The sequence below is a fragment of the Athene noctua genome, chromosome 12 (assembly GCF_965140245.1).
Source record: "Athene noctua chromosome 12, bAthNoc1.hap1.1, whole genome shotgun sequence".
In the NCBI taxonomy this organism is placed as follows: domain Eukaryota; kingdom Metazoa; phylum Chordata; class Aves; order Strigiformes; family Strigidae; genus Athene; species Athene noctua.
Window position 1 is genome coordinate 15,638,608 of NC_134048.1, and position 283,955 is coordinate 15,922,562.

The 283,955-nt window shown below is 44.1% G+C and overlaps 11 protein-coding genes across 19 annotated transcripts; 6 read left to right on the forward strand and 5 right to left on the reverse strand.

Annotated features, from left to right (window-relative positions):
• Positions 1-13,017: 13,017 nt before the first annotated feature.
• LSM11 (LSM11, U7 small nuclear RNA associated) lies at positions 13,018-27,194 on the reverse strand. Its single transcript, XM_074915899.1, has 4 exons — positions 26,768-27,194; positions 23,909-24,048; positions 23,069-23,152; positions 13,018-21,560 (listed from the first exon to the last, which is right to left on the reverse strand). The coding sequence occupies exons 1-4, from the start codon at positions 27,192-27,194 to the stop codon at positions 21,156-21,158; spliced, it is 1,056 nt and encodes a 351-aa protein (XP_074772000.1). The 3' UTR covers positions 13,018-21,155.
• Positions 27,195-28,053: 859 nt separating this feature from the next.
• Positions 28,054-35,237, reverse strand: THG1L (tRNA-histidine guanylyltransferase 1 like). Of its 2 annotated transcripts, XM_074916328.1 has the most exons (6): positions 35,047-35,237; positions 33,963-34,139; positions 33,343-33,512; positions 32,545-32,633; positions 31,885-31,992; positions 28,054-30,577 (listed from the first exon to the last, which is right to left on the reverse strand). In XM_074916328.1, exons 1-6 carry the CDS (start codon positions 35,235-35,237, stop codon positions 30,416-30,418), a joined length of 897 nt encoding a protein of 298 aa, XP_074772429.1. In that variant the 3' UTR covers positions 28,054-30,415. The 2 variants fall into 2 exon arrangements, with proteins under 2 accessions (XP_074772429.1, XP_074772430.1); XM_074916329.1 differs by lacking the exon at positions 33,963-34,139 and having other exon boundaries at positions 35,047-35,232.
• Positions 35,238-36,096: 859 nt separating this feature from the next.
• Positions 36,097-44,024, forward strand: SOX30 (SRY-box transcription factor 30). The gene is made up of 5 exons (XM_074916189.1): positions 36,097-36,203; positions 37,420-37,659; positions 39,068-39,249; positions 41,271-41,752; positions 43,664-44,024. Exons 1-5 carry the CDS (start codon positions 36,128-36,130, stop codon positions 44,022-44,024), a joined length of 1,341 nt encoding a protein of 446 aa, XP_074772290.1. The 5' UTR covers positions 36,097-36,127.
• A 6,988-nt stretch (positions 44,025-51,012) lies between these two features.
• Positions 51,013-90,051, forward strand: ADAM19 (ADAM metallopeptidase domain 19). Of its 2 annotated transcripts, XR_012634417.1 has the most exons (24): positions 51,013-51,117; positions 51,353-51,438; positions 54,227-54,297; positions 66,787-66,865; positions 67,893-67,969; positions 69,588-69,780; positions 70,243-70,308; positions 71,685-71,756; positions 72,525-72,691; positions 74,374-74,458; positions 74,705-74,844; positions 76,467-76,644; positions 77,297-77,386; positions 78,641-78,836; positions 79,117-79,225; positions 79,751-79,955; positions 80,531-80,611; positions 81,685-81,793; positions 81,896-82,031; positions 82,269-82,341; positions 82,897-83,106; positions 85,608-85,754; positions 86,536-86,790; positions 87,670-90,051. XR_012634417.1 is itself a non-coding variant. In XM_074916140.1 (23 exons), the coding sequence occupies exons 1-23, from the start codon at positions 51,060-51,062 to the stop codon at positions 86,608-86,610; spliced, it is 2,703 nt and encodes a 900-aa protein (XP_074772241.1). In that variant the 5' UTR covers positions 51,013-51,059; the 3' UTR covers positions 86,611-90,051. The 2 variants fall into 2 exon arrangements, 1 of the variants encoding a protein (XP_074772241.1); XM_074916140.1 differs by having other exon boundaries at positions 86,536-90,051.
• A 120-nt stretch (positions 90,052-90,171) lies between these two features.
• Positions 90,172-98,956, reverse strand: NIPAL4 (NIPA like domain containing 4). 2 transcript variants are annotated; one of them, XM_074916010.1, is made up of 7 exons: positions 98,848-98,956; positions 96,916-97,164; positions 94,199-94,255; positions 93,061-93,151; positions 91,822-91,982; positions 91,140-91,723; positions 90,172-90,689 (listed from the first exon to the last, which is right to left on the reverse strand). In XM_074916010.1, the coding sequence occupies exons 1-7, from the start codon at positions 98,882-98,884 to the stop codon at positions 90,678-90,680; spliced, it is 1,191 nt and encodes a 396-aa protein (XP_074772111.1). In that variant the 5' UTR covers positions 98,885-98,956; the 3' UTR covers positions 90,172-90,677. The 2 variants fall into 2 exon arrangements, with proteins under 2 accessions (XP_074772111.1, XP_074772110.1); XM_074916009.1 differs by lacking the exon at positions 90,172-90,689 and having other exon boundaries at positions 91,008-91,723.
• A 5,742-nt stretch (positions 98,957-104,698) lies between these two features.
• CYFIP2 (cytoplasmic FMR1 interacting protein 2) lies at positions 104,699-161,491 on the reverse strand. Of its 3 annotated transcripts, none has more exons than XM_074915652.1 (31): positions 161,243-161,491; positions 154,225-154,365; positions 152,129-152,218; positions 151,966-152,043; positions 149,032-149,133; positions 147,852-148,033; positions 147,450-147,546; positions 146,627-146,755; positions 144,555-144,659; positions 141,297-141,385; positions 138,308-138,425; positions 137,342-137,461; positions 136,586-136,711; positions 135,380-135,546; positions 134,957-135,104; positions 134,468-134,621; positions 133,773-133,929; positions 132,951-133,047; positions 132,317-132,393; positions 131,243-131,351; positions 130,784-130,903; positions 129,901-130,100; positions 129,296-129,383; positions 120,546-120,689; positions 118,897-118,987; positions 118,084-118,214; positions 114,861-114,933; positions 114,262-114,356; positions 110,060-110,298; positions 109,431-109,578; positions 104,699-108,865 (listed from the first exon to the last, which is right to left on the reverse strand). In XM_074915652.1, the coding sequence occupies exons 2-31, from the start codon at positions 154,339-154,341 to the stop codon at positions 108,698-108,700; spliced, it is 3,759 nt and encodes a 1,252-aa protein (XP_074771753.1). In that variant the 5' UTR covers positions 154,342-154,365; positions 161,243-161,491; the 3' UTR covers positions 104,699-108,697. The 3 variants fall into 3 exon arrangements, with proteins under 3 accessions (XP_074771753.1, XP_074771751.1, XP_074771752.1); XM_074915650.1 differs by having other exon boundaries at positions 141,297-141,388; XM_074915651.1 differs by lacking the exon at positions 161,243-161,491 and adding an exon at positions 155,044-155,124 and having other exon boundaries at positions 141,297-141,388.
• On the forward strand, positions 127,797-128,459 carry FNDC9 (fibronectin type III domain containing 9). Its single transcript, XM_074916517.1, has one exon. The coding sequence runs from the start codon at positions 127,797-127,799 to the stop codon at positions 128,457-128,459; it is 663 nt and encodes a 220-aa protein (XP_074772618.1).
• A 2,705-nt stretch (positions 161,492-164,196) lies between the features above and the next one.
• On the reverse strand, positions 164,197-197,878 carry ITK (IL2 inducible T cell kinase). 2 transcript variants are annotated; one of them, XM_074915755.1, is made up of 17 exons: positions 197,708-197,878; positions 183,386-183,490; positions 180,416-180,497; positions 178,877-179,005; positions 178,181-178,221; positions 177,226-177,377; positions 176,695-176,760; positions 176,469-176,523; positions 174,339-174,418; positions 173,551-173,687; positions 172,735-172,809; positions 171,866-172,037; positions 170,955-171,171; positions 170,166-170,230; positions 169,957-170,075; positions 167,164-167,321; positions 164,197-166,619 (listed from the first exon to the last, which is right to left on the reverse strand). In XM_074915755.1, the coding sequence occupies exons 1-17, from the start codon at positions 197,876-197,878 to the stop codon at positions 166,548-166,550; spliced, it is 1,896 nt and encodes a 631-aa protein (XP_074771856.1). In that variant the 3' UTR covers positions 164,197-166,547. The 2 variants fall into 2 exon arrangements, with proteins under 2 accessions (XP_074771856.1, XP_074771857.1); XM_074915756.1 differs by having other exon boundaries at positions 183,386-183,487; positions 197,708-197,845.
• Positions 197,879-209,549: 11,671 nt separating this feature from the next.
• Positions 209,550-211,520, forward strand: MED7 (mediator complex subunit 7). 2 transcript variants are annotated; one of them, XM_074916050.1, is made up of 2 exons: positions 209,550-209,620; positions 210,179-211,518. In XM_074916050.1, the coding sequence occupies exon 2, from the start codon at positions 210,198-210,200 to the stop codon at positions 210,888-210,890; it is 693 nt and encodes a 230-aa protein (XP_074772151.1). In that variant the 5' UTR covers positions 209,550-209,620; positions 210,179-210,197; the 3' UTR covers positions 210,891-211,518. The 2 variants fall into 2 exon arrangements, with proteins under 2 accessions (XP_074772151.1, XP_074772152.1); XM_074916051.1 differs by lacking the exon at positions 209,550-209,620 and adding an exon at positions 209,640-209,678 and having other exon boundaries at positions 210,179-211,520.
• Positions 211,521-212,728: 1,208 nt separating this feature from the next.
• LOC141965045 (hepatitis A virus cellular receptor 1 homolog) lies at positions 212,729-219,765 on the forward strand. Of its 2 annotated transcripts, XM_074916121.1 has the most exons (8): positions 212,729-212,777; positions 214,573-214,917; positions 215,529-215,579; positions 217,288-217,367; positions 217,633-217,689; positions 218,445-218,559; positions 219,168-219,207; positions 219,577-219,765. In XM_074916121.1, the coding sequence occupies exons 1-8, from the start codon at positions 212,729-212,731 to the stop codon at positions 219,668-219,670; spliced, it is 831 nt and encodes a 276-aa protein (XP_074772222.1). In that variant the 3' UTR covers positions 219,671-219,765. The 2 variants fall into 2 exon arrangements, with proteins under 2 accessions (XP_074772222.1, XP_074772223.1); XM_074916122.1 differs by lacking the exon at positions 215,529-215,579.
• A 4,671-nt stretch (positions 219,766-224,436) lies between these two features.
• On the forward strand, positions 224,437-236,674 carry LOC141965044 (uncharacterized). The gene is made up of 10 exons (XM_074916120.1): positions 224,437-224,500; positions 227,729-228,070; positions 229,089-229,215; positions 229,357-229,583; positions 230,539-230,628; positions 232,022-232,090; positions 233,732-233,778; positions 234,386-234,467; positions 234,947-234,977; positions 236,602-236,674. The coding sequence occupies exons 1-10, from the start codon at positions 224,452-224,454 to the stop codon at positions 236,672-236,674; spliced, it is 1,137 nt and encodes a 378-aa protein (XP_074772221.1). The 5' UTR covers positions 224,437-224,451.
• Positions 236,675-283,955: the final 47,281 nt, after the last annotated feature.

The following is a 283,955-nucleotide window of genomic DNA, read 5'->3' on the forward strand; positions in this document are numbered from 1 at the left end:
AATATATGCAGAATTGTGGTGGGAAGAAAGCTAGTTCCTGGGGCGGTAGATGGGTGGCAAGGAAAACTAAACCTGTAGTCAGTGTTGCTATTTCAGTCGTGCTGAAGGGGTGCAGTGCTCCTCAGTAGTCTTCAGAAGGTTTTTTGATGAGCAGAGTGAGTCTGTTCATAATGCTGTCCTCTTAAGGTAAGGTTAGCTGGTCAAATAGTCGGCTTTGAGTTGAAGGAGCATGTCCTTGTTGGGGTTACATCTCTTCAGAGGAACCAGTGAGTTAGCTTCTCGTCAAGAGATTAACTACAGTCAAGTATATTTGTTAGATCTTTGGATCTTTGTGGTGTGTCAAGGGTACACAAGCTTATGGAGCCATTGTGGTCCTGAACTGGTTCAGTGCCATTGTTCAGTTTATGGATCCATGTCCTAATTATGAAGGTAGCTGTATGCAGTGTGAAAAGAAGATTTTTCCAGCCAGCCAGGTTGTCTGCAGATGGATGAGAACTAAGTCCTCTGAAACAAAATAAACATCAGAAAATCCAGACAGATTCCTTTAGAATGTGGGCTGGGTACATCCCCAGGCATCTTCAGCCTGCAGTGAAAAGAGGCTGGCGTGTGGAAGTTTTACTCCATTCCCTCCCCCAGTTAAAGGACAGGGATCATAGGCAGCAATGCTTAACAGAATATGGTTTGCATCTTTAAAGACTGATTATAAAATGAGTTGTGTTTGCTTAAAACAATATTAAATTTGTTTAAGATGGATATCATAAAATGTTTCCATCTCTGATATTTCAGGTACAAGTAGTGTATATATATATAATATGTATAACTATATATATATATTAAAAATCCCTTTACAGGTGAAAATACAAATGAGGTACTCTGTGAAGTGACACATCTACCATTTATATTAGGCAGGAGCCAATAACTTAAATATAACATAAATCGTACTAATAGGTTGGTACAACCCTTCATTTTTTAGAGCCAGATCCAGCTGTAGCTGAACTGCCCAGAAGCCTTGGCCTGGCTGGCTGTGTGCTACACAGCCCTTGACTACCTGCTGTGCTGTCATACTGGCAGGTATCTGGCTTTCCCCCACTGCCCCTTGGCAAAAATCTGACTTCCTTGCTTGTCACCACAGACCATTCACAAGTTGTACTCCACATCTTCAAAAAAAACCCCAAACCAAACCCAAAAGAAGCCCACAAAACTGTGCTTATATTATCTTGGTAGCATCAAAAGTGCAGGAGGTTTAAAAACCCAGACTGGAAGCCTTCTGACCATTGCCAGGGTAACTGTGTGATGTTACCACATCCTGTAGGCTCCAGAGAATGAACTGCCTGGTTGTAAGAAGTAAACTTTTACCACCTCTGGATTCTGTAGCGTTTAAGAGCTCACTTAAAATTAGTGAAATCCTTTGCAGAGGATGTCTCTGCTTAAGAGGAGAAGGCATCAGATTCCAACCCTGTGTTCTTCATAGAATCATTCAAAAAATGCATCTTAATGTGTTCAAAGGGGTAATAAATTCCAGCACAGGTGCAAATTTAGTGATAACTAGAGCATCCACCATGTTCTACAAAAGAAATTATATTCAAACCAGTTAAACAAGGGTATTTATAGCAGCATCTGTTTCAGCTCTGTCTGTCAGCTAAGAGCAGTCTGACAGAGCTTAAGGGAGGTGGGGGAGGGATTTATCAATGAAGTGTTTACATAATGCAGGCAGGCATTGTCTACTCAAGGTGATATCAGCTATAACAGATAACAAATATCTAAAGACACTTCCATTCTCAGAGGCCTTTGCTCCAGGACTCACTCTACAAAATTGCCTCCACGTTCCTCTGTGCATGCCTGTAAACACTTTTATAGCCTATGACATTTTATAGTACCATCACTTTTAATGGAGATGTGATTTTTTTAAAAAAATATTTTTTTCTTCCCCAGAGATTTATTTCAAGCCATCACTAAATAAAGTTTAGCATAGTTTCAGGCAAACCCACAAGGTTTGCACATACATTGAATCTCTTTGGCTTAAGCAAAATATTTAAGGAAACTTGTTGTTAGTACTCGGAACTGTCAGCACAGTGAAGAACCACTTATTGTACAGCTCCGGGTACTTGCTGATAGATTTGACTGGCAAAAACTAGAAGTATGAATGAGAGAACTGGAAACTAAATACTGAATACCTGTGTGCTTCCACTTATCCCCCAGGAGCTCTGCCCACAGCCCCCGGGAGCAGCAGTTGCCCTCTCCTTCCTGTATTGGTGACTGGAGCGCAGCCCCTTGCCGGGGACAGAGCAGCGCTTGCTGCTGGCTCCCCGCAGGCCGTCATGGTGGGGTGAGATGGACTGAACGGCTGTGGAGTTTGTTCCCATCAGCCAGAAACACAGAATCAGCATGAACCTTTTTGCCCAAACCGCTTGGATTTGGAGCTGACTTAGCGTTAAATACTTCAGTGGGAGAAGGGCTTCCTGGAGGTGGTGGCAGGAGGATGGTTATTGTGCTGCTGAGAGCTGCCACTGGGAGGAAGGAAATAAGAAAGGAAAAAAAAATAGTAAGCTGCAAAGACAACTAGGTGAGCCTGGTTAATGTTGTGAGACTGAAAGAATGGCCTGTGGAATTTGTAAGTCAATCTGTGCAGCTTGTTCAATGATCTGGTTACAGTTTTATCTGGCTGGGATGCTGTGGAAGTTTGTTTCTCTGTGTAAAATGACCTTTAAAAATCGAGATGTCTCATTTTCATTTTTTATATGCTTCTGCATCCACCATTCAGATAAGGAAGGATAAGAGGTAAGAGAGAAATCCTGCAGAATGTGGAAGAAAGGTGCCTTTGCAGAACTTTGTGTACTCCTGGATGTCTGCAGTGGAGGGTTCTTTACATGGAGTAATCCAGGTCTCCAGATGTGTGTACGTTCTGTCTGGGTACAGCTCAGCTCAGCTCTGTTTCCAAAAATGTCTTTACTCCTCACAAATTTGCAGATTATCTTTTTTTTAAACATGCCATAAGGTACTGGTTCAGTAATTAACTGGTTCTTTAATAGAGCTACAATTACTTTGTTTCATGATAAGGGAAAAAAAAAGAACACGTTCCAAGACAGAGCTACTTTCGACATCTGGGAGCCTCCTAACAGCTGGCTATCTAATGAATATGCATCTGCTTAAGAGGCTGTAGGCCATTAATAAACCAATAGATATAAAACAGAAACAATCTTTGTCAGCTTCAAATGAGATTGGATGCAATGTGCTGTGAAGTGTCACTGTCACATTGAATCGAGCGGGGAGGTTAACAGTCGCTCCTCAGTACCAGGGGCTCCGTGGCAGAGAAGGCTGCAGCCTCCCGGTGAGGGGTGGAGGGAGAGGGCTGGGCTCACAGAGCTTTGCGGGTGGTTTCTGCTCTATTTTTGCCTCCTTATTTCTCTGGGTACCAGCTGTGTTTGGGGCACTGGTCACCTTTTCTCTTGCAACTCCAGCTAGGCTGTCGGTTTTTCCTACACAAATGATTTGAGTGACAGGGGAATCAATCACGTGGATAAATGACTGGGGAGAAGTCACAGGAATGTGATCAAAATGCACCTATTTGAGACCTGGGGCTTTGTAAGGCAACTAAGAACACCCCCTGAGCCATGTTGTACAACAGGACTGTTGTAGGGTGAAAGAAACACTCATAAAAAGAGTGACGACCTCATTTGACTGTGTAAATATCTGACCCCTTAAGAATTGTATCTGCATTTGCCCCAAGGTCTGTAACATCATATGTTGTCCCAACCTGTAGCAACATTTGGCATCTTATATTTGTACTGTTCTGCACCTTTATTTCCTGTGGCAGGTCCCAGAAGATACGAAGTGGATTTAGCATCATTTTAGGCATCCTTATCCCTTCCGCACAGCTCTCTAATCCAGCCCAGGTTAGTCTAGTATGTTTTTCCTTTCACACTGAGCAGTAGCCTCTTGAAGCAGTGACAATCATTCTGATGAGAAATATTAACTCAGTAGAAGTTTCCTAAGAGAAAAACTATGATTTCATCTTAAGCCACAGTAATGGTACAAGTTACTGTCAATTGTTGACTAACCAGTCAGCAGGGTCTGCTGTGACAGAGGTAGGGGTAGCTTCTATTTTTGGTTCTGGGGAACTGGAGTAGCAATCAGGTACCTCACCTAGACCCTGCTTTAGAGACAGGCCACATACGTTTTAGTTCCCAGGGAACTGTAAATTGAGATTTGAAATAGTTTTCTTTGAAACTCCATTGTAAATGGCAGTCTCATGTTTAGCAGAAAGATCGCTGTAGTATTAAGCTTTTTGCCTGCTGATTTACAGGTTTTAGTTACAAGAAAATGGAAGGAAGAAAAGTTAGAATGCGAAGATGAGTGCTCTGTAATCACTGCAGATCTTTTCTAGCAGCTTCTCAAAACAGAAAACTACTGTACTTTGTATCATCACACTGATGTAATTTAAGCCAAAATCCATTTAAAAGGTTGACTTAATTCCTAGTATTTGTCTTACACTTAATTACTAAATTTTAAAACAGAAGATTATTCAAAGTCTGTTTCAGAGTTGCAGCCACACTGGTGACAAATTTAACTCCACAAACTTCAGGTTTTACATCATGGGTTGGTGTAAACTGGAGGTGTCAACCTCTGCACTACAGACGAGCATCTCTGTGGTTTTTGCAGGGGTACAATTTTCTATTCTTGCTTTGGATGCGGGTGCTGCTGCACCACCACTTTGAGTGCCATTTTGAGTAGAGCAGGTAGGCCACTGATTAGCAACCCACCTTCCCTCCCGAAAGAGCTCTGCCTTTCATCCCAGCATTAGCAGGACTAAGATGTTACAGTTTTATCTTTTTTGAGACAGACAAAAGAGCAATCTGTAAAGGAGGGCTGTCCTTTTAAATACTTTAACTTTTCAAGGTCATTTGTGGAGCTTTTATCAATCAGAAAGCTAAATTCATACAAAAAGCATCTATAATGAACCAGGCATATCTTGAACCTTATCCCTTCAGCTGAATATGAATTATCTCGGAAGGTGCTTCAGTGGCCACGTTCACCAAGTTCAGCATCCGTGTGAACATCCATAAAGTAAGCAGAGAAGCCACTACTATTGTAGTTCGGCATCTATCAATTTCTTGTCTTTTTTTCTATAATTGATTTATTAATTATAGCATCTTAATGATCTATTTAAAATAAATAAACCATTTACACTATTTCAAAGGTATTTTGTGATGTTCAGCTGATATTAAAATAGCACCAGCCTTATGTGCTTTTTCAGCAAGTGACCTAATTAGTTAATAAAGTAATTGAATATTAAAAAGGATGTTGCAAGTGATTAAAATTTAAGAGCCTTCAGAACATTATTAAAGCTATAAATCATACATCACTGTTTTAATTTGCATAGCTACAGAATTACTAATGGTCCCACATGCATAAGCTACTTGGCAATTAGTCTTTTAACAAACTGTTGGTGATACTCTGAGGTTACCAAAATCTTTCCCCATTTTTTGATTTGCAAACAAAATCCAGGATGAGATAACACTAAGGGTTAAATTCCTAAAAGCCAGGAAATTCAGTTCTTTCCTGTGTCTCCCTACCCTCGCCTCTCTTTGCCCCTTGTTCCTTGCCCTGTCCCACCAAGGTGTAAAAAGGAGAGGAGGAAGCGTCTGCCTCCACCTTGGGCTTCCTAAACTGGCCTCCAGGTGGTTTTCCAGCCCAGTTTGATACGCATGAATCTCCCTACCCAGTGCTGGGACATTCTCCATTTTTGTCTTGTAAGTACAACTGTCACAGTGCCCCCTTCCTTCCCCTTCAGCTGGGCTCCAGGCTCATGACAGCACAGGGGGCACTGAGCAAAGCGACCTGCTGACAGCAGGCACTTGTACTTGATCTCTGTCCCATGGATGTTTTCTTTGGGCTGCGGTAAAGAGCCAAAACAGGTGCTCATCACATTCTGCTTGGGGCTTGCCTCTCATGGGGAATTTTAAGTATCTGCAAACAAAAAAGGTTTGAAGGTTTGCAAAAATGTTACTGAGTGAGGGACCTACTGGCTCTGCCTGCTCCCCTGGCTACAGCCCATTCCCCGGGTCAGCTGCCCACGGCCCATGTTTGAGGCCTTGGGCTGGCTGCAAGCAGGAGGTGAGACAGGATGACAGTTCTCAACTTAATTAGAGACAAACTGCTTTGGCCAGATGAGCTGCCCCAGCTCTCTGCAGGGATGGCTCCCAGCCCCTGGCTGCCGGCTGGCGGGTACGGTCCAGCGCACAGGCACAGAGCGTGTCTGTCGCTGGCTTTAGGACTTGCAGCCTGACAAGAGAAACGAGGCTGCTGCGAGCAAAGCGAATGACCCTGTGTGTGATGGAGCACAGCCCTGACACCGGGCAGCCCAACGGCGGGAGCTGCCGAAAGCTGGCGAGAGGGAAAAGGGCCAAAGCTACGGCCAAGGCACCCGGCACAAGCGCTGCGTGAGCTCAGCACCCTCAGGGCATTGCGCTGCTGCCTCCTCCCTGCCTGCACAGCCCCGGCCTCCTCGCCCCCCCCAGGCCTGTTTGACCCCCCTCCAGGGACAGACGGCCTCGCAGTGAAGGAGGGTGCCTGAGCAGCCGCTGATTTCCCACCTTTCTCTTTGAGAGAGCTGGGTCCTCCCTCTCTGCGGGCGCTGGGACTGCAGCACTCCCGCCCGTCGCAGGTGCTGCCCAGCTCCTCGGTCGCTCACACGCTGCCCGGTGCGGTCGCTGCAGGTGGGCTGCTTGTGGAAACTCCTACCTTCATCTTGTAAGTCTCGAGTCCTTTTTTTTTTTTTTTTTCTTTTTTTTAATGGAGCAAAAAAAGACATTACAGAACAGCATTTACATGCAAAACCACGTTGTCGTTTCCACCCAGTCAGCAGAAGCCTTGACGTAGTTTTAGCTATTAAAGTGTGCTGGCTGCTACATTACCAGGAGAATTTCTTTTTTGTGCTGCAAAAAAACTTTTCAGGGGCTTCCTTTGAAGCCTTTATTGAGGTCAGGGGCTGCAGCCTCTTGCAATCTTTCCATGTCAGCCTGCAGCACTTTTTGAAAGCCCTTACACTGGATATTGTGACAAACACCAGTTCTTTGTTCATTAGTTTACACTTGGTAATAGATGTGAGGCCAGGGTAGAGGATGGCTCTCGGCAAGTGGATCACACTCTGCTGCACTAACATTTGCCATGTCTGGAATAGTTGAAAAAGTACAATCCTCTTTTAAGGGTCTGTGTTTTTAATTAAAAAAGCAAGCTGAGTAATGGGTGACTTCTAAGCATTTTGACCCAACAAGGAATGACAAGCACATGGCTGCTTTTAAAATAAATTAATTAATATCCACAATCTTACCGGTATAAAACTGTCAGCACGTAAGGAGGGTGGGCAAACCCAGATGCAAAGTGGTTTTGTAAGTTTGGCTATGTACATGCAAACATTACTGCAACACAAGCAACACCCTGAGTGCCAAAGGTGAGCTGGAAGAGGCTGGAGTTGATGCCATTTCACATGATTGGACTAATTTTAGAGCAAATTACACCGACAACCTGTTTCAGTGCACCCTGACTCCACCACCCAGTTTCACTTCAACATTGCAACATCACCCACCAGTGCTCACGTCAAAGTGAGAAGGGGGCCGGGAGACCACACGGGTGACACACCTACACGGATGTGCCTGCAGGTACGTGTTTGGATAAGCATATTTGGCACAATTACAGCTATTTAATTTTTAAACATCTGGTTTACAATACACTGCAAACACATGCAATTGGAGAAGAAAACCTTCAGGAGCCCCTGGGCTGCCTGGCCTTCAGATGTGCCCGTGCAAATTTGGCTGGTGGTTTTTAGCCATGAAACCCTGCCATGAACCCTGACCAAGATCTAACTGTAGGCCAGAAGGCCTGAAAGCACTGTCATCTCACATACAAACTGTTCTTCAAGCATGTCAAAATACTGATTCACTCCAAAGACGACTCCAAGTGACACTGGAAGAGTTACCTTCCCATCACATGACCTGCTCTAGCATCTGCACAAAAGCTTTAACTTCCAAAAAACAATCGGACAGGCACGTTCCCCCTCCTGACCATGTTCACAAGGTGTTGGAGCAGCTAGCAGGAGAGGCATAAACCTATTCCCTTGAGCCTTGTTTTGAATCTCTCTGGGTTTGGAACTGCCTCCCATCAAAGCCCTGAATGCAAGCAGGTCCTGCTGAGAGTGCCCAGCTTTTTTTAGCTTTCCACTGATCTCATCGTGGAGCCTTCAAGCAACTAATATAAAAGCTCTTCTCCAGTTGGTCCTTCCACCATTTTGACAACTTTGGGATGTTGCCTAACATTTGCTTGCTTTTCCCCAAAAGCATCAGCAAAACCCCTTCTTCCCAGCAGAGAAGTGTAAGATCAGTAATGTTCTGCTTCCTGGTCCAGCTTTTCCCATGCTCACAACACAGACCACGGCTGACTCCAGCCTCTGCCTCCTCTGCAGCCACAGCATCGTTCCATGTTCTTTCCGCCGAGCCGGGTGCAGTATCCTGTTTGCCATCCTTCCTGCTGCTCTATGCCATTAGCACAACGGTATCAGTTTTTCCACTCAAACTCCCACATCCTTTTCCTGGTCAACACATCATATGATTGTTCCATTGACCACACTCTGATGGAAAAAACTTACTGTGCTTGAGAGTCATCCCCCAGAAGGGCAGGACAGAAAGGGGCTGGTTTCCTTCTTCAGGCCTGTGCTGGTGTATTCACAGATGGCTCTATCAATCACAGCATCCATATTCTCAAAGCATATTACTTTATAGGATTTACTCCACTGCATCAGTGGGTATAAATAACACACAATTTCTGTCTGTAAATATAAGACAAGATACAGCTACTCATGGAGAACTGTTTGTTTTACAGCTCAGACAGCATCTGCTAGTGGTCGCTGTTTCCAGCCATGTTCTAATACCCCCACCACCAAGCAGCACCAACTCCTGCTTTCCTCCTACAGCCAACATTTCCTCCAGCCAGGGTCATTCATCATCCACACTGGAGGGCTATAGGAGTCCTGCTGCTCTCCTACCCACACACAGCCGTTACCTGCGAGAGCCACGCTGCTGCTCCTGCAGCCTGGCCTGGCACTGGTCCCTCTGCTCAGGGCCGCCTCCCAGCCAGGCCTTCAGATTTGTGTCTGCATGTTCCCTGTGACAAATCCAGTGATGCTCTGCCTACCCCGGTGTTCCCTTTGCAGCCTTTGACACAAGACCCAGAGATCAGTTTGCAGAGAATGCCCCTAAACCAACACCCGGTGACAAATTTTTGGCCAGCCCCTGGCCTGGAGCTGAGGGTTCTTTCCCAGTGACTTCAGCCATGCGATTGCTCCAGGACAACTAATTTTACGGAGAAACTTGACTGAGCCTACTGAGGTGGGAAGTGATGCTCTGCGGAGATCTAACACGTAACTACTCCCGCCAGGGCTGGGGCACTCGGGCCGGCCCAGGCACAGCCACGCGGAGGCTGCAGCGTCTGAAGAGCATCCAGGCTCCCGCGCCTGAGCCTGGCTCAACGGCAGCATCTCTTTCCTTCACGACCCTGGCGCAGCGTTAGGTAACGCACCCCACGGCCCCACTCGGGATTTCTGGCTGCCCTTCCACCTGTTCCCAGGGACACCCCACACCACCCGCACGGGCCGTTCCCAGGGCGGCATTTTCAGGGAACGCCGCTGCCCCCCTGCCCGCTGCCGCCGCGGGGTTTCCTTCCAGCTGCTGCCACCTCGTGGGGAGCGGGAGCAGCGGTGGTTCCCGGCTGGGGACAGGCAAGGGGCGAACAGCCACGGCTTTGGGAATTGCAGTCGAGTCCAAAGTGCACAGCTGAAGTCACTCCGGTTCATTCTAATGACTCCTTTTCCGGGAGGGGGCAGATTTTCTGCTCGTTAGAGACTTGGCAGACCCGGCCCGGCCTTTCCATCACTGCCCCCGCCTGAGGGATCTGACCGAGGCTCCGGGTGCAGAAAGAGCGACCTGAAGGGCTGTAACGCGCAGGGGATTCTTTGAACAATCTTTTTGGAACATTTAGTGACCAGGGACGAAAGAAATCCAGATCCCTGAAAGTTTTCCTCGTCCTTTCCCAGAGAACAGGAGCTCTTTACAGAAGAGGAGCACACCCTGCCCGCGCGCCCCGTGGTGCCCAGCCACCCCCCGGGACAGGTTTCCTGGAGGGAACTGGGGTTGGGTCCTCCCTCCGTTTTGGCCCATTCGGACTGGCAGCTGCAGGAACAGGGTCTGTGGGGTTGGGAGCAATGTCCCACAGAAGCCCAGACCATCAAAATGAACCCATAAAAGCCTCTGGGCAATCGGCACCGATCATTTCCTTACATATTCACTCTCCCCAACTACCCTTTAAAAAAGATCTGCATAAATAGTGGTATCCCAGAGCGATTTCCTTACAGCTCCACCTGTGCATTTCTTGTGCGGTGCAAGACGGGGCTGTCAGGGGACACGCAGCCAGGCCCAGCCTTACTCTGCATCACCACTTCCCAAGACAAGGCAGCAACCTCACAGCACCAGGCAGGTGGGCAATCTTGCCCCCCAAAACACCCCACAGTCTGGAGAGGAAGCAACGGCAGAGCTGGGTAACTGCAAAAACAAGATGAGAGAATTAAAAGCAATCTCAAACTCAAACACTTCAGCTGGTTGGACACCACGCTAGATGACCAGCACACAAAAGAGATTTGAGGGATGCAGTGGCTGTAAAAAATCCCTGTTTTAAAATTTTTCAGATACGACAAAATGTGAAAGGAGAGGTGAGGGAGGTGAGGAAGAGAAGTGCCAAAACGCTGGCAGAGACAGGTGGAGCAAGATCCTCAAAGCAGCCATCAGGATCCAATTACCTTCTCCTGATGAAAGCTGCACCCAAGGCCCAGGGTTGCGAAGAAAACCAATCTTGTGAGATGCAATTATCTTGCCAGAGCTTCACAAAAAGTACACCTCCATTCAGCAGAACTGAGCCAGACTGGTGTTAACCAAATATCCAACCCAATCGGTGCCGTTAGGTGCTCTTCAGTCCATATCCACTGCCCGTTGACTCAGAAACCTAATGATACCTATTTTCAATATTCAAATAGTCACTCAGATTTCAAGCAGGCTGTGAGCATCTCCCAGACTGACCCATAAGCTGAACACGTGAATCAGCAACCTACTTCCCTGTATTATTAAAACTTCATCTTTTACATAACTCTTCATCACTCAGATCATTTAAGGAGTTGAGGACTGCAAGGCTGTGGAAAACTAATAAATCTAAGAAATTGTCCGTGTTATGAAAGATGACTGGACAGACTCATAAATGCCAAGATGAGAGAGATCTCCAAGGCTTGTAAGAAACTGTGGGGAATAAGCTCATTGTCTGGGATAATAAATCATTCACAGCAAGAAGATACAGCGTGAACTTGAGAAGAACTGTTAGAGAATTCGGGTAGCATTTGATCAGGAAAAAAAGGTGCCTCAGCATCATTAGAAAAGGCATAACTTCTCCTACCTAGGAGGGATGTCTCCTCCCCCTAGTTTTTCTTTTTAGAGTTCAATTCTCTTCTCAAAACAGGGACAAAGCAACATCAGAAAGGGGAAGTGAAAGCTTCTTAGAACTCCAGGAGAGCAGCTGAGATCAGAACTGGAATTTGTAGCTCTTCCTTCCAGCTCCAGCTATTATTTTTCCTTAATTTGAGCAACTCTCCTTGGGTACAAGAATACATCTGAGAGCATTTAAGCAGACATGTCACCTGCATGCAAAAAACCCCTCACACCACAAATGGCACGAAGCCAACTGCCAGAGCTGGGCACTGGCAGCTGGAGCAGCGTAAGGAGCCCCCGGGTGGGCTGGGTGAGCCCTCCGCACCCTCGCCAGGGGCCACCCCGGCCAGCGACCTCACCTGGCAGCACAGCAAGGGCGCAGATGCCTGATCTGCCACCTCTGCACAGGGGATTCAAGTTTCTACTTCAGGTGGCACTGTGTTTTAACAGGCCTTTCCACACTAGAAATGTCGTGGAGTTTATTTTTTAATATTTATGAGCAGTAAAAATACAATGAGAAAAACTGAGGTAAGGGGGGTTTTTGTGGCAGTACAGAACTTGTCTCCCCAACAGCTTGGGAGTACAACTGTTGCAGTTTAGTCAAAGCCGATTTAGGAAGGTATTGGAGCACAGCTTACCCTTAAGTACCTGTGTGAATATCAAAGAAAAACTCAGGTCCTTTGCACTTGTAAATTAAATGGACAGAACAGCAGTCTAAAAGAGCAAGTGTCTACTGCCACTGTAAATTGACTGTAAATCACCTGGTAAGACATCAGGGGAACACATGAAAGACAGGGCAGACTCCCAGTGTAAAACAGCACTTTAACACGCAAATTAAAGTCAATGGGTTGCAGACCTTTTCTGTGAATTCCTTGTCTGATCCTTCCCATTACATGCACCCTCACACTGCCACTCCCAGCTTTAAACTCCAGATTTTGTTCTCTTTAAACAGTTCCCAGGCTGCAATGGGAATTCTTGCTTTCAGCAAACATCTGAATGCCAGAGCACAAATATGTTACCATCTCCAGCAAGCTGCACTCACATAGTTATCATCTCTGATCCAAATACATTAGTGTCATTTACCGTGGGAGCAAAAAGGCTCCTGGAAGTCAGGTTCCCCATGGGCTATGCACACACTGGACCAGACGCTTGGATGCTGGCTCTGGACTGCCCTGATTCCTGGAAATCTGTCTCCTGATGGCAGGGTGGAAGATGACACAGACCTTGAGTGATCGGGCCAATAGTTCTTACTTTCTTCAACATGAAGTTCACTTCCCTTCTGCACCTCGAAAAGACAGGTATAATGATATTCTTATTTTGTAGACTAACACACTTTAGAACACACGGATGACTGGTTTGGCCCCAAATCATGTCACTAGGTAGCAGGGCTGGCATTCAAACCAGGTGCTCTCCACATCCAGGCATCTGTCCTAACCACTGCAGCAGCAGCTTCATCACTGACACAAGCGTATTGACAGAGCACAAAACACCCCATGCTTTGAAGCGAATTGTTACACAGATATATTTATTGCATTGCAGTCCCAGCAATTTTAAATATAAACATTTATATTTGGAAAGCAGAATATTGCAAATTCAGTATTATTCAGTATGTTCATAGCAGCATCAGCTTCCTAAGAAACAAAATATTTAGGAAGACAGAGAAGGAATTACAAACGGATTACACTCTCATTTATCACCATTTGACCAAAATCTGGTATTGCAGCTGTGAAACAGATATTGAAGTCACCAAATCTGACCTTGCAGACATAAGTAATTTCAAGACTGAAGTGCGTCATTGTACCTGATATCTTGCACATTTTTAGTGTGCCAAGACATAAGGCTAACAGTCAAGTGCCTGAAGAGGGCAGATGATGTATGTATCTGCGTTACCTGACATAGTTTTAATAACAATACTTAGCACTTGTATAGCACTCACCGCTTCCCCAAATCCTTGTGAGACAGGCAAGGATTGCTCTCAGATGGATCACGGCTGTGGAGCATAAGGGAGAGGGAGGGAAACGGCTTGCCAAGGCCATTCAGTGAGCAAGTGGCAGTAGAGGGATCAGAATTTGTCAGCACCTGACTTCCAATCCCATGTCAGTCTGGTAGGTCATGCTGCTCCTCTGTGGTTCGTTAAGGAAGTTTTGTAGATGATAATTGGTTAACAAGTCCCAATCCGTGCAACTACAGTGGATGCATGCACCATTTGAAAAGGTCAACACAACTGCTCCCCTCGTCATGCCCATTTTAGTTTTAAAGGAACTGAACACTTCTCTGGTTTTCTCATCTCAGAATGATCTGTCATGCTGAAGATACAATGACACAGCTGCACTTTGCTTTGAAGCAGTGAAAATCAGAAGCAATCGCTATAGGAGCGGGAACAGCTTTCATTTCTTTCCTGAGGGAGAGCACTGATCTTTTGAGAGGAAAAAAGGATGGATATGTTTTTACACAAACTGATCAAACTACTTTTCATTCTAAACGAATACAAGACTGACTGAAAGTCTCAGGTGTACTAATTTTCTTCAGCTAAGTCATCCAAGTGTACACTATGAAGCTAGCAGCTAATAAAATAGTTATCCAGGAACATCAGAAGGCATTTTCCTTCCCTGACAGGCCTTCACTTCTACCAGCTAAGAGCAAGAGCACTTACAGTGACACTCTAAAAGGACTTGTAAACATCACGAGACAAGCCATCTCTGATATTCCTCCACTAAAGTAGTGCTTTCTCCTGCACCCCCAGGAAGCTAACAAGGATAACCAAGCCTCCTACCATCCCTGCCTCAAAAGGGGAAATCTGCTTACTTGTTTTTTCTCCCACTGGGTTTCTTCTGCAAAACCGTATCGGGGACTAGGGACAGAGTCGCAGAGACTCCTGGGGCACAGCTCACAGCTCACACGCTGTGAAACACTCACGGCGTAACGGGGGCTGCGCTCGAGGACCGTCCCTGCACACCCCCCTTCACCTAGAGAGCACAACCGCCCAGTGCTGGCCAAGGTGTGCAGAGCGTCCAGGCTAGAAAGCAACCTCCCATTTCAGGAAGCTAACACCAAGTAATTCCTCTCTCCACTACTTTTTCTTTTTTTTTTTCTGCTTTCCCACTTTCAGCATGCCATGAAAGCCTGTAGTTGGGAGAATGTACAGAGGGGTACACGTTATACTTACAGTAGCTTACACACTTCTTTTTTCCATCAAGAAAAGTTTTCACCAAGCGCACTGATCCTGCAGTGCCCACCTGGAGGACGATGGTCAGATTGCCTTACCTATCTCCTCCCAAGTGGCCTCTTTTTTTTTTTTTTGTCCAGGCTGATAATGGGTAAAAAAGATGTCAGCAAATGATGCTCTTAAATAGTAAGGTTTTTCTCCACAACATTTCTTCCATGTAAGAACCGATGCTTTTTCCTACTGATACACTGGCAACATCTGACACAAAAAGCTGTGATTTTAAAAAAATTGTTTTTCATTTCAAGCAAATTTTAACTGCTTTGCTTACATCCAGCTGTTCCCAGTCATCTTAGATTAAGTCAGAACAGAAGTCATAGGACCTCCTGAAAAATCAGTGTTTCCTTCTCATGACAGTGGCTCTTAAAAACACCTTTTAGATATGAAAAGAACACTACTGGCTACATCAACTGCACAATACTTTAAAAAAAAAAAAGTTGTAATAATGTTTATCTGGAGGCAAGGCACTGCTGGAAAAAAGACTGACCAAGCCGAAGTTTCTAAATGAAAACCCTACCAGGGTACCAGGGTATTAATATTTTTTGTAAACTAAACAAATGAAGCTCAGCTTAGACTCTATCCTCCTTTGCTAGACTTTTAGCTTGTTATCTAGAAGGATATTACTAAGATTTTAGGTCTCTCCCCTTGAGTTCCTACTGCCACTGGCTGCCCCTGTCTTCTGCTGTTCACCTACTCAGATCTCACCACTATGTACACTGCAGGGTCTTGAAAAAGGTAACACGGGACAGCACATCATGAATCCTTGTATTTGTCATCTTCTTATGGGCAAGGATAATAATGCCAAGAAAACTTGAAACTTTGCATGGAGCTAACTCTGTAGATGTTAGGATGGTAAACTGGAGTTGCTTCTTTAGAAACTCTCATTGTACAGTTAGACTGTTAATACGTGTCTGCAAACTAAGCCACGCCTCTTAGCTGCTTTTTACAGGTGCTTAATTCACTCTAAATTTTGGCATGTTTAGGCCCACCTACCATCAAGCCTGCAAACTGGGAGAATTAGCTTTGAAATTACTATTTCACTCTAGGAAGATCATCTTCCTTCACTAGAAGGGAAGTATTTCTTTATCATCTCTTCTCCCAGTTGTGGCTTCATACATTTCCATTTTTTCATCTTGATAATATCCTTAGGAATAGGTATTTTTGGCTTACAATACCTTAATTACAATAAGAATTCCACTAATTCTGTAATACCTTAGTTTTTCAACATAATTTCTAGTAAGTATTAGCCTTTCATAACATTATAGCAAAGACTGCCTTAGGATTGCTATAGTACAAACTTTGAATTTTTAAGCCAATGTCAAGAAGAAAAAGCATGAACTGAAATAGTTCTGGGCTACAGAAGATGCATGTTTTAGCATTTATATTTTACAATTTGCAATGCAGGCAGGAGAGAAAACATCCTCACACTGATTCACAGTATTTTGCAGTTATGCTTTGAGGCAGACACTAACATGTAACTCAACAGCTTCTCAGAGTCTGCCTGGCTGAAGGAAGCACTGCATCACTGCTACTGCAGCTGCATTGCTTCCGAACGGGTGTGGTGCTGCGCCTTCCAATTTTACTCAGTTGCAGAGCTTGCAGTTTAAGATGGTGGTTGTATTTCTGATCTGTTTAATCAAAGACAGGAAGTTTACCACATCCTCAGAAACTCAGTGTTTTCACAGTTTGCTGTCCCTGCCACCTTTCCATTTTCTTTCAAGATTCTGGATGAAATAATTGTTTCCACCAGTCTCATTTAGTTCAGTGCCAGTAAGCCATAGAAAGGGTACATGTGGGCAGCATGTTGGACAGAATGTCAAATTCAACAAAAATGAGACATTTCTTCTCTCCTGTTTTTTTTCTGGACACATTCACCCATGGTGATTCACAGATGCAAGTGGGTGACTGCAACAGCAAACTAGGAAAACCTAGCACTGTGGGAAGGAAAATAAGAAAAAAAAAAAAATATTAAAAAATCGGTTTACTCCAATCGATCCAAGATGAGTAATTCTTCTGACCAAATAATTCCAAAAGTCTGGAGAGAATACTGTGAAAACCAATAGCCAAAGGCTATCTAGATGCAAAACTAGATGGGGTAACATTCCTTAGGGAGGGGGAAAAAAAAACAGTAGACAGTCAAGCCTACTCCTGCTGAGAGACCTTGTCCTGCTTCCAAATGATACAGAACCGAAAGCTGCATCAGAAACAACGAATCCAGAAACTGAAGAACAAGACTACTTCAGTAACCACCTGGTGAGGACATGCTAAATACCTGTCTCCAGATCAGAGAATTCTACCAATTAACAAGCTGGACAAGCCAGTTGAGAGAAGGAACTAAATCCACACTTTTTACAAGCTCTTTTTCCCCCTTTGGCCTTATCTATTCTACTACCACAGTCCTGTTTAAGAATTGTTTGATAAAAATGAAGCAGCTGTGCAAAAGTTTCCCAATAAATAATCCCAGACATGATATCCATAACTTCAGGGTAACACTGCAGCTCTCAGCCTGATCCTCCCTACCAGTTCCCCTCACCCTGGCAGCATAGCACAGTTTTATGCTGTGGCTCCATGAAAACCCCATCCAGACGATCTGCAAAGCTCCCTAGAACTGTATCACTGTACAAATAAAATCACCACTCTTAAAGTAACCATGAGACTTGGCTCCCTGCTGAACTGTGAGGGCAATGAGAAGATATATGATGACACTGTGAGATACATCTAACACCACATTCCAAGACTACTGCACTACACTGTTTCTGCACCTGGCATCGTGGCATTACAGAAGTTTCATATTCATCTGCTATTTCAGAAATGACTGTAAAAAATTCTCAAATTATCACACCACTTCTTCAAAGGTAGTTCAGAAAACTGCTCCTTGCAGTAGTTTGGTACCTCACCACAAACACACTTTAGGAATCACTACTGAGCACCGGGCTGCACAATGTCCTAGAAATACTGGACAGGTTGCAATCAGTATGTGGATCCTTTCCAGAGAGTTCTTTATATTTGGGCCAGAGCTTTTTCACTCTCTCACAGCTCTCTGTTTCTTAAGACTGCCTCCTGCTCCTACTCTTCATTCTTTAGCATAATGACTTTGGGTGTTTGCTCACACCACCTTTGTGACACTGCAGGAATAGAGGAACAGCTAGGAGCAGACAGCTTTTCCAACAAAGAACCTGGATTTCATGCTGAGTTTGGAAAAGGAAAAACATGGAAAGAAATAACCAGAAACAATAAACCAATCATAATAAAAAAAGCTCTTGTTTCCAAGGGTTGTTTACCTTTTTGGTTTTTTTTAAAAACAGATTTACATGAATACTTAAGTGAGGTAGAAGACTCCATTTCTGAACATCACATTCCATTTTATTATAGAGCAACTTTTTCTGAAGTATTAAACATGCAAGTGACAACACACATAGGATCACTTGCTTAGTCACAATCATGATGCTTGAAAGAGACAAAAAAAAAAAATCACAAATGCTATGCTTGAAAGAGACAAAATTAATAAAATAGCATTTTGATAATGGGCTTTAAAAAGATACAATGTCAGAAAAAGTAGGGAAAAGGAAGACATTTTGGAAGATCTGAAGTTGTAGAAGAGGCTGTATTTAGGAAGCAGCTTGGAAATAACTGGAGAGGTACATAGGGAAGTAGGAAACAAAACCACCAAATAAGCCATTAAATCAAAACTGAAAAAGAGAATTTTACCCAACTCCACAGATGAGACAACAATGAGAACAGAGAAGAAACAGTTTAATAATGAGGTAGAGCAAAAAAAGTAGATAAACTGCAGAGTTCTTAACCAGGTTTGTTGACTGAGGTGATTTTTTTGGAAGAATAGGTCCGTGATGATATAAAAATCAAGGCACAAACACAAGTCTAAGCACCAGAATTTTTCATAAAATGTATAAAAAGGAACTTGTAGATGTGAAGCAACAAACACCTGAAAGGTTTCAGAGAAGAACTTCTGATGAAAGACTGAGACTTCTAGTAGCAACTGAGAACTTGGTGAAATGTCAACTGCCAAGAGGGGAGTACAGCCACAAGAACATTCATGGTAGCTGTACCTTATCTAATGCAGCAGGCAGTATAAACTAGGTAGACAAAGAGAATTAAGAATATGAGGTAAAGAAAAGCAAGAATTCCATTAGATGTCATAGTACACAGGCCTGACACTCTTTGGTCAAGTATCAAGGGAAGAGGTCAAAACTAGTAGCCTTTGGCATGAGTGGCAAAGGCAGAGACAAGTCATCCCAAGCAATTTAAATAAAAACAAAACAATCAGAAGAAGGGAGAAAATCAACCCACAATCAAAAACATAATGAAGAAAAATACTTGCAATGAAAGCTGCAAAGAAGTCAGGAGCAGAAATAAGCCCCTTGTTTCTAGCTTCACACGTTTCTATAGTTTGTGAGGGTTCTGGATAGTTGGCAACCACATAGAAAACCAGCCAGGAAGGGTTCTGAAAGCCAGGACAACCAAGGGTGAATAAAAAAAAAGAAATCTTCCTAAACTAGTTTAGAACATTCTGAGAAGACAAAGTACTGACAGGAGAAGGGGAAAAATAAAAGTTAAAAAAAAATGGGAAGAACTGCAGACCACATGAATACAAACAAGAACAGGACAAAAGGTGAGGAAACAAGAACCTCCAAGAGAAGAATCTTTTCAGGGCCTAGTCTTGGTTCATAGTAGGAAGAGATTACAGCAATAAAGCTATGTATAATAAGAAACTGTAGATATTCTTTCCTTTCCTTTTTTTTCCCCCCACTCTTGATGAAACTGTTTTGCCTCAACAGTACTTTTTATTCTGAGGCAGTTCTGTCCCAGGCTGAACTTGGGTTTGCGGCTCAGTGGCTGAGCTGATCAGCCATCCAACCCCATGTCATCTGAAATGTTGACATCAAAGTTTCAGGGTCCCCCAGAGGCATACAGCTGCTTTGTGTGTCCTGCTAAACGATTTCTGTATTTCACCCAAACACCAGACATCCCCCTAACAACAAGCAAGTGGCATGCTGCACAGAGTACAGTCACTCCGTCTAAGGATTTACGACCTCTATATGCAATACAAGACCTGCAATAAAGCAATTTCTCAGCTTTATCTTAAACACACATGGAGCTGCTGCAAAGCTTAAGGTAGTTAAGATAAATACAGTAATAGCAGTGGGAAATCTAGTGTCCTTTGCCAACTAAAGGGAACAGACTAGAGAATTTTACAGCTTTATTTACCCTCCAACTTCTGCATGTAGCTCTCTTGGAAAGCAGTTTATACCTGCAGAAGCCTGGTCTGGTAGCTTAACAACCTTGCTAAAAATAAAACCACTGATAAGTTGAGTTTGACTTTTATACTTCAAAACATTTTTAGGTACACCTCCAAGGTTCAGTTCAACTGGAATCAGATGACACATCATCCATATGGATACGAAAGACCCATGAAGGTTTCTGCTCCATGAGAACTGCTGGAGACACAGCACCTCTAGTTTCAATAGAGGGAACTTGAAGGCGCTTAGATACAGTACAGTTGTGCTCAGCACAGACACTTAAATCTGAGAAGAAAAACTACATCTTTGCAAACTTCACTGTTACACTAAATAGCAACTGGATTAGATATAAAAGTACAATTTTCCATCTGCACCCACAACATTCACAGATAAACTCCAAATATGGAGGTCCCTGGATCAGCTACATTACCTGCTTGCTGGTGACACAGGGCTAAAGCATAGCATTATAAATAGAAGCCTAAGCTCTGATACTGAAAACAAATTAAAGTCCTGCCATCATTCACAGAAAAAGAGCAGTTTTCAATTAAGATTTCTCTTACTGAAATTGAATTGAAATGAAAATTCAATTCAATTTTCTATCACACAGGGCATTGCAGAGCTAACTATGAAGAGGCTAATAGCCATCAGTAGTATGTCACTCCACCCTTTTATAGACTATTTCAAATGACTGTCAGAATTATGTCTGAAAAAAAGACATCCATGTAACAAACGCATATAAACTGTTGGTTTCATTAGCAATCTTGAGATTACTCAGCATTTGTGATTCATTTTAGGTGGAGATCTAATCTTAAACTCCTTACATGCGTGCCACAATTAGCTCCTATGATTGAGTACACCAAAATTGTCTTCCAACCCTCTCCATTTAGCTTTGTAAGCAGTGAGATCTGTGCTTGCTTCCCTCATCTCACAGAAACAAATGCACTGCCGATCTTGTCCTGAGACCCCCAACAGAGATCTAAGGAGGCTGCTTTGGCATCAAGCTCAGGATGCTCCAGTTTGAATTATTTCTCCTACCTTGTTATGGCAATGGGAAACCAGTCACAGAACCATCATACTTCATGAGAACGCTAAATAGCAATGAGAGCTGCAGCAGCAATTCATGCTATCACATAAATACACTTTGGCTCAGTCAAGTCAATGTGCTAAATGGACAAGCAAGACATTTTCTCCTCGAATAAAAATCTGGTTTATGTGACGTGTGAACACTTGCTGATAATCCACTTTGGGTCGTCTTTTTCTCCGTGACTGGCTTCTTGCACGGGTACCACCAGCACTGGCACCCTCTGTGTGGGCAGTCCCGCTACCCACATCACCTTCACCTCTGGCAGACAGATGCAAACTGTCACCGGGCATCTTCTTTTCTCCAGCTCTGCCCAAGCGTTTCTGCCTCTCACGCTCATCTTCTGCTTTCCCTCGTCCTGACCCAACTTTCAATCCCAGCGTCTGAGTGTCATTTGTCAGGGCTAGTTCCTCCGAGACAGTCTTTGAGTCGGCTCCCTTCTTCACTGAGGACTCCTGCAGCTTGAGTCTGTCAAACAGCTGTAAAAGAATATTTGTGTATATGACCATATTCATAAAACAAGAGAGACTGCTTGTTCAGCATTTCTACCTGGTTATCAGCACATACAATCCCACACCAGAGCTTACAATACACAATTAGTGAAGAATCTCTACCAGCATTAAAGACTGTGTTTTCCTGCCAAAGCCAAACAGTGACATCAGGTGAATGGCTCTCTTGCATGTGCATGAGTCTTTATGAGAGCACCGAGGAATTTAATTTGGGGAGCAATACTGATGTGCAGTAGCATTTAACTTTGGTCAGAAACAACAGAAAGCTACAAGTTCCTCCATTAGCTCACTTTCCCCAACACTCTTGTAATGTTGTCAGATAGTATTAGAGATTTCCATTCTTGTGTCCTCAGGCCAGACTTGAATCCCCAAGATAAGGGGCCTCAATTAGCAGAGCGTATACTGAAAAAATGATGGACCTTCTGTGTTCCCCAAAACAAACTAAAAGATGCCGTGGGGGTATTCTGGGAGGTGAGCAGACCACAAACAATAGAAAAATAGTAAGAGCTACAGCAGCAGATCCAAAGCACTGTATGAACTCATTAATCTAAGAATACATGGTGCTGAAACTGGAAAAGGAACTTCTTTTACTCTAGCAGCAGGCAAACTTTTATGAAATACTGACAAATGAAAAGGATTCTTGGTTAGCCTGGCTCTTCCCAGCAACAGGATGGAAAGCCAATCCCTGTGAGAGTGGCCTAAAGGAACAATTGATTATATTTAACTAATCTTTTAAAAAGGAAGGGTGGGATCTATCAGAAAACAGATTTAAATGGCAGGAATTTGAAAGCAAATTCCTCACAATGGAACTGTTTAAAAGTTTTTGTGATGCTTCTCTGGTGTTCACAAGGCCCAGAGCTATGCCATTCAACAGGCAAAGCCCTGTCACATTTATTTTCCCTTCATTGTTCAGAAGTTCATCTATCATCTCTTCAACTTTTTTTTTCAGCTGGATCCTAGAGAGTGTCTTGCTTTGGAGCAACATGCAGAATCTTGGGCATCACAGTACCTAGACTAGAAGTTTCAAGTCACCAAACATACTGTTTCATTGCCTGGAGACAAAGACTGTCACTCCATGAACACTACTACCAGAGTTATGCACTGCCAAATCACCTGGCGGGACAAATGTGGACCAGATCAGACACAGGTGCAAAAAACGCATAGAACAAATATATGAAAAACCACAGAGTGAGCTTATAGAAGGTCAGCATATTGCACAAAGCAGTGGCAGCAACTGTGATCTGATATTAGCAGCTCTAAAGTAGAACTTCTGTAACTATGGCCAAAGTACTTCCAAAAAGGTGAGAAAACTGTTTGTTTTTTTTTTTCCCCTAGATCAAGTCATTTTATATTCATCTGTAATAAAAGGAGGTAAAAATATTTCAAATATAAATATAGTTTTCCAATTAATGCTCCTCTTTTACCACTTTGAAAAAGGAGATACTAAAAAAATACGAAAACTGGAGATGGGTACCTACCCGGGTTAGTGTGAGCTGCGGTTCTGCATAGAAAGCTTTGCCCATTACTGGTTTCCTGTATGTCTCATCCACATCTGTCAGGGCCTAGAAGATAAAAAAAATTGAAAGATCAAAATTAAAAGAAAACATGGAGGAGCTTTGGACCAGCTTTGTGTCACAGCATTATGAAATTATGTTCTATCTGAGAGAAAATCCATCCTAGGAACAAGCTGTTCTTTGGAGCCAGTTTCTTAATCATCTAAGTCGTACTGAGGTATAAAAGCAATAGCAAAGCCTTGCATCTATTCTGCATTACTTGCAAAATCTTTGTGAGGCTTGCCTGCAAAATCCTTCCCCCCTGCTCCCCATTTCCAAACTTGTCAAAGCTCTAGGCTCACAAATAATAGCTGCTTTTTCATCCACTGTCTAAGATTTTCAAGAAGTAGAACACAGGGAAAAGCTTTTGTCACTGACATCCCAGTGATGTGTTAGTGAAAAAAAACAGAGAAGCGGCTACCACTCTAAGCAGATCGGGTTTGCAGAGAAAGCTTTGGAAGCTTCTGATATTCCTCATATTCCACCCTCCTGGGTTCTTATACAAAACCTTTGAAGATGCTGGGAAATCTTTAAAGCTTCTCTCTCACCTAAAACCTCTCTAAGAGGGCTAGGCACCTCTCCAACATACCAATCCAACGCCAAGCACCACTTAACGCCTGAAACCCAGCACCAGTGGCAAGGCAAATTACCTTTATGAAGCACAATACCACATCAATCTTCTCAAAACATAGTTTGCTTAAACCTGTTGCAAATTTCAAGTTTTCAATATAGCAGTTATAAATCAAGGCCTGGAATAATAATTACCATATTCCAGAACTTGTCAAATGCAACCAAAAACCCTGTGCAGACTCCACGAAGCCCTTTGAAAGTGCGGATATGGACATTGATTTTTACACCATCTCGGACACAGCGATGAAGTTCCCCCAGTGGGCTGCCTTCGTGGACTAAAACAGAAAGAGAACATCACCAGTCTTCAACAAAATACATATATATATAAAATATGTAAAAATCTACTCTACATGGAGTATGGCAGATCTTGGTACAACACTTGTCTTCCCAGCAAAATAAATGAGAAGCCCCAGAGCACTGTAACATGCTGTGGTTGTAATTACTAGACCACCAAAACTCTTCCTACAGTGGGGACAGCAGAGACTTTAGAAAACATGAAGGTTTTGCTTTACACAACCCGCAGCCAAATCAGCCTTGGCAGAAAGGTTTTTTGCCACATTTCAAAAATAAAATTCAAAAATTAAGTAATGCTAATCTTAAATAAAAATGGTTCGGAGGGAACAGAAAGCCCACGGAGGCAGAGAGAATTTCACAGAAAAGGCAATGCCTAGCTAAGGCTACCTCAGATTAGTTACAATCTGTTAATAAAGTATTGTATCAGATCCTTTTTCTTCACAAGGAGATTTCTGAAACAATGTATGACTCAAAGTTCTTCAACTAACTAAACTGGATCAGTTTAAATTGATGAAAATGTATTGTTTCAGTTAAACTTTCAGCAGCCAGCTGAACATCCTTCAAAGATGTAAAAGTCTTTGGCAAAGAAATAAAGTGACTATAAGCAGCAGTGGCCAATGAAACCACGCTAAACGATAGAAAAATAGTGCTTTTAGTCAGGGCAAAACCAAAGGAATTCAGTAAAACATACAGCTTACTTGGTACACATAAGCCTTATCTGCACACTAGAAATCTTTGCAAGTGTGAATTTCCTGAGTAGTTGATATTATTTACTACACAACCTCCATCCATGCCATGGTGAAGCGATTAATTCCAGTGTTAAATTACAGCTAATGCTGTACAATTCCTACTAAGAGTCAGGGGAAAGTATTGGTCTGAATTCTCACACAGTTCTTCATATTAATAAAATATCTGAGTCAGAGATGTTCTCTCACCTTGTGCTTTAGGGACTATATATTTAAGGTTTGATTTGAACACTAAAAAATGCATCCCGTGAGTGCAAAAATGTTACCCTGTGACAGCTGATCTGCAGTATTTGGCTGCATAGTAATTCTTAGCCACAGCAGGGAAATCTAAAGCAGTTTCCTCTGAATTAACCTGATCACATTTATTTTCTGAGATCCACTGTCTTCTTGCCAGCTGAAAATTGCTTTCACACAGAGCATAAGCTGCCTCAGTACCTCCCAGCTCTGTTTATGGGGGACTTTTCATGAGTCTCGGTGCTTCTTTCATCTGAACTGATGACAAATTATGTTCTGAATTTACAAGTCCATCATGGCAACTACAGATGACACCACCGCTACATCAGATTGATGCTTTTAATCAGGTAACAGTATTTTTTCTAATCAACCCTGAGAATTTACAGGACCATTTTAGATTTAGATTTTTTTTAGATTTTAGATTCCAACATTCCCTTTACACAGGAACTTTATCTACAACTTCTTACAAAAATCCAAGTACAATCTTTATTTCCAACTATGCCTGTGCTTGTCAGCATGCCATGAGGCCTGGCGGGAAACACTACAGCTCTACCAAATCAGACAATACATGCTCTTGCCCATTTTCCTTGCTGCGTAAAATTCTGACTTCAGGACAAACCTCCAACTTCACCTGATCAAAAGGGGAGAACACATCATCCTAAAACCTTTCAATAATCAGTTTTGGTGTCTAAGCAAGAAAAAAGTTCTGCTTTGGGTATGCAGAATTTAACATTCTGGGCTTTGCCTTTTTATAAAAAGAACATTAAGAGGAAGCTGTTGATTAGAAGAGATACTTTGATTTCAAACACCACTCAGATTTTTAATTAACTCGACTAAAGTTACATCTCGTTTGATAGCAATGCCATTTGATTCTTGGTGTAGGTGCACAAGTTGCACCCCTTCATGTTTAGGGGCTACTACCATGACTACACTCTTAAGTTTATACAAGAAATTTTTATCATCATCACAACTGATGAATTTAGCAACATCACAGCTGCGCTCACCTCCATCCGCTGTTCTACCATCATATTACTAGAAACGCTAGTGCTGTATTTATGCCCGCAGGACGCACAGTTAGTAACCAAGACAGAGCAGCATTAGACTCCTGCTGTGGTTATGATTTAACTTTGAGCTGCATGAACACAAGTCTGATTCCTGATTTAAAAATAGTACTTTTGAAATCACAGCAGTTTCTCATCCTTTTTTCCTTAAAATCAAGAGGATGAACGTAATTAAACAAATAGCATCACCATAACAAAATCAGCATCATCTCTGAGTAAGCAGTTCTGTGAAATGCACCGTTCCTCATTCCTGCACACAACCTTCCCGGCCTTTTACCTAGCACGCAAGTACCATTTTCCACTCAAACTCCATCATTTCCCACCTCCGACCCACCCCGACCACTTCCTGCGGCCGCCGCCCTCTTCAAACCTCCAAACTTCCCCAAACTCCATCCCGAATCCACGCTGCCGGGAACAGCCGGGCCCAGCCCGCAAGCCTCGACCCCACCTCAAGAGCCCCCACAGCCCGCACTCCGCCCCACCCCGCGCAGGCCCGGTCCACGCCCTCACACCTTCCGCCGTCCTCCCGCCCCAGGCGGCTCCTCAGCCCTTACTCCAGCCCCCCACCTCACTGCCCTTCCGCACCCCAGCGCGCCCCCGCCCGCCGCCCCCCTCAGCCGCCGCGGGGCCGCGCTCCCTCAGGCCGCCCGCGCCCTTACGGGGCATCCTGGTGAGGACGTTCCGCGGCGCCCGCCGGCGCCGGGCCGCGGCACCGCCCTCGGCCGCCTCCTGCTCGGGGCCCGCGTTGACCATGAGGCTGCGGAGGCGCTGGATGCGCTCGGGGTCGGCGGCGGGCGGGCCGCGGCGGGCGGCGCGGGCGGCGGGCGGGCCGCGGCGGGCGGGAGCGGAGCGGCGGCCGCGCGGGCGGAGCAGGCCGCGCTGGAAGCTCTCGTACTCGGCGAGGTTGTTGAAGCAGGGCGCGGCGGGGAAGGGCAGCGGCGTGCTGGCGGAGTACAGCGCCAGCAGCGGGTCGAAGCGGCTGGAGCTCACGTCCAGGCGGCTGGGGCTGGGGGAGCGCTCGGGCCCGGGCCGGCGGCGGGGGCGCCGCTGCTCCGCGCCGCCCGCGGCCCCCTCCTCCTCCTCCATGGCGGGCAGCGGGCCGGCCCGCCGCCAGCGCTAGGGGGCGCTGCAGCCCGGGAGGGGAGGGCGCGGCGCCGCGCGCGGGACGGGGCGGGGCCCGGGCCCGGGAGGCCCCGCCCACCGGGACCGCTCGGGAACTCCGGAGTCGCTGCGGTTTCCCTCCTCGCTGCATCGCCGGTTAAGCGGCCCCACACCCCGCTGCAGCTCCACCTGCCCCCAGCCCCAGGCAGTGAAACGGCGCCCGGCGAAAAGGCGGTCGCGCTGTAATTCGCATTTTAATCCGCAGAAGGGCATCCGGCACCGACACATTTCTCCGAAGAGCAGCAAGGCAGCACGTGTTAACGCTGCAGAGCGGTTTTACTGTAGCGGTTCCACCACCTACCATTAACCTTTCATAGCCAGGCGGTTCCGGCAGCGCATCAGCCAGAGCCTGCGGACCAACTTCAGGGGAAACACCTGCCCCTTCCCTGGGTGACTGCACGGGGCTTGTGCAGCTCCAGAAACACCCCTGAGCACAGGCACGGGACACAGGCCGGGGCTGTGTGTGCCACTAAGGCCAGGCTACTTCTTGAACCTTGTGAAGATTTATTTTCCCCTCCATCTGCAAAGTCATGTGACTTCATGCATGAGGATACCAAGGGGTGTCTCTTTCTCTACACTGATATTAATACAAATTAAAGGCCACGGCTGTACAGACAGTCCATGCCTTGGTTACAAGTCTGCATCCATATGTAAACACATATTATTGTAAAGAAGAATTAATTAGAAAACACTGAGGGTAAGACCTAATACAGACCCATTTTTTGCACACACACATATACATGCACAATGTACAACATCCTATCTATTTATGTATCAGCCATAATATATATGATAAAACACCTACGTAATACTTTCCAAGCATGAATCATGGTTGCCAAAATTTATTTTCATCTTACTCAGACTTCAAAATCCAAATGTTACCACCTCTGGAACAGTTGCTTTATATGTATCACCCAAAGTTAGGCACCAGGGAGTAATATAATGGCATTTCAGTCAAGTAAATTACATTTGTGTTACAGGATGAAAAAAACCAGACAGACAGATAGGAAGTTCTTAGTGGTAAATGACTGATGCAATGATTTATACAGTCATCACCTCACAATCCCTCATATCCTCTTTCTGGGAATTATACAGCCCATTCTACAAACTAAAAATGATGCATTCTCTCATTGCACGTACTTAACTGCTCAGTATTACCACACAGTGGTACAGGGGAAGTCCTGTGCTATTATAAACTCACAGACTCAATTGTTTAATCTCGGGAAGAAACTGCAAAGTAGTAGTTTATATCAGTACCTGTTTAGCGCTTTTTTTTAAAAAAAAAAACAACAAACCACAAAGCGCACACATTACCTTAGATGTGTAAGTTCTTCATGGTGGAAGAAAAGGGGAGATGAAGTAGGCTGGTATGCAAATTCATGGGAAACTAACTCAGTGCTGACCTTCTTTAGTCACATTTGATCCTTTCTTTCAATTTTTATGACCAGTCCCAACTCCTGACTCTCTCTCTTACCAACAGCTTGCCAGATTACTGTTCTAGCACCATGGTTTTGAAACCAGTTTCTTAAAAGCAATAATAATATCCTTATAAATACCTATTATCTTTGAATTTCTATAGTGAAATAGGTTATTTCCCTCAAATTCCGGTTACACTGGGAAAAGCCTCTTCACATTAGCAGAAATATTTCTGCTCTGAGAAGTGGTATGATTTAACTGTTTTGACAAAGGGTCTTAACTGATAATTAAATCAGAACAAAACTGTGCATAGATATCCTAGTTGCAACTGGAATAGAGCTTTTTAAAATTATTATTAGCCAGAATAGTGCCATGAGAAGAAATGTATATTGATGAATAAGAAATGTAATACTGATGTTTTTAGTTGTTAAGAAATCAAGGACTTTTCAACTTCCCCTGTCCTGCTAGTGTGCAGGTGCACAAGAAGCTGGGAGGGGGCACAGCCAGAGCAATGGACCCAAACTGGCTGATGCATTATTCCATATCATACAACATCACACTCAGTATATAGGTGAGGGTTGATTGGGAAGCTCGCTCTCACTTCCAGGACTGTGATTTCAGGATTCTCTCTTCTCTAGGATCGCTAGCTGGGAACAGGCTGGGTAACTGTATTGTGCATTATTTGTTTGTAATTCTATTATTACTATTATCATTATTATTTTAATTACTTCAATTACTAAATTGTTTTTATCCCAACCTACAAATCTCCTTACCTTTACCCCCTGCAATTCTTTCCCCCATTCCCTGGGAGCAGGGAGCTTGGTGTTTGGCTGCCGGCTGGGTTTAAACCATGACAGACCAGGCAACACACACTCCCCCCCTTCCCTTGAACATGTGTTGTCAGGACTGCTAAGTCTGTGTCATCCCCAGCAATCAGGGAACAGCAATACAAGTTCTTGTTAGCACCCTCTTTGCCTTTCACTCTACTACACAGTGGGACAGATCACAATGTCCACCCGTCCTAACAGGATTGAAGTCTGTACAGTATCTTAACTTCTACTACTAATTGGTGAAACTTCCAAACGTTGAAGTCTCAGGAATGAGAAAGGCCAAGTAATAAAACACAGAAGATGTTGTGGGTTTTTTTTAACTTTTAAAAAGTATAAAAATCCTGTACATTTGACAAAAGTTTTTTTTAAAAATCAGTCATGGAATCTGCTGGGCTACTCCAGTTTTTTTCTGTAAAAATCAGAGACTAATCACAGTGGCCTTGAAATTTAATAATAAGTGCCAATTGAAGTATTCTGGTCCATCTCAATTGAAACAAAAATCTAAACAATTATTTTCTCCTCTGCTTTTAACTGTTCAAATATGCAAGCTTTTATATAGTTCAGCCATTCGGTAAAATACCTCATGGTTTAAACGATACAGAAATGCATGAAATTTCTAGACACTTTTTCTACAAATATGCATGTACAAGGAAGGAACAGTCTTAATTTATGAGAAGTTCTTAACATTCAAAATAAAATATGATTTTAGGTTTTCCATATGGATATATCCTTGTATGTTACACAACATACCAGTAACTGTTTTTCAGGCAACAACAGTGCTAAAACCAATGTAGCTGTTGAAGAAGGTTAGAGGTTAAACTCTGCTAGCCACCATTCATGGTCCTCACTTGCCAACAACCCAAGCAGAATGTGAACTACCAGTTATACTCATCAGAGGTATCAACTATCCTCAGCCAGAATCTCAGGATACTCCTTCCAGAACTGGTCGCCAATAATGTCACAGTGCAGGGGAACAACTTTAGTCCTAGTCCGAGTCACTTCTACTTCCTTTTCTTCTGTTCCCTCTGGCAGTTTTATTTTCTTAGTCATGACTTCATTAATCTGAAAACACAGTTGACACATTATCAGACATATGAGACACCAGAGGGGATTCACAGATAAATAAGAAACAAATCTACAATAAAAGCAACTATCAACCCTATAGCATACTACAGAATTTGAACACTGTATCTTTTGAAAATGTAATCTATTCTCAACTAACACATGAAAAGTTGGAACTGCATGTCGTCACTGTGTGGCTTTAAGAATGACCTGTAAATTCACGTAACTGATTGCAAGTGTTCTTGAATGAAGCACAATATTTAATTTGGAACTATGTAAAGCAAATGGGAAACCCTGCAAATGTCTACAATTACCAATAAAAAAATATGCATAAGGAACAAGTGGAATATATTTCCAGGTGGAAGCCTCTATCTGTTCTAGTTAGTTCAAATGAATAATAGAAATCATTGGACAAAATTTAAATAAAATATAAAATAAAGGCTTACAATTTTTTATGTATAGAAGACGAAAGGCTGAAGAAGTTATGGAGAAGTCTTAACATAGACAGATGGGGTCCTGATCACACGAAACACAAGTATTTCTAGTTAAGATCTCCTGGTACAGAAAGATGCTAAGGCCATAAACATTTATGATTTTCTGGGGTCTCATCTCATACAAAACACAGGACAGGAATTTCTTCCACTAATTCTGGATCAATGATGTTATCCTAGAATGATGAACATTTCCAAGTTACCGTTAAAAGGAATTCCCTGTTAACAGCTGCACTCCTTACCATGCTCCTTTACAGAAGTAGAAAAGGATATAGCTGAGCTCCCTTACTGAACTAAAGTTCATAATTCCTTGCAGTGGAAATACTTGAGATCTAATCCTGTGAAGGGCCTGGCACAGGCCCCAGTGATCACCATATCAAACTGACAACAGTCATTAAAATGTCATTTTTCAGGAAGTAGAATACTTCCTCAGTTTTCAAAGCTGGTAACACTAAGAAACCAACTGTATGATTCATTAAACAAGGGAGATTTATCTAGAAAATACATCTCTCTTGTGAAATTCTATATATACATTGTCATCTGTTGATACACATTTTATCTCAACAGTCATAAACAGTATCTAAGCCAGACTTCAGACTAGTTTTTGTACGATGCTCATAGATACAGATATCTCAAAAAATCTCCATAACAGTCACCTTACACATCGTTATATGACCCATATGGTTAGTTTTAAGATAGATTTACACACAGACATACATATGGGATGCATCTGGTGATCTTACAGTGTAGCTTGTCTGACATAGTGTACCTATTGAAAACATGAGCACAAAGCAAGTGGTAATAAGAATTTTTTACCTTCTGCCATATTAAGACAGTTCCTTTTCTATACATCAAAGGTTCATTGTTGTAGTTGATGTTGAATTCAGAAAACAAGATTTCATTCTTATCTCCAGCCAAAGTTCCCTGAGAGTAAATGGAAAGAAGAAGTACTCTTATAGAAAACAGACAAACAAACAAACAGAATCTCTAGGGTAGAAGACGGGTGAATACTGAAAGAAAGACTGACACTTATACAGGTTTTTTACCTTTAGATTACAAGGTTTAATTACCTCTCCCAACAGAGGAATTATTTCCAACTGCCAAATGAGGATATTAAAAAAGAGGGGGTTTTATTACATTTTCAAGAGAAATATAAGAAAGTCAGACTCCAGAAGAAAAAGTAAATAATCTGCTGAAGTCTACACAATGGATCCTGCCATTGTACTTTGTGTGTATGGATACTGGATGTTTATATGACATTTCTAAGATTTCTGAACTTGCTAATTAAGAAATTAAAATCCTGCTAATATTTGACCAGAAATACATTATTTGCTAATCAAATTAACATCTGTACACTTATTGTTACAGTAAGAACAGACAAGCCAGCCAGGGCTGCTGGGTAGGCAAGACACAGCTTTGCAAACCTTATGATTTTCTTTGTAGCTGGAAAAAACCACAACCTCAAAAGCCTCTTACCTGAAGTCTATCCTGTGCTTGCACTGGTGTCAAACCACTTCGCTGTACAAGCATCCAAAACACTGTATTATAAAGGTTATTAATATGGCCTATAGAAAAAAAGAGAGAGTATTTACTAAATCTGACTAAATAAAACCAGCTTTATTTCCAGACTCATATCGAAGAACCAGCCAAGAATAAAAGGGAATTAATAACATCAGTTACTAGAGACAATACAATCTTTCTGATCCTTTTTTAAGGTACTACATATCATAAGAATGGCTAGAAGATAGATTTCATTGTAATTCTGAAAAAGGACAGCAGAGGGTGAAGGGTGTTTACACGTAACCTAAATTATCTTAACTTGAGCAACAGAGACTAGGTACTAACAAACGCCTAGAAAGTAAATCCAATGGTCTGTTTGAGCATGGAGTACACAGCACTTCTGATTGCTACATGGTGTGAATTTGAACACTGACATCTCTTCATTAAAGAAGATTAATTACCTTGGCTAAACAAACCCAGAACATAAAAAAAAAAAAATTAATTCTACTAATAATTCTAATATTTTCTGAGCTGAACTCACTTCCAGGATGCAACAAATACAGTTGTAGCCTGAAGACTCAGAATTTCAGCCAGTTATTGCTGTATCCATACAAAGCCCAAAACAATTCTAATACTGTTTATGTAAAACTACCACCCTACCTGCTGCTCTTTCACTGATACCTATATATACAAAATCACTGGCAATAAAGGCATTTATATTCAGAGAGGAAGAGAACTCAAACTGCACAAACTGCCGTTTCTAGAAACACTTACAATCGGCTTGTCTCCAGCTGAGGTAGTCCTTTAAATTTTGGTTGCTGGGGTACAACACAATTCGTCCATCAAATCCTGGTGGGTACAGAAGTTGCTGGTCCTTAAAGTAATCCTTCCAATAGAAAACGTAACTTGAGGCAAACTGGGAGACCACATGAGTCATGAACTTACTTGCAAACACAAAGGAAAAGGAAAAAGAAAGAAATACATCAATATGATTATATATCTGTGATTATCTGAGGTATCAGTAGAAATAATTCTGGTGGATAGCGGCATTTCTTAAATAATGGCCAAGCAGACTAGCATAAGCATAGTCTTTTGAAGAACAGGAAGTACTGAGAATCGAGTGAGAAAGTTTGGAAAAGGTAACATTTTATCAAAAGAATGTTTGTTCTAACAATGTTTCCAATACTTGTTTCAGCAAAGCTTTTTTAAAAATCTGTTTCACTGAACACATGCAAAGAGTTCACATGAAGAACCTGAACTAACTGTAGCATTGCACCCAAATACAGCCCTACTCCTAACCTCTGTGTGTACATAAAGGCAAATTCAAAGAAGAATTACAGGTTTAGAGAGAGATGTTAAAAACAAGTTCACTTTAGCATCAAAGCAGCTATTACCTTGCTCTTCTTTTAAACCATCTACTATTCTTTTTGAAAACAAAACTATATTCATCACTCTGTCCATAAGCAATAGCAATATCCTCCAACTCTTGCATCACTGTCTGGGCACACTTGGTCATCAGATGAAGAGCACGGTCATCATTTGGCTTTTTGAACTCATGCTGCTCAGAAAACCTTCAAAGCAAAAATGGTTGAATGAAAACTCTTTAAAAAGCTACTGAAAATATTAACGTGTTCATTTTCCTCATATTTGCTTCCATGAATATTGATTTCCAGTGTCCTGTCAGTACTGACAGAGAATTCCCTCCAGGTATGAGAAGCAATAACAAAAACATCCTTTTATATATGATACTTTGGATAACCCATTCTCTTTCACCTTAACCAGTCCTTCAAAATGACTGGTTTGTATTTTACCTGGAAAAGGATGTCAAATACTGCTTTCTGTAAACTCACTTTCTCCTAGGGTGCCTTTTATAGTCACAAGAGCAATGGTATCAATAAACTTGTCAACACTTGAGAGCTTTACCAGAACCCCCCATGGCCAAACTAGAGACCAAATACACAGCAAGAACATGTCACCTACCACTCAAGAGAACTGTGTTCTATTTATCCCAAAGAAAGGCAAATGCCACACAGACACTGACTTCAAAGACAACTAAATATCCCTGTACACCACTTGCTGTCCACCCCCCAGCACACCCAAGGCACCATTTCCCTACCGCCCTGTCAAAGGCACGTTCTGAAAGTGCTCATGGCCCTTGAAGACAAAACACCCGTAGTAACTCCGCGCCCTGGAGAAGCCGAGTGAAGGGTTCACAGTGATTCGGGGGAAAGGAGGATTTGTAACCCTTGCAACTACAGAGTTCACCCGGGTGGGCCAAGGCCAACTGTACGGCACCAGTCGGGGCCCCTCTTCTCGACACAACACTCAGAGCCCGCACTCCCAGCGCCTTTAAGCCGAGGAAACTCCCTCCCACGCCCCGCCGTCTCCCAGCCCCCGTCCTCCAGCTCGCTGAGGCGTCGCCATAGCGACCACACCGCTATAAACGCCCCGGCCATTGGCTGCCCGCCCGGCCTTCACCTGTGGAAGTTGCGGCCGTCCAGCCGGACCACTATCCAGCAGTTGGGCAGACAGCTATCGTCCGTCTCGAAGTCCCGCACATACTCGAACTTGCTTTTCGCCATGGAGAGACGGCGACGGCCGCACACACAGCCCGCCCACCGCCCGCTCCCCACAGAGACAGCCGCGGCGGCCCGCCAGCACCCCAGCATGGCCACAGCGGAAGCGGAAGCGGCGGGCGCCCGCCAAGGGCACGGCGGCGAGCCCCTCTAGGCGTCTCGGCGGACCTCTCTATGGTTGCAGCCGCCCGCCGGCGGCGGGGGGCGTGGCGGGGCGGGGGGCGAGCGGCCGCGGCCCGAGCGCGGCGGCTCCGGTCCCCGCGGCGCGCGGGCGGGAGCGGGGATGGGTGCGCGGCCGTTGGGCGTTGGCGCAACGGCCGCGGGCAGCAAACGGCCGCGGCGGGATGGAGCGGAGGGAGAGGGCGCGGCCGCTCCGCTCCAGGCCCACCCCGGAGCGGCCCCCGCGCCCCAGCCGCCCCCCGCCGCCCTCCCCCCCGCGGTGGGAGCTCTTGGGCCCCTTCAGCGTGCTGCAAGTCAAAGTCGAGGAGCCCGAGCCGGAGGGGGGAAACTCCCTGGGCAGCTGCACGGACGGCGGGGGGTCGGGGGTCGAGACCAGGAGCTCCCCATCTCCGCGGAGGGGTAAAGGGGGGGCCCGCGGCGCCATCAAGAGGGAAAGGGACGATGAAGGGGTCAGCGGAGCAAGCCAGGAGGAGGTGAAGGCGCTGGAGAAGAGGTGGAATAGGAAGGAGCCCCGGAGAGGCGGTGATGTCAAAGGGGAGCCGCCTAACACGGCCTTCAAGGCTTGCAGGGTGAAGAGGGAAAAGGACTATGGCCCGGCTGGAGCCCTGTGCGGGCCGGCTCAGGCCAGCACTGGTGGCCGCACGGTGCAGCAGCGCGAGGGCTTTGGGATCCCCCCCGGAGAGCTGAAGAACCCGGTTGTGTTGCACCCCTTACGGCCTGGGACCTGCATACAGATCCAGAGCCCTCTGCCGCCAGAGCTGATCCACGCAGCTAAAGTGCCGGTGGAGCGAGTGCCGCTTAAAATGAGGGCTTTACTGGAGCATCCAGTAAAGATTGAAACTAAAAATGTTCCCTTCACAATACTGCCCTCCGATTCAGGTATAATGTTACGAGACCTTGCAGGGGTTCAGTGACACACAGCTGACAAGTTACCACATAGGAGAACACAAGCTGAAAGGTCACATTAGAGAACTGCCCCTTTGGATAGACTCCCTCCTTCAGCGTAAGAAATAAGCATACGGGAGCACAGAGTTCTTAGTGGTTTAAGAAACAATGCAGTTTGTCCACTTGTCCCCTGACTACGTTAAACCCCTTATGCCTATTCAGAATTGCACTGAGTTGTGGTTGCAACCTTAAGGTCAGAAATCTGCTAGGTTTTTTTTTTAAAGCTATAAAGCATTCATACACTTCTCAGAAAATGTGGGCATGTTAAATGAGGAACATTTTGAAACGTCTGGATTAGAAGCTTACTTTTTATGAAAGAGATCTAGGCATTCAAAATTAATGACTTAAAAGTGAGGTGTTAAAGCCTAGAAGCTTTTTGCCCTTTAATGATAAAGTGAAAGAGTTCATTTATAAACCTTTTTCAGAGAGGAAGTTGCTTGCTCAAGGATCAGTTGTGAGGGCTCTGAGGGTTCATCCTGTCACCAGCTCAATTTAAATGCAGTCAGAATTTACAAAGAGGCAAAGCTTCATGTATATAACAGTCATATAGTAACACGGGTTCCTCCAGCAAAATTAGCATCCAAATCTGAGAAAAAAGTGAGAAAGGGAAAAAAAACCCAAACAAACAACCAGAAACCCTGAACAGCAACAACCTCAGCTGAGAAGCCAGGGACTGCAGGTGTGGGACTAAACTGCCATCATTAGATCTGGTCCCTGCATCATTAGGGCTTTAGTTATATAGTTCTGGTGGTGATAAAAAATTGGCAGTGATATAGTCTATGCTATACAATGTTTAGTTTCTAAATTCATAAGAAAACAATCTGGCCAAATGAAATCCAAACCAATGTGTTAGCAGTCTCACATGTTTGGTTTGTTTGTTTGTTTGGGTTTTTTTTAAATAACATGCAACAAAAGCCAGGTAAATGATTCCTTATGCAGTGGTTCAGTGAAGGTTAGTGGAGGATACTCCCTTAGCCTTTGTTATTTTTCTAGGAACTGCTGTGACAAATGTGTATTGAGCTTCATGTGTTCCAAAGCTCTAGTGAATTTTTTGACTTTTGCCAAATACCCTCTTGTTGTATTATTGAATGTAGCCTGTATTGCACATACTGCTTGGAAGATGATCATCTTTCCTCATTTTGCTGCATAGGTATGGCAGATGCTCCATTTAGCAAGGACAGAAGTGGCCATGTAAAGCGTCCAATGAATGCATTTATGGTGTGGGCTAGGATTCATCGGCCTGCCCTAGCAAAAGCTAACCCAGCTGCCAATAATACAGAAATCAGTATTCAGCTTGGACTGGAGTGGAGCAAACTGACTGAAGAGCAGAAGCAGCCCTATTATGATGAAGCACAGAAAATAAAACAAAAGCACACAGAGGAATTTCCTGGTAAACATGTATCTATTTACCCAAATGCTTTAGAAGTGGAAGATTTTTGGAAGAATCGATCTCTTTCATTAATGCAAGTAATAGAGTTAGAAAAAAATTACAAAAATTTAAAGCACACACTCCTCTGTCAGCTTTCTAGTACCTGAAAACATTAATTTTTTAAAACATGCAAAATGATGTTTCATCCTTCATAGCCTCTAATGTTTCTTACAGCCTTAGACCACCACAGCTACAGCAGCTCTTCTGAATGCTTTAGCAGTCTAATGGCCAGACAGTGAGTTTATTGTGAACATGGCCTGCTGCATCATTTTATGTGCTCCAGAAAGAGCTGTGCCCAGGTGGCCTGTGGTGACACATGCATCCATTCTTTAAAAGCAGGAAAGGGAAATGCCACAGGAAGCACAAATGGCATTGTATTCTGTGGGATTCTTCAACATGTAGACTTGGGATTCCCAAATAACGGTGTGGAACATGTTGTTCTCAGCCTTTTGTTAAAAGGCTTAAAAATTTGTAGCCTTAACAAATTTATTTCTCCATAACACTGTAGTTCAATAAAACAGAGTGTAAGTACTTTGAACATTCTTTTTTAAAGCTGTTGAGATACCAGGTGTTGTGATCCTTTCTCTCTCTGTTGTCATAATCCTGCTGGTACATGATGATGGCTAATCCTGGTAGACAAGATCTGACTAATCTGTCATAAACAAGCAAAAGATAAGAGCAGCTCTTATCTCTCCCTCTCTCTTTACACTTTTCAATTATATATATATATATATATAAAAAAGTGCTTCTTGAAAGTTGCATTAAGAGTTAGCTTGTGTAAGAAACCTAGCTGCTCAGTGTAAATTCATAATATGTTTATACATCTGTTAGAGTTTGGTTAATGTTGAAAGTTAAAGGCAAACATACTCCCAAAATCTGTACGGGATTCCTAGTGGGTCATATTTTCCATTTCCATTCCATTCCATTTCCATATTTCCATTCCATTTCCATAACCTGCAAATATATGTGAGATTTAAGGGGTTAAGGAGTCAGTCAGGAAAGATCCACATTTTGAATACAGTCACGGTTTTCTTCTGCACTGAAAGCCCATGGTACAGTGTCATGTTCTGCTTAACATGCTTTCCTCAGCTGTGCCACATCAGTCCCCACTGTTCTGTATTTCTTTGTCTCACAGTTACTATTCCGTTACATAAAACCAATGCTCAAATATGTCCATTTTATTACCACTTCTGATAAAATGCCCTATTTGCTAGCTCACTGAAACAAATGGAGTATTGCTATTGACTATGGGAGGTGGTTTTGGAGTAATGTTTTTTACATACTTCAGAATTACAGATGTCACAGCTTTACATAAAGAATGAGACCATCCCAAAAACTAGATGTCTGCATCTTTTTTCATCTCTGACAGATTGGGTTTATCAACCACGACCAAGCAAAAGGAAGCATTTTCCACTGCCTATCTTTTCCAGCACTTCTCAGAGTATCATCGGTACAAATCCAGCTGGTGTTTATCCCTTCCCATCACCTGCTTACTCCGTTGTCATCCCCAGTGTTAAGAACAGTATTGGACATCCAGTCTGTGAGTTTTCAGTAGTAAATTATTTTTAAAAGTCAGAATTTACCTATGAATTTACTATATGTAAAAGATATATAGATGGTAAAGTAGATATAGTTAAAACAATTTCTCAGTCTTTCTTGACACCATTATGTAAAAGATATATAGATGGTAAAGTAGATATAGTTAAAACAATTTCTCAGTCTTTCTTGACACCATTATTTCTATCAGTCCTCCTCTGCACTGCACCTCTGCCTCCTAGTCTTTACCTACTGTTTCCTCAGCCTCTTAAATTCTTCTGGCTTCTTCATTGCCCACAGATTCCTGCTATTGCCTTTGTAGCTCCTGGTTACCTTCTGCTACCTCTTGGTCTTTTGGGATCTCTATTACTGAACACTTGCTTTCTGTTAAGCTACATCTTTTTCCTGTTGTCTCCAACCCACATGTATTTTACCTCACCAGCTCCAACTGCACTAGCGCTCAACCCCATGCTACTAAGCCTGAAAAAGCTGGTTAGCTTAGTCTTGATGTTAGTGTTCCTTGGTAGTGAGGGCACCATTGCTCTAGAGCAAATGCTCAGCAACTTAGACTGCTTACAAGAGACAGCAGACAGAACTGTCAGCATGGGCATCAAAAAGGAAGTTAGTAGGGTGTTAGTAAGGCATGTGCTGTAATAATAAAGCAGTCACTAAAACTGAAAAAGAAATTTTTCATTGGCACATTTTCCATGAATGGTTGCTTAGGTATCTGTGCACACCTGGAATAGTTCTATATGTAGCTGTTAGGAACTTCCACATGCCCACAGTTTGAGCATACATATCTCAGCTTTCATACAAACAAAAATAATAGTTACAGAAGGAATCCATTAAAAAGTTGCACCTAACCTGGAAGGATCCTCCTTTTTGTAAGAAGTCAGTACGAGCAGTGAAATAGAGTGAGTGCAGTGTGAGAGCCCACAGTCAAGTATAATAGCTGACCTGCATTGTTTGTAGTGAAAGAGCCCTGGCTCTGTTAGTGCATGCATAGTTGATTTCAACAACAGATAGTTTAGATCCAGGCAATGGCATTTTTCTCTTTAAGCATACTGACAAAGGCTGCTCTCCTTGTAATGAGACAAGAAAATTAAATGCCTGTTTATGCTGTGTGGTAATATTCGGAGATGTAAAAAGAACACTCAGCTTTGTTCTGGTGACGATTTGAGTTAGTGATGTGATCCTTTCTCAAATGCTTCTGTAAATTTGACTGAATAAAGTATTCTTTGCTTTCTTACCATAGTATATTTTATAATGTCATGCTGTCCTCAGATGCTACTAAACTTCATTCCAGAATTTACTATCCTACTGTGGTTGAAATTATTCTTAAATACACACTGTAAAAATCTAGATGCATTTAAGTCCTATTGACTTGGAATTTAGACGCTTAGACTAGGTAGTGGGGTTTGAAAATACTTATACAATGTGTTTTGAAAACTTTCTGTATAAAGGCAGCCCCGCTGACATGATGTGTGATTTGAAGGTGTACATTCAAGTATATGTTCTGCAAAACATTTCAAGGAGAAATTGGCTAGCGGGTGCCTTCATTGGTGAAACAAATAAGAAAACTTATCAGAGAGTATGTTGTTTTAACCATTGCTTCTGCTCCTCACTGCTGCTTTGGTACCATAGATTTGTTAAGAATTTGGCTCACTCCAAATCAGCTAGTAGATTTGGGAAGTCGGAGATTCAGGTGCTAAACGCAAGCTCCAGCACCATTCTGTGTCCATATTAGGACAAGACATAGCCCTCACCAGCCCCACAGCCTCAATGCTCGCTAGCTGATTCCTTCTTTCACTCTTGGGATTTTGTAGAAGGAAGCTTGAATGTGTGGGCTCCAAACCCATCTGTCAGAATCCATGTAGGAGAAGTGGTGCATGACTGTGAATTGCAGGGAAGTGATGCTAGAAACTTTGGGGGAAATGGTTCCAGCTCTGGCTGTGGTTTGCTATGCTGCTGTTTATGAAACCTCTTCCTCTATTCATATAGTCTGATAAATAACTGTTCTGTTTCCTAAAGGTGAGTCTCCTGCTATCCATCTGCCAGCTTCTTCCATTCAACATGCTGTTCCAGTGACTCTTCTCCAGACAGCTAGTGCAAGCACCACATCAGTGGCTGTCCCAGCTCCAACCCTGCCCCTGCACTCTGTGTTTTCACCACAGCACTTTGTCGAACCTGCTCAGACAGAAGCTCTTGATGTATCTAAGCTCAATTGCTCTCTGAAAAGACCTTCACCAGTTTTCATTGAGAGCTTCAGCAGAAACCCAAGTAACATAACCACCACTAATGGCAGATTTTCTGTCCCTAATAGTGAGCCCCCAAAGGAGTACCCAGGGGTTTCTGCTTTTCCTAGAGGTGTACCTCTTCCCCAGGCTACCCCTTTTCTTCACTCACATCTCTACAAGTCTCCTCCCATTGGTCAGCCAGCCGGTCTGTTTGGATTGCCTCCTCGGTTTTCATTCTACCACTCTTACTTTGTACCTGGACCTCATTATACCCCCTCAAGGTAATGAAACCCTTCATTTTGATACCACTAAGAACAAATGCTAAAAGGCAGAGAGTCTTTTGATTTACAGAAAGCAGGTGGAACATTCAAAAGGAAAGGTGCTCTTACCTTACTATAGCTCCTTTGTGGTGGGACCTGCTGGCCTGAGGCTGCTCATAGTATATGCCCAGTTATTGAGTTCATACTATTGCAGTAATTGGCACTCCCAAACCCACAGTAAATAGAAGTATCTTCTCTCTCCACTTTATGCATCTAAGTGCTATTGATTTCTACAGAAAAACATTAGGTGGAGGTAGTGTAAATGTATTTTGAAAATGATCAGATAGAATTAAAGTAGGTATGTGAGAGTTCTGGTGGGTACTGTTTGCAGCTGTCATAACTACCTATATTTCTGAAATCCAGCCTCGTGGGAAATGTCTTCAGAGTTCTTATGTAAGTAGTAATTCCTAGTTTTTCCTTGCAGTCTCTGGACAGTCAATTAGAGATCACCTAATCAAAGAATTTACAAGCTAACACATGTAATATCCCGTGGGTATTTCCTAAGCTAAGCATGCACAGAAAGCACCAGTGCCCTTCCAGCAGCAGGGGTGCTGCTCAGACTCAGGAGGTCTGATGGCCTACTGATGATTATTCTTTGTAAGGCATCATTTTTCTTTCATGACTGTGCAGTATCAACCATAACAAATTATTATGACTATTAGCCTTAAAGTCCGCCTGTTTATACACTGCTCATTCCTACTAATGGCAACAACCCATACGTTCCTGTGGCAATAATACTGCTTGGTCATAAATTAGGGCTGATCATGACCCATGAAATTCGAAAGAGCTGTATGAGCTGATAAGTGCAATGCAAGATATTTCTATTTTTGAGATTCTTTGAAGAAACACAGGACACATATTCCCAAAATTGCTAAAGATGAACGTTGCTTAGCCCTTGGTCTCTGAAATTAGATAGTTTTGTGAAGCCTCTTAGGGAGAGGAGTGTTCTTGCACCATAAAAGACTGTTCTGAGTTCACACATTAATGACTTCATTTCTTGCATACAAGAATCATAATTTCTGAGTGGCACAGACAGTGCAAATGTATGGATGCAGATTTATGCACTAAAAATGTAAATATTTGATTGGAAAGGTGAATAGTCTCCTTAAAACCTCAGTAGACATTGTATCAATGTCTTGATAATGTCTGCACTGTGGAGCTCTATTCTTCACATACGCTTGTTTTCTTAACAATGTGGTGAATTTCTGTGATGCTGTAAATTACAATACATGTGTCATTCCTTATCAGAATAAAAATTAAAATTTCTGACACTGGAGGAATACACTACATTTGACATAGTAACTTTTTGCAATCTACTATGTGGGTGCTGTTTAAAAATTTATCACTGTACATTTTTTAAATAATAACACTGACAACGAGATATTGGGCACAAGGACTCTCCGTCAGTCCTCCTGTTTAATAACAATGTAACATGCAAGAGTTCACTCAAAAGAATAAATATGAGCATTTTACCCCAGCTCTGTCAGAAATTTTGGCACACAGAAATAACACAGACTTCTAATGTTTTCTATTACTATTCTGAGTATGTCTGTTAACATACTGCAGGCTTATCAGATACTGGTTTATCCATGATATTACTTTATTGATAAATACTATGGGTTTTGTGTTTTCAAAGCAGTGTCATGCATGTGTTTAGCATGAAGAGGTGCATATGCACAGATATGGGATCTGTGCATGACTTGTTACGGCCTCAGTGTTTAAATTAGGCATGGTTTTGAAGTGCATGTGTTTTGAATATTTCAACAGGATAAACTGACATAGAACATTAGTGTCGTTCTGTTTTTCTCAGCTGAATGGAAGTCCAAGCAATCTCCATTTCTGAAAGCCAACTTTCAATCTCTTTCATTGCAGCACATGCCCATTCAGCCGACCTCCACTTCTCCAGCTCAGTAGGAATTTCTCCAGCTCAGCACCTGGCTTTTATGAAGACAGGTACCAAAGACAGGAGGTGATGTTTTCAACTCTGAACAGAGACTATCCTTTCAAAGATTATCCAACAGAAAGTATACGCGAGAACCACCACAACTTTAAGTGCCTTGACGTAGTGTCTTGCCACGACAAATGCAACGAGGAGCAGTATTTAAACCCCCTATCACAGCTGGATGCTGGAGCATTGGAGGAGGTTTTGTCAGCTGCCTCATCTCCCTCCAGCACCCACCTAATCAATGTAACTGACAGTGATGAGGAAGAAATAAAGCTGCAAGATTTGTAATTTTTAAAACAAGTTATAGAGAAATATTATAGAGTGGGAAGTAAATGTTTTCGTCAGCGCTGTGTTCAGTGGAAACCCATGTATCTTGAGCGAGCTGTGCAGGCTATTTTGAAGAGCCTGATGATCTGTTTGCATTTTGAGAGATCACATACAGATCTAAGGAGGTCAAAAGCCTCTGGAGTTTCACCTGCTTCATCTGGGCATTGTTTGGGCTCTGGCTCAGGAAAGCACTTACACAGGAATTGAGCTCTAAGCATGTGATAATGGCTTTCCTGAGGAGAGATGTGTTTAAGCACATCCTTTTAAGGCCGAAATAGGCATTTTGATAGTATTTGCTGTAATTTTGTAGGTATTACTTTAAGAGTTTTAGCTATAAAATTCTGGTGTATGACTGTAATGTAGTTCTTGCTGCAGGAAAGTATTGTAAGACCTGGAGAGTAAAGCCAAGAATGATTCTGCACTGCTTTATGTTTTTCCTTCGATGAGACAGATTTAAGTTTGGTTAATTTTTAACTGTAGTCTGTATTTGTGGTACAACTGCTATATAATGCACTGAAAATTGAGATCTCTTTCAGTAATATCTTGGTCTGCAGCTCGTTCTATTAATAAAAATGTGGTTGTCCAGAAGGTGTGGTTGTGCATGGTAGTCCCCAGAGAGAGGAAAATGGATGGGATCTGGCTGTGACTTATGTTAGTGGGCTATGACTTGATCCCTGACCCTAGTCAGTACTGTGTTCTCCAAAGAATACCAAATTCTCTGAAGAATATCAAACCATTTTAATAGCGTATTTGTCCTGAACTTGGAGAGTAATGCAATTCAAAATTTTTTGGCCAAAATTTGTAATTTATGTTACTAAATATTTTTTTTTTCCTCCCCTGTTTTGTGGACTAGAGGGTCATTTTCTTCTGGGAAACCTGTTATTTTGCTCTTGTTGTATTTGAATAAACTCACCTAAACAATGTATCTCTAGTGCTTCATCTTAAGTCATGGACATTGAACTGAGTGGGGACAGGTAAATCGTAATTCATATAATTCACAGACTGACTGTGCAAAGATGCATGTTCCTAGAATGACAAGCTGAAGTCACTTTTCAGACAATTTGGGCTGTGTCTATTTATTTATTTATAATTGTGTTGGTTTAAGCCCTTCTGGGACCGGAGACCACGTTGACGTTATCCCTCCCCCACCCTCGGACACAAGTAGGGCACAAACCCCGGGTTAAAATAAGAAGAAATTTAATACAGCAGTGTAACAAACAATCTAAACAACAACAGTAGCAATGATAACAACAATAAACAGTAATAACAGTAAACAAGACAAAAGATATACAGAGAAATCCCGCAGTGGTCCCGCCGCGTGCTCCCTGCCACCAAAGCCACAAAGGAAAAAACTTCCCATGCTGCTGCGCTGGACCTGACCTCAGCGTGGTATGAATAACCCGGCTGGAGATCCCTTCCCCCTCTCTGCTGGGGAAACTTAACCCTATCCTAGCTGAACCAGGACAATAATAAATTCAGCTATCACAGAAATATGGGAAGAGCTTAAAGCCATGGATGGAGAAGTCCATCCATGCTGGTCTGCCAGAGGATGCTAAGGAATGATTCAGAGGAATCTAGGTTGACCATCTCATATAGGACATCCTGTATTTCACGGGTTATCACACAGGATCTGTTGGATCCTGAGCATCCTGTCAAACCTGAGGTTTAGGACCCCTATATCCATTGAGACCACATTATTGATAAAGACAGGTATGAATGAAATTTTCGTTTGCCCAAAAGCTAGTCCTAAGTCAGTGTAGAGTAGATATCCTTTGGGTTCTGTGCATTTTAAGTTTTCAGTCTTATATCAACCTTTTTATGCTTTCTGCTTCTGTGGGCTCATAACTCCATTTTCCAAGTCCATGATCAAAACCTCTCATTTGAAAACTATTGCATTCTGTAGTTAAAGAATACAAAAGCCTGAGTAAATCCTGTCTACCCTGCACATTGCAACTGCGTTGTAAACAGCCCCCTGCTCCCACTGCATCTGCAATGCAGATGAATCATTAAGAGGAAAGTCTTATAAATAGTAAAAAACGCCTGTTCATTTCCAGATTATCTTCTCACTGAAAGCTGATCTGGCCTGTAGGAATGCATGTGGGCAAATGTACTAATTCCTACACAAGTATGTTTCTGGGTATAAAACAGCTGTTAGTGGGATTATTCTCTAGATCTAACTTTCCTCTTCTCCCATTTTTCCTCTTATACACCATGGAGTAGGATATAAGACATACTGCAGTGCACCAGAATCTAGAATGGATGCTTGCCATGGATAATAGAAATTTAATTCCTCCTTTACAGGGGTGTCCAGCACTATTTGAAGGGCGGTACCTCAGAGCTGCTGGGCTGTACCCTGTGCTTGGTGTGAACCTGGGTGAACCCGGGTGCTGGTAGCTCAGAGTGAGCTTCAGTGACTTGAGGGATTTGGCATTTGCTGTGCAGCATCTATCTGCTAATGGGACCTTTGCTGTTCAGGTAGGAAAACACAGTATTATTCCCTCAGTGGAAATCTGCCCCGTTTAATGCCACAAAGGCCAGAAGAAAAGACTGAAGGTTAACACATCCTGGATATATCAATGTGAAACAAAACATAGGGCTGATCCCTGCTACCCTTTCAGCTAGAGATGAAGTCCTGAATCGGTCATACATGATCTGTGCAGGTCTACAGCATTGAATCCAGACCTCAGCTGAGCTTTCTTGAAGGTTATTGTGTCTTGTCTAAAACAGAACTGAAAATGAAATGAACAACCCATCCAAACCTGGCTTCCTCAGAATCATTCCTTATCATCTTCTGGCAGCCCTGCATGGGGGAATTCTCTTGTGATAGAAGAGGTTTTTAGCTCCCATCTCTAGGTCATTTTCAGCCCACCTTCAAACTTAGCTCCTAAATGCAGATTTGTGAAGTGCCAAGTATCTGTACTGTTATTTCTCCCCTTGAAATGTCTGAAGTGGGTTGTAGGCAAGGCCAGTCCCATGGCAGGGCAGAGGGTATTTGAGACAGGAAAGAAGATGTGTTCTACTCTTACAAGATAATTCTTCTTTCTCTGCTGTTTACCTTCATCTAAACTAAAAATCACTTAGCATACTTCTCAGCTTAAAAAACAATCAGATGCAGATTTTCCAAACAAAGTTTGTTTTCCTCCTGCTGCTGTAAAAGCCTAAAGATGTTCAGTAGTGCTTCCCTGTGTGTCACTGCCTGTGGCTATCCATTTGCAGAGTCAACCTTTTTCTCCAAAGTTACTGCATTGTTTTATGGATTGGACATTATTAAAAGCCCTTGTGCTGTTATACTTGTTGCCCTTCTCTTATGAGAATAAACTACTTCAGTATAATCACTGCTGTGTTAGAGAAGTTTGCAGACAGCATGGAGAGGACTACAGTGCTTTACATATACAAATACAGTTAAAAAAATGCAACGTGTCTGCATACACAATCTTCTACCGTTAAGTTCACTTGCCTGTAGGAATGAAGCAAAAGTAGCAGCAGTGACCCACCCTTTAAAAAAAAGCATAGAGTGCTTTGATATTATTTCACTAACAGCACATCGGGACAAGCCCTTGTCTAGTACCTGATCATCTTACAGCACTTCTCCCTCTTTGGCAGGACAGCTGCTCCGGGGCTCTTCCAAGTATTCCTGCTGTCCTACTTGGGTGGTGGAAAACCAAAGCTAACCAGAATAGAATAACCCAGAATATAGAATATTCTGGGTCAGCTGAAGCTGTTTTCAACTGTCAGGATTCAGAATAAAGAAGTTCACTGTTAAACCACCAGTTCCCTTCACGGATTCACAGCCTTCCTCCTTTGATCATTTCAAGTAATCTGAAGGAGAAAAATGTTCTTGAAAACGGAAGATTTCACATTCCACTCAAGTCAGCCAAAGACATAAAATTTCTTTTATTGGTGCAAGTGTCTATAATGCAGAGGTTAGGCAGAAGAAAAAGTCTTCTACCTTCTCCTGCTAAGACTGATTCCTGTTAACATTTCTCCAGTGTCAGCGGGAGGCTTTTCAGAGCGGTTCATTCAACAACCTTTCTTATTTCTGAAGATAGAGTTCCAATGAAATATTACTGAGCTCTTAGTCTGATACATGTCCAAGTCATTCTCTGCATAAGTCTGTTTTTTGAACAGGCATTCTCCTCTGTAAGTCTTTCTATTTCCTTCTAGGTGGCTAACTCCTAATTTACTATGAACATAATGGGAGAATCATCATCCTTTGCTTTCCAGCTAACAACAGTAATGTTAAAACATCTTGCAAACTGTTGAGTAAGTGCAGAAACCCCACTGCAAAAGCATTCTCATCAGCTTTGCCCCAGGGAAACTGAAACACCTACTCTGAAGCCTACTGAAGGACCCCACGCACCCCCCCTTGCTCTGGGTACTTCATGGAGGCTGCTGCTAATAGGTATGTCTAGCCCTTGATCACAGGGGCTGCAACAGATAAGGGAACAGAGCACAGGCTTCCAGATTTCCAGCTGATACTTTTAATCAGGCAGTTGGGATCCTGGAGGAAATGAGTCCAAGTCTGTGTAATTCCTAGATAAGTGAAAGCCTGACTTTGCTCTGTGAATCAGGCAAATGTCCCACTGACTTCGGTAAGAGCTTTTTGAAGAGATGGGTACAGGCAGGATCTGACTCACCCTGTGCCAGAGGCAGGTAGTGTTACAGCATCTGAGTAATGTTAATAAGGCTGAAATATCCTGAATCTTTCAATGCAACAATGTCTCAGTAATGTAAGTATATGATATATCATATATAGAGAGATTAAACTATATATAACAACTGCACAGCGTGTGGTTATATTTTTGTAAAGGGAGTTTCTGGTGATTATAAATTAAGATAGCACTTCTCATATTACCAAGATCCAAAGATAAAAATATCACTATATAACAAATGCAAATATTGCATGTATTTTATTTTTATGATACTGAACGATGACAACAAGCACAAGCAGATAGTTGTTGGTCTAAGTATGTTAACAATCTTCAGCTAAGGGTCCTTTTATTCCATTTCATGCTTTTTTTGAGCTGATCTTTTAGAGAAATTTATGGAGCAGTCTCTGAGAAAATTTTTTGTACTGGGAAGATTTCTGACAACCTTTCAGTCCTCATTAAAGATTGTTTTTTTTTTTCCTTTGGGTAGACAGAAATTTTTTGCAGGGATGAAAGCAGAATAGCTAAATTTGTGTCTAAATTTGGCTTGCATTTTTACTTATTTATAATAAAAACATCAACAATAGTGCCATTGTTTTCTTCTATATAGGCAGCTATAAATAAATGGGAGAGTTCACAAAAAAAAATCAAGGTTTCCCTTCAATACTCCACATGATTAGAAAAGAGCTGAAATCTGGTCTCTGGATTTTTGCTGTAGGAAATAACATGATTAGTTGTGTGAAGAAGATTTGTGACTGTGGGTCAGCTAAAATGTCATTTATAGTCCGCTTACCCCCTAGGTGTCCCCAGGATGTCCTATCACAGCCTCTGCCAGTGATATCAGGAATAACTGACCTTCACAAGATCACAGAGGCTGAGCATGGGGGAGAGAGGGGACATATATGAAAGTCATAAACCAAAATGGCATTTGCAAATGGAAACAGTCACATTTCCTTTGGGCACAGGGACAGGAATCAGCAAAGACCTTCAGTAAAAGAGAGCTCAGTGGTTTCAATAGCATAAATAAACCTCTGGACAAGAGACAAAATCATTACTATTATCTAGCAAACCTTTATTCTAAATGGAGTATTAATTTCCTATTGGTCTAATTTATGACACACTCTGAAACATTAGCCAGGTGCAAATTCTCCCCATTTCTTAAGCTGGTTCCCTGGTGGTTCACCTACACAGGCACTTTAAGTGTAGGGATGAATGGAAAGGGTTGTACGGATAATGCGGATCAATGGCTGTCTGAAGAGTGTGACTGAGAGGTGATGCCTTTTCTCACCACTCTGAGCCAACCCCATGAAAATGCATGTCAGTCCAGCCACGTAGCCTTGCTAGTGTGGCTGCAGTTGAGCTGGCCAGCAGTCACAGCAGAAATACTCTGACATAAGAGAAGGCAGTCGCTTTTCATGGGCTCAGCGTGTGCAAGGAGCATCTACAGCTCTGGTGTCTGCAGCTGGTAACCTTAGCACAGCCCCATGGCCTTGTGCTCTCCTGGTGTGACCCTGGGCCCACTGGATAACCCAGCAGCAAGGCACCAGACACGGTCCTCTGGGTGCTCATCCCCTTCAAGGGCAGAGCACTACCAAAGAGATGATGTGTGGACTACAATCTATGGGTTAGCCCTGAAGGATGCAGGAGAAGACAGGGATGCTCCTTGAGGAGCCTCATGGGAGTGAGCGGACATCTCTGAAGGGCAGTACAGGGACTAAGAGCTGTGGATGCTCCCAAGCCCCTCCATCTGCCTTAAGGGGAGAGGGGCAGTGAACATCTTTTCACTTCTACCCGTTTATATGGGCACAATAAATTTCACTCTATATCCCTTCAGCTGTCCAGGGGCAATGCATTTCCCAAGAGCAAAGGGGTTTAGGGTGCCTCTGGATGGGTTCAGCTATGAATGGTTTGAGAGGATTACATACAACTATAATAAACAAATAAAGCTGTAACACAGCTCCTACAGGAGCCTCCTGATAATGATTTAGCTGTTGCCCCCCAACAGGTCTCCTCACTTTGCTAGTTTTTGAGGATGGATTTCCGTGCTGGAAAAAGCGGGGAGGGGGCGGCATGTTTTTCCGAGGGAGCCCCAGGGAGGCGCTCAAGCTCCCCCCTGCCCCGGGGTGCCGGGGGGGACAGCCCAGCCCAGCCCCGCATCCCAGGGCAGAGCCGCTATTGCACCCGGGGTGGGGTGGAGAAAGAAGAGAAGAAGGAGACACCCCCACGGCCCCAGGCAGGGGGCTGCAGGGGCGGATTTCAGGCCGGTGGTGGGAGGAGAAAGCGGCGCCGGGCGGGTTTATACGGCGGGCTGGCGGCGGTGGGGCAGCGCCGTGTCCTGCCCGGAGCCATGCGGGGCCGGGGGCTGCTCTGCGGCATCGCCCTCTCGCTGCTGCTGCTGCCGATCCGTGAGTGGGGGGTGCCCGGCCCCGGGGGGCTGCCCTGGCCGCCCCCCACCCTGCACGAGGGCTGCAGGAGTCCCGGGGGAGGGAGGGAGGATGGATGCATGGGTGGGTGGTTTGGTGGGGGTATCCTGCGTCCCCTACAAGCAGCGCAGAGCTGTCTCCCCCCACCCCGGCTTCGTGTTCTTTCGCTGGCGGGGTGCGGGTGGGGTCGTGAGCGGCTCCTCTTGTCTCTCCGCAGCGGGAGGGGTCTCCGCCGGCGGGGAGCCGCAGCCCGAGGTGGTGGAGCCGCGCTGGGCAGCCCTGGGCAGCCTCAGCAGCGAGAAGGTAAGGTCGCGCCCAGCCCTTGATTTCTATTTTGTTTTCAAACCTCCGCATCGTTTCCAGGGAAAGGAACGATGTCGCGGTTAGCACGGCACCTCGCGATGTGCGTTTTGCTTTAGGCGGAGCTCTGTGACGAGCCGCGAAGCCGGTCGGCAGCACAGGGAGCCGCCGCGGCTCCCGATGCCGGGGCAGGGCGGGCGAGGGCTGGCACATCGCGGGCAACGAGCCCGAGGTGGCTCCTGGCGACTCGCATCTGCTCTGTGCGAGGCCTTCTTGTAGTCGTCTGTCCTCTTGCTGTGCCTTAAACCTCAGATCAAGCCTACCTGATCCATGTGCCTGTGAAAGGCGAGTGGGGCAGTACCGCAGTGGCATTTAGGGAACAGCTGCATGGAGGTGTCTCCTTTAGGAGGAGATGAGCCCCAGCTGTGAGGATGCTTCACTAAGAAAAGCCAACCAGCAGCTCAGGTGTGTCTTAATAACAGTGTTTTAGGCACCATATGAATCGGTATAGGACTCGCTCCCACTTCTCTCGCGTGGACGGATGAAGTGTGTCAGTAGCCCGCAGCCGTTCTGAGAACTGCTGGGATGTCAGAGAAACATCCACAGTAAACCGCAGGTCAACTTCCCAGCATTTGCATTGCCACAATCAGGAAGCTATCAGTTGCATAATCGAATGAAAGAGGAAAATCCAGACGGTATTTGTGTTGTGAACCAGAAAAAGGGAAGCTGCAGCATCATACTAAAGAAAAATCATGGCTGTAAGAAAAATCTCCCTCTAAGAGGTGTTATTTGGGGGTTTATCTTCACTTTATATGATGTGACTTTCTAAAACTTTTTATTGTGTCATATTAAAAGAAAAGCTACAAGGACTCTCTCATAATCTTAATTCCTTTAAAAATGTCCTTGCACTGCTGCCTGGAAGCTTTTTGTTCTATTATTAATAGTGATACAGATACATCTGGACAGCATTTCCACTCATACAAATTTGCTGGGTCTCGGGGGTCGTATGTAGTTTGCTTCAGGCAAGTTCCTGTTGGCTCTAAAACCAGTGTTAGCAAAGCTTATGTACAGCTGGAATGTTTCAGTTACACAGCGATTGATGGACTCTGAAGTAGTGGGATTGTGAAGGAGAAGGGAGGGCGTTATTAGTAATAATGACGTTTGCACAACCTTTTTGAAGAGACTTTTATGATGATGGAGACCCTCAGACACCACCACCCCCCAGTTACGGGCAAAGCAATCTCCATTGCTTACATGTTAGTTAGCTAAACAACAGACCTACTCTGAGATGTACTGAGCACCTGTGATTCAGTAAACTAAACTCAGCCCCTTGGAATTAGCTGTTGTGTATATTAAATGTATTAAGCTGTTTTGCATCATCTGTGTGAGCTTAGTGAGGTGTTCTGGAGACTGAAGATGAAAAAAACCCAGAATATGAGCAGGGAGTTGCTGAAAAGAGAGCTTGGAATTGATGAAGTGGCAAGCAAGTGCATCTCTGGGCTGACCTTTCATCAGAACATCCTATTCAGTCAGCCTTGCTTTATTTTGCTTTCAGTTAATCTGTTCTGCAAAATCCCCTCCAACACTGAACTAGGAAGTACTATGGGTTAATCATCTTGCCAGTTTTTATGATTTTTTTTTTTTTTCTTCCAACTGAATGGAGAAGTCTGTTCTTATCAAATGGGTTATTTCTCTTCTGGGGAGTTTATTCATCCATTGCCTTTATGTGAAAGCATTCAGACTCAGAAATCCCCAGGTGACCTTAGCTAGTGGTCCTGCTTTGAGGGAGGTAAAACTGAAGAACTCCAGAGGCCCTTCTAGTTGGTCCTCTAGAAACCATATTCTATACTTTCAGTCTGTTGACTTTTTTAATATTTAATTTTATTTTTAAAAAATATTTAATTAAATTTTAAAGCCATATTTTTAAAAAAATTATGTTTTAGTGTATGCATCTGTCATTGCACTAAGAAATTAGGGCCCTTTCTGTTAACACCAGTGAGCCTTGGGGAGCTAGCTCTCCTGTGTCCTCATTTGGAGCTGTAGGCAGATTGCAAACCAGGGCTGTGCCCGTGTACTTGAACACAGTAGAAAGTTGCTGTCATGGTTTCTAGTCCCTTGGCAGCCTGGGACTAATATAAGAGCAGCTGTGAAATACTGTCTGAACAACAGCTAGAGCCTAAAGATGGGACCCTGTTGCATGCCTTTTATTGACATTTTCTGTAAGTAAAGAAACTATCTGAAAATCTCTGGAAGAGGCATGATTCCTCCTGTCCTGAAATAGTCTCCTAAAAATGGCTTTTTCTGCTGTAACAACAAAGGAAGCTTTGGTTAACTAGTTCATATATTTGACTTGGAAAGCTCTGGGGCAAGTTGGGACATCCTGTGATGTGGTCCTGAGCATAGTGTACAGGAGAAGGGGGTGCAGTGCACCCCTCCCATCCAACTGCACCTCCAAGCGCTCCAGCACCAGGACTTGTTGCCTCATCTGAGCCTATTTATTATTCCTCCTGAGACACCAGGGCCACTAGCTCAGGTCCCGCATCCCACCGGTGTGCCTGTACAGCTGCCTGGTGCTGTGTGGCTGTGCTGAGGGGATGCGGCAGCATGCCTGGGGCTGGGAGCCACCACAGCCTGGCCCTTCCCTTCCCCAGCACTCCAGGTCTGAAGGTAGGAGGAAGGCGAGGAGTGGTTTAAGGTCAGCTGCAATTTCCAGGAGAACAATTTGTGTTTCTGGATGTGTTCATAATTATGATGCTGTATGAGTAATGGGCACTGTCTCTTTTGCACACAGCATCCATTCAGAGCTGAAGTTAAGGTAAAGGCAGAAGGCCAGGAGCTCATCTTGGAACTGGAGAAAAATGGGTAAGTGTGCTTGTACCTTGCATTGTGGTCTCACTAAAATAATGAACGAGGATTACAGTGAAGTCAACAGGAAAACCTCCACTGACTTCAACAGGGTTTTGATAAAGACAGGATGAGGAAATCCTTTTTTGGATTTCAAGGTTATTCCAGGTCTGAGTCCCCACTGATGTTAATCAGCCAAGCAGTACTGACTGTAACAGAGCTTTGTCAGCAAAAAGCAGTCCATGACTTGGCCCTCAACATGTAACTTATTTTTGCATCATATTTCTTACAACATTAACTAGAAACTGTTGCTGATATGAAGTGCACTATTTCCAAATGGCTCAGTGCTTTAGCATCAGTGTGACTCTAATGAGAATTTCATTTGCTGTGATCCAAAGATGTCCTGCTCTGTTTCCTAGGAGAAAAGGTCTGATGGTTTCAATTCCATTAGTGCCCTTCATGCTAAAGTAGACTGAAAAAAATGCTTTTGCATTAACTGAAATGTAACCTCCTCTCAGGCATGATACCGCAATGCTGTGTGATATCATAGGTTGTGAAGTGTATTGAATTCAGCTGAAGCTGCAGGAGATTAAGGTAGGTAGAAGGATGTGATCTGGAGGCTGCTGCAGAGGCTCTCTGCCCTGTGAGCACATGAGTTTCCAGTGGTGGAACAGCAGCTGGAAATTTAGCCACAAGAAGCTTGTCTTTGCTAAGCAGTCCACTTGTGCTGTTGGTGTTTTATTTATTTTTAAATAAGCCTGAAGATTTATATATGGAAACACAACCAAATATTTGTCTGCTAGAATCAGTAGGAATAATAACCTTGTAATAACGACCCTCCTTATATTTTAAACATCCCAACCACAGAGCTTCGGGGCTTAGTTTTCCTCCTGGAAGAGTGAAGTGTCAGAAGATCTTATTAGTTTTGATGGCAGTACATAAACCTAAATGATATTCAGGGTGTTTTGGAGGAAAACCAGATTTTTCTTGGCACTGTCTGCAGTAAAGACTGAAATCTGATGGCTGATGAAAGGTGAGAACATCCTACAAGGTGTTTTCTGTAATAGGCCACATAAGCTACTGGGAGTTTCAGTGCTGCAAAAGCTGGACACGTTTCCCAGTCATGCACCTGTGTAGAACTAAACAGAAACAGCTATAAATCCTGTGTGTTTTGGCATCTCCCAGCAGGAAAAATGGAGAAATGGTAGAAGAGACCAGGCACCATAAACACTGCTAACTCAGTCCTGTCCAACGCAGGAAAAGTGACTGTGGCTGATGGCAGTAGTCAGCAATGCCAGTCTCTGCACTGAACCTGGAAGCAGCGTAACTGCTAGTGCTGCTGGGGGTCTCTTTCCTGGTGGAAGGACCCTCAGGTCTTGCGTATTCTGCAATCACTATGCAAAGGTGAATTTATTTCTGGCACAGTAGAAGCTGGCAAGAGCAAGGATCCTTGCTGAATTAATCCATTTGTGCTCCAAGCATGATGACATAGCCTCCAGGTGCCCTGCAGGAGCCATGCCATGCTATTTCCAGTTCCGGACAAACTCATTGCTAGTGTTAGTAAACAGAATTATAATAATAGAAGGTTTCTTTTGTGTTTATTTCCTGAAATGCATTTTCATTCGTTGAGATGTATACACACAAGCTTAAGTGTGCTCACAGACTTCCACTGCAGGATGAATTGTCTTACTAGGAACTGATGAAATACAACAAGTGGTTTGGAGTTCCTTATTTTTATTTTCTGTGGAAAATGTAAGCGATTCATAGATAGCTGTGCTTCACATGGGAGTCCTGCCAGGCCTCAAGTCCTTCTTCAGGAAAGGTGATTGTATAATCCCAAAATGCAAGCCTGAACTTGATTAGATGAGAGGCTCTGGAGAGCCATCACTTTTCAGAGAATTGTGAAGGTGCAGAAGTAGTTTAGAAACACTCAGAAGAGAAATGATGAAACAAACAAAAACATGAAGTCCCCGGGGGCCCTGTGGGTGCTGTAATTATCAGCATCCATAGAGCACTCCTAAGTGGAGGCAAACTGCTTCTCCTTGTCAAAGCATGCAGCAAGGCAGAGTCCAGCCTGGGGTTGCTCCCCAGCACCCAGGATCTCACCACTGCTATTGCTTATCTTATAGGGGAGCCTGACATTCTAGCTGAGGTTTGGGGTACGGAGTAGCTGCAGCATCAGGAACAACTTCTCTGCAGGGTTTGTTGGGCACCCAGACAGCGGGAGAGAAGGTGAAATCCCCCAGGTGGGAAGTGTCCCTTCAAAGCTGTCTGCAACCTGTCTGCTCCTGGTTTCAAGTTCACATGAAAGCAGGCGTAACAGAACTGCAACTTTAAGGAATGTACCTGGGGGATTTTTAAATTAAAGTAAGTCCCAGAGTTCTGGGTTATTTATTTGACCCAGTTTAGAGGACCCTCTGGAAACCAGCTGTGCTGCCAAGGTTGGTGGTCTGCTCCCTCTCTGGGACAGCACAGGGGTGCAAATACACACGCTTTACTCCCATTTTACTCTCATATCCACATCCCAGACTCCCACCACAGAAGAAAGCATGAAATGATTGGCGTATTTTGGGTCTGTTTAGGATATGATTTACACCAGTGGTCCCCAAAGCTAGAAAGGAGATACCTCAAGCTAGTGAAACTGTTGTAAGTGATGTTCTTGGTGGATTAAGCAGCCTTGTTACACATTCACCACTCCCCTTAGGGAGAGAGAAAGCTGATGAGAATATGAGCTTGCTCTGAAAAAGGGTAAGGGGGAGGGAAAAAGAGTCATAATCTGTATGCCTTTGGTAGGGATGCATTTGCTTTGAAAGAAACATGCTGTTTTCAATATGCAGAAGAAATGTTCATGCCAAGCCTGTGATTTCATATTCCGTGTGAAAAGGACATTGTGTGCATCCACAGAGGTGAAACACAGCAATTCTTGCATATCTTTCTTCAGAACTGTGCACATCTCTGTATTTTGTAATAAGCACACATCTGAGTTTGGGCTTTGTGTATCTATGAATACAATTATTGCATTAGCAGTTAACATAGTATTGCATTATTTCCTGTTCAGGAGTTTGATAAGAAGGCAGAACTACACTGTAGTTCCAAGCTGAGTTCACAACACTATTTAACATTTCTGAATAATGATAAAAGTATATCCCCCAAACGACTCAGGCTTGTTTTAAATGACTCAAAACCATGTCCTGCAGCTGCAGAATTGGAAAGCTCAAGGCTGCACAAACAATAAATATATGGAGAGATGCCTGTAAAGCAGCTTTAAATTTGGCTGGGGCTTAGGAATGGAAGGATCTGAGTTGCAAACCTTGGATGAAAAGCGACCTTTTTTAAAGAGCATTTGTGTTTGTTAATAAAAAGCAGCTTTGAGCCAAGTAGGGAGAGGATGCTGAGATGTTCTGAATGTGTGTGGCAGCACTGCCTGGTGTGAGCCTTTTCTTTCCATTGAAGAGGAGAGCTCATACTGGCCCAGCAGCAACCTGCAGGGAATTTGTCTTCTCACCTGAGTGCAGGAAAAGTATCAACAAGACCCTCTTCTCCTCTTCCTCTTTGTGTCTTTCATGGGGAGAGCAGACTTGGGAAGATCCACTCAGATGCAAGGAGCAGTGGAGGCTTCTCCAGAAGTCACCTTCTCCAGGGGACGTCCCTGCCTGTGGGTGAATCCTGTGGGCAATGCAGGGCACGGTTGCATGTTTCAGCTGCATATTTTTGGCTGCCACCGTGCAGCAGCCGTGATGGCATGGGATACTTGGTGGCAGAGCCCCAGTGGAGATGTGCAGCAATTGGCTGAGGACACTGCAAAGAGTCTGAAGCCCATCTGGTCTGACCTCGGGAGCAATCCAGATAGTTATTTTGAGGCAGGTTGATCTGATAGGGAGCATTATCATTTCCAAGCTCTTCTGGCCCCACCTGGGTGGGTGACAAGCACTCCGGCCCCACTCAGTGCTCTCAGCGGTGCTATAAGGAATCTGTATCTCACTTGTATTCATTATACCGTTTCCTGCTTTTGCTCATTTCCAGGGCCTCTTCTGCCAACTGAGTGAGGAAGAGGGCAGGTTGCTGCCCACCTCTGAGCAGGAAGGATATATGAGATTATTCCACTGATGGGCTACATATCATCAGTGTCTAATGGGCTTCCTGTATGGGGAGGGGGGTAAGGGTTATGTAAAGGAGGGAAATTGAGTTTATCCTGCTCTACTGTCTCTTGGAATCATCAGGAAAACAAGGTTGGGACCTAGAGAGCCATATCTGCTTTTCAACCTCTTGATTCCTTTGGGATATACAGTGATTTCTCTGTGTGGGGCAGGGAGGAAGAGATGAGGAAATGGAGACCTTTAAATCTTTTGCTCCCTGACTCATTATCAACCAGTTTTCCATTTGTTTTATTTCCTTTTTCCTCTCCAGGCAACTTTTATGGTTCCCATTAGTAAGGCAAGGGGTTATGTGACAAATTTTGCTTGGGTCCTGTAATCTGATTTACACAGTGAATGTCACAGATGATGTAGATGGCAAAAAGGGATGGAAAGTCTTTAAGCTGTGATATTTTTCCAGATGTTACAAATAGGTAGTTTGGTTCCACCTCAGTAGGTGGGAAGCTACTTTTTCCTTCCAAACTGCTGCTGTACACACAATAAATGTGTCTCTGAATATATCAGAAAAGGCTCTTGAGGAAGGGAGCTTAAGAGCTCCAGGCTTTGTCTGGATAAAACTCACCAATTAAAAAAAATAAATCTGGATTTCACTGATTTTATGAAGTGCCAGATTTTGGCTGGAGGATTCCAGAGAGGTGAAATCTCCAATTTCCCACTAGTGGTGGATACAGGAAGCAGGCCTGCCTGCTCGTGTTGTCATGGGTCAGGTGGTGGTGGTGGTCAAGATAGGATCACCTCAGGAGTTGATAATAAATTCTGACTTTAGGGAACATTTAAGTGTCTGGGAGGTAAGGGGTCAAATTCCCTTTCTATCCCACTTGGATCTTGTTGAGAGGCAATGGAGTGGGACCACAAAGCTTAGATGTCAGATTTCCATCTACAGTTTCTTGGGAGAGTCAATTCCCTCCACCCCCAGATGCTGGAAGCCTGACTGGACAGACTCATTGTTATTTGAGGAAAGGGACAGGGGAAGAGATGCAAGAGATTGCACTATTTGCTTCTCTTGGTCCCACAACTGAAAAACTAAGTGTTTCTCACGAGAGCTTCATGGACCATTTAGCTTTTGTTTTTTGGGAGGAAATAAAAAATGTCTGTCTCTTAGATACTCAGGGCTGTTTAGATATTGGCAGCTGTTCATGCAGACTAGCCCCTCTGTAAAATGAACCCAAACAAAGTTGCTCATGGGACCAAATTATAAAAAATCCTTCTTGCTCCAATTAGCAAGAGCACCAGTATGCCACTGGGGCCCTCCCAGTGCCCACAGGTGATCTGTGGCTGGTGGAGACAAGCATATTGGCAGTGGTCACCTGGGATGGAGGGCTCTGAGTCCCTCTGAAACTTGTGTTAACAAGTGATGTTTCACAAGCGAGAGAAGACTACTCCCATTTATAAGGAAAATAAGGGTGAGGCTCTCCAGAGCAGCTGGGAAATGTGTGCTCCCCCAAATGAATGTGGTCATGCGAGAAAGGTCCTCGCTTTCCTCCTGCTGTTTTTGGGAGCATCTGGGTGTGCCGTGCAGCCCCTCTCCCCCATGCTGCTTCTCTGTGGTTGCTGGATGAGCTGAACATCATGTTCTTGCACCATCTTCAAGTGCCACAGGGGCAGTTGCTGGGTTTTGCCCCATGCCCTCAGCCTCCCTCTCCCATCGAATACCATTGGCTCATGTGTGAAGTACATAACCTCCCTGGCACAGCATCTCAGTGTGGCAAAACAGAGCCATGCTGCCCTATAATGTCAGCTCTGCATGGCAGGGCCCTTCCAGGGAGCAGCACAGTGGCCTGGGGATGAGGATTGTGTTTCAAACAATGATATCATTGACAGGCTGGAGCGGGACCAAGATCACTCCACGTCGGTCATCAGCAGAAACAGTCTCAAGCCATCTGTACATTATGGCACCAAGCCACTCTTCCTTCATTTGGCTTCCTCACTTGTATTTAACCCGGCTCCCAAGGCTTTCTGGGGAACAAATCCTGCCAAGAGCAGGCTATTCCATCCTCAGCTGGATGCTGAGCTGGATCTTGGGAAACAACTGATCTTGCCGAAAGCTGGTGACTGTTGGAAAGGTGTGAGGGCTTCTCTAGGACATCCTGAGTGCTCGTGTGTAGCTTACTCTGGCCTCGAACAGCCCCACGTGTCTGCAGCTGTGATCAAGGTTTAGCAAAGGAGTGGGTTCCATCCAAAGCCAGCTTTTCCTCTGACTTCAATTCTTCATGCTGATAACTCCTCTAATGAGGGACTCCATGCTGCCTTTTAGGAAGATGATGTGTGCTAGCAATTTGCCAGCTGTCTGACTGGATCTCAGAAGCTTTTAAATGATGTTATTTTGCATCCAGACTTTTGCGGCTTCATCTCAAGCTGCTGGAGAGGTAGTCACTGAGACAGAAAATGTGACAGAGAAGAAAGGATCAAATCGTGTTGTTTTTCCAGGCTTTTCTTTTCCAGCAAGGAGGTAAACTCTGTTCTTTTCTGGAAACAGTGAAGCAGGACCATTAGTGCTTTGCGGGGCTGAGCTGCCCTGGAATCAGCCATTCAGCCTAGAAGTGGTGCAGTCCTGAAATGATGGTGGATAAGGTTTTGGGGTACTAGTGTCTCACAAATCTCTCCTGTTTATCCTACAACTGATACACATGGAGAAGAGGGACAAGACTGGCTGATAACTCTGCACTCTGAGATGGAAAGAAGGCTTCTTTTCTATTTATTTACAGTTTGGTGGAAAGCTCAATGCTAGCTGAGGAAGTGAGCTGGGCTGGGAATGAACTTCCACAGGCTCTAAGTGAGATAACACCCCAAGGGTGTTGCAAGATGTCCTGTTGTCTTTCCTCTTTCCTCACTGCCCTCCCCACCACACGCCATGCAATGCACTGAGATAGCCCTTCTCAGTAGTGCTGCAAGAGCCCCAAGGCTCCCCTGCATTAAGGCAGGGGAGGGTCTTCAAAACAGGACTGTTTCAAGCTCAGAATAAGAAGCTGGACTTCTCACAGGGAGCCTGCAATGTAGGATAGGAGTCAAGTGGTGGAGAGAGACTTGAAAGTCATGACACGGCACTGCTCAGCCAGATGATGCGTGCTTGCAGCTCAGCAGCTGCTTAAATATGCCTAAAAATTTGGGCAGACTTTTCAGCTCCTTAATCTGTCTACAAGATGCTAGAGCCTGAGTCTGCAGGTAGGAAGAGATGTGCACACACTGTGTGCTGTGTGGCATTATCCTGTCCCTGGTTCTCAGCGTGGCCCTGCTCGGCACTGGGGCTGGGCAGCAGCACCGTGGGGCTGGGCAGGAGTCAAAGCACTGAGGAGTTTTATGGTCAGTGCTGGAGGAGAGAGAAAATAGCTATTCATAGTGAATGCTTTCCAAGAATAAAGGAGCAGGAAGAAAACATAAGGGTGCTTGTTTGGGAATGAAACAAGTAGGCTGTGCAAGCCTCAGCTACTGGAAATCCATGGGCTGGTGTCTCATTCCGGCTTTAGCAGCACTGAGCAGATACACACTGGTTTACTGTCTACTCTTGAGATGACAGCCTTACATAGACCAGATACCTGCCAGAGCACATTGCTCAAGGCAATTTCCTTCTAGTTAATGCAATCTGTCGATTAAACATTTGTTTCTTGCAGCCTCATGCTGAGCAAGCTATTGCAGTCAGGGAGATGAAGCGAGTTATTTTCTGTGGGATGGTGCTTGTGTGCTTATCTTCAGTTTACAGACCAGAGATAGCTGAACGCAGCAATCTTGCCTTCTGATCACTGACAGGATCTAGTGATGAGAACTAACACATCAGAAAGAAACAAAATGAGCTTTCCTGTGGTACAGTGAACTTTGAAAGTGGAGATAAAAGCTGTTGTATTCCCGACATCAAATGCTATTAAATACAACAGTGGCACACAGTTTTGTCTGACACTAAGCCATCGGTACTTGTTCAGGTGTCTGAGCCTTTGCATGCCAGATGGGGGAAGCACTTTCAAACACTTTTATCAAAGACTGCGTCTCCTGCTGCTCTGGCCTAATTTAATTAGATATTACAAGTACCAAATCCCTTATTTAAACAGAAAGGCTTTCAAGGTAGATTAGACCTGACTGACACGTACCAAAACTAAGACAGATGGAAAAATCTTTGGTTCTGCTTCTAATACAGCTTTCTTTATTCAGCCTAAAGAAATCAAGCAAAGAAAAGAAGAAAATTTTTTCTTTCTTGCAGAGCATAGTTCAAAAATCTGGTGCATGAAACGCATTAAGCAGGGATGCAGGACTGAACTGCAGCTACAGCGTTGCTGGCATCACACTGCCCAGGATGCATGTGGCACCCTCGTGGTGTGGCAAGTGTGGCACTTCAGTGCTCTGATGGCACCACAGGGTTGCTGCAGAAGTGTGTTTCATAGATGGGGCATATTCTGTGATCCTTCTCCAAATTTTTGGAAGTGAGGCCATTGTTTTAAAAAACTGTTTTAAACCTACATTTTACTGCTGCTGAGAGGGACACAGGATATGACCTTCTTGGTTTGGCCCAGATTTTGACTTACTGTACTTTTTTACATCACTGTTTAGCAAATGCAGATGTTTAAAAAGAAGGCTGTTTCCCCTGGAACCAAATCAAACCGCTTACTATTCAGTGCACAGGAGCGCCTTTTATAGACTTTTAGTCTGATCCAGGGCTGGAGACAGGGAGAATATTGTCTATATGAGGATGACACAAACAAATTCAAATTGGGGAATCAGCATTTTCCTAGGACAAAAATGGGAATTGGCTTCTGGGCAGAAGTTGAAATGCAGTGCAGACTGGTTTATAATTGTGCTCAGATTGGGGACTGGAGAGAGCCTGGATTTGAGCTGAGAACTCACACCGTGCCCAGATGTGTCCTGAACTGGCCTATGGTGTGCTTGGTACACTGGACTTGGTGCACTGAATCTAATCCCAGTATATCTGGGGCATGACTTTGCAGCAGTAAAGGAAACTCTATTCAGAGACTTGCACCCATTAAGGGAGGATGATGATGTTGAGTTTACAGGGTTTTTTTAAAGTCCTCACATAAAAATTGAATTGTTCAATTGCAGCTGTTGGATGTGTATCTCAGTGCCTGATCAAACTCAAGGACAGACTTTCCTTTATTATTTTAGAATCATAGAATTGTTTTCATTGGAAGGGACATTAAAGATCATGAACTTCCAACCCCCCCCGACACGAGGAGGAGTGCCTTCTATTAGACTGGGTTGCCCAAAGCCCCGTCCAACCTGGCCTTGAACCCTTCCATGGAGGGGGCAGCCACAGCTTCTCTGGGCAACCTGTGCCAGGGCCTCACCACCCTCACAGTGAAGAATTTCTTCCTTATATCTAATCTCAATCTACTCTCTTTCAGTTTAGAACCCTTACCCCTCACCCTATCCCTACACCCCCTGATCAAGAGTCCCTCCCCACCTTTCCTGTAGCCCCTTTAAGTACTGGGAGGCCGCTCTAAGGTCTCCCCAGACCCTTCTCTTCGCCAGGCTGAACCCCCCCAACTCTCTCAGCCTGTCCTCACAGGGGGGTGCTCCAGCCCCCTGATCATCTTTGTGGTCTCCTCTGGACCCACCTGAGCAGCTCCTTGTCCTTCTGATGTTGGTGCCCCCAGAGCTGGACACAGCACTGCAGGGGGGGTCTCACAAGTGTAAAGCAGAGGGGGAGAATCCCCTCCCTCAACTTGATGGCCACATTTGTTTTGATGCAGCCCAGCACACAGTTGGCTTTCTGGGCTGCGAGTGCACATTGCTGGCTCACAGTCAGTTTTCCATCCACTAATACCCACAAGTCCTTCTCAGGGCTGCTCTCCATCCACTCATCACCCAGCCTGTATTTGTGCTTAGGATTGCCCTGACCCATGTGCAGGACCTTGCACTTGGCCTTGTTGAACTTCATGAGGTTTGCACAGTCCCACCTCTCCAGCCTGTCCAGGTCCCTCTGGATGATGTCCCTTCCCTCCAGCGTGTCGACTGCACCACACAGTTTGGTGTTGCTGGTAAACTTGCTGAGGGTGCACTCAATCCCACTGTCCATGTTGCTGACAAAGGTGTTAAATAGTGCTGGTCCCAGTAACAACTCCTGAGGAACGTCACATGTGATACTGCTCTTCACTTGAACATCAAGCCATTAATTGAAATTCTTTGAGTGTGACCATCCTTATCCACCAAGTTGTCCATCTGTCAAATCTATGTCTCTCCAATTTAGAGAAAGAATGTGGTGCAGGTCAGTGTCAAATGCTTTGCACAAGTCCAGGTAGTTTCTCCTCCCTTATCTACCAGCACTGTAACCCTGTTGTAGAAGGTCATCAAAATTTTCAGGCACAATTTGCCCCTAGTGAAGCCATGTTGACTCTCACCAATCACCTCCCTATTTCCCATGTGCCCTAGCAGAGTTTCCAGGAGGATCTGCTCCATGATCTTGCTGGGCACAGAGATGAGACTGACTGGCCTGTAGTTCCCCAGGTCTTTTGTTTGTTTGTTTTTAGAAGTGGGGGTCATGTTTCCGCTTTTCCTGTCGTCATGAACTTCACTGGACCGCCATGACCTCTCAAATATGATGAATAGTGACTTAGCCACTTCATCTGCCAGATCCCTCAGGACCTGGGGGTGCATCTCATCAGGTCATATAGACTTGCACGCCTTCAGGTTCCTTAGATAGTCTCAGACCTGATCTTCTCCTACAGTGGGCAGGTCTTCTTTCTGCCAGTCCCCACTTTTGCCTTCTGTGTTTTGGGTGGTGTGGCTGGAGCCCTTGCCAGTGAAGATCGAGGCAAAAAAGTCATTGAGTACCTCAGTGTTCTCTATATCCCAGGTAACCAGGTCTCCTGTTTCCTTCTGCAGAGGGCCTGCATTTTCCCTAGGCTTCCTTTTATCACTGACATACCTATAGAAGCTTTTCTTGTTGCCCTTGATGTCCCTGGCCAGATTTCATTCTATCAGGGCTTTGGCCTTCCTAACCTGATCCCTGGCAGCTCAGACAGTTTCTCTCTGTTCCTCCCAGGCTACCTGTCCTTGCTTCCACCCTCTGTAGGCTTCCTTTTTGTGTTTGAGCTTGTGCAGGAGCTCCTTGTTCATCCATGCAAACCTCCTGGTGTTCTTATGTGACTTCCTCTTTGTTGGGATGCATCACTCCTGAGCTTGGAGGAGTTGATCCTTGAATATTAACCAGTTTTCTTGGGCCCCTCTTCCCTCCAGGGCTTTATCCTATGCTATTCTGCCAAGCAGATCCGTGAAGAGGCCAAGTCTGCTCTCCTGAAGTCCAGTGTAACGAGCTTGCTGCACCGTGCTTGCTGCCCTAAGGATCTTGAACTCTACTATTTCATGGTCACTGCAGGCAAGGCTGTCCTTGAGCTTCATGCTTCCCGCCAGCCCCTCCTTGTTGGTGAGAACAAGTCCAGCATAGCACCTTTCCTCTTTGGCTCTTCTATCACTTGGACAAGGAAATTATCATCAGTGATAATTGTCCCTCCAACAGATACTGGGTGGTTGAAGTCCCCCATGAGAACCAAGGCTGCTCTTATCTGTCTATAGAGGACCTCATACACTTGGTCTTCCTTGTTGGGTGGCCTGTAGCAGACCCCCACTATAACGTCTTCTGTTGCTGCTCTCCCTTTAATCCTGACCCATAAGCTCCTAGTCAGCTCCTCATCCATCCCCAGGCAGAGCTCCACTCCAGCTGGTTATGGATATAGAGGGTGACTCCCTCTCCTCGTCTCCCTGCCTGTCCTTCCTAAAGAGCCTGTATCCTTCCATTCCAACACCCCAGTCACAGGAGCCATCCCACCACATCTTCGTGATGCCACTTAGGAAGGTGGCTCACTGCGCCCGTTCAGAAGCTCCATGAGAAGTGCTCCGCTCCTGACAGGGAAGCAGGTAGATGGATGTGGCAAGGTCAACTACACTTTCACCTTCTGACCCTCTGCCATCACAGCATGCTTTGCACGGGGAAGCACAACCTGCAGCACCGGTTCTGCAGCGGCTTGATGGCTCCTGGGCCACCAGGAAGTCATTAGCCACTGCCTCCCTGTTAACAGGTGCCTTGCAGGCAAAAAGTGATGACCCAGAGCAGAGTGCAGAGAGACAGCGTAGCTTGTGGGTAGTGTCCCCCAAATATCTGTCTCCTGCCCACCCTCTCTGTGCATGGCAATTGGTTTCACGCTGCAAGTAGCAAACAGCGACCAGCCCACGTCCACAACAGTGGTTCACTGCAACAGGAATATTTACACAGACTTCAAAAAGAGCTGCATCTAGCTGATTTTCTAACACACCTAGGAAACAGAAACCCAGGTCTAAAGAAAGATCTTACTGTCTTTTTTTGTCTTTTTTTTTTTTTTTTTTCCCTTTTCTTTTCCCCTCCCTGTATCTGCAGAAACCTCTTTGCACCAAGCTACACTGAGACTCATTACAGCCAGACTGGACAACCCCAGACCACCTCTCTGACCCACACGGTGAGTGCAGAGAGCGCTTTCCCTCCCGTGACATGCAGGGGAGACCAGGCAGGGAGCTTGGAGAAGCAGATGAGCTTTTTTCCCCAGAGCCTTTCTTTGAGCCCATGGGTCTGCCTTACCCATCCAACTTTCTGACCTGGGGGATTCCAGCAAGAAAGTGTCTCCATCCCCCAGCAATGATAAAAACATCTTACTGTTTTGCCCAAGCTCTGATATGAGAGCCCAGGTCAGCCTCCAGTATCGCTCCCCTCTCTCTGGGTGCTGGGGAACTGTTTATTCCTCCTGCTGCTCATCCTCTTGCTTTTAGTTTTGCCACTCCATGCTGGGGATGTTCCCAGCTTTTGGGAAAACCAGTCTGTGTAAGCTGGCTCCTGTTCAGTAAAAATCCCATAAATTACTGATCTCACACAGGCCTTGGCTGATTCTCCACTGCAGTGGCACAAAGATGTGCATTGGTTGAGATGCAAAAATAAGAGATAAAAACCCCATGAGATCATATTTACTAATGCTGCCCTGGGGCGAGGGGAAGGGATGTGATGAATATGTTGGCGTTTCTGCCCCAAAGCCTCCTTGTCCCTGCCAGAGGCTGCCTTTGTCTTGCCCAGAACCCCCAGACTGGGACTTCCCCATGGCATCGCCCTCTCTGGGGCTGAAGGCGCGTCCTCTGGGGCCTGACCCGGGGCCAGCTGCCATCGATAGGCAGCTCCTGTTACAAGCAGAAAGCTTTGGATCAGCCTTAATGCTGCAGCCATCTAAGTTGTTGCCTTGGGGATTCAAAGCTCTTAATTTTTACTGTCAACAAGGAGCTGTTTGATGTACTCACACAAGGCACGCATGGCAGCTGAAAGGCCAGATTTCGGTGCAGACTCACAGAGATTTAGTTGTGATAGTCGACTGCTAAATGCAGTGGAAAGACGACAATTACTGGAGTATTGGCTGTACTTGCACGGGACTAAGTGATGCCTAAATGTAGCACGTGTCCATCCCTGAAACTGCATTGCCAGCCCTGCTCCCCTCTGCCTTTCAGGACCACTGCTTTTACCACGGGGTGGTGCGGGGCTGGGAGCACTCCAGCGTCACGCTCAGCACATGTCGAGGACTGCGGTAAGTGCCTGGTGATGGTGGTGCTGCGGGAACGGCTCTGCTCAGCTCCTCAGCCTGCTGCCACGTGAGCTCTGCTCCCAGCGGCCCGGCTGCTGTATTTCTTTCTGGGCAGATAGACCTGTTCTCAAATGCCATCCAGCCAAGGTTCCTGGCCATAAAAGGGAGTGTGTTGGGGGAAATGCAGAAATTGGGTATCATTAGTAACTATGGCCTGCTAGCCAGCTCCTAGACTTCTTCCTCCTTTGTGCTGGCAGCATGGACTTGTACAATAAGTGAGTTTAACCCAGGAGTCCACTGTAGCAAAAGACTCTCGTTAGTGACTCGGGGCTGCATCCCCTACAGAGACAGGGACGGGACCTGCCACATCCCAGCCCACTACTCCACACTGATGCACAAACCAGCTCCTCCTCCCAGTCTCTCACAACTGGCAGGTTTTTGAGTGAATTTTGGGGAAAAGTCTTCGAGTCTGAGCTTCCTCCTGGGTTGTCAGCCCTGCTGTCTGCTTTCTCCCTGGGTGGTGCTGGGGTTGTGCGTGTTATGCATTTAAAACCTTCGCTTTGGTAGTAATGGAGTCTTTGGCAGGAAAAGACTGTGTATCCTCAGCAGGAGTAAATGAAATGGCTCATTGTGACTAAGGATCTGCATTCATTTACACCAGCTCAGAGTTTGTTTCCAGAATACCACATGGGCTTTATTGATATTAGTGGTCATCTCTCCAGCGCTGATTGGAAGCTGTGCTGATGGGACCAGCTCCAGCCAGGAAACAGCCCGTGCCAAAGCAAACCTGAGACGTCTTAAGTGAATGTAGCAGAGGCCAAAGAGCCCAGCGAGATAAACAGGACAGTGCAGCCACCTGTGGCTTGCAAGAAATAATCCAAAATCAGAAGCAGTCACAGGAGTGCCTTGCTTCTGTCAGCCTGCATTTTCCTCGGGTCTGCCTTCCAGCTGCAGAGGAGATAGAGCTGTCTTGGTGTGCACATGCAGTAGGGTTCTTGCACCCCTGAGCTGTCGGCATGTGCTGTCAGCTCCTCAACATTGTTTTCTAATTGCCAGGAAGGCACAGGAGTTGAGCACACCTGGCTGTTTTCACTCTGAGCCTTCACAGAGAGGCTTGCCGCCTGTCGAGCCACACACCTAGTGGGCATCACAGGTTTCCAGCGCTCCCGGCTGTAACGTGCTCGTTGAGAAAACCAGAACCATATGGCTGTGTGCAGACCCAGAGAGAACTGTGGTTTTTTTCTATTGACAAAGTCTTCAAATTTTTTAGGTCAGTTCTGTTAAAGACAAGCTTCTTCAATTGGTTGAAAAGCTTCCACTGTCCCTGAAGAAAAAGCTGTACTTTAAAAAAAATCAGGAGTTCTCAGGTTAGCACTGTTGCAGCAAATGCTCCAATAGCCCCTTAATTGAATGTCTGAGGCCCACTGAATAGATGTTAGTATATGATAGCTTGGGGATTCTCCCCTCTGGACTCAAAATATTCCCATCCTTTTTATTAATGAACTGAGTGGCCTGCTAAGTGCCTTGCCAGGGTCAGAGAGAAACTCAGCAGCAGAAGAAGGATTTGTCTCCGGTTGCTGTGATAGTAATTAACTTCTCTTATTGCTTCCTGTTTCAACAGAGGACTTATCATATTAAGCAGCAATTCCAGCTATATCTTAGAGCCTGTTCCTGACAGCCCAAACCAGCACTTGATCTACAGGTTGGACAACCTGAAGTTACAGAGAGGAGCCTGTGGGTACCAGGGCACTGGGGATGCAGCCGAAGACTGGCTCAGGGACTTCACAACTGGGATGAAACCACCCAGCCAGAGGGTGAGCAGGGCTCAAACCCGGTCCGTACGTGATGCTCTAAAGCAAGCCTGAGGAGCCTGCTGCTCTCCAGGAGCATAGCTCAGAAAGTGAAATGAAGGAGAATATTTTAAGGGATTTGTAGCAAGCTGGTTGCCAAATAGCGGCTCCAGCAGGGAAATAAATGAGCATTTGGGACCATTGTGTAGCACGAGGAATCTGGGCTGTAGCTGTTCCTGCACAGACTTGTGCATCCAGTACATGAACAAATGGGTGACTTGAGGATGGGCACATGGGCACTTGCTGTAGTTCAACTGACTTGTGAAACTTGGTTGCTATAAGTCAGTCACACCTGGAGGTCCCTGAGTGTGGGGGTGGGGTGAACGGCCAGTGAAAAACAAACCGGGAAAAATGACCTGTACATAGGATTTGTCAAGAGTTTTTGGGGAGCTGCTGGGGAAATAACCTGTGTTGCTGCTGCCACAGGTGAAACGGGAGACTCTGCAGACTACAAAGTATGTGGAGCTTCTGCTTGTGGCTGATTATGCAGAGGTAAGAAACGGGATCATGTTTATGCCAACTGAGCACAGGACCCAGGGTAAGCATCCCACCTGCAGCATCTCGTGGGGAGGGGAGGACAGCTGGAGTTCAACAGGTTCCTGCTTGCCATCTCAGTGGTCCAACCCCCACCAGCAGACAGGGAAGCTGTGTCTTTGTTGCTTTTGTCCTAGCAGCCATATCCCCTCTGCCACCACCATCAGCCACTGTTGGCCAGGGGAGAGATGCAGGACTGGGGTTGGAGGTCAGTTCTGGCCTCCTGAGATACCAGTGGTCAGCCCTAGTTATTGATGGGAGAGACTGCCTTCAGCCTAGGGTGACTTGTGGGTTCCCAGGAATGACATGCTTCTGACTCTGCAGTACACTTAATCTCTAGAGAAGATAACCATGATTATCCCCTGCTCTGAGCTGGTAGCAGATGTATAAATAGACATTTTTAAGGCTCCAGATCATAGAATAGGGCTGGAAGAGACGCAGTATAGTGAGCCATCCCTCCCCCATCCCCAGCCTGGATGGCACGCCAGATGTACTTACTGACAGTGCAAACCACACAGTGTTTTGCCGATGGGTTAATCTCCAGCACAGACAGGAGTCAGGCTGGTCCTATTCATAATTCACAACTTGAAACTCCAGTAGAGAAAGCCATGTAGTGCTCTGGGCTGTAATTTATTCTGAACAAAACTAAAGAGGCAGAACCTATTTTGGTTTCTCTGTTAGGCAGCAGAATACCAGGAAAACTATGAGGAAACACATTATACCCAGAAATTGCCATATGTTGTTCTCCAGTTCATTAGCCACGCTGGGGTAAATGCCCTCGCAGTGTCGTTAACTGCTCTTACTTTACTGTCTCCCTCACTAGAAGTCGTCCCAGGTTTTGTTGTCTGTTAAACAACAGTCTAAACATTTTGCAACTTTAATTCCTTGAATCAAACAGTTTGCTAAAATTAACTCATTAATTGCCAGTTGGCTGAAGTAGGCAAATTCGTTGGCTGAGTGAGATGCATCCCCCATTCATTGGATGAGTGAGAAGTGATGAGCACTGCAGTAGCCTTGACCTCCAACATGAAGTCATGTTACCATGTATTTCACCTGACAAATTTGTCAGTTCTTTGTCAGCCCCTGGGTTTGGGAGCTCTGATAAGTTTGGGTTGCTCCACTGAGTTGCTACCACTGTTTGAATAACATCCCTGCCATGGGACACCAGGGATTAATTCTGCGTATACATGTACAGATGGGCTTACAGGCAGCTGTACAGTAAAAGAAGGCTTTTGGGGTTCACCTGAAAGTTACTTTCTTATTCCCAGAGTAATGTGACTTGTTTTAACACAGTTCTTTCCAGTTGCCTTTGCGCTAACATCCATTTTGTTCAGTTTCAGAAGCATCATTTCAACATTGAAGCAACAAGACTTAAATTAGTGGAGGCTGCTAATTACGTAGATAAGGTGAGATCAGGTGTGCCAAATCATGAATTATTAGAATTAATTGTGACCGAGGAAGAATAATGTTTCAGCAGTTCTCCCCAGTGACTTGGGGAGTGGAGAGCATCTGAGAAACAATTGCTGGACATGGTGGGGGAATCTCCATTCCTTACCTTGGAGCCAGCATGAGCATCTCTGTGTTTTAATACATCTCTGTAGTAACAGTGCTACCTAAATGCTGTTTTTTTTGACAAAGGACTAAAGTTTTCACTTTAGATTGTAGAAATCTTGCAAGTAGAGCTGGAAGGAACCTTCAGAGGTCATCCTTGCACATGGTACCCAGTGCTGCTGAAGGAAATGTCACAGCTTTTCAGATCTACTCCCTTCATGTTCCCCTTCCCCCCTTAAACTTCCACCACTCCCTTCACGCTGCTGCCCATGAAGACTTGTCCTGTTTGTACTTGACATGAGCAGCAGATTATTTCCTTCCTCTTTTCAGGAATTTTGGCATATCTAAAGAGAAACATGATTTCAGTCTCCAGTTCTTGTTTCTCTAGATTATCTATTTGTTATTCATTTAAAAATTTAAGTTCAGCATCTCTAGTTAATCAAGGTTAGGTTTGTGGGTGGTGCACATTTCTCTCTGCATGACTGTGGCACTAAGTTGCAATGTGTTTCCATTTTCTCTGGACATGCGTGTACTCTGACATGTAGTAGCATTTAGCAGGGTTTATATTCAAGACTTAAAACACAGTTTGTGTTTTGTCATGTTTTTCCCTTCCTCTATCTTAGTTTTACAGATCCCTGAATATCCGGATTGCCTTAGTGGGGCTGGAGATCTGGAGTAATTGGAATAAATGCGATGTAACTGAGAATCCCTACTCCACCCTGAAGTCCTTTCTGGCCTGGAGTAGCAAGGAGCGGGTGTGCAGAAAACATGATAATGCCCAACTAATCACGTAAGTTTATTACTCCTGAAATAACCTGTTTCTGACAAATGGTTTGGGTGGGTGGGAAATCAGTGTGTAAGATTTTATCATTCTAAGATTCAGAGTAGCAGATTTACGTAGCAGCCACTCAGCCAGCATTAAGCTCTGGCAGCCAGAGCACAACACTCTAGGGAAAGTGAAGGTCCCAGGCTGTGCAGCAGTCTCAATACACATGCATCAAAGTGCATCGGCCAAAGTGTGTGCCTATCACAAGCAGCTGCACATGATCTATCACAGCTATATGTACAATTTCAAGAAAATCTGAACCATAAGCAAGACCTGTAAAGGGGAGCTAAGCCCTTTGCAGAAGGCATTCATTCCTAACTCATCCTGCTGAGACACAAGGGACAAGGTGCTGGGAGCTAGCTGATGGTCTCTGACTCATCCTACTGATCTCATTAGGGCCAGTAGCTATGGCCAGCAATGCAGATGTCACTGGAAGAAAAATCTGCAGCAACTCAGACCTCCTTATCTCTCTCATGGTAATTCATTCACCAGTAAATAGTGGTGAGTCAGAGGAGAAACCTGTAGAACTGAAATGTGGAGATGCAATGACTTTTCCCTTGTTTTGTTTGTTTGATTTTCCCTTTTTTTCACCTTCACCTAGTTATATCCTGAGCACTATTTCGAAGGCTCCCATTTCAGATACGCTGAGAGGGACGGTGCAGAATTCCAGCTCACCAGGCAGGCGCTGAGCATGGCTGCACCTCAAAGGTGTTATCTAGTATTCTGTCAAAGTCCCTGAATCCCAAGCTGACAAATAGCAGGCTTAGGGCAAATTAAGTGTTCAAACCAGTACATAATTCAAGATCCAGAAATAGTCTTTTCTGTTGTTATAAATGCAGAGTCAGAACCAGAAAATGACTTTTATAAATATATTTGAAACAAGAACAAGTAAAACAAAAAGGTTCAGCAGGCTTCCACTGGGCACTGACGGCCCCTATAACGATGACGATGATGATGGTGACCATCATGACTGGCATAAACAAACCCCTCACCCTTTATAGTGTTTTCTGTTACATATTCATAAGATGTGTGTGTTTTAGTCCGTGTAATCGAGTCTCTCGAATTTTCTCAACTTTTCTGGTGTTGTTGAGGGGGGGTTGTCTGGTGTTTTCCATTCTTTGCTTCAATCCAGTGTTGCTAGGGGCTTCTGACAGGGTTTTTTCCAGTACTTTTCCACATTCACAATAACAGTCCATATGAGTCTGTGTTTACTTGAGGAAGAAAAACCTGCAAACCATTTTAACAATAAAACTACGATAAATCTCTTTCAACTTATATACATAGCAAAACACCAGCAGCACCCATGCTCCTCATATTCAAGTCATTATATTTTTAACGTGAATCACTTCCATATTCTTTACACTGTGCTTGTTGCAAAGCTCCAGGGGAGCCTTTTTTGGCACTAGACTGTTATAAAAAATAGGTTTGACTGATTGGCACATAAAATAAAATAGTCCAAAAAAAAAAAAGTCTTTAGGCTTTGTAGCTCTGCTATAATGTCTTGTACTTGAAGATACTACTAAAGAAAATGTATTCACCTGACACTGTGTAGATGTATAAAGCTGTGGACTGTAGGATGCATTTCTCTGTCTTGCCTTCTCAAGTGCCTCAGTGCCATTTCATGGTCTTTCTGGGTTGATTTTTAGGGGCATGCCCTTCCAAGGTACTACAGTAGGCTTGGCTCCTGTGATGGCTATGTGCTCTGATTACCAGTCAGGAGGAGTGAACATGGTAAGTAATTGCTAAAGCCTAATAAGATGTTTCTTGACACCACTGAATACATAGGATAGATGCTTCCTAAAGCCCAGAGAGAAAATATGTCCTGTGAAGGCCTCTAATTCACCTGCTCATAGGCAGGAAGATGTTTTCTTCAGTAGATGTTTTCTACATGTAGTAATGAGAAGTGCTGCTTACCCCATTAACTCTGAGGTGCACAGGACAGGTAAAATGCTGATGTGCCTCTTTGACCTTGCACAGGATCACTCTGATAATGCCATTGGTGTTGCTGCTACTATTGCCCATGAGATGGGACACAATTTTGGCATGAATCATGATTCAGCTGGCTGCTGTACGACTCCTGCAGAAGATGGAGGCTGCATCATGGCTTCTGCAACGGGGTGAGTTCGTCTTACAGGATCTTATGGAGAAATGCAAAGGGTTTTGTTACAAGAGCCTTGGTGGAGTAAGAGCTAGAAATGCAGACTGAAGGTGGGTCTGTTGCTGCCTGTTGGAGTTAGTGTGTTTATAGAGAAAGTACTGCTGGGAAAACTCTGACTTGTGTATCAGTAGCAATTTGCTAAATTCCCATTAACTTATTCCTGCATGGGATTGGCTTTAGGTAATGGAGGGACCTGGCAGCATTTAGAAGTGGAGCTCTAAACTGTGGTAAAAAGGAAAATTTTCTTATCTTCTGTCCTAAGAGACTGTCACAGGACCCCTCTAACCCCTCATTTCCGAGTTTGTGCTTCCCACTGTGTCCTACCTCATGATCCATCACTCCAAATCAAGTTCAATGCATACACACACACATCCTTCTGCAGAACCTGGACTGTCTACTGCCAGCAAGTACAGAGAAAAAAGGGGTCACCAGAGCATGTGTGACCTTGGCATGTAGAGATTTAGGTGGTTTTCACTTCACATGAGATGCGTGGATAGATAATTGATAGGGTTTCTAAAGCATCTCGTGCAAAAGCTAATGTGCATTATAATGTGGTAACGAGAGGAAAAAGGATTGCCTCAGGAAAGAACTGATTTTTATTAAAAGGCATAGCAATAGGGCTATATTTCTAAGTCACAAGACATGAAAACAGATTGACTGCGTGTTGTCTTAAGAATACTGCTTAGTTTCAGTGAACCACAGAAAGCCTGTGTTTAAAAGGGAAAAAATAGCTGGCTTTGAGAGAGAGGGGAAGCGAGAGTGACTCTGGAAACCCACAGGGATTCCAGAGCTTATTTTGGATGAGGAACCACAACAGCTTCTATATTTCAGTCACGTAAAACTGTCAGATGAACCCATTCATTTAAAGCCACATTCCCTGTTTCCTCAAGCCTTCCTTCTTGGGGTTTAGCAGGTTTTAACAGAATTTTCCCCATAGATATCTTCTTTTTACGTGCATGATTTCCTCCAAATAAGGAAAAATATTTAGGTGAGAAGTGGAAACATAATGGCATGCAAGTAGAACATGCAACATGAACACACACATGCAGGGTCATATATAGAGTGTATCTGGCATTGTAGCAACAGAAATTCATAATTCATGTTACAAAATGTATGCACATCATTCACAGTGAGGCAGTGGATAGGAAAAAGGAAATACGATTTTTAGCAGTTAGATTTACAAGCAGTTATTCACAGTCTGAGTGCTGGATTGTCAGGCTTGTTCAGGCAGTTAGGAATAAGCCACAGCTTCAGTACTGAGCAGGTAAGACTGGACATACTTGTCAGCTGTCAAAGTTGAGTCTAACTCAACATATTTTGTTTCAATAAAGTTTATTTTTCAAGGCCATTATATTATATAGACAGTCTTGCAGTGCAGTTTCACCTTAGCTTCAAATGTAATCCAGATGGGTCTGATTTTGAACAGGCACACAAAATCACAATCTTCTTTAGCACAGTTTCATAGACTTCAGAGGGACTTGTGTCCTCTGGCACTTGTCAGGATTTGCATGTGCTCATTTTTGGTTTTCTAAACCATTTCCCAGATCTGTCATGATGTTTTTCTACACTGTCCATATTCAGGCACCCATTCCCCAAGGTGTTCAACCAGTGCAATAGAAAAGAGCTGGAGAAGTATCTGCAGTCTGGTGGAGGGATGTGTCTCTCCAATATGCCGGATACCAAAAAAATGTATGGTGGGAAGAAATGTGGAAATGGCTACTTGGAAGAGGGGGAGGAGTGTGACTGTGGAGAGGTGGAGGTAACAATTGTTCAGATCCAACCAGTTGGGATTTAGTGGGACATAATGATTTTATTATGTATTTTGCAAATACAGTTATGCGATATGTAAACAGCTTTTGTTTGTGCAGGAGATATGCACACCTTCCCTCTATGTAAATTAGACTCAATGCAAATCAAGGCTGTAAAGTATCATAGCTGACTAAACTCACAGTGCGTAGTACGATGCATCCCAGCACTTATGGCTGAACAGATCTGATGAAAACTTCATTTAAAAAAGAAAAGAAAAAGTTATCTTAGATGTTGCAGATTCATATGTAAGTTCACCTTTCCCATGGCTCTGTTCCGGATAAGGATGGGGCTTCTCTTAGCACCGCATCTCACTTCTCCAAATCCACGCTTTGACTAATAAGACAAAAGGGAGCTGGAGCCAGCAGCTCAGGCTCATCAGATGTATTGTATCCACTCAGTGCAACAGAGGAGACAATTAGGCAGCACTGTAATTTAGCACATGCTGGGTATCGTGAACATATTGTGGAGGGAAGGCTGTTACTTTGCTTGTAATTCATCATGTACAAGAACAGATCAGCGTCAGCTTTGCACTCTGATGCTCTGGCACATTCTTGTCTCAAACATCTGCCTTGTAAACTCTGCTGCATCTCACTGTTTTCCAGGAATGCAATAACCCCTGCTGTGATGCCAGCACCTGCTCCCTGAAGTTGGGTGCTGAATGTGCCCATGGCAGCTGTTGTCATCAGTGCAAGGTGGGATCCCTGAGTTTTCCTAAGAGAGGAGAGGGAATAATGGTGGTGGAGATGTGAGGCTGAAAAATAGAGGGGAAATGGGAGCAAACACAGCCAGACATGGAGTTCAGTTCCTCACCTGCAAGCAGCATGGTCTGATTTTTAAGTACAACAGCTACGAGCACAATCAAACTAGTGAGGTCCTTTCTTCTAGCTAACTTGAATGACTCCTATGATAAATTAAGATGAGCTGTGAACGCCGCTGCAATGAAGTCACACTGCCTCTCTTAAAACACTTAGGGATAGGATGAATCAGAATGAATATTTATATCCTTTGGCTCTGCAAGACATCTAGACAGAGCTCCTAGAGCCAACACACCCCCTGCACTGGGGATTAGGTTGGATGCTATCTTTGCTCTAAATCCTCTTCTCTGGGATGCAGTTGAATTCCTTTAGCCCAGGTGCTTGATGAAGAAACGCTAGCAAAGAGGATTGTATGCATGCGACCACTACAATTTTAAAACTCAGCTTTCCTTCTAGAGGCCAGTTAAAATGTGTTTCTGATTTTTGAGCCAAAGAGCTCAAGATCTGACAACAAATTATCTCAAAAAGCAAACATTTCTCTTAAGCTCATTTTTATCTTTGCACATTGACTGTATGTTCTTACTGACCTATCCTGAGCGTGCGGAAAATAATTTTGCAGAAATCCACCTGAAGTCACTCTTTTCACAAGAGACTTGGAAAACCCTTCTAGATGTAACTGTGTATGCCTTTCTGTTCTCCATGTCCATGGTGAGCAGGGCAAGAATGAACTGGGTAAATTCGTAAGCATGGGAGACAGAACATACGCATTAGGAAAATGTCCCCAACAGAAATGACAGGCCAACACTGAAACAAACTTGCCAGACAGGGAAGGTTTTGAGAACAGATTACACAAACATCTGTCAGAAATGGTTTAGGTAAATCTGATCCTACCCTAGGGTAGAGGGAGATGGATCGGTATCCCCTTGAGATCTGGCAGCCTTCTTTTCTGTGCATGATCTCATTGCTACCTAGGGAAGTGACCCAGTCATTGATTTGATTCTACACAGCTCGGCCATTTAAATGAAGTTACAGAGTCATTTGGATCACTTCTCACCTCAGAAAAACCCAAGACAAGGTGGATGAAGTGACGCATGCAAGATTTTTTCTTATCTACAGGGAGAGTTTGTGCAGACATGAAACTACAAAGGATCCAAGCAATAATTCAGTTCTTTTCCCTTTGTATCTTTTTAGCTGATGTCTCCAGGAACTCTCTGCAGGGAGAGCTCAGGACTCTGTGACCTCCCAGAATACTGCACTGGCGAGACACCGTTTTGCCCCCCCAACTCTTACCAAATCGATGGGGCTTCCTGCGACGGAGGGAAGGCCTATTGCTACAGTGGCATGTGTCTCACATATAAAGACCAGTGCTTGCAGCTGTGGGGGCCTGGTAAGGACACTACTTGCAGCGAAATACATTGTCCTTTGAACAGGCAATATTATATGGCATCCTACTATTATTGACCCTGTGTAAGGCAGTAGTACCTTCCATACCCTTTATCAGTGGCAAAGTCTGAAGAGCCTTTTCTCTTGCCTTGCTCGCTTGGAGGAGGCAGCAAAAATTTCCCATGCTCAAACTATCCCGGAAAAAGAAAATTGAGTGTTTGGCATGGGGTGAGATGGGCTGCCAGGCTCCACAGGAATCATCCACATAAGTCTTTTCCATGCAGGAGCAAGGCCAGCACCAGACTCCTGCTTCGAGAAGGTTAATGCCGCTGGAGACATCTACGGGAACTGTGGGAAGGATATCTACGGCAACTACAGGAAGTGTGAGATGAGGTAGAAAGCAGAGTGGCAGCCAAGAGTTGCTTGTTGGAGAAGATGTTTTTCTATATTACAGAATTATGGGCCAGTAGATAAAACTGATCTATGCTTTGGTTTCACTCCCTCTGTCTCCTGGGAAACCAGCTGCAATCCTCATCAGACTTAGAGCACTTATGACTGCAACTTTAAATTTACCATTTTCCCTGCCTTTTGCATTTTAAAACATATAGTTGCTATTTTTTCAAAGCAACAGAAGGGAGGATTTCTAATCTGTAAGTTAAATGTAGCTTTTTAACTGAGACAAAAACTTCTTAGTCTTATCTGTGAATTTGCTGAGGCTGGCCTACCCATGGGGACAGTGAAATGGTCCCATCAGTACCCGTCAGACACTGTTGCCTGGGTTAGCTCTTGGGAGGTGCTTGCTCTTTTGCCATTGAACAATGGCTCAACACTCCTGCTTTAATTTACATGTAGAACTGATGCCTGCAAAACATTCAGCAACGCCAGAAATAATCACTTTAGCCTTTCCTTTGAAATCAGAGATGCTAAATGTGGGAAGATCCAGTGCCAGAGCTCTGCTTCTAAACCCCTGCAGTCCAATGCAGTGGCCATAGACACAACTATCCACATGCAGAGGACACAGCTGAGGTGCCGAGGGACCCATGTGTACCGATCGGAGAGTGAAGAAAAGGAGATGCTGGATCCTGGCTTGGTGTTGACAGGAACAAAATGTGGGAGTCATCATGTAGGTACAGTCCTGCCTGTAATGGCTCGGGGGAGGTTCAGGCTATCACTTTTCCATCTGGAAAGTGCTTTGTGATTGTCAAGGCATTCATTTCTTATGTCTGACGCCTTTCTAGGAGACTTTGATAGAAAAATTATTTCTTAGAGGCTTCTGAGAAGCAATGGAAGAATACACACCAAAGGCCATACCTTAAGTCTTTGCCAGATAAAGTTCAGGGCCAGTGCTAAATCTGGGATTCACTGGTTCGTTGAGGTTGTCTTGCTTAGAGGTGAGACACACAATTAGAAATCGAGATACCTGAGAGCTCCTTCAGAGACTTGCCACGTGGGCATGACCAAGCTATCAGCTTCTGAGCTCCCACTCCTCTCTCTCTGATACATGTTAGCTGGGATTTAGGGTAATGATTAAATATTTACTTGGGAACCAGGTTAACTTCATGGCCTGCTGTTCTGCCCAGGTTGTTACTTGTATTGCCAAGGTGTCTGGAACCCTGCAGGTCACAAATTAGCACAAAGCAGTGATATGGTACATAACCCAAAGAGCTAACGCAGAGGTTTTGGATGCTTTCGCTGCAGGTTTGCTTTGAGGGACGCTGCCAGAACACATCCATCATCTTCGAGTCTGAAGGCTGTAGCAAAAAGTGCCATGGGCATGGAGTAGGTGTCTTCCTTTTCATCTCCATTTCATACTGAAGCAGGATGGGCTGCCAGTCATCTGTGGACGGTTGTTCAGATCAGTTCTGATACCATGCTTATGTTCACTCTGGACTTCTGCTTCTTGATTATTGATCTGCACATTCCTTTCATGCTTTGAAGCATTTTCTGGTCTGTGAGTGTCCCTTTGACATAGGATTTAAGGGGGTCCACAGGAGTGATATGAATTGCAATGAATGGAAAACAAGAAGGGATAATGTTATAGAAATATCTTCTGGGCCCAGTTTAGATTGAATAAAAAAAAAAAAAAAAAAAAAGAAACCAGACTTACTGAAGGAAAAGCATAGTAAAAAGTCATATTTAGAATAGTTTATCCCAAACTGTGCTCTGCTGTACCCTCAGGGAATGGAAAGAAAAGGCTGATGAGAATTTTTTATACCTTTTGCTGACGTTTCTGGCACAGAACATCAATATCTCTCAATCCTTACGGTCCAGTTAGGCAATGGAGAGGAGTAATTCGACACAGCAGCGTGCAGCAGTGTGTGCCTCCCTGCGCAGCCTGGGGGTCCCCATGATGTACCTGACAAGGAGAGGGACTCACCCCATTCTTTCATTCCCTTACGATCCGTGAAGCTGTAACAAGTGATTGTCAGCTACTCCTCAGAATCAAATTAAGTGCTACAATTAGCACAGGACATCCCTAATCAGTGGCTGCCTAGATGAGAAAACAAATAGCAGTGGGCCATGCAATAAACCTAAACAATAAGGAATCTTGATTGGATGGAAGGGAAGACTCCTGTCCTCCAGTTTAGAGACAAGAACAAGAGAAATGTATTTCTAAACGCTGCTTTTCTCCTGATTCCAGGTTAGTGGTACTTCAGCTGAAAAACCTTTGTCTTTTGGAGAAAGGGAGAATTTCTGAGGACGTAAAAGACATTTTCGTTCTCTGAAAAGAAAATGTCCAGGCACTTAACTCTTATAGGCCTGGAGTATTTTATACATCAAGGGCTTAATTGTTTTTAGCTTGCAGATTCTTTAGGAGCTGGCATTAAAGTCTCTGAGTCTTCCCGCTCCAGGTCTGCAATAACAACAAGAACTGCCACTGTGACCAGGGGTGGGCACCCCCATTTTGCAACAAGCAGGGAAATGGAGGAAGCTTGGACAGTGGTCCCCCTATGCCCGAAGGTGAGTGGGACCAACTCTACTATGGTGGCACTGCAGAAGGACTTGAATTAGATTGGGCGCAGAGAGTTTTCCATTTAACTAACTCTACTTTCTTGTTCTCAGGCCCTTCGGCAGTCGTGATGACTCTTGCAATCCTGGCTCCTATTCTCCTTCTCATTGGAATCCTGTTTTTATTCTATTATCTGAAATGCTGGAATAAATTTGCCATCTGTTCTCTAAAGAAGACCCCACAGTTCAGGTAAATTTTCAGTGCTGTGCCTTGTCTGCTCATATCCACCCCATTCCAGTGTCAGGACAGAAGAGAAATTGCAAAGGCTGTGAGGAATTTAACTAGATGGGTTTGTTGGTATAACCAGTATTTGCTTCTCATTTTTTTACTTCAGTTAAAATATAACGGGAAAAAAAAAAAAAAAAAAAGAAAAAAAAAGGAGAAAACTTATCAAGGAAATAACAGTTACTCTTTTCTTCCTCTCAGTGTCAGTGACACCTCTGGAAACGGGCATGCAAACCCTGCCTTCAAGTTGAAAACCCCTCAGGAGCAGAGGAAGGTAGGGGCAAGGTCACCTTCCACCTCTGTGAGGAGAGATGCTGCTGCCCTAAGATGTGGGATGTGGTTCCCTCTCAGTGCAATTAGGGAGTGATTTTGTCAAAGGGTGGGAAAAACAGACATCACCCATGGCTGAAAGTCAGCAGGAGCTGAATGTAGTATCTATTTCTAGTGATTTCCTTAGAAGGCAGGAGCTGGGATTTGATCAGACGTGTGTGGCCTCTTGTGTCTCCTGATAGATCATCTTCTGTCACATCCCCCTCTCAGAACTGTAGAAATTGCAAACCCTGGGTTTATTTGCAACATCACTTAAAATCCTAATGCCTGAGTTACTCTGTTCTCTTGATTCTCATTTCTGCCTCATGATTCCAAGTTATACCAGTTTATCTAATCAAAGCCTACTGGACATATACAACACATACTGGTGTTGCAGGCAATATTTTCTACTATGTGGCTCATAGACCTCATGTAGATCCTCAAAAGTGTAGCAGAGAGAAAAAAATGTGGTTTCAAGTGGAAATATGTAACTCCGGGGATTTCTGGGTCTTCTGCACAGGTGATTGGCTTCCCTGGAATCCCACCAAAACCTCCTCCCCAGCAAGCTCCAGGACTCCAGATAACCACACAGCAGCCATCCACCTCCTCCACGGGGTACAGCGCGGGGCAGCCCGCTGGGCCAGCGCAGCCGCTGCCTGCAAAGGACGTTGCCCGACGGACACCCCCGAGCAGGCCAGCACCTCCTGCTCCCAAACCCCCCGTCTCTCAGGTACGGAGTTGTGCCGCTGTCCTGCAGAGGCAGTTTGGTGAGAGGTTTGTTTTGAGTGAGGCTGATGAAGCCTCTCTGACTCTGGTGGGGGTGTAAGAGTTACCATGCTCAGTGGTGCACACTCCATCTCACAGGACGATTACCGTTGGTGCTCCTTGCCTTTTAGTGTAGCTGGTAGTGACTATGCTGGGCACTACCATGCACAATTACTGTTAATTGTCCCCTGATACCTCTGACCTGAACCTGATACTCGGGTATCTTGGCTCACAAAGCAGCATTCACTTTACCAAGGTAACCTAAACATTTTTTAGCTGAAAATCAAATAGATAATTCGCCAGGAATGAAAGGACTGTACAGAATTTTCCCTAAGCAAGCCTAGCATAGCTCCTTTTACCATTTGCACTTATCTCCCAGAAACAAGTCCTTGTCAGATTACCAGTCCGTGATAAGTGTGAGGGTCAGTACTGAGTACAGGATCCCCATTCCTTGGGATGATCCCCCAGGTATCTTGCACTTGGCCATTCCTGGACTACAGCCTTGGGAGTCTCAGACAAATTTTAATGTGGAGCAGAAATGGGACCTTCAGTATGTTGCATAGGAAACATTAGACCTAACCCAGACTGACCCCATCTTATGTGAGCATCTTAGCCATGAGGTTATTTTGAGGGTTATAAGGAAAGGGTATTGATTTACTTTTTTTCTGGCAATTTTATTCTAAGCTTAGTACAGACCCTACACTTATGGAAAAGATGGCAAATCAATCAGACTGACTTAAGCCCATTTTACCAAAATATTTCCCTGCTAGCTTTATTAGGTTAGGGCCAGCGAAGAAGCAAAGAGCTCAGTTACAGAGAATAGCAGGCAGCTGGCTCCCAGGCAATCTCTCTCTCTCTGAAGGATATAGAGAAAAACAAACCTGAAATATTTTAGTGAATGGGATTTGTTTCTAGCTCCATTGTTCCTGTGAACAGCCGGCACTTCAGCAGGAAAGAAAACTAAAACAAAAGCAGGAAGCTGACTGCAGTCAATAAGGAATAGGTATCCTTCCCAGCTGGTTGTTGACAAGTTCCCCACAATCTCCACGGTGTTCCCTCTCCAGTGCATCCAGTCTCTCTATCTCACTCAGACCTACTAGATGGAACACTTTTCCTAGGTTTTCCAAAAGAAACCTTGCCATTTCTGGGTTGGAGAACAGCCATGAGATGTAGAAGGTACAGGGGAAAGAATTAATTTACTGTTTGCTAGTGTCAGTGTCCTTCCTAGACTTTTGCAGTATCTGCCATATTTTATTTCTTGGTATTCCTAAAAGAGCTCTTTGGACCTGACGATCAGTGGGATTTAGTCTGCCTTGTCCTTCCTGCAGTCACAGGGCAAGGTCCCTGGAGAGCAATAGATCCCCAAGCATCAGCTGATGCGGCCACCAAGCATTGTATTTATGCATAGTCTAAGGAGACTGCAGGGTTTTTGGGTGCCCTCCAAGTTGTGACTGCAGCTGTGTTTATTAAATCAACACCTGTAGGCCAGTGACTTAGCACAGAGGCTAAGCAGCAGCAGGCAGTTAGTTTTTGTGTGGTAACTTCTCCCTAGGGGCATGCTTTACAGTGAAATTAATTAAACAAATGGAAAATATAATGCTCTGAGTATCCTGTTAGAGACAGCTGAGCGCACAAACAAAGCGATAACTGATGGTAGGTGGGTGCAGAGCTGCGTGTGCTTGTATGAGCACATATATACATGTATATAGGGTTCACAGATACTGTATAGGCAATCATATAGTGAGTGCATGTGTGTGAAACTTGCTTCCAACCTTAAGTGCATCAATAATGTGGCTAATTAAAAAGCTCTGGAACGTAGCTTCCCTGTTACTTGCAAAAACTTCTGAGTCCTCTAGTAGCCAGAATATGTCATGATTTCAGCCTGCAGCTCCATTTAGGAGGCAGAGAAAAGTAACAGTTACCCTGTTTAGTCATCTTCAGTTTGAAGCCAGCTGCCCAGCAGCCCAAAGCCATCCGGTCTTCATGAAACTTGATAGGTGAAAAACTTGTACATGTTGAAACCCACTAATCACCTGCATCATACAATAAGCCATCGTGGCAGCCACCTGCATTCCCTCCTCGCTTCAGAGAGGGAGAGGTCTTTGCAAGCATGGTTTTACCTGTGTCCCTTCAGTCCTTTGTCTCAAGTGGGGGTGCTACAGGAGGCTGAGTTGTGATGGGAACTCCTGCCCAGTCTGTAAGTTTTCTCCTGTTTTTCTTCATGCAGCCATTAGATTGTAATATCCCTGGCGTTAACTCCAAAGCAGAGACCTCAAGGTGGGCAGCTGCATACCCAGTCTGCTGTCTCAGACCTACAAAAAAGAAAAAACCCAAGAGGTCCAAAGGACCTGTGGCCATACCCAGAAGTTCAGGCCATGTAAAGTGAATGCAAATATTATCTCTGTTTTCAGGCTGGGCATATGTCCAGGCTGAGAGTTCAATTTTTTTTTTTTTTTTTTTCCATAGGATATTTCTAGGCCCCGGCCACCCCAAAGAGCTTTGCCAGCTAATCCCATCCCAGCCAGACCCAGAGCCTGGCCAGGGAACAGCCTGGCCGTCTCGCTGCCTCCTGCACACACCAGAACCCCAGGACGGCTCCAGCCGGTGGCAGAGGTAGGCACTGAGTGCCGTGGTGGGAAGCACAGCAACGTCCCCTCACCACTGGAGAATAAAAGCACTCTGAAGGGAGTAACCTTGCTGTCATACTGCTAAACACTTTCATGCACAGCCCTGGTGGGTGGAGACAGAGAGGCTGTTGGGTTGGTTGCCTTTGTCGCGGGGGTCTCTGTTTTTACCTGCTCCTTATTAAGCATTTACTGGGTTAGGCAAAACAGTTCAGTCCTCTGCACCCCTGAGCGCTTCCTCAGACAAGACATTTGTGTGAGGGGCTGAGCAATGGGAGGCCAAGTGGTGTCTAACCCAGAATGGTTAGTGAAGAGCAGCAAAACAGGAAGGTCCATGCAAGACTTGAGGACCCTAGTAAGGAACAGAAATTCTCTCCATTCTCTAACCATAGCTAAGGAGATGCTTTCCTTGCAGGGGGTGTTTCCCAAAATTGTCATTAATAAGGAGAGTTAATAAGGGACTTTTAGTTGCTGAGTTCAGCTCCCTGCAAACCAGACCCCTTAACACAAAACACCTCCACTCCACACAGCACAGGTGCTGCCTCCAGCCTGCAATGTACTTGAGGCCAGCTGTGAAAAATGGAGACAACTGCAGGAGCTTCATTGTGCTCCTGGTGGGAGAGTTTCCTAAATGACGTGTTAGGGTGTGAATGCATGTGAACAGAGACAGGCTTCCCCTGGTCCCCTGTAACATCATCTGAGGGAAAGGGCAGCATTTGCTCTTTCACCAGCGCTCACTCTCTCTCTTTCCCGTTTTCTATCTCACCCAGAATGCTGGCGTCAGGACAGCTGGAGCAGTGAACGTCTATAAAGTGGGACAGCTGGGCTCCTGTGGGCACTCATGAAACAGTCTGTTTCTGGCTGTCTCTGACCTTCACCAGGGACTGGATGGCCTTCATCATGCAAAAAAATGTCCACGGCCACAGACAGTGTCTCGGTTTCTCTCCTCTAGCCTCCCTGGTTTCTTACGTGACTCAACAAGCTGCAGTCAGGCTTGTCAGGAGTGCCCCCAGGAACACGTGCCGGTACATGCCAAGTTGAACTCGACCCTCTCTGATAGCCTTTTCCATATAGGGATGACTTGTTTATACGGTATTTAAATATTATTGTGCAATATCCAATGCAGGGATGGGGTGATGGGGTTTTCATGTGTTTTTAATCAGTTATTTAAGTGTTACCAGAGAGAACAAGCTGTGAGTGCCGGTGCTAGCCCTGATGGGCTTTCATGTTAGACCCAGCCCTGTTGGCTTCCTCAGCTGCATGCGTTGGTGCTATACAGAAACCTCTGCCTCCTAAGAGGAGAGCAGGCGGCAACCGCTGATAACTTTCTTCAGCTTATTCTCAGTTTACAGTGGGGGACAAGCAGGGCCACAACAGGGAGAAAACCATGGAAATATTCCTGGTTAAAATAATTTGTGGGTCACAGTGGACTTTGATTAGCTTTAATAGAGCAGATTACTTATTTTCCCCATATAACCATCATCAGCAAGAGCACTGCAACCTGTCTGTCCTCCAGCACTCACTTGTCTTGCCTCAGTGCTGTAAGACCTGACAGTACCCTCAGCGTGGCCCGTGCACTCTCATCCGTGTCCCTGGGACACAGGCAAGGTACGACAGGGAAACTCTCTGGCCAAGATACAGAGCAAATGGCCAGAAGGAAGCTCAGCAAAAGCCAGTGCTGAAATCTCTTCTCCAGCATGCGGTACCATGGGTCAGTGGACACTTTTGCACATCTCCTCAGGCTTTGGTCTGTGCTGAGCAGTAATTCAGCATAGGCTGTCTGCTCCCCTTACCAGTGAGAAACCTACCTTAAAATTGCCCAGGTGGTAAAACAGCAGAAATATTAATGCAACACATGGTGCTTTTGTAGGGCAGCTCATTTACTCCAGGTTTTTTTTCTCCAGGACATGGATGGAGAGAGCTGTCTGTGTGCACTTTAAGCAGCTGATGGTTTTGACCCTGAGGACCCTCCCTTATGAATTTGTTGTGGTTATTTTTTTTTTTTCCTCCTAATAGTTTGGACTTTTGTACGTTTTTTCTCAGGATTTTAAATTAAGACCTTTTGTTATGCCAATTTTTTTTTTCCTTGAAATTATTTCCTAGAACATAGGGAATTCTGGATCTATGGCTACTACAGTTCTGTTGTGTCTGATTTATTATACACAAATCCTCAAGCAGTGTGATTGCTGCTGCACATGTGAGAAACTGTTTTATTGGCATAAAGAAAAAAAGTCTTGTCTGATGGTTTTCTTTCCCTAAGCTCTACTGATTGAAAAAAAAAACCCAAACAGATAAACCCTCAGCATTGATTAAATGTGTAGTTATATGTAGCAATGTATCTGTAGGATGACAACGACAATAGTTTTCACAACTTTACTACCTCTTTCTCCACAAGGAAACAGTACACAGGGTGTGTCTTGAATTTCTGGTTGATGATTCATTATCTTAATAATTTTGGACCTTTTCTTAACTTCTGTATGCCTGGAAAACAAACCAACCTAAAAGACTTCTCTCTGAAATAAGGGATGGCAAGTGAAGGACATCAGCTTTCTAAACTTCGTGTCTTTTTCTATAATTGAATTATTACATATAAACAACCTATATTCAGACAACCCCCAAGTTTATTTCTTGAGGTGCAGGTAATGTGGCTGTGTAATGGCATGTTTTACTGCTCACAGGTGGAGCAGTAAGTTGGGCACGTACTGTACCTACACTGTGGTGCACATTCAACCACAAGAACTTGATCTTGTATCTGAGCCCTTGCTGAAGCCAACAGCATACTTCTGCTGCAGCCCCTGATCTTTATCAGATGGCCATCAAAAATCACTAAGAATATTTTCAGTGCATTTCATCTGAACATGGGATCAAGCTTTAAAAAAATTCCCCCAGACACACAAAGCTCAGAGAACAACTGGATGTGACCAAATCCTAATGGAAAACTTTATTGCTGGAATATCATAAAGTCTCCAAAAGGTAGTTTTAAATAAGTCCTTTTAATTCTTTATATGTGTGCAAGTTGAGTGAGTAAGAATAGGGTAACTGCAGGAGGAGTAAAAGATGGTAAAACATGAGGTTTTTTTAAAAGATAATGTTGCTTGGAGGAACATATACCAAAATACATCTCACTTTCTCCTGTGTCCACATGGTTTACAATAATGCTCTTTGTGCATCTATGCAAATACTTGAAGAATGCAATTCATTGTGCCTTTTGCCTCGTTTTAATAAATTTATCAGTTGTCGTTAACAAATATTCTGTCACTGTGTACTGTTTTGGTTCAAAACTTCATTTTATATAAAGCATTTGTCCAGAGATGGCAGGATATCTGGAGGAATGGCTTTTATGAAATGCAGTTCTAGGCAGTGAGAAGAATGAATTCTGTTTATAATCTACTTCTAAAAGTGCATAAAGCATTATACCGATTAGGATGCCAAAAACGAAGCTAGAGTGAATTACTTGGATTATTTTCTGATACCAAATGAGGGCGCTGCTGTTTCACTCTCTGCCGCAGATGCTCTTCCTTCTGTACTCGGCAGTCCTTCAGCCTGTTTATCCTTTAGGGCTACACCGCCCAGAGAAATCATTAAAAACTGTCAGATCCATGTGCAAGGTTGGTTGGTTTTCTGTTTGTTTGGTTTTTGGTGTTGTTTTAGAAAAAGCCTTTATTTCCCTTTCCACATTAAAAAAAAAAGTACTGAAATGTTATTAAAATAAGAGATTGCATATTCCTCTCCCCGCCAACCCCAAGCTGCATTTGCTTGGCGATGCCCAGACCCAGGTATAAGCAGGGCAGCATCTCAGACAGCATCAGTGTGCGCTGTGGTCCAGGGCTAACCCAGGCAGAGCTGTCTCCAGCCCAAGGAGGCCTAGCAAAGCCAACTCAGGCTTTGTGGCTCCTGGTTTGGGATTCGCTGTGAGCAAAGGGCTCTAAGTCTCTCCATGCTGTAAGACCTAGTAGCAAGATGGGAGAAACTTTGAACTGCAGTAATACCTTCCTTTTTCACCTTCTAACTCAAAATGTTATTTCCCCCATCCCTTCATCCTCACCCTTGATATATATCCAAGGGGGTTTTGAAAGTGAGCTGTGAGCAAGAGTCCAGGTAACATCCATTGAGAAAGATGGAGAGGGGTAGATGGGACCACTCTGGGTTAAACTGCATCCCTACAGCTCTGAAGAGCATCATCCACTTATATCTGTTTAGCTTTTAATATGCAGCTCAGACATCCCTCTAAACAAAATTAAAAACAAAACAAAAACAAAAAACAAAACCCAAAACTTTTGGGCTTAAATGATAGCAGGACAGGTCATGAGGCTCAAACAATTGGGGCACTCTCCAAGGTCAAGACATCTCCTAAAAAAAGAAATACTTAAATTTTAAGAGCCACTTGATCTTTCAGGCTGAAAAGACTTTCACAGACCATAAAAAGTCTTGAAGATGGTGGCAGTGTTTCTCCTGATACGGGGTTTACTCTGCCAGAGCTTCCCAGCCTGAGCAGAGGCTGCCCCTCGCTCAGGTTAGGTCTTATATCAGGCCCAGCAGCTTCATCAACCATATCAACATAGCCTGGGCACTGCAGCTGCTGAGGAAAAAACCTAAACAAACAAAACCCCACATAAAACTTCATTTACACTGTGCTGCAGGGAAAATCCTGCACCTCACAAAGAAACAAAAGCTGGAAAAGATTTCTCTGCCACAGTCCTGTAAAAACACTTCATGGCTTGGGTTCTGTCACTGAGCCTAAGTGAGCGCCCATTCCAGAATTCGCCACGTTTTGCCAGTATTCACCAATATTCTTGTCCCATATTTGCAGCACAAGTAACTAAAGATGGATGAACAGAGTCGGAGTAGAGGCGTGCACCATTCAGTCCTTGTCACTCACCTTCATTTGAGATACTGGTGTGTATTTTAGAGTTCATGCAAGTGTCTAGAAAAGAAAAAAAAAAAACAAAACAAAAAAACCCAAATCAATGACTCAATTATGGCCTGGATATAAACACACCAATGGCCACCCAGGGGAAGGAGTGCAAGAGTAAACATTACCCCTGCCAAGAATAAGAGATGGGAAGGGGCCCCAGAGAGGAGCTTTGTCCCAGTAATATAATATTTCAAGAGGATTTTAATTTTCAGTGGCTGCACGTATTAAAGCGCAGTGAGGATTAAACATACCCCTTGCTGCCACACCATGACAAAGATCCAATCCAAAAGGCCTGAGAAAGACTTGACTCTGCCAAGCTTTAGATAAGACATCGTTGGGTTTATTTTCTGCTTTTCCTCTTTTTAAAATTGCTTACTAGCATCTGGAATATTGTTATCAATCCATTCACCCAACCTCCAGACCCTCGCGTACAACGCACTAGGTGTAGGTCATGAATACTTTGGGTTTATCCTCTGGGGTGATGCTGGAGTTGTCCACCTCTATCAGGATGTTCTTGTCATCTCGGGTGACCGGTGCTTGCTGTCCACTCTGGAGGACTTGTGGTAGGTTCCCTAAACTGACATCCATGTCTTTGAAGGCATGGAGTAAAAACACCCCCAAAATGATGGTGAGGAAGCCACAAACTGTCCCAATGATGTCGACTACAGTCATGGTGACCCACTCCTTAAAGAGGATGATGGAAGTTGTGATGACGATGGTGGTGAACAGCACATAGTAGATGGGAAACACCAAAGAGGTGTTGAAAATGTCTAGAGACTTATTGAGGTAGTTAATTTGTGTAGTGATGGATGCCACCAGTGTGATGACCAGGATCCATGTCAATGGGTGCTGCAACACAGGCTGGCCAGCAAAGAAGCCCTTGATGGCAATACCCAGGCCCTTGACTGAGGACACGGAGAAGGCACCAATAACAGAGCAAATGGTGAGGTAGATCAGGATGTTGCTCTGGCCATAGCGGGGTGCAAGGTAGAAGATCAGGAGGAGGCAGACAGCCAAGAGGATCGCAGCATAAGCGAGGAAACCTGGAAGAGGAAGAGAAGTAACTCAAAACTGAGCGGGGGGCATGGGGAGAAGTATGCACTGCACAGCCCCAAGAGAGAACACACGACCTCCTGCATACCTGGCTCTTTCAGCTTAGAAGACATTTCATCCAGAGTGGTGACCTCCTCATCCTCTGGGGCATGTATCACCATCACCGTGCTGCCCACAAGGCTGAGCATGCAGCCCAGCTTTCCCAGCAGGTTAAGCCGTTCTCCAAGCAAATGTGAAGACAGAATGGCACTGCACAAGACAGAAAAACAGCTGGTGCTTTGAAGTCCTTTAAAAAAGGAACAGCAGCTAAAGTAATTTAAAGAGTGCCTTCACAAGGACACAAATTCTGAGTAAATCTGTTGGATTCTGGTGTGTTAATAGACAATCACATTGCATCTACTGACAGCTGAACCTGCAGAGGTGCAGGTGTAACCTATAGATCAGCAAGGTGAAAAAATGCTGAATGTGTTAGCACATTCTCAGAACTATTCTGAGGGTCTACAGATTCACTCATGAGCTGTTGGGCATTACGAAGCCTTTATGCCTAAGGACCTTCAAGGACACTTTCAAGGACCAGTATAACAGAGGAAAAAAACCCAACCTAATAACAAATGAGTTACATTCATTTTAACTAAATCATCAGAACTATTACACCCCAGAGAAACTCTGACAGTACTGGGGCTATAGATACATCTGCAAAAACATCTAGTTGTGGTCCATAAAAGTGTGGGGCAATCCACCAGAGCAGTCCTAACCCTGCTTATGCATTTCACTGTAACAGTCCTATAGAACCTTCAGTACTTGGAGTCACGTATCTTGATATGAATCTCCCTTTAAAAAATAAATTAATAAAATAGGGTTTCAGCCCTTTTGGAAACAGACAGGAGTATAAAACCACAACATCAGCACACCCTAAAAGCCTAGAAAACAAACAGTGAAAGAAAGTTTAAAAACAAGCCTCATATTTTTGACCCTTTTAGATTTTTAGTACTGTTCACTACAAGAACAAAACAAAACAAAACCGTCAACCCTGAACTGGCTAAAGACCTGGAATAAGGAAGGAAGTAACACTGATATTTGCAGTAATTTAACCTGAAGTCTATATGGCTGCTATCCACATGCAGCATTTCCATAAAGGCATGCTACTTAATTCAGTGGTTTCAAAATGATCCCCCAAAAGGGCAACAACTGTTAGAGCACCTTTTAGAAAAAACTGAGACATTTTTTCCTTTAGGCAGAATAAATCATATTTGCATCACTTCAAGTCTTTCTATCTTACAAGACAAACAGGCAAACAAAAAAGGCAAACTAGAGACACTCAAATCACCTTATGAGCACGCTCAGAGCCCCCAGAGGCGTGACTATAGCTGCAGGAGCAAAGGCATAGGCGGCAAAGTTGGCAGCTTCCCCTCCACCCACTAAACAAACACAAGAAAAATAAATACCAGTGAGTTACAGTATACTTTTTGTGTTTTCTCTTGTGGGCTTGCAAACTAGTAAGATGTCAGTTAGAGAGTGGGTTTTATTATGGGGGTTTCATGCTGATGCTAAACAGAGCCAGCTAGTGGGTGAAAACCTATTAGAAATTAATGCAAGCAGAGAGGCATCCCTGGAGCCCTGCACCCCCACAGATGGAGAAGGGCTGGGGGTGCCAGGGCTTGGCCATGTCACAGCTGGCACAGATCAACCCACTGAACCCCACAGCCCAGCCAGGCAGCTGCAATGTGTCTGGGTGATTAACGAGGGGTGGGCGGTTGTGGGAGCATGTTGGGAGGCTGCTCCTCACCTACAAAGTGCCTTCTTGGGGTTGGGGTGTCTCCTTCTGGCTGAGTTGTCCTTGTCCCTCAAGCAGTGAGTGTTGTGCCCTTTCTTAGGGGTGGTGCAGCAGGAGCTGCGAGGGCAGAGCAAGGCAGGGGCACCTTGCAGCTTGTGCAGCAGCAGTGAGAGCTAGAAAAGGCTCTTCTGAAAAATCCTCTGCTGCTCTTTGCACGGCTGGGAGTCCAATTTGAGAAGATGCTGTAATGTTGCAGAATGAAAAGAAAGATTTGAGCCTTGCTCTAAGGCAACGCAAGGTTTGCTCAAAAGAGGAGCTGCTATCAGCACTTCCTTGCCAACTCCTTTGTGCTGCAGCAACCTTTCCTGGAGCCCCGAGGCACCCACGGGAGGCTGTTTGCTCTGCGCTTGGTATGCAAGCAGACCAGCCAGCTGCCTTATTAAAACCTGGCTTTTCATGCTTTGGAGCTGGTAAAACTGAGCTAGCAAATCCTACCAACCTCGCAGGAGGATGGTGAGGGAGATCCTGTGCTGCTCACTGCCTCAGCCCTCCTTGAGGTACCTCTTCTGATGATGGGGGAGCTTCCTAGACAAAAGGCTTTAAACCACCAGATGCTAGGCTTGTTCCACACCTAATTCACAGGGACAGACCCTGCAAAAGCTTCAAACCCGGGGAAACAGCTTCTACTTACTGGTTAACAAGCCAGCCCACCAGAGCCAGTCCTTTAGGTAGCCATGGCCTCCATCTCCTGGGGAAGCAAAGCACACAGGTATGCAGGAGTTAACCACCATGTTTTTCAGAGTAAGAGATGAGAAACATCCCTTTGGAGAGGGGTAAATTGCAAGGAGAAGACAAAAGAAACAGCCTGGAAGGACAGAATGTGCAGACATGCCCTCCTACATGGATATTATGTTGAGTCAAGAGATTAGCGGAAGCTGGCACGCGGGACTAGACAATGCAAATGCAACAAAACCAGCTGTTTAATCCTGAGTAGGAATGGCACCCACCGCCACAGAGGTTATTGGTTTGGGATGCAGCTTGCCCTGCTGCAGTATGGAGCTTGGGGCTGCCCATCAGTCCTGCAAGCTGTAGTCATCCTTGTGGTTTATCAGGGTGCATCGGCCCCTAAATCCAGCAATAAACACACATGGGCCAGTCACGTTTTGTCTTGCATGTTCTACTTGCCTGTTTGCTATGGGGCACTCCTGGAGCAGGAGGATGAAGGATGGCAGGGGCTGCTCTGTGCTGGGTGCTCCCCACCCAAAGATTGCTCCCTGGACACCCTTCATCCTGCCCACGGGGAGCCTGCACTTCACCTCGCACTGCACTGGCTTGCTGTGGACTCTCATGCATGGACTCTAAGGTAAGGCACCGAGTTATTCCAAACCTAGCTCAAGTACAGGTTGTAGCTATGAAAGATAAAGAGGGGGGAAAACTGGTCGGTTGCTCTGTGCAGGCATGTGGTGCCTTACTTTGTATTGCTGTACAGTCAAGGTGAAGGCTTCCTCCATCCTGTCCCAGAAGCTATCTGCTCCTTTTGTACGCTGCTTTGTATCCTAGCTGTATCATAGGGCCTCAGCCTGAGCTGCCAAAAATCCTAATGTTAACTTTCTGCGGAGCCATCACTATGTGACTGAGCGTTTCTGATGAAAAGTGATTCCTGGCATTGGAGGAACTCAGTTAAAGAAAATGTGCATATAAATGAGGAAGAATGGACATACTGTGTTGGGAATTAATCCAGCTCTGCTCTTAACCCACAAGTTGTTAGATGTAGGGAGCTTGAGCCTGCTGACACTGTGAACCCTGATTTTACTGGGTCAGAGAGCGCCTCTGTTTCTGTTAAGTCTGACCTGACTGGAGCTGTCAGTAGCAGCAGTGTTTGACATGCCTTGGAGAAGAGTGATGTGCTCAGATAGGAGGGGTGAAAGACTGGGACTGAGAGATCAAACGTGAGATAAGGAAAAGGGGAATGAAGAGGCGGACAGGAATTTGTTAGAATCCAGCCTCTTCTGGTTCCTCAAGTTCACAAATGCTCAAGTTCAAATGTTAGGCTTTGGTATTCCTTAGAAATTTCTGGGTTGTTTTGGTTTCTTGTTTGGTCAGGTTTCTTCTCAAGAACTCTTTGTCAGCTGCAGTTTTCTGTCATTAATCTCTAATTCCTAGTTAAACATCCTGAAAAATAGGGAGGGGTTTGCTCTTGTTTTACTCACTAGGCTCTGTTGTGGGAGGAGTTCATGGAGGGAAGGAGGAGAGAGAATCTACAATTGAAACAACACTAGTATTTCATTGTGCAAATATAATGTGAAAAGCAAACCCATGTGAGTTCAGCAGTTGCATGCAGCCAGCCGAATGGCAGGGGATGAAGACAGACTTGAGACGGGGCTGCGGCTCCAGTGCTGTTGGACTCTGGTCAGTCACTTCATCATTCCATGCCTCTGTGCCCTCATAGGGGGACACAGTAAAATGGGGATAGTGATACCGACTTCCTTTGTAAAATGATTTAAGAATTGTTCCTAGGCCAGAACTGAGAAGCAGTGGTATCTTAATTATCATAATTTTGTTTTGTAGTTATGCAAGTAGGTCGGCTGCCAGGTAGGATTTACACTCCTGCTAGAGTGAATGTTTGCAATGCTGATGGGATGCGTCCAACTCCACAGTACAATTGTGCTGTAGGCAGTGCTCCTCCACCATTTGCCATCCATATATATGTGCACGTAAACACATGCCTCACCCTAAGATCTCGGTGCCAGAGGAAAGTTATCTACACATTGTTGAGCAACATGCCTCAGAAGTATCCTGTCTGAAAACCACAAGCAGAGTTCACACAGATCACTGGCGTGCAGTCCTGCATTAATAAATGGCTTTTGCTAATGAAATTAGAGCTCATGGGGCTGCATCCCTGTCTCAGTGACTTGGTAAAGCTGCCTAATGCATCAATAAGCACAAGTGGGGTCACAGAGCTGTGCTGTTCTGCTCCAGTCTGTGGCACAGGGATGACTTGCACCTTTGTGCAAAGAGGCACATTTCAAAGACCTTTCAACAGTCTGCTTCCTCCTGGCCTCACGCTTTCCCATGCAAGAGCTGTGCTGGGCACGTATTGCTCCTCTGGTGTGTGCATATCTGATGACACAGTGCATATGACTTGCTATTTGTGGTGCAAGGCAGGGGAATGCTGCTTTTAGCCGAGCCCTTTCAACACAGGGCTCTGTAAATTAGCTCCTCAGCACAGCAGTGCTCCCTGAGTCTCAGACAAATATATATGCAAAAAAGGTCTATCTCACATTGCTGATAAAGACTGATGTGTACCCAGAGCTGTTCCTTTGCCATATGAGTGCTGGAGTTTGGATGATGTGTGTGGTTCTGGGATTAGGTGGACCTCCTCCCTCCTGCCCCCCACAGAAGCCTTACCTGCCCTGGTGCCTCCCTTCTCCACCAGCCGTAGCAACCCCTTCTTCTTGAGGATGACGCTGCTTCCGATGAGGAAGCTGGAGAAAACAGCCAAGCCCAGGCCAATGTAGAATCCATAATTGTTTTCCAGTTGAGTTATCCAGAAGTTACCCGAAGTTCCATTGTCCTGGGCAGAGTCAGCTGGCTCAGCATTGCTGATCACCCGGCACACGACCCGGTGGGAGAGGCATGAAAGGGTCACCAGAGACCCTGCGAGACCACCATGGAGATAAAACAGGAAATTACTGATATGACTATCAACAGTGTCTCTGCTCTTTGGACTCACTCAGATGTCCCTCTGAACAGCCACTCTAACAGCACATACCCACCAGCTCTTAAAAACTCAGGACACCTCTTTACTCACATGTGGAAATGGCAAGGTGTTGAGTGATGGATTTATGGAGTGCAGTTCCAGCAGCTCGTTGACACTGAATGTGTCTGCCACTCTACACACTGAACTGGAAGGCCACAAGGACCACTACAACAATGTAATTTGAATTTCCAAATATTTATGCCAGCATCTCTCCACCAAACTCCAATGTTGTAAGTTTGAAGTATGCCGTATCGACACTTGATTTTGTTGATTCAAGGGCTTTGGTGCTTTCCAGCCAACTAATCCTCGCATCTTCCCGCTTGTCTGCAGTTTACAGCTCTGGGTTTAATGTGGAGCGATGCCAGTACTTTGCTACTGTTCATCTGTTCCAGCTCTGTATACCAAGTGGTGTCACAGGATTGCTTGTAAAGCAACAGGCTCGTTCCAGACCAAAGTTTCACCTGTACGTTGCCTCTACTGTCCAATGGTTTTATTCTACCTATTTGCAGAGTTCCTGAGAGCTTGTAAAGCATGACAAGTCCTGCCACCGTGGAAGGACTAGAAGCAGGCATAGTTTCCTGCTGTTAACACCACAAGCACTAAGACCCCTTGTCTCTAGCCAAGGTGTGTTGCTCTGCGTGGGTGGGAAAATTGCTGATTTTCTTCCTATCCTCACACTCCTACCACACCCAGCACATCTTTCTATTGCAGTCTTTACTCCCAAGTGTAGTAAAGACGGTTTGACTGCACCTGTGGGGCTCGGAACAGCCAGGTGGGAGTGTCACAAAAGTCCCTTTGTAGTAAAGGACTTGAAATTTTCTGCCTGAACTCACGTAGGAATTAGGGAGCAAGTATCTGTATCTCCGCAGGCAGGGGTATGCAATGCCTAAACTGCTCCCAGTGCTGCCGGCAGCCTGAGCACGGCTCCCCCCTTTTTCCTCAACCAAGAGACTTGGGTTAGATCTACAGCTGCGCCTCCTGTCCCGGCACGTGTAGCTGAGGATCTGGATCCAAAGTTATTTTTTCCAATAGAAAAAATTCCAGTGACTTTCTAGATGAGTTTCTAAAGGTTCCCTAATAGGTTTATTTTCTAATGGAAAAACATCCTTGGCTGTGGAAGCATTTCCTGGGGACCGGGGTGGGGGGGGACGCGACATTTTGCCTCCGCGGCTGGGTAAAAGTCTTTGCAGTGTGCTACTGGGCACAAGCATAAATAAAGCAGTGGGATGCGGCGATTTCCGACTGGATTAGGTAATCTTTAAAGGAAAAAAATTTAAAAATTCCCAGCTTCCCTGTAAGCGCTGTGAGGCTGCCCCAGCGCAGCGCTGGCCGCTGGCAGAGCTGTGTGCCTCGCGGAGAAAGGGAGCTTTCCCCTGCCTAAAAAAAAAGGAAAAGAAACCCCAAACCCTGAAAAACAGAGCGACAGAGAACAGCCCCGAAGCCGGGCGGGGGGATACAGCCGCCCCCCTCCCGCCGCTCCCCGGGGCGGTCGGGGCTGAGCCCCCCGCGCTGCCGGGCCGAGCCCCGGGGCTTGTCCCGCCGAGCCCCCGCCGGGCCGGGCCGGGCCGGGCCGCACCCACCGTTGCTGCAGGTGCCGTTGGCCTCCAGCGGCTCCATCGCCTTCGTCCTCCGGAGGGCTCCGAGCACCCCGGCGCCGAGAGCGGGAGCCGCTGCCGGCGGGGCTGGGCAGGGCCGGGCCGGGGCACCTGCCCGCCCGGCTCCTCCTCCGGGACGGGCCGGCCCGGCGCGGGGCTGGGGGCACCGGCAGCCGGTGCCCGTGCGCGGCCTGCCCGCTGCCCCCAGCCCCCCCAGCGCCGTGTCCCTGCCAGCCCCGGGCCGGGCGGCAGAGGAGGAGGGAGCGGCGGCACCCGCGGTGGGTTCACCAGCCTCGGCACGGAGCCGGGACGAGGCTCCCCCGCCTCAGCCCGGACAGGGGCTTCTCCTCCGGGGGGTTATCTTGCCGCAGGGGTCGGGGAAGGTGCTGCGGGAGCGGGAGCCGCGCTCCTGGTCGGGTGGTGGGTGAGCCGGGTTGCAGCGGCGGAGCTGCGGACCCCCGGGTGTACGCTGAGGGGTTGTGCACGCTGCGAAGTATGTAAGAAATTAAAAGTAAACAAGAGAAATTAAAGCCAGTGGTCCTGAAGATATCTCCTCTTACTGAAAGAGACCATAACTGCAGTTAATAGAGCAAGGAGAAAGGAGGGTGCAGAGAGCTGGGGATGAGTCTCTTTAACGAAGTAATAAGAGCTAGGACAAGAGGGAATGGCCTCAAGTTGCACCAGGGAAGGTTTAGACTGGATATTAGGAATCATTTCTTTACAGAACGGGTTGTTGGGCATTGGAATGGGCTGCCCAGGGCAGTGGTGGAGTCCCATCCCTGGAGGGGTTTAAGAGTCGGGCCGACATAGCACTGAGGGATCTGGTGTAACTGGGAACTGTCAGTGTTCGGTCAGTGGTTGTACGGGATCATCTTCAAGGTCTTTTCCAGCCTAGATGATTCTGGGATTCTGTGATTCTGAGACATTTCAGAAAGTGGCCTGTTGCTTGAAGCATTGGTGTTCATTATTCTCCACTTAGTACGATGTCTGTGTGGAGTAGGTTGTAGGACTGAAGGATGAGGTTGGGGAGCTGGGACATGTAGAGGTCTAGGGAAGATGGATATAACCTAATGGAAGTTTTGTGGTGGGTGCAGGGCTCCCTGCATCATGAATTCACAGAGGCATATTTCTCTGCTGAAGGTCAGGCCAAGTTTCCCCAACTGACCTTCCTGACTTCTGAGCTGTAGCAGCAAGGTCAGGCTCCAGGCAAAGGTGCATTTGAAAAAGAAGTATCAACAAAAAATGACTGTGTAATGGCAAGGGCACTCTTGTGCTATAAAGTGTTGTGCAAATGGAGATGGAGATCCAGGACACAGTTTCACCAGCAGAAGCTGTGGTTTAACTCAGGGCTGAATTCCAGCCCTGAGAAAGTCAGAGCCTATAGGCTCCTCCATCACTTACATTCATTTTATACCCTTTTCTTTTGTTGCTATTTAGTTGGGAGGTCTCACTCATCATCGTGGTTCAGCCCATACTATAGATCGGGGGCTGTAACTCCCCCGTCAACTCCCTACCCCTCTGCAGCCGAAGCCTCTCTTGCTAATATTACTGTGTGAATGTTTTGAAGCCTGTTGCATACCCATGTGTTTTGCCTTCATCCTCACCCTTCTCTGCTGCCATCCTCCCTTCCTGCGTTTGTGTGTGGTGGCCGTGTGTACACAGAAACTACTGCCAATACAAAAGCCCTTTCATTGCAGCCAGAGCCATTAGCCAGATTTCACTGCAGGTCAACAGAGATAAGTAAAACCAATAGTTTTTCTTCCAGCAAGCCCACATTTATAGGTAGAAACAGTATCTGGCATAAGGCAATATAAAGATGTAAGATCTGCAGGATCTGAATGTCTCTGAAAATTTGCTTTTTTCCCCCATAAAATATAGCACCTATTACTACAGAAATTGCCCTTAGACCATCAAGCTGCAGCACTGCTAGCACCGCACAGCTTCTTCACTCAGCGCCTGATCCTATCTCTGTACAACCGTTTTCCCCAGCAAATGTAATGTTCAAGAGTTTTGTGAGTCATTTGATTTTAATCGGGTCTGTTCACCAGTCACAGACCTGCAGGTCACTGGCTGGAAGAGACTGTGCCAGCCAAATCCCACGTCCTCCTTTTTTTTTTTATCACAGGAGCACTTGATAATCAATCCAAATTGTGTGGCACCAGGTTTTGATGTAGGAAATGAAACATAGTGATGGATTCGTGATCTGGGAACAACTTCTGCTGCTGTTATATATTAAGCAGGCAAAAGGCAACCTGGGCAAGACAATGATGGCAGGATTTGGCCTTTATTTAGTTAATTTACTCCCTGATGCTGGTTAAGCTATTTGTGCAATGTGTGAATACAAGGCTGATTGCAGAAACCAAGGTGATGGTGGATTGGGCCAAGCGTTCGCTGTGTTTGCAGTGCTGACTGCCTGCAGCTGGCTGGGGGAATTCATGCTCCATGTCCCCTCGCAGGCGGCTCTGCCAGCTCGCTCTGGTGCATGGGACCACTGTGGGGCTCTCCCCTTTGCTGGGCCTCCTCCAAGACCCCGAGAGCTTGTTCTTAGCTAGGGACTCCTAATGGTGATGTGGTTATTGGCAGTTAAACTGCATCCAAAATAATTTCCAAGCTTTTGTGGGTGAGCGCTGTTGACATCTGTGGAGTGTAGTTGCCCACTGCGAACACAGAGGTATTATGGAGAAAATTTTTATGGAAGGGATCTGGGGTTAACACAATCCTTTTGGTCATGGTGCAACCTCATAAATTACTGCCACAGCAGAGGGGGTGGTGCAGTCAAAACCAAAAGGCACTTTGGGCCACAGCTTTACCTTCATCTGTCAGATTGATTTCCCAAAGGAAAAGGCTTATGTGACCAATTACATGTGTGTTTATGTACACCCTTTCATCCTCAAAGATATTTGACCCCATGGGACACTGTTGCCAGATTTGACCAAGGAGTAAGATCTCCAAGAGAAGCTGTTCTCAGTTCTGGGAAGAGAGGATACATGACAGGGAAGAGGTCTCTAAAGCAGGGGACACCGCAGTGTAAGCTGCCTCTGTCAGACATCGGGGAAGGAGCGTGCCTTGTCAGCACTGTGGGAGAAGCTTCAGTCAGATCTTGCAATCAACCACGGGACATAAGTGTGTCATGTATTTTTTTCTCTCTGGTGCAGGGGCTGCGGGGGTGTGATATATAAAATCCCTAAGTCGAAGGACTTATTTCATGGATTTAGCAAAGCTGTGTATGGCAATATGGGAGTTAAAAGCCAGGTAAGATTGGCATGGAATTGCCTACTACACTTAGTCAAGGGCAAGTTGAGACTGATAACAATAAAGCATGGATTCAACCAATGCCTCTTTTATTGCTTCATATCCTCATTTTAATGGGAAGGCTGTAATTAAGAGTATTCAGCTCCAAGCTATGACCTCACTGGTTGATACTCACATCAGATGTTTCCTTAAAAATAACTCAACAGAAATCAGGGAGTCTTCCTTAGCAGCTCATCTTCCAACAATGCAGTTCCTCCTGAAATACTGGTTTCCAGGCCAAAAAACTTGTCTGGAATCCAGGGAGGTAGAACAAGACAGCTTTGCATGCAAATAACCTCTTTAGCAAGATCAAAAGGCTTTTCTTTCCCCTGTTCTTCTCTGCTCATCTCTTCTGTCTGGAAAAAACAATAAAAAAAATATTTGGTATCATTTGTCCTGTGTTACAAATAATGGTGGAAGTATCCTGCTAACAGGTGATGGAAACTTTTGCCCTTGGTTGTCTGCTAGGCACGGTTCCTGTGGAAACTTTCAGAACAGGGTTGCAATATTCTGCTGTGGCTTTGTATAGTTTGAAGGCTCCAAGGAGCCGTTTGCTGCTTCAAAGAGAGGGTAAATCCTTCTCTTTCTGACAATGATGTGATTGTGTAGGGGTTAAGGGAATTGCCTGGTGTTCAGATGATTGCACCACTACACGAAAGGATGCTCAAAGCTTGAAAGACTAGACTTTGTTGAGCAGACAGCTTTTAATTCAGCTTATCTCAAGGTAACAGAGTCTGCAGTGTCTGAGGCTGTCATTTTTGCTACAAGAGTTTAGACACCACCACCAACATGGAGAGTTCCCAAGCTCGTCACACCCGTGGTGGGTTCCCACCCTTGCTGTAGCACCCTCCTTGTGCCAGCACACATACCTGTGGGTCTGTGCCGTGGAGAAGCTGAGTGATACGGGGTCATTAGGCCAGAAAACACACCCCAATTCATTTCTCCCCGGGTTGTTCAGGTTTTTATCCAGATCAGTTCAGTGATCCAAGTCACTGTGGCCCCATCGACCATGTATGTTGGCAGAACAGGAGTGGTGGGTTGGTGATGGATTGGAGGTGGATGTTCAGTGGCATCGGAGGCCTTAGGGCATCAGAGCAGCAGTGAGTGCCACAAGGTGAAGAGACATGTAATCAGCAGATCATTTGTTTGCAGCCCTCTTATCTGCCAGCTGTTTGCATCAGAACTCTAAATCGAGCAAAACTAGATATGAAAGGCACTCCTGGCTTGCAGAAGGGTCACAGAAAGGGTCATTTTGTTATTCTTTTGAAAGAATCAAACAATCATTAATGAACTGTTCTTCACATTGGTGAAGTGCCTTTGATCTGAAGATATAAACCTATTTAGAAACATTAGGAAGAATAAAGATGTGGGCCTGTATCTTTGATGCTGGTTCCTTAGGGTTGGTTGTCCAAAATTCAGAGCCTTGGACCCTGATACTCAAAGCAAGTATTGCTTCTGGCTCCAGGTGAGATGATGCAGCCTGTGAACTCTTGGTACTTCTTAGGGTTGGGGTTAGTACTGGGGGGTCCATGAGAGAGCAGCTAGTTTAAAATTAAGTTTTTTTAAAAAAAAATAAGAAAAAAAAAGTCTTGATGGAGGAAGGGATGAAAACCAAACAACCTGTCTAGTATCAGTGGCTGAGTCAGGAAGAAAGAACTGCTCTCTTCTCTGCCATTCCCCATTGCAGAACCATGTTGAAATCAGTAAACATTGGGCAACTTTCAACCATCAGGCAAACAGTCCTCCACAGCAGTATGTTACACACAAAGCTGCAGGCACATCATGTGTTCTGGGACTTAAAGCACATCAGGAAGATCAACAGAGCTGCCTGGTCATGGTGTAAAGTTCACTTCCAATTCTATGTGAAGAATCATTCCATTTTTATTGCTCTTAAGCCAGGAAGCTGTTTCCATGAGGAAACCTTGTGTAGATGCCGTGAAAGGGAACGTCAGCTGCAGTATTTTGTCTAGAGCAGATGAAGGATAGGTGCTCCCATTCCCACAGATGCATGTCAGTTGTTTCACCCTAATTCCTCAGTGCTCAGAAGAGTCTTTTCCCCTTGGTTCTCACTGCTCCTTCTGCAGTCAACAACCATGGCTGCTCCTTGGATGCTTTTAAATCAAACCTAAAAATGGTTTCAAATGGAAATTTGAAAAGAAAAAAAAAAAAAAAAAAGTCTCCTGGCATAAAAAGGCCCCCTTTGAGTTGACAAGGCTGTGGTAATGAGAGGAATTAGCTCAGTTTAGCTTTGTTTTGAGTAGGTCTTGTAAAATTATATTAAAAATAATTATGTAATTTTCCCTCCCCCAGCCCTCTTACACTAAAACAAGTTTTCAAATGAAAATTTGTTGTAGAAGGATGTTTTTCTCAAAAATCATTAACTTTTTGATAGGAAAATTTGTTTGTTTTGGTATTGGCCACAAAGCTTCTTTTTTTTTTTTTCTTTGGTTTTATCAATAAAATGCTGCCATTATTCCTCTTAGATTTTTCTTTGTGCCAGGTGCAATCGGGTAATAGTTATCACAATGATGATGACACCACAAGGTAAAGTCTGCCCATTTCATGAATGAGCCCAATTTTTATTTCTCTTCATCACAAAAGTCATCCCACATTTGTTGTACACACTGTTGGTTGCTGTGTTACGGGACATATCACCATGTACCAGATGCTTTACTCTTGCAGAAGCATTTCTAATGGAGATGGAAGCTTCTGTTAGCTAAATTTTAGAACAACAGCAAAAAATAATAATACAAAACCAAAATATCATCTTCAGCTGCATAGCAAATATGGATCAAAAATTTAACACTGTATCAGATCACGAGCGTAAATATACCTCACCATAAATAAAATTCATTGTACAAAATAACTCAAGCAGCTTTTCATACAAATATGGTATATTTGACAAGAGTTTTTGAGAATATTTTCTTGGGTTTTTTTACACCTTCAATTCTTTTTTCTTTTGTTCTCAAACACACATGAACCTACTGAACTGGAGTAATGCAGGAGAAAAAGGACTAACATGTTGTTCAATGCTAATAAGTGCTGTAAGAGTTTAAAAGGAAAACCACTGAAGTGCTGAGCTTGAACTAGTTTGCTTCCCCTTTCTATTGTATCATTGGAAGTCAAGTGTAGCATCATCCAAGAAAGGCATGTGCACTGCCAACAGTCACATTTTATAATGTCAAAGCTGAAGGGAACATTAAAATAAACAAGTCTGACTTCATTCATGACACAGGCCACCCTATTTTCCCCCCTGTAATTCCTGTATCGAGCCAACAACTTGTCTCTGAAGTAAATGTTCCAAGTGGTGGCTGGTAAATCCTGGGGAGTTTGCAGACTACTTCAGAGTAAGCTGGGAAACATAGGTAAGAAAGCAAGCCCATAGTCAGTGTCCAGACAAGGGGTCCACACTTCCCCAGGAAAAAAATTAGGGGTCTGCAGATTGTAAAAGGCTGAAAACTATAGGATTAGAGCATATCTGTAAGGAAGACACACAAACTTGGCAGAAAGTCTACAAGTGTGGAGAATACGCCTGACCCCATGGCAATCTGTTACTTCTAGCCATACTGTTACAAATTTGCTCCCTATTTCCATTAATAATTATGACATTAAAAAAAGGATAGCAGGAAAAAAAAAATCCATTTTCATGGACTTCTTTTAAGACATAAACCTGGACCTCTTTCTCATACACAGACAAGGAGGGTTAGAGAACTGAAGCTAAAGACTATTTGCATCCTTTAGATAATAAAAGGACAATAACATCAAATCTCAGAAATGAAGACCACAAGATTATTTCTAGCTGGTATCTCATACTACTTGAGCAACAAGGCAAATCATCTGCATATACTCTACAGCAAAAACACTTTACATTTTGTTCATGCACTTTGGACATTTCGCTCAAAACATTTAATCCCTTTAAATCTGAAGGGATTGTATGTTTTTGCCAGCAAATCTGAGGGCAACAAATAGATTTATCCACTTGTTCTTTCAAGTACATGCAACTGTGTTTTGCAGGGTTTTAGAGAATTATTATGGCAAAACTACAGCAAAAGAATGCAAAGTGATATTCATGTTTAGGTATAAAGTATCTTGTGACTCACTGCAGACCTAAACAGATGAAAACAGGTGTTTAAATTCACTTTACTATATCCTGTTTTGTCTAGGTAGCTGAGACTGGGCCGTGTGGTACAGTTCATCCTTTTGTATTAACTTCTTGCTCATGCTGGTTTCTGAGAAGACTCCAACATCCCATAAGAAGACTCTAACATCCCATAACATGTCAGACACAGTAGGACATTTAATTTGTGCTGTGCCCAGAGGTGGCTCTGAGAGCCGACAGGGACTTGTGCCACCTTTTCAGCAACACTCATACCAAAATAACAAGCACTTACTATTTAAGTCAGGAAAAATAGGATCTTGGTTGGATCTATCTTCCTTGTATCTTGTTTTCCACAAAAAATAAAGTGCTTGATTCTCCTTTTCCTTTTAAAAATATATATCTGTAGATACCCTCACTCCAGTAGTGTAGAAGTGTTGGAACATGATGGAAAACCAGAACTGATATCCTTAGTGGGAGAGTAAATAGAGAGCAAGAGCCCTGCAGTGTCATTGAGTCCCAGATGCTCTTCTGCTGCTCTTCCTCCCAACATGGAGGAAACAACTCGCCTTGCTGGGCTGGGTCCTTCCTTGCCACTCAAAGATTTCAGCCAGACTTCCTGAGATTTCGTTTTACCTTCGATTACTGTGCTGCACAATTCCTCCCTGCAGTTTAAATGTCTGTCTCGTTAATTAAAGGAAACTCAAAGTGTGAAAATGTCCAGCATTTTTCACATGTGGGGGATTTATTGATTATCAGGGGAGTAAGTAGTGACTCTCTGGGAGAACAAATTCACCCCACCCAGCAAGATCTCCTCTTGCTAGTAGGAGCTTGCTGGCTGTTGACAAAATACTCCAGCTGGGACATTTATACTAATTAATTATATGTTCCCTCTGAGAGAATAAATGCCCAGGCTCTGCCTTTTTAGCATCTGTAATAGCATGCAGTTTACAAGGCATGATGAAATGCATGACAGAAATATATATTATCACATCTGTATACTGTAACAGCAATTATCTGCTGTGACCTGGCTAAAGCTTAGAAATTAAAATATTGCCGGTGGTGAGGCTAGCATCATTTTCTCTTGGAGCATGTGGTTTGATCTCCTTTAACTTCAAACACAAGCTTTTGTATCACTTCAATGACACTACTGAGGGGAAGCAGGGAAGACCATGAGTTATGAAATCCTCCTTGAAGCTCCTGCTGAATTTGTTCTCAGTATCCAGAGATCTTGGATAAGCTGAGTGGGAAAAGGAAACAGACTCCAGTGTTCCCTCTTGAATGCCTTTAAACCTGGAAAATTCTGGGTATTTTTTAATGCTTATCCTGTATTTTACCTCTTCTAAAAGATCACATCATGTCTGAGTGATGGGAAGTTTCCTAAATCCTGCTGATAGTCACCATTCTCTGAAGAAAGATTTTTGGTCACTGTGCCACTAGGAATTCGTCTAAAACAAGGGAAAATAGCATCCCAGAACACACACAAATTACACACCCCAGCTCTCATCCTTGGCCGAGGATCACGTATGTTCAAGGTAACTACACCTGCCTCCTGTCAGGACCAGTGATTATTTCCATCCAAATTAGTATGTTCAAGAGCACATTCACATGAGTGCAGCCTGTTCCATAGTCCATAAGAAATCTTGTTTAGTCCATGGAAGATGTGTCTTCAGGGGAGAACCCTTTGCATTAAAGTAAGCGGATGTCCCATAGCAGGGAAAAAGCCAGGCCATTTTCTCTTTCCCCAGTTCTCTGAAGTGCTGAGGAGTTATCTGGCGACTACATCATTGCTATTCTGAAACCCACGCGCCAAAGCTCCCTTTAAAAGATCCTAGAAAGGCCAACGACATGGCAGAGAGCATGAAGCTCGCCCCAGCCTGGGGCATGCAGCCATCCAAAACCAGCCTGGCACAGCTCCTCTGTGCCCATCACTTGATCCTCGGGGTGCTGCAGATCCTGCCTTCAACCCTTCTTCCCTCCAAAGAGTGAATCAGGGGCTTGTCTTCAGACTGGCTGGTGGCACGTGTCATTAGGGGTGTTGATTTGCCCCACTGCTGCTGTGGTGGGAGTGGGCTCCTGGCACTGTGGAAGCATGGAGCTCTTCTACCAAGACCCCCACATTTGGGGCTGCAATATGGCTTCGGAGTGATGTGTTTGATTGGATGAATCACAGGGAAAAACTGGACCACTTCATGGAAGAAAAGCACATTTTGCCCGCCCGCCCCCACCCACCCCCAAGTCTGAAAGCTACAAGTAAAACTGATCACAGGGATGGTACAGAAGAACATGCACTCAAACAGGGCTGGATGGGAAGATGCGGCCCCGTGTGTACTAGACACACCCAGTCTTACTTTGTTGCCAGGTCTCACGCCATAGAGTTTACCCCTCCCAGCCGTTCTGGGTTCAGTCCCTTCTCCCCTCCCAACCTGCGTGGGGTCAGTGTCCACACTAGCAGGTAGTGGCCAGCGACTGGTGGATTGGGGGCTGGAAGCAGCGCACGTGCTCCACCGTGGAACTGTCTGTTTCCACCGACTTCATGTACTTGTTCAGGATGGCAAAAATCTCGTTGTTCAGGATCTGATACTTCCTGATCCTGTCGGCCATCTTCTTCAAGGGCTGGAGGGGATGGTGAGGGAGAAAAACAGTAGATGAAGACAGTCTTATGTCACCTGACCAAGTAGAAAGTACCAGTACCTCCGCCCTGCTGCTGGAAACCTCTGCTGAGGCAAAGCAGCTCTAACGCCTGTTACAGTTCCACTTAGCACCTCCCAGGGACCAGTGACTCACTCATTACAGGGTTTGATGACTCAAGACAAAGCATTAACAAAGTCAGTGAGTGGTCCTAAGTTAACCATTCAAGACTCCCAGCTGCTTATTGATAAAGCCACTGAGATCATAGGATGGCTGCTGGAAATTACAACCATGCTTTTTGGCTCCAGCTTCCCAACCCCAGGAAGAAGGGAAAAGCTTTGGGAGAAAAAAAAGATTCGATTGTTAAACCAATTAAAACCTTGGCCTCTCTGCTGAGACTGCAGATGGAAATCTCACAGCGAGTGTGTCCAGTCTGAATAAGGTTAACACCAGGCATGGTTGTAATTTCTGAGTTTAGACAAAGCAAGACAGAAAACACAGAGAGAAGTGTGCTGGTTCAGGTCCTTTGGGAGTTCACCCTTCAACTTACCACATTTTTAATGATTTCATCCTTCCCGTCCTGCCTCTGCACCTTCAGCAGATGGTAGCAAAAGTCAAACAGGTCAAAGCGCCGTTGCTGCCCAAGGAGAACAATGATAGAGCAACCTGCCCAGTTCAGACCATCTCCAAAGCACTGCCTGGAAGGAGGACAGGGTGATGGGGTGGGGAGAGATGACAGGATAGTTAGGTAAGAGAAGTCCTACCACAGCACCAGGAACTTTCCTTGGTGAATTTCTAAGGAAATCAGATTCAGTCCTACTCCTAGAAAGTAGGTATACACCGAGAGAACGTGAACTCAGAAAGAGATATGCAGAATTACACCAGGGCCAGGCTGTGCAAGGGTGCATCACAGGGTAAGATGGATGAAGGCCTAGCCTCTGATTTGGGTTGTTGGTCCATCTCCTTCTGCCTCTCACCTTAGGCATGTTCCTTTACATTGCTCTTTTTCCCAGCTGCTCAGATAGAAAGCTCTCTGGGCATCTCTTTATGTCCACGCCCAACAAAGTCCTTTCATCAAGGACCAACGTTCCCCCTCCACCTCTACGCTGGCTGAGGCTGTCGCTGTGGCTGAGGGCATGCTGGGGGCACTAATGGCAGAGCCAGCCGATGGACACTCACTCTGCAGTGAACTCGTTGGTGCCCACGGGGATGCAGTACACAAACTGCATGGCACTCCAGAGCCGGTGAAACTCCACGCACTCGTCCACGTGCATGACCCCGTTCGTCGGGGGCGGCCCGCGCCAGATCGGGTCCTGCAGGTAGCTCCTAATTCGCGTCAGGATCACCTCAAACATGGAGAGCCCGCAGCATAACCGCTCCTTGGTTAGCAAGTCACCCTCCCGGGCGATGGCTATTTGCTGAGGAGGAGGACAACCAAAGAAACAGAAGTGACAATGTAATACAGATGGACCATCTTGCTGGACTTAACACTTCCCGGTCTCCCTGGCTCTTTTCAAAGTTAACACACATCCCATGCCTAGTCCAACCTTACCTCTGATGGCTGCTCCCATGGCACTCCCCACCAGAGAATACTCATTCCTCAAACGGAAGACGACTTAATGTTGTGCTCATTTGTATTTCACCAACCTAACTGTCTTTTGAAATAACTATGTACGTCAGAAAACAAAAGTTCAAGGCAAAGCTCTGATCAGAAATACTGATCCTTAATTCTGCTAGCATGCTGTTCTGTTAGTGCTACTCAGTGTTCATGGGTTTAATTTCATGATTTCTGCAGATTATGAAAATAAAACAGGAGAGAACAGGGACATTTTGCTTCCCAGGACATTGCCATCATTTTAAAATACAGGTAGCTTATGGCTTTCTTGATTTCTTTTATAGTTAGGGTTAAAAATCTCTGAGGAGGATGAGAAGCCACTGGAACCTTAATACTGGAAAACCTGTGTTTTATAAGAAAGTCAAATAATACTTTTTTCCAGATGTGGAAGCTTTATATGTGTGGAGAAGTTCTGTGATATCCCCACTCAGATTTACATTTACAAATCTGGAATGGCTCCACTGGATGGAGTTCATTTAGCTTTTACACTAGAGGAAAATTAAAAGAGAATTTACTTCATTTCAGCCTCATCGCTCCCCTGGAGAAAAAAAACAAAGGGCATTTTAAATAAGCAATCAGGGCCTCCCCCTGGCACGGGAGCACTGACCCCACTGAGCTCACTGGGTGGGACTGGGGTGCAAGTGTGGAGTTTGCTCGCTGCCCTGATTTCCTCTTAGCTGCCCCATTTCCTGACATTTCAGCAGCGTTACTGACTTCTCTTTGCAGCGCTGCCAAAAATAACATGGGAAATGGGAGCCGAGTGCTGTCAAGGTCGTGCCCGTGGGTGTGGGCGGCTGCAGCTCTGCCGTGCCCACCTTGATAGTTGGGTGGCTGCCACAGTGCCCTGGCCCCACAGGCAGAGCCTTCTACCCCTCTCAGCACACTGGCAGAGGCATGCAGAGCAGGTGTGACATTTACCAACCCCCTGCCTATCCCAGAGGACTTCCTGGAGCTTTAAGTAGTTTTTAAGCATTTGCTCCATTTCCAGCTGTCCCTGTAATGCCTATAAAAACATCATCGTGATTAGAATCACGATGGGGGCTTAGAGCATCTGGCACAACGGGCAGGCATGTGTCCTGGCCAGACATTAAGAACATAAATTATGCTCAGTTTACTTGGATCGTCTTCATTCGACTCTAAAAAACCATGAATGTGCCTGCACATCCCCTTTCCTGACTATTAGTTTATGCTGGCAGTAACCTAAAGCATTTTCAGTTTGGTGGCTATTGAAATTAGAAGCGTTACAATTCCTGCTTGTGCCACAATTTCAAGGACGTTCTGGGAACCTCAGATCAATTAATGTTCAACTAATAGCAAATATCAAGGGAAAGTTGCATTGCTGCGCAGAGATCAGATTGGGTCTGGGATCCCCAGATCTGTGAAACACAGGAATTATATCACTGGTTTCATGGCATGCACTTGCATATGTTTGCTTAGCAAGTAAAGATTTATTTTATCCAGCTTGCTTTTATAACTAAAGGCTGTACACTTTTTCTCTCCAAAACTGCTCCAAGCTATTATGGGCACAGATTAGCATCTGCACACACTAGACTACGATGGCAAAATGGGGACACAGTAGAAGTAAAGCCATTTCAAATACAAATTAGGTGTTAGCATTACTGTTTGCTAAGATACAGTGACAGAACAAGTAGTTTTGAGAACAAATTAGTCCAATGATCTTAGTATGCTGTTTCTGAAGAAATCTTAATCTAGAAAGGGATGTATCTGGCTTTCAGAGGATGTAGTGCCACTCAGTTATGCACATTCACAGACAGAATTTGGTTCTAAAATTCACCACCATAAGACCAGTCTTTGATACAGGACTACTACTGTTGGGTAGGTGTCTAACGAGGTGAAGGCAGCTGGAGAGCTGTTAGTCCTGTGGCCAGATCTGCCTCACAGTCTGGGATAGCACCGATTTCTAAGATCAGGAGAGGAAGGGTGCTCTCGAGATAAAATTGTTGTAGGATACCACTGGGATGGCTCAATTATTCGTTCTGTCTTCAAATGGAAAGGCTCCCATTACTTCCAAGCACTTCTGAAAATCTGCTATGATCAGCACTGAAAGGGAGAGGATTCCTTTAACGAACCACTCTGACTCCCCTGGTTTGTTATGAATCACCTATCAAACAGCTGCTTCTGCATTCCCAATGCAAAACAATTATTTACAACAGTCACTGACACGTTTCCTGCCGTTGAACAAATCCAGTTGTGCCATACCTCTTTTACAGCTTGTTAACTGGCAAGCTTGCAAGAACTGTACCAAAGCCTGCAAAGACTGATAGATCCCCACTAACTACAGCAGCCTCTGGCTCAGCCCCTTCACAGCATGTAATTATAAGAAATGCATAGGGCCACCTTGTGGGAGAGGCATCTAGCAGGCAACTTCTGCTCAGATTCTGGACAGCTGCTAAAAGGCACTTATGCGTTCTGCAGGAAAAAATCCCATATGGCCTGTGTCCAAAACTGCATTTCCAAAATGCATGTCCAAAACTGCACAAGGAGCAAGCTTAGAAGTTATGGAGGCACCTACAGAAAGTGACTCTTGTGTTCATTTACATCTGAGCTCAAAAAAGGTTTGGTACTCAACTGTACCTGTGTGATGAGTATGGGAACAGTTTACGGAAAAATTAATTTTTAGCAGGACATGAAATACCTTTGTTTTCATCACCATCATAACTATGGCAGGGATAAGCAACGAGTGGACTCTAATAGCAGATTTCAATGATGATTTTGCATGGAAAGAAGGAGAGAGAGAAAGACCAACACAAAGACACAAAAACACAGAGGTGAATTCTTTTTCTCGAGTGTCTCCTTTAAAAGGAAGTCAATGGGAAGTGAGAGAAATGTCTGCAAAGTAGGACAAAGCCCTCAGTTATCCAGCCAATTTCTTTGTTTCGTATGATTTCCAATGAAGCAAAGTTCAAAATGTCCTTGATCCATCAGAAAAACAAGAAAAAAAAAATCAACAACTTTCTGCCTGCCATAGATCTGTCACCTCATACAACTGAGTGTTCGTTCCATTTCCTTGGCAGTACATTACAGAAAAAGGGTGTTGATTCCTTTAATACTTTGAATGATATTTATCCCGTCAGTAGTGGGATAAGTAGACAGTGGAAGTTTTGCTATTGATATCAATGGAGCTCAAATTTTGCCCATTATATTGATCAATCTATGGAGATATTTTTAACAGTACTCAATTTCTGCACAAGAGATCTTTTCCAAGCTGAGACCCACCTCAAGAAGACACTTAAATGGAGCCATAATTTTAAGCATGTGCTGAAGCTCTAAGCATGTGCTAGGAGGAAACCATTCTCAGATGTATTCCTTGACAGGGATGAGCTTAAAAATGGACCACACTGCAGTCCTAAAATGGAATCTCCAAAAGTGATGGCAATTGATTTAAGTCAGGGAGAGCCCTGCAAAGTTTCCCCTCAAACCACCCCAGCAATTCTCCATCTTCCTAAAATGGAGAAGAAGAATTTTTCAGAGTTATTCTTATTCAGAGCTGGCTTCTAGCACGCTTGCCTTACAGCTCCCTGCCAATTCTCCAGACTGGAGACAGCAACACACCATCTCTGGACCCACTCACAAATTTCCCTTCAAGGTGTCTGCTAGGGCAAGGATTCCGATTTTCTTGTCCGATTGATGGTTTTTTTGGGAAAAAAAAAAAAAAAAAAAAAAGGATCACTTTCCCAAGGCCAAACAGGCCATCTGGGGACTGCTATGAATTTTCAACAGCCATCCCTTTCAATGAAATCCTTACCTGCGGAGTGCCCAGCCTCTCTATTAAGGGAACCAGGTGGAGTGGGGCATACTTGGCTTCGAGACGCTTCATGCGCACCTCCAAGCGTTCTCCTTCTGTCAAGCGAGCAGCAAACAGTGAAATGAGAGGAGGAAGTGGAGACCCGCAATTTCCGCCGAGTTTGCTCAGAGCTGCCCCCCAGCAACCATCCAACGAGACTTTGGATCAATGAGCCAAACCGACAGCAAATGAGGGAACCAGTGATGCAGAGAAGGGAGGGATGTGCGATTGCAGTCTCAGCAGCAGCTTAATCACACATGTTCAAAAGCATGTCCCTGTTACTGATCACTCCTGGACATTTCATGCTGTCATTCTCCAAAGAGGCTGTGAAATGGCTTTAAAACCTTAAGAGAACCCCCAAACTGACTAAGGTTTCAGTCTGTAACTAGGCTACAGAAAACGCACCCTTGGCTTTTGTTCCACCTGACTTTTGGCTGTATCCACTTATTTATTTGGAGGGGGAAGCAGGGCCAGAACTAACCCTCAGCAGAAATGGGAGAGAAACAGCTTCTGGGCAGAGACCTATGAGTCTGTCCACTGCTTCCCTCTCAGCTTCTTACCTTTGATGTAGACCCTGGGCAAAATATTTTGGAAGGGAGCAGCATGCAGCAAATCACAAACTTCTTCCTGGGACTGAGGCAGGAAGAAAGAAAGATAAAGTAAGTTACAAAATACCTATAGGGGTTGACTGTAGGGCTCAGGGGCCTGGGCAACACTACAACAATTCATATCTATGGCACCTACTCAAATCCAACCCAGCTCAGTAGTAATGCGAATGGTTTGAACCGAAATGAACTAAAACTGGAAGAAAACTCAATTTAAGCCAGGAAGTTTCCTTAACTCAAACAAGTTACTTCCTGCCTGTACAAAGCCAGAACTTTATATTTATTTTCTGTCCCACTTACTAGCACTCCAAGAGGGGATAAAGAACACGGAGGTTTCAGTTTCATCATACTCTGATGACTTCCTGCTGTTTATTTTTACAGAGAGTGCCCAGGTGGAAATTGCCCTTTGGCTTAGTTATTTTAGGATCTGTACATGTAAAATACACTGATGCATGGCTCTACTTCAAATAGGTACATAATAGATTGGTCTGAAATTATTTGATTGTTCATATGGTTTTCTCAGCCAGGGCTACCAGACCAGAATCCCAGTGGTGTAGGCACCAGGGAGAATAATACAGAAGTCCAGAGAGGAATAACATCATGAGATGCCACCTGAGAGAATGCATGCCGATGCACTTGAGAAAAAATAATCCCAAACACAGATGCACAAGGAGGAGAAACCTAGAAATAGGCAGGTGGAGACTGAGGAGCGATGGCTGACAATACATTGTATACGAGTCTGCAATGGGAAACAGCAGCAAGGAAACCAAAGCTGTTCAACACAGAGGTATTGCGTCACAACAAGGCATTAGTTTGCTCCTACAAAAGTCTAGTTCTAGGACATGCTTTCAGTTCTGAGCTTACTGTAGAGATTTGGACACACTTGAAAGCAGGTCATGACAGCACAGCAAAAGATATCTGGGGGCCAGATGGAATGACTTGGCTGGGTCTGTTTGAGATGCATGGGTGGACAGCCCACCTTCCAGCCAAGAGGGAGAGGACAGTGTGGGATGGAGCTGCAGGAGGCTGTACTGGCGCATGGATGCTGGGATGGGAGTGAGTTTGTGGGAGTGCAGTTTGTGACACAGTGCTGGAGGGACAGGAACAGTCCGGGATCCCTCCATGGGCAGAGAGATGCTGATGCTAACAGAGTGTGCCTGTCACCTCAGTTATTTTGTTTGCAAACCACTATTCATTCCTGGATGAATGTTCTTTCACTGCTGTTTCCCTCTGATAAAGAGCATAGTTTCCCCATTTGAAGCCTGCATTCACCTGATACGTGTCCCAGAATTAGTCATGTTACTAACAGATCTCCTCCCCAAGGCCCATTACCTGAGAGTAAGTAATTCTGCTTAGAAATTTAGTCCCAAGCAATCCCTCATTCCTCAAATTTAAACAATAAAAAGAGGGTAGAATGGAGCAGGCTGCGCATCTTCACTAGAGCAGTCTCTACCAGCAAATGCCACCAGCCTTAGATCATTCTGACAGCTATGAAGATAACTGCACTGTAAAAGCAATCGCTCCTGCTCGTAAGAGCTCCATTAGAGGGACAGTCTTGTTACTTGATGGCTCTATGCATCTGACATCTCCCAGCGAGCAAGAACCAGTGCCTGCTGCATGCAAAATGGCTTTATCTTCTGAATCTATTTCTGTGTGGAAAAACAAGGGATCAGAGAGGGAGAGACTTTGGCTGGCAAGGAAAGTGGGCAGGCGTGGACTTTGATGGGCAACCTTCCTTAAAGAGACCCCCAAATTCTCAGAGTTGTCTTCTCTTTATTTTCTGCTATTCTAAAATGCCAGTATACTGCTGATGTACAGCTCCTGGGACTGGAGGAACATTTTTGCATCGAAATGAAGGATTTGTTCAAGAAACCACCATGTGTCCCTTCAGTGTCCATTTAAAGATGGGTTGGAAAAGGCAAATGAAGTACATCCAGCATCAAATCCAACACTGAGAACAGCAGAAAGCGGTGACGAAGCCACAAAAGGAACAGAAACTGCCAGGATATAGTTGGCTACTCTTGTCGTTCTATAAAATAAAGTCAAGCTGCTAGGTGATATACATCTCTCTAGTTTTCTTAACCTTATGCAACTTCTGCTCACTGAATGTGTTTGATACACCGTATCAGGAACTAGAAGTCTCTATATCTGGGGTCAAAATGCAAAGGCAAGGGCAGAAATAGCCATTTTGAGGACATGTAGAGATTTTCAGTTTTCCCTGTGCTATGTGGTTAGATAAAACTTGGAATCTTTGAACCTTCTTCTGGTTTTGTTCTGAACAAAACTTTCTGGCTTTGCTTGGAAATCCCAATTTATGCTAGGGAAGTCTTTCTGAAATATTTCTGGAAAAACTGAAACAACCCTGCCAAAACCATTACGACACGAAACATGCATTTTTAATGTAAAATTGTGTTGTTGACCCTCCTCAGTTGGCTCTAGGCCAAACTGTGAGATAATTAATTATGAAGTAAATTTGTTGCATGAAAAACTAAAAGCTAAGAAGATGTGTGGCACTCAGCCGTAGCCTTTGCCCCATACCAGAAAGGGCATCACATGAGCTGAGAGGCTGAGACTTGTGCACATATAAAACACTTGTTCAGGGGGCAATACTGAGTTGTCACTCCACTGTCCACTTCACTGTCACTAAGCTTTCAGTGAAGATAAGCCATAGGAAGTGTATCATCAGCTCTTCTGAGATCTCCCTTCTGTTGGATTTCTTTATCCTTATCACCACTAGAATCAAATGGGTTTTCTTCATTGCACTGGCACCCCAAAAGAGCAGAGGGCTCAAATCTACTTCTCACTGTACAAATATGTATATAAAAAAAGTATCGATCCCTGCCCCAGAGAGCTTACAATCTAGAAATAAGCTACAGTTGTTTTTATTTCTGAGAATGATGACGAAGGGGTAGCTTTGGGTCCAAGAATTAAATCTAGATCTTCCAGTATTCAGATTCTCCTTCAGCAATCCCAGATGTCAGTGACCAGGTGCCAGTGCACACCATCCCCATGGACATGCCCCCAGACCCCAATAACACAGTCCCAGAGAGAGCCTGAGCACATGAGAAGCTGGAAAGTAACATTTCCCAAACTCTTCTGCTGGAGAACCCACTTCCACTTATATTCTTGAGCTGGCAATTTCGAGTACAGTCTGTTGGTGCAGGGGGTTTTGCCTTACCAAAGCCTGCTCGATAAGGAGGCAGAAGAGAATGGCATTGCCCACTTCTCTGAGGCTCTGGAACACATCGGTCTTCAGCTCTGCATACTCAATGATGTCCTTCAACTGATGGTGGAAAAACTCCAGGATGCCTTAAAAGATAAGGAAGGACAGTCAGAAAAGCAAGAGCAGAATCACCCCCGAACAACTTGGATAAAAAAGACAGTTAGTGCCTGTTATTTCCTTAATCACAAATTGCAAGCTGTAACTGTTAAACAGACAGACAGAGACTGGTATTGAGAAGAACAAGCATGAGGTGTCTTATCCTGCTTTCAGCAACCCTGGGGCAATAGGGAGCAATTAATACAAAGTCCTTGGATTTTCCCATCAGAGATAAAAAGAGATTCAGGACTGTAATGGGTGTCTTGGTGCTGGCTCACGTATACCAGCCAGAGTTTCCCCATCCAGCTCAACACCAGACTGCAGTCTTGCTGCAAAACTCCACATCATCTAAGTAGAGCTTTTGAAAAACATCAGTGAACCCACAGTAGCAAAAGCTTACAAAAACCTGAAAATAAAACAGAGGCCACCAGAAGACATTCCATTATCTGTGTGTTCAAAGGGAAATTTCCAACAGATTTCCTAGAAAAGTTTCCTATGTATGTTTCAGTATCAACAGCAAAGCAGCTGAAAGTCTGTCTCAGGAAGCCTGGCTGCATGTTTGCACTGGCACGTTGGGTGCCAAACCTTGTTTAATTACTGGTGTGTGCCTGGCTAAATGCTGTACCAGCATGTGGGAGAGCTGTTGCTCAAGCATTTATCTGTAGCACCCACCTGGAGAGCCATATTCATGTCTTGGCAAGCGGCATATCTTGGGCATTACTTCGATCAGAGTCTTCACATACTGCAGGATGGTGCCTTGTAGCTGTTGGAGACAAGGGGAGGTTAAACTGGAATAACGGCTTCTTCTGGAATTGGTTTTGAAAGAGGCTGGTGGTGGACAGGTCCATATCTGACAGCACAGGATGAAACTTCAGCTGGAGTCCAAGAAGAACTTGCTTAATTTGGATTTCATTCAAATACAAAAAACAGCTCAAGTGTCTGGAGTTAGAGTGCTTTTAGAGCTTCCTCCCAAATAATAAATCACAGCTGCATGGATTTTTTACTTCAAAATACAGCTTGCTGTGTTTGCATTGTTTGCAGCTGAAATCCAAACAAGGTTCATTCTTAGACCCAGCTGGACTTGTGCTCCTAATCCAAAAAGCATTTCATCAAAGCTGCTAAAGGATTCATTTCTCAGCACAGGAAATGCTCCTTCCATCTCAGGAATGATCACTAGATACTCAAGAGTTTAAAAAAGAATTTACATGCACGTAGAACAAGTTTCTACAGATCTGACGTTTTGAACTAATATGGACAAAAGCAAAGTATATTTCTGAGTTAAAAGCACTTGCTGTCATTTGGAGTTATACACCTGCCTCCTGTAGATACATTATATGGGATAATGCACTAAAGACTATTTAGCCAAACATCAAATCTTTGTGCCGAATGCTGTCTGATCGCACACACCAGCTACAGCATTTTCAACTAAGAGAGAAATGCTTCAGTAACTACGGTGCTTTACAGTAGGGAAACTGGATATATGCTTGAGATTTTCAGTTTTACATTGCTTTGTTAGACAAGTTCAAAATCACATTATTGCAGTCAAACCAGAATTTAAATATTTATAATGAATGAAAATCCTTCCAGTAAAGCAAGGGTTTTAGTAGAAAAGGATGATGTGAAAAATTACATATTTTTGCACACTCCCTCCTCCCTCCTTAATGCTTGGTATTGTCAGTGCCCTTAGGGAGCACATGGGATCATTTGTCTGTGGATATCACATTTATCTTCTGAAAAAGGAGAGAACTAGAAAGCAGATAGGGCTGTTGGCAGCCTGGCTTCAGAATACCTGGTGGAAATGGACAGTATGGCTTGAATAATACAGCAGGAATTTTCTTATAAAAACTCAAAAAGTTGTTTCCCTCAGTTTTGCTGCCTGCTCTCTACCTTCCTGCAGCTCTCCAGGGTATCACAAGGCAGTGAGACAGCGCTCTTGCCCTATTGCTGAGCACTAGCACGTGTCTTGAAGGTCTCCCAGACTGCAGCAGAGGCAGTGCCGAGGGACAGCAAGTGCCATGTCCCACCCCATCACTTCTCAGTGGCTTTTAGCAAAGCAGCATGCCAGCTCCACCACCCCCAGATGTAGGTGGCTGATCACAGTTAACACTTCAAGATGGTGGAAATGCTCCATCATCCCACAGGAATCGGTGGGATTCCTCAGCAACAGTGAAAATCAGCCCGTTAATACAAGTGTTTCCGTGTGGATCAAGGGACATGAAGGTGCTGAGATGTGAACACCCTGAACCCAAAGCCCAAGCTGTCAACCTGCACCTCTCAAGGCATCGGGGTTTCTCCATCACCAAGGTTAGGCTCAGAATTACCAGGCTTTTGACGATCTTTAACAGCTCTTCCATGACCACTGCGATGCCTTGATAGCCAAGAAGCCTGCAGATCGTCTTGAAATGAGGTGGCCCCACAAAATTGCGGTAGGAGCTATAGATGTGACTGTAGGCAATGTTGAGAGGCTGAGAAATTAGAAGCACAGTGACAGTTAGACAGGAGCGTTTACCAGACCTGTAAGTAATTCTCTTATCACAGTATTATGTTCCATCACTTCAAATAATTTTCAAGGAAGAGAAGAAATAATAATACCCATGACAATTCCCATTTCTTCTACTTCTTGTGGCAAAGAGATTGCTTTTCTTCCTACGTAGTCAGATATAGTCTAATCTCAGCACACTATCACATCACAAGGATATGTAGCAACACCACTTTCATTTCCAAGGTAATTTACTCTCCCATACACTCCTAATCAAGGATTTCAGTTCACCGTCCCTTTGCCTCTTCAAACCCAAATCCTTCTCTACTAAAATGAAACGCTTTAAATACAGCTAACCAGACAGATTTATTTTCTATAGGCACATGCTTTATAAATAAGGTTTATTAAGAAAAGTAGGAACTGCAGCATCTGAGCTTAAGGGCAGTTGGAAGAGACACAGAAAAGATCCTTTTTGCATTCTGCAAAGCTTTACATCAGCCTCTGTATTTAACAGACATCCCCATGGGACTGTGAAAAGGGCAAGAATCTAACCCTGGTCTAGGGAGAATAGTACCCAGGGCTCTGGCCCCCCAGAATTTTTAGAAGCAGAAAACAAAGTAATTTCCAGGAATGTACTCTACCAGTGTCATCTTGGAAATGTGGAAATTGCTGCAATGTTTTATCACGGGAACATTTATAGGATCCATTTGGTGTGAGGGAAACAGAAGTAGGGGGAATTAATTCACTTGTGTGATCTGCAGAAAAATACTGAAAATCAGATTTAGCTGAGACACCGCCTGCTTGGCTTGGACTCTGCAATAGGATTGTTGGCATTATGATTCAGCCCAGGAGAGAAAGGCTGTTGTCTCCCCCCACGACATCTACAACTGCAGTCTGAGTAATCAGCAAAAAAGCACATTCTTGAAAAGATTCTGGCATGCAGTGCCCCTTCCAGCAAAACACAGTCAAATCCCTGGCTCATGCTTACCAAAAGATGTTTCTTAGACAAGGACAAGAAAACAAATTAAACTGTATCCCAAATACACCGTGCAAGGCTGACTTTGCTTCTCGTGTGAATGCTGTGTACTAGAGGCACACAGCACCCTCAGGCAGTGGGGGGCTTGCTGGCCTGCATATATCACAGACCTCACTCCACAGGGATTCCCTTCCCTGCCAGGAATGGAGCCAAGGGAGCAGAGGGACCCATACACTGAGGAGCTGAGGGTGAAAGGGAGCAAGTGCTGAAGCAGTTGAACAGGATAAAATGTTGTCTATGGTCCAACACTGCTGCTCCCAGCCACTGCAGTACAGCCACCTGAAGGCTTTGGTTGTCCTCCGATTCTGACTCACTTCCTCGAGATTTACTTTAACACTTCACTTGAGTTACTAATGAGTTACAAAGTCATTTTGCTAAGAATGGGAAAAATACTTTCAGTTGCTCTCAGATACAGAATTTCAGTGGACTGATGTACTGATCGTGCTTTCCTAAACATGTCAGTTGCTTTAATCAATTAATTAATTGTCGCTCATTTTGTTACAGCCTCACTGCTCTAGTCGAGCAGCTTATCACCTACTATAATTCCTAGGTCCTCTAGCAGAAAGAAGACACAGCTAGAAAGTCCCCTACTTTCTGTGAAATATTTCACCTCCTGGTCCCGGTAGGTTAAAAAAACCCCTTTAATACTATTAGGTACAGAAAGGCTACTTTGGAGGCTCTTTAGTGCATTCATTCACAATGAACATTATCTTTCTCTCCCATCAAAACTAAACAAAAGGGCCCTGATTAAGTATGGGCCAGAGCTTAAAAATTATTCAGGCAGACAGAAGTCTACTTTCAAAGCTGCCTGGATGCCAACTCCTGTTAGAAGTATGGCATTTGAGCATCCTGCTTAGGCTTCTATCTGTATCCTTAGATAATCAAGTCTTCAAAAATCTATTTTGTAGAGACTGATCCAAAGCCACTAGATATGCACACTGATATATGTGAAAAACAGCAAGAGTTTATATTTTGAAGTGTGTCTGTTTAAACATCAGGTAGCACCCAGCCTGGAATATTTGCCAAATGGCCAACACAATCACTCCAGGGGAAAGCCAGTAACCTGCCAGGGCCCCACCCCAGCCATGTGTTTTGTTGCCATGGCTTTTGCAATGCCTTGTTACAGCCCCGGGCATCCCCCAAAAGTGCCATGCTGCAGGGGTGACCCAAGTGGCCCCGAGATGGCTCCTTGCACCTTGTTTCCATGCCTCCCTGGAGGGTCCTTTACCCTGTTATTTCCCCACGGTTAGCACACGAGTGGCTCGTCCAGACTAGGAGGGGGAAGGAAATATCCCCATTTCAGTGGGCTTATGAATCCACCTTCATTTCTGGAAGCCTCTGCTACTCCACAGCTAGGAAACAGGTCTTGTGTCTGCACACATGCCATGGTGCCCTGAGATAGGCTACCACCAGTACCCAGTTGTGGAGGAACTGGTCAGGTTTTCCCAATAATGGGCCTGACATTTCGCTGTAGAGGCAGCGAGCGGCCGGCGCTGCCGCACAGCCGCCCACCTCGCAGCATTCCCTCGCCTCTCAGAGGGATAATGGGACTGAAGAGCAGCTTTCAGGCGGGCTTTTCCCTCAAGTGGGGGTCTCGGCAATAAGCCTGATTGGGAGAAGACACATTTTAGGATGTGCATTGGCTGCAGATGGGTAGGATGATTCATCCCCGCCTGTCTGTGAGATGAGGTAGGTTCATCGAGCTCTCCACAGAGACACGCAGCATATTAGCAGCAGGCTTGTGTCTAATAATAATACTCTGCCAGCAATTAAAAATATAACTCCATTTAAGGGTGAGATACACAGCTTGGGGCAAAGACTGTAGGATGTAAAAAATGACACCAGTGAGTATTTTAAGACAAAACAGCTGAAGGTACAAACTGGCTGCATGGCACAGCTCAGTCCCCCATGCTGGGCGGCCACTTCCATCCCCTCAGAGAGCCAGAGCAAAGCCCCTAATCTCTCTGCCTCTTGGAAGCAGCAGCTGCCAAAGACACTGTGGAGGTTTGCCCCACCTTTGGTTTGGGGCCAAACATGCAGGTTTTGGGGCTGGAAGGCTGGGAGTGCAGGCAAGCTGGGATTTGCAGCATGGGGCAGGTTTCCAGTGTCTCACAGAGCCCAGGTGTCCCACCCTGTGCCCACCTCAGGGACAGCCATCCGTACTTGGGAGCATGTGGGGAAGGCCCCCACATTGCTTTGGGAGCTCAAGAAGGTACTAGGGATACTCCAGAGCACATTTAGCTGCAAATGAAGCAAAACAAAACCCAGTTGTCATTTCCATGTCTCGGAGCTTGTTGGCCATCATCCACACCTGTCTGAGCTCACCTGAGGGAAGGCAGGGAGAGTTTTATCTGATAAAATACATCAGAGAGAGAGAGAACAGACACATAATACTGCCTGTCCAGAACCCCTTTGGAAAAATAGAGAGCTAACAAAAGAGGAGTATACTTACGAGACAAAAAAGGACTTGCACCCAGCCCGAGACTGGTCCAGGCTCCTAGCCAACCTAACTTAAAGTGTGACAGCTGAGATGGTGGCTTAGAAAGTGAAAAACAGTTCTGACCAGAATTGTCAGAGGAGGGTCTCTAAAGACTTTAATGCAAAAAACATTACATATTCCCTAGCTGGGATGGACAGGACATGTACAATGCAGCAGGCATGTTTATATTTTGTATTGAGACTGTGTTTATTCTGTGTTTATTCTGTGTCTCAACATAATGCCTCACTATACCAGCTACTGATTTTACAGGACTGTATACACTGCTATTATTTACAACAAGCTGATGGCCCCGTCAAGCCAGGTAGCACAGCCCACGCGGTCGGTTGGAAGGGATGAGCAGCCCCCGCTGCCAACACCTCCTGCAGCAACCACAGCTCCTTAACGCCTTTGTGTTGTTGCTGCAGACACGACAGCAGAAAATAGAGCGGCTCCATCCCATTCACACGCCATCACTATTTTTACAAGTGCCAGCAGCATGCACTGTCCTTCAGGTTACATCTGCCTGTATGCTCATTAAAAAAGAGGGGGGCAAATTCAACCAGGGAAAGGGAAACAGGGATTTCCAGTGAGTCTGGTGTGACCTTGGGTCCGGCAGTGCCAAGAAAAACAGAAGCGCTCATGAGAATACATAAATGGAGCCCAATCTAAAGCATTTACAGAGCTAAGAGTGGTTAACAAGCAGTAAGTAGTGGATTGCTGGTAATTTTGCAGCTTCTTTGTCAGAGACCTGGCAACCTGCTGTGTTTTATAAGTGACTGAAAGACAGAAAATAGCTCGGTGTTTGCTAGCCACTGGAGCGTGCCCCAGGTTTCAATCCTATGGTGAGGAGCAAGGGGGTCCCAGGCAGGGCCACAGCAGAGTCCACCTGCAGATACGGGGAACACCAGTGCTGGATCAGTCCTGGCATTGGCATGATTTTGGCATCTTCTTATCCTGGGAAATGAGAATTTCAAGCTCATCACCAGTGTGAACTGGTGCAAGCTTGATTTTGGGAGCAGACAATACCAACACTACTGAAAGCTTTGCTGCGGTTTCTCTGGGGCTAGCGGTATTGATCATGGCATGCAGAACAGTCAGCAGGACCCTTTGCTGGCCTAATCCTGCTACTTCAATTCTTCTCTGTTTCCTCTCTTCTTGCTAACACATCTTATTTGTGAACAACTGAAATTTAATTTCGAAGCAACCGTGAACACTGAGAAACTCAACAACTCAAACGCAGTAAGAAAGCAGTTCTCTCATGAAAACATTACCGCCCTGTGTAATCCACCTTTCTGAAGCACAGCTACTCTCCCTGCAGGCAAGGATGTACTTTACTCACAGCATGGGACCAGCTAAGAGCTCTCTATCCCCCTGCTCCTGCAAGCAGGATTGAGCCATGTAAAAGGCAGGAAGCCACCTGGAAGCATTTCATCTCCATCCCTGCCCATAATTATTTTCATCTCTGCTCCCAGTTTTCAGCTCGCTGGCAGCCGCAGTTCACTAAGAGACAGAAGGGAATACATATCTTGGAAGACAAAACCAAAACATCCAGAACTGCAAAATGTAAATCAAAAGCAAGGGTCACACATACTCCCCAGGATTGCAATAGTCCCTCCTGATGCAGTTTGCATCATTTCATCACTGTTGATATTTCAAAGATCTTCAAAATGTTGCAGGCACTTTTCCAGGAACAACGTGGAATGAGTAGCTCCAGGCCCCAAACCAACATTTCTTTTGGGAAAGTTCCTCTCTCAAATATATTTTGGCTTCAGAGAGAAGTGAATCACTTCTTCAGAGCCTCTCCTTACCAGGCCCAGAGCCACCTTTGTCCCTTCCTGGTCCCAGACTCGAGCTGCTCCCCTGAACACCACTGGCACTGGCTTTGCCTCTCCCTCCTGCCCTCTGACAGGGGACATCCCCAAGTTGTCTGTAAGGCAGGAGCATTCAAAGGAGAGCCTTTCTTAATTCCATGGGAGTTCAGCAGAAGGTTGAGGTCTCTCCTACTCCCATCACACAGGTTAAATATTAAAAAGCTAAGGGACATTGCTGCATCATCAGTGATTAAAATCTACTGCTCGCTGGCTTTGGCTTAAATCAGTAGTTTAGATGTGCAAAAAATCATAGAATTAAAGACAAGGCCCCTGAGTGCTAAGCTATTAGTGTGTACTGCAGGCCAGGATCCAAATTCCACACCATGTGCCAATGTGTCTCTAACCCCAGACCGTGCTGGGGGGCAGTGATGGGTCTTGCTGGGGTGGGGGACTGTGGATAGGAGAAAAAAAAAGAAAACCAACCCAAACAAGCCAGCAAACAAAACTACCTGGCTTGTTTATTCCACCTCAGGGACACATACTTCTCCCAGGCAGAAGCTTTTAGGGACAACATTCCCAAATCACTCGGAAGATGCCTGCCCATTCTTTCTTATTGGTTGCTATGGTGAGAGATGACGGAGCCCCAGACGGGTATAATATGAGGCAGCACACGGGGAAGGGATTTAGCAGAGGCAGGAGGGAGGCGAGCGGAGGGAAGAGGGGAAGGCACTGCCCGCCCGTGGCCACACTGCTCACCCGCACCGACGGGCCACCGTGGACCTGCCCGGGGAGGTAAGCGGCTGCCCGCGGCGCTGGGAGGGCTCAGTGATGGGCGCGTGTGCTGTTCTGCTCTTCATGTCAGAATGGTTGAAACAGTCCTTACGATGAGCTGATTCTTGAGCGAATTAAAGGAAAGTTAGTTACAATAAAAGAGGAAGAATGAAAAAAAGAAACCGGTTCTATTGCACGCAGCTCTTGCTCAGAGCACTTGGCCGGTTGGGAGAGAGAACCTTGCAACAAGGCTCAGAGAGCACTCTGGGGATCTAAAGCAGTGATGTACTGAAGTGATTTGTGGCTGTAATTTGTTAGTGGTCAGTGTGTTTTATGTAGGGGAGAGCTTTGTACTTATTATTCATATATTTGTATTTCGCTAAAGACATTGATTTTATATTTCACCAACCTTCAGATTTCACATGTAAGATCCTGATATTATAGTGTGAGATGCTGAAGGAACAAAAAGAGTTTATACTCTATTAAGCAACAAGTAAGGTACAGAAAATGCAGCAACAACTTAAACCAGTGAATTAATCATTATGCAGCTTTTTAGATGACATTTAGGTGTAAAATTAAAATATCTATTGGCAGCTTCACAAGGCAAGCTGGAGCTAGATTAATGATCAATTTATGTTAATCACACCTGCAGTATCCTTTCTATTCCATGGGAAACAAAAAAGCTAAAAAAGCTTCCTATACAAACAACTAGCCAGAAAGAAGAGTTTTTTAAAAAAATCTAACTAGAGCATAAAGTATGGGCTTTTTAATTATGAAGCACAGTGATACAGTAGTCTGGGCAACAGCAGGATTACTCATTTCTAATTTTAGCCATCTAAGACCTAGCATCTAATCTAAACTAGCCAGGCATAGTCCTGAGTACAGTTTAAGGGCCAGTAAAGCTGATGGAAAGACTTCACTGCTATCAGTGGACTTTGAGCCTGTACATGAATCAGGAAACTCAAGCCTCTCTCTGCATCTGGTTTCAGGGGCACAATGAACATCGAAGTGCACAACATCACTTACACCAGTGCCACCGTCTCTTGGGCCATGAACAACCCCTGTCCAGAGAACTACTACCACGTCATGTATCGCCCTAACTGGAACAGCGTCTTCGCTGGCTACTTACGCCAAAACTTCCACCGTGAGGAGCGAGTTCCTCACCCCCTCAGCTCCCTCGTCCTCCACCGACTCACACCATCCACCATCTATGTCCTCTGCATCACGTGCAAGAACTCTTACCCCTCCAGCAACCACTGCACCACCTTCCACACTCTGGACAAAACCCCTCTGGTTTTCGGTGACTCTAAGCATGAACCTACCACCTCCATGTGGATGGTGAGCAGCCTGCTGCTCCTCTGCTTCACTGCTCTCCTGGCCTACGGCTGCCTGCAGTTCTGGTCTGCACGGTGCCGCCGGGCTGCGAGGCTGAAGCACCCTGATGCCAGCCCCGAAGAAGTGGGCGAAGGCAGCAGCTCGCCAGAGGGGCCACTGAACGACGGACTGAGAGAGGAGCTTCTGGAGGTCCCCATGACCACAGTGCTAGTGAGGAGCTCCAGTTTCATAAGGGAGAGTCCATATAGCTCCCCCCACTGCTTTTTTTCCTATAAAAACAGCGATGATAAAAGGGCCATCTTGCCGCAGCATGGCCTGCAATGAGAGCAAAATAAAGGGAGACCCTGCTTAGAGGTTTGGTTTGCGCTGCTCCTTCCCAGTTCTTGCCAACAGGACTGTCTGTGTGTCCACGAGGGCTATTTGCCCCAGCGTGGAACATGAGGCAGGGACAGTGGTTGCAGGGAGAAAGAATTTTGTCAAATGACAAAAATATTCTCATTTTCTGAGGGTTTTTTAAAAAAGAAACCAAGTCAGCTCTCTGGGAACGGACAGGCTTGGCTGACTGTAGTGTCATTAGCTAATGTGCATCAGTGCTGTAGGTTTACTTCAGAGTCATCAATCAACATGCACAAGAAAAAAACTCCAGTCAAGTAGTTTCATGCTTGAGTGATCCTTCACAAGCATCACACCCCAAGCCCTCATAACGCTTGTGTAAACAGTTATCGCAGCCTGACAAAAGAGCTTTTTGTCAGTATTAAGCAGTCTGTATTTGCACACACAGGTATTTTAGTAATTCCCATTTTGAACTACAAATAGGAATCCTGGAGCGGTACCCTCCTTGGGGAGGGGCACTGCTTTGGAGCACCAACTTGGTCTCTTCTGAGCCTTTAGATGGATGTGACTTGTCTCAGTGCCAACACCAAGCACAGAGCAGTGTCGGCATCCTCTAACACCGGCACGTTATGGAGAAGAATACGGTAAAGCAATAGCAAAAGCACACAAAATCTGCTGCTTGCATGGCTTTTTGGTTTCACACGGCAATGTGACCCTGCACATTTGCACCTGACATTCTGTTAATGAATTGGTTCTTGTATTTTTTTCTTTCTAAATAAATACTTCCAACATCCACCACTTCTGTCTGTTGCAACTCATTTACTGACCTTGGATCCGTAGAGGTAATACGGCTGAACGTTGGCTGGCTTGTCCCGCTGGGGTTCCTGTGTGAACGGGATTGCTGTCCTCACAAACCTGTGGCGAGCATGGGAGATGGGGAGGAAAGTGGTCAGAGCCTGGGTAACTGTGCTGAGTGCAGATATGGCCCGGTCTGGGATGAACTGCAGTTACAGACTAGTTAGCAATTCATCACCTAAGCTACATGAACTGGAATGCAAACTCATGCCCCCATCTATCGGTGGTGTAAACCATGTCAGTTTAACCTACCAAATGTGGGGTTTCTTGTCATTGGCAGCAGGCAAGAAACACATATGGGTCACTACCACAGCTCTGCTGCTCAGTAAACCAACCCTCTAACCAATCTAGCTCAGTTGCTTGCAGTCACTGTCCAAATTTGTTGCTTGAATTTGTTACTCACGTTTTCAGGGCCAAGGGGAGCTGACGGGCCTTAACTACATTTCAGCTGTAACTGTTGCATCCCATAGGGAATGAAAACCCCACTGCAATGCATATGAATTTCATGTGGCAGGTTTGTCACTTTGGAAAGAAAAGCAGGGTCTCCAGGTGCCCTCTGCCTTGTTTTTCTCCTCACCTGTTGGTGGAACCATTGTAGCAGTAGTTGGGTAGAAAGTCAAAATTGAGTTCCCAGAAGACGTGGAGGGTGATGCGCCCATAGGGTGCGGAGACATTGTGGTTGGCCTCCCGGAACATGGCATCAAAGCTGTCCAAAGTCATGTGCTTGCACAGCAACCTGTGAGTCAGGCGATTTATTTCCAAGAGCCACTCCAGCTCCTGCAGCACATAAAGCAGCAGCAAATGCAACGTGTTACCAAGATGACATAGAAACAGCTGATTTAACTGCCAGGGGAATGATTTTGTATCCACATCCACACAGAACTTTCCAGGTGAAGATGTAGCAAATGCTAAAAACATCAATTTAACTCAGTGGCAGAGGCCAATTGCACTTCCACTGGAGGAGTCCTGGTCCAGTATCTCCTACACCCGCAGGAAGCAAAATTAATTTGTTCCCCACTGAGCACTCACTGGCTTTCACATCAGAATCCTTCAAAGGTGGAAACTGGGAATTTTACACTACTTGACTCTGATGCTCCTGTAATGTTATCAAAGGCAGCAAATCCTGTACACACACAAATGATGTCTCATCCGCCTTCATCCAACAGGGGAAATTAAAGTCAAGATTTCCTTCTCCCAGATCATAGGACTCTCTTATATGAGCTCTGCAAAATCTAACTGCTGACTGTCACCTTATGATTTATGCAGATACTTAATGGTCCAGTAATACTAATGCAATTAAAGCTGCATAATTAGAAATAGTAGAGACTTGGCAGCATAAAGGAGGATATACAGCTGGCTGAAACCTACTGTAGGTGGGACATGAAGAAGACAGTTGACTGGGTATCCATAGCAATGTATTATTCTCACTATTCATACTCGCAGTCAATAACAGTTCTTACCACTATGGATGTCAGGTCCTCGCTCTCAAAGCGGCTAATGGCCTGGTCTAATGATTTGTACATTGCTGCAGAGATACGCTGGGTAATGAGCCTGTTCAGGTCAATTGATCTACCGAGCAACTGGGAAGAGAAGATATTTGCATGTTATATACAGATGGAGACAAGGCACTTTTTTTTTTTTAATTACACACAAATTAAAACCAAACATCCAAATCTGCTTGAATGTAAAAGTGGTGTCTCAAATGCCTCGGTGGGGTTTATCATTACTTAAAAGGTAACGAGGGAAATGTGGAGCATAACTCTTTTTGCCCTCAGGCCCAATGCCCTGGGTGCGGTGTATGAGAAACAGGTTCAACCCTTCTTACTCCTGCATTGAGCCCAGCACTAGGATGCCAGCCACAAACAAAAGGATAACAGACCAAGAGCTATGAGTACAGGAGTCTACTGCTTGCACTGTACCTGGACATGCCTCTGCTTGAGCAGCGTTTCGTAGCGGTTGGATGGTGGGTATGGAATAATCACCCCATAATTCTTACATTCAGCCCGGAAACGTTTGTCCAATAAAACACTGAAAAAAGGAAGGTGCGTCAGGAAAAAAGAAACATTCACTAATCAGCTTCTCTCTGGATCTTTTCCAGAGTTGCTTTCATCCTTCTTTTCATCTTGCTCTGAATGCCAAAAAATTTCCACACACCAGTAACTCTGCTTACACTACTGAATCACAGAGCAGCAGTTGTTATCTGAGGACTGCCATGCTGTTGTCCCTGATTCTAGGCTTTTATGGCTAAAACATTCAAAAAGCTAAAAGACTGTGCTAAAAGATATCACTGGTTCCAGGTACTAGGGTGGTCCCACAGGTGTGCTCCCTCCTTGAAGATCTGCTGTGGGAACATTTGGCTGGTGATAGACCAGATGTGATCTAGAGACAAAACTCCTTGCAGAGGTACACCAAAGACTTGCTTCACCTCTGGGGACATGAGAGGAGGACTCTCACTGGAGTTCATCCATGCGCTTTAAATTGGTATGAAGAAAATGTCACAAAGGGCCTATCTCCCCAAAAAGGGAGAAAGCAATTCTGCAGAAGTCATCTGGTCTGATGTGTGATCTAAGACACTGAGTACCCTTCTAGCTTTTACAAGTTCTGCTGCTTTACTAGGGTGAGGACAAGTGCATATTCCTGTTTCATAAAGATGGGCGATTTCCACTCATCTGCCTGGTACACAAACAGAAGTCAAGCAAGGACATGTCTTCAATAGGCCCAGTTTGCTTTTCTGTTACTCTCACAAACTGCACACAGACAGCTACTTACAATGCCAATTATTATTTTTTCACTTTTAACCATGACTCCTTGCCACCATTAATTCATTTTCCCCATCTACACTGGTCCGACATGGACAACCAGCTCTGTGGGACAAGGACAATCTATTCTGTTACATCTACTTGCAGCAGCTACTCCTCGAGGGAACCTTTTGGTTAACAGCAATTTGGATGCAGCAGTATCATCAGTCATCATCAGCAGTCAGGTTCTCTTACCTGCCAGCCATTGCTTTATAATAGGCAAAGATCTGATCTGCCAGCTTGTACACAAATTGATCAAAGCACAAATTCACCTGGGGGAGATAAAACAAGACTTGGTGAGGGTGTCACCAGCACAGAGCAGCTCCTTCCTACGCATGCAAGATCAATACAACTCACAGAGCTCTAATTTAATACATACATGTATGTCTCACTATCTAAAAACTGCACTGCAGTTCTCACATGCTAAAGGTAAGCAGAAAACTGCAGTTACATTTCTCTCTTACAGTTTCTGCATGTTCTTACGTGTCCCAGTCCCCCATGCCTAGTCATCCTTCTCTCTCAGGCATCTCCAGTTTCTCATTTTCCTCTGATGTCTCATAACCCTCTGCCCATCAGACAGACTCTTCCATGCCCCCAGTGTTTGAGAGCCTTTGGCTTCCACGATTCCCCATGGGTAACGCTGAGCTGAAGCCCTTCATCAGCAGAGTCTGTAAAGCTATCTGGAAATTTTGATCTTTTAAAGACTTCTCAGTTTGATGGGGTATTTTTTTCCTATAATGAATTCACTGAACTGCTGGGTGGGGCTGTCAAACAGGGCAATGTGACCCCAGTGAGCTCCTTCCATACAATAAAGATGAACAGAACTTACTTCAGCCTCAATTTCATCGTATAGGAACTGTTTTTTGAACTTCGTCAAGGCATAGTATGCGCTGTCATTATAAAGGTCCAAAGGGTACAGTACATACCTGAGGGCAAGAAGACAGATCATGTCTTAAATTAAGCATAATATCAGCATAAACAGCAGCCAGTGCATGTACCTTTCTTGGAGCAAAAAATAGCTTTTCTCTGACTTCACTCCTATCACTTCACTTCCTTCAGCCCTTCAAATGCTCCCTCTTGCTCCTTGTGTCCTGCTGGAAGCAGCTAGAACAGATCTGGATTTGAACTAACTGTGACTTGTTCAATCAAGACTTGCTCCTTTTCTGCCCTTGAAAAAGCCCTCACTCCACAGAGTGCTCTGAGCATGGCTGTAAAATGAAAAACAAAGTTTTCCTAATGATGCTATTATGAATGTAATTACACTTGCATCACAGCCATTCCTCTCATAATTTATCACATATATATATATAAAAAAAGTGTTTAGGCGCCTTAGCCACGGCCCCCATCCCTGTGGCTGCACACACTGTCTGACTGCTGAATGCAGATGAGTACCACCAAGTTGTGCCCACATCCGAATAGAGCAGTTGCCAACTGCTCATTTATGATGCATAAGTGTCAGTGCCAGGAAGCTGCCCGTGTGTGCCTGCTAACGAGATATTCATACAGTACCCATTCATGTGACAGCAAGTCAAAAAACATCTATTTTCCCTCCCACATCAAAAAGACTGTTCATCACCAGCCTACCCTTCTCCAAAACAAAATCCCAAGCCCCAGAACATGCACAGTCCCAATGCAGCCCATCAACTCTTACTCCATCATGGAGGGTTCTTTGGTTTCCAAAATATGGTCCGTGAGGATCCAGGGCATGGACATTTCAATGGGGAACTGGATGCGTCGGCCCATGGTCAGCTCCAGGAAGAATTCCCGGAACCAGAGCTGGGACAGATCGCAGCACTGCTGCAGCGCTTCTAAAACACAGAGAAGATCCCCCCAAATGGGAGGGCAGCCATGTTACCCCCATGGAGATGGCAGAGAGGGAAGTGCACAAGCGACAGCTGCTGCAGCCTCTTATTGGACTGGTTTTGGGTATGGAACTTTGTTCCAGGATGTCCCTGTTTTTAAACCCAGACCATGTCCATGATGTCTGAGCATGTAATGGAAGAAGAAAGAAAAGATCATTCCTTTTGCACTAAGAGCTCCAGGGAGAACATTTCAACGGCTTAGAGTTACTCTGGAAGATTTCTTCTGTGCCCAGTGGCTCAGAAGGTTGTCTGGTACAGAAAGAAAACTCCAGTCCTAGAAAATAAACTACCACCTGTGGCTATTTGCTATTGCTGACTCATTCCTGTTCACGTAATGATTACTACCTAGAAATATGCCTGAATCAGGCATAAGTAGGACATTTTGGAAAAACCAAGGAAAATCTTCCACATAGGTCAATGAGGAGCAAAGCTGATCTACCTCTACCTTTCTGAGCATGCAAGCCTCCCCCTGCCATAACCTCACCACTGATGTTGAGAAGGTGGGTGAAGAAGAAGGACTGCTTGTGGAACTCCTCTATGGCCAAGACTATTGGCCCATCCAAGCTGCTCCTCAGAGTCTTCTTCGAGCCACTCTTGTCTGCTATGAGGGACTCCAGCATGGTCCGCACCATGTAAAGCTTTGGAAGGAAGTTGACATGCAGTTACCACTCTCCAGTGAGACATGACCACACAGAGCCATGGTGCTCTGCAACAAAAAATAACACTTCTCCTAGGCAGCTACTACTCTCTGCACCCATGAGCCACTACCTTTCTGAGCTAGAAATAATTAGACCCCTAAAAATGGAGGCTTTGGGAACTATACAACAAATTAGGCACCAAGCAACATTTAACACACAATGGTGTGGAGATTGTGGACCAGACCATGGAAACAGTTGCTAATCCACAGTGCAGGAGAATCCTACATGGCTGTAAGACCATTAATTCCCTACACAGGAGATGGACATTTACATACCTGCGTACTTGATGGTCCTACTGCTCGTCGTGGGACTTTAATATCAAATCCACCTTTAGGATCCTTCTCACCTCGCAGGCAAGGATCATTTGGAGGCTCTCTACCTCCCTCCCAGTCACAGATTGTCTTCCGAATTGCCTGAAGGACACTGGAGTGGGTGGGAAAGTAGTGCTTAAGCTTGATTCTGCTTCAAGATGAAAATATTCACTGCTGTGCACATATGGGAGGAAAAGTATCTGAGGTGGGGACATACACTGTCATTATTGAGGGACTCATGCCCAAAAGCTACCTCGGAAAGTGCTGCTGGCCAAGATATACTGGCTGGTTGTATACCCTGAGGTGGATGCAGGGCCACATGCTTATATAGGACAAATGTGTTACACAAATACAGGGACTTTGCATTACATTCAAGGACAGACTGACCTGATCAGAACATTCTTCTTCTTCCTGACCGCCTGCCTGAGCGGCTCTCGCAGGGTCACCTGGGCAAAGTCCTGCAGGGCTGCATAGATCGTGTTGCGGATGGCTTGGTTAAAGACACTCTCCATCCGGCCCATCAGCACTTGCAGACCTTTGATCATGGCAATTACCTGAAGCAAAAATTAAAACCAGATGTATTTGCTATTTTTCCACTGTATGAAGAGCTCCATAAATCCAAAATTAATAGAATTTGGGACTAAATGAATTCTACTCATGTAACTTAGGTCCAGTAATTAGGTGGCTAATTTTTTTGATGTTAGATGCTTTACAGATCACAACAAGCTGAGGGAGAGCATTTACACCACCAGCTTCTTGCAAATGGCCCCCATCCCTTGGCAAGCTCTGTTTCCACTCCTGATCTCTTGATATCTTTAATAACACACAATCCCAGGAAACGGCACGTGCTCCACACGTGGGTGCAGCTGCATGGCTTGCACTGACCTGCACCCGCACCGGGGCAGTCTTCCTCATACAAGAGTGCAGTGACAACTCCCAGGAGGGAGTGACCCACAAAAATTAAGGCAATATTCAAACTGCCTTGGACTGTGTAAGGCAAGATGAAGGTGTGAGGGTCTCCCACAACCAGGCTCAGAGAACTATTCCCACTGTTCACAGACAGCCAGACTAAGAGTTGATGGGTCCTGGGGCCTGGCTGAGGATCTCTTGTGTTTGCACAGCGCCTGAACGTAGCTCCTGATGTTGATCCAGATTGTGCTGCTCTGCAAGCCCACACCCTTTTTTTTGCCAGGAGTCCTGAACTCCTATTTTAGGTCAGGAGAGGCTTAATACAGCAATATTAAGAAAACATAGGGATTCACATCTGGTTATCTCCAGCACACAAACACAGCATATGAAGAGGAGGATCAGGAAGAGAGGAGAGTTGCTCTCAACATGCAATGGTGCAGTGTTTCTATCCCAGTAGGAGCTCCTATCCCAGTAGGAGCTCCTAAGAACTTAATTTGTCCCTTAGTTCTGGGCAAATTAAGGGCCACAGGAATGGGAGAAACCTTAATCCTTTAATGTGGGCCACAGGGATGAGGAACCAGCTGAGCGTGTTGAGATGTTCTTCCCTCCTTTTCCTCTGTCCTGAAGAATATGGACAGAAAACCAGTCCTGGCTGATTCTTACTTTTGTGCAGTTGGCACCTACCTCCACAAAGGCAAACTTCTCTTCACTAGTGTAGTTGTACCGGGTGGCTCTCTCATACTCTTCTGCTGTTCCTGGGCAATCCTTGTTACAGAATTTATCTGTGGGATGAACCAGCTTCCAAGAGTACTAGAAGATGGAAAGAGACACTGTCAACACTGCAATGAGTAAGAAGCCAGGCTGGAAAGACTGAAGAGGGCCCTGTGCCAGGAAAACACTCCCTAGATGTTACTACAGTTGTTTGACATTCCTTTGAGAGCAGAATTTGTGTTTCTTCCCGGCTTTATTATCACTGTACTGAATATTGGTTTTGTTTATTTGGGTGGTTGCCAGTCATATTGGGTTTTTGCCATCCACGGACTTCTGCTGAGATGTAGTTGAAATTTCCAAATTAAGAATTTTCATCATCATTTGAATTACAGTTTTAGTTGCTCAAGATCTAGACTCATCCCAAACAGCTTTCGGCACTTAAACAAGGTGTTCAGGTTAGGGGAACAGTCGATGTGGACAACCCAGCACCCGCAAAGGGTGGTTCAGATCCACAATGAGCTGAACAAGCTTTCTTTCTCTGTTTTGTACAGAGGGTGTTCGGGCTCATTAGCTGCCTGATCTTAGTGTGTCTGTTAATGGCTTAAAGTTCTGTAGCATGATTGCAAGCTCACCTTTCCACAGTCTTTGTTATGTGCCATGTTAAAACGTTCACGCTCACCTGGGAAGAGGAGGACCTTACACACTCAGCACTTCCATGGATGCACTCACCACTTCCATGACGTGGGCACTCCACTTGGACAGCAGCTGCAGTCCCCGTAAAGCAAGATCAAAGAGCTCCCTGTACTCTTCATCTGATTTCTGGCTGTCCAGTCCTGAGCCAGTGACCACCTGGAGAACATCGCATGACATCAGGGCTAGATTCAGAAACGCTGCAAAGGCTTCACCAAGCCAAACAGCAACCGGAGATCTCTCTCTCAAATACCAGCTGAAATGAATTCCCCATGACCTTATGATCAAGCTAAAATTGAGCAGTGTCCCTCAGTAAAAGGGGTATAACTTGTCAAGGCTCTTTTTACCCAGGCAGTCAATTTATTTCCTACAGAAAAATGGGTCTGACCTGTCACCTCGGAGCAAATAACTGTTTTCATTCCACTTTTCTATTACTTTTGATGGTCTAATACTACTGAAATCCTTGAGAGTTCTTTACTGATTTAAAGTTCAAATAAACATTTATAAATGCCAAAAAGGGCTGAGAATGCTAACAATTCAATACACTAACACTGGTGAATGAGGATCACAAATTTGCAAAAAACAGTCACAGAGGGAGCGCTGACATTCAGTAATGAAAAGAACAGAAATGCATCGTGAACTTTCCTCCAAGCCCTGACCAATAGCTCTATGTTAATAGGAAAGACCCATTTGCAAGTCATGAGTGTTCTGCCACCTGGCTGACAATAACCGTTTAGTTGCAAAATTGTTCCTGCTTCCTATTTTAACAAACCTGTGACCAAAGAGCAGAAGCTGTGGCAGTAGATCTTCTGTGCACATAATTTTGCACCTGCAGGTGACTTTTGTAATGTTTTTTTGTTGCTGAATCAAGAAGTGGTTTGTTCCACCTGTGACTTTCTTCCCTCCTCACCGTACGTCCTTGGCAAACCCTACTCCTGCCACACGTCGTCTCCCAGCCTCGTCCATCTAACAAGGCTGATTATGGTGACTACCCACTGAGCTTACCTCGCTGTTGCTGTAGCGAGCGAGCTCTGAGATGAAGCGGATGTGGTCATCTCGGATCTGGACCATCTGCTCACAGATGTTGTACTGAGGACTTATGCTGCTCTGAGTGCACGTCCACCTGGGCAAAAAAGCAAGGGTTTCAAGGACAGGACACGGGGCTCCATGCAGACACCCCCAGGGACAAAGCCTTGCGCTCAACTGCTCTCTTCACTTCAACATGCTCAAGACATGCCACCTTCAGGGCAAATGTCAGCCTGTGTCGTGTCTCTCCTGTCCCCTGGTCTGTGGGGTCTTCCAGAGGTGGTCTCTCACAGCATGATGGAGACACTTGCCTCACCTTTCAGCCTGAACATCTCTGCTCCGTCCACCCTGCAGGCTGCTCTCCATGTTGGGCTCACCTACCCGCATTGGCAGACATGGCTATTTTCCAGGTTACTGTTGGACAAGCTTTCAGGGAGGGATGAACTGCAAAGACCCTTTATTGTTTGCATCTTTTCTGCTAAACCCAAGGCTAATCATCCCTTTAGAGGTCATCCCTCCTGGTCTGAAACAGCTGGGTCATGCTACCTTCTCCTGCAAGGAAAAACTCTGGAAGGGGCCAGCAAGGGAATATCCCTCCTACTGTGTTTTTGGTTCTGGCTCATACTGCCAGGTCAGGGAACAACCCCGAGTATAAATGATGAGCAGAATATGATTAAATGAACTAGATTTTAGTTTGCATTGAGCCATATGTACCGTGTAACAGAGAAATGACATCCTAAAAGAAGGCAGCATTCCCCTTGCAAAGGCACAGTTGTATGAAGAAATGGTACAAATCAGGTCTATTTAACATCTCCTTTTTCCCCATTCTGTATAAGCCACGGATGTAGAACCAGAACAGCTCCACCAAAATGCTTTGTGCAAGCAATGTCTGTCAGTGAGACTTTCATGTCTTACTCTGTCATCACAATGTAAAAGTTCAGATCTTGCTGTTTTCCCCCCTAAATAATTGTCCATCTTACGATACAGTCATCTTCTCCAGTCTAGATTGGCCGTACAAAAAGGAAGGTGTGAAACCTGCCTCTGATTACGGATACAGACATGAAGACATATTCCTACAGTTAACTGCAAGGCATTTGTTGCCAATATTTGTGGTGGTAGAAGATCCTGGAAGTGCTGGGCCATGTCATCCCTTATGAAATCCATCCTCCCACGGTCCCATCGCTCGACTCTTACCCGTTTCAATGTCCTGTGCTCCCCACCGGACAATCGGCAGGTTAGCAGGAATGGCCAGGGCTGCACCAGCCCTCCCTGCCACACACAACCTAGTCCACAGTGCAGAAACAAAGCGCCATGCAGGAAAAACACCGATTAATTCCACTTTCATGGAGACGGGGAGGGAAAGAAAGTGACAAAAACAATATTAGTAGGGAATGGGGATTATATGGAACCACCTTGGCAGAGTTAGTGTTGAGAGTCCCAGGCAATTTGCTGGGAAAGCAAGTGAGTGAGGAAAAAACACTGGTTAGTAAGGTACAGCACACAAAGCTGGTAAGACAGATTTCAAGACAGACACTAAAATTGTGCACAGGTAAACAGGCCACAAGCTACCTTGGTTTTGAGATGAGAAAATGAATACAGCTGACATGTTTTGTTGAAATGTGCTTTCTGAACGATTTAGGATAAAAAGGTGCCAATTTTTAGACCTTTTTTTTCCTTTTAAATTGAGTTTTCAAAAATACTATTTAAATTTACATTTTATAGATTTTTTTTTTTCATTTTATTTTCAATTTAACTGCAAACCTTTCGCTTAAGAACTTTTGCCACGTTGTTTTCAGATTTCTCATTAACAATTAATTGGCACTTTTCAACCAGCCTTGGGACAGGCAGGGGAGGGCCATTCCTGGGTGAGCCTCATGGCAGGAAGAAAAGCTGGACCCTCCGGGGTGGAAGGGGACGAGCAAACAGAAGTGGAGAGATGAGACTGCAGGTTAATTCCTATCCCGCTGAAGAGACAGCTCAGCTAGGCTGCTTCTCACAGATGCTGGAGAAATCTGACTTCCACGTGGTACGGTCCCACGAGTGCAAGGCCACTCACCGGTGAAAGCTGGGCTACCATCAGCCATTACAGCCAGACACAGCTCAGATGGGCTTTACTTATGTGTGGTTGCAAACACAGGGATATCCAAACCTAACAACGATTTTTCTAGCAATAACAGCGTGATGCAAAGCTACAAAGACAAGTGGGGCCTCACACACGCCTGGTGTGATCTGAAACGACGTCTGCAGATTCATCTAGTGGGAGCAGCAAACTGCCTGTGAACCCAGGCTGCGAAGTGGTGCTCTACACTCCTGAGCACGGCCGTAAAGACTCCATTTCTGCCCTTCTCCCACAATATTCATTCATTTCCAGCGCATCTAACCCCCGCTTCAATCCTTATTCCTGCTGCCCTTCTTCATGAAACCTGCCTGAGCTAGAGGAGACGCCCTGACTACTGCAAAGAGATCCACTGCTGTGTTCATGCTCTGGAGGATTTTGTCCCTGGGATGAAAACTGTGGATTAAAATCTCTCCAGAGCAGGGACACACCGCTCGCACTCACACACCTCCGGGCGCACACCTCGCAAGCACTCAGCGGCTGTCCCACACCGTGCGCCAGCCGCCTTCCCCTCCTCCTGCCTCGCTGCCGGCCACCGAGCACCCTCCCAGCCCCTGCCAGTGGGTGCAGACGTAGAGGCATGCCCGCTCCCCTGCCTGCACACAGGGGTACGGGTACACGTAGGTTCAGAGCTGGCTGCACAAGCACGCACTCGGGGGCCGGCGAGGACATCTTCCCATGCAAGGACAGGGAGGTACACACGTGCACACAGAGCTGGCACCCCGCGACTCACACCTCACAGGGACACACACGGGTACCCGTGCACAGACCTCACGCACGCCGGAGAGTTGCGGCTCCCACGGCTTATCGGGACACACACAGAAGCCAAGAGACATTATGGCAGGCACTCACTTGGATTTGTTCTCCTCATAGTGAGCACTGGTCTTAATGTATCTGGCCAGTTCTATCTGCATATCGCCGAATAAAGGAACCACCTGCAGCTGCTGGAAAAGAAAACAAAAGATGGTTGAAACATCGGTGGAGAGAGAGCCTGTGGCCTCAGCGCAACACGAGGGACTTCAAAATGGCATCCTGCGTCTCTGAAGCTACAGAAAGTGTTAGGCTGTTTAAAGCAAGAGGCAAACCTGGACCCAGGGTAATTTCACAACTAGGAAGCCACCGAAAATGATCACAAGGCTCTTTGTGCCAAGAAAACCACCCACTACGAGTGCTATGGAACCCTGGAATTGCTGGTACCCAGGCAGGCTATGGCCAGAACGGTTCAGTGCTGTAACTGGCCAGAGGAAAGGCTCTTTTTACAACAAAAACAGAGGGTTTTATTCCTGAGCAGGGCTTATTGCCTCCCACCATAATCCTCCAAGAGAACTGAGGGATGAAAGCCAGCATGTTAGTATTTTGGCAGCAAGTTGCTGCAGCTCCCTTTGGAGGGGAGCTCTAGGCTGCTTTGCTGCCTGGATATCCAGGGATGTGGCATCTTTCCCCAGGGAATCAGACCGTACTTTGGCACTGCAGCTGCTTGTGATGTGTCCTAAGAACTTCTCCAGAAAGAGAAAAACACTGGCAATATAACATGGCTCTGCTCACCCTCTACATCTCAGGAGGATTTGGATGGGAAATAAATTCAAAGTGCACTGAATGTACCTCAAGCTCAGACAGGTCCCTGCTTTACTAAGCTTTCATCTGCAAACAAAATTCAGCCAAGAGCTACCAACATTTCTTTGATAAAATATTAAGCTTCAGATTCACCCAGCTACAAAAGCCTTGCCCCAAAATTCAGAGAAGATGGTGGCAAATTGCCTGTCCTATTATCACGCTTCTCTTCCCAGGCTGTCTTGTGTGGAGAATGTGCAATGCTGTCATCAGGGATTCCCAGTGGCACTTTCATAAAAGGTTTAAATGAAGGGGTAGTTCATTTTCACTATTCAAATTCCTGGTCAATCCACTAGAAATTTAATCAGAAGGCAATAAGCAGATGTAGTAAAAGGAGTAGTTGTCCTTTTCTTATTGAGATCTGATAGTCTGTAGTGGTACTTAACTGATTAGGTGAGACCACAGCAGAAGTTGGAGAAGTGCAAATGGAAAAAAAGCTAGAAAGAAGAAAGTTATTCCATGCAATGGAAGACATTTTACCTGATCCTCTGATGGCCCACAGCACTTTGCAATGAACAGCAAATCTGTTTGAATGCACCAAGATGACCAAACTCTACAGATTACACTGCAAGCTTGATTTAAACTGAGATTCAGTCGAGTCAGCAAAGCTGAACCATGGAAAACTTGGATGACTCCAAGGGATGGCATGATAAATCATCTTTGCAGAGCTGCAGTCCTCAGCAGTCTCTCCAGTGACTGGAAGGTATTCCACCACCTCATTATTGCCATCGCCCCGTCCATGAGGTCATGGTATCTGTCCGTAGTCCCCTATGGCGGCATTTCAGCCCTGCTCTCAGAGCTGTCTCCAGGAGATGATGCAGACTGGGTTTAATAGGTCCCCACTCTCTCAGAGTGCAGATGCAGCAGCTGGAACACCAACCTTTTATGAAACCAGCTACCTGGGCTTGTCTGTTCCCTCCCCTTGCACAGACCCAGCACATCATCTATAAACTGCAAGTCACAGCAATAGGCAAGGGAGCATCCTCTACCCTGTCACTACAACCAAACTCTTCTTTCAGGCTACTCAGCAGCTCTCTGGGTAAAGAGGCAGGGAGAATCCACTCTGCCGAAGGAGTGATGGGGAAGAAGTGCTCTGTGCCCCCCGCCCCCCCTGCAAGTCATCCTCTCATTTTCTCTGTGAAGCAACTGTTGGTAACAAAACCTAATCCTTCCATCTCAGGAGAAAGATTAGTACAGTGGAGGAAATAGGACTCTGGATGGACTACTCAAACTCTGTAGGTCTAAAAGAAAACTAATTGCTCCATCGGGGAAGTTATTCTGCTATCCTCCTGCTATACTGTTATTCTTTGCTGCCAGTACCTTTGTCCCTTGCCAGATCCCACCATGCCTCCTAGAGCTGACCTGCCCCAAACCTGAAATGCCTCCCAGACCCAACCTGTGCACAGCAGCAATGGAAAGGAGGTGGCATTTCCCCCTGGGAATGCCGCAGGCGCTGCTGTGGGGGCACTCAGCCCCCTTCTCCATCTGTCACTGGTGGCCAGTGGCTCACACACACCAGATTTTGTGGGGAATCAACAGAGTTACCTCAAACTTTTCTCCTGCTGAATGGCCCCGGGGCAATGCAGCCAGGTCTCCAGTGTGGACCAGCCCACGGCTGGACTCAGCTGCACATGTGCATGGGCAGAGGGAGGCTGCACGGCAGCTTCCCACCCTGTCACTGGGAGCATCCAGTTCTCGTGGGCCTTTCCCCAAAACCCAGATCTCAGATAAGATAAAAATGGTTCATCAAAGCATCTGGTGAGCCCTTTGAGGAACTCACTGAGCACCTCCAAGTCCCAGCTGACACAAGCTTCGCAAGAAGCTTTTTCTGTCCTACAGGGAGCACAGTTTACACAAAAAGTAAGACTGCCAGACCACATGCTGAGCTGTGTCCCCTCTCCCTCAGCTCAGCGGATTGCTGAGGGAAAGGGGAGTGCAACCATCACCCGCACAGGCCTCAGCAAACCAGCCAGGTTTGCCAGTGGCCTGACATCATGGTGCCCTTGGGAGACTGCAAACCTGCCTCAGAAACATGCAAGGAGATAGAAGCGATGTCAGCTTGGCACACCCTTCCCTCATCCACAACACAGACAGCCCACGTGCTGTCCCCCTCCTTTGCCTCTCGGCAGGACGCAGGAGCCGCCGTGGCAGCCGGCTGCCCACCAAGGGTGTACGTGGTCCTCAGCTCCCAGCGGCTCCCCAGCTCCAGCACCACGGGAGCAGAGCCAGCCCCAGGCACTGCTCACCCATCCACAGCCTCGATGGCACCGAGAGCTGGCATCGCTCGTCTCACCCGTGCTGCAGCTCTGTGCCCAACTCATGTTCACAGTAATCCCATTCCTCATCCTTGGGCCTAGATAATTTCTTGACCCTTTGGGTTTTCTGGACCTGTAAATGACTCCTGTGGTTTGTTTTTTTTCTGGCAGCATGTGCAATGGTACAGGTCGCTAATTCACTGGTCTGCAATAAATCCCAGTCTTGCCCAGACAGGTCACTGACCTTGAAGAATTTGTCTATTTTGCTAAGGTTGATTCTCTTCTTGGCATCCAACTTGTAAATGTTGCTGACATTCCCATCCATGAGATATAGGCCAAACCCCATCACCTGGAGAAGATGGAAAGGTTAGGTTTCATTAGTGTGAAGTCAGCAACACAAGTCAAAGACAGCTTGAAATGCTGGGGTTTCAACCCCAAGCCCCAAATTAAGGTTGACATATGGGTGATTCCCACAGTCCTTCACGAAGCGGGGTGAGTTTGCTTTTAGGCTTCCCTCCAGGCTGCGGTGGCCTTGCAGGGAGAGCCATTAGCTAAATGAGCCCCAGGTGTCCCACTGAGGGATAAAAGCTGGGACCCCTTGCAGGCAGGGGCAGTGTCTGTGTGTGAGGTGGAGGCACTGTGCAGAGTTCCCTGTTGGGGAAGGACCTCCCGCCTCCCTGGGACTGGGCTCCAGTCAGGTCTGGCTTTTGTAAACATGGGCAGTGTAGAGATTCAGTGTGTGGCTTCCTTGGTCTTAAGTATTTGGCTTGTTGACTCTCTTGTCTCCTGTCCCTTCTATGGGAGACTGCACTTCATTTATTTCACCCATTGTTGGTCTTGTGGTGTCGCCGTTGGGGTCAGTGGGATTGATGTCAATTATGTATAATCTGACTGACTTGTCTGTACCCCCAGTGCTCACTCATGTACTGACCTTTTTGTATCAAATACAATTTGGTTATTGGTTCATCTTTATGCTGGCTGTGTCCTTTATGCTAGGCCTGATAATTGGCAAAACACGTTTCTCCATCACTTAGCATGATGAAAGACCATTTGAGGCTCCTGTACCACCTGACACACAAGACGACTGTACGAAATGTGCATGTATCTGCAAGGATGTACATGGTAGACAGAGGACACATGATGGATTACTTCTGTTTTCTGTGCAAAAACACATGATGCTCACTTTGCTGATTTGTTTCTCCTCTCTCCCACATGACAATAACCCAAAAGCAAACATTTACTCCTGGAGAAGAATTGATAACATTTAAAATATTCTCCTGGATTGATTTTTTTCCCTTTAATTCAGTACAAATCATTATAGATATTTGAACTACCCACATTATCCTTCAAAGAAGGACAGTTGACTCATACTGTGGTAATGAAGTTCTTATGGTGATAGAGACTGCAATCATTGTAATAACTGACTGACAGTAAGGACAAATACACAAAACAAGCAGATACTTTGGCATGTTCATCTTGAGGGCTCTTTAGAGTCAGGAAACCAAACCTGGAAGGATCTGCCTTCTGCAGGAATTATTGCTGGGAATGGGCATCAAGAAGAAAATTCAGAGTTGTAAAGTTGGTGGTGATTTTGGCATGTCCTATCTAGTTACCCAGGTCAAGCCCATGATCATCCATGCAAAATATAAAAACCCCTTCCAGCTCTGGAGAGCACAGGGCACCCACCAGTGCTCTCGTCCACCAGTTGCAGACCATCACCAACTATGTCCCAGGCAGGCAGAGCTACTGTCAACCTTGGGAAGGACTGGGGAAAAAGATAGAGATGGAGATGGGGAAAAGCAGAGGAAAGAGAGAGAGCAAGGAAAATTTTTATATGGGAATATGGGAGAAGGCCAGAAAGGACATCAGAGAAATGATGGGAGAAGGTCCAAGTTACAGCAGGAACAGAGGCAACTCATGGCACTGCCCGACAGAGGTGCCGCTTCAGAGCACTGGGGTGGGACATCTCAAACCCACGGCCACATCCAGTCTGTTCAGCTAAAAAGAAGATTTGAAAGGGAAGAAAATGGGGGAATTGAGGTATCGCAGCAGAAGACACAAAGTAACAGAGATCAGAAGGGAAACAGGGAGAGGAGGAAGGCAACTCTGCTGCTGCATGCAGGGAGCCTTCCCACCTCATAGCAACTCGTGTGTCCAGAGGATGGTGGCTCTGCAGAGGACAGATGCATGTAAACCCAAAGGAGTAAAAAGTAAAGAAAATTAGGAGAAACATTGTCTTGGAAGGGAATTTCATCTTACTAAAACAAAGGTGAAGCTATGCAAGCACCCCGCCCCATAAGCATAGCCGAATCTCACCTTTAAGAGCATGTGTTTCTCACTGGGAGTGAGATACATCTTGTTTTCATAGTAATCCACACAGATGTTGACAATATCAGCCAGCAATTCCTCATAGCCAGGGATAACCTCTAGTTGTTGGTGCAGACACTGAAACATCAACAGGGGCCACATTATCCACATGGACAGAGGAACAGCAGAAATCATGGGAGAAACACATTTGAAGGATTAAGAGTAGAATGATAAGAGGTTTCTTCAAACCTCATCTGTGTGCTTTTCTTAGGTTACTAGCGGAAGATTGACCTCATAGTACCACTGGTAATGAACAACCTTACTTCTGAAGGACAGCTCTCCTCTTCAGACTGATCACAACAGCAAAACATCAGAGAGCGAGATGTAAAGACAGATGTGTCAGAAGCAGACTTTCTGACTCTCTCCTGGCTCTGTGCAGTATTATACCTAATTAGCAGAAGCTATAAAGCCTGTGGAGCGTGGAGGGCCATGGGGTCTGATCTGCAGTCCCCGTGCAGTCACAGAGATGAACTGGATGGATGTCCTGGGGAAAACAGGGGAAGAGGTTCTGGCAGAACCTCCCCCTCCAAGAGGTCTTCTTCTATCTTTTAGACCTTCATCATTGTTTTGACATAGAGACTTTCAAAGCCACCCAGAATGACCCATAAGAAGGAGATATTGCTAGAATTATATAGCCTGACCAAAAGACCATTAGAGTCAGTGCCAGTGACCCAATTGGCACAATCTGGTCTGAAGTGGTGTCAACCTTGGCGAGATCACTGCCCCTCTCTACTCATGGAAAAGTGAAGTGGTTCAGAGAAAAGGGACCTGCCTGCGTGATGCGGTTGTGGTTTGCCAGGAACATGGAGAGGTTCTGGGACTCCTGGATGGACTGGGGGTCTGCCATCTTCCGCAGAAACTGGGCAGCTCTGGAAGGGAGAAATCCAGTGTCACCAAGGCTCACTGACCCAATGTGAGACTCTCACCACCCATCTGCCCTGTTTGACCTGCAGCTGCATTACAGCTCTGCTCTTTCCTTGTTTTACCAAGAGGGAACCAAAACACAACAGGGCTCAGAGATTTGCCTAAAATCACAAAGAGATCTTACGACAGCACGGAAACCCAACCTCCAGCCTCCTGATGTCCACCTGACCTCACTGCTGGGCAGACCAGGTCCTCCCTTGCAGACCAGGCACAGTCCTGTCCCCACTCCCACTGCTTTGCCCCCTCTCACCTTTTGTAGGCAGAATGGTCATTTTTGACGCTGCACTTCATGTTCTTCAGCTCATCCAGGACAGCGAACATGTTAATGAACTTGCCCAGAGTGAGGAGATAGGCCTCGGAGACAAAGTCCTTCCTCCGCTCAGCATGGCACAGGCGCTTCACCTCGCTGCAGAACCGCTCGATAGCCTTGCGCTGGAAGGCAGCGGGACAGGGTCATCACACCACTGCTAAGACCCCTCTTCACCCACCCACTGTTTCCTTCTTTTAACAAAAGCATTTTTCTGTTGGAGATGGAGGCTCCAGGGTCCCTCTCCAGTGTCACCATGAAACAAAGCAGCGTTACAAACCACTGCAGACAAACATTGTCTGTGCTGGAGGGGAGAAGGAGGCTCAAACCCTCTATGTGCACCTGCCCCAAGTGTAGCATGTTCTGCAAAACCAGGTTTCAGATTTTTAGGTGGGGCATAAAGACCTCACAGGAGATGAAACCTAAAAATGATGGTGAAACCCAGCTGCAGCCAGTTATGAACGCAGGCAGTGATGGGGAGAGGTCCCTGGAGCCCACAGCAGCTGTTGCCACGTGCTCATTGCTCTGTTGGGAATCTATGCGTATTATTTTGTCAACTGCCTCAAGTGTAGCAATTGCTAAATTTAAGCTTTGGTGCTCTTTGCCAGTAGACCTCCGAGTTCAGGGGCCTGTGAGCACATCCTGTTCCTGCTGGCAGAGCAGGAGGGTGTCCAGCTGCATCGCTGCATCCCACCCCAAGCACCAGCTGCACCACCAGCCCTCAGGTCTTCCTGGCTTTGCTTCAGAGGGAAGAGCAGAAGAGCGAGCTGTGCTGGTGCTAGTGGAGAAACAGGTCTTCACATCCACCAGCCCACAGCCCAGAGAAACAGGAGCCTGTGTCACCCATTAGCTCCACACAGTGGGGCTCTGGTCCTCTGTGAACTTCAAGGGCTGAGGTGTGCTCATTCCCAACTTGTGTACAAGATTTTGGGGCTGAGCAAGGGACACACAGGTTTCTTTCAGACAGGTCTCGGGTATCTGGGGGTGGCTGCAAAGAAGAGACCTATCAGGGGGTTCAGGGGCTCTCCAAGCTGGCCTAGCAGGCAAGGATAGCACAGCCCTGCTTAGGATAAGTTAACACCAAAGTAATAAATTATTTTTGCTTCGCTCCTTGACTACTTACTTGAAAATACATGAACTTCATAAGCTTGGTGACTTCTGGCTCCAGGACTTCCACCGTCTTCTCATAAATCTCCACTCGGTTTGGCTGTTCGTTACATTTCACCTGCGTTGCAAAGACAAATCATCCTTGTCAGCATCAGATTTTGTAACGCAGCTGTGGACTGCAATGGTCACCATCTTCTGCTTGTCTCACAGTGAATCCTGTCCCCATCTGAGGACAACAGAGGGACTCAGGGGAGCTTGTTCTTAAGGCAGTAGGTGACAGGAGAAGGGGCTATTTCTCAGATGCAAAATTCTCTCCATGAATTATAATCAGACATCACCTTGACTCTGAGAAATAAAAACATTCTAATGCATTTGTCTGGGGCAGAACACATACAATACAGTTTGGACTTGCTACACAACGTGGGAATGTTATATCATAAAGTTATCTGAGACTTTGTGTTGCAAAGTCCCAGGGACACACAAGGCACCAGGCTATGGCTCTGCTATACACTCCCTGGGATAATTTTGGTTCTGTTGCTGACCTGTTAAAAATCACTGGGCTTGTATGTGGCTAGCAGAAATGAAGTGTCACTGTCACTGGAATCCTAAGAAGCTAAATTTAAGGACTTACTGAGTTGTCATCCATCTCATGTCCAAAGAGCTACTTGGGAGCCATTACTAAACTTTTAGGGAAAACCCCAAATGCCTGAGGCAATGCATCCTTGCTGTCACCCTCTGGTTTTGTTTCCAGTTGCTGCTGGCACAAGGCTGTGATGGGGCTGACAGCTCTGGTGCAAGTTTAGTAGTGCAACAGCTGATGCACAGGGCACAAGGGGGGCAAATCAGCCAGCTGTACATGTGGGAAGATGCAAAAGTAGTTTTGCCTTCTCTGTAGTGGAGAATCTCATGTCCCTGCCCTGGTGTTTCATACTGCAGTCAGGCAATATTGATGGCCATGAGGATGCTGCTCATGGCAGGGAGGTGTGGTGGACATTTATGTGTAGACTCTGTTCTTCACCTGTGAAACCACGGTCTCTGATGTAGTACATGACTGAGCAGCCAAGCTGGGGACTGAGAACAGGACCCCCCAGTTGCAGCCATGTGCCCCATGGCAAAGCACAGGGGTCACTTCAAGATCAAATCTGGTTAATCTGTAAATGAACCCTGTGGTGGTGTCTGCTCCTCCATCACACATGTCACTGCCTGCAGCCCTGGCAGGGAGGACGGGGCAGAGAGTGGGGATCCCCCAAGCTGTGCTCAGAGAGGCACAAACGTTGCGTAGGTGACCTGGATGGGAGGACACTAAAACGCCAGAACAGATTATCCATAGCAGTGTCTTGCCATCAGCTCAGCCACAGCCTGCCTTCTGTTAGCGTAGGCAAGAGGGGCAACTGCAGCACAGCATCAAATATAAATGGTAGACAAGCAAATATCCAATCAGCAGCAGAAACCTCCCCATGGCTGGGTCTCATGAGACCATCAGCAGAGTATAACCTGAGGGGAACTGAGGTTTGACCTTTCCCAGGGAATCACAAACATGGGCATTGCCAGCCATGTGGAAATATTTTTTCCTGGCTCCACAGAAGCGCTACAAACCCTTTTATCTGTAGGGTTAATGGAAGTGCACTGCACCCACCCCAACGTATTGTCAGTCAGCAATTTTGCAGCGATCCAGCACGTGTTCACATTGCGGAAGAAAAGCTTTGAGCTGGAGTCTGAATCATGATCAGTGGGCCACATGGGCAACCTTACTCATGTCTGTAGGTGTTTGAAGGATGAAGCCACCAAAATTCAGGTTGGAGAGAGAAGGACTAGAAAACAGTTGAAGCAGAACTAGCAGTAGAGGAGGAGAATGATTAAATGTGGGGGGAGATGAGGATCTTCAGGTATATCAGCAGCAAAAAAGAGCATTTGGGAAGATGTTTCTGGCATATCAAAGTGCTCCTTCATGCATCCTTGCATAACACTTACAATTCTGGGGCTTCCATGGGAGCAGAGAGAGCACCCCAGAGTCTGGGCAGCAGTCTGGGATGGTGAAACTTGCCCCAGCTGCCTGATCTGCTCTGCGCAGGTCAGGGAGAGCCTGAGTCTGTCACATCTCAAGAGGACCTTCTGTTTTCATCCCAGGCTGCCCGGGCTCCCTTCTTGACACGAGTCCCACTTGGCACTTGGGCAATTTTTAACTGAACCTGAAGTTCCTGATACCATGTAATGGTATGATACCATACAAAGGTATCAGGATAGCGTGATATAAACCAGATCTGATGGTTTTACTCGCAACTTCCAAGAACCAACTGCCTTTGCCTGAAGCAAACTCTGTCTCCCCACAAGATGAGAGAGAAAAATATTCAAGCAGCACACCAGGAAGGAAATAACCACAGTGCTTTAATTAAAGCAAAAGCTATCCATTCTCCAGACAGAGAAGTGGATAAAGACTCAAGTGACAAAACACAGTACCATCCCAAGTACCATGCTGGACCAGAGCTGTGCTCAGCTGAGTCCTGTTAGCAGCTGTAAGACAAACAAGCTGGTCCTGTGGGGATGAAACAACTTCAGGTGTGACTGCTCTGGGGAGCAGGGGAGGGGCTCATGAAACCAGGAAATGTATATAAAGCAGATGGCTTGTGGTGAGGGTGACTGAGTTTGGGGGTACTGCTAAGAGTTGCTTAGGATAAAGCTTTCATATGCATAAGAGTGGAGAGCAGGTGCCCTTTACTGGAGCAGCAGTAAGCAGATCTGCTTCTGAAATGGTTGCCAGCTGCTGAAATTAGTGCTTTAGACTTTGGTGGGCATAAGACAGTTTGAAGAGTCAGTAGTCTCTCTTTTCAACCCTTCTATCTGCTTCAGTCTTCTCTGCTTTTTTATTCTTCTGTCTCCAGTTCAAACTAATTTGTGCTAAAGACAAGACCAGCTAGGTGCTCTGGGATCATCCCTGCCTGGGCTTGAGTACCTGGGGGATGGCTCGTGAGCAGCTCCTCCATGTGTAAAGCATCACAGCATACTCATGGCCTTCTTCCAGCATTTCATTCTGAAAGAAAAGACAGAGAGGCATTGCTGGGGGTAGGGCACGCACCGAGGGCTTAGCTTTGCTGGGGCAGTGCCTGGGAACTCACCATGCTGGAGTGCACCGTTGCCTGCTCGATGTACCTGGCAATACCAGTCACAAAGGCATTTCTGTCTTCAAAGTTTGTGTCAAAATTAGCCTATGGGCAAAATGGGAGACATGGGGATTAAAATACAGCCAGTTTTTTGCTCACCTGATACAGTTCACTGTGCGATGTGTTGGCAAAAAGCAGAATCAGTAGGAATCCTGGGGCATGGGAGCAGCTTATGAACAATTTGAGGTGCTGCACCTCTAGGTCTGAAATAGATTCATACATGCAGCATGAGATGCTTCTGAATCATACATGTTCATTAGAGGAAATCCTGCAGATTACATGTGTGAAAATACGGTGATCAAGACTGATAAACCCTTGTAAGATCAAGCCAAACTCAGGTGAGATCAGCTACAGGGAATTGCAGCCACACCAGAGAGCAAACCTACAGCAATTATTCTAAGGACTTTTGCTTGGTAACTCAAAGACAGATGCAGCCTCATTAATTTCTATTTGTGCCCTGGCTGCTGGGGGAAGACCACATCCTGTCAGCAGGAATTGCAAAGAATAAACACACAGAAAGGGCAGGGAATGAGATGTCTGTAAAACACAAATATGAAAGTCAGCACGCATCCAGACATTATTATCAGCACTAGTGTTGCTCTTGCAAGCTGATGTTTTGGGATGAACAGTTGTTTTGGAAGTTGAGCTACAACTTTGGGTTGGGACAGGGGAGCAAGAAAGTGCAGAGCGGGGCAGGGAATGAAAAAGCAGCTCCTCAGCCTCTCTCTCCTCGGGTAATTTCCTCCTGTCTGATGGTGTCTGCTGGAGGGCAGAGTGTAGAGAAGTCCCAGGTGCCCAGAGCTGCCCCTTGCAATGACATCAGCATTGCAGCAACCGTGTTCACCTCAATAACTGATTTCCTCAGTAGAAAAGCTAGGAGCACAGACCTGTGGCTACAGGGCTACCCTTCTTAGTGCCTCCTGCATTGTGCCTTTCTGGCTAGCAGGGGACAGGACTACATACAAACAAGTATGATAAGGCAACAGGCTTGACCAATATCTCTAGATCTAGTTTAGATGAGGTTTTTTAGGCCTAGTGGTGTGCACATGCTCACAGCCCTGCAAGGAGGCTGTGCCATAAGGCTGGACCCTGATCCCCTCACAGGACACAAGTCAGCAAAGAGTAAAAATGATTTAAAGAAGAGGTAAGCAAAAATGGTATGAGGATTTTCCACAGAGAGTTGAAATTTGAACAGCCCAGAACTGCCTTTGGGTCTGATAACCCGTAGAGATAGTAATGCTGCTGAACGAGCCCACAGTCTGACCTGCTGAAAGAGATACTGTAATTTCAGACCCCAGTGTCCATGGCATGGCAATCACTGTACGGGTGTATTTATACACGGCCATGGGTAAGCCCTGAATTCAGCAGTGGCAGGATGGAGAAAGCAACCCCACATTATATTTAACTCTGGGTGTGTGCTGTAGGGCAGGGTGTGGTGTGGTGGCCACGCAGCTCAGGCATCCTGCTGCGGATCCTAAAGCAGGAGTTTGGGCCTTGCCTTGGGCTTGTGCCAAGCTCTGCCTGGTCAGTGCAGCTGCAGCTAAATCTGTGGTTGTTCAAGGCAGAGAAGCAATTGTAGTGACTGCCCTCCCCTGCATGCCAGCAGCTCCCCAGACCGGCAGCTCCTGCTGTGCTAGCGGCACAGGCCGGCCAAAGTCAGGCAGAACTCTGATTCTGACCTACTTAGATGTGTGTGCTGCCATAAAAAGGAAGCACAGAAATATGTGTATAATGAAATATCGCTGAGAACTTTCTATCGTTATCACAAATGTTATCTCCTGCTTCTTACCCATTCACGCACTCTGGTCCTCATTTTTAAACTTCCCTATGTCTTACTCAGCCTTAAAGATGCCTTTCACTGATCTCTAGTGCTTTCCTTTTAAACCCTTTGGGAACACAGATTTGTGACTAGATCTGTTCTGAACATTTCCTTAAACATAGTGAACCCAGGATGTTTTCAGCTTGTTCTCAGAGCACCATGTGCCCCTGTGCTTTTCATGAGCTACCAGAACAACCCTCCCGGCCCCACCACCTCTGGGAGCTGAAGGTACCTGGTACATGATGGAGGACGGAGGCGGTTCGATGCATGGCTGCTGGTCTGGAAGAGGCAGCTCCTCCAGTAAGTCCACGTTGGACAAGGCATCCTCTAGCGTGACGTGAGTGGTCATGGTTCTGGATGTTCAGTTTCCACGCTAAATCCAAAGGAAAGGAGAGGGTGATAGACAGACAGCAGCCAGAAGACTGAGTGAGAAAGCACCAAAACCAGAACCACGACTGGCTGGCACTGCAAGAGACACAGTCCCGGTTTATCTTGTTTTGCTTTTCTTGTGTATTTAACCTACATCTCTATGTCATTGCTCCTTCTGTGATTCAACAGCAGAGTAGGAATGCAGAATAAGAGGAACACAACTACCCACCCATGTCCTTCTCTGCTTAACTCTATGCAAAACTGTTTTAAGACAGAGCACAGCTGGGGGCTGCAGTGCAGCTTTAGCAGCCCTGAGTGAAAGCGTGTGCTCTGAAATGCAAAGTGGCGCTATCAGAAATATCTCTCAAAGCAGCATGATTAGAAAAGTATGACTGAAGCTGACACTCACATGCTCTCCTTCTCACACACATGAAGGGCCCTGGAAACTGTAAACAACAAACTGCATTCTCAAAGGTGAACCGGAAAGGATTGAGTGCTGCGCAGGCAGGCTGTGGCACTGCAAGCAGCAAAAAAAAAAAGTAGCTGTTAAAATTTTCCCTGTTCTTACCCCACATGCAGTGTCCCCTGCCCAGTCCTGGCCTGCCGTGAAGCTGCACACAGTGCCAGTTGCATATGAAATAAAAAGCAAAGGAAACATTTCTGAAAGCTCACTGGCACTTACCCTAGTGGGAACCTCAGGACAAACCTCTATGTCCCTTAGTTCCTTTGTGATTCACCTTTGCTGTAAGACCCCAAGCATAGAGGGACAGCTGCTGTCACCCAGGCTGAGCAGTTGTATAATCACAGCCACAGGGCTTCCCCAGTTAATACCTAATCTGCGTGCAATAGCACTGGCTGACCTAGAGCATGTGTCTCCTAGAAAAACACTCCGCTGAATTTAAACATTTGCAGAGAGAGAACTTGTTTTAAATATTGACATGTCATTTGATTAGCAAATCACCTCCCCCTTCTCTAGGTGGGTTTTTTCCCCACTCTGAGCCTGTCTCGTTTCAAATGCCAGCCATCAAGTTTTATCACTCTAACCTGCGACAGTAGAGCTCTCTATTATAAAAGTTCCCATCAAGATACGTATTTCAATAAAACACCCAGCAACCTTCACTATGGCTCAGGCAAGCAGACTGAGTTCTTTGGCTGCCTTTTTACAGAGTGTATTTTCCAATCCTTTAATCATCTCTTTGGCTTTTCACTAAGCTTGATCCAATTTTGCAACTTTTTTGCTGAAGTGCAGACACCACAGAAGGACACAAGGCTCCAGCAGTGTCTGCATAAGCATCAGATACAACAGCAATGTACCCTCTCTCCTTGTGTACAATCCCACCAGTTCCTTTGGTCGCAGCAGCAGTCCCATAGGTCCTCATATTCAGCCGATTATCTGCTACAAATCCCTTAGGACCTTTTTTTTTTTTTTTTTTAATTGAGTCACTGTTTCCAAGAGTATGTTTGCTTTTCATTTCCAGCACTGGGAGCATGGAAGGACAATGGCTTTGGGATATTCATAGATAAGACACACATGCACACAGCAAGGACCAAGGGGGATGCATGTTCTGTGCAGTCCTGGGGTGGCTTCATGTTAGGTGACAAGAGGGATGCTGCTGCTGTGCCTCTTGTCACTGTTGCTGCCTGCACACATGGGCTCCAAGAACATGTATGAGCCTGGTAAAACCCATTCCACCTCTACAGATGCCTCCTCAAGGTACCAGGCAGCTGAGAAACAGGCTTGGTTACACCTGCAGCTGAAGCACCATGAAATAAATGCCCGGAGAAAAATAACTTCAAGCAGCCCTTCCCCTACATGCTCAAATTTCTGTTTCCTTCTTAACCCCTCTTTGCTAAAATGGTTTCCTGTTACAAATTGTAGCAGCTGTCAAAACCAGACATTACATCCCGGCAGGCTGAGGCAGAGCAGCTTCCTCCTTGCCTGCGAGCGCCCGCTGCAGCTCCGCGCTGGGCTGGCGGCTCCACTTGCCCGGCCCCATGGACCTCCTCGGCTGCCCACCGCTCTCCACCATCCTCTAGTGCCTCGAGACTCGTCTCTGGGCTCCCAGAACGACACCCCTGGTACTCACACGTGCTTCATTACATACTTCAGGCTTAGGAAGACGAAAACCTTCCACTTTACAGCTCTGAGGATGGTGACTGTTTATTTGGGCTCATTTTTCATTTTTCCCTAAGTCAAACTCTGTGGCCATTTGTGCAAGGTGCTGGCAGTCTGCTATAATCAAAGATGCTTCCACAGTAATCCTGTGACATCCAAAGAGCTCAGCAAATGAAGGGACTCAATTATTGCTGCTGTTTGGGCCATACCAGAAGATATGGTTCCAAATACGGTGTCAGGGTCCTGCTCTGCTGGGCAGCCACAAACCTGCCAGACTAAGCCAGTTCCTGCCCCAAAGATCTTGCACTCAAATAGAGGAAGAGAGTCAGTGTGTAGAAATATATGAACAGAAAAGGAAGTGTCAAGCCATAGTGAGCCAGTGGTGCAATCATCTGTTGGCCCACCCCGTGCTTTGCCACGGTTGAGCAGAACGCAAGAACCTGGACGCAGATGGAAAAACTACACAGACTTTGTGGGTTTAACAGATGAGTCTTCACGGGGACTCCCAATTTCAGTTCTACGCTTTCCTAAGCACAATAACAAAACCAACGGAGGCGACGGGGAAAAGCGTGGTCTGCCAGGACTTCCCCTGGGTCTCATGCCTGCACCACACTGCGACAGACAGCAACCTTACAGCCGGAGCGTGTGATGTTCCAGGGCTGGCAGACCTGGATCCTCACCCCAGATCGTCCATAGAAGAGCAGCCCCAAGCGGCCCCTTGCCTGCTCCTTGGGGTGGCTGTAGGGCTGGCGGGGGCCCTGCTTGTGGTTGGGCTCCACTGCCAGTAGGAAGCACCCAGCAGTGAGAGGGGCTGTGCACTGGGGAAGGCTCTGAAGACAGCAGCATGGCTTGGCCCGGTCCATGGGGCGCTGTGTGGTCTCCCCCCACCACACGGGTTGCCCGGGAGAGCCAAAAGGGGAAGTCCCACTGCAACAGACCCACGCCATCCTCCCTCACCTTCCCGCAAAAAGGTTTCTTACACAAATGTGCTGGGGCTGCCCTGGCAAATCCAGCTTCATCCCCTCGGTCCAGGGCAACTGTCAGGAAACGGGGCAGCGACCAAGCGGCTCCAGCCCAGGGAAGATGGGGATCCCTGGGGACATTCATCAAAAAGTTCTCATTAAGCCTTAACCACCACCCACCACGTGGGCCCGAGGGCACGGATGGCCATGCTGGGAAGAGAGTCAGCCCATGTTGGTGGTTTGCTGACAGCACTCTGGCACACATGGCCATAGGGATGGGGGCCTCGCTGCCTGGGGAGCAGCACAGCAGCCTGCCCAGGAACGGGGCTTTTTTGCTGCCGTAACACGTGTGTAGCAGGGCGAGGCTCTTCCTCGCACACAGGAAGCATATCCTGCCTGCGTGGACGCAAACACAGTCATGCAGGCTGCTGGGAGCAGTCTGACAAAACTACTTTCTTCTCCATATCCTGCTGCTGCTGGTCAGAGGCCAAAGTCCCTCTGGTCCTACATGTTTTGGCAAAACTGAACATAAGCCTGGCAGGAGCCAACCCCACCCCAGTGAAACCCTGGAGAGGGATGCAGCCATTGGGCTGATTACCTCTTCTGCTAATGAGCACTGGTGCTAACAAGTGCTGCCCACACTTTCTGCCCATCTGCTGCAGAGACTTCCTCTTCCCATCCTGCATCTCAATCGCAACTCCTCTGGCCATCTCTTACACCTTCTAAAGCCAAATGACCACAGAGGCCCTGGGACTTCTGGACATTGCAGGGAGCCAGACATGTGGGGTGCAGGCACAGGGCATGGCCCCACCACCCTGAAATGGAAATTAAGAGTTCCTGAAATGGCAGCTCTGTTGTGGCAGCAGCCTGGGGGCCAGATCTAACAGACAGCATAGGAAGGCTTTGGGAAGGAGCGAAGATGGATATTCCAGATGTCTGAATTTGCAGGTCCTACCTTCCTCACCAAAAGGCTTGCCCAGAAATATCGGGGCAATATCTTTGTCTTCGCAGCGAGAGGAACAAAGACGACTTCATTGTTAGAGCAGCTTGGGGGAACAAAGAAAGACTTTTAAAAGCAGGGGGCACAATGAATATGTTGCATGCACGTGTGCTTGCTTCCAAGCTGCACAGCTGAGAGCTCTGAGAAAGTGGCACAGGCTGTTTTGGGTTTTCAGCTCACCTGTTCCTACAGCAGACATTCACGCTGGAGCTGCAGTTTGTACTAAAATACTAAGAGCAGGAAAGGAAGCAAGAAAAAAATGGGGATTGCCCAGGAGACTGGTAGTAAGACAGGGTCCAAGCCCTGCAAGCTTGGGGTGAGATGAGCAGCAAAATGACTTTTGCTGGGGAGATGGCAATGTAGAGAAGGAGGACAAACTTTTTCTGGCTACCTCCTGACCATCTGGGATTCTTCTCCAGCTTTGATGCCCAGTCCCTGGGTAACCTGGGAAAGTAATTTAATTTATTTTTGCCCCTGTTATAATGCTTCTCCCTTTTACTCCAAAACAGCATCTAACCAGTGGTCAGGAACCACCCTGGCCCAACAAGTAGCCCAGCAGACTGACGTCTTGGGTGCATAAAAGCAGAGTGATCCTGATACCCACTGCCTCACAGCACAAGGAGGATAAATGTTCCTGGCCACCAATGTATTTTTGTCAAGAAGAATAACTTCAGGGTGCAAAACTTTAGTTTGACCCTTGCCTAAAATGCATGGAATTAAAGTGCCCCGTGTTTTAGAATGCATGCCATCAACCCCTTCACTCATGCTCTCAGAATTACTTGTAATTGCAACCACCACCACAGTCAGGAGGTTCTTTGCACGAGTAAATAAACACAGCCAGGATGAGCGAGGCTGGCAGAGCTGGGCTCCTGCCCTACATAGACACAGATGTTAATAACCATGAAATTACCCTTCCATTAAAAAAGCAAGCCAAACTGCATGATTCCTGAAGCTGGTTTTCTGTATCTGTACATTTTCTGCCATTCCATTAGGGCTGAGTTCCAGGCATTTATGCTGTTCCTGTATCTCAGCAACACAATTATTTTGGAATTTATTTCTTTTAGAATAACTTTTTTTTTTCCCCTCATGCCAGAGAAAGAGTGTCAGGGAAGGAGGCAGGTATAGGAAGCTACATTTCTAATATAGATGAGAAATTTAGAGCAAGTTTACAAGCAACCCCACAGCTGACAGTTAAAGTGCTTCTTGGGAAATCAAATCATACAGGACAGCATTATTAACAGTTACTGATCTTCCAAAACCAATCTTTCAATTTTTCATGCAAAGATGATAACTGATTGTTAATAAAATTATTCTCATGAAATCAACATAGTCTGCTTTGCTCAACAGACCCTGGTCAGAAAATGGAAGATTTTTCCATGTTCCTCAGGCTTAATAACAATTAACTGTACAGAGAAAAGGAGAAAATAATTATCCTCTGCAGGGAGTTACCCTAGAATTATACGGCTGTGACAGACACCAAAATACCAGGCTAGTCACCCATCTCAGTGACTAACCCCAGACAACTGTCATCATGCAAAACATGAGGGTGCTTTTTCTTGGTTATCTGTGCAGGGCAGGAAGGGCACAGAGGGTTTAGCGACTCAGCCTAATTCTACCAGATCTTTGTGACCCAACCCCCCCAGTCAGGACCCCCCCGTGGAAAGCGGCAGATGGCGAAGGGGGACAAGCTCTGCTGCTGGCGGTGTCCTCTGACAGCACAGACACAACCGTCACCCTCCTCCAAAACAACCCCGAGCAGGCAGGGAGGTTTTAGCATGTGCCTCTGTTTCTTCTCCTTATTCCTTCCCGGTCCTTCCAACCCACGGAGGTTTCCTGCAGAATCCATCCGTTCCTCCCCAGGCGGGATGCGGCTGGCACCACGCATTTCCAGCGTCCTCGGGTGGAAAGTTCGATACAAAGAAACGCTTCCCGGGGCGCACCTTGCTCCTCACCGCCCTCACGCAACGGGAAACGCGGCGGTTTTGGAACGGAAAGAGGTTTTGCCGACTCCAACCGACGCCAAAGGGCGAACCTGCGGGCGCAGCTCCAGCCCATCGCTCCCAACCCCGGCTCAGACCCCCTCGCTTCCTCCTTCCCCCTCCGCCCCCAGGGACACCATATTTTCACGCCACGGGTGATCCGGGCGCTGCTCGGGAGCCCCCGCCGGGGCCACCTTCAGCCCCCGGCCCGGCTCCGCCGCTCCTCCATCACCTCCTCCATCACCTCCTCCATCACCTCCTCCATCACCTCCTCCATCACCTCCTCCATCACCTCCTCCATCCCCCTTTCTCCCTGCGCTCAGCATCGCCGCGACCCCGGCTCGGCTTCGCGCTGCCGCCCGCGGTGGGGCCTGCAGCGCCCGCCGGGCCCGGGGCTCGGCCCCCTCCCCAGTCCTGGGGGCGCCGAGCCGGGATGCGGGGCGGCGCTGGAGGGGAGGGGGGGTGTTAGGGAAGAGGGGGGGGGATTTGCGCTATTTTTTTTCCCCCGGCGCTTTGCAGCGGCCGCGGGGAGGCTGGACGCCGCAGGTAGCTCTAAGCATTGTGGGATACATCCCCGCACATCCCCTCCCGGCCCGCCGGGCCTCCCGCCCTCCCTCTGCCCCGGGGCGGCGGCACCTGCCCCGCCGCTGCCCCCCCCGGCCCCGCTCAGCCCGCCCGGGGGGCACCGGGCTCGGCGGCGGCGGGCGCAGCCCCGGGAGAGGGAGGGAGGGCGGAAGGGAGGGGGTGAAGCCGCGCATCGCCCGCGCATCCCCCGCGCCTCCCCCGCGTCCGTCCGTCCGTCCCCCCCCCTCCGCCCCGCTCACCTGGCGCTCCGCGGGGTGCGATGCTCCGCGCCGCGGGATGCTCCGCGCCGCCCGCACAAAGAGCAGGAAATGGCTGCAGCAAGTGCACTTCCGCGGCTCTCCGCCGGCCCCTCCGCACGGCGGCGGGGGGAGCCCCGGTCCCCGCCGCGGGAAGGGGCTGGAGCGGCGCGGGCGGCTCCTCCCCCGGGCAGCGCGGGCGATGCGCTGCGGGGCCGGGGGCCGCATCCCCCCCCGCCGCCGTGGGGCCCTCCCGCCGCGGCCGCTCCACCGGGGGAAGGCTGGGGTGGCGGCAGAGCGATGCCCGTGGGCCCCCCCGCGGGCGGGGGGAAGGCCACCAGCCCCCCCGGTGCGCGGCGGGGACAGGGCCGGGGGCGGCTGCCGCAGCCCCCCGGAGGCCTGAAGCTGGGTGAGAGCGTTTGGGTCGCTGAGAAGGCAGGAGCCGGCTGGGCTTCCCCATCGCCCGGCTGCTGAGGCTGCGGGGTTCGGGTGTTCAGCCTCTCTCCCCCTCAGAGCACCTGTCCCTTCCTTAGGTTTTACCTGCCATTTTAACGCAAGCCCTCTTAATACATAGAAAGCCTTGGGTCGCTGAGCGTGTTAGAGACCAAAACCAGAAGGCAATGCCTTTCCTCAGAGCTCCAAGCCTCTTCTAAGTCAGCACCGCATCCAAAAGATCTTTTTGGCATTTTTGGCATCTGGCATATTTCTTCAGGGACAAGTTTCCAGTCCTTCTGCTCATGCTTCTTTTTAAAGCTCGAATACGGCTCTTTAGATCTACTGTGAAATCCAAACTGGACCTCTTACAGCTTTCAGAGGAACACAGCCTCATGGTGATTGATAGAAACCCTGTACGGGGCCTTCATTCTTTTTTCTGCTGCCCTCCCAGCTTCTGATGGGGCTGTCTGTTTGTTGAAAGACATCGGTGGATACCCAAGAACTCTTGAAAGACTAGATACAGGTCTAGATATATATCCTTGTTGATCCTGGCAGTGTCCCTTTCCTGAGCATCAGCCTACAAAAGCAGCAAGGCGGTCTGAGGAACTATCTTTGTTTTAATGCACAGAACCACACCTGAAAAAAAAATCTGTTAATAGCATCTCTGGGAGTAGACTCTTCTTCCCCTTCATAGCATTTCTTCTATCTCACCTTTGACTGGAACATTTTGTAGCCATCATTATTCTTTTTACTATTTATTACTTGTCAGAAAAATTCAGTAAGTGAGCACAGTTACTGCAGATCCAAAAGATTTAACAGCTAATACTGCTCTGAGGCCATGGGGGAAACAAGGTCGGCTCAAGAAAACTATGGCAGTAAAAACTGCTGTGGAGTATTTTTGCACAGTTTAATCTGCTCCCATGATCAGCCAGGCTCAGGGTGATGGGAATTCCATGACTGTTATGATATTGTTGTAATTTTATGCTCTGTGTTTTCTTAGATGGTAGAATAATAAAATGAGCTTCTCTGCATTTGTCCTGCAGATCTCTCTGCAGGCTGGGCGGAATGGCAGTGAGGGGCAGGCCCCATGCAGCTACAGATGCAGGAGTGTGTGCATCAGCTGGTTATGTGTGTGGGGGAGAGATAACATGGTGACGGGGTGAGCTGAACAGAAGAATACACACCAATTTGAAGTGGCTGCCAAGTGAGATTTAGCAGAGCCATTCACCTGAACCCTGCCGTGCTGACAAGCGCAGCATTCAGAGAGGACAAAGTCAAACATCAGAGAGAAATATGTTCATTAAAAAATGTTTCAGGAAATTCTGTCTTTTTTCAGTCCGGATTTTAAGGTAATTATTCACCAGAACAAGTACCAACAAACCCTACTTCCCTGGGGTGACCAGCACGTGCCCAGGAAAGAGTTTTTCATGGCTAATGCCGCTGCACTCACTCCAGTCAGTGCTCTCCACTGAGAAGCATCAGCTGCTCTTTCTAGACGAGGTTACTGCTTGACTGCCTTTTCCTAGCTGGGATGCCAGCCTGGCTGTGCCAGCACCCGGCCATCTCAGCAGCAGGTCAGGGACACGCTGGGACAGTGCTCCGGGCCTCGGCTCCGGCCAAGTGTGCGACATAGACAGAGCCGTGCACCCACCACCTGGGGTAACCAGGTGGCAAAGGCAGGGACAAGCACATCCTCTCACCTCTCTGAAGTACAACCAAGCGGAGAGGGTCAAACTGGCAAAGGGGGAACGGTCTAAACATTCAGCACGTTACAAATACTTTCCAAGGAGGCAGGGAAGGGGTATTCAGAGAAGGGTTATTCATTCTGCAGCAGAAGACAGCTGATATTCTCACCTCTACATTGTGGGGAACATACCTAGTTAAGCCAAATGAAGGGCACAGGCCTTAAAACTGCTGTGAGAAGACCATACCATAATACACTGTGTGTTACAGTGTATTAATATCAATTAATATCATGCGGTTACCGCAGTATGACACTGTCCTGTTCAGATTTGTGAAGTCCCCGGTAAATAATTATGGGGAAACACCCTTTGGGAGCACTCAAATATTACTACCCCTATTTTATGAAGATTCAGAGAATTTAAAGACACCACAATGGATGTTTAGACAAAAATCTATGTGTCCATACAGTAAATTACACAATTTGCAGACATTCTGAATACTTCCTACCCCCGTAAACCCAGCACATAATCTAACCCCAGAAGTTCTGCGGAGCAGAGATATTTCAGAAAGCCAAGAAGCAGCCTGTTTGCTTCTTGGTGGGGATGATCTGGAGGACGAGCAAGCTGTCTAAGTGCATGAGGATGTATTTTGCATTTTTGCTAATATATAACATAACAGTTGGAACTCATCAGTTTTATTGTTTGTAAAAATACATATCATACACATACACTGCCAGAGAAAACTGAACAATATTACTTTGTGCAACACTAGCTAATAAATATTACACTTACCCAAATATAAATATAATCTCAGAAACATTACCTAGCAGAGCAATATTGATGCTACTTAATAGCAACCTCCTCAAGCTCAACAGACCCCTGGTTCCTCCAAGGATGGAGGGGGCAGCAAGCTAGAAGCGTAACTTTGTGAGCTGCAGATAACCCTGCCACAGAGTGTCTGTGCTCAGGGAAGAATTGTTTCAGAGTATCCCATGGCTGTACAGATTGTCTAAGTGCAGTGAAGAGTGGGAGAAAATAGGGTTATGGCCAGCTGTCCTCAAATTTAGCTGTAGGTGTGCAGTTTAACATGGTTAGGGCTACGGGAAACTTCACTGGCTAAATGCCAAATTTAGCATCACCAGAATGTGACAACAGGCTAACTCAGACTAAAGGATGAGAGGGACAAAGAGGAATTTAGCTTAAATTCACTGTAGGCAAAAATTCAAAATCTATTTATAGATGCTCATATTCCGCATCGTGGTTCAGACTACTGAGGGACTTTGGCAGCAATCCCTATTCAAAGGTAGCACTGTGATCCTTCATTTAGGATTGACAACCTCCAGTTTGAATATTAGGATTCTCCTTGCCTGGGAGAGCTGTTATGCATAATATTTGTAGGAGTAAACCAAATAAAATATTGTGAAATCAAAACAAAGTGGGAAGATGTATAAAGCAGGAACTAATGCCTTGCCATATTCGTATACCTGAACAAATATTCTGGCTCCTAAAAGCTGCCCTAGAACCATGGATCTGAAGAATACCAAAAATTAAGCCTCCCTCTATGAAGAAATAGTTTGATGCAGGATATGTAGATCATGGGATGACATTATTTCCTTGTTCCATTTCTGTTGGCAAACATATTTGAACCTGACTTCTGTAACGACAGGAGAGATTGCTGCTGGAAGTTTGCACTTCACAGTTTTTGTAAACTGCTGTCACGTAAGGTTTACTCACATTCTCACCTGCCCAAACAGAGAAGCATCAAAAATACATACTGCACATATGCACATATCATCTCTGAGCCCTCTTGACTTCTCTAGTTATTGTTAATGCTTAGCAGAAAGTCCTGATCTTATTTACAAATTCTGCAGGACACCAACACCCACACTTTTGATTTTGAGGTCAGTTACGTCAAAACAATGTCTCTGTCTTTGCTGAAAATACAGATTTTAATTGAAATACCAGGAGATGGATATGGTTTATACCTTCATCTGCTGTCACCACATAGTGTGGACCTCCTCATGGGGTAAGTACCCAGGCAGTCCATTCATATAGGACTTGTTTTTGTTCGGTCCCTTTGTTCACAGAAGAGATGGAATAGTCTTGTGATGATTCAGTTACTCTTTGAAGTATGAGAAAACTCTTCTCATTATCACTGCTGCATTGAGCACACGCTCTGCATGTTTTCTCCTCGTGGTTACCATTCTGAGCCCTCAGGCTCCTTCCTTCCAAACACACCAGTTCTAGAGTAGGTTCCTGTACCTTTCACAGATAATCAGATCCTGGGATCCTGCCTTGTCCTGGACTGGAAAAACATAGCACTCTGCACTGCTCAGTCCTCCATACTCTGTTCAAAGAAATTGGATGCAGATCATGTATTTATCTTATCATGTAGAAAGACTGAAGAAAAAAAACAATACAGACTTTCAGCTTTGACTTCCACCCTCCAAGAATGTCTCCATTTGCATCAGAGTCCCATTTTCCCACTCACTATACAGTGCAAAAGAGAATTTCAAGACTCTTCAACACGTTGCCTTGTCTCTTCCTTCCTTACAAACTCGCATGCATACGGAGACACCTCTTCAGTTTATCAGGTACCAGAATCCTGTTCCTGTTATACCACAGTTTCAGAGAAAATCATTCAGAGGGAGAACAAATCCACCTTGAAATATCAGCATCAGAAATGCAGTCACTAAATCCAGCCTGTTCCTGTGTGTCCCAGGCTTATTCCTGTTCAGAGCTTTCAGGTCCAGCCCACTCTGAATTAGAGAGCCATGGAGATGTCTAAACATTCCTCCTCAGTAAAAGACAGCGGTTTTTACCCCAGGGAAGACCTTCATTTGGGAGTTCACAGAACTGGAATAGCAATGTCAGATCTCTTAGTTTTGAGGCTGTATCTTCAGGAGAAATACACTTGCTGGATTGTGTGGTTCAGGACTCTGCTCAGTTGCTGCCTCTGCTTGTACGATGCAAATCACATTCTTGGCCAAACCAAAGCCTGTGACTTGTCTAGGCTCTGGAAGACCTGGGGGTATCTTGTCTGGAAGTACCAGCCTCTGCCCTCTCCTTCTCCCCAGGCATATGGCAAGTGTCTATGGTGAGAGGATTCCTGTTAATGCTTTGTGTGGGGAAAATCCAACCATCTGCCCTCTCAGGACTCTCTTAGCTTCACTTAGTGGCCGGTGCCATGATTACAGATCAAACTCAGAGATTTCACTCAGCTGATACAGCAGAACAGAAAAGGATGGCCTGTCATCTTTCTTCTGAGCAGGGGAAAGAAGAGAGAGAGAGAACATTAATGTAAGCTTGAGAGGAATGGCATGGTTAGGAAGTAAAACCTTGTGAAGAAACTGAGTATTAGCAAAAATACAATCTATTGTTATAGAGAAAATGCCAACGGAAGAATGAACTTCGTTCTGTACAATGTTTCCTTTCTACTAGCAGTGAATTTTGCCTAGTGTACACTAAGTACATTTTAACAGGTTGACTGTCATTTTTACTATTACTATTAAAACTCAGCCCCACAGATCCACAGCTTTCTTAGGAAGCAAACTGTTGAATTAACTTCAGTTAGGTACACTACATAGGCTTCTCAGTGAAGTCAACACACTATAGAAATGGCAGCTTAAATAAAAGGCAAAGAGCCTAGAGTTTGCTTGCTAGCACAGATGAAAGCTACAGAGTGTTTCACCTCCAGGATTTTATCTTTGTTAGCTTGTGAAGTGTATTCCTCTCTCTCTTCCTAAAAGCCAAGGGGAAGAGAGCTCTTGTCTTTGGGAACTAGTGCTCTCCCATTACGATACTAACCATCCTCCAGCAGTGGCTCATGACCTCATAAATTGCCTTGGAGGCCAGCTTGGGTTTGTAAAGCCGAAATCCTGCATTGATTTCTTCCACCACTTCTCCATTGGTGCGATTCTCGTAAGGGATTTTACCTTCACTGAAGACCTCCCACATCAGCACTCCTAAAGCAAACAAATGAGAAAAATAAAAAAGAAGCAAATAAAATCCTCAGCAGGCCCACAGCCACCTTCCACCTGCTCTCAACATTGGTCTCTGTTACTTGGAAAAGCATTTTCACTCAGATTCTCAGTACATATCTGAAAAATCAGGCCACATCTGTACAGTTTGAGGATGCCAGCTAGGATCTGTGCTGGGCACTGCACTGTGTGGAAGTACCGCTTTGGTCACTGCAAGCTTGAATTCTCTGCATCCTACTTCATGATAGTCTAGCATGACAGGGATGTCTTTCCCCATGAGTCAGATGAAGTCTAAGTGTGTTACATGTCAGAAAGCAGAGCTGTGTTGTATGTCTTCTCCCAAACTGTGAAGAAGAGGGAGTGCTTGTGCATGTACTCCATCCAGTTGTGTAATCTGGGGAAGAGAACTCACTTTTTGTCACTGGTTCAGTTTCTCTGTTTTTGCTTCCAGTTAATTGCATACAACAGACATGTCACTGGTGTTCCTGCCTGCAGTGTGTCCTACACCAGAATCTGCTTGTATTTTGGTGAGACTCAGAAGCAAGAAAGCAATATGAACAGCTCCATTCTTGTTAGTCAGCTTAGCCTCAGGACTGGGATCTCCTTGCCTGCAAAATGTCCCAGGTGGTGTGATTCACTGGGATGAATTCACATGCAATGACAGTGGAGTTTCAGAAGATTGTGGCACATTTTCCCTTTTCTTAAACAGTCAAATGTTTTCCTATGATTACTGTTTAGAGGAGTACAGAAACTTGTGCTTCTCTAGTGTGGTGGAAGAGAGACAGGCAAAGACAAAAAGACTGTGGAATACATTGAGGTTGGCCAGCAGATCAGAGAGGCTTTGCAAATGAAGTAAATAGAAGGCATCTGTGTTTATTTTCTTAGGTTTCATTTCTTTGATCATCCAATATGACTGACTTGGTAACCTGTGTTCACATTGTATTAGAAAATGGAGACAGACAGATAGATAGATTGATCTGAAATGAAATTGTGAAACTCCACAATCAACTTAGCTAAATAATGCTTGCTTTCCAGCTTTGAATTCTTCAAATAGGAAAATGCATAGAGATTGCAGCTTCTCACCAATGATACTGGCTTTACTGAAGAATAAGCAAAGCACTTGTACTCCCTCAGCGTACAGATTCCCGCGCTGGGAATTTCTCACACTCATTTTGTTCTCCTGGGCACAGCAGGATTTCAGGCCTGGCAGAAGAGATGAATGGGCTACAGAGTAGTGGAGCAGAAAGCTTCCCCACAGTCATGAGACCATGACATGACAGAGGAATCCTCTTATGCAAACCCCACTGGATGGGAGATAGCAAGTCTGACAGATGTACAACACTGCTGCGTTTACATTTCACAAAGAAGGACTGACCAATGCAAACAAAGCTCACCGGTATTTTATTCAGCCCCGAAACTGGACTGAGCCAACTTCACCAGGCTTGGCTTGACTGTAAATCAAACTGAGGCCCCTGTTTGGAAGCATCTGGATCTCAGTGCACAGGCCAATTTCGGGGTTGTGAAGCAGAACATTCTTACCAAAGTAGCATCTCTCCCCATGTCAGAGAGAGCTCCACTGGTAAATATTGTCCCTTGTTACTATGTGGTGAGTGCTGACAGCCTCCTCCATGTGCCAGGGGACACAGAAATAGGAATGGTGCCCTCCAAAGCGTCTCCAGGTTGGGTTTGTGAAAGCAGTTTTGTGGGTCTGAGCACCCCGCTCCCACTGTGCTGCTCATAACCCACCACAGGAATGCACAACTCCAACCACAGCAGAAGACAGTAAAGGGAGAAGGAAACACAGAATTCAGAAGCGCAGACTAGCAGAGGTTATAATCCTGCATTATTTACTGCTGGGCACAGAGCTGAGTGGCACCCCATTGACTGTGTGCTGTGCACAGCACACTGCACCGATTCATTCTGCAGCACTGCGATTTGCATGCTAGCTGGAGATGAGCCAGATACATTAGTGTGCCAGATCGACAGGCCAGGGGATAGCCTTTGTTATCTCTAGCGCCGATGACTTTGGGGAAAAAATATACAACGGTTTTCTTATCTATGAGGGTCCAGAAGGGAGTCCAAAGAACAGATGCAAATCGTAAAACAATGCACTGGGGAGCAGGAAATGAGGTGAGCAAATGTGAGCAGTGAAATAATATTTTCAGATTGGCATAAAGCAAATGGCGTCAACAGAGCAAACTTGGAAAGGCAGAGGGTTTGAGTGAAGCATCTGTGCCCAGGACTGATGTGCAGAGATGTAGTACCTAAATGTCTTTCCTTTCCTTATATAATCTTGTCAGTGACTCTCCAACCTTTTCTTGGACAATCCTACTATACCAGCATGAAATAGTGTTCATTATTTGGTATTATATAGCCTTGTACAGGTACAATATGTTAAATGGGCAGCATTTGCAGTGTTCCAAAGTATGTAGGTAGTTTAATATTCTTCCCTTCTTTCACTTAAATGATTTAGGTTTGCTTTGCTAAGCCATTAATCAGGCAAAACACCCTTGGAGCCCAAAGGGTGTAGTGTTTAGGAGAGTTTACTTTAGGAGTGAGCCCCTAGGTTTTGTGAGCTGGTGTTTGTTGACTTTTTTCCATTTTGACAAGAGGTTCTTACCAAACGACCAAACGTCAGATTTGGTGCTATAGTTGCTGTAGGAGAAAACCTCTGGAGCAGACCACTTGACTGGAAACTTGGTACCTGTGGAGCTGGTATACTGGTCGTCAAGGACAATCCTGCACAAGGAAAAGAAGGGAGTGTGCTGAGTAGCCCCCCCCCAACCATGACAGCCCCACAGGGAGGGTGCATAGCCTCAGTGACATTACCTTGACATCCCGAAGTCAGACACTTTGACCACGTGGGATTCCCCCACCAGGCAGTTCCTAGCGGCCTGCAAGAAAAGAAGATGGAGAGGCAGAAGGTCAGAGCTGAAAGACTATCACAGCCACTCAGTTGCAGAGCAGATAGTGCTTTAAAAAAAAAAGGAGAATCAAAGAAACACCACACCATATAAAGAGGGCAAAAACTTGAGGTCCTCATGTTTTCTTGTACATTGTACAGCCAGCACGTTCCTGTTGCCAAGAAAGCTGTTCAACCATTAGTCTGACGTGCAGGCCCTTGTTGCCCAGAAAGGGCGGAGAAAGACCCTAAAATATCCACAGCTACTCACAGTCCTTGCTCCCCTAACAAAACAGCACTGACTGATGCAGCTTGATGGAACATCACATAATTGAAAGTATTTTATCAGCAATGCATGTTTATACATATGTTAGAACAGGTATTTTTTGGCATTTTCACTGATTTTAGACATGAAGTCAGTATTCGGGAACTGTGGGAGCTGGGCTCTTGGGGAGTGAAATAGTCCACTCAGAAAAAGAGACAAATGTTATGTCCTCTTCTCTCCCAAACACAGTCAAGGGAAATAGATTTATCAGCACTCCAGGGGATGGTTTTTTTTCCCTAAAGTATTGATGCTTCTTCTGCAGTGAGGGGAGATACTGGATCCCCCGTCAACAAATTGGCAGGAGGAGTATGAAAGCTGAAATTACAAAGGGAGAACGCACAGGGAAATGCCCAGCTGCAGCAGAGAAAAAGTCTATGTGGGACCAACATACCAGGTCTCTGTGGATGACAGAGTTTTGTTCCAGATAAGCCATTCCTTCACACACATCTTGGCACATCCCCAACAGAGTTTCCTTTGAAAAACTGCCCCGCTGGCTCCGGAGATAGTCGGACAAGCAGCCGTTCTCCATGAACTCAAACACCAGGCATATGGGAGTGTTCTCAAAGCACACACCGTAAAGCTGGACTAGCTTGGGGTGAGACAGCTTCCTGTGGGATGGGGAGGGAAGGTGGAAAAGAGGCTGAAGCAGGCTCAGTGCCTTCTGTCCTTACAGCAGGTGTGTTACACATGATTGCCTATGTCACCCTGCTTCACCTCTCTCTGCAAAGGCAAACTATGAAAGCAGAAAGAAGAAAATGTGTAGACCAAGTCTAATGTCAAGTAGCACTAAGTATAATCTCATTTTATTGGTAGTGGTCACCAAAAGACTCTTCTGCATGGAAAACCATCCAATCAAACTAAAATAAAATCCACTTCTGTCTATTTTGAAGGGAGGGAAATGTAAAAAATACAAAGTCAATAAAACCAAGGAGAAATATTTTCAGTTGTGCAAAGCAAAAAAAAATCTTGTAGGCCAGGTTTTTCAGTAAAATTTCCCTCAAATTTTAAGAGATTTCTCCATCTAATTATTTTTGACAAGAACCACTTTGCTCTCAAAAATACACCAGCAATTAACCCTGCCTTCCAGATCAGCAGAGATCTGGAAGACCATTCTGGGTATTAAGAGAAACATAGCAATTCACATACACTTTGAAGCTCACTGGTCTCTCTACATACTATTTAGATACATAGAAGATAACCCAAGTTTAGATTCCCCATTCATATTCCTGAACATTATCACAACACTGGTTCAGTATTATGAATCCTACAGGGTCTGATTTTCTTGGTGAATCTACTACTTACATCAAGACTTTAGCTTCCTCAATGAAATCCTCTTCAGACATTGCTCCTTCACGAATGGTCTTTATGGCTACTTTTGTCTTCTCCAGCAAGTAGCCAAGGTAGACCACACCAAACTGACCACTGCCAATTTCCTGTACACGGGTGAGTTCAGAGGGGTTAATGACCAATTTTCCTGTTGATTGTAAGGGAGAAAGAGTAATGATCTATCAGTAAAATGTGAAACAAAAAGTTTTTGTGGCTTAAACATTGAAACATGACTCAAAATGAGACTTTCTGGCTCTCCCTTAAAGTGTCTATGTGACCTTTGGTAGCTCGTTTGACTAGTCCATGCTGCAGGTCATGTTCAAGAGTAGGAACAACATCCCCTTTCTTTCCCCATTTGTCTTGTCTATCCAGTTCTTCAGGGAGGATTGTTTTTACCATACATATGTGTACTACCGAGCACAACATGGTTTTGAGCTTTTTTGATGTCTCCAAAAGTTACAGTAAAGATGATGCCAGCAAAATTCTGTAGACAACAACACACAGATGGAGGCATCTTTCAGGAGGGACTCGGATTTCATCAAGTTATGCTATGTTCCTCCTCCCATCACCCTTGTTCAGCATTCATTTCAGTATTTAATGTTGACTTCACTGAGACCCTGGGATTCTCATCACCTCCCTGAAGGCACTGCATGATCAGTTCATTCAGTTATCAATGGTAATACAAAGATAATAATCTAGAGAATAGTGCAGTGTAAAGATCTGAAGAAAGCTGTTTATTCTGGTGATAGCCATATGAATATTCATCAATATCCATGAGGATATTCAGGATCACCCAGCTAACCAGTGAGGAGTGTGATTCCCATACAGTCATGAGAGTACCGTACCATAGCTCAGCCCTGCAGTGATTGGGGCCGTTTTTCTCCAAGAAGAGACTGCATACCGCAAGCGAGTGACAAGACCTGAATAACAGAGGAAAACGTGGGTTCTAGTTATTGTCACAGTCATGGAATGTGTGGCTGTCCCTACCTCAGAAGGCGGTTTGGATACTGGAAGCAGATTTATTGTACTGAGTTCTTAGCTCCACTTGAGGGCAGCTGAACCTCTATTCAGATTGTGATTTCCTGCCTGCTTGAAGGAAGCCAGTTCTGAGCAGTTTCAACTTATTTCTTGTTTTCAGTCAGTTAGCAAATGTGAGCTGTCAGTCTCTATTAACTTGGATGAAATTCTAAATTATACCTTTTATTTGTAGGGTATTTTTGAAGCCCAGGGTTTCCCTTGGTATTCCTGGACTGTAGGGATGGGAGTCTTTGGTGACTTCCATGTCTGGCTATGGATCCTGGCCATGTCCCTAACTCTGTGTCAAATCAAGGCCCAGGGATATATCACCTCCTGGGCAAGAAGGCCCTGCAGCATCATTCAAATAGGAATGAAAGAGCTCTCTATAAGTATGTCATCACGACATCTGTGTTGGTTATAGTGAGCCTTAGGAGGACAGCCAGAATGAAGATGTAATTCTGGAAGCTGGCCTGAGATAGTAATTTCCTGCCATCCAAGTGCCAGGATAAGTGGAAGAAAAGGTGATGCCATTTAACATTTCATTGTAAGGACAGAGGGCTTAGGAGCCTTCCTTCATTCAAAACAGTCACCTGACATCATGGTAAACCAGTAGCTTCCCCTGGTCAGCATCGGCCTTCACTCACCTGCTGCATTGTGCTGGTGATAGTTGATAAGTTCAGGGATGCAGTCAAACACATGCTTTTCTGCCAAGTAATATCGCTTGGGAAAGTCAGTTGTCTCATTGATGTGATAATGCTTTATAACAGGATTGTTATCCGTGCTGAAAAAGAGGATGTTTTCTTTGAGGAAAACTAGGTTGCAGAAAAAAATACAGGAATTTGGGCTATAAATGGAAGAGGAACAAACAAGCAAAGGGTAGAGCCTTCCCTGCGCAGAAAGAATGGGAGAGGAGCAAGGAGTGAGCTGCAATTGGTAACAAAAGCTATATACTTGTATGTTCTCCCTCTCACTCATAGATGGTCTCATCTCTAGAAAGGCTGAGGTTTCCTGATATGAGCAGGTTGAGTAGTAAGTTTCTCTGCCTCTTCTTTCTGAAACAAAACTTTCTGACCCATCATTGAAATCCTTTCACTAGTCTTGTATTACTCACTTCTGATGAGTCCAGCGTGTAGTCCATGTTGATCCTAGTGACACTTTAGTTGGGGGGACAATTTCATCAAAATTACAACCCCAGTGATGTCTAAGGGACTATTTATAGGCATATAATTAGACGCAGGGAGAACTGGAGCCATTAATACACTTTGCAAATGCCAGCTAACTCTTCTGCCTTTTTTGGAAGTGTTTTCCTCCATGATTTTCATGAGCCTTCTGCTCTCTCTTTATAATTCCAAAACAACTACAGAGATTACACTCTCATAGAAGCCATTTCATTGATGTAATTGATGCAAAAAGCTGCTGAGCTCAGCTGTACCTTAATGCTTTGGTGAAAACAGAGACTGTGTACATGCCAGGCTGCCTTGAATCTCTCACCATGAAGGCACCTTCCCTACCCTGTAACAGGAGCAAAGAAGAAAAAACCAGTTAGTGACATAATGGAAAAAGAGAAGTGAGCTGGGGTCAAAGCTCTGCTCATTTAAGCCCTGTCTGTGCTCAGTCACAAGGATGTGCTAAACACATACAAAAAAAAAAGAGCCATCAGCCAACTGACGGAGCTTGGTCTGTTCCATGCACAGCTCTGATGGCTGCCCCCGGCCTGCAGGTACACCCAGCTGGTCTCTCTTGGGTGCTATGTATTTTTAGCTCAGTTTCCTGAGGAAATGAGACTTATGTGCTCATACTGAGTATGTGTGGGTGTGGGTACATGAGTGTGTGTGTCGCTGTCCCTCCAAGCCTCTCCTCTAGAAATTCTGAACCCATTGATTGCTTTCAATCCTGACAGAATACTAGTGATATCAGTTTCCAACAAGTTCAATGAAATGGGCAGCCTGTTGGAAACACAAACCTATTTGAATGCCCTCCATTGAGAGCAGCTACAGAACAAGACTACAATTTATTCAACAACAGAGACTCCGTATGGGACTGTATGAAAAATTATTTACCAACGTACCACAGATGGGAAAATCTTGACCCCAGTCATCCAGTAGCTAAACATAAATGTGTAGGAAAGCAGGCTTCCTCCACTCTGGCACTCACAGAACAATTTCATAATTACAATTTTTCACTGTAATTGTTTTCTATTCATCTGCATGATAAAATGTATCATAGGCCATGATCCTGCAGGGCCAGGAGCTGGTGGATCAGATGGCACAAGAGAAGATTTAACATCACGGTTTGGATATAATGTGCTGACCTATATATTGGTAATAAAAACCTCATTTTTCTATCTGTTTGTAGATACAGATACTTTTCATCTGGCATCCCAAGTGCCTGATTATTTCATTCCCTCCTTTGCTTTACATGGTAGATTTCCTCCATTTTATATGTCCACTATCCACCCACAACATTTGGTGCAAACCCTAATCCACCAAGTGCACCCTGCCTTAATCTCCTCCCCACCTCCCCAGCAGACTGATTCAGCTCCAGGCGAACCCAGAGGCTGAGACTACTACTGCCTTCCTTGCGTAGGAACTCCTGACTTTCAGCGTGCAGCTCTGCCCAGGTAGGAACTGGGCAGAGGTCCTACCTGCCTACCTGGCCTGACTTACTTTAAGCACTGTTCTTGCCCTTCCATTTCACTTGACAGCAAGCCTGACCAAAGATTGCTCGCGAGCTTGGCCACACTTGTGAGGGAGCTGTGGGGGCTGCAAGGTTTTGAACCAGAAGGCTCTGCAGACACATGGTGGTAGTTAACACAGAAGAGTTGCGTCGGTAGGACCAAAAGGAAAAATAAGATCACTAAACCATGCGTGGACACATCCCGTAGGAGTTTATAGCAACTAAAAGAATTTTTTAAACAAAAATGCTTTTATTTCCATAAAATACTACCATTCTAAGAAACAACACTTTACTTGGGTCTCCTGTTAATGTAAGAGCTGATTTAAAAAGTAAGGTTGTGTTTGAGTGGAAAATTTGAACAAGAAATGTATTCTTTTTATTTTCACTACAGTCTTCACTGGAAAAGTCTGTCTCAACTGAAAAATTAAAGGTGCACGCTCACATTCATACATACACAGAGACAAAACTAAAAAAAAACCCAAACCACCCAAACCCATTCTCTTGGCTTTCACCCAAGATATTTCAGCACAAGATTAGTTAGATTTTCAAAGAAGTACTGGCATCCGCAGGCCTCCTGCAGAGACAGAAAAGATGATCTAAAATCACAGTTTTCAGTCGACACAGTGTTCTCCATCAGCCCCAGTTACTGTGTGTTTGCCTGAGGAAGGATGGCACAGCTCTGGTCACACTCAGCTGCTGTGGAGGTAACGGGGGGTTGCTAGTGGCCCTTTATCTTGCATCACACACTAAGAGCCGCCAAGGACAGCAACACAGCAGGAACCCATGGTTCAGCTCTCTCCTCACAAAGCAGCCCTCTCAGGCTTCTCCTCCTTTGTCATTAATTAATTATTATTGCCCATCCACCCCGCACGTAACATTGTTTTACCTCATCCTTGAGGAGTGTTTCTGCTTTGCTTCTGCTGATGTTCTTATTGTACCATCTGAAAACATCAAAAGATGCCAAGTCAGCATTTCTGCTCAAAAGCCTCTGAATTGAGTGTCCCCAGCGCTAGAGATGACACATTATGTGGGGTAGGGACATCTGAGGCTTGTAGCTTCTAAAACAAATCCAGGGCACTTAGTGACACAAGAAAAACATAGGCACAACTTACTCATATATTTGCAGATTCTCAGGTGATTTTTCCGCCAGGTAGCTACTTGGCACGTAGCCTTCATGCCTGTTAAAATGCAACACAGCGTGAGTGCACTAGACAGGCAGGATTTTCTCTGCATCTGTGGGAGTCAGCCCTGAAAGATTTGCCTACTCTTTGCATGATAGAAATACTGGTTGTTATGTATTTAGTATTAGTAGGGTTACTGGAGAAGGAAGCAACTTACTGAACCTCTAAACTTGGGGAGTTTCAGAATTTTTTTTCCCTGTGTGCATGACCATGAATATCAGCCTGAGCTAAGGACTTTTTTTTTTTTTTTAAAAATTAACTTTCAGATCCTTTTTCTTCACCTGCCTGAATACAAGCAACGTCAAAGGGAAGAATGTTACCATAAATGATCTTCCATCACTCTTTTCCTGTATATCAGAGGATGCTTCACAAAAGTTATACTAGAAGCCAGACTCTATATTAATGGAAGGGCAAACTGGAGTTACAAAGGATTTGTAAACTGGCTGTTGAAAAGAGACTTACCCATTCTTATCTTGAATCAGCCACCAATGTTCCTCAGAGCTGTCAATCACATAATATTCCTCATTATATTGTAATGTCAGCTCCTGCGGATTCTGGGCTTCATAGTCATATATGGCCATGACTACGGCGTCCTTTGGGTCTAGCAACAATTTCTGCACAAATTAGGCAAAAGGCTCATCATATTCATATTCACAAAAAACAATGCCATGCTCTCTAAAATGATGTTTCTCTGGCAGCACTGTCCCCCGGGTTCAAAAGCCTCAAACCTAGGAAAGCACCCCAGGGCGTCTAGTGGGGGTATGGTGGCAACATGAGAATTTTCAGCACTTTCAAACAGTGAATTTCATATACAAATTTTAGTTACATAGAAAACAGTTATCTATTCCTTCTTAGGCCAGAATGACCTCTGTCTGTTCTATCATTCACAGATGTTTCCCAAACTCCTCTTAAAAGCCTCCAGTGATAAAATCTCCATGGCCTCCCTAGAGGGATTGTCCCAAAGTCCTGCTGCCTCTGGTAAGGCGTCCAGCTCTCACAACCACCCTGATTCTCTCTTCTTATTAAATTAGCCAGTGACATTTTGTTTCGTCCACAAGTGGGTTTGGAAAATAATTTCTTTGTTCCTCTTCACAGCAGCTTTTCTCATATCCTCCTACTTCCCCAGTTTCCCTTTCTATAGATTGAAAAAAAATACAGTTGAAGCTTCACTCACCATTGGAAAGCTATTTGTAAAACCAAGCTGTCTTTACAGGACTGAACCTAACTCTAGTGGGATGCTGCTGATTTATAGCGTATGAAAAAACATGGAAAAGGTAATAGAAAAGCCCAGGGAATGTTATCACAGGTGATATTCTAGGTCACTTCACTGTGGTGAACCTTTATGAGGATATATTCACCACTGCTAGTTAAATACACAGGACACTAAGGACAGCTTAGCGTGCCTCACTGCACTCACCCAGTTATCTTCAGGAGTGGGAGGAAGAGGCTTCTTTGAGGCTGAAATGAAATCAAGAAAGCTAATTTGAAGCAGATCTATACAGAACCGGGGGAGAAACTATCAAGGTAATGAATTAATGAAGGTGATATAAAAGCAGTGAACAGCAAGCCTTGGTCTTTTAGAGTAAGACATGCCAACAGCCTGCACCTACACGGTGACTCTCAGCCACACAGCACAGGTCTGAAACCGGTGTACTTAAGGAATCACCCAGATACAAAGTAAAAATGTCTTGGGTGAAGAATGATCGAATATGCTTTTTCAGGAGACAAAGTAAAGATTACGCTTGACCATTGAAACCACAGAGGAGATACAGTTAGGCCAAAATAGGACATACAGGGTTGAATGCATCTATCTCAAGAAAGTTCTTATTATGGCTCATTGACTGACCACAGCTGATCAGGTTCTTAGTTCTCCATCTCATTCCAAAGACAGCACCAAGCATCACACAGAGGAAAATATTAATTCAAAACAAAGAATGCTGTGTACAGTAACAGACAAGCCAGAATAAGGAATATCCCAAGAAGCCAGCAACAAGTCTCTTGATAGAAATGCAACATGATTTTTTTTGATGTTCTGTATGAGACGGATTTGATTCTTTACTTTTGTTAGCAATAAATATTTTCAAGGTCAGGATGGTCTTAACAAATCTCATACCATTTTTGGTGGGGTCATACTCCACACAGCCAGGTGCCATCTTCTCTGTCTGAGCACAGCATCTCCACTTGCCATCTATCCAAAAATCTGGATGACACTTTGAAACCAGGCTGTTGTTGTTTCTGATTTCTGGAAAATGTTAGGGGAAGAAAAAGGAGGAAGAAAATGATTTTATTTGCATTCACATCAGCTCTGAAAGATATCTAGAACTGAATGGAAATAATCTGCACTTTAGAGAAGCTTCTTATTCTTGTCAAACCAAACTTTGGTGAAGATTATCAGCCTTTTCCATTAATGTTTTCCTTTCTCCTGAAAGCAGCGAATGCCACCACTGATGTGGAGGAATAGCCTTCATGCTGGTGAAGGAGCCCATACCTCTCTACTGAGGGAGAACAGAATCCTACCAAAGGGACTCTCTCTTTAAATGGATAAACACCAAAACCACAGAAGGAAGGTCTCATAAAGAGAAAGAAAATCTGGCAGGTCATATACTGATGGTTCCCGTGAAAGACTATAGCTTTACAGTATGTATACACGTAGGACATGGACACTTGCTGCTTTGGCTTGGTGTTCAGAAGAAACTGTACAAGCTGGCCTTCACCAGCACTAAACATTTCTTGCACATGTAAATACCAGCCTTGAATGTCTGAGTGAGTGATTCAAGGTCCTTCTTTTTGAAGCTAGGCTATCTGTAATAATAATTTTCCTAAAAAGAACAAAACATTTCTGCTGGCCTGTTTCAAGAGACTATTCAAAATGTTGAAGGGAGGGGACAGCCTCAAAATGTTGAATGACAAGAGGTAATAAAGTAGAAACTCGGATCAGGTGCACTCCAGAAGGGGAATAAGTGGTTGCAAGAGTAAGGGCATGAATTTAGTAGTATCTCCATCAGGCACAATGTTTTCAGAGTGAACAATACAGCAGTTTGTGTTATAAATCAGGAAAAAGCTATGATGAAAGCCTGGTGCAATTCTCATGTAACTAAGTAACACCTTTCTTATGTCAAGTATTATGTTCTGTTTCTGCCTGCAGTGTTTAGTTATGGTTTCTTCACTTCAGAATCATTGCAGCGAACCACAGCACAATTCAGGAGGTGAACAGGAAATGAAAGCTACCCACAAAAATGTTTCTGAATAATCATGATTCTTTAAGAAGGTTATAATCTAAACAAAAAGTCTATTAATAAGAGCTGGAAAAAAAATCTACACAGAAAAGATGAATTTCTTTAAAAAATTAGCCATAGAAAAATCCTCATCTCTTCCTGAATAAGAAACCTAAAATTACAGTAACGTATTAACAGTTTATCCTAGAAAGAGGCAAATAAAGCATTCCATGTCCAAATTTTCCACTGCTGCTGAAAACACACTCACCATATTTACAGGCAATTTGATTTTATAACCTCATTCCCCATTACCACTTTGCATGCTTAGATATAAGACAGTGACTCCTCTTGCACATTTTCTGTGCATTACAGCTTGTGAGAAAACTGGTCTGGGATAAGTAACTTCAACAATTAGGTGGGCACAGGGGCTTTATTACCTTCCTTCAGCGTAAAGACCCATCTCTGCCGGCTCTCACGATTGGGTGCAAACACGTAGAGTATGTAGCTGTCGTGGACGATCTGGAGAGGGGATTAAAGAAGGGAGGCAGCCATTAGAAGCAATCCCAGATATGCTGGACATGATGGAGTCACTGAGGGAAGCAGGCAGCAGCCCTCATACCCAGTTACACGCAAAATGATGACGTGGAGAAATGGAGTACCAGGGCCCGTTCAGAAGCATCTCTTAACCTAATTGAGTTTTCATTATTTAAAATGGAGTAGACATCCTGATCAAGAAAGAGTTCTAGACAAGCAATGTTGCAGATCAATTTTATTCTGTTAAGAAATGCCCGTGAAATCAATGGAGACACAGCAATTTCAATCTGCAGAGGATTCAGCCTGTTACTCGCTGACTGCAGTTTATCCTTCTAAAGCATCTCTGGGGAAATGGCATCTGTTTCTTAGCAGTTTCTTGTAAGATACCTTCACTTAAGATCTAAGACAGAAATTTAGCTTTTCTTGTGTCTGTAAATATCAAGCAACTGCCTGGAGATTATTTGGAGTATATCATTCTTCAAAGTATTTAATAGCTTTCAGTAGGATTATAGAGGGGAAATAAGAAGCTGGAGCAGATGAACAATGAGCAATCAAGATGCTGTTTTCATCAACTTGGTCTTAATGATGAACAAACGAAGGAAGAGAAATACAGAACATTTGAGAAGTTTCAGACCAGGGAGTAAAATCATCACAAGAACCAAAATGACTCAGAAACTGAACTGGATGACTACATTTGGGCCTAAAAGTTCATGTAACATATAATCTATATTTCTGTTCCAATATTTATCTCAACAATATAATTCCAAATGGGACTTGGTCTCTTTGATGCTTTGAAAAACTTTGACCACTGTCTTTAAACAGAGGCTTCTACAAGAGAGCAGCTGTTTTTTAAAGTTTCTTCAGGGGTGTAGATGAGGCAATCTTGATTATTGTTTAAAGAACAGGAAACATTTACTATCTCTTGGCTGAAACCCTTGTAGACACACACAGACAGCCCTGTGACTCAGTTGCTTTACAGGCTATGGAGAAATAAATTATAACGTCTTTTACAAAAATTAGAAATAGGAAAGGAATAATTCCCACTTATTTAAAGTGACTGTTGATATTATTGTTTTGTCTGTATGATGCTTTGACCATCTAAAGCGGATTTTGACATATGCAGTAAGCAGATCTCCAAAAGACATAGACATGAGCATGCACAACTGCACAAAGTCACTTATTTCATGCCTCTTGCAAGGGGCTTATTTACCGGATCAGCCACACAAAACCAGAAAGCCACTGGTGGTTCCATAGAAGATTTACAGCTGCACGCAGCTGAGATATTTATTTAAAAAACCAGACAATAGCATTTCACAAAATACCACAAAACTGGCTGTGGGACAAAATTCAGATGTGCTACAAGCGGGAGCCGTTACCACGACCTCAGCAGAGCACTGTACATCATGACTGCTCCACTACCTTCACTTTATTTTGCTGTTCCTACAAGCATTGGAGATACGGAGATACAGATTTGAAAATTCAGACAGAAAACAGACAGTTTTAAGCATTTGTTCCTTCTCTAGTCCATGTTCACTCAAGTCAAGAGCAGCTGAGGTTCCCTCATCAAACTTTCCCCCAGCCAGGCAGCTCCTACCCAGCCCCAGTTAAGAGATTTTCTGTTGGGCTGCTCATCAAAAGCCGTTTGCAGCATAACGACAGCATCTTCTGCTGCTCCCAAATGCCCATCAACAGGACCATAACACTTCCATCACCTGGTTTCTTGAGTTTCTTCATTATGCACCAACATGGCAACATTCTGTAATATTCCAGGACAATTTTTATGATCCCAAGCTGGAGGGAGAGTTTCCTGACCCAACCTAGTTTGGGAAATTATTTCCTCTCCCTTCTCGTATCTCTGCAAGGTAACATTTTCCAGGGCTCAGACTAGAACATGGTGGATATGCACTTTTACTGTTCAAATGAAGATTTAGAGAAAACTCTACAAGCTACTTCATGATTTTTCAGAATGACAGTACCAAGTCAAGCCTCCAAACTGATGCTGATTTTGAGATAATAAGAAAGGAAAAAAAAATCTTGCTTTATGGTTGTTTTTTTTTTTCTTTCTATAGTTATCTATCTTTTTTAACATTTGGTGTGTACATGGATCATAATCATTAGCTCCTATCTGCAAATCTGAGTTCAGGTAATTCCCTCTTTTAGAGCCATCTGTGAACAGAGATGGCCCTGTATTCACTGAAATCCATACACCATCATTATTAAGAAAAATACTGTCACCAATATGATAAAATCCTGATAAATGGCAGCACAGGGAATAACATAATAAACTGGGAATTTGTTGCAATAACTGAGCAAATATGTTTACATGGCAATGTAAACGTATCCCATATGTATTAATAATTAACACTAGACAATGTGTTCCTCATCCTAGAGTTAGCACTGTTCACCTCCTGGTTGTTAAGTCATCTCATCACTAAAACCCCTCTCTGTTTCTGTCTGGAGCCATATCCCTAATGCATCACATTCACCACTCTCTGATGCAAAGGCCACTGAACATATTTAGTTTCAGCACCACACAGGTAAATAGGCCAAAACCCTAGGTGGATTTCCCATGTGAAAGATGGGCTTTCTCTGAACAAGAGTTGGTGGAATAGCTGAATATTGTGTTAAACATGGGATTAGAAGATCTAATGATCCCTTCCAATTTAAAACCAAAAAGTGTAAGAGTTTACGGATCTTGTAATAACACTCGGTCTCTGATTTCCCAGTTCATTTCAAACCTCGATCTGCTTTTCTTCCTTTGCTGTTATTCACCCTGGTGTTGGGTTCATTAATGACTGTGCTGTGAGGGAGAATTTTATTGAAATACAAAATGAAATGCTATCTCTATCAGTACGGTCAACACAGCGACTCACCTGGAAAGGATATTTATACTGACAGGGAATGATGATGTCACTTTTCACAATTTCCACACATCTGATCCTGGAAAGTTCCACAGAACCCTTCAAAGTCCTTTTCTTCTAAAAGACAGAGAAAAGCACTTGGTTAATGCTAATGATTGTGGATTAAGTGGATAATTAGACGAGACTGTCAAGTCCACAGGAGATTTCATGTTAACAGAGCAGAAGCAAATTAACAGATTATGTAAGACATTTAAAAGTATAAAGAATCATTCTCATATATGGCACCTCTATATGGACTACACATACACCTACATATACGCATGTACGTAAATTTCAACTCAGCACATGGATTCTTAGAGAACCAGTCAAAAACTCTGGTTGAAATTCAGATTTTTTTTTTTTTTTCTTCCAGCAAAACTAAATGCTCTTTTAATCAAAAAGACCTATTTTCATGAAGCATGTGGTTTACCAACACTCCTGTTTCGTACTGAAAAGCTATAAAACGTAAATATTTTATTTAAAAAAATAGTTGCTTACTGAGAATTTCAAAATTACACAGTTAATCTAAGATATATCATTTTTACTGCATCGGTTTCCCAAGAAACAAAACATTTCTCTGTTTTTGTTCTGTCTAGGGTCTTAGCTAAGAAAAAATAACAAGAAATTTTGAAATAAATAATATCCTCAAAAACTTGCCGACAAAACAATTTTTCTGTCAGCCTCTGTTACGTTATTATTCATCACATACCAGATAGCTAGACAACAGTACGGGCAGTTAGGAAAGGGTAAGAAAAGAACAGACATCCAAGTATCCCAGCTACCTTGACATATCATATTTCCTACTGAATCCTCGCCCCGTAGCCCCTTGGCAAGTGGCACTTGGCTTCTGCAAGAGCAGGGCGAGGCGGGCACCGGCACAGGGCGGGTGGGAGCTGAGCTAAGGCCTGGTATCTGGTGCACGCTTCTGAAGGATTCACTACAAATGCGTTTGCTCTTCAGAAGCAAATTGGTTTCCTGTTTTGATTCATTTTCAGTAGGGATTAAACACTAACTGTCTCCCAGCTCAGCTTTGTGACAACGTGACGGAAATTGGTAAGATTTAAGTACCCCAAAAACACTGCAAAAGCTTCTGTTTTTCAAATACAGGCGACTGTCAACAGGAGAGAGCATGAACTTCAGCAACTGTATTGTACCTGCCACGAGTTATCACTCAGACACACGGCAAGACTTCAGAAACCTTCTTGCCCTCCCTCGGACCCCCAACTCAACCTTTGTGTCCCTCACCCTCCACCTCTCTCTTGCCCCTTGCTCCCTATGTCACCGTGATCCTGCAGCTCTGCCCCGCTGACAGTGACCATCCCTACCGCTGTGCTGACCCTCATTGCTGCTCCACTGTGACCCTTCATCATTAAATTCAGCCTAAAACAGGGAAGGAGCTGATGCCACTGGAGACGGGGTGAAGTCTGACACCGTGTACTGTGAAACAGCCTCAAACAGAGGCCCCAAAGCTCCTCAAACCTCATTCTCGCACAACTGGCTATTTTGCCTTTGCATACTTGGACTTGAGGAAAGAGAGGAAAATTATTACAGTGTGGTCTCGCATTGCTCTTGCTGGACTTTGATGGTGTATTTGGGTTTTGTATTTGTATTTGCCTGCAGTTTAACCAGTGCCTCTGGATTTACTGCCAGGACTGTCTCCTGTAGACAACACCCACCTATGTAGCTCTATGGAGTGGAATGAGATTTTTTTTTTATATATCAATAAACCCAAGGCCATAAAACACCCCTAAATGTAAATACCAATTAACTATCAAGAGTATTGCCAAGCCTTAGAAGGCCTTACTTCACCCCATTTTCACCATCTATTTTCTTTCATTCTTGTCTATTCATTTCTTTCTTCTAGAGCTGGCTTCCTCTGTCTCTTCTCTACAACCTCCTCTATCATTTGTTCTGCCCCTGGGACTTCTACCCTTTTGAGGAGACACAAAGCCATTTATTTCCTATAAAAGCCTTCAATTTTTCTAGGATTGAACCCTCCTTCATCTTATTCCTTTGAAGTCCCAGGGCTTAACCACATGCACTCCTCCTCTGAGGCTTTAGGAAGCACTGAGGCTTTAGGAAGCGATGATGTGCCAGTCACATGTTCCACTCTTATCTACAGACTGGCTTTCTTTTGTTGATACCTTTCCAGACTCTGCTGAAAGACAGGGTCCAGCCTTCTCAAGGAGCTTTGTGCAGTTGTTCTGCAGCTCTCATCACCTACTGTGCTCCTTTTAATCACATAATTCAGCAACGGAAGCTCCTCATAATCTCATGTTGCAGTGCAACATCAGGGTGCATCTCCCAGCCAGTGCACTGCCCAGCAGACCTTAACAGATGGGACTTTGTTGATAGAAAGCAATTACAGTCCTGTAGCAGCACAAACAACTGGAATTACCAGTCACAAACCAGGCATTACCCAGAAACCAGGCTGGAAACTAAACATATCCCTGCTTTTGTGATGCTTGACTGCACTTTAATCCAACAAAAGCAACTGGGCCACTTGGAAGGGAGAGAAGAGGAAAAGCCTCTTAAAATGGTCTCCAAAAAACCTCAAAGACTTGTTTCTGAAAGGGCAAGACAGAACATGCTGACAGATCTCCATTTGTTGTTTTCAGTCTGCCCAGAGTATAATTAAATAGATGTTTTAGCTGGTCAGTCAGAAAAAACTTCAGTTGTTTTACTGTGTAATGTGTGTGGAAAGATAACCAAAGCATGCTGCTGTCCCATGAGGAGTACAGTGTGCTCAGATAAGTCTGTCCTGGTTTATTTCAGGTCCATTATTCGCAATATGGCAATTCTGGGAAGGAAAGCTAACAGCTCTGAACAGAGCCAAGGGCATCACAAGCCCAATGCATTACCACCTTAATCTTTGGTATTTCACCTCCTCTTGCCACACAGCTCCAGCAGCTCTTTCACTGATTAATCATTTAGTTTGTGTCTACTGCATAAACTAGATGACCCCAATGATCTCTAATTGCCTTAGATACTAGGACAATCGACCATGGGACAATTGACATAGCCCTGCCCTGCATCACAAGAAGGCATCTCACTCTGCTTGCTCAAGGAATGAGCTGCCTGGCATCTATCATGGGCTAAGACTAACTACCAACACTACTACTCCCCCATGCCATGGCAGCTTGGCCACCCAACAAAATTAGTCACTCTTCACCAGCTCATGGTCTGGGGCAGGGGAAGGAGTGGGGATGTGGAACCCATGGCGAGAGGGCAGCAAGCACACAGGTCTGCGCCGTGAGCACGCTTCCTGACCGTGGCTCTGCACTCTCAGGCTTTGTGAATGTCTAAGATCTTGTAATATATGGGGCTGTGCAGTCTGAGAAATTTGCTACTTTCTGGCTAACACTCTACTGTTGATATTTGTGAAGCCCATTCATTAAATTTGATGCATCAAGCATTTAGGCTGAAGGTTCCTGTGTGGATGCTTAAAGGTTTTGCTGAACACCACTGTGTTTACCAAAGGGCCCTGGCAAAAAAAGCAGCCACCAGTGCTGGAAGCAGAGGGAAGGGAGGGAGGACAAATGCTAGGGAGAAGCAAGGCAGGGGTGGGCAGAGCCCTATCTCAAGGAGCACGGGAGGAGAGAGCAAGCAGCATTTTCTGGCAGGCAGAAAGGCAGCATGCCATGTTTCATAAAGCCAGCTTGGTTCAAAAGTTGTGTAAGAACTTGTACCTTGTTTCTTTTGTGCTGCAAGGAGAAAACCAAGCAATTAAGATTCATACGGCCCCAAACTCCTTGGCAGTGGTCACTGCCAAGGGCTCTCCATGCTGCAGCTGGGCTTTCCTTGCCTTGCATCTCTGTGTGTTTGTGTTCACCTCTATCTCCCTGCACCTCATCCCCACTGCCTGCCCTGTCCCTTCCTTCGCAATGCCGGCTGCTCCTCCCAGCCCAGCCAGGCACCTCACAGCAGAAAGGAGTAAGGTCCCCTCTGCAGCCCCGCTGTGCCCCGCATGGAGTCCTTCCTCCTGCCAGGAGGGCAGCCCACACGCTTGTGTTTGCCTGCTGCTCCCCAGTTGCTGTTGGACATTTTCCCTGGGTAGGATGGTAGGGGAATTTATAGCTGTGGTGGAGCAAGGTAGGAAATTCCAACCCTCCGTAAGCTCAACGGCAAAAACATTTCCATCAATAAAAACACTGAATTATCTTCTCTGTAGCATCAGGGATTTTTTTTAAGAATCTGAGCCAAACTTCATTCTCTGTTTTTGCTTATTGTCTTGACTAGAAAGAACCATTCTGAATTGATGATTAAGTAGATGAGGTGTCTTTGCATTGGCGCTTGGCATGACCTGCTTCTCCTGTGTCACTTGCTCCCTGTCCCCCTGCTCTGGGTGGGCTCACTGTGCAGCCTGGACAGAGGCAGAAGCTGGTTCTGGGGCTTCTTACTCTGTGGGCTTGAGGTGGTGAAATCAAACCAGGTTATTTCTTTTTTTAATGCTATATACAGTTCCTCAGGATCAGGCAGGGGAAAAAAAAAGCAAAAAAGCAAATGGTCTGACTTCTGCACGCCACTAGAATGAATTGTATGTAGTAAGTGTGCAAAGAGGCTTGCATGCACACAAGTATTTTTAGAGTGGCAATGAGAGACTGCTGTGCTGGCGAGAGCAGTGCCTTCAACATCTACTGCAGGCACTGGCCTTAGGAGGAAAAATGTACTTCTGCAGAGGGCTTATACTCACACGGTGAATGCTCTCTAGGCCCCTGTTCAGACTCTTACTAGTGACATGGTAACTGCACGCAGTAACAACAAAATAGCAATAATAATAATATGACTTAACCATATAATACTACTGTCACCTGTAGCTTTATCCTGCTGGTTTCTGAACTGTGGTACATGTGCACCATGGTGTGATGGGAGGTCAGAATGGGCTCAGGAGAGAGCATGAGAGCTATTTTCAGGAAGCAGAGGCAATGCATCTGCCCTGGGGCGGTGCTTGATTGCAGGTAGGGTTTCTTCATGGAAATCAATTGAAACAAATGAAAACCAATTGTCATGAAAATCAATCATATTTGGGAATATAATGCTCAGCTTCCATCTGTGTTGCTGTCCTTTGACTGCACTTCTATATAGAAAAGTGAATTTACTGAACTTAAGTGCTGTAAATTCAACCTGGGATCTACAGACTTTTTTCCCCTTCTTGTATTTTATCATGTGTCATGAAGACTATGGAGTCTAAGACGTACTGTCAGCCATGCCTATGCAACCCCAGTGCTTTTAAGACCAGAAACACCTGCACTGTTGATACACAGGCAACAACAGGACAGAAAAAAAAAAAAGCAGATATCCTTTCCACTCAGCTGGTTAGGGCTAAGAGTGAACAGAAGTAAAAACAGAGAGGGCTGTTGTGTTCCCAGAGCCCACAGCTGTGCCTGAATGCCTACAGTGGTGGATGTCTTAAGAAACAAAGGGACAATTTTATGATGTTGCTATTAAGAGCACAGTAACCAAGAAGAGCAAAGGGACACGGTCACAGCTGGGAAGCACCATGGGCTGCTCCTGGCTCAGCACATGTTCTTGGGTAGCACCTGAGAGCAATGAAATCAGGCTGACATAAAATGGGAAAACCCCAATAAATCCCACCATAAAAATGTCTGTCTTTAGAATAATTGAGTCTGATTTCAAAATGATTGAAAAAAATATTTAAAGTTGAAGAGTCTTTCTCTCATAGAGCTGTCTCTGAGCTTAAAGAGGCTAAATAAATTCTAAATTTGTATGGTCAGATCCTTCAAGATATTTCTTACAGTTTCCAGGAAAACATCTGAGGCTATTTTTGGAGTTTTACTCTAAATGACAAGTACTGACCACTCCTGGAGACAGGCCACTTGGCTCATGGACCTCTGCTGTGATCTATGATGTGCTTAAACTAAGCTCTAGGAATAATATAGGAACATATATCTATTGCTTGCTCTGATTTCTCTCCACATAACTCTGTAAGAAAATATAGCCATACCATGTTAAAGCTCTACTTGAGCTATTAAAATGTCATTTTATGGATGATATCAGTACATGTCTTCAAGGCAAGAGGCACCATTACAGGTCTAACCACTGGTAATAAATTAATGGGTCAATGAACAGATCTCTCCAACGGACCTGTCTGTCTCTTTGCAGGCAGATTAATATCAACATGATGCAGAGAGCTCAACTGGATTGGTGAACTTCATCTTTTTAATTTAGTGACATGTTGCTGCCTTTCAGGTATGATTTTCTTCAGGCCTTGCTGAGCTTCTGAAGTAATTTGGAAAGGAATTTCTTGATTTGCTAAGCTGTCTAAATTCTGCTTATGCCTGTGGTGTTGCAGTCTCCGCTTTATTTGCTACTTAGACTACGGGTCTCTCATTGTCATAGGTAGCAATGAAGAACAACGCAGAAAGTAGTAACTAGGAGCTTATGAGATATTGCTGCAACAAGATGGGTTTGTTTTTAATGGTAATTATCCTGCTAGAGTATTTTTCCACTGGCCAAAAGACTTGAGCATGAACTTGAACCTCCTTGAATGCTGTGTTGACACGATTATTTTCTATGCCTTATCATATCCTTTATCTGTACATTGTGGTATGTGCTGTTTTTATCTTTAATAGTTAGGATATTAAGAACTGCTGATTGCCGGATTGAGAGAAATTTTGCCTGAACCCTAGCATTGTTCAGTATTTTGGAAATTCACTCTCTTGTTACAACACTGATAGTCTGAGGTCTTATGGGAAATAAAAGTTTTTAAAAGTTTAAAATGAAATTTAAAATTTGAGCAATTTGAATTATAAAAGAAAGTTGTAAGGTTTTTTACATTTCCTGCTAGTACTAAGTGCTCCAAAGGAAAATTGGAAAGAGGTGATAATTGATAATACTGGGATTTTCAGTAGAGCTCTGACTGTTGTGTTATGCTTTAATACCTCCAATATACCCTGTTATATTTGATATTTAAATCCCTAAAGTCTGCTGCTTGGTTTACATGCCTATCATGACTGTTTTGTCCTTCTACTTGAATTTAAAAATATAAATTATTGTTTTACAGCTGTTTTCACATCTAAAAAACATGAAAGTGTCTTAGAGGTGGGCATGCCCTGGATGCAGAGCGCATTGAATTGTGCTGAATGACAAAATCAGCTGCAATCAGTGACTGAGCTGCCTCCATTCATCTAAGCAGTAGAGATGGAGAAGCACACCTAGGAGCCTGGGGAGGCAGCTGGAGTGCTGTGTTTGCTTCACTGCTGTAACTCATCCATGGGCACTCAGTCCTCAGGACAGTCCTCAGTGCCGTACCTGACTAGAGCAGTGGCAGCCACTAACTTCTTTTTGCCATGTTTCCAGGGACCTGTAAAGATCTCCTTGTTCGGACCCTCACCTGGAGCACAGGACATGGGAATAGGCACTAAATCACAGCAGATTCCTACATCAGAAAGTAAGTATTTCATCTGCCTGCGGGCTGTTATGGTGCTGCTTAATAACTGTGCTGCCTGCTGGCTGCACACGCCGCTCGCACGCTGCCGGGATGCTCACCATGCAGTATCACTTGCAACAACTAATTTCAGTATCAAATCTTGTTAACTGAGGCCAATGTTGCTTGTAGCCAAAGCCTGTTCCATGCAAACAATCTCAGTTTGTCATTAACTTACTCAGTTAAATTCTCAGTTTACCTGGAGAATATCTGCTACAGCAGAATTACTCCTACTATCCTTATAAAGTCCTATAGGCCAGATCCAGCATTGCATTTCCACCAAAATAATTTAAAAGCAGAGAAATCTTTTTTTGTTTTGTTTTGTTTTTTTTTTTTTAAAAAAAAAGGCCAGAGAAGTCAATAGAGCTGCACTGAAGACCCAGACCTCAGACACTGCACACTTAGCCAACAGTTGGTCAATTCACTCCTCACCTCTTCAGGCCCACTAAGGTATCTAGTTTTCAGAATTACATGAGCTGAAAACAGAAGACATGCAGGGGAAAATTGAAAGCATAACCTTTCTGCAAGGTTTCCATGGTACAAAGCATACACTTTCATGCTCTGTGTGTACTTAAGGTTCAAGTAAAGAGATCTGGTGGAAAGGTGCACTTGGCCATAAGAGTATTTTTCTTTTGGCCCATCACAAGGCCTCACACACCTGCAATAGCCCAGTATTTTCACTGAATTCCTACTTTAAGATTGGAAAAAACCAATTCCAATGTTCACATTGTTTCAGGTCCTGTCTGAGATGATTATCAAGGTGCACATCCCTGCTATCAAGCACAAGTGGTTTGACAAGAAAATCAATGTCATGATCAAGAAACAGAGGGGAAAAAAGGAAGATCTTTGGCTTTCAAATGATCTTTCTTATATGATGGAAATTAGTCTTTTATGTTACATAAAAACATATGGAACAACTACTGTATACTATATTTGGTTTTTTCAAAACTATTCTTGAAGCTAGCAAAGACTGGGAGGAGTGGATTGCTGTGAATAAATGATTCAGTGAAAGAAGGGAAGATAAACTGAACTAAATGACACCGCTTTTTCCTTTAAAAAAGTGTAAGCTTTAAGGACAAAAAGAAGAAAATTGGTCAGAACAGATGAAAGAGTATAAAGCAACAGACAGGCATTGCAACAATATCAGTTACAATACTGATTGCAATGTAAAGCAAAGGCAGGCACTGGAAGCAAAAATACCACAGTAGAAAAATCTAATAAAAGGTAATTACTAAGAAATCTCATGTTTATTGTTGTATATTCATATTAGGAGGGATTACTTCCTTCTTAAAGACATAAAATAAAACATGTGTTGAAGATTTTGCCACATCCTTCATGTTCTTCATCAGAAAAAAGATTTGAGCTTTGTAATTTAAAGAAAATGGAAATATCTGACATTTGCTGGGGAGACATTGCTGAGAAGTCATTTAAAAAAATCTTTAAAGAGCAATAAATACCTAGGCAAATATCTAGGAGGAGCAGAGCTGGGTGTGCACAGAAAGTGCAAAAAGAAAATTATTATAATAAAATTCTGTAAGATAAAATTAGTTATTCTAGCAAAAATGAACTATTTTTATTACTAGACTTTACCACACATTTGTAGAGTTAGAAAGGCCATAGACACCAGATGCAGAACAACCCGCATTTTGCTTAAAGGAATCCTGTCTAGACAATATCGCTGCCCTGAACCATGCTACAGAACTTGTCAACAAGAACTACAATAGATGGGAACTTTGTAAAATCCAGAAAAACATTTGATAAGGCACATCGGAACAGGTTACCCAAAGACATGAAATCTCTGTCCCTGGCTCTCAAGCAGTGCTTAGTCAATGCTACAGCCGATTTGTTCTACTGTTGGCGATAGTCCTGCCCCGAGTGTTGGTCTAACACTGGCCCCATGCATGAAGTCTGACTAAATGAATTGAAGAAAAGCCCTCCAACCAGTTTTACCATGATTCTATGATTTCACAATAGAAATGAGATTCACTGTGGCAAACAATATGAACTTAATCCACCAAGTCCAATAATGCAATTTGGATTATTAAAAAATCAATTTAAAATTTACAGAGGTGTACTAAAGGATTAATTTAACATTAGGCATAGGTTTGTACCTTGTCTCCATCTTATTTAAGGTTGTATAGATTTTATTACATAAAAATTCATTGAAACAGGTGTGATGTAGACAGACGCCAAGCCTGACTTATTTGTGAATGATATCTGTATTATTAATAAATTAGTTGGAGATATGCATCAGAAGACAGATGGCCTTGCAAATTCTGGCAAGCAAACAGAGCTTGTTAATAAATATATGACAAGTTATGAAGAATGACATATCTACTCAGATACGTATTTATTTGGAAGGTAGTCTTTAAAACCATAATTAATTTCACTTTAGATGAGGCTTATAGCTTCATGACTATTAAGGTATTCAGGATACACAAAGCAATGAGAAATGGTATGAACAGTCACTCTAATTAACAGGAACACCAAACCAGAGATCTTCAGAAGAGAAGCCTTAGTCTGTTTACATTAGAGTCTTGGGGAAAAAAACCCAAGTCTTCCCAGGGCAGGTTGGAGAAGTCGGATTCTGTGTATAATAATCAAGGTAAAATGGACTGCTAGACTGCGGAACAGAGCACTGCTTTTGCTACTGCGGGTAGCTGGACGGTTGCGATTAACCCAATGTGTAGATAATGCAACAGAAGCAGCTGAAACATTTTTAGGACGCTGATAAAAGGCTTTTCAGTCAAGTTTATTCCTTTGTTCTCCTGGAACAAGAGACTGAAAGCAAATTTCAAGACGCACTCAAGTGCCATCTTTATATCTGAATATCAAAGGTCTGAATGAAAGAGCCCAGGACAAGGCTGACTCATGCTATGCGACCTCCTGAGCATCTGACAAGTGTAGGAAGAATAGTGCTCATGTAAATGAAAAGGGAATTCTGTCCTTTTCTCTGTGTGCCTTTCATTGGTGCCTTTAAAAGCTGAACTAGTAGCAGTCCATGAGTGCATGATGATACAAAATCTAAAAATATTTATATGCTAGAACTTTCCAGGTATTAGGTGAAACTTTCCCAGCCCTGAAATCCTTATTCGAATACCTGTATAGGGCAAGTTAACTATTTCTGAAGAGGGAAAACTGTGGTGTAGGGACATGGAGCACTTCTCCATAGTTGATACAGACAGATCCAAGCACTCTCTGCAGGTCTGAGCCATGCCAAGATGAGCAGAGACCATGTAATGGAAATGGCACCACATTAGTGTGCTACCAGCCCAGAGGACAGTGGCCTGTTCACCGTCTGGCATCAGCCTCAGACATTTGCGCCACAGTTAGACTACAGCCAGCCTGAAATACAGGGAGACATGCTCATTTCTGGCTGACCCCATCCAGGTAGGAACGTGACATGACTATTCGGGAACCTCTGCTTAGTGTCTTAAATACTGAACTACTTCACTTTTCTGTCCGCTAACCTGAAGGATTTACCAATCATCTCACAAGCTGTTAGGTGAATGGGATACAGGCAACTCATTGGTTTAAGTGTTTTTGCTAAGTCTAACTAAGGATATTTGAAACTCTGTTCTGGACACCTCTCCACTTGTCTGCTTCTTTGGCAGTACTGCAAGTGTACAGCGACCCTGAGAGAATCACGGAGTGTCTGCATTATCGGTTATCCTGGTGAGGATCAAACTTATTGAAATAGTTACAATTATTTCTCCCATGTGCTTGTTTACTCATATGTAGAGTAGTTATAAAATCAGACCCTGGAAATGAAGAATTTCTGCCCATGGAATTGATTTGCATGCTATAATAAAGGCACTTCTGATGTATTTTAGTAAAGACGGGGGCTGAATACATGTGCCTGTTATCAGGGCTTTGCTTTATGTTAAGACAGCCCTGCATTGTGCACTGTGTAATGAATTCCAGAAAACACAGCTTCTTATTGTTGTCAGTTATTGGGGGTTCATTCTCCTAATGACATATGTAAATATGTTTCATTAACATTAACGGCGATTGTGTGCTTGGCCCCTGGGGAGAACAGTGCTTTCTGTCTAGCTATGGCTGTGACAATGAAAATGCCATTACAGTTATTGCAAAAATTTGCTTTTATGGTGTCGGTTCTCTTGACAGCTTTTGGTATCATTCACAGAATTATCCCTGTATCCCTTTGACCTGTTTATTTCCTTGTTTTGGACTGCTACAATAAACCCTTAAACATCTATTTATGCTGATGATGTCAAAATCAAAGGGACCAGGTGCTAAACCCTGTTAAATACAGGCAAAGCATGTAAACCTGGACTTACTGCTTAAGCATACGCTTTACTTTAAGCCACCCAATTGAAATCAGTAGGATTTCTCAAACTTTTAAGCAGTTTTCTAGTTGTTTTACCTGACTTTATGCACAGACTGTTGTTTGACTGACTGGGGACCAGAGGGGTGGGTGCTGCACAGTACTGAACTCTGACTGCAGTAGGTCACTGGACAGGCTGGTAAGGGGTTCTTAAAGAAACTCACTGAAAACTCTTATAGTGAATATCCACAGAGATTCCCCTTGAAAAATACACACTTTAAAAGCCCAGACAGCTGCTGAGCCCATCTATATGGTGCAGTATGCATACCTGGGGATACTCCCCATCACAGCAGCCAGCCGGCAGAGAAAGTTGTGTCCCTACTGCTCTTCCCTAAACCTCCAGAGCAGGGGTCAATATGCAAACTGCCTGCTGGCAATGGTGACAGCCTGTGCCAACCCCACAAATTATCTGAGAGAGTCCCTGTGGAGCAGAGCCAAACCTGTGCCAGAGCCTGTGCTATAGAATGAGCACCACAGATCACTGATTTCAATGCCTGAGCATGCTCCCCTGTCCTGGGTCACTCATGGGGATGGACATAGCCTGTGTGTTGGGCAGGTACCATAATTTTCCCTTCACTATCTGCAGACTCAGTTGCTGGGGATTCACTCCATTCTCAGCACAAACCAAGATGATGCTTGCATGGGCTGCCTTGAGCTTTCCTCTCTAGAATAACCTGACTCCACGGAGGTCTCACCAGCACGGTCTAATTTTGAGGAAGATTACTGAAAAGGCTGAGGATTGGTTCTGGGAGTATTTCACAGGACAAACTCTTTTTTCCCAATTTCGTATGAAGTTCTTCTGTTCATGTAACAACCTGATTTTGACAGTTTGTGTCAGAAAAAAAATCAGTGTTTCATGGAAAATCAGCCCTGTAATTACAGATATACTCACCACCCCTCAAATGTGTATAAGGGCTTAAAGTTACATATGCGTTTACATATACATGTCTACACATATATAATATGTGCATGTATAAAATACATAATATGTAAATAAAGTAGATAATATACCAAACCTTCATCTTGCCTAATTGACCTTTAGAAAGCCTAGGGGAGAAAATTTCCAGAGACACATAGCGTATGAAATCTATGCCCCACTGAAAGTCACCGAATCAGATTTTCCAAACTATTTCAGCATCTAAAGATGCCAATGGACACCTACTGCAATTCTGAAAAAGTATCTAGGCAAAGTGTGTGTTGAATTCATCTCAAGTCCACCAAGACTCAGAGAACACCAAACAAAACTAGCTGTGAAGACTTCTCTAAGTATCTACAGCAGAATCACTAGATGCTGTTGAAAATTCAATCCAGAATAATTAAGTGGAATAGTTATAATGGATTTTAAAATCTTAACTGAAAGAGTTTGGAGAGCAGACAAAGAGAGTCTCAGACCAAATATAGACACAATATGCAGCAATAAATATTATCCTGTGTAAATATGGAGGTAAGAAAAACACAGAGTATAAAATAAAAGCAAGAAAAACATTTTATTGGGCATATTTGAAAGAAATAACTTGCAAGTAGAAATGACAGTTAGCCCTTAAAGCTGGTATCCAACCTCAACTAGGTTATGAAAAAATACAGGGGCACATAATACTTGGCTTTTCTTGTTGGGTTCTGTTTAAAATTAATTTCCTGCGACTGAGCAAGATCAGATGGTCTGAAGTTGCCAGTGCTGGATAGCAAGGCAGCACAATCCCCTTTCTGCTCTGCGTACAGTAACAGTGTCTAAACATAATGGATTAACAGCATATTGAGTGCCTGTTGGAAAACAAGCAATATTATTTAAAACCATAATGAGGCTCAGCAAACATCCATCTAAATAGAAGAAGGAAATAATTCTCACTTCACTAGAACACTTAGCACAATGGAGTGTGCAGACTGACTTCTACTTTTTTTCATATTTAGCAAATCAGGCAAATGCAAGCTTGGGGAAACAATGCCTAGTCTGAGCACAGATCTCATCCCTTCTGAAGCTAATTGAAGACTAGATAAGTTACACGTGGCACCTGAATTTATTTTAAAATTCAACACTAGTCTCTTACCAGCCATCAGTCTGCTGCCCTGAAGAAAAGAATGAGAGAATGATCTGTGGATGACTTTTTTTTCACAGATGTAATTAGGGTACACTTGTGATCTTTGCAATACACCACTCCAGGTCACCCCTGTACTCATGTGAACTGCCAGGCACATGCTCATGCAGCTGTTACACACATTGGTTATAAAAGCCCATTCTAAATTTCTACAACAAAATGAGATCCTTTCTATAAAATTGCAAGATAGTCTTATTCTTCCATGCACACCAAATGCCCACTGACCAGAAATTCTAAATGACTTGACCATTCTACATTTTTCAGTGAATGGTGCTATAGTAAGGACCCAAAATGCTAATAAAATTTTAAAAAAATAATCCTTCCCTCCATTAGCATCCTTCTCTTCATTTAACAACTTTTATCCTTCCCTCCATTACTCTATTATGAGAGAGAAAATGGCGACGTACCCCATGGCGGTGTTCATAGTAAGCCAACTTGGATTTGGTTAAGACAAAGAAGCGCACTTTAAAGTTGGAGGGCGAAGTCCTTCTCTTCTGCTGGGATTTTTTGATCAGCAGTTCCTCCAGGAGTACACAGTTATTCATGGCTGAGCCAAGAATGGTCCTCTCCCAGGACATGGGATACCTGCCCTATGTGCTGAGTGCCCGTCCAAGAAAGAGACACAAGAAGGAAGACAGTTAATTAAAAAAAAAGAAAAAAAAGGTGTTCAAAAGGCTGCGTAGGTGCTTTGAGCTTTATCTTCCCATCTACAGCAAAGCTTCCTTTCTGTCAAACCATAACCACATCCTCTCTGAAGTCACAAAATGAACAGTATATGTTGAAATATACGCTAAGGTAAATGTTGTGGAAAAAATAACACTTGAGGGACATCCAGTAGATGTGAGTGAATGATTAAGGATTAATTAAAAAGAGGTGTGGCATGATTAAGCATTGGTCTCCTACTCGCCCACATAGTAAATAGTTATAAATGCACACACTGAACGTGGATGTACAGGATGTTTGTCTCTCCTGTCCTTTTACAAGTAGGTGATGCATTCATATTTCTTTTTCAAAGGAATGGTGCCTTCCCATTTAGCGTATTTAACAGCTGACTGTGTGTCTCAGAGAATTCATACTACTTATTTTGAGGAAGTTTCCCACATAACACGAAAGTTCCTACCATGTAAGCAAAGAAAATTATATCCAGGATATACTCATATAAGGAATGATAAATATTTGTAGTCGTTAGATATTTAAACTGAAAACAAATGGTTACAATAACTGATAGCTAATTAATTATCATTGGTTACTATTTACTGATTACCAACTGCTTCAGGTGCAGTCTAATTAGTCTGTGAATGGATGTTCCAGGACGCACAGGCACAACATGCCCTCTGCAGATGCAATCAAGACTTAATGTAATCAGCAGTGAAGCCAGCACAAACATCAAACCAAGCTCAACTGCTCTCCTCAGGACTTCAGGGCACCATTCAGGGCATTCTGCACCAGGCTAAATATATGAATATAAGAGAATTAATATGTACCTAATGCACTCAGTACAACAACACTGTTATATTTTAAAACAAATGCAATTTATTTTTCTCTGCTCTTCCATTTTTATTTTTTTAAAGTTTTTTATTAGTGATGTATAAGAGTATTGCTGCTACTATTGAGTATTGGAGAGATGGAGCCTGGGTGGAATGTGGGGAAACTCCAAGGTATTTTCATTAATTAGGTATTTCCAAAAATTATTTTAATCTAAATTATTTACCAGTGCTGACTTTTGGCTTTAATTCAGTGTAGCATTAGGGTATAAAGAAATAGCTCTCTATTGCTGACATACTTTTAGAATTGTTTCCAAGCTCCGAAGAAGATACTTCATTATTTAAAATTCAGTTCATGAGAAAAAAAAAAAAAATCTGAACAAATATCAGAATTGCAAACTCTGGTTAAATGAAGACTTGGATTTTACAGGGCAGTTTGTAGACAGACTTGGGAACCATATTTCTCAACAGGTTGTACTGGTTATCGCTCCAAAAATAAGAGGTGGTATATTCCTTCCTTGCTGTTTTATGTTATATTGTTTAGGCAGCATGTTCCAGGAATCTTCAAATGTTCCTTACCAATTTTGTTCAATGCTGAGAACCTGCATTTGCCATAAAACTACAACTTAAAGATAGCACTTGACATACAGATCTCTACGAGAATTTGCTAAAGGCAAAGCAGTATCATGGAACAGAAACAAGGACAAACAAGCTTTGTGCGGTTGATCCCTATATATATCTCTATCTCTGTGTGGTGGTCTTGCTGAAAAGGAGATGCAGCATGTATTTAAACATTCATTGTGCACAAGTCTAGCAAAGCTGTGTTTCATTTCTTGGCAATTACTGAGTTCGAAGGAACTCTTGTGGTTGAGCAAGAAAGATGACACAAGTCTGTGATCTCCTGAAAAATCATCAGGGCTGCCAAGGGGGATTTCATATCTGTTTGTAGACTAGGATCAATACTTGGGCTAAATTTCCCAATTCTGCAGAACAGTTTGCCTCATGCAATGCACATATATAAAAAATGCAGAGTCTGCTGTGATTTTGCTAAAGTTGTACTCTGAGTAAACAGCACGTATTCAGGTACTTCCAGACCCTGTTTAGGTGTTTGCACTTCTAAAATACAGGACCATTTCTGTGTGCACATAATTTTCCTCATGCTTGCTGGCTTAAATTATGCTCAGAGATCCTTTCTTGTCATTAATAAACTGCTGTCGTTTAAGCCCGGCCAGCAGCCAAACACCATGCAGCCGCTCACTCACGCTCCCCCACTCCAGGCAATGGGGGAGAGAGTTGGAGGGGTAAAGGCAGGTTGAGATTATAAAAAAATTACTAATCGAAATAAAATAAAATTAAAATAATAATGATAATAATAGTAGTAATAATAGAAAATACAAACTAGTAATGCACAACGGGATTGCTCACCACCCACTGACCGATGTTCCTGGCTAGTGATCCCAGGGAAGAGAGAATCCTGAAACCGCAATCCTGGAGGCGAGAGCGAGCTTCCCAATCAACCTCACCTATATACTGAGCATCACACTGCATGATACAGAATATTTCATTGGCCAGTTTGGGCCCGTTGCTCTGGCTGTGCCCCCTCCCAGCTTCTTGTGCACCTGCACACTAGCAGGACATGGGAAGTTGAAAAGTCCTTGATTTCTTAGCCACAACTGAAAACATCAGTGCATTGTCAACATTCTTCTCTTACCAAATCCCATACTGATCCAAAGCACAGCACTCTTCTAGCTACTAAGAAATAAATAAAAAATTATCTCTATCCCAGACAAAATCAGGAAATGAACCAAAACATGGACAGTAGAGTGCCCTGACAAACTGTATGGAATTCACTCTGCTAGCAGCAGTGAATCCCCCCCAAAAGGCTGTTGATCTTAATAGCATTTTGCTTGATTCGTGTCAGCACAGATGAATTTATAATCACAGTTTGTAATGCCATTGCATTTTTAGCTATGAACACTTATTTAGGACTATGTTATTCCTTCTAGTCTCTTCTTTGCACTAACTGTAGTGTGTGTTAAGAATTTTCTCAAAAGTCTTTGTAGTTTGGGCCAAGGGGGGGTTGCAGTCTGTTGGCAGAGATGTACATGTTGTCTTCTCAGAAAATTTAATATAAATAGAAATGCAAGGGTGTGACATTGCAGCTCTGTAGAAAAAGCAAGGCACACAGGACAGCAAAGAGGTGAGACACCAACATGTAGACCTCTGAGGGGAGCAATGCTGCTGGAGATGAGAGGATGTGGGGGGAGAAGAGATTCAGCAAGGGCGGTAAGTAGTGAGGGGAGAGCTAAGAAATTCTTTGAATGTAGTGACTGGCAGCTTGATTTCGTCATGAGATAAGAGATGAGTTAGTGGAGGGACACAAAGAGGGGAGCGATTTGATCAAATGTTCAGAGAGAGGGCTTGGCAACTGCACTTTATTTGGTGTAAACATGATGTGATGTGTTGTAGGAGATCTGATGGGAAGATCCTAAGAAGGTCAAGGCAAGAGAGAAACGAGGAGCAAATGAGATTTATTTGGCTCTGCATGTGGGAGAACTGAACAGGCTGAGCTGCTGCGGAAGAGAAGGTACAAATTTAATACAACACGTGTACAGAGACACACAGTTTTAAGAAAATCACAGATTTTGGCCTGAAGTGGTAAGGAATCTGGTAGTTATGTTAGAACTAGCAGGATTTAGGGGGCAAGATCAGCCATAATGAGTTTTCCATGGTGAGTTCAAAGTGATGATGGGCCAGCTAAGATATCCGACAGGGAAAAAAATCAGAATGACTGTAAGGAAGGAAACAAGTCAACTCAGCCAGATTTGGGTGCCACTGATATAAACACAGGAGTTGATTTCAAATGAGAGCTGCTAAGTATTTCTGTGTTGCAATACTTTTACCAGCTGATCACTCGTCGCTGTTGTGCTGGCAACGAAGGTAGGGACTGAAGTATTTTTGTATCCACTCTTGCCACAGATCTACCCTTTCATATTCCTTTTTCACTTTAATCTCAAACCCCATGTGTAGCAAACACACAAATATCTGAGTGTAGCAAGCCAAAACCATAAGATGAACGCTCTCTAAGTCTAATGAATATATATAGCCATGTTGACATGTATATAGAAAAAAATATAGTCTAAGAATTGTATTTATATTTAATTATAAATTTATGAGAGAGTAACCTGCATATATGTATTTCAATTTTATTTAATTTCAACTATCATGATTTCTTGTCCAATTTAAAAATAAAATTCTTTGTTGCTTTCTAGATGTGAACTATAAACATAAATCATATGTCATCATCCACCTGGGTGCCTAACATGCCTAACACTTTTAAACAAATCCTCAGTCATTTAAGGGCTTCAGGACCCTTTTACAGTAGAGTAGGAGACAGATAGTTATAGTTAGGTAAAAATACTCCACTTGTCTAGGACCAAGTTGGCTCCAGAGCTGGAAGTTGTAAGGACAAGTCTGCAGAGCTCTATATACAAACTGCATAGCCTTCCTGAAAAGGCTCCTTTGGTCAGATGGAATATCCCACTAACACAAGCATCTCGCTTCTGGAACCTGACCGTGTATGATGGTGCAGTGATATGCTGAATGTATGAGCACACTCCTTTTGTTCAAGGCTTTTGGCACCACTAGACATTGCATGGTACAGAAATTCTGTATACTTAATAGAAAGGAATTAAATAGAACTGTCCTAAGTATCCTAAAACCACTGTAAGCTGATCCCTTAAGATGGGGAGACAAAGCCTGATGAACTTTTTTAGGTATCCTACATCTTCTCTGCTTAGGTGCCTTTATAAAGCCTGCTATCATGTACCATTTGACACTTTTCCATCCGTATGCCAGAAAAAATGGAAATATTTTCAGTTTTTCAGATTTAAGTTTGAACAGCTGTGTGCACTAAATACTCCTCTGTGCTGGGCAAGTTGAGGTTACAGATATTTATTTCTTATCGATTGTGGCCTGAATGGCCTCCTTTTTTTCTTTTAATGACCTTTGTTCTTCCCTTGCTACTTCCTGCAAACCGCTTTATTTCTGCTCTGAAAAACGTTATTTTAGGGATTGGATTTTTTCTTAGGGGATTTACCCAGATTATGCAGTTCACACTTTTATTACTGCAGACTGTGGAAATCTCCCCACCCGCACATCCTGCTCTGATACCAATGCTTATGTCCTGAAGGCGGCAGAGAAATTTATAAAGTTAAATATAGATAGTTTTTGTTTTTGTAAAAAACAGACCAGAAGGCTGCCACTGTACCTTCACTCTCATAAAACAACCTGTATAGTTCTGTCATGTAGTATTTGGGCCAGGTTTACTGCCTGGGTGCCAGCTCTTCCTTTTCACCAGCTGTTCAATAGGATGATTATCATTCAACTTCCAAGCTTCCAGAATTCAACCCATTTTGCTACTTAGCTTTTTCAGAGTGTGAGAAACTCTATTCAGGTTACTCAGCTGTCTTTGGCAGGTCATTATCACCCCAATAAACATGTCTCCAGTAGACTCAGAGAACAAGACAGAAAGCTGCAGAAAAAGGAAAGAATTAGCCTGGTCTTTATGAGCCAGATGCATCCAGCCTTCCTCTAGGTCTTACAACTGCACCTTTGAATCCACTCACACTGCTCCCAGTGACCAAGGGAATTGCTCTCATAGAACCAGGGCAAGATTCTCCTGTGAACTGTTTGGGACCCCTGGGAAAGTAGATGCCTTGTTCTGAGCATCTGCTTGGAGGATGTAGTGAATTATCCATCATTTGAATGCCTGAAGCGAATCACTCCCAGGCTTACTGACATTGGCCATAATATAGAGAACATGTTTTATACCGGTGAACTTGCACAGGGTTAGGACAGGCTCTTCTGTGATGACGGTACAAATAATCCTTTACTCAGCTGTTCTCTCTTAGGCAAAAATGCAGAAAGGAAAACCTAGTTTCATTGTGTCATACCCAAACTGGGAATTTGTTCCAGCTCCTTTTTTTTAGTGACTGCCTACTATGGTTCCCATCTGTCAGTATTTCCTTCTGAAGACAAAGGTGTGGCTTACTGCTGGCAAAACTGCAGTGTTGCAAATCCCACAATTTATTCTGGCAATATGACATGTTTGCAGCTACCCAGGTTGCTGATGGCTGGATAGGGACTACTTCTTCATGCCATGCACATGTTTTCTGAGACATGTTCATTTACAAGTCAGAATTGACAGCCACCACAGGCATGTGACCAAGTAAAGACCCAGCATTAACATCTGGCTTAAAAATCAGGTAGGGGCTTGCTTCCAGAAACAACATTAAGACTGTAAGCATAGGAAAGTGTGCTGGCTGGTTCTACCAAAATGTGCCTGGATTTTGATCCATGTCAATTTATTAACCAGTAGTGAGATACCTGTTTCATTGCTAAATAACCATGTAGGCTCTGTGACAAGATTTGAATCTGTTTGAATCTTGTAATAGGCTGTATATATATATATGGCTGTATATATACATATGGCTGTATATGTCATGTGCACTGAAGATTGGTGTGCCCCAGTTTTTATGTGCTGGGAACATTAAACTTCTTTCCTACACCAGTAGGTGAGGCAGTAGGCTGCAGCTGATATTTTAGTCTGGGGAGTCAGAAAGAAAAGGCAGCACAGCGCTGCCCGGCAAATTCATTAATTCCCAAAGCCACAACAGGAGACAGGGAGATGAGAATTAACTACAGCAGATGCAGACATAAAGCTTGCTGAAATCCCCTTCACCCCCAACAGGCCCGTTTTCTCTTCCCCTCCTCCCTGGTATATCCTGCAACAAAGCTTGTAACAATCACCAAAAAAGGAACTTCCTGAGCTCCTTGCTTAACTAGGTTGTAAGATGTAACACTCAACCTAAACCCAACAAGAGACTGGAACAGAGTTTCATTTTGGGGTTATTTTTCAGACAACATGTCAAAAAAACACCACACTTCTATTTACTATTTAGAATGCAATAGCAATCAAAACTGGAAGAAATATGTTCTAGCACAGAAGAGAGCAGCACTGTTCTAAGACCGTGCATGAAAATGGGGTTTGTATTTACTGTGCTTGTACAATGCTTGGATTGAAATTCTGCTAAAATAACTTTGCATACTGCAATGGCACACACTGTACACACTGCTGCTGAATTTACAGAATTGGAATGCCTGATAATGAAACATGCCAAGTTGCCTAAACTTAGTGATGAAGAAAAACAAAATAAACCTAACTAAAGCAATAAATTAAGATTTTGTGTCTTTAAGGCAGAAAATAACATTGTACAGGTTCACCATCTGCTGAAGGGGTGATCCCATTCATTCCCACAATTTGGAGATGCTGTAGGAATTGTGTTGTATTATCAGGGGTAGGCTTGTTCTGGATAGAGTCCTCATTTCATAAAAGAGCTGAAATGTACCAGAACACAAATTGTAAAGTGTTACACATGACACTCACCATCGTTCTTAATTTCCCATTTGGAACTACTGTAAAGAGAAATGTTAACAGCCCCCCATAGGCTGGGAAGAGTCATCCATGGGGCTTCTGAGAATCAGACATGCTACCAAGAATGAGACTGAAACCTTTTTTTCTTCTTTCATTAGTTGACGTTATATCCCCTCTGTCCTGGCCACTATATACAGACTGGGAAAATGACTCAAGAAGATCACAGAGATCATGTGAAAAATAAGTGCTTGGCCCTCCACTGTCTTCTACCATTTGAGGTCACAGCATTTAACATACTTGCTGAACAGTACACTGAGTGCAAGGCACTAGAGAATCATGCTCAGCTCTTGTTAGAAGAATGTGAAATCAAAGTCTGGAAAGCCCAGTAAAACCAAAGGTGTGTTAGTACCTCCTACTATATGAGTATTCTCGATTCTCGTGCATGTCTGGAGATGGTGCTTTTTCTTCCTTGCCTGTCTTTCAGGGTATGATATAACAAGATGATCTGAGACAAGCTAAGAGCGTGCTGACACAGAAACATGGAGAACCATTCTGCTCGCTATCTACCTTACCTCCTCTCTTCCTTCTGCATAAGTACTCTCTTAAAAGCTCACCCTGATGTTCACAGGATAGACAGCACATAACTCACTGAAAGAGCTGAAAACTTAATCCAGAAAAATTACAGTAACATTTTCTGTGGAGTTTGGAGTTGCATCAGTTTACTTTGCAATCCAATGCCTGACAGTGATGGTACAAAGTAGTGAGAAGAAAGGACTGCACAGCCAGAAGTAGGGGCTAGAGGAGCAGTGAAGGAAGAAAGGAGAGCAGGACCAGGAAGAAAGAGTAGGGGAGAAGGGTGAAGGAATAACCTCCCTTTTCAAAGCAAAAAACTTTTCAGTTGCAGCATGGAACTGCACCCTTGCCTGTATTTGAAAACCATACTCTCAGTTCCATATTAATGTGCCTTGTTAAGATCTGCATCTCCATCCTGGAGTACTTTCACTTCTTCAAAATGATTATTTGCATTTAAGTAGCACTTAGAAACAACCACCATGTTAAAAAAAAAAAAAAAAAAAAAAAAGATAAACCATCTTGGATCCCCTTGGCTGATCGTACATTACTCAGAACTGTTTAGATTCTTAACTGACAAGATCATCAGCTGATGAAAGAAACAATGTGGTGAACTATTTTGATTTTATGAATTAATATTAAAGGTCTCTTAAACCTTCCTGCTGATCCCAAAAGATGTTGTAGCTTAATATGGAGAGTTTGAATTGCTGGTTTGACTCTGAGACTACCAGAGTCCCAGCTGAATGCCTGCACCCAAAGCACTCCTTCTCTCTGAGGAGACTAAGTTCCACAGTAGAAAAGTGGTGACTGGTGGCAACTTATAAATTGTCTTCATTCTTTAACTTGTCTGGGGTTTTTAAGTCTTGATCGTCAAAATAATTAAAGCATACAAGCTGAAAACTGAACATCATGCAGGCAAACCACCTTATCCTGTTACATTTTTTCTGCATTGTGCTGCCCACCGTGGCTGCTCATTAGGATATTTCTGCACAAAGAATAAGAGCTTTCTGTACCCAGGCTCCTGGGTCTGAGCAAGCCATTCACACTCGTGACATTTCAGTCTGTGTGGACATGTTTCTGAAAAGAACACTGGATTAATTCACATCTTGAGGCACCACAAAATCCTTAATGTAAGGACCTTTGTCTCACTTTTTAAGTAGAAGTAATGGCATCGAGGGCAGAAAATGTGAAGATACTGCTTCAGATATCAGATGGCATCAGATCTGTCAGTCTAGAGACTACCAACAAATACAGATTGTGCCCAGATCAATTCACTGTCAGTTTTCCCTAAGTCAAAGTTGTAAGTCATTACCGAATGGCAGGAATACCCTCCTTTGGACAATATGCATAAATTGAGGCCTAGTTGCTTAAAAAGAGTATCCTTGAGCCTATATTTGGAAACATAATAGAGGCCATAACCATATATTGATAGATAAATACTAAACTATAATCACACTGATGACAATCTGTGTGAATAGAGAGAACAGGGCAAATCTTTAACTCGGACTAAGTAATGAAAAGGTATGAGACAAAGAATCATAGAATGGTTTGGGTTGGAAGGGACATTAAAGATCATGTAGTATCCAACCCCCCTGCCATGGGCAGGGACTACCTTCCACTAGCCCAGGTTGCCCAAAGCCCCGTCCAACCTGGCCTTGAACCCTTCCAGGGAGGGGGCAGCCACAGCTTCTCTGGGCAACCTGTTCCAGTGCCTCACCCCCCTCACAGTGAAGAGTTTTTTCCTTATATCTAATCTCAATCTACCCCCTTTCAGTTTAAAACCCTTACTCCTCACCCTATCCCTACACCCCCTGATAACAAGTCCCTCCCCATCTGTCCTGTAGCCCCTTTAAGTACTGGGAGGCCGCTCTAAGGTCTCCCCAGACCCTTCTCTTCTCCAGGCGGAACCCCCCCAACTCGCTCAGAAACAATGTCATAATTAAAGTAACCAGCAACATCAGGTAAAATGTGTAAGTACTGTACAGCACTGCCAGAGAACATCACTGAACTTCATAATGGGAGAGACTGCTCAGCAAGTTCACTGCAGTTCCTTCCAATGTGACAGGCACTCGCTACATCATCTGAGAACAAAATGTCTCAAAAGGGGTTGTTTCCTCCCCAAAGTATACTTTGCTTACAAAGGAAAATAGATCAGACTATGTTGCAGCTGGGGTTGCACTTATTGTCAATTGTAAAGTGTGGTTTGGTTTATTTAAATACATATTCAGATATTCAGTAAAATGTGAGCTGTAATTTTTTTCAGGTTTTCTAGTCAAATAAACCTAACTGTTCTGGAGTTTCTTTGCATTGTTTTAGAAATAAATAAGATCCAAAGTAATTATAATTCAATCGAAATTACCATTTTCAATCTTGAAAAGTGAATCTGTAAATGATATTGCATGTACACACAAAGGGTTCCCGTCAGACAAAGGCCATTGCTGCCATCTGCTGAGGAGGAGAGAAAATGGGACATAAATGGCCAAGTGTCAAAAATCCTTTCCTGTTGGCCATTTCAGGCAGAAATTCCTACAAAAGTGATGCCAGCAAGCCCAGCTCCTCATGATCCAAAGGTGAAAAACTTAAATCCGCATTTTTTTCTTTAACTCCTCCGAAAACAACACTGAAACAAAACCAATGGAGCCCAGCTGTTTGAAACAGTCTTTATGTGGTTAGGTTTAGTGTATTCAGCTGAGGGAATGATGCAAACACTTTCCAGGGTAACGTCTCCATTTCATGACCAGGGTAATGCCTGCATTTCTGATGCGTGGAAGCACTGCATACCATACTGTTGGAGATTAAACTTTTAGAACAATGTAGTAATATTATGCTTAGGTCAAGAAAGATGATCTTTGTATATGTTAAAGCCAAACGGCATCCCTAATCAGAAGAACAAGTAAATATCCCTCTTTGAGCAAGGACATCCCCCAACAATTAGACCTGGAAGAGGCTACATTGCCAACTGGGCAAGCAAACTCAAGGCCCATGTATCCTCAGCTCAACTACCCTTATTATAATACTAAAAATCACACCTGTAGGTCAAAAAGACCCTTGCCCAGGTGAAGAACCTTCCCTTGAGCATGCATAGAAGTATTGTGTCAGCAGTATTATAACTGTATATAAATTGCTAACCAGTCATCCTAGAGAGTGTGACTTGGAAAATTACTGACTCTGCAAAATTTGTGTACAAATATAAGTCCAGATGACACATGTGCTTGATTTGTGGGAGACCACTGAGCACCTAGGCTTGTGCAATCCTAAAATAAATAAGCAATGTCTCTCCTGAGCATGTGATTATTGATACACCGGGCGACGAATCCGCTTTTTGGACAACAGTACGTTCACTACACGCCACAGGATCACACGCTACATGATCACCGCATAATAACTCAAGTACCACCTTGGCAGATGCCGATAGGTTCCTCCGAAGGAGTCAGCCCGTGTCTCTAAGCAGTATTCCAGGGCAGCGGGGGCGTCTCCGAGGGGGCCCCCAGGCCTGCACACGCCCGCCCGGCCGCTCCTACCCCCACATGCCTCTGGCCTCGCCGCCTCGGGAGCGGCTCCTGGGCAGGGACCCCGCACCGCTAGGCGGCCCACAGCAGCACTGCGGCCTCGGCCTCGGCCCCTCAGCAAGGGCCCGCCCGCCCCGCGGAGCTCGGCACCGCCTGCCGAGAAGAGCCCCTGCCGTGAGTGGAGCAAGCTTCTGATCGGTGTTCGGGAGGGCCAATCAGAGTGTGCCTGCCGAGGTAGGCGAGCCAATGGGGAGGAGGGGAGGCGGGCCGCTGGCCGGAAGCGGGGTGCCGGCGGTGGCGCTGAGGGAGCTCGGCGGGCAGGTGAGGGTGGGTGGTCCCCGCGGCTGCGGGCTGCGAGCGGGGCTGGCGCCTCCGCCGGGTGTGTGCGCAGTCGTCGGTGGGGTCTTGTCGTAGTGCGCTCCCGGTTCTCTCTTCGGCGGTGGCCTGGCGATCTCCGCGGCGAGGCTTGGGCCTTCCCAGAGCCTGGCCCGGCCCGGCCCGGAGCGCAGCAGGCGGCGGCAGCTGTGGGCCCGGGGTGCTAGGCCGCATTCTCCCCTGAGGGCTGCGCCCTTTCTCTCTTGTGGGGCGGGGTGTTAGCGGGCCAGGCCTCGGCTAGGGAAGGCTGCTCTGTTTACAGGCTGGTCTTTCGAGAAATGAATGCTTTATGTGCTTCTAGTGAAGTTAATCCCGCTAAAAGCTAACGGTTTGGCGAAAAGCAAACATGGATTTATGTGGGAGTTTCCCGAATTCTACGCACTGGATAGCTTGCTTCTAGCTCATTTTTGCGCGGCCAGCTCTCTTATATTGCCTTTGTTTCTACTTATATGATAAGGCTGTTATACAAATTGTTTAACATATATTTCTTGGGACATTCCCTAGGTATTTTCGTCTGACAAAAATGGGTGAACCTCAGCAAGTGAGTGCCCTTCCTCCGCCTCCAATGCAATACATAAAAGAATATACTGATGAAAATATCCGTAAAGGCCTGGCTCCAAAGCCACCTCCGCCTGTGAAAGACAGTTATATGATGTTTGGTAATCAGTTTCAATGTGATGATCTAATTATTCGACCCTTGGAGAGCCAGGGTATTGAAAGGTTACATCCTATGCAGTTTGATCACAAGAAGGAATTAAGAAAACTTAATATGTCTATACTGGTCAACTTTTTGGACCTCTTGGATATCTTGATCAGGAGTCCGGGGAGTATAAAGCGGGAGGAGAAACTGGAAGACTTGAAACTACTTTTTGTTCATGTCCATCATCTTATAAATGAATATCGCCCTCACCAAGCTAGGGAGACACTAAGAGTCATGATGGAGGTGCAGAAACGTCAGCGTTTGGAAACAGCAGAGCGATTTCAGAAGCACTTAGAGCGAGTTGTAGAGATGATTCAGAACTGCTTGGCTTCCTTGCCTGATGATCTGCCTCATTCAGAGGGAGGACTGGGAATAAAAACAGAAACAATGGATACTGATGATGGCAGCAACTGCATTGGACAGAGTGAAAAGCAGAGAGAGCGTTCTGGTGGCAAGAGAGATCAGGTTTTAGACAAAGATGCAGCTATGTGTAGCATTATTGATGAAATGACATGAAGAAAACACTTTTTCTTGTTAGCTCACCATAGTGAGAGGCAGGATGGATTCTGAAGGTATATGTTGTATTTTGTTTTGCTGTTGTACAAGTAGGCAAAGTGTTTATTGTACACCTGTTGGAGGTTGTGAGTGACTAGGCAGATAAAGATGTTTAGTATTTTGTAATTGTGCATTTATTAGTAGAAACAAAAAGTATACTTTCTGTTAAATGTATCGTGTGAGTTGGTAGCCACAGATTAAAGTTAGATTTTTCTATTGTACTTTCATTTGTCACTTTCTGCTTTTTTGGGTATGTTTGTGGTTTTTGTTTTGTTTCCACACTATAACGCAATTTAAAAAAAAAGTAAGAGATCTGATTGAGAGGAACTGTAGTCAACAAGTCCTCTATTTCGAATAAGTACTAGTTGTTTACAATTTCAGTGGGTCTTTTCCAGAATGTGTAATTCAATATTAAAAATAAGATTAGTGTAAAGTCTGCAAAATCCATTCCTTTCTAGTTCTGTAATAATATAACTACTAAAGAGAACCTAAGAATTCCTTTATTACAGATGTAATATGGTGTAATTTGCCTTATAGATGTACACTCCTCAACTAAATGAATTAAAATTAATTGGATTTTAATTTTCTTAGATGTAAATTATAACTAGTCTTGACCTTACAAAAATGCCTACTTTTTAATGTCTGTCTCTTGGCTACTTTAGTCCCTTGTTTTTTCCTCCTTTTCACTTAAACTCTCCCTGGTGACTCTGCTCTCATGTAAGGTAGTCTGTGGCAGACAGCTCTGTTGGTTCTGATTCTAGCCTAATGCATGTTTATGGAAGCATTTCTGCCGTTTCAGTTATTGATAATAAGTAGCTCCTTACAACTTAATTTTTTCTGTATAAACAATATAAAGTAGATCAGTTACTTCAGCAAAGAATATTTGTGGCCCTCAATCAAATACACTTGATCACAGCTGCAGTTTTAGTCCAAACATGGAGTCCTTAAGAAGAGTTAGGTAATCCAGGGACAGGAAAGGTGGCCAGGGAGCACCATTTCTCAAAATCTATATTTCAGCAACTTTTTGTCAAAGTGAGCCTTGAGCCTGGGACATGGTTTCCACACTACTTTTCAAGTGACCTCTGTGTTCTCTCTGTGTTACTTTGTATTGCCAAAGCCCAGGTGCATACAGAGTTTCAGTCAGATGATGGACTGCAACTCTTACCAGGCTACAAGTGTAACAGCAGGGCAGCTTTCCAATACTGCCAAATTATAGCCTACGAAGAAAATAGCATTTGCTTCAAGATGCTCTGAGGTGCTTCTGAGTATTAGAACCAGAAACTTATGATTAAATGCTTGAGTAATTCTTCCTAGGAATTGGTTATTTTGCCAAGTCCTTTCTGCTTACCGCAGTCTGTTACATATCCTATGTAATCTCTTATCCAAATTCTACCTACTACGGCAAAAAAAGGTGTGGGAAGCAGTAGGGGCCAATGGTTTACTGATAGCTGTGTCAGCTCGGTGAAGCTGACAAGTTTCATCTGCTGTAATCGAGCAGATCCGGAAAAAAGAGAAGTAGATTTCTGAAGTACTGTTTACGTATTTTAGCCTCTTAGTCAAACCACAGCCTGCAAGAGTTGAGCAGTGTGTGCTACCAGCAGCAGTGGTTGGCTGTGCTGCTGGAGTCTGACAGAATAACCACGGGAAAGGCAATCCGCATCAGACAAAAGGGCATTCTCAGCTGTGTCTGAATAGGACACGCTGAGAAATAAAACCAGAAGTTTACAAAGAAGATAAGTTTTCTTGAATGTAGGTGCCTGAAGTGTGAACAGGAGTGTTGTTCCTCATCTTCCGCCACAATGTTGTCTTATTTCTGCATGAACTGGATTCTTCTGATCCTCTTTACAGGTAACTAAGTGGGCCTAAATGAATAGATGGAGGGTGGATGGAGGTCACATGCATCAATGTTTGAGGCTTGCAAACAGATTTTATGTTGCACAGAAAGAGTGGTCACATCGTTCAGAAACTGCAGGTTTGTGTTATGAATAGAACTTTATCACCCTGGTTCAATAGTCTTCTGATGGCCTTACCTCCTTTTTAAAACAAGACCATGTAGAGGTCAGCTGTGGCTTCTGGTGTTTTTTAGCCAATATGACTTTTTTTTGACAAATTGATAATTTATCTTTTTTTATTCTGAGAAAGCAGTCTTCCTAGGAAAATACCGCTAAAGGCAATAGCACTGAAAACAACAGATTGCAGAGTGGCACTAGTATAGGCAAATAGACATGAAAAATTTGGTGGTAGAATATGTTCAGAAGAAAGAAAAGGTATATTACAGATATTATTCCCTCTACTTTATAAAGCCTTTCGTGATGAGATTCATTTAGAGCTTGCTTTTTATATTAAATAAAATACATTCTTTTCAGAGAATAGTTTCTAGTATGTTATTGTGGCAAAGTCTCTGAATGCAGACTTATTTTTAACCATAATGGCTTAGGTTAGGAAAATGAGCTGAGCTGGGGAAAACAGCTTTTTCACAAGGGACAATTGCAATCAAGCCATCCAGTGCTTGGGATCCACTGGTGCATGTTTGCAGACCTGCCTTGGGGAGCTTCCTTCCTAATTATAGACTGGGCTAGAATTTTAGTAGAGAGAATTTGTTGCCTGTACTTGCTGCAGAGAATTCTATCTCTGACATATTATTATGGATAGAAATATTTACATGTGTGATCCCATGTTACTGAAATTGATAAGAAATGCATAGTGGTATGTATATGGCAAACAGTTTTCTCAGAAGTACAAGCAGACAGAATGTGTACCTCAGGAGCCCCACTGCATAACCTGTTAGGAGGTGGTTACAGGGTAGCTGTGACTGGATCACCAGGGCACAAGTGATTTGGCTGGCACTTAATACAGCTTTTATTAAAACCCTCCTAAAGGGAATACTGGAGTGGTCTAAATACAGCAAAAGAAACTTTCTCACTGAGATAAATGACCTCCTGGCTGCTAGGTCTCACAGTTTTGACTTGAATAGCGTGACACAGCCTTCTGGAAACATGGAAAAATACTTTTAATGGGAATCAAACAATTTAGAAACTGTATAAGAATGAAATAAGAAAATAAGGCAGTAAAAAGAGAGTATAATATTTCTCAGAAAAGCTCTGAAACAATCTCTTCTGGTAGGAATAGGCAAAATTTGTCATTAGGCAAGAAAAAAGGAAACGTGTTGAGCAGTGATCATTCTGATGAAACGTGCCATTTCGTCGCTTCTCATTGAGAGAGAGGAAGAGTTTCCCACAGTGCTTTTAATGAAAATCAATGTATCCTTTCCCCATGTGTGGCTTGGATTAAATCTGTGCTAAGTTAAAAGCTAAAGAGCTAACAGACAGGACATGGCTAAACAGAAGTCACTGAGATGTGCAGATCCAAACTCTGTTCTCTCTTCACCTCTGCACCTACCTGCAGAGGCTGCAGAAAGTGTGTTTTTTCTTTCTGTGGCTAGAGACACATTCTGAATGAATCACTGGCCCGATCATTATCTCTCACTGTTGGGACCTGCTGGGGTTCACATCTGTTTGCGAACAGCCTGATCCAGCAATGCCTGGTGGTGTTTGCAAAGTGGGAAGTATCGGGTCATGCAAGGTGCACAAGATGCTTCCACTTGCGCGTACTGTGCTCAACAACCATGTCTTTTTGTCCACAGGCCCCATAGTATCGGGATCACTTGTGAAAGGAGAGGTTGGTCAGAATATCACTGTGCCCTGTTTTTACCCTGTTAAGGGGACACAAGACATCACATCAATGTGCTGGGGTCGTGGCAGCTGCCCTGCTTCAAAATGTTATTGGACCATTATCTGGACCGATGGGTGGAAGGTGACACAGCGGTACAGCAGCAGGTATATTTTGAAAGGGAACCTGCTGATGGGCGACGTGTCCCTCACAATCGTGAACGCCGAGGAAGCAGACAGTGGGATATACTGCTGCCGTGTGGAGATCTCAGGGTGGTTCAATGATCAGACAAGTAATCACAAGGTTGTGATAGAGAAAGGTGAGTGCAGGAGTGCTCTCTCGTGTCAGTACTATTGTGGTAAATCTGCTGTTGAGTCTGGATTTCAAAGCTTGTGGTGGAAATTATTTCTATAATCATCCACCGATCTTTAGGGCTTTGCAGATCTGCTGTTACAGTGCTGCTTAAATTAAGCTGTCTGGTATTGTTGTAATTCTAGTGCAGTCACTACAGTTAAAAAAAGCATATGGTGCTTTGTTTCATGGTGCACAGCACTGCTGAGCTTTCTTAGAAGCGCTATTTGAAGAATTTAAGAGAAAGAGCAGCATAGGGTACTTCATTCATCTGAAGCGCTGTACTCATACCCTTTTCAGAGAAAATAGTGCTTCATTTTCCCTGCTTGATTTCAGAGTAAAGTCCAGGGACACAAAATTAGCATAGACATTTTTTTTTAATCAACTCTTTCTTTCATTTTTAGTTTTTCTCTTGTTTGTAAAAAACATAGTAATATATGGAACAAGTGGCTGACAGATACACTTGCGTAGCTGGTGCTAGTAAATTTTTATTATAGAAACACTTTCTCTTTCGCTACAGAAATACACACTAAGGTTAATTATAATGTATGTTGGTTTTGTTTTATTTTTTAACATCAGCTAGGATCTCTACTGCAAGTCCTCACACTCACACCTCTGAACAGACCTCAGGTAATTTTTATCCAAGTATTAATCTCAATAGTATATATAAGCTATATTGCAAATGGGGATCTTAGGAAGGAAAAAAAAATATAGATGATAGAAATGTCTTGGCTAAAATTTTCTAAACATTACCATAGAACTGGAGATCAGAACTTGGATTTAAATTCCGCCTGACAGTATATAGAAAGTCCAACACAAGGAACATATGTGTGTGGCAACAATGTGGAAGTTTGCTTCCAGCTGTTATGCTTAAGTAGATGTTTTATTGGTGCTGCAAGCATTGTTCTTCTTGTGGCTGTTGTTTTGTTATGTTGTTTTTGTGGTGTAAAATCTCACCTTGTCTTCTGGAAATGAATTCCATGAACAGTAAAACACAAATTTTTAGGAGTTGGGTGTGCCCACTGTTTAATCAATTTCTTTGTCACTCTGTATTGGGCTAGCTCCAAGGTGCATCTAATTCAGATCCTCTCTCAGTAGTAGTCAATGGTAGATGATTAAGGAGAATTGTAGAAACAGGGCAGTATTTTGCACCAAAGTATTCTACCCTGGTATAATGTGTGTCTCAGAGGCTGCCCGCATCCTCTGCAGGCTATGCGTATTTAATAACGTGAGGCCCCTCGTTATAGTGGAAGAGACAGTGAACAACTATTCCTCACTTGGTTTCTCCTTTCCACTCACAAGTTTATAGCATTCTGTTGTATACTCAGCTGCATCTTTTTCAGACTGAAAAGACAACTTTAATTTCTAGTACATAAGAGAGAGTACATAGCGTAACAATAGCTTAGTCTCTGGATTTGGAAAGAAAAATCAGGGATGCTATTTGTATTTTTCCCTCCATCTCAGATATTTCCATCTAAGCAACTCTAACATGTTACAATAGTTGCATTTCCTTTTTGGAAGAAGAAGTGAAAAGTTTCTCAGACTGTTTCTGTTCTAGTTGTAAATAACATGGCTTCCAATCTTAGAACTCACGGGTTTTCTTAACCCTGTGACATCTTCCTTAGCTGCTGGTGGAACAATTTTTTATGTTTTCAGAATGTAAGCTAATATGTGCATGCTCACACAGAGGGAGACCGGAAAAGGCAGGTGGCCATGTGCCTCTGATGTAGGAACACTCCAGCATCTCCAGTGGAAGAGAACAGTGAAGCAGATGATCGTGTCCTCTTCATTATAAAGCTTCTGGGATAAGGGTAGCAATTTAAAACATCAGAAGAACCAGCTGGGGTTGCTTTGCTTGCTGCAGGTCCTTATGCAAACATACCACACTTTGTTCAGTCTGTTTATTGTGTAGCTGTCTGGGACTTCACAAGTATCGCTTGCTTTCTCTAACTCTGTACCACTTGCTCTTTCAAGGCCCTGAGCTAACCTTAATCAGTTTTTATCAGATAAACTAAGTTTGCTTTAGGCATCCACTGTCTCAGCTCCAAAACCAGATGCCTACTGTGGTAACTCCTTCCTTCTAGGCCCTGTGTTGGGATAACATCAGGAGCTAAGTGCTTCCTGGAAGGGATTCGAAGCTCTGAAAAGGGCAGCAGAAGCCCCAATATTCAGAGTTTTGTGCTGCCCTCTGAAGGCACCAACCTCTTTATGATACACAGAGCCAAGAGTCCTGATAGATACTTAAGTTTGGTGGTCCAAAGTCAGCAGTGCAAATTTCTCTCTGTCAAGGCAGAATGGTTCTCTGTGTAAGTGATGTGTTTGTCTTGCCTTTACTCAGCTCACAGGAGCACCAGTGAATCATCCTTTACCATCGTAAGAACGTGGCCGTCGGTTTCTACTTCAGAAGCTCCTCGGACTGTAAGCATCTCTGTTGTACTGTAGCATATCTAGACAGAGTGAGTAGACATGAGAGGTTATTGGGTCATCCCTACAGTTCATTTGTACTGCTTTAGTCTGAAAAAGAGTATTTTTTTTTATAGTCTGCATGTTTAGTGCTTATGAAAGAATTCTTATGTGTTCATTATGAAAAAGGAAAAAAACCCACCTGCTATTCGTGTATGAAGTATAAAGTACTTCCTATTAATGCAGGAAGAACTTTAGCAACATCTATATTGCCTTTCAGGCCTCTGGTCCCTGCTCAAGCACCTCAGGCTGCTCGGATGTAACCATAAACCTGCAGGTATGGCAGGATATGGGAAAGAGTTGAAATCGGATGATCTGACAGCACAGGGATGCCCTGCATTGCCCATGCAACGAGGTTCAACCAGGCAGGTCTGTGTCTGTCCTGTTGAGTCGTCCAGCACATATTGCAGGGTGACAGGCAGTAACATCACCCAGATTTTATCAGGAAGAGCAGACAGCCAGGCTAGCCTTGGGGAAGGCCTGCTGTGATGTACTACAAGGCAGTATGTTCTGTGGGCATTCATACTGCTGCATGTGCAGAATGTAAGTCAGGGATGATACTGCACTTCAACATCTTTCCAGACCTGAGTTGCTAATGAGAGAGGTTAGATATCTAACAGCTGACTTGAGAAAGAAATTTTGCCTAAATAAAGACCAATGCCGGGAGAAGTCCTATTTTCTTAGCAGTATAAAGTCTTGAATAACTACAAGCTGTCAAAAAGGCAGGAGGGTGTGACATCAGGTGATAATCATAAAAAATAAAAGATTCACCAAATAGTATTAAACCTGAACATACAGCGTTTGTCATAACTTCAGGTTCTTTGACAGTGTCAAAAAATAATGTGTTTAACAGCATGGTTCACACAACTTTTGCAGTGACTTTGCTTGCAACTAGTCCTGTATCTCAAATTAGGCTCTTGCTTTCAAGTGTACTTTTACTGCAGGGTTGCAAAACACACAAATAGCCTTTGGGTACTCTATGGGCTTCTTGCTCTCAGTGCCACTAATGCTCATCTGTTTTGTGTTTGACAGAACGCCTCCCTATCACTTTCCGGTCAGCAGTATTCAGAAAATGGGCTGTACATTGGGATTGGTTTATGTGCAGTACTTCTAGCCATCCTTATTTTGGCTCTGTTCCTCACTAGACGTAAGTACTTTCCACAGGATTGGTCAGGTGCATCTGATGAATGCTGTGGCAGGTGCCACATGTCTTCAGCTGTAGGGAAGCGAGCTAAGGTCTCTGGATGGCCTCGCTCTGTGCCCTGCACTGTGGTCACTTGCTCAGCTCTCCCCCTTAGCCTCTGAGGTGCAGGACAGCAAGGGGCGAATGTGGGCTCATCTTTTTGTGTCTTGGACTCCTTAGCACCAGTCGGGCCAGAGTCTGGTGAGGAGATGTGTGATACAAGCACACCTCTCCTGCCCCACTCACTCCCTCCTACCCATTCCTCCACTGTCGTGTTGTCCCACTCCTTCCCAATGATAATCTGAGGGGCACTGGCTTCATATAATTATATCCAATACTTTTCTGTGTGCCAGACTTTCTGCATAGAGGCTCTTGCAAGCCATGTGAATTAGATCTTGTGGAAATAATGGGGATTTCCTATACTGAAAACATTTGCTTGAAGTTCCCTTATTTAGTTTCTTACTCTTGAAATTCTTTTTTTTTGAACCTGCTACTTTACTTGCTTCTTATGGTTTAAAGAAAATGATTTGTTTTTCTTTTTTCTGTTTATTTTCATTCTGGATGGTCCTTAGAATATTTGTACAATACAAAGAAGACGGGTGACTTTGCAAAGTAAGTATTCTGATTATGCTTTAGCTAATAGGGCAGACTAGGTTGATGACCACTCCTCCACATACTTTGACTTTCTTTTTTAATCTCAAGGAATAGGAAACATTGCAAAAAGAAAATAATAAATCCTGCTACTTATCGTTAGTTAGTAAGTGAAAATTTGTGTAACTGTCAGTTCATTGCATTAGGGAGCATGCAAGCTTCAAGTGTGAGTTGTCTCATAAGTGGAAAAATGATTCATTATCAGTCATGTTTAAGTGTTTTTGCATATTTTACATTTTTCCATTGTGCTGGTTGACTTAGCTGCCTGCTATTCTGTGTTTCTATTGTCTGTTTTTTGTTTAACAGCATGGTTTTTACTTTTTTGTGCAGCTTTGTTGCATTTTGGAGGCCAGAACGTGCAGGGAACCATAGTACCCTGGAAGATGAGATTCATGCAGAGGAAAACATTTATATAATACACTAAGGACTATAGGACTGTATGCATGCTTGCCATTGTCATCACTGGGACATTAAATAGTTTGCAAAATGTTAGCTGCTCCCTCTGCTCAGCAGCTAAACGTGACTGGACTACTGAAGCATTATTCACATCACTAATAAAACAAATAAAAGCTACACTTCTAATTAAATACTTTATCAGCCTGTTCCAGAAACAGAAGCCCTACTGTCTTGAATGGAAATTTCCAGAATTCACCTATCAAACCCCAAAGAAAGTTACCATTATGTTTTATCTGCTTCAAATTCTCTCTTTCTTTTTGTGAAAATGAGGAAGTGCCAGAATGGCTAGTCCATCACAAAAGGAAAACCACACGTTTTAAAAAAGTTTGGCTTTACTGTGTTTTAAAAAAGTTTGACTTACTGTGTATTGTATCTGCCAGCTACAAAAGAGTCTGTGCCAGAAGCAATCTTATAGCTTCCATGACAAAGATGACACATGGAAAAACTTGGTAGTATTAGTATTTTCAATATATATTTAGTTGAATTTCATTAAAGTCAGATGTACTCGGTCCTGGTAACAGCTCAGTAATGCAATGTACTAATTCCAGTCTACTCCCAGTTAAATTTGGAGGAGCTGTTGATGCTCAGCCCATCATGGGACGTCCTTGGAGCTTACAGGATCAGTGCTTCAACAGGCAGAATATTCACAGCTTGTTTTCTGAGAACCATGACTAAATGTGTTTTCCTCTGAAAATATATCACCTTTTTTTACTGGTAGGCCTATGATGAGAAAGTCCTCAGGGTCGAAGTTGTCACTTCCAGGCCTCTAAAACAGCTGAACAAAAAATAACTACTTTATAAAGTTAATTAAATTCTTACTTTTCTTACCTTGTGGAAAAGTCATGGACATTGCACCAAATATTGGCTGAAAGTTTGCAGTGCCTTTACACCCCTCTAGATACCAAACAACTCATGTCTTATGCTGAATTTGTTTGATGGCTTTTAGCTCATAAATGGGGAGTATCTGTGGCCTAGTGCCTTTTCTCCATTGCTCCTCAGTTAGACCTGGCTCTCAGCTTTTATTCTCTGCAACACTAAACTTTGGTTTACTTAAATAAATGGGGGCAGACCCATGAGGATGAATCAACACTTTCTGCATTGTTGAGCAATAAGATATGTTGTGGTTTAAACCCAGCCGGCAGCCAAACACCACGCAGCCACTTTCTCACCCTCCTCCATCCCCAGGGAGTGGGGGAAAGAGTTGGAGGGGTAAAGGTAAGGAGACTAGTAGGTTGAGATAAAAACAATTTAATAATTGAAGTAAAATAATAATGATAATGATTATAGAAATAATACGAAATACAAACTAGTAATGCACAATGCGATTGCTCACCACCCACTGACCGATGCCCAGCCTGTTCCTGGCTAGTGATCTCAGAGAAGAGAGAATCCTGGAGGCGAGAGCGAGCTTCCCAATCAACCTCACCTATATACTGAGCATCACACTGCATGATATGGAATATTTCATTGGCCAGTTTGGGCCCGTTGCTCTGGCTGTGCCCCCTCCCAGCTTCTTGTGCACCTGCACACTAGCAGGACATGGGAAGTTGAAAAGTCCTTGATTTCTTAGCAACAACTGAAAACATCAGTGCATTGTCAACATTCTTCTCTTACCAAATCCCATACTGATCCAAAGCACAGCACTCTTCTAGCTACTAAGAAGGAAAAAAAATAGTAACATTAGCTCTATCCTAGCCAAAACCAGGACAAGACACAGCACACTCCAGTCAGCTTTAAGTAGAAGAATAATTTTCCCCAATCTTTTTTAAGAACACATTTTTAAACAGGGGTTGGGGACTTCCTGAAAGAACGGAAAAGTAGTACAGGCAGGAGAGAGACCAACTCTTACCAAATACTGGGCAGTACAGATTTTGCCCTGAAGCTCATCCCAAGGAGCGATGTGGAATATCTAAAGCAGACATTGCTGCCATGGGGAAGACTTGCAGATTTACAACAGACTTTCTATCTTGGGAGTTCATTTACAAGGGAGTCATGTGAAGAACGATGCTGTATTATCCAATGAGGCATGAAGGAGCAATAATAAAATCAGTAGGTGTTTATCTTAACAGCTGAGACACTTGGGGCCATGGTCTGGTGGTGCTTTAAGGGGAGCTGGGGTCAGTGGAGAGTTACCCATCCTTCCCCTAGCTGATAGAGATAGGAGGACTTGAGTAGTCTGGGGAGGGGAGCGTTTTCCCCCAGGAGTCCTGGAGAGCCTGGCTGAGGTGGGGTGCTGCAGGTGAGTGTGCAAAGACTCCCAAGGGAGGGAAAGGCTCCTCACCCTGTTGAAGGAAGAAATGGAAAGCAAGTTGGGATAGGTGACCCTGGTGTGCTTTGTATTTTCACTTCTGCCGTGTGTTGTCTTGGGGCAGGCATAAATTTTGAAAATGTGGCAGTGAATTCATGGTTGACTGAAGAGCTCAGTGTGGGAACACAGATATTAGGCGATTCCTGATCTCTAGGCCAGGAAAAGCAGTGGAGGAAATCTTCTCTGACATCTTCGGTCTTCAAGTCACATGCTGCTTTGTGTAAGAAGGTACCAAAATGAGAAAGAACCTGCTAGTGTTAGACTGTATTTTTGTATTTGACTATTAGGAACAATTACTAAACTGAGTGACCCCCCTGCAGACGTTGCTTTCCTTCTGCCTGGCTGAGCATGTCGCTGCTGTGGGCTCTAGCCCATGACCAGAACTGGAGGAAGTCTCCTCTGGTCTCTGAACTAGATCTCAGAAAACCATTTCAGCAATTTCTGCTTTCTGCAACTTGTACCAAATCAGTTTCTACTGGGATTAGAGTTAGCCAAGTGTGGGGTTTCCAAAATTATCTGATTCCAACCACTCATGCTCTTATGGAGTTTGAGGGCCATCCCTGAAGACTGCTAATCATGAAAACTACTTGCCCATAAGTACTTTTTTCTTGATATTATGGACTAATTCAGACTAATTCTTATATCAGAGAGCTTTCATGCAAAATAAAGTTCTAGAATATCTGATAGCCAAAACCTTGATTAAAGTCTCCTTTCTGCTGTGCAGTTACTTGGTAAACAAACTCTGCAAAGGCTGTGTGGAGCAAGAACTTTGCCTTGGATATGCAGCATAATACAAGTACATGCAGGGAGAAGCTCCCTGTACTTTTTCATTACTTCCACCTGTGTCAGTGGATCTTGGAACAGGCATTTCCAAATAAGCCCCAGAGATGTGCAGGTGGCACTTGGAGCCTGTTCACCCATTTAGAGATTATGCAGCTGCACACTGAGCATGATAAGGCAAACTAATGAGCTACAAACTGATTTTTTTTTTTTTTTTTTTTTTAGACAGCTCTCTGCCTTTCCTTTTTTGCCTGCAAGAAGCCACTAGGTAGCAGTACAGAAGCAGAAAGCAATCCACATTTTTCTGGTTATTCCCAGAAAACTTGGGTTTTGGGTGGCTTTTTTCATTCACTTTGCTGCATTTACCCCAATCTTGCTAAAGAAACAAACCTGACATCCTCTTCCTTCCCTAATCACCTGAAACATACTGACCAATTCTGGTTTTGACAAGCTTCATGGAAATTGGTAGCTGGATGAAGACCCAAATTTGTGCTCCAGGTGGGATTCAGCTGCTCCCTGCACTGGCATCAGCTGTGTATGGGCTTGCAGCCACTGCTTAATGGTGAGTGGTGGGAGACAAAGTTGAAACTGGGATCATTGCAAGGAAGAGTTTCCAGGATACTGGACATCAGGTTTCATTAGTTCTGTTAACAGAACAGGTGGGGCTGTGTGTACCTGACACTGTATGGATCATACCTGGTAGAATATAGCAAATCAGACATTTTACTGATTTCTGGTTAACCTGCCTTATAATGTTGACAATAAGACACGGATGTATCTGTCCCCACGGGTTGCTGTTTATGCTGCCCTGAAGCATGTTGAAGGCACGGAGCAGCATTGCAGCATCACTTTCATTCAGAATAAACTCAGAGTAGTTCTGTGAACTTCACACTGCTTGAATCTGCCACTAAGTTGGCTACAGCACCATCAGTTGGCTACGTGTTGGTGAAAGAAACCAGGCATCATGGCTTTGCTGGAGCCTAGTGTGTTATCTGCTTCTTGCTACTGTAATGGTGGTGGTGTGATGGATGAGGATGCTAATGAGAGGTAACCTCCTACTCAATGTACTACTCAGTCCAACAGGTCTGTGAGCACAATAGCCCCTCTCTGATGCTGTTGGGGGACATATCTCACCACTCATCACTGCTCTCCACTTGGACATCAAGCCATTGACCACAACTCTTTGAGTGCGACCATCCAGCTAATTCCTTATCCACCGATCCTTACCAGCACGTCCCTCTCCATGTCCCCTCCTCAGGAAGCTGTAGAGAGGAATGAGGTTCCCCCTCAGCCTCCTTTTCTCCAAACTAGACAAACCCAGAGTCCTCTGTTGCTCCTCATTGGACATGCCTTCCAGCCCTGTCACTACCTTTGTTGGCCTTCTCTGGAAATATTTAAGGACTTTTATGTCCTTCTTAAATTGTGGGACCCAGAACTGCACACAGTGCTCAAAGTGAGGCCACACTACTGCTAAATACAGCAGGGAAATCATCTCTTTTGACCAGCCTGTATCCAGAAGAGTAGGAAAAAAGCAGTTGCAGTACATAAAATCTGAAAATGGAGAAATGAGATTTCAGCAGGGCTCACTCAGCATCTCTGGAAAGTATAAGACCTAGTTTTTTCTCCTTCCACTCACTGCCTTGGAGTCTCCATCAGCTAAAATGTCCCATTTTGTGCTGTTTCACTGGACTATGATACAGATCTTCATAGGTGAGTCTTCACCTGCTTTTTGTGTGCTTGCTCAGAAAACAAGTTTTATAAAGTTAAAACTAGCAACAGTTGTTTTGTGAAAACAAAACAGTGAAAATGTTGTAATTGTATACAGAACTTCCTGTATACAGAAAAAGTAAGTTTTCTTAACTTACTGAAGTAATACCTATCTTTTTTTTTTTCTTTTAAAAAATGTATGTGGTTTCCTCTGTGTATAGGTTTGGTTAATTCTCCCGTTCCCACAAATGATCTAATTTCTTTACTACTGTTAAATGTGTGTATTGCTGGCTTTGCTTCGTCTGTCTATAGTGTTGACACAGCCCAAGCTAGGGAATTGAAATATTGACAGAGTAATGAATGTATATACATGATAAAGAAAGGATTTTCTGAAACTCTGAGGTCTGTCTGCTGCTGGGAACTGAGTATGGGAAAGCGTGGCTAGAGATTTGTCTCCTTTTACTCCAGAATGTTCATTTTACCCATCTAAAATCTGAATCCTAAAAGAGATAGAAGTCAAATAAGAGTAACTTGGGAGATGGGTCTTGTGAGTGTGGTTGGTATCAGCTACGTTTCTGTATGTGCGTTTAGGCATCAGCAATGCAGTTTCCAAATAGCCTGAGGTGGCTCAGGAATGTGGTTCACCCGCTTTCAGTGGGGCATGAGCCCCTAAAGGGAGTCCAGTGAGTAGTCTATGGGAGAGAAGACCACTACAACAGCAACTATTGGAGTTACTGCTTAATACCAACTGTCACTGAGGGTTGGTTCAAGAGTGCCTATAGGTAAATATGTGTATATGTGTATGATCTGAAGAATTATGAATAGCCCTTTCCATTTTGGAAGATACATTAAACATTTGGAGTCCATTTCTCTCTCACTTGGATTAAGGATTTAGAGTGGCAAACCTCACTGACTTCAGTGGGACTACTATGGCATAGCCGATGCTCAGGGTGCCTTGGGTCAAATCTGGATGCCTAGGAGGATCACTGCCACAGACAAGGGTAGGATTCTTCTCACAGTAAGACTAGTGTGTCACAATATAAGAGTCTCAGGAACCTCTGAATTTCAAAGACATGTTCATTCAGTCCTACTGACTATTGAAAAATGTGTCTGTGAAGAGGCTGTAACTGAGAAGGAAGTAATTTAATCCTTACAGAGGTTCATAGTGTTGAATCAAGGCTGTTGTGGTATTGAAGCTTTCTGTACCAACCTGCAGTGCAGGCAGATGTTAGGAACATTAGCTTAATATAAATTAAAAGAGGATTTGAAACTGCAAAACCTGTAACTTTCTAGCACCAGTACTGATGGGAAACTGCACTGGAGACACTCTGGTGCCTTGTGTTTCCCCTCTTCTTCTTTTTTTAAAAAAATATTTATTTATTTAATAAGTTCAGGGCTCTGCTTCTTTCAAAGAGAAGGCAAATTTTCATTTGTAAAGGGTTGCTTAATGAAACTGGTTTTGTGCTGTGCGGGACTGGGATGAAATAAGAACAGAAGATGAGCTCATTTTTCCTCAAGCAGCAATGACCTTAACTCCAGGAACAGCTCAAGCTGGTCTTGGTTTTGCACACATCTTTGTTGGGGTGGCTTGAAAATATGAGTTAACCCACTCATTGACTAACACCCTGCTCCTTTAGAGATGCTTTCAAGGTCAATTAGATGAACTGTTTTTTCTGCCATCACAGAAAGAGGCTGTTTTTTCTGTTTGTTCTGCTGTAATAAGGCAAATGAACCTAGCCTTTCCAAGGACTAAAACATGCAGCCATCTTGCAAAGCCTTATCCTCTGTTTAGGAATTCATTTTTTGGCCCATCCTACCTTAATTTTACTGCAAAGTCTTCTGCCCTTCACACCATATTGCATGTTGTTTTGTCTGCCTCTACTCTTTTAGCATTCGGAGCTGTGGAAATCTGAACAAGTTGGCTTATCTTGCCAGCCGAATAAGCAATAATGAAGCTGAAATGTCATCCCAATAACAAGTCATGAGGCAGCCTGCCACAGACTAAAGCCTCACCTGGGGAATAGTCCATTAAAGACAAAACAAAAGGGACATGGACACAGTTGGAAGCATATGTTTGCTATCTGGGAGTCATGCCAGAAAGAAAAGGCATTCAAACAGCTGGCAAAATAGAAATATTTGGCAAACAAGGGCCAAAGCTGGTGATAATAGCAGCAACTGCTGTAAGTCCTCTTTGGGATAAGAAAGCTGGCCATGAGACATGAGATCTGCAGGATGATCCTTTTGCTGCAGCAGAGTATGGGATCAGGATGCTCCCCAGGTCCCTCAGCTCCTGCTCTGCTCTATGTAAATGATAACATGGAGGGAAAAGGCAACAAGGGAGGAGGACTAATTCAAACTAGATGAATGTAAACCATAAAAGATTTTGTCCTGTATGGGAACCATTTTTGTATGAAGAAGAAATCCCTTCCAGGGCAACCTGGGAACTGCATAGACAGTTAAGAGGGAACAATATGTAACAAAGATTCAAACCAGATGCTAAGGTGGGTATTGGTTGTAAATACTAAGTAAAGCTGATCATTAAGAGTAGGAGCACAAGGAAAGCATGTGTATGCTCTTTTTAACATCAGTGTAACACTAACACTTAAAGCTGCTGTGTACACAGTGCTATGCAAGGTAAGTGGGATAGTTGTCAGGGTTTGCTCAGAAAGAGAAAAAACAGTGCACTTTCTGAGAACAGATTCCCATAGACAGATCTCACGGCCCTGCCAGATCAATTAGGCCCTAATTTCACACACGAATAGGTATTTTGGACCCTGCTATTGAGACTCAGTGAAATGCAACCATGACAGCATTTTCTTTTTGAAGGTGATGATGGTAGACTGAAAAAAACAGATGTATAGATGTATTTTGCACCAGGTTTCTGAACAACTTTCCAACAGTCTCTTAGGAGAGGACATGGGATGGGAGCAGCGTTCCCAAATTCCATCTGCACAAGTCTAGTCTGCACTTAGGCTGCCAGCGACAGACCTCAGCTTAGCTCACCACATGTTTGATGTGAACGACGTATTTTGTGAGCAGCCCTCCAGCAGCTGGCTGGGGCCAGAGCACGGAGCCCTCCAGCCCTCCATCAGCTGCCCCAGGCTCTGGGGGAAGGCTCTGGGGATCAGTAGCTGTGGCCTGCCTGCAGGCAGCAGGGTTCCTTTTCCTGCCTCATTGTGTTGCATAGGTAGAGACGGCCAACACTCATCTTTCCTTGTTCTTCCTTGACAGTGCACACCGCATCCCAAGCTGTTGTTAGAGGAGTAATAGGGAAACCTGTTCAGTTGTCTTGCTCCTACCATGTGGCGCAAGATAAGGACATCTCCGATATGTGCTGGGGCAGAGGCCCGTGCCCAAAATCAAAGTGCAATAACAAAATTTTGCACACCACTGGGAATAGGGTGACATTCAGAAAATCTCAGAGATACAGTCTCCGGGGCAATATTTCCTCTGGAGATGTGTCTCTCACGATTGGGAGAGTGAAGGCAGAAGATGCAGGTACATACTGCTGCCGTGTAGAGATCGTGGGTTGGTTCAACGACATCAAACGGAATATACAGCTGGAGGTCAGAGGTGAGTTTGGGGACCTTCATGATACAGCCAGTAGTCAGAAATCTCTTGCTAGATATAAGTTTAAAATTTGATTTTATGTGTGCTTTTTTTGTTTGTTTGTTTTGGCAAAAAGTGTTTTTCCTAAATTGTGTAGTTTTCGAGGGAGGTCTGCAACCAGTTGCCAATTTGAATAACCTTCAATGAGCAATTCTGATGAGAAAACTTTTACCCTTTTTTACATTTTACATGAAATATTTAATTTCTCATGGTGTAGCTATATTTGATGTTTTAAAAGATGATGGAGTTAAAAACGAGATTTATTTCTTGAAGAGCCCTTGCAATGCAATTCCATTTTTCATTTGGGATGTACCCTAACAACAAAAGGCTTTCATTTGGTTCATGTACTAAGGAGACATAAGAAATTTTGTCTTAGAGTCTTGAAAGACTTTTTTCCATTCCTATTATTTTGCTGTTTTTTTTTTTTCTGCGTTTTACAGGGTGTTTAGGAGTGCAATCGGTGCTGATGTACACAGCACTTTTGTATGCCTGTGAGCGATATAACAGGAGAATGGGGGGAAAATGCTGCAATCCCATGTCTGCCCCTGAGTTTGAGGGCAAGAGAGTTCATAAAAAAAGGACTGGTTGAAAACATTAGCAGGAAGTTTGTAGCTGAAAATCAAGCTATTTTATTTATTTTACTTTTATGGTGACATTGAAAATCAAAATCACAAAGTTTGCAAGTGTTTGGGTTCTATCACACAAGGTTCTGGCCCTTCCATGTCTCTAAGAGAGTCAAGGAGGATGTGTTTGAAATCTACCAAAAGAAAAAGCAAATCTGTAAATCTGGGAATTGCTCTGGCTGGGGCATGTTTTCTGCTACTTAAACAGCCTTTTAAATAGCGACTCTCCCACTTTCATTCTTAGTATTTTAGCAGCTAGATAAGTTTCAGTCATTTCTGGGTTGGCTTTCTGCTTTCCTCAGTGTCAGTTGTGAATGCTCTGATCTAGCTTTTCTCTTGGCTATGTTTTTTCCATGCAGCCCCTCCGGTGAGGGTAACCACTACAAGAAAGGCTCCCGTTTCTCCCAGACATTTTAGAAAAACAACTTTTGCTCCCAAAGCAACCTCTGATCATCAAACGACAACAGAGACTGCTGTCCTCCTGACAACCAATGACCCTGAAGCAACAACTGCAACAACCAGTTGTCAAACAACAGCAGAGAATTCTGTCCTCCTGACAACCAACATCCCTGAAGCAACAGCTGCGACCACCAATCATCAAACAACAGCAGAGACTCCTGTCCTGATAACCACTGTCCCCCCAGTAACGACTGTAACCACCGAGTCTCCAGCAGTAATTACACTGGAGACCACTGCTCACCCAACATTTGCTGTGACAGCAAATGATTCTTTTCCAGCAACTATAGTGACAACCAGTGCTCTCCCAGATTTTTCAACTGGTTTCCAAGCAGCTGACATGAGGACTGAAGATGACAACATGTTCTGCCCATCAGAATCTGTCACTCTTCCTGGAGGTACAAAGGGTAACCAGCACCAGTCCTTTCTTTTTTCTGTGTAGTAGAGATGGTCTGTGTTAGCCTGATTCTGGCATCATAGAGACTCTCCAGAAAGTTATATTTGTATCTGGGAAGTTTTCTCTGAGATGCCTATAGGTATGTCTCAGTAGGCATAAGGAAACAGGGGTCAAATGCTGTGGATGATGCCAAACTGGGGTGAACGGCCAAGCAGAGAGTCAGGCTTGCTTTCAGAGGAATTTTAACAGGCTGGAGAAATAATGTGACAGAAACCTCATGAAGTACAACAGAAATAACTGCAAATTCCTGCACCTGGGATGGAGTAAGAGAGATCCACTCAACTATGCACTAATTTTTTTCCTGACTTGAGAAAGACAATTGTAATGGTCTGCTGAAAGGTTAGTTTAGAGCATGTTCTGCTTGAGCAATAGTCAGTGAGAATTCAAAACATTGAGTTAAAATTGAGCATTTACACTGTCATCCCATATGAAGGCTGCTGTTATTATTAATATTTAGTTGATCAGAGTAACCTGTTATCAACCTAATCGCTCCTAGGTTGCTACTTTATCCACACAGTGACTTCTTTTCCAAAGATTGATGTCTGCACACAAGGCTGATTTTTGTACAGTTTTGGAGTCTTCCATCACCTGAAGTTCTTTTTGACTTGAGCTCCTCAGACAGCTTTTCGATGTCATCTCTTGTCTTCCAGCCATAATAATGTGCTTCACTTAAACTTGGTAACAGTTACATCTAGAGCTGAACAGTTAAAGCATCTAACCACTGGCCATGCTAGTAAAGTACATCAGTCATCTGTGTAGAATGAGCTGCAGACATCGAAGGTGCAGATTTTCACCTATTAGTTGCAGATGCTGAACTGTGCAAGCAATTTTGAACGCTATATGAAGACTCTCCCAACCAGTGATCTTTATAAGCATCACATTTTACTTTGTTTCAGTGACTGCTGAAACCCCAAGCACACTTCTGACTGCAGAGAGAACTAGAAGTGCTCACACTTCTCTCATGGTGGAAGATGTGCCAACTTCAGGTGAGTAGGATAATGTTGCAAGGTCAGAAGTTGCATGACCAGATAAATGAAAACATAACCAAAGCTACTGGCTATTCATAAGAGCATAGCAAACATGTACTGATAGCTGTTAATTGTATTGGGAAGTAAGAGGTATCTGAGGTCCACACATGAATTGTTTGAAATCAGGATGTAACAACAGCCAAGAAAACCATGTTTTTAAGCCTCCAAAGGAAGTAGGTTGTGAGTCACTCACTATTATAGAATATCTCAGGTCTGAGAGAAGTTAAGAACTGATCTTTGTCACCACCCAAGCTGAATTCTTAGATATCCAGTTTGTCATGACTGTGAGTTCACTGAGCTTTCAATTTTATACCTTCCCTGAGTGTTGTGAGCTTTGAGCCTCCCTGAATATATTCAGCCAGATGTGGCTGCAGGCTCAGCTCTCCAGTGCTCAACATGTCCTTGGTTACGGTGGAAAGCAACAGGCAATTACCACGGGAACTGGTATACAAAGTCACACCATATCTGAGAAATGAACAAACTTACATGCGGTTTGCACTTTATGTCTCTCGGTCAAGTATAAAAGCAGAACAGGTCAAGTTACTCAGGTGTGATAGTCTGCCCACCAGATGCCCTCAAATGAGGACTTCATAACAGGAAAGCTAAACTTCAAGGATGACATATTTGACTGTTAAGAGAATCCCTTAAGTTTCAGTTAGTGCCAAGAATCTCTTCATTCTTAAAAACACAGTAGATTTTTGCAGTTCTTTTGCTAGACCTAGAGATTTACAGCAGAAATAGTTTAAGAAACTGTTCCTTAATGCCCCTGGAGAGGGCCCACCCCTTTCTCACTTGTCATCTTTCTGATATGATTCTGGATAATACCTATATTCTGCCATTGTAAGCAGGAAGTTTTTCAAAGGGTCTTACCTCTGGCATTCTGGAATCAACTTAAGTTGTGACTGTGGGCTAGAAAGAGCCACCACAAAAAGCAATAACAGCAGAAAATGTACCATGCTTACATGAGTCATCTACACTCCTACCCATGCAAAAACTGTGTCATACTATTTCCGAGAGCGTAACTGTCATAATGTGTGAAAATGCTGCAGCATTATTGAGCATTGTCTAGTAAGAGTCATAAGCCAAGTTAAATTCTTAACTCAGTCTCCTTTTAGTCTGTGAAATAATGCACTAAATGGGCCAACTTCAGCCTTATTGAAATGTAAGGGAAGGCTAATTTCTTGCTGGACTGTGTACTGATGTTAGAACAGTGGTTGGGAGAGAAACCCGTGGTTGAGAGAGCCCTCCATCTCCAAGAACCATCCTTGCCAGATGAGGTTGGGTTAGCTGGGGTGGTTGGTTTCTGAAGACTGGTTTAGATTCTCTTCTCTCTTTTCTTGCTGTCCCCCAGCAACAACCCCACCAGCGCCAACCATGCTTCAGACCCCAAAGAGAACCCTTGCTCCTTCAGGTAAGGGAAGTAAGCAGCATTTGCTGCTCCCATCAGCCAGGCTGTAGCGTGCTGCCAGAAAGTTGAATTGTGACTTGTGGGAAGTGCATGTCAGAGTGAGAGATGCATTTCTTGTATATTTGGGGGTAGTTCTGCTGAACTACAGTTCTCTTCTGAAAGAGGGAAAGAGGGGTGTCATAAAACAGGTGTATGGCAGGTTGCAACGCTCGTGTATCCCTGGGATTTTTAGCACTTGCTAGGGTTTAATTACTGGTATTTGGTTAGCTGTAGCTCTTATTAGCCATCATCACTTTTCTACTCCAGTGCAAATTTCTACCTACAGTTGCATACATATGAGCTACCTGTGCCCTGTCCATGTCTGATAAAATGCAAGCACGTTATTTGGTACCTGGAGACAAATCAACTCAGCTCTCAGAGAGAGCTGTTCAGAACTAAGAAATTTGGGGGAGATTAGGTTATTCACTGAAAAACATATCTGAAAATAAAGAAAAAAGGTGATTTTTTATTTGTTTGTTTATTTATTTGTGACAACCTGATCATCTCCATCCCCATGTGACATTCTGGGTGTCTCGTGCATATAAAGTTTCTTTTGGTTGCTGTCTTGGGCACCACAAACGTGTTACATACACATGCCTCAACAAATGACTCATCTGATCCCTGGTACATTTTGCTCAGATTGAGACTCCATGGTTGTTCTCTTGACAAACCTTTGAAAGCACAACTCATCACAGTCTTTTTATACATCAAGTCATAACCTAAGGCATAGGAACTTCCTCATCATAGGATGTAAACTGGGGTTTTGATTCACTAAGCTGAGTGACTCCTCTGTTTTTAAGATGCTACTAAATGTTGGGTGCCTCCTGTGACAGAACAAGTGCTCCAAACACTGAAAAACCTCACTACTTTGTATCACGAGGTCACGATGAGCCAAGGCCCAAGCCTAGAATAACTTTTTGTGTCTTTAAATTCACTAGCAAAAGTAAGAGAGCAGGATCATAGGATAACAGCAGAAAAGTTTGCCACAAGAGTTCTTGAGCATTCATTTAGTTTCTCCCTATTACCAAAACTAAGAAAACTAGAATGGAATTATTCTTAATATCCCTAGATAGAAAAAAAAAAAAAAAGAAAAAGGCATTATCTTCATAGAGCTTTCTTAAATCTGTGGTAAGTTATCTGCACGTAAAGATGTTTCCTGTGGTTTACAGTATTAATGCAGCTTTCAAAAACTGCAGTCTCACACAAGTCTGACTACAATTAAACTGAGGCAGTTCCTCCACTTAGAATTGTACCTTGGTTAATATTTCTGCTCTCTACAACTTCTTGTCATACTTACAAAAGTGAAAACTCCTTCACAGCAGAAAAGTTTCTACTGTCTGGATTCATGGGCTGTCCCTGGGAAGTCTTTTCTTTCCTTGATGGAGACTGACACTTCCCAATGGCTGCCTGATACACTGTTTGTGGTGGAAACAGATTGTTCCCTTTTGGTTGCAAGATGCTTTATTTCTCCTACTCAGGGCCAGATTTAGCCCTCCTCAGTCCCTGAGAGTTCATTACTCCTTGGCTAAAGCAGTGACAACCACAGTGGCTCTCACTCCTTCAGGTGACTGTGCCAGTAATAATTTCAATCTCTTTTATTTTCGTGGATTTCAGCAAGTTCAGACAGCAAGACTAAGAAGCATGATGATAATGGAGATAAGGTAAAACTTTCTCTAAGTTTCAAAAGTTTTTAACTACAAGCCAGAAGGACAGCAGGACATGCTAGTGATTTTCAATGTATTCATACGAAAGGGACAGTATTTGCAAACAATAGCTTGAACTTTTGTTTAGAAGCTTAGGAACCCTCTATTCATCTTTCCAGTGGATGTAACCAAAGCCTGTAACCATCCCATCTGGCTTGGACACTTCAGAAAAACCTCATCCCCCTGTCACCCCTCGGGGTGTGACCGGGCAAAAGGCAATTTAGGAGGGTCGTTACACTTCCCAGTCTCTAATTAAGAGAAGGATGAGGGTGGCTAAGCTTCTACTTTAGAAACCTTATTAAGAAGTTCATGTTAAGTGGAATGAATCTAGGCTCAAATGCTTGGTAAGAAGATTTATTACATACTTAACAGGTAATTCATATGGTTCATCATGATCAACCTGATGTGTCTTCTCCATAGTTTGTACGGGCAAGCTCAGAAAAGCATTGCCAACTCCAGCCCAACAAGACACTTCAGAGCACTTAGCCAGTAGGTCAACTGTGTGAATAAGTCTGAAGTGAACATGCTTCTAAAGCCTTTTCAGTTTTTCTCTTCTTCCTTCCAGTTTCCCAGCTATGCCATTCTCATTGCCTGTCTCATAGCAGTGTCCATTATTCTCATATTGATGGTCTCATTGTTCTGGAAACGTAAGTATCCCTGAGCATGTAATTGATTAGTGTTTCTAACGCTGGCCTAGGGCAGATGTCTTTCTGTATCTCTGGTTAATCTTCTGGTATAGCTGCCATGGCTCCTGTGACAGTACACTGTTAATTTTATGGGGGTTGCTGTCCTTACTCCAGGACTCTGTCACCACGAGGAGACCAGGGAGCATGAGTTGGTGGGGATGCAGCAGGAGGAAGCCTGTGCAAAGAACCTGTTCACTCACTTGTTGCAGGTCTGGCTCATCTTGTTGGCTCTTGCTTTATAGTAAAGAAGTCCCGTAGTTTCCTGGAATTGCTCCTGACAGACATTGGTGTAACTTAAATCAGAATGAGATCCTTTCTTTCCTTCTTAGCCCACAAAAATTTTGCAATTTGCTATCTTTGTTTCTGAACTCATCTGACTGATGCATTAGAATTACAGATTTCTTTTTGCCATTGTGACATTAATATTATCTTGCTTCTAGGTAAACACACAAAGAAGTTTATAATAAAAAGGTAATTAATTTTGTAATTTCTTTAAAAGTTCCAATGTAATTTTTCTTAGAGGCAGGAGGGTATTGGCTGCTTATTGTAATGGGTGTAGTATTGGCTTGTGGTGCTGACTGCCAAAGTTGTATTACAGGCAAGCTTCAGATAACTTCACTCCAGAAAATCAAACAGTGGTTCTGGGATACTGCTGCTATGTAGCAATGAACAGACATCCAGAGCACTGGAGAAATTCAGCAACTGGTACTTACCAGTTATGTAGTAACTGGGGTTATGTAGTAACCCCTTTTTAAAGAAGTTCCTAATCTGCTTTATTCTGTGATCAAATACCAGGGCATGACCCTGGTGGGGTTATTTTAAAGAAATGGTTCTGATGATCAACTAGCAAAAGGATTGCTAAATGATGATGGACAGTCCTCCATGGAGTGGCAATTCATGCCAATATGCAAAGAATGGACCCCATGAAGGGCACGCTGCAGCAGTGTGGCAAAGCCTTCCGCAACTACCTAAATCTTGAATCTTTCATGGGGCTGCTGCATCCTCTCACACACTCCTTAGGTCACACTGAAGTATCTGAGGTGACTGTTTTGAGGCAGATATGAAACATGGAAATGTGATGAGGCACCCTGTGTAGGTGTAACTGATAAGTTCATGTCTTCTCTTATCTTAAAAAAAGGATTTTCTCTAGACAAACCACTGGGTAGTCCAGTGAAATGTTGTTGTTTAACCCCACCCAGCAACTAAGAACCACACAGCCACTTGCTCAGTCCTCCCTACTCCTGTGGGACAGGGAGGAGAATCGAAATAAATTAAAAGTTGTGGGTTGAGATAAGAACAGTTTAATAACTAAACTAAAATATAATAACAACAAAAATAATAGACTATAATAATAATACAGTAACATAAAGGATTATAACAAAAAGAGAGAAATAAAACCCAAGAAAAGACAGGTGATACACAATGCAATTGCTCACCACTCACTGACGGATCCCCTTCTGCCAACTCCCTCTGGTTTACATACTGAGCATAACGTCCTATGGTATAGAATATCCCTTTGGGTAGTTCAGGTCAGCTGTCCTGGCCATGCTCCCTCCCAGCTTCTTGTGCACCTGCTTTCTGGCAGAGCATGGGAAACTGAAAAGTCCTTAACTTAGGATAAAAGCACTACTTAGCAACAACTAAACCAGCGTGTTATCAACATTCTCATACTATATCCAAAACGCAGCCTTGCACCAGGTACTAGGAAGAAAACTAACTCTATCCCAGCCAAAACCAGGACAAGTATCATCCCTTTGCCAAAGGTCAGTCATTTTTCAATGGTAGATGGACCCTCACTGCATACCCCACCTAGGAGATAAGGACTGGGGAGGGACTCTTACAAATCCCAGGGTGGTTACCCTACAAATGTCATTATAAGATCTGAACAACCCTTTCCTATGCATTAGAAGAATGCAAGCAAGGTAAATGTTTCTCTGGTGTGAAAAGTAGACATTGCAACATTGAAGTCGGTGAACGCAGTAGCTTCGGGTCTCTGTTTCAATGGTAATTTGCTGTCATTACACATAAGAAAGGATGCTCTGAAGCAGCAATGTGCTTTTGCTCCATCCATAGTAATTTATGTTTCTCACTACAGCCTTGGACCAGCAGAAGACCTTGAAAAAGTTTTCAGTGGTGCTGAAGGAGAAGACAGCATTTTTTCCCTGTGAAGAGCTCGTACATCATCTGTAGATGTCATGGAAAATAAAAAGGGCCTGTTTCATGCTGCACTGAGATACTTATGAGCCCTCAAAATATCAGTGGGTGTAAACCAAAGGCCAAAGCTTCAACTGTGAAAATTTAAAATCTCTGTGCAAATTTTGCCATATCACCTTTAAAACTCATTGCATAAAGAAGCTTCTTTGAGAAGGTGCTTTATGCATTATTCATAGGTGTTTCTGGCATCTGCCTTTTTACTAATACCATGTTACAGAATTAAATTTGTTTTTCTCCATTTTTACTAATACTCCTCCTTGAATGCAACTTATACTGTGAGAAACAGAAGAGAGAAGAAGTAACATGGAATGCTGCCTAACTTCAAATTGAAAAAAAAAAAAAAAAGAAAAGAAAAAAACCCCAGCAAATACAATTCTTATTGCTTTTATATAATCAAGAGAAAAATTAATCCTCAAGAATGCTGTAAGTATAAATCAAAAATGCAGATTACTTAAGGGGTACCAATTTTGCCTGTGATTCAGCATGTTTGAATGACCCTTGGAGACTATGTTAATAAACTTTGTAATTTACTGCTAGCAATTGTATTTTTTATGCCACATCCTAAGGCATTTGAACACGAGTTAGTTATTCCCCAGATGTTGAAATGACTGGTGTGCTGTCTCAGCTCTCCAAAGAAGTACTGCACCATTTCCAGAGGTGGGAAAAAGCCCAGAAGACCAACCTGCAGGGAATTTTTTCAATCCTGTCCCCACAAACACCCATGCTCTCATTTGTAAATCTATGTCCCCCATCAATGTGAATAAGGGTCATTTGTTTGGAGATGCCTTTTGGTCCTCATGACAATGACCTGCAAAAACCAGCAGCTCTCATGGTGGAGTCTGCTTACCAGTGGAGATCTGCACCATGTGGCCCCAGGGTGCTTCATTTGGGGCCCCAGCACCCAATCACAGGGTAGCATAGTGTTGTCTGGCTGGGTTTTGTATGGATGAGACTGGGGTGCTCAGTCCCACCAGCACTGCCCATTTATTTTTTAGAGAATTGCAGGTGAGAAGCACAATGCAGAGCACAGCCACATCTTGGAAACTTGGCCATCCCTTCAGGTGCTCATGGGAGGTGGGTGAAGCCACCTCAGTGTTTCTAAGCAGCATAGGCAAAAATCCTGTAATCTCCATGGAAAGGCTCTGAGGACCCTAAAACCAGTGAAAAAGAAGAGATGAAGGGTGGCATTCACCTCCTCCTGATTCTAATGGGACAGAGAAGCTGTGGGGGAGAACATTGCTGCTGCTGGGGACAGAATTTGTCCCCAGTCGTTCTCTGCAGCAACAAGCTGCTCCCACACCCCTACCCCATCCTCAGGGGCGCTGGCAGGACCTGCCATCCCTGTTCCCAGGCCTACGGTGTTGTAGAGCTGGCAAGCAGGCAGTGGCTGTTTAGTTCTCAGACATATCCTTGTGTTGTGCTTAGAGCTGACCCTGAGGATGGGGATGGTTTGTTCGCTGTGGGCTGCATGGACATGTGTGTGGTTAGCACAGGGGGGCAGCCCAGAACCGTGCTGCGGACCTTGGCTTGGCCCTGGGCTGCTGGAGCAGGAGGCAGGGCTGCCAGCAGCATAGAGCAATCCAGGGAAGTCCAAAATCATCCCTGTTATCCTCAAGCCCTGTAAATGCTGCTATAATGGTAGCTCTGCAGCACTAACCTTGTCTTCTACTCATCTGGGAAAACTGGAGCCTTCCAGTTTTGGCTGCGGGGCAGATCAGCAATGCATGGCAAAGAGAAGCCCATCATTTCACCACACTAATCACACCCTTTCTGAGGGGGCTTTTGCTTGTGTTACAGCTGGGTTGAGATTTAGGCTTTAAAAACCAGACTAGTATTTGAAATGTAGCTAATGTGCTTGTGGAGCACTTGCCAAATTTTTTAATGCAACTGATCCTGAAGTATGGCAATCCATGGCTTAGGTTTGGGGGGTGCTGGGGTTTGTTTGTTTTTTGAGGTGTTTTTTTTTTTTTTGAATTGGTTAGTTTCTTGGGGGGGGGGGGTGGTGAGTTTTTGTTGTTTGTGTTTTGTTTTGGTTCCCCCCCCCCCCCAATAATTCAGGCAATGATAGCTGAAGCAGATAAAATCATGGTCTTAGTTTGCAATTGGTTAATCCACTTCTGAACATTCAGATGTTTTGCAGTTAAGGATCCTGTTGGACAGTGTCTCATTCTACGATGCCTTAAAAAACAGACAATCAAGCTTACTAGGTTGGCAACCCGTCTGGGGGCATGAGTGAAGTGGGACTGGCCATGGAGGCTGGGGGGATCATCTATGGAATACGCTGAAGAGCTTTCATGTATCTCATTGGGGTCCTCACCAGCTCTGCTGCAGTGACTATGGGAATGGTGTGGGAGAATGTTCATATCCATGATGCTGTTATCTCTATTGCCTGTAATTCATCAGCGCCTGCTATGGGCAATGACAATTTGTAGTAAAAGCACATTGTGGGAATAGCATTTAATCAGAAGAAAACATTGTGTGGCAGCTCTGGACTTCCCTACTAGTCATGCTCAGGGCTGTGGTGAGACCTTCTGACTCTACAGCATCTTCTCACAGGCCATGAGCTAGGGGGAGGCAGGGAAGGTTCCTTTTTGGGGTCCCTCTCAGCCTGGCCTGGGTTCAGCAGCCTGTTGCACACCCTGGTCTGGCAGCACTGTGGGAGGCATAAGAGTCCCCAAATGGAGGATGTGGCCATGTGGGGTCTGCTCAGCTGAGACCTGTGTCTGTCCCATGCTGGTTAATGTGGCTGCTGCTACTCCAGCACACAGCACGTGCTGAGCCTGGGGATCTGGTGCCTGACCTGCTTTTAGGCTTGAATCAACCACAGATCTGTAACAAATAAATGGGGGGAAAACCCCCAGTTTTGATGTACTCCTTTAAAAAAACCAAATGCACAACAGTAAAAAAACCCAACCAAACCCACAACACTTCTTTTTTCTTCCCTCCTTGCCCTGCCCCCCAGCCCCTCCCTGTAAAGCTGCTAATTAAACCAGCAATATCTTCATTGCAACTTCCAATTGATAAGGCTCAGCTAATCCTGTCGCTGTTATTAATTAGCTTTGCACTAATGACTTCTTTAGAGCAGGGCTGGCTCTTGCTGGGAAAAGTTTTAGCACGTTTGCTGTGGTGCTGGCTGGACTTGAAGGCCCTTCTTTGGGGAGCTGCACAAGGGCAGAAGAAATAGGAGCCAACAAAGTGGGTTTGATCTGATCATCCATGTGGAAATACAGCCCAGAAATGCTGTGGGGAAGGTGTAAGTGTGACTTATGTTGCTGAGCATTTTTATTTATCTTTTTATCCACCCCAATTACTGAGGCTGAGGTTTGGGTTTAGAGTAGCAATTGGAAACAAGGAACCTGGGAGGGTTAAATTTAAATGAAAATGCATTGAAGTAATTTCTGAGGAACTGACCCTGGCTGTGAGTATGTCCAGTGAAAGGTTCAAGGGAGCCTTTAAAAATATATATTAATGAAATGTATCTGGAGGAAAGAGAAATGCTGTTTTTCAAGAGCAACAGAAGCCTCAGAATGTAGTTTCTGAGTCTAGTAAAGAAAAACTGGATGAAAGCAGCAGGTTTTTAGAAGGAAAAGACTGTCATAGAGTATTTCATTGGCATTTGAAAAAGTTAGTCTTTATTTTTGAGACTTTTACCTTGGAAGGAAAAAAAAAGTGCACTTGAGTAAACACAAAACACTGCAGCCAAGAAAACCCTCCACTAAGCAGTTTAAAACAATACAGAGTTTTAGCTGCAAAGCCCTACAGAGACCAGTGTTTCAGACTGGGAAAACTTTGACAAAAGGTAGCCTGACCCCTGGCAGTTGTGCGAGGCTTGTGCTGTTGTGTTGTGGGGTGCAGGTTTCCTTGCGAGTTGCTGTGCTACAGCTTGTTGCTGCCTGTTGACCTCACTGAAGCAGGTCTCCCTACAAAGTCTGCCCACATGCATCTTCCCTCTGCCCTCGCTGGCCTTCTGCCTCTCCCAGAGAGCTGCCAACAAGTAAAGCCATTTCCTTTGAAACGGCCATGCATTGCCCAAAAAACACCGGTCCGCCCCAGACTTTGCCTCCTGCTGCCTCTCAAACTGCCCAGTGCTAGGACCTGAAACCATCCAGGTTTGATGCCTCTCCCTAGTGCTCCAAGCTGCTGAAGTTAGTGCAGCATTTATGGGCTTGCACTGGAAGTCTGTGGCTAGAGTGAAGCAGGTTTTAATTTGTTCAGAGTCCATGTCAAGCCTAAATAGCGTTGTATCTGGGGAGTCTGGCTTTGCTCCATGGAGCAGGTTTGGTTAATTAATGAAGGATTTAGCTTTTGGTGCAAGTAATAATTTTCACTGGACTCCAGTACTTTGTGGACAATTGTCTGTGTGAAAATGGCAGATTAAATTGGGTAAAGGAGGTCTGACGTGGAGAGATAATGATTGAACTATCCGATTAGTATGGAGGAGGTACAGAAAAGCAATTAAAAAGGGAGATCTGAGTATTTTGGGACATAGGATTGGCTAATGAGAAAACAGGAGGAAATACCGAAAGAAAAGGCAAGGGCTGAGTTAGGAATACAAATCCTTTAAAGAGAAACCAGAGGAATGAATTAAATATCATTTTGAGATTAATAAGAGACCTCTCTTAATAGACTTTATTGGAGCTGACTGCTCCGATGGTCCCTTTCCATCTCAGCAACACATTTCATTATGTTTCCACATTTGTTTCTTAGCTGTAATGTGCTTTTCTAGGCATTTTTAAGGTTAATATAAATAAATCTCTGAGTTCCAAAGGTGGAATCTAATTGGAGCTTAAGAAAGAGCAAGCAGAAGGGAAGAATGTGGCTGAGTACATAGGAAATTAGAAATAAGAATAAATAGCATCATGGGACTTGGGGAAAGAACAGAGATAACCGCACAGTGTGAGATGAATGCATGAAAAAGTGGAAAATTTTAGCCTGGTGGAAAGAGGAAATGGGATGTGTTGCCGCAGACGCGACAGCAGATGGCAAAATTGAGCTGCAGAGCAGAGAAACAGCTGGCGAGATTAGAAGCAGCTGTAAAGGTGATGCCGATCTGCTGCCACCATGCAGAAAATGCAGCCTCCTCCAGTCGTGATGGAGATCCCGGCCGGAGCTCCGCTCGCGGCCGGTTCCGAGGCATGTCTGGCCTGGGCTCCGCCTTACGCGTCCTCCAGCACCGCTTCCTGCAAGTCTCGGTCTCAGCCTGGTTCTCTGGTGCTCCGAGGCTGTGTAACCATGCACTTCTTGGTTTCCTTTTCCCGCTGATGTTTAACCCCAGCTGGGAGCAGCGTGGCTTTGGTTTCTATTGCTAATTTAACATATCAACCCCAAGACTCAGCACCTCCTGCAGTCACACTGTTGCAGCAGTGACCTGGCAAAAGAAACGTCAACCTCTAACCGTCCTGTAGCTCATCTCAGCATCTGCTCCCTTCTGCTATCAAATTTATGAGAAAGGGTGGTGGTCTTGACAAGGGGCCCTCTAAATGATCAGTTTGGGGAGTGCTCAGAGCCACGCTGAGGTTGGAGTGGGGTTTCCTACAGAGAACCCTTTAGTAGGAAGGCTCATCCCCTTACCCCATGTTAAACTCAGTTTAAGAGTTTCCAGTCATTTGAAGTTGAGCTAGGAGGCCACAAGGACACTGGGAAGATGGATGCAAACTGGAGTATGCAAAAAGCATTGGAAGGATTGGGGAGGAGGGTGTTGGGAAATGATCTCTGGTATAGGTTCATTGACTTTCTTCAGTCTTTCAAGCACTGAGCATTCTCCAAGGGGAAGGGAAATCCTTCACTTCTCAAAACGATGCGCTTTTTTCCCCTAATAAGGAAACAAGCTGCATGTTCTACTGCTGTTTCAAAAATGCATGGTTTTCTTTCTGAATATATCTAGGAAAAAAAAAAAAGCGTTGTGAGTGTGGTTTTGTCTTTTCTTTAATACCCAGAAAAGAGGAGTAGGGTAGGTAATCCAAACCAGGGAATAAGTCCTGTGTATAGTTATGTTTTCTAAACCAAAAAATACTAAGGCTTGTCTCTCCTTGCTCATGTACTGCTGTATGCTCTGTAATTCTACTGATGTTAGTGAACCTTGAATCCTTGAAGGTAACCCCTTTTCATGCTTAGATGTACATCTAATGAAGATTCATGGCTTCAAAGTTGCTCTCAAGCACCAGAGCTGGTGTCATGCTTAACTAAGCCATCCAGTAGTTAATACACACCCCACAATCATCTGCATACTTAATGCAGGGCAGAGAATTTCTATGGAGAAATCTATAGCTTCTAATCCAGTGATGAATCATTTATGGGATTTTGGATTATTCACTTTGCACTGAATTAAGTTGTCTCTCTTTCACAAAGTCAGACCCCCCTGACATGGTCTGCGTCACAGACCAGGCTGCACAGTGATGTATGTTGCTGGGATGAATTATTTAGTGGACATTTTAGATCACTTGCCCAGCGGTGAACTAAGCTTGTTAATTTTAAATCTGTTCACATCTATTCCTAAGTACACAAAAAGGATTTTATGTACATGAAATTCATCTCTTCTTCTTCTTCCCTCTTCCACCAGTGCACTAGTGAATTATCCATGAAGTTTGGGTTGGGTTAGTTTTGGATGCAAACTTTCTCTTGGGGGATGCAGTGGCAGCATCCTGGTGATGGGGACTGTTTGTCTGAGCCATTTTTGGACCTAGTATAAGGTGTTTGTGTGAGCTCTTCAGCTCTCAGTTGTGTCCTGCTTTAAAAACTGTGGAACTGAAATGATTGTGGTTTCTTAGCTTGTAATGCACATGGTATAATCCTCCTAAGCCCAAGGGAGCTGTGCAGAGAATTTATCAATGGACCTTAGTATGGGGAGTAGGGAAACTCCTGAAGACTGCAATGATCAAGCACTGTTTTATTTTTTTTATTTTTTTTTTTTTTTTTATTTCACCCTGCAAGCCTCAGCCCATGACAGGGCAGAGCTTTCCCAGGGCTTCCCTGTGAGCTCTGCTTCAAGGACAAGGGGAAATAAATCTTTCAATGGAGCAGTGAGTCAATGCAGCTTTTGAATTCTGCTTAGTGTTTCATGCCCTTGGTCCGTTATCTAATGGAGAATATGATGAGGTAATTATGGAAATACACAAATTGCAATCTCATGAATACCAAAGAAATTCGTGATGATCCATGCTAAAAGAATGCATAAAAATGCAAATCGTTTGTAAATGGGGAGCAGTAAATCTTGTTAATATTAATAACTTAGAGCATTTAATTGCGTCAGGTCTGGATGAATTCTAACCAAAGCCCTCTGAAGAGAGGTTTTTAAGACGCTACCTGTGAACTGTGTACCATGAGGTCAAGGGGAGCTCTAACTTGGATCCATGTGGTGTGTGGTTACCTTTGGCTCCCTCTGTAGTTAAGGGAGGGAGGATGGGACTAGTCCAGAAGGTGATCCAGCCCACCCATGGGAAGGGGGGCGATGATTTTTTGTGGGATGACTTCAGAACTCAGTTGGTCATTGCTGACTATGTGCAAGATCCTGGACACATATCATAGGGACTCACAGTATGAGACTGTGTCTGCTGTGTGGCTTTGACAGTACAGTTATGTTAAATAATGCTGTTGAGGAAAATGTCCTGTGTGTCTAAAACATCATTGCCTTGTCAGATGTGCAGGCTCTGTCCTAGCTGGAGCAGTGCTGGGGAGCACAACTGCCTCTGAAGTTAATAATGGTGGATTTCCTTGAGGTAGGATCAGGTTTCCATCTTCCTCTCTAGGACATGATGTCTATGTCATTCTATCTTTTAAAGAGTTATTTTATCCCAGTTGCATTATTAATGGTTAAAAGTATGTAGTAGGCTACCAGGTAAAGAGCTCTAGTAAAGTACATCACATTGTCTCTGTAGAAAGATAGCTTATCAGCTGTGGGCAAAGATGTCATCAATCTGCCGAGTTATGCCAGTTTTCTCAGTCTACCAACACTTCTGACAAGCTAGTTCCACATTGGGGCTTCGGTGTTAATGGTCATGCTCTGGACACCATCAGCATCATCGATCTGAGCATCTCTACAGGCTCTGTGGAGTCCATATCACAGCACAGAGGAGGTGGTAGAGAACTGGAGCCTGCAGAGGACTTGGAACTTGCAGAAGGCCATTAAGTGAATCAGTCATAAAACTGTAATGAGAGGCCACTGACCGTGAATTTCGGTGCTGTTTCCGACCAACCTGATCCCTTCTCTCTCTAGGTTGCTTGGCTTACAAAGCTGGGGAACGTGTTCACCATACTCATGCTTAAGATGTAGTTACGGTACTAGTAAACCATGCAGGAAGGATGAACACAAAGGCCACAGCTGAGTGAGCTGGGGATATATATGTCATGACTAAGTGCCTCTGCTTTCTCCAGGAGCCTGATCTACTGTGGTTGCTTCCTTCAGACAGACTTCACAGGGAATGAAACCCCTTCAGTGCTGAAGAGAAATGGAGCTGGTTTCTTAATCTTATTGAGAGATACCCAATGTGGATGTATGGATTACAAAACCCGGGGAGGTCCTGTGACAGCACTGTCACCAGAATGGTTTAAACAAATTTTAATACTGGAGGCCAGATGCTTGGAAGCTACAGGGTCTCCCTTTCTGCAGCGTAAACACTGCTTGGCAAGATCTTCTGTGGGTTATTGATGGGTCTGGGATGTGTCTTCAGCTTCTCTCTAGGGTTTCTTATCAGATCACGTCCTGTTGGCTTTGCTAAACTGTGCAGGAGGTGCTCCCAGGGACAAAAGGAAGAAGAAATTCCAGATGTACTCAGACTTTTACCCTTTTTTTGCTGCTGTGATGATACCTCTGGTCAGATGTGGGGGGCTTTTGTTAGGAGTCTACTAAGGTGAAATTTCCCACTCAATATCCATTCACTGAAGCTTTCCCAAGCCCTTATCTAACTGCTTGTTTGTTTTCCTTTAAACTTTGTCAGGCTTGCCAGTGGCTGTTTGGTAGGGTTCATATTTATCAGCTGCTTTTTCCCCTCTTCTCTAGTTCATTCATTTCCTGTCTGTAGCTGGGTAACTCTACAAAAGAAATTAATTTTATAATACAAAGATACTGGATGGCACTTTCAGACATGATGCCTGCAGCTTCATAAAACCTGATGAAGAAGAGACAAATATTCCAAGAGAAAACGAGAAAAGGTCGTGATTTATTGCTTATAAACAGCTCCCTGGATCTTATTATCTCTGCTGTGTAGAAGCCTGAGATCTAGATTGGGCTTTATAATTCACATCGAAATTCATTGTATCACATGTCTTCTGTAAAGCCACAATTTTGAATGATATGGCAAACCCTATTAAACAGGTACTCATTAAACTACAGCACCTTATAAATTCTTCCTGAGTTTTGTTGACAGTACACATCAAACACAAACCATTAAGTGCTTTTCATTTTCCTGGTAGTGTGCGATCATAATGCATTACATGACAAAATAATGTGTTTACATGACAGATTTAATGCTTGATCTGCTGCATGAAATGCTTCTGAGCACCAAAAGATAAGAGAAAAATGTAACATTATACTTCCAAGTGTCTATTAATTCTTAACTAATAATAAATTACAGTGGGGTGCTGATAGAAATGGATGAGAGAGGCACATGCACATGGGAGGAATTCATGAGGATCAGTGACACGGCAATGAATACTAAATGCAGACATCATAACTAGAGGTAAAATGAAGCATTTCTATGTTGGCAAGAGAGCTTAGAGCCTGTGGACTTGCTGCTGCTCTCTGTGTGTGTTTCTTCTTTTGCATCCTGACAGCCTGCACTGGCTTGGAGTGAAGGTCACGTTAGACTTACTTAGACCCGTCCTTCCCTCCCAAAAGGGTGTCAGCAAGGAGTCCTCTTTTAAGAAGACCCCAGCTTGCCCTGTCCTGGGAATTGGCCAGGCACACAGCTGGCACTGAAACTGGACACCAACTCTGGGGACATGAGGGTGCCCTGCACTGCCCTGGCAGACCTTCCTACCAGCCCTCTGTGTTACGCTGGGGCTGAAAGGGTTACCCTCTTGTCCCCCTCAAGCCTTGTGAGCAGCAAGGTTTGCTATAGTGAGTTGTCCTTATCAGTGACCAGCCTGTGTCTATCCTGGCAGCTGAGGGAGTGCTGTGGGATGGCTCTGCGGGCTGGGGAGCAGCACTGGGCACCTTGCAGCTCCACTGCAAGCCTCTGCATGGATGTTGAGCAGGGATGATGGCTCTCCCTGCAGTTGGGAGAGCCAACCAAAAGTCAACACTTGCTGTCAAGGGTTTGCTTGCAAACTGTCTCCCACCAGTAAAAGCAAGTAACCAAGTTTCTATTTTTCCCAGCCAAAATGACCTTTTTCAAATTTGTTTTTCCCCCCCTCCTTGGCTCCTCTAACTAGGAACTGGTCCATCCCTGCACCTCCTGTGCTGATCCATGCAATCTGTGCACAGCGCCGGGCACATGGCTTCCCACCCTCATCCTGGATGTCCTAGCCCCTCCAGCCCATGCACCTCCAAATCAAACCCCAAGGGTGCTCCCACATGAATGAACTGTTGTGTTTGAGCAATGATTTTGTGCTTTGGTTTGGGTAGTGCTTCCTACTCGCCTTCAAAATAGAGCACAGACAAATACAGTCTTGAGGAATTCTGTGCCATATTTCACTTTTTTTCTTTTGAAAACTTCTAAGGAAATGGGGGTTTTTTTGTTGTTGTTTGTTTATTTTCATAAAAAATTGTTTCTGGCTTTGGAGTTTCTTTATAAAGAACTGTCCTTCAACTGGTTTTATTTTTCCACAGTGCTACTAGACCACCGCCAACACTTTTCCCCCATGCAACTTTACTGTAATCCACAACTTAGTTGACTTCCAGCCCCAGCTGGAAGGGCCCTGAATTTGGAATTTCAAGAGTGATATTCAGCCACTTCACAAGTTTAGGGTATGGGGGCAGCTGTGTCGAGCAATCTTCAAAAAGAACCCAAATCTCTGTTTTTTATTGCAAGTGGGAGCTAAGAAGGAATTGGTATGTGGGAAAACAATGCTGTAATAATGACATACAATCAAAGAGAGGGTAATAAACCTGCTAGTTCTCTATATTTACTGTGGGAGTTTGCTGTGGAGCTGGAGTTGGGGCTTGTTTTAACTACAGACACCTTTCTCCTTTCAGTTTTTATGGCTTTCTCAATCACTTTGGTTGTCTGCTGCTGGAGGCTTTTATTTGTTGATAAGGGCTGTTAACCAGTTGGAAAGTCAGGCCAATGAAGTTATGTAAAATGCAGTGAAGAGTTTTTGGCAGGTTAGAGACATGGTGCCAGAGGAGTGAGGGAGGTGGAATGGCTCCTGACCCTCCTGTTGGGAAGGGAAATGTTCTGAGGAGGGGACAAATTGCAGTAAACCATATCTGTCTCTCTCTCTCTCTCTCTCTCTCTCTCTCTCTCTCTCTCTCTCTCTCTCTCTCCCTGTTATATTGCAATCACACACACCCCCCCCCCCCCCCTCAGGAGGGGACAGATATATTAGTATATAGGTGTATATATACACATATCTATATCTGTGCCTGCTCCTTGGCATCTGCTGCTGCTGAGACAGTGAGTTCCTCCTTCTTTTTCTGCTTCCTCTTTTTCAGAGCAATTTTTAAAGTCTCCTTTAACCGGGAAATGAATAACAAATGCTGGTTTGCAATGGGAGAGGTGCTCAGGCTGCCTTGCCCCAACGCGATTGTGTGAGCAGCATCTCTTGGTGAGGAAATGACCAGCTGAACTCCAGGAAGTCTTGGAGGTACCTGGAAGGCTACTTCCAAAGTGACTTTGTAGGACTTTTCTTATCTAGAAGAAAACAATAATAGAAATGGAAAAAATACCTCATTTTAACATTGCAATTTTCCTTTGAGCAGTCTTCAGAGTTGTGTCTATGGACACAGGGAATAGTGCTATGGCTGCAGCATTTTCCTTTCTAGCAAAAGAGTTTCTAGAAGCAGAGCATCAAATGTGTGTAGGCTTCCACATGAGTCCACGGGTGCTTTGAAAAATCCCAGGCTTTGCTGAGGATTCAGATTTCCTTGTTTATAAGCCGTGTCTGGCAGTGTGATCTTATTTCATGGCATTTTGCCACTGAGACAGTATTTCTAACCTTTGGAGCTCTGTGTATGATGCTCCTGCAAAATTCAAGAGGACAGTGCTATTAGTTTGAGTTCTTAAAGGGATATTCAGCTTAGAAAGCTGAAGTGTAGGACACAAGGTCTTATGATCCATGGAGAACCTGACATTTTGGTTTGGGATTGGAGGTTTATTCTATACAGTGATTTTTTACAGATGCAACAGTGTTTCTCGGTGTGCTTTGTTTTGCTTCCTCAGCCATTTTTTTTCCCCCCTTGTCTGAGAGAATAAAAAAATGAATCTGGAATGTCACATCTGGAAGGTCATGTAGAAGTTTTATATATATATATATATATAAAAAATATTAAAAACCTATATAGTTTTTGAAGTTAAAAAACAAACTCTCAAACCAAAAACCAACCCGAACTAAAAAAACCTTTTCCTAATATTCAGCTACAATCTTTCTGGTCCCACTTGCAAATTGCTCACATAATTCAAATGACCACAGTGCACTCAGTTTCTCCAATTTTACAATCTTAAAAAGGTTTCTAATTTGCTTTAGCTCATTTCATGTCCCCAGAGTTGTTGATTCTCTTTAAACCCTCTATTTATCACCAGCTGTTTGGAGGTCTTAGTTACTGAAGTACAGCAATGTCTAGTTTTCAAAAAATTTCCTGGGAAAGCAGGCATCCTTTTCAAAGCTCACTTCCATTTGGTCATCACTTGAAAAATGAGAATCATCAGGTTTTACAAAAGCATTTCAGTTCCCCTTCACTCTTGGAATCTTTTTGCCCTGAAACAAATTGAAAAAATTCTGTAGTACCTTCTTGTAAAGTCTCACCTCTCTCAGATTGTATATTATAGAAAGACACCTACCTACCTCCTACATTTAGTCTTGAGTAATTTCCATCTACTCACAAAGAAATGTGAAGTCAAAACTGATGACTCTGTCTAGAAGTAGTCCACTGTAACGTGACAGCTTCTTCTCCCCAGAGTGGAGCAGCAACTCTGGTAGCCTGAGAAATACTGCTGACTGAAACAACCAATTCACTTGATTTTCCTTTTCTTCTCTGGAAACAGTTTGTTCAAATTCCTTGGCAGTTAGAGAGTCTGAGAGAATAGTTTTAAAAGGGCCAGGAGAGGATTTACTCTTTGCATTAGTTGACAGACTGCAATCTTCAGTGTAGAGCAGTTAACTGAAAACCAGCGAAGGAAGGCTGTTAAAAGGTATCACGTGAATCTTGGCTCAAGGTAGTAAAACCCAGCTTTTGAGCTAGTTTCTTCCCTGTTTCTTTCCTGAAAGAGGCATGAGTTCAAGGGATAGAGATCAGAGAGTTTTTGGATGGTCATAAAGCTGCTTGGTATGATGGAACATCTCCTGCTGCAGAGCAGAGCGAGTGCGAGGCGCTCACTGCGAAAGCCCGATGGCCCTTTGACAGAATGCTTGCTGGAGTAACTGATTTCCTCTATTTCTGTAAGCATATGAGTACAGACCTCCCAAATTGCTCTTGCATCTGATCTCTCTCCTCTAGCAGTCTGGATTTTGGGTCCAGCGCGTTGTGACGTGGTTAGAGCAGAGCAGGTGAGTGCTGAGCCTGTGCCTTCTGCTACCTCGCAGGCAGGGGTTGCTGCGTTCACACTGGACGGATTTGCCCAACTGCTTCATAATTTGGAAGATCACTTGCCAAATGGTGGTCTCTTAACAGTGTATAATATTGCCACTGAATGTGAACCTCACTTCAGTAAAGGCTGATACGAATCTTTTTAGAAAAAGTATAGCCGGTGAGTCTGCTCATACGTATGCTGGTGTGTGCAGTGGGTTCCCTTCTCTGCCCTCTGCAGGAAGGGTTTGAGATCTCCTTGGCTGATGTTACATTTTCTGATGGAGATGCATTAAAAATTGATTACTCTTTTTTAGCAGGCTCCACTACTTTTCTGCTGGGGCTATTTATGTAGAACTGGATTTAAACATCTATTTACTCATAAATTGTATTGACCTGGTAAAATCCATGCCATTTTCAGTGAAATCTGTTCCATTTGGAAATAAATCGCCTGACTTCAGAAAGCTTTTCTAAAAAAACTTCATCTAAAGCATAACTGGGGTCAAAGCAAGCTAGAAACTGAGATCCAAAGTTTTCTGTGCCTCCTCCTCACCCAAGCTGTCACCAGATACCAAAATCTCCCAGTGTTGTTTTGCCACATTAAATTCCCCCAACCATCAGAAAGTTTTACTTCTCAGCACTTCTAGTTGTGGGTTAATGAAATCCAGTCTTAACAGGCTCATCTGCGTTCCTCCTGCTGCACCATCTTCGAATCCCTCCGAGATCCAGAAATGAGGCACGCAGCTGGCCATCACCTCCAAGGGGCTCAGCCTGCACCTCACTCCCAGGGTGATACTGTGCCTTGATACTGAGTTTCCTACAAAATGTAATTGCTGCTGCCTTCTGTAAGACATGACCAGAGGAAGGAGAGGTGCTGAGGGTAAAATCTCTTCTTTATAAAGTAGCCTGTGAGCTACAGCCTGTGCTCATGTATTGGGGATCAGGAATTCATTTCCACCCTTCTCCTCAGGGAATCTAAACCCAATTCTCCCAAGAGGGTGACTGAGCTAGTGGCCGCTCAGGAGTAGGGACACTCTCCTCCATTGTCTGGAGCTAGGATACAAAAAAAAAAAAAAAAGATTTGGGTCCCACTGGTCTCAGAGAAAGTACTGCAGAAAGGAGCAGGATTCAGTGAAAGGGAGACCTGGGCTCTGGACCCTACCCCACCATTGCTTTGCATTTTCCATTCAACATTCATTCAACAAAATGTACAAGCTTTTGGACTAGGAACAAAGTCCTTTTCCCTCTCTGCGAATGTCATAGCAAGCAGCTTATACCCATATAGATCCTGTGCCCTGTTTGCCTGTTAAGAAGATTGCAGGTGGATCATCCCCCTGGCTGTTTCAGCTTTGGCTGGGTCATTTCCAAGGCAGCTACTAATCCCTGTGCAATTCCCCTCTTCCAGGCCCTTTACTTCAGGATCTGGATCCACTCCAGCAGCCAAGCACTTTTACTGAACTCCAGAAACTGCCATGCCTAATTTTCAGATGCAGAAGGTACTTTCATCCAGCCCTGAGTGTATGCACACAGGAATAAGTGAGCTACTTGATGAACTGATTAAAGATTTATAGTTCTTAGAGCACATAGCTATCTTTTGGGGAAAATCCTGGATCAGAAATCCATCTCTGTCCTCACTAATCCATGTATTATTCTCTCTCATTACTTTGTATTGATTCATTTCCAATTCATGTTGCAGCATTGGGTCACCAGTGTGTGTCTGATATTGCAATGCATTATTTAGCTGTCTCCTGACTCTCTTTGGTATTTGGTGGCATCTGTTAACATGGTTGACTCCTCTCTCTCTATTTATTTAATTTTTTTCTTAATACCAACAACATACTGGTCCATTATCTGGTCATATTCTGACTGAATCCAAAGATAACTCTTTTGTCCCTTCTCTTTTCTTTCCATTTTATGACCTGCAAATTGTTATCAGGAACTGTTTTTGTCTCCTCTGACTTTCCAAGTGATACAGACCCCATTTATGGTGTCATCCCATGGGAATTCATATAGAAAAACAGAGATCTGCCCTCTACTTTCACATACCTCTAGGCTGCCATTCAGCCACTGGAGTGAAGTACCCAGGATATTTAGGGAATTTTACAAGATAATACATACCCAGACTGAATGTCACTTAGACCCAATGTAGTAGGACCAGAATTCTGTCCATTTTCTGTCTTTATCTCTATATTTTTGACTAAACATTTCAAGTCAGGGAGGATTCCCCTTCCTCTAAGGGAAAGAGGCGTAGGACCTGATTTCAAGGTTGGGGTTCCTAGACATAATTTTAATACAAATAGAAATCCTTTTCTCTTCCCAAAGCCCACCACATCCCAGATACTTGTCTCTAGGAATACAGGAAGAAACCAGCAAGTGATTCTTGCTTTCTAGTGATGAGCAAGTCACCGTGGCAAACATCAAGCCCCAGTGCTGTGCTCCTGCTCAGGCTGAGTGCAGACTTGGGGGGTGTTGCTCACACACACACACAGATGCACACGAGGGATGTGTTCTCCAGCTGCCTGATTGCACAGCCCTTGTCTTTTTCAACCGCTGGTCCCTCTGAAGAGAGACTGCTCCATGTCTATCTGGGCATGATCCATTTGCTGCCTCTTGTTGGTTGTGACGGGCTTTTAATATTTTATATTGTCGAAGAACCATGTATCAGCCCCGGTGGTGATGAGACCTTTCTTCAGTGTTCCTAGGCGTGTAAAAGTGGTGTTGCAAGGGATTGCAGAGCAGTTCTGTTTAGTTTCAGATCTACTTGTAACAGCTGGTCTGTATCATCTCCCATGCTCCAAGCAGCACAGCACAGTGACCCCTCTCAGCAGGCTGCTTTCTCGGTCTCAGCTGCATCCCTTCAGGGTGTCTCTCATTCGACTGGCCCTTCCTGAAGCGCATAGCAGGTGCAGAGTAACGGTATCCTTTTGGGCTTTCTCATCATTTTGCTTTGCTGAACTGCCTGAACAACAACAGCAATACCTCTAGCATCACTCTCCATCAATTAGAAAATCATGTGAGCTCCCTAAATTTCAGCTACTCTTCTCACTTCCTCTGGATTCATAATAATAATAAAAGATAGCTGGATTGTGCTGTGTAACTCCTTCCTTGCTTGTCCAGAACGCCCTGTTTCACAGGTTTTGAGGACGTAACAACACCTTAACTCCAGGATGTTGGTAACGCAACTATACCAACAACTGCCCTGTCCCCAGCTGTTGGAGAGACATCACAGCAGGGTTTAGGAGAGGTTTGGCTGCTGGAAATAAGTGTTGCTCAGAAACACCTCTATGGGCTCACTACGACTTATGTGAACAGAGAGGTCTTGCAGATAATCCAAGTATTTTTAGGAGGATTAAAAGCCCTCAAATTTTTTGTTCCTTTTTTATTTTCTACTTTATCAAGCACATGAGCCTCACCTGTATAGTATCCCTAACCAGAATGTAAATGAGGTTCCATTGCCCAGAGTGACAATTTCTGCCACCCCTGTTCAGACTTTGGCTCCCATTCATCTGAGAAGTGCTGCACCCCTGGAGAGCAATGCAGGTGTTGGTGCAGCAGGGCTGACCTCCCAGCAAACGCCATTCTTATCCTGGGTTGTGGGTGGCATCTAGTGTATGCCTGTCCCTGCTGTGGTAAGATGGGCTTTGACTCAGTTTTCCCATGAGAAGAGTGGGATCTTGACTAAACCATCTTCCAGCGATGCAGTCAGTTGTACTTTGGAGATACTGATCGGGGTGTGGGAACTCCACCAGGATTAGTCTGAGACCTCTCAGTCTGAAACCTTGTTTCAGTTCTGGTTTGACAGCATCCCAATCACAGCTGTAGTTTCTTACCGTACCTTTCTCCACCCAGCACCAATATTTCTTCCCTATGAAAACACTCATTTCCAATACTGACTGGCTTTGACATTTTTGACAAAAAAATTTGACCTTTAAAATATCTTATGAACTCTTACTTTTCTAAATGTTTGATTGTTTTGTGCTTCTCTTTTTCAGCTAGTTCAATTTATTAATATGCTTTTAAAAAAAGCCATTGGCACCAGAGTTGAACCAACATCCTGGGTTTGTCTCGCCAGTGGCTGTTGGGAGTAAAATTCATCTTCTTTCTTCTGCTTGCTCCTGTGTGGTTGAGCTGGATATGTCCCCAGTCTTTAATTCAAATACTTCCTGTGATAGAAAATCTATCAGGTGCTAATGGAAGATGTTCTCAAGTTTAATTACTCTCTTTGGTTTGCAAAAAGAAAAAAAAAAATTAGAAAATTACTCCCCATACTTATCTTGGATTGATCCAGTTTCAGCTTCCAGCCGTTGGGTCTTATCCTGCCCCTGTCTGCTAGATTAAAGGGCTCTTTCTTAATAGAAAATCATGTGGATACTTTAGCGACCTCTTAACCTTCTCATTGTGAAATCAAATAAACAGAAGCTCTTTGGTGTCTCACTGCAAGGTAAGCTTTCCTGATGAGGGTCAGAGCAGGCCAGCAGGGTCCAGGTCAGAGATCACAAAAAAAAAAAAATAAATTATATTCTTGGCCCACTTTCTGGAAACCCGAAATAGATGAACTGTGAGAAGGGATTGGGCACTTAAATACATTTCATCTCCTCCCTCTTCATGATTCAGATTAACAGAACTAATGGATAAAATTAATCAGGTGCTGTTTCATCTATCTCATTCATGAAAAAGTAGGTGAACATTAAACTACATTAAATATTACTTTTTTATGAGCAAATTGAGATTCCATACAAATACAATTAATTATGGATTGAGAACAGCCAATTACAGGAATATATGCAAGAATTATTTGAATACGGATGCTGCAAGATTGGAGGAGGGAAGAAGGAAACCTGTCTATGCCCCTAAAAAACTATTTGAACAGCTTAGTGCTGTGTTTCATATTTAAATTAATAAAGGCCTTTATCATTAATGAGATGATAAATGTGATGAAAAACAGGGCTAAGTGATCAAAATAGGAAGCTGCTGAGATATGGGAAGGAAGTGGGTTACTGGGAGCATCGAATAGGGAGGGCGGTGCTGGGACCCACCAGACTGGCAGGCAGACACCCAAAGAGGTGTCTCATAGCCCCTTTCTTGGCCTCTTTGGCTTCCTGACCTTACCTCTTTCTTCCCACTATTCCTGATGTTGCTAACAAGCCCAGATCATGCTGTTGCTCTGTAGGTCTGTAAATGAATATAAATGAAAAGACAATCTCTGCCCAGTGATTTTTCCAACCTGTGTGCATTTGCTTGTTCAAAACAACAGTACTGAGGCTAGGTTAATAAAAAGTTGGTCACAGGAGCAGAGTCTTTTGAATAAAGATAGCATAATTTATCCCTTAAATCATAGGAGATTTTGAAAATTCTTGAATTATGCTAGTAGAGCTGGGTGAATTTCATGGTTTTAGTGACCTCCAAGCAAGGACAAAATATACTGTGTTTTTTTCTAAAGCCACTTTCTGAAAAAATAAGATATAGTTTCTGGACACAGAAGAATGAAGGCACTGCAGTTTCAGAAGCTACGTATGGGACTTATATTTGCAAATTTTTTATTTCTTATAAAACATTGATAGAATCAATTCAGTGTCTCCATTCCCCTCTGGAACTGACCTTCTCCTGGGAATGGGCTGCTGAAGCATCCAATATTTAGATTGCTGCGAAAACTACCTGCAGCAAAAACTGCAGCAAGAAAATGGGAACACGTTATTAGGGTTTTGTCGCAGCATACTTTCATTGCCCTTTCAATTCAGGTTAAGGAACATTAGGCAATGGAAGCCCCTCAGATTTCACTTTGCAATTGCAAAGCTGGCAATTCAGTGCACGTTGCTGGTATAGTGAAGGCAGGTTTGCCTCTGCCTTTATTTCTGTGCAGAAGGGATGAAGTCTTGCCTTTCTGGGCATAAATCACTTTTAGTTATGGGAGGTTAGGAGGAAACCTCCCTGGAATCAGCTTATCCTGTGATTGACTACTGAGGAGGTTTTGCACCTTTCTTTCTTTGAAGTATCTGGCTGTTGTTGCACCCTTGCTTGGCAGTTGTGAGGACAAGAAGGCTGTGTTGGCTCATACAATTCAGAAGAATTAATACAACAGGCACTAATACATTTGAGGAGGAGAGAAAAATCCAGTGAGTGATCAGAGGAGTGTCTTTCTTGTGCCATAAACACTAAACCATAACATCCAGAAATGGGCTGGAGACCATCCTCCTTGGAGGACTTAGTCTTTGTCCTGGATCTCCCAGGGATGGCATGTACCAACCCACAATGGCAATGCCATGCAAGCTGGGTCAGAGGAAAGCTGAGCTGTGTGTTCTGCATACATGCAGGACAGAGGAGAAAATAAGATAATGGTTGTTTTGATTTCAGATATATAGGCACTGTCTCTGTCAGGGAAGAAAAAAAAAATCTGTGAAAGGAATAGCAGTGGTTTTTGGTTTGTACTGTGCAGAATAGGGGATAACACGTGAATGCTAGGAATGATGACAAGGGAGAAAAGGGGGACAGAGCAGCTCCTTGAAAATGTTTGGATATTAGGTGACACTGTTCTGCTACATTTCCAACAGCCATCAATGCAGGTGGACAACACTAGGCAGACACAAACTCTTATTTTGAGCAAGCCTGTTTCTTTAGTCTTCAGGTTTAATTCATGTGGGAACTTGTCAAGAAATTTTCCGATCAACAACCTTACACTTCATCCAATTTCTGATTTAATTTGATTATCCACTTTAATGTGAGCGAAAATTCAGGAACTAGCTCCCTTGCGTTCAGAATAATAACCACCAATATATTTGCTTGGTTTAAATCACTTTAGGTAGTATTGTGAGATAATTCACTCACCAGCTCCAGGGTGTAACTATTTAATTTGTGCAGAGGGTGGCATTTCAGTACCGTGAAAGGTAAAGGAGTCCAAGAAAAATGTGTGATTAACAAGAAGAAAGAGAGGGGCTATCAGTGAGTTATTTTGCTGATATTTCACACTGTGCCACTGATCTGTCTAATGACTTGGGTCAAAACAAAGATTCTGAAAGCAGCACAGAATAACACCAGAGAGATGAGTTTGACATTTTCTGGCAGCAAAGTCTGTATAAGTGCATATGTTCCACCTATTTTTCCACTGCCTTCTACTACTAGAACAGAAGATAAATGCATGCTTGGTCATCCCTCGAAAGAGCGGCATTACATCCACGTTGTAATGACTCAGTTGAGAATGATGGCTTACATGGAAAAAGCAGTAGCATTAATTTTTTTTTTTTTTTTTAGGAGCATTTGAAAGATTTATAACAAACTTGCATCTTAGTTCTAGGGAAATACACAGATTAGTACTAATTAAAGTTAATATTTTAGACTTAAAAAACAAGTCACTTATGGGTTGTAGATATAAAACTCCCTGGTTTTTGCTCCTAAGATTTTGTTTGTTGTTGCTGCAGTCAGCAAATGGAAAGCTCCTGTTTTCTGCGGTGTACCTTGCTGGGAGGAAAACTGTCAACATAAGAAGTGAAGGAGACTGATGGGGGGAAGGCATTATATATTCCTTTTTAATCTTTTTAATATCCATCTCTAGAAGACACAGAGCCTTGTGTGTGATGGAGGTCACACTCCCCAGGTGACGGAGTGCCTCTGCTCAAGGTCACTTACTTATGCCTCTGTTTGTTTGCTGTGGAATCCACCTATCTTCCTGAATAATTCACGAGCATGTTTGGGCTCAGGATCCCTCTTTAATGAGTTCGGGAAGCAGCCAGGGCTCAGTGCTGCAATCAGCTTCACACTGCTGAAGTGCAGAACATGGGGTGCCATATGCCAACGCGGGGCCCAAGCGTGTACCTAAACAATATTGTTTTTACAAAAATTTACACTCAGTAAGAACAGGATAGTGCATAGGCTCCAACAGGAGGCTGCCAGACCCATCCCAGTGGTTTTTTCTTCTTCAAGCCTTCAAGATAATTAAACTTGATAAGAAGTGAGGGACAGAGATTTAGTTTCTGCTGGGAGGGCACTCTGACACTTCTGTTCCTTTTTGACTTGTTTTCCCTGTCTAGGGCTAGATCCTGTCTGTTTTGCAGGTTTAATTTAGTCATAGGTGCTGTATTAAAGTACTGCTCAATGGAAAGTCAGAGTGATCAAACTGGACTGGGAGGAGCCAGTGCAGATTTATATTCTGTCTTTACAGGATTAGGAATATGTCTACTTGCATATCTGCTAAGAGGTTCCCACTGATGATGCTGTTCATAAACACAAGACCAAACCAGTCTTGTGCTTTCTTTTATGCCAGATTTCTGATTGTGTGGCAGAGGGAACTGGGTCTCTCTCAGGCTCCCATGGCAGTATTTGTATGCTACGACTCAAGAACAAGAAATATGAAAAGATCTGTGAATGCACTCACTGTAGTAGCCACCAGCCTTCATCCTCCTCCTGCCAAGCACCTCCTCTCTGGGACAAACCAGCATGGAACGGGATTCAAATGCTTGCTCCAGCTGTGCTAGTATTCCTAAGCTTGCTTACAAGTTTTCAGAGAAAAATCAGCTCTGCCACTATGCTCCACTAATCTGCAATGACTTTGGTGTTGGTTTTTCATTCCATTGGCATACTCATATCTTCTTTTTTGCAACACTAGATATTTTTTTGCTGTCTTCCTTTCTGCATCTGTATGAAGTAGGCAAAGCAATTTTCTGTTTGAATTGCTTCTGGGGAAGGCATATTTAAAGCCATACACAGGTTTGAAAGGCATGTTAAAGACTTAAAGGGTCATCTTAGGGACCCAGCTGTATACCTTTAGTCCTTCAGTACTTAAAAAGGGGCCATAATCTGGATGGATTCTTCTGATGCTTTCAGGAAAGAAAAGAAAAAAAAAAAAAAGCTTAATTTGCAGTGATTTTTTGGTTGGCTGTTATGGAAAGCTTTCTAACTGCAAGTTCATTGGAACAAGCTGAAGGAGGCTTTTGACAGCGAGTTATGCCATCACCTGTCAAATGCTGGTGTATTAGATCCTGCATTAAAAGAAAAAAAGGACTTGATGTCCTCTTGGATTCCCTGTTTCTGACCTGGTCACCCAGATAAGTGTAAGCAAGCTTTGCATTATTGACCTCAGAGAGTTTGTAAAGACTTATGTCTGTTTGGCTCTTCTATGAACCTGAACTGGACTGGTGGTTAGACAGGATTTGTGTCCTCCCTCGTGTAGTGATCCTGTCTTTCAGTAAGATGGTTTTGCTCCACTTGTCAGTAGCATGGGCCAAGGTGGGATTCTCAAACCTGGAATTTTATATGTTTTTGGAATACTTGATCTGGTTGCAAAATGAGCTTGAAAGAGCAAGGTTCATGTCCCACAAAGCTGTATTTTTGGATTATGTTTTTTTGGCTGGTCACTTGAAACATTTGATCTTTTCCATAATGCAAAATAAATACCGGAATGAAAAGCCATACCACATGCTGCTGAAGCGGTCGGAGTGCTCCATCTTGACATTTTCAGAATAGAAGACAGATGTTACCAAGATGTTTATGGGATGGCCTGTGTTTTTCTTTAATGAAAAATCATTAGCCGAGCAAATGTCCACAGAAGGTCTGAACTTTAATGAAATGAGATTTTTCTGATAGAAGATGTTTCACAGAAAATGTTTCACTTAGTGTTGCTTTTTTTAGTAGTTAATTGGCATACCCTTTCTGCACATATGCCTTTAATCCTGCCTGTGTGGTTTGATCAGAGCATCTTCCTCCCAGAAGACACTGCTCTGCATGCAGCTCTGTGAACATCCCTGGGGCTTTTTGCTCTACGGAGATGCTCTGTGAGAGCTGCCCAATCTTTCCCTAATGGTGCAATGGGATTTGTGCTGGCCTGTAAATAAAAGTGAGTTGTGTCTTCAGAGATCAGTTGGCTGTAGCGTCAGTGCTAGTGGAAATCTGTCCCTGAGGACCAGTGCAGGAGGTTTGTGATCATATGCTGGAGCTGGGGTGAACCCCCTGAACTATTTCATAGTGGTTCCTTATGGAAATCTTGTATAATAGCACATGTGGATTCTCTCTGAGACCATGTCTTGTTGCATAGCCTGGGCTTCGAGATGGGCTGGATGGGACATGTTGGGCAACATAGAAGTGCTCTGCACTGTTATAATTCAGAAAAAACGTGGAAAAATGACTAAATTTGTGTGTATGCAAAATCCAGTCAGGCTGGTATCTTTTCTCACTGTGTCTGTGTTGTGCTTGTTCTGTGCTACCTATGACTACAGAATATAGTGGTGATTGTCCATTAATTGCGTCATGATTGATTGAAAATATAACTAAGGTGTAACTGTGTAAGTCTATTTTCACTAAGTTAGGAAGATTATCATTAGCAAATTGATATTCAAGGCAATAGCAGCTCCAGGTACAATCACTGCTTATTCTTCTGAAAGTCCTGGGCAGAAGTATAGTCCTACAGGCCAGTATAGGAGGGCCAGTGCTGGGTCTTAATCTTAGCCCTTCTCTGGTTGGGCAATGAGAAGAACTTGATGGAAAAAAGCCACCTGAATCCTAAGGGGACAGTGTGAAAAAAAGTGATGAGTGGAGGTCCCCAGCAAGCAGGAGGCTGGCAGGGGAAAGTATTGTAGGAAGGTTTGCTCATTGGCGTGCTCATTTTCACTCCATTGGGAAATTATTCAGAAGTGATGGTCTTCACAGTATCACTGAGAGCCCATCGTTTCCCCACAGCTGCTGGAAGAAGGGATAATCCAGCTGCAGGGATTGAAGTCTCTGGGACTCTGCTTGCTTGTGGGCTGCCAGGGCTGAGCTGGCTGGGGTGTGCTGCCTGTCGAGGACAGCTGGGCACCAGCAAAGCCACTGCTGGGCTGGGCAGGCACGGTCCAAAATCTGCATGCACACAGCTGCCGGAGCTCGCTTTGAATTTGATGCAAGCATCAGAGTCTGCCTTCATTCTGCCCATGTTTTAGGAAAATTGCAATGCAGAGATTCCTATGTTTAAAAAGCAGTGAGCTCGCTATCTTTGCATAAGATGGTTTCCTTTGAAAGTGAGATCTATGTATGGACAAACTGAAAATTCTGGCTTGATACACAACTTGCAGACCCAGATTTCTGAGGCTGAAGGAGATCTACATTTTAGTTTTTCTGCTGCAGGTGGCACTACTGTTCCTCTTCTTTTAACCGTCCCAAATCTGAAGTGATGAGTTATTTGCTATGGTCCAAAGGGCAGCAGAAAAGCCTGACCAAATTTAACTAAACCAGAAGGGCACAAAAAGGATTTTGAACAAAATGTGAGTGACTTACTTGCCCTGCCCATCCCTTCTCAATTACTGAGAGCAAATAACTTACATGTAATAGCTATGGGGGGAGAAGCATGAAGAAGAGGCAGAAAAGTGTTTTTGGCAAAAACAGTGAGCTTCAGAAGGAAAAAGCAGATGAATTCCACAGTGTTTGTACAAACACGGTGTATGTTCAGCTGGCTTGGGACTTCACAACTGGCCTTGCAGCTGACACTGAGCAGCAGCAGTCTGTCACTCAGGGCCCCGTGCTTGGGACTCTTTCAGATTTAATGTTCATCCTTTGCACCCTGGCTTGGAGGAGCATCTTGCCACAGTGCTGCTCTCCCAGACAGAATACATGCCAGCGGGTTTGTCCTAACTTCCCTAAGGACATAATGAGAATTAGCCCTCTCAGCACCATGACAGTGCTTCCTCTCCTCCAACCTGATGTTCTGGGGGTACAACACAGAAGATCCACAGGACCCATCACATGGGTGATGTCTATAGGATGGTCAAGGTCAGATTTCCATGGCAGAATATGGGCAGCCAGTTTTCTTCTGTTTCTTAAAATCTGGATAAAGTTTTGTTTTCCCTTGTGAACTGTGTTGGGGTAGGGGAAGGGAGGAAACAAGTAGTAATTAGTGGAACAAATGCAATTATAAGGTAGTGTTCAGGTAGGAGGATGGAGTTGGTGGGACCCCTTCCCACAATCCCAAATAAGTCAGCAAGGGAAAGCAGTGCTTGGACCGGTTCCACCTGTCCAAAATTGACGGTTAAATCATGGCAGGTTCAAACAACAACAACAAAACTTGAAAACATAAATGTAAGGGCAGAAGAAGCTAAGTTATTTAGGGGTTTTATCCAAGGAAGGTGAAGAGGTGACCCAGTCACAGCTGTTAAATAACAACAGCAGGCAGAATAGTTTTTTAACCAAAGGGAAAGAGTATAAGTAAATTTCAAAGACTATACATAGAAGTTACATAAATCCAAATGGAAAACAAGTAATGTGAAATGCCATTCAGTGACTACCCTGGGCAGGCAACAGGGTACAAGTGAGATATATTTCTTGCTTATGTGCACCACCGTGTGCACCACCATGTGCAGTAATCTAAAAAGCCCATTAAAATCTTCCTGCAGTTTAGCTTGATTCCATGCAGTACAGGAAGAGTAAACAGAGAGGAAAAGTATATGGATTGAGTTGATGGAAATTTACTTTCGAATGATTGAAACTGAGGTGACATAAAGCAGATGGAATTTTTTCTCACCACTGCTAGCTTAAGGAAATGAAATCTTTCATGATGATCCAATTTTTTTATTAATTTTCATATAAAGAACACAAAATATTGTGGCTGTGAAAGAGCTGAATATGAAGCAGAAATAAAATATGTACATAAAACAGGATAACTGACAGCTTTAATACATTTTCAATTTATATGTGAATATAGACACAATTCCCCCTGCATAAACCAAACACCTAGCCACAGGGTATAACATGGGAAGCATAAAATCAAGGGAAGGTGCAGCACTTGAGCTAGAGAAAGAGTAGTAGAGTGGTGGCAAAGGGCAGGTACTGCCTGTTGGCTTGATGAGATAAGCACCTCCCTCCTTCCATGCCCATCTCTGTTGCAGGCATCAGACTTGCTCAGGACCTGGCAGGTACAAATCTTTGGTCTTTTTGTGCCGTGTCTAACACTTCCTTCATCATCAACTCAGATGTTCCAGTAGAATCAGAGAAATCATCAGGGTTAAGGAGTTGATTGTAATGGCCAGATGTGACAGAAGGCAATTTGAAGGCAAAGCTGGTGCGACCAGACTGTAGCTGTTTCCTAACAGCTCCCAGATGACCTGTGGAGGCTACATCAAGATTGTTCGAAATTGCACCAGGTTCAAGTCAGGTCCTCTGTGACTTCAGGCACACGGGTGCCATAAAACCACCCTTACCACCCTGTGATGCCTCCATGTCACCCAAAATGTTTGACTTCCTTAAAAATAAAGTTAAAAAAAGGAATGAAAGGAAAGGAGAAAAAAAAAAAAAAAAAGAACAGAGACACAAACACAGACAAGCAGAATAAGAGAGGCAAGAGATTAAAATTTTCTGCACCCACAGCCGTAACCTATCTGACTCTCAAGATGCCCAGCTGTACCCAATGTTGCCTTTTAATTATTGGCATAATCAGGTCATGTGTCTAATTGGCACCCTGGTGTGGGAGCTCACCCTCACACTGGGTCTCTCCTCTGCCAAGGTGCTTTGGAATTTGTTTAGTTGCACAACTAAGTGAAACCTCATTAGGAATAAGACCAGCTCTCCATAAAGGATAAGTTCTGATGAGTGGGTCTTTTCTCTTCTGCTTGAACTACTGTAAGGGCTTCTCATATTAATTTAATATAAGCAGCAACAAAAGCCTCTCAGACAGCTCTGCACTCTCCTTCCCCAAATAGCTGTTTATAAGGATTCCACTGTCCTACCCTATGTTTCTCAGCACAAAGTTTGCAAATATTTAGCAGATGCCACCAGGGCCTGATGCAGCTGTTCTTCACTCCTCCAGGATGACCATCCTTACGTAGCAGAGTTGTTGTGTCACAGGGACCCACACGCTGTGCTCAGGCTGATCCCTCGCTAGAGTGGTTCGGTGGCTGCAACATACTGGGAGAATAAGGTTGTGCTATGTCTGAACAAAAATATCCCCAAGGAAAATGGACTAGGGTTTTCCCATGGCTTTTGAGGAAGGTCCCAATCTAGATCTTCTCTCTAAAGCCTCCCATGGGTTTCCAGCAATCTAGATATTTTCTAGGAATTTTTCACAGCTTTCCAGGAATCCCTCCATCCAAAACCTTTCTAAGAAATCCCCATGGCTTTCTACAAATATAACTGTTTCTTTCCAGATGTCCTTCCGTTAGGTTTGGGACCATTTCCCTGATTTACCAGGAATTTAAATAAATCCTCAATTTAGAGTCCTCCTAGGAATTCACCTAGTGCTTTCCAGCATTTCCTCAGGCTAGAATCTGTCTAGAGAGTTTTGTGGTTCTTCCTAGGCAATTTCCTTCTACTTTTAATTAGTTTTTCTAGCTGCTTTTCAGGTTTTGGGTTTTTATGTTGGGTTTTTTGGGGTTTTTTTTGGTGAGTTTGTAGGCAATTTTCTCACAGCCTTTCAACATGTACTTTCTAGGAAAATTTCCATGGCTTTTTGTGACTTGTCCCCATGCTTGCTAGGAATTCTCTGGCTCTTTTCTAGTAATTTTCCTGTTGCTTTTTAAAAATTTTTTGTACTGCTTTCTAGGAATTCAATTGGTGCTTTTCAAATTGGTTGTTTTCCAGAAACTTAAATTAACCAATTAATTTAATTAAAAATTAATCTGTTGTTTTCTAGAAATGTTACTGGTGTTTTTTGAAATTTCCTCACCACTTTCTAAGAATTTACGTGGTGCTTTCCAGGCATTTACCAGTAGATTTCTAGGAATTCACACCAAACCCTCTAAGAATTTCTCCTCTGCTTTCTAGGAATTTTCTGCTGTGTTGAAGGACTTTGCCCATTGCTCCCCAGAAATTTGGGTGGTGCTTTGGGGGAATTGCCCTGTGCTAACTAGGGTTTCTTCCACTCCTTCCTAGTCATTTTCCTACTAATTTCAAGGATTTCCTCCACTGCTTCCTAGATATTTTCCCACTACTTTCTAGAAATTTGCTCTGCTGCCTCAATTCATTTTTGAGGTGAAAGCTCTGTAAGCCACTTTCTGCTCTGCTAGCATGTCCTTGCTGTGCTAATGATGTCCAGATTAACAGCATGTACCATCTGTGACCAGGTAAAACAGACCAATGAGACAGGGCAATGGCATGGAGAGAAAAACGTGGCAACTCTTACACCTTCACCCATGGTTATAACTTGATTCTGTTACTGTGATTTCTGCCTGTATTATGTCAAAGATTATATTTGACAAGAAACTTCTATATTTTTAAAAGTTGATTTTTTTTCCAGTAGAGTAACACTTAAAGGAGTTTTTCAATTAGAATTGCTAATGTTTAAGTGTGGTAACAGCTAAGCACGATGCAGCCTTTCTGTTTGGCACAGCACTGATGAATTGTTAGGGAAAGGAACTGATTCACTTTACTAAATTAGAACTGATGCCACAGGCACTATGAATGTTAACATCCATGTAATTATGCAAAATATTTGTACTTTTATCTACATTAAGTACGGTACAAGTGTACAAGGCACAGAGGCTGTCAGAAAAACACCCACAACTTACCCAAAAGAAAAGTTTCTTATCTCCTTGTTTCCCAGGAAAGAAAAAAAGAAGAAAAAAAAAAAAAAGGTGTAGTGACAGGTTCCATACTCTGAAAGAGCAAATCTGCTTTCCATCAGTATCATTAGGCATAAAATAAAGCAGAATTCAGGATGTGGGCTCTTCTGCTTTTTAATAGGAAGAGTTGGCCTGCTGTGCTCGGAGCATGTTCCTTTGGCTGCAGTGTGAACTGTACAACCCAGGGAAAACAGGAACTCACTGTTTCTCCCTGTGAAATAAAATGTTAAGGTAACCACAAAGCCCGCACAAGGAAATGGAAAAATAAGATAAATGATATAAGGAGAAGTCAGGCACAGCTAACCTTCCCTTTCTTCACACCTCTTGCTAAAGTAAATTTTTTTTTTTTTTTTTTTCCCTAGCAATTTCCAGGTAGTTATCACCCTTTCCTGCAGTACCAGAAGACACCTCACCTGTCTGAGGTTGCTCTCAAGATCTCAGAGTAAGATAAGTCACATATAGCATTACAGTGACCATTGATTAACCTTTTCTGTTTGCCAGCTTGAATTTATTGTCTTGGTGGTAGAACCCAATATAGGATGAGGCAAGTAACAGTCTGAGGAGAGACACCAGCATGTTTCACCCTGACAGACCTCTCAGGTTGAGCTAATTGACAGGATAAGCATGTTCAGCAGTGATAGTGTACCTGTTCCACTTGTATTCACACACCTGTGGTGATGACACTGAAATCTTTGCAGGTCTGTAATGCCATTGGATTCACACTTCTCCCTATTTGGGGAAAAAGTTAAACCTTAATAGTTTAAACACTAAATCATCCCACGTGTTCAGAGCTGCCAAAGGAATTGTAGAAATAACCCAAAATATATGATTTCACTTTCAGCTGTTTAAAGTTTTAATCTGAATTTAATTACATTTGGGGAGTGGAGGAGGTGGTAGGAGTGTTACTACAGAACACTAAAGCTGCAGCGCTTGCCAATATGAAGGTGACTTCTCAAAGGAGAAACTTTCTTAAGAAGGGTTTCAAGGTCAGTCACACTTATTTTTAACCAAAAAGAAGGCTGTTGAAAAACATTCTGATCAGCAAAACCCTTGATCCTTCACTTTGTTTTCACAGATTCTTTTTAGAAGACATTGTCACTTTTTCCTGCTCATTATTTATCTAAGAAGCTTCATGCCTATGCTCGGAGAGGTATTTGACCTTTGTATGTTAAAAGGTGTTCAGGTAGCAACTCCTGTAATAGAACAAGCACCTTCCTTCAGTAAGCTGAACCTTGGCTGACGTCTGTATAAAACAATCACAGTCCGGGCACCAAAACCCCACAGTCCTGGGAGAGATGCTATTTGTTCATCAGGCTTCAGAAATAAATGACTTTTCATCAATATTAACATGGTTCTGGAAGTCAATACCCAATATCTCTGATTATGCTCCAGGAGGTGTTTTGACACAGCAGTATATAGAGATTAAATTCCTCCATGGGGTGAGTGGTATAAAAACCTTGGCATTTTATTCACCTTCCTACTTTTCTGACAGCCATTGGAGAGTGGTGTTATTGAATGAAAATGTTTCAGTTAACCTCAGATATCTCGAGAGCTTTGTATGCTGCGAGGTTCTGGGCTGGATCTCACTGTAGAAAGGGGGTTGCTATTTCCTTTAACACATAATGAGTTTTAATTACTAGTACTGTTATCATCAGCAACGTATCAACACCGTGTTGCACTGGTCAGGCCAGGTTCTGACATACCAGGAGAGAGTTAAGGTGAAGGGACATCTGCTGCTACCTGTGACAGAATCAGGATTTAGTCCTTACATGTCTGAGTTGTTTTTTTTAGTAAAAGAGAAAGAAAAAATTGGTGATTCTGAAGTGCCAGTTTGTGTAAGCCAGTAAAGCTGTATTCCGGCACATCTCCTAATCTATCTCATTCACAAAATCATCAGCTAATCCTTTCTACTGGTTGTGATGATCTACAAAGCTCCAAAGCGATTTCTTTTTTAGATGGTACCTTAAACAGAATTGGTTCTGCTGTAGCTACTTTACTGCTCAGCAGAAGCAGTCATGTTTAAGTGAGAAACTGCAATAAGTGGGATATAACTGTAACAGCCATGGAACATCACGGGGGTTTGCTGTCTCCCCTCATGACTGATGGTCTCTGATCAGGCGTTCCCATGGCCATGGTTGCAATTAAGGTGTGAGGCTTTGCAGGCATAGCTTATGCTGTTAGCAGAGTTAACTCTTCTTAACCTAAGATCCTCTTTGTCATCTTATGTGTTACATGAGGGTTTATGACATGGGACTACTGACAGGTGCTGCCCCAAAAGAGGGCACTGGGAGCCTGGATGTGGGATGGTCAGAGATGGATTGCAAAATAGCTCTGTCACAGCAGGATGCATGATTGTCCTCTTCCCTGATACTGTCCAGGCAACTCAGTGATCAGGCTGAGTCCTACCTCCTATGCATAAACAGATTTTATTTGTTGTTCTGCTGAGAGTCTGACTGGAAAACTGTGCAAGTGATTTCTCATAGATGGATCTCAGCTCTAGAAGTACATTACCGATGTGTGCTTGTATGTGTGCACGTACATGTACAAAGTGCTGGTTTGTCGTGGCAAGGCATTTAGACCTGCAGAGAGAAGAAAAAGATTTTTCTTAAAAAAAACCCAAACAAACAAAACCCCAACACACCCTGTGTGGTTTAACCCTGGCTGGCACCCAAGCCCCACATAGCTGCTCACTCCCCCTTGGTGGAATGGCAGAGAGAATCAGAAGGGTGGAAGTGAGAAAACTCATAGGCTGAGATAAAGACAGTTTAACAAGTAGAGCAAAAGCTGTGCATGCAAACAAAGCAAAACAAGGAATTCATTCACCTCTTCCCATGGGCAGGCAGGTGCTCAGCCATCCCCAGGACAGCAGGGCTCCATCACATATAACGGTGACTTGGGAAGACAAACACCATCACCTTGACTGTCCCTCCTTTTCATCTTCTTCCCCCAGCTTTATATGCTGAGCACAACGTCATATGGTCTGGGATGTCTCTTTGGTCAGTTGGGGTCAGCCATCCTGGCTGTGTCCCCTCCCAACTCCCTGTGCACCCCCAGCCCCCTCACTGGTGGAACAGGGTGAGAGGCAGAAAAGTCCTTGACTCTGTGTAAGCACTGCTCAGCGATAATTAAAACATCCCTCTATTATCAACACTGTTTCCAGTACAAATCCAAAACAGAGACTCATACCAGCTACTATGAAGAAAATTAACTCTAGCCCAGCCAAAACCAGCACACCGCAGAGGGAGTGTTCATTTTTTGAGAAGAGATAATTCCACCATAGGACTCCATCAAAAATGAACTGATGCCTGCTGGAGAAGCTTATGGAAACTCATTTAGCAAGCAAAAGGGCACTGCTCCCAGGTCTAACAAGTGCAGCACACTTTCCCACCACTGGGTCCTGTGAAACATCCTAAGATCAATGAAAAGGTGAGAAATACTGGATGCCCTACAGGAATAATGTGTCTCACCTTAGCAATGTCCAGGCAAGGTGTTCCTCTGGACTGAACTGGGGTTGAAGTCGATGGTTTAAGGAGCTCTGCTGTATCAAGTTCCTTCAAGTGATTTACCAATTTCATTTTTATTTTTTGTATAGCTGAGATTGGTAAGTGGTGGTGATCACTTGACACAGAGCTTTAGCACCTTTAAGTCTTGTCTTCACAGTCAGGTTATTTTAAGATGCCTCAAATTACACTTCCCAGATCAGATCGACTCCTCACTTGGAGCATTTGGGTGCTGTCTGAGCAAGGGGAAGGCAGCAGTGTGTGTCCACCAGCAGATGGGACGTAAGTCAAGGAGAAAGTCTGGCTGCAGCTGAGTGAGGCATTGCTCTTTAGTCCTGTTACCTCCTTATTGTTTCATTTTTTCAAAAGCAAGAGCTGAAATGGAATGTATTGGTTTCTAGCTGCTACTTTCAAGTTTGACAAATAACTGCAACTGCTGGTGGGATAGGAGGGTCCACAGTGAAAAGCCTGAAGTGCTGATTATCCCACCCTTAAGCAAGATATATGATTTTTAAGCTAAAAGGTCAATACACCAAGATTTAGCTTGGGAACCGTCTCCAAAGTTGTTTATAATTCTTTTGTACGCTACAACTGAATGAAGTATTTTGTCAGTCATGAAATCTATTCTAAATCCCAGAGAACTGCTGAGAAAGAAGCAGTTTGTACATGATCACGAAACAGCAGTTTCTTCAGACTTGGTGTATATTTACAGCTCTCCTTCTCAGGAGTTTTCTTATTTCAGTTAGGAGTCAGGATGCATAACAAAAATGCTTTCTCTGTCTCCTACATAGATTTGGGTCAGCACAGGAGAAGCAAGAAATTCAGCTGAGCAGTGGCTAATGTACATAGGAGGTATTTGATTTGTACTGACCATCATAAATATCTTGTGCTCCGATATGTGATTCAGATGGGAGATGGCCAAACTTCTGTGTCAACATCGCAGTGGTAACAATAAAGAAGAAAGAAGGAGAGCCTACCACAGAGAACAAGCTCTGGAAACAATCCTTCACAGTGTGACTTTCTGCGCTGTGAGACAAAGAGGGAGCAACTAATTGGAGCATTATTTTCTTAGCAGAAGCTTGCATTTTGCTCTCTGTTACATGTCAGCAGCTACACTAAAGTAATTGGAATAACACCTCCAGCAGAAGAAGTTCAGATACCATAGTGATGAGTGCTAATAGAGAGACTGGTTAGATAAAGCAGGATGCATAGATGACAGATCAGTTCAGTTAAATGTGTTTTACAAGTCAGAAAGCTTTTCACCCGTGGCTTTCTTTTGAATCAAATGCTAAAACAGGTAGCTTTAGAAGTCTTCTTCCTAGAGGTGTTCATTTATGGGAATTTTACGTTTGCTGTACTGATGTTTCAAAGATCCAAATTCTGTTTTCTTTGAAGTCAACAGAAATTTTTCAGTTATACATTGTGATCCTGATTATGAAATCTTATTTATTACTGCAAATTTAGACAATATAAACTTCTACCACATCCGCTATATGATTAGAAAGAATTTTTGATGTGATACTTTTAAAGATGTGCAGATCATGAGTTTTCAGAGGAGGCTAATGACACCTAGATGCTAGTTCTGAAACCTGGATAGAAAATCTGTAGGTAAACCTAAGCAGCATGTCTATAAATGTTTCATTGCTATGAATATTTGCTGAAGATATGTTCCACAGGCACTAACTACAGAGGACAGAATTTGATTTTTAAAATTCCTTTTTATATTTTACCCAGCTAACACTCAAATAAGCTTAACAAAACTGTTCTTGACTATGATTTTTCTTTTCTTTCCTTTTTATCAAAACATCTGGAACAAGCATTTAGGGATTTTAAATGATTAAACTTGTGATAATTCTATGACAGGCCAAAGTTGATATGAACTTTATTCTCTGAACTACATCTCAGGTAAATTACTGTGTCTGGGAGGGAACTGGGCTGGTATGCCCAGAGAATAAATCAGACTGGGTTATATGCAGTAAAGTACACTTTACCAAAATCTAGATTATCCACTTGGAGCGGGACTCAGAGAGTATTCCCAAACAGTCTGTGGGAATCTCTCTAGGCAGTTTAAAGGGAGTTACACCTCAGACTTTAAGATTTCTTCACTGGTGTCCTCTGAAAAAAGGTAGCTCAGCCATCTAGGCCAACAGCTTCTCCACCTCCTCCCTTCCTTCCTGTCTCTCAGAACCTGTATCTTCCATCTAGTATATACTCAGCAAGATGTACACCGGCTGAAAAAGTTTTGCACCTTTCACTAACAGGGTTCTTTATAGAGTAGAGCCTACAAAACTGATGCTTGTGAGAGCATTTACTTACAATTGCTTGTAAGTGCTAACTGAGCTGTTCAGCCCTTAAAATACCACTTGCACTGAAATACAAGTGTGTTGAGTTGTGATGGTCTTCAACAACTTTTGTTTAGGAAGCTCCAAAGGAAATAATGAAATGCTTTGGTTTCATATAGCTGAATGGAATATCAAAGCTTCATTCAGTGTAGAAGTACTGATGTTTATCCAGAAAATGAAAGTGTTGACCTATACATAAAAGCAACAAGCATGAATTTTTAGAAATCAAAGTTCAGCTTTATAAGAGGAATTATTCTTTTCTTTTTAGCAGCGTGGAAGTTAAAGTCACTGCTAGATGGGTTGTAGCTAGCAACGAAAATTATATGGTCTGACAGCATCCCTGCTTAAAGTAGAAGGTCAACTTCCATGGTATCAGAAATCATTCCTTTTATAATTGTGCTGGATAAATATAGGTTTCTTTTATAAGTTTCAGCCAGACCCCAACATAAAAGCCTGTATATCAGACACAGTGGGAAGCAGATTGTCTTTCCATAGGTGTCTCAAAGCTCATTCAGTGCAAGATTTCAGCAAAAGATAACTACTGTGGGTATCTTCTAGTGATGACACATGGGCTGTGTTTCATTTCTTCACTTCTTCAACTTCTGTTTTTCCCAGATTTTTCTCTAAGCCTTTTAGGCAAACAACTTCTGCATGACATAATGCTCAGGTATGTTTCAAATAGAAGGGTTCTGTGTTAACCCTGCAAGAGGGCTTTAAGTCTGCATTTCTCCTAATATGATAACTACTGGAGCAGAACTAGGAAAGGGTTCTGTATTCAGGTTATCTGAAGCTTCTTTGTGCTAATTATTTCACTATGCGTTAGAGAAGAATCTCCCAAGAAAAGTACTAATCCCAGAGTAGAGCTGCAGGAATACTAAATGGCTTATATGGAATTGTTCTAAGCACAAGGTTTCCTGGACCCTAGCCTCATGCATTAGTCAAAGTCAACCTTCTTCAAATAGTTTGCTTTGTCTAATTTTATCATAAGCCTGAAAATTCACAAATTTGGCCCAGTTTGCACTTTGCAGCTAGAAGCCAGAAGTAATAGCACTTGCTGAATATTAATGTTTCCCCCTACAAGGAAGCTCCTCCAAGTCTGTGCCAGCTAGTGGCTACTCTCACAGACAGAGTGTGAGGTGTTGGCATAGACAAGATATTTCAGGGCCCTGAATGGAGCTCAGTTCTTTTGTCCTATCTAACTATATGTCAAATGTTAATTCTGCCTGGGAGCTAACTCAGATCTCTCTAAAGTCTTGGGTTAGACCTAGGTGAACTCACTCAGATGAGCCTTGAGGTTAGTATCTGTACAACCAGACGTTATCTCTCTGTGCTGCTCTTCACATTGGTTTCATGTCCAGCCAGGGGGTGGAAGAATGCTGTTTCCACATTAAATTCAAGTTACTTGCTTGCCTTTAACATTTTGGAAAGCAATTTTTTGCATCTCAGACATGTCTGACCTGATGTCTGCAGAATCTACTGCAAGGAATGTCAAATCAACATTTCCAAACTTCTGCAGTTACAGGGAAATAATCAGAGGAAGGCATCTGTCAGTCTTTTGCCCGTTGAACATCTGGGAAATACAAAGTGGTCCCAGAAAAGTTGGTGCACTGATGCATTTTAACAGCTATTTGCTAAGCAAACATTAGTAATTAACAGAGAACTTGAGAACATTGCCTATCAGGTTTTCCATGTGCCTGGCATCTCATTACCTAGTGTACGAGTCACAACTGTGTTTACCTCAGCATCGGGCTGTGAGAAGCACTTTAGGAGGTGCACTGGGGAGAAACCAGAGGTAGTACAGTAACATTTGAAAAAGAAAGGCAGAAAAAAGCAGTCTTGGATGGAGTATCTTCTGCACCCATGATTTTGGACTCATACCCCCAGAATATCTTTCTTCTGGGGCAAGTACCAAGTTAGAGACAGGAACTAAACTCAAATGTGTTCAATGCCCCCAAAGGCCGTATTGAAAATAGCTGTTTTTTCCTACTACTGTTCAGCTGTGCTGTTATTTGCCTTCCTTTAGAATGAGCCAAGTCTGAATGCTGGAGGCCTCCAGCTCTCCTGTTTCTTGAGAAGTCGTTGTTATTTCTGTGATAGTACTGTTGTTGATGGCTCCTTACTTCTTCACTTCTCCTCAACACATGGGCACAGAGAATGCTCTGTCTGAACAGAAAGGGAAGAGGAATGAGAGACAGAGATGGAGGCCCTTTGGGTTTGATGTTGCTCCATTTGGAGTTGAAGTCCTATATGTGTTTTGTCTGCTGTATTTAACTTTTGACACTCAGTATTAATAAGGAAGGGAAGGAACTGTCTTTCCAGGGAGCCATTCCACACAATTTATCTTTCTGTGAATGAAAGAAGACGGACTAGCCAGACAAAATACCAGTTCTCATTACAGCGGTGGTATTTGCTTGTCTTCTAACCCTCTTGTCTCATTTTGAAACTGTCTTCACATCTGCCATGTGGCAGCAGATGTCCAGGGCATAGAAACTTGGCTTCAGTCATCAATAATTAATAGTAGTCAGAGCATTTCTTCCAAAGACTCAAAACTTGTTTATCTACAAAGATGAAGACCTGGAGGACTAGACGTCCCAGCACTGCCTGTGGCTTTTCCTCTGATAAGATTCAGCCATCTACGCGGGGTTTACTAAACACGTTATTTAGGCCAATGACTAGCACAAGGTGAGAGATAAGTTGTGTGAGAATTGAGTGTCTTGGCAGCAGAGTTTTGCTCTAGCCAGAGTCACATCCTGGGATTTGAATGAGGACTGGGGTTCTTTGCAGGAGTAGGAACTATTTCTGGTCCCCAGGAGTCTCGTTCCACCCTTGACTTCCCACCCTCTGCAGAACTGACTACGGAAGGGGCTGCCAAGCCGTCAGTTTAGGCTGCATGTGGTTGGTCTAAATGGAATATTTGTATAAGGTATGTTTCAGTCTGCTTTAGCCTCTCTCTTTGTACCTAATCAGCCCTCTTATCCTGAGTGAAATCATTGCGGAGAGGTGTCAGGATGTCGGAGACTTTCTGTGCCAGCTCCCCCACCCAGCCGAGCCAGAATGAGCTTCCCCTCGCAGGCAGACTGGGACATAATCCATCGCATTTTCCACAATGACTGTAATCCTAGCACTGTTTATTCAAGCATGGCCATGCTACAATTAGAGCCAAGGGCTTTAAACATCCAAATGATGCCATTGGCAGAGCGTGTGCTCCAACGAGCAAACTGCCAGCACTTTCTCTATGATTTGTGCAGCCTTTGCCCAATCAATAACTGAAGTGCCTTAGTGTGGTCTTGAACCTAAGTGGAAGAAAGGGCTGTTCCAGTCTCACGTTTGACTTTCATATGCTCCTCCACTCCTTCAGCACACCTTGTCTCTGGGCTTTTAAATAACTGACATGGCTGAACAGATCTTTTTTTTTTTTTTTTTTTTTTCTGAAGCTTTTAAACTCTCACTCCAGGTAGAACAATCTCCTCTCTGAGTGCTGGGTGAAGTCCTGAACACCAGCTTCAGAGCCAGAAGAGAAAAAGCTTTAATTCCTCTGGGAATCCCTCTCTGTGCAGCATGTAAAAAAAAAAATCCCCCTCCAAATCTGTCTCCTGCTGATGAACAGACAACCCATTCTGCTCAGGCTGGCACGGCTGTGTCCACCCCCGAGAGGGAGCTACTTTGCAGCCTGCCAGTGGCTGCTTCAGAAGCATATGCCTCTCTTTAGGTACGTGAAAGTTCCCACTGAAATCAGACCTAGCCTTGGCACGTCTGGATCAGGACATACCATTTAATCACTAATTCTTTCAGCTGTCTTTTTGCTTGAACCTTCCTATTTGATGGGATTTTTGCTAAGATCTACAGCTTCCTAAAAGGCTTAAACTGAAACAATATTCCCTGGAAAATGCAAGTTAAAGCTAGTTGTTAGCAGTCTGATGCAGACAGGCCTTTTTCTTGCCCCAATAAGCTTCTAATGCCTGTTGATCTGTTACATTAAAGACTCGTAGTTCTGCACTCTGGCTCCGAGTTCTTGTGACTCTCAAGGCGGAGCAGTGCAGGGCAGGGACATCAGCACAGCGCACTCTCTGCAGCTCCAGCCCAGAGGCCCTGAGAGCGGGTGCTGCTGCCTGGCGCAAGGATGCTGGGGGATGAATCGTGCCTGACATCATAGCCTGGTTTGTGTCGAGCAAGAATTTTATCTGCTGCTGTTCTGGTGGGGGACGACTGACTTTCTTGTGTTGTGTTTCTGGGTTTCTGTGTGTTTAGTGTAAGCAAGGGACTCTGAAATCCGTGTTTAACTTCATCCAAGGGTTGTTTTTTTTTTTTTTTGTGCAGTGAAAATTGTCAGCTTTTAAATCTTTTCTGCTGCAAGCAAGCTAGCCCAGGAGACTCCACCTGGCTTCTGGGATTGAGGGAAGCCAGAGCAATTGCCACTAGAGCAATGCACCATGTTTAATTTCTCATGGATGTGACAAATTCCAAGAGCGAGAAATCTTGAGGGGCGTAGAAAAATCCAAAGTGAGAAATCACCGCCTAATCGATTTTGCAGTTCAGCAAGGATCATTTAGAATTGGCCATTTATCCAACTGCAACCAAGTGAGTATTTTACAAGACCATTACATATGACTTAATCTCAGCATAGAGCAAACCCAAATGAGCTACGACAGTTCCAGTGTTGCTCCATTGTGATACTCTCTGGAGAGTGTATTCTTTTCTAGATTTGACCAAAGAGCAATTGCTTCTAGATTTGTGAGAGTGTTTCTGGGTTTGCTGCCTAGGTATTGTCATTATGGCTTTTAACCATTTGGTTCAGGTGCAGTTGCCCACATACCTTGGGCTTCTGCACATCACCACGTGGCTGTCTGGTGGTTGGCTGATGGGTGTTTGGGTGATGTTGACTCAGTGACTGGTGATTCTCCATTTCTTTGGGATGGTAGGAGGTGAATTTAACATTTCTGTATTCTCTTTAGGCCCTCCTAAGGCAAGAGTCAGGCATGTGTGATGGAGTGTGTTCTTTCAACTCTGTCAACAGTAATCCCCAAGTCCTAACTGGAGACTTTCATAAACTGAGTAACTGAGGTCAGGTCAGATGCAGTTGTTTGCTGAGTCCATGTAACTTTACAACTGCATGGCAGTGACTTCGGGTGTACGTGACACCAAAGCCATTACAACACTATATCATCTTCGCCTCTGATGGAGGAATGTGGTTTCAAGCATGCTACATTTATTCCTCTTGCATCCAGATTTCTGTTGCAGCCCAAACTGCTATAATATGTGCATTAGACCTTACAGTCTACTCACATGATGGGCCAGTTTGGGCAATGTCCTCCTCACCTAATTATTTTTTATTTGGTGAGATGAAAACATAAAAGAACAGGTCCTACTTTAATCTGCAGTTAGAGGTCACTTTATATAAGCCATGCAATGTTAATGGAATTTAGCAGCTTATAAATGATTTTTAATTGCAACTAATTCATGGTAATTTATCGAATGAATTGTTTACCCTGACATCTCCATTCCTGCACCTTTTAAGCCTTATCTGAAAGTCTTCCTTGCAGTTCTCATGCAAATCAGGGATTAAAATATTCTTCTGACGGAACTAGCCCTCAGATTATTATTATAGATTTTTTTTTTTTTCACCTTCCTGTTTTGTTCCTGTTGGCTGTTTTGTGTTTCTCAGGAAGGGATAGCCCACATCAACTCTCCTGAGCCAAATCAGCCTACAGTTTAGATGAATCTAGATCCAAACTGTCTTTCACATCATGCCAAACTTTGGCCCTTTCATTTTAAGCTGTCTGTTCTATCTCTTAAAAATGGGAATGACAATCTATATGTAGACAGAGCACCTACTGATTTCTGTGGGAAGTGCTTGAAGTTGCTCTAGGTTTTCAGAGATTTCAATATTTCTGCTGTCATTTCTACTGTCTCCCATCATCTTAAAGAAAGAAGATGTATGGCAGTGGCTACATCTTAAAATGGCAGTAGGGGTAGGGTTAGGGTGTCTTGTCTCTACTGCGCTCCCTAGCAGTGGTCATCCACAGAGATCAAAAATCAAATCAGAAAGGAAAAAACAAGAAAATAAATAAGGCATGAGTTTGGTTGATTTTTTTTTTCCCTTCCTCCTCCTACAATTACCCTAAAGATTTACATACCAGAAAGAGAGAGGGTTTTCTGTGAAAGAAATGCCATGAAAAGTTAAATGAATGCACATTTTGCAGAGCCACAGAAGCAGCCATGGCTATTGGAGGCAGCTCTTAGGTTAGTAACAAATGACATCAAACCCTATATAGACACTTGTTAGGTGTTACAAAGGTCTTCATGTGTGAAAGGGAAAAATGTGACAAGTAAGATCCATCAGTCACTACGGGAAGCTGGTGCCTGTGTCTGCCTACCTTTCTTTCTTAGCACTGGGACAGGGCTTCATTTGCCTCACTGTGCTCTTACCTCTCTCTGTGATACAAGTGGTATGAGCAATGTCCTTGTCCTGCAAAAACTGCAGTAAAACAGGCCTCTCTGTAGCACATTGTGCTCATCAGTTTTGTTCCACCTAAGTATTTCATTTGCTGGACCCCAAGCACATGTGGAAGAGGCTTCAGGTCTAGAAGTCAATGGAGAAAACAGAAAGAAAAAAAAAAAAGGTGAAAACAAAAAAAATAATCCCATAACTGCTGTTCTCAGCTGCTCTGCCTGGTCTCCTCTCCATGGGAGGGAAACATTGACCATCCTCTCAACAGCCAAAGTCTGAGCAGAGTTTGAACTATGAAGGTGTCTTAAATGTTTCACCTGCTTCCTAAGGTCAGATGATGTCAACTTCTTTAAGCTCTCATAGCATCTTTCTGCTTTTACCTTCAGTCTTTCTGGTGGAAAACAACACAAAGGGCAGCATCTCACTTGCTTTGGGGAAATATCATGGCTTCACCTCATCATTCAGAGCCTACACAGTTGTGAATCAGACTTACCGAGGTATGAGATGCTGCTCCTCTTCCCACTGAGAAGCACTGGCTGTGCACTGCGAAAAAAAAAAACACAACCCGTGCCCCACCTGGCTGGCAGGGTTGTGTACTACCATGCTGGGCTTGGGACAAGGGCACAGTCTGGGTTAAGTGTAGCTGAGATGCATATATCTTAGAAAAATGACCATTCTAAAAGTCATTGTGGGAAGGGAGCTAAACCGTGCTCAGTGGTACCGTGCTTTAAGGGGAGCAGCAACCTCAGCTGCCCCGCTGGAACCAGGCAGGACTCTGGTGTTGCTCTAGAAATGAATGAAAAAAAGATCCAAAAGCATTTATAAATTCTTCAAACTGCAGCAGCCAGGAGCTATGTTGGGAAGCGTCTGCTCCTCTGTTTGCACAAGTAAATGTGGCCCAGCACAGTTTGTGCCTGGCAATGCCACAGGAGCTGCAGCAAGCCCAGGACAGCCTGGTTCAGGCCAACCTGCCTGCTCTGCTTTTGGTTTCTTCCAAGCCTCTCCTGCCTGTGTTCTCCTGCTAGCTCTACATCACACCTGTCCCTGCCCCAGGAGCTACTGAATGCAATTCTCAGCTCTGCCAGGAATCCAGCCAGGTTTGTTTATGCCCATGATCCATGTTTTCATTAGAGAAATAAGGCACGCAGGGGCTGGTTAGCCTGAAGGCATGGCACGCAGCTGCATGGCCAACATCCAGACTGGGGCTCGGCCGCAGCCGCACAGTCAAACCAGGGATCTCACCTGAGGAGGAGAAAAAAGACCCAATTTCCTGTCATGCTAAAGGCCACTGCTAGTATGGAGCCCTCAGTGCAGAGTCCATTCTAGCGCTGGGCAGGGGCAGCCCCTTTTACAACCTGGCTATAAGGAATTAATTTAAAAGCAGGACGTGGCCTTTATATCTCCTGATGTCGTTGTTCCCATCATTAGCCTTTAAGCAGCAGCTTGCTGTACTTGTGTTTTAGCTTAGCATAAAAACAAAGCAGTGGGGGAAAGGTGCGAGGCAATGGGTGACGCCTCCTGCCAGAGTGGTTACAGCCGCAGCAGACGTCTGTACACCAAAAAGCACTCAATTCTGTCACCTGGCACTGGGTGAGTGATAGCATGGGCCAGCGCACTGTGCAAGTGGGGTCACAGGGTATGTTAGACTATTAGTACACCAGGCTGGTATTTGCTAGGAATTGGATTTTTGTCTTAAACTTTCTTAGTGTGCAACTCATCACGTATACTGCTAAATGTCTTCTTGCCAAAGGAACAGCATACTCATGTCCCCTGCCGTCACCCCAGGCAGGGCCGTGCTGCCAGTTTATGTTTCCTTTGACTGCTAAACTGTTCATTGCAAATTAATTCATAAATAATTCATTAGGTGTTTCATTCTGTGCTTAAAAGTTCATCGTGTAGGTGGGAGGTTGTAGGTTCTCTTGGAAGTGACACCGTTTTTCTTCTTTCTTTTTTCTTTGTTAATCACGTGTGTGTGTATGTGTGCAGAACTCCCATAGCATTCACAGCCTGATGGTTCCACTGTAGATGTTTTAATGTCTTTATAGCAGATGACAGTTATTTACAAATTTAGTTATCGTGGTTCAAGATGACTGTGTTGCAAAAACTCTCTTTTGAGATTGGGATTTATTGAAATACCCAGATGCTTTTGGGAGTTGTTACAACTGGCACAAAAATAACACACGATTCAGAAATGTATCTTTCCCCATCCCCATTCCTGCATGCACACACACAGACACACACACTCTCTCTCACACTTTCCAATCAGTCAGTTAATATTCCTAAGCTTGATGATACTGGAAAGCAATGAGAAGTTTTTCATCACCCTGGTTTGCAAAGGCAGGTTGTGTTTGTTGGGTGGGCATTAAGATAAATGTGGCCTTCTCTGGGACCAATGTCAGCTCTAACACTGCTTATTTCAGCCCTGAGGTCTCCTCAGTTTGTTCCCATAAGAGCATTGAAACACATATAAATATGTCATGTGGGACATACTGGGGTGAAAACCATCTCTCATTCCTCCTGACGGACTCCTTGCCATGGCAGGGAGGGAATGTCTTGCTATGGAGCATCCTGTGTGCTTGCATGGCTCTGTCCCCATCACCCTGCCTCGGTCCTGACTGCATTGGGGAGGCAGCAGATTGCAGCAGCTTCCATCCAAACCTCATTCCCCAGGGCAGGAGATGTGGCACGTTGGCTTGGACGAAGGACGGAGTGTCAGGCTAAGAGTGGCAGCCATACAGAGATACAGCACCACTTCTTGGCATGTGCATCTACTGTTTCTTGTCTTTTTTTGTTTGCTTTTTTGTTAGATCTACCCAATCTGTCAAAGCAGATGCAAGATCTGTATTCAGTGAGTAAATTCCCATCTCAGTCAGCATCCTTTGGCTGGCTTAGAGCTCTCAGTCATAGGTAGAGTTTAGGCCATGTAATGTGGATGTATTTTTTGTTTGAAAAAGTGCTGAAATACTGAGCAGCGCTGAGGTCTTATTGTCCCCTGTGTACTTGTGGGTTATGCTGTCATTTAATATATTTCTGCTTCACAGTCTGAGTCAGGCAGTGAAATGGGAATAGGGCTGTCGAGGAAAGAGAGGTGGGACCAGGAGCCCTAGGAGGGGTCCAGCCCTGGCAGGAGCCTGGGCTGCAGCCAAGTCTGCCTCTGCAGCTGTGTGCTTCAGCGGGAGGAACAGAAAAGCCAAGCCAAATGAGGTTATTTCAGAGATTTAAAAGGTGTTCTGTGCTTTTCCCCTCTCTACATGCACTCACTGAATGGAGCAAAGCAGATGGTCGCATGCATTCCTCAGCGAGGAGGCAGTGGGCTTGTCTTCTGCCTGCATTGCCATGCAGCTTATGAGACTGAAAGCAAAGCCTAGAATGGGGGAAAAAAATGTCCTTGTAGGTGTGAAAGGGAAAATACCATAGCTGATGTTACACAAGCCTAGTTGTATGATGGCCTGGAGCAGAGCTGTTATGTGAAGGGCTATTCACAAACCCCAATTTTAATAAGTGCAGATCATATCAGTAATGTATATTACAATAGCCTAATAGTGTGAATCAAATATTTAAAGACTACCTACGCTCTGCTTTTTATTCTGAAATGACTGCAGAAAAAAGCCAAGTTCTAGCTCCTGGCCAAACTTCTTGCTTTTTCTCTATTAAATGAGGCCATATAATTTTCCTCTGGGATACATTTGGCACTGGAGCTATTTAGGGCTGAACCTTCATCACTAAATTCAGGACAATTTTTCTGTTCAGTTTAAGGAGAGAAGAATCAAGGTCACAGCACTGGAGAAAAACTCTTAAAAACAGATACTTCTCATCACTGATTTCTGGACACTGTTCATAAAAAAAATCCACCCTGATTTAACAATTGAACTTCAGCAGCAGAAACTTGTCTGTACTAGACTTAGAAGAAAAATACAAAAACCCGGCTGCACATAAAATTTTAAAATGTTGAAGTTGTTATCATTTTACAGAGTATGAAATGGACTCATTTCATCTCAATGATTCTTTCCTGCTTTTGTAATTCTTTTTCTGTTTGGTTCATCTTTTCTGTTTGCTGTTTAGGAAGAAAAATGAAACAGTGAATTACCTATAGGGGTAGAAAGGAAAGAAAGCAAAAATTGGGAAGTACCCTTTAAAAAGTGAAAGGCAAGGTACTTGGGAGGAAATTACATTTTGATAATTTTCCCAGGAGTCAATTTTGAAAGACAAATCTTGTTTTTAACTACAGCTTCCCAGGCTTTAAAAAATGGTTAACATATTGTTGCTACACTTAGCATTTCTGGCATGGGGACACTGCAAATATGCTGCTGTAAAGCTGAGTTTCATAACTACTCACTGCTTGAATCACAACACATTTACAGGCAGCTGATGAGTTGGTTGGTGCTGGGGAAGGATCCGGCCGTGACAGTGCTGGGTGCTGACTGTGCAGCTACGAAGAGCTGCATCTCCTGCGGGTGCTGTGAAGGTCCTGTCAACATGCTTCTTAATGGGGGTTAATTCATGAATTATTTCATTGTCAGGTAGATAGAAATTTCAAATTGAGGCCAAGAACTGTTGCTGAAGTTCAGCTAAAAGATGGTGGTTTTTTTTTTTTTTTTTTTTTTTTGTTTTTGTTTTTTTTTTAAAAGTAAAAAAAAGTACAAACAGCCCAAAACCCAGCAAGCAAGAGAAAGACTGTGCATCCCCGCTGAACAGTACTGAGTGAACTTGTTTGGAGCCTGGTAAACAGTAGCCCCTACAAACTGGTAAACAAGTATCCCTACAGCCTGGATTGTGGCAGCGTCTCAGCTGCGAGGACTAGGCTTGAACTCTGTGCACTTGGAAGGCACGCACATCTTTTTAGCAGGATTGAATTCTTGCTATTCGCTCAGATAATGAGCCTCAATCAATGCTCTCATTTACTGACAAAATCCAGGGCGAACCAATTCATATTTAAACTCCAGCTTCTGCAAAATGCCCTCAGAAGTGATGGCCAGGCATGTGCAGAGTCACTCATGAGCATCTGATTTGTTAGCCAATTAAAATAACACTGATGGATTGTTAAAGCAGCCAGAGGTTTTCAAGAGGCTTTTTTTTTGTTGTTGTTGTTGGGTTTGGTTTTTTTTTTTTGGCAGGCAGACTTGAGCTCATGCTCCCTACAGTGTGCACAGGTGGGGGCTCGTTCCTGGATGCATGCACCCGGCTCTGGTCCCTCTTGGAAAACCTCGAGTTCCTGCTGGTTTGGAGCACAAGCAGCACCAGATCCCCTCTACCAGCAAGTGATCCTCTTCAAGAGGTTTATGAGGCTCAAGCAGGACCTCAGTGTCTGGAACACTTTTTGGCTGTGAGTCTTAATGCTCAGAAAAGGGTGAGAAGTTCAACAAAACTGTAAGCAAGATGGTAACTCAGCTTTCCCCAAAGGAAAAATTTTTTTGTGGTTGATGACAGGTTTTCTTCCAACAGCCATCTGCAGAGATTCTCATTCCATCCTCTACAGCATTTTTGGCATGAATATATCCAGGGACGTGATGCTGTAAAATGGATCACTAGTGTGATCCAGTCTGGCATACCCTACGGACATACAGATATACAGACATATCCTACAGACATACCCTATCTGTATGCTCCAGACATATGAAATTTTAAGATCTAATTCATGTTTGCCATGCTCAAACAAACAAACAAAAAACTTCAACATCTCTTTCCTTCTTAACAATCATTATTTTATTAATATATTTTACAAGATTGCAGTTGAAATCATTTAAATACAAACTTTTTTATACAGAAAGTGTAATAAAGT

Bases quoted from the DNA above. Each gene is read 5' to 3' on its own strand.
- CYFIP2 (XM_074915650.1), bottom strand. From the start codon at position 154,341: ATGACCACTCACGTCACGCTAGAGGATGCCTTGTCCAACGTGGACTTA. The intron at 152,044-152,128 runs GTGAGTTCCCAG...CTTTTCTTTCAG, and splicing joins CAACGGTGCACTCCAGCATG to AATGAAATGCTGGAAGAAGG. The intron at 144,660-146,626 runs GTGAGATTCGGC...CATCTTCTCCAG, and splicing joins AGAAACACATGCTCTTAAAG to GTGATGGGGTTTGGCCTATA.
- ADAM19 (XM_074916140.1), top strand. From the start codon at position 51,060: ATGCGGGGCCGGGGGCTGCTCTGCGGCATCGCCCTCTCGCTGCTGCTG. The intron at 74,845-76,466 runs GTGAGTTCGTCT...GTCCATATTCAG, and splicing joins ATCATGGCTTCTGCAACGGG to GCACCCATTCCCCAAGGTGT. The intron at 78,837-79,116 runs GTAAGGACACTA...TTTTCCATGCAG, and splicing joins CTTGCAGCTGTGGGGGCCTG to GAGCAAGGCCAGCACCAGAC.
- THG1L (XM_074916328.1), bottom strand. From the start codon at position 35,237: ATGCTGGGGTGCTGGCGGGCCGCCGCGGCTGTCTCTGTGGGGAGCGGG. The intron at 34,140-35,046 runs GTGAAGGCCGGG...TTTGCTTTGAAG, and splicing joins GACGGCCGCAACTTCCACAG to GTTTTCTGAGCAGCATGAGT. The intron at 32,634-33,342 runs GTAAGTGTTTCT...TTTTTTCTATAG, and splicing joins CAGCTGGAGACAAGCCGATT to GCCATATTAATAACCTTTAT.
- SOX30 (XM_074916189.1), top strand. From the start codon at position 36,128: ATGAGGGCTTTACTGGAGCATCCAGTAAAGATTGAAACTAAAAATGTT. The intron at 39,250-41,270 runs GTAGTAAATTAT...CCTAAAGGTGAG, and splicing joins ATCCAGTCTGTGAGTTTTCA to TCTCCTGCTATCCATCTGCC. The intron at 41,753-43,663 runs GTAATGAAACCC...CTTTCATTGCAG, and splicing joins CCTCATTATACCCCCTCAAG to CACATGCCCATTCAGCCGAC.
- LSM11 (XM_074915899.1), bottom strand. From the start codon at position 27,194: ATGGAGGAGGAGGAGGGGGCCGCGGGCGGCGCGGAGCAGCGGCGCCCC. The intron at 24,049-26,767 runs GTAAGGGCGCGG...TTTCTGTTTTAG, and splicing joins CGTCCTCACCAGGATGCCCC to TCCACGAAGGCAGCCCACTG. The intron at 23,153-23,908 runs GTAATTATTATT...TTTATCTTCTAG, and splicing joins TTGACAAGTTCTGGAATATG to GCCCTGACAGATGTGGATGA.
- ITK (XM_074915755.1), bottom strand. From the start codon at position 197,878: ATGTCCTGGGAGAGGACCATTCTTGGCTCAGCCATGAATAACTGTGTA. The intron at 183,491-197,707 runs GTACGTCGCCAT...TCTGTCTTTTAG, and splicing joins ACTATGAACACCGCCATGGG to AAGAAAAGGACTTTGAAGGG. The intron at 173,688-174,338 runs GTACAGCTGAGC...CCTCTTTTTCAG, and splicing joins GTTTTCACCAAAGCATTAAG to CACGGATAACAATCCTGTTA.
- NIPAL4 (XM_074916009.1), bottom strand. From the start codon at position 98,884: ATGGAGCCGCTGGAGGCCAACGGCACCTGCAGCAACG. The intron at 97,165-98,847 runs GTGGGTGCGGCC...GTGGTCTCGCAG, and splicing joins CAACGGCACCTGCAGCAACG to GGTCTCTGGTGACCCTTTCA. The intron at 93,152-94,198 runs GTAAGTAGAAGC...GTGTTTGTTTAG, and splicing joins GTGGGCTGGCTTGTTAACCA to TGGGTGGAGGGGAAGCTGCC.
- LOC141965045 (XM_074916121.1), top strand. From the start codon at position 212,729: ATGTTGTCTTATTTCTGCATGAACTGGATTCTTCTGATCCTCTTTACA. The intron at 214,918-215,528 runs GTGAGTGCAGGA...TTTTAACATCAG, and splicing joins CAAGGTTGTGATAGAGAAAG to CTAGGATCTCTACTGCAAGT. The intron at 219,208-219,576 runs GTAAGTATTCTG...TTTTTTGTGCAG, and splicing joins AAGACGGGTGACTTTGCAAA to CTTTGTTGCATTTTGGAGGC.
- FNDC9 (XM_074916517.1), top strand. From the start codon at position 127,797: ATGAACATCGAAGTGCACAACATCACTTACACCAGTGCCACCGTCTCT.
- LOC141965044 (XM_074916120.1), top strand. From the start codon at position 224,452: ATGTCCCATTTTGTGCTGTTTCACTGGACTATGATACAGATCTTCATA. The intron at 229,216-229,356 runs AACCAATGACCC...TCCTGTCCTGAT, and splicing joins GAGACTGCTGTCCTCCTGAC to AACCACTGTCCCCCCAGTAA. The intron at 230,629-232,021 runs GTGAGTAGGATA...GCTGTCCCCCAG, and splicing joins GGAAGATGTGCCAACTTCAG to CAACAACCCCACCAGCGCCA.
- MED7 (XM_074916050.1), top strand. From the start codon at position 210,198: ATGGGTGAACCTCAGCAAGTGAGTGCCCTTCCTCCGCCTCCAATGCAA.